Below are 235617 nucleotides of genomic sequence, written 5' to 3' on the forward strand. Positions count from 1 at the left end.
CCCACACAATGGGCTCTTGTCCTAGCCAGTTGGATTCCTGCAAGAGAGAACAGATGCAACTGCCAGACTATGCTCCCACTTGCAGTGTCAATTAGGACAGGATTTGGCTCTTTGACTTGCATTCCCCAGGGTTACAAGAACATCAGTTTGCAGCCCCAACCTCTAGTTGTAATGGAAGGCAATATTCTTTAATACCTTCCCTTCTCTAAAATAAATACTGTCTCCCGCAACTTGCATCCACATCTTGATATTACAGCTTGATATTGGCACCACTTGGACACTACATGCACTTCCACTTACTCCTCTTGTGCACTGGTTGACTGTGACCTCTGGGGCCCTGCTGCAAAGCCTTAAAACAGCAGCGTGGGCTGCATTTGACAGAATAACTCTTACAACCAGTACAGTAAATGGACATTCTCATTGATTGTTAAAATTCAAGCACAGATTGAACAAACTCTGAGCAATAATCACCACATTTCTGTTTCAAGAAATCCAGTAGATAGGCAAGTGACTGATTTTAAATTAACACAAATCTAACCCTTGCCTATACAGTGGTGGGGTCATCTGCCCCCACAGCACAGTCTCTTCGTCACTTCCCATTGCTTACATCAGAAAACCAGGGATTGGACCATGAGGGGTGCACCTCACCCAAACTCCTCCCCCAGCAACCAAGGGTAAATATTCCCAAGTTTTAATGCACCCTGTGTCTGCAGTAACTTTTGCACACTAAGTACCCCTCCATTCTGGGGCACTCCTACCTCCCCGCACCCTTGAGGGCTGATTCCAGGAGCATCCGCTGGCAGAGGAAACCCTGGGACCAGAAATCCATAGGTCTTATTACATACTTCAGCTTCTCCACAGCCCCCAAACTGTCAGATATCTTTCTTCTAAAGCAGGGGGGGACACATAGCCATGGAATTTATGGGTCCCAAAAGCTGATCCTGGGCAGCTGTAGCAGGACTGGGGACAGCTAATTGTTTCTAGCAAAAATGCCAGTGACAGTCTTCCAACCCTGTTACATTTTTCTCCATTATAAAAAGAAGGGTAGAAACCGCCATTACATACCTGCATGTCTAATAAAGCTATGGCCTCAAATCCCAGGGTGGACTCCAAAGGCCAGCTCTGTTTGGCAGACAGTGTTGTTTCCATCCATGAAAAGAAAGCAGACACAAATCTGAGAGTTTCAATTATTACATACAAGAACCAGCATCATACCTCACTGTTCATCAATTAGGTTTCACCAGGATCCACCTGGAGTCCTAGCTGTTCTTGGACTCCTGTTTTTTCCAGCCTGACCAAAAGCAGGAAATACCAGAAATCTTTCAAGAAACTCTGTTCTCACAAGATCACCCGGCCAATTGTGCAGACTCTAGTAGTTTGGACAGTTCAGCTATAGCTGAAATGAGCATCGAAACTTTAGGGGCTTATCTGAATTTGCCTTCCAAATCTTTTGAGTTTGCCCTGCCATAAGATCATGCCACAGGGTGATGAATTTTTCTATTGTAGTTGAGGTAAATTCACATGACAATGGAGTTATTTACAGTTTGGAGCTGTAAAAATCGTGTTTCAACTAGAGAGGCTATAAATTTGTCATTCAAAACATTTGACAAAAAATGGCACTTTTTTTGCAAACTAAAGTTTTCATGGATAGTTTCAAAACCTTCTGGTTTCCAATGAAAAGCCAACAAGTTTTACAGGGTTTTTTTTAAGAAAACATTTTAATTTATTTTCCGACCAGCTCTAGTTTCAACTGGATTGATGGGTTGGCAGTAGGCAGTAGGAACGATCTCATCCATATTCAAACTAGAAAAAGAGAATGAGGAACATTTCTCTGTCTGGAGCAGGGAGAAAGGAAGGTAGAGAAGAGGACTGATAATCTTCACCTTAATTGAGGGAACATGCACAAATCACAGGCAGCTTCCAAGATATTCATGGACTTTTTATTTAAAGAGCTGAGTAAGCATCCCCCCCAAATAGGGCAAAAACATTATCCCCAAATAAAAAAAACCCAGCAAAACTGAACAATGCAATCCCCATTTGAGTGCCCCCAACCTTTGCCAAATTTATCAAGTTTAGATGCAACTCAAAAAACTTCCCTAATAAGTCCTTCAAACTCAAGTGAAGATCTAAGAATTCTCCTTTTTTGAAAGGGATAAACCTTTTACCAAAAGAAAAAACAAAACCAACACTTCTTTTGTGTCTAACTGAAAACAGTGAGTGCTGGTTAAAGTCACCCAATGAGGTCTGATTTCTGTCTCGATCTTGTGAACGCTTTCTGATCTTGATTCAGCTGTAGCTGTCCACCACTTTGCCATTCCTCTCAGCCTGGTACTTGTGCATCCCAGGAGCCTAAGAACCCACCTAGCAGTGATATCAATATCTTCTTACCCTTCAAGGATCTACACATGCAACTCACTTTTACACCTGCATCTCTTTTACCAAAGGAGCTAGTGTTCATTGTGGACATCCCTCATTCCTCAAGAAGGGGGAAACATCAGCCTGATGTTCTCACCCAGGTGGAGATATCAAGAGAAAGGAGGAAGAAAAGCCAAGCGCTGGACCTTTCATGATAAAAAGGGATGAACGCTCTTTCCAATGGGGAGGAAAGCCAGTTCTTTCCTGGGTTTCTATTCACATGTCATAGGGAAAATGAGGGCTCTCAGCCCCAGTGCTGCCTGGAAATGGAAGCTTTTCTTTGCAATCAAGAGGATCGTTGCCGCGAAGACCCACACTAGAACTTCAGTTGGAGTTCTCCATCTTTATTCCTGAGGCTTTTACAGAACAAAAGGAAGCAGACTACAATGGAAGAAGAGTCTGTCACTGAGCAGCAGGAGGTAAAGCATAAACACCCACACCCCCAAGCACTGAATTGTATTCTGATTTGTTCAGTGGCCTGGAAAAGATAAACACATTGTGCTGCAATCATGCTCTGCAGCTGGTTGCTGGCTTGGAGTTCAACAGCTGGAAGCCTGCAGTTAATAAGTTATCTAGAACATGACCATAGCCAATAGGGCTCACTATTGAAGTTTTAATGGAAAACAAGGACAAACAGGAAGGAAAAATGAACGCAACAAAAGGGAAGAAATAACTTAATTCACTTAGCCGTTTTGCTAAGCTGAAAAGACGACTACGGACTAGCACGCACAAGTCACTCATGGTGTCCAGTAAAATAAAACACAGCGTACGGGAAGGAACATTCAACTCAAGTCAGCTCATTGTTAACAGCAGAAATATTGGCCTAATTGCTGAGCCAAAGTGCAGAACTGATGGAGAGTGCTTTTAAAGTCAGTGGCAGTGTCCCTCAGGCTTGCCTACTGCTTGTTTTCAGATTCATCTTCAAGGTAACGTCACTGGGATTGGCAGAGCACTGACCTTTGGCAGTACTGGGCATTGTCTTATTTATGAGGTTCGTTACCCACATTCCTTCCTTCTGTTCATAACAATGCACTCTCAGGCTTGCTGCTTGTGTAAAGATCCTTACTAACATCAAGCAAAACTTTGACTCCACATTATAGACTCTCTGACTTGTCAGCTTTCACTTGTTCTTGTTGAGAAAGGGGAAGCCCTGGCAACCAATGGGGATGGAGCAGTTGGTTGAAATCCTGCAGTCTGCTGGCATAATGAGTTCAGAGGCAACAACTAATTTAAAGATAACTAAGAGAGTCAGATGTCTCTGCACAAAGGAGAACCTTTGCCTGTCTATTGTTAGGACAGGTTAGTTTTAAATACACCTGAGGTTCCCTTATCATATTATTATGACTGGTGAGGATGCCATTATATTAGCAAGACCACTGGTTTTGTAACTTCCTTTCTAGATGGACGTGTCTAAGTAACAATTCCAGGTATGACACCACAAGCTAGAATGCATGGGTATTTTTCCAGGAACACATGGAACAACATGGGTAATAACCCTGCACTAGAGCATTTATTTTCCTGCTGTTAATGCTTTTTTTTTTTTTTTTTTTTTGGTAAGGGTTGAGACGGAAGAGTTCTTTTCACATTGCTATTGACCCTGTAGTACTACATAAGTTTCTAAGGAGTTATGTATTTGTCATACGGCACCACTTAGAGACTTCAGATGCAGTCAAGACCCAGTTGTGCTGGGCATAGCACAAACAAGTACTCAGAGACTGCTCTCCTCCAAAGACCTTATAATCTAACTAGATAACAGATAAAGCCTTTACAAAGGATACCAGAGCAATGAAACTGCATCACATTTCCCATGACACCTTACAACATATAGTTAAGTCACGGCCAACCATCTCATAAGAAATAGTAGAAGCAGAAACAGTGGCATAGGTCAAGATAACTCACAAGGAAATTCAGGAAAAAAAAATATGTATTACGGCCAAAGATAGGACCCAAGTGTCACAAATTAGTCAGAGGGGAAGTCATATCTTTGACCCAAAAGGCTTGGGGGAGGGAGATTTTTCCAATCGACAAGTGGAGTTAGGTGCCCACTTCCCTAGAAAGCCATTGGGATTTGGGCACCTAGCTCTCCTTGGTGCCTTAAAAAGCTCCACCTGGATTCTGATACCTTTACTTGTTTTCAATAGTGTCTCATGAGGAGAAATCTTTTACTCAAACTGAGTAGCACCTATCAAACTTCCCAAAGCCTCCAGAAGGAATGAATGGGGAAGAACAGAATGTGTAACAGGAGGAGAAGGAAGTGGGGGTCGGGTAGTCCAGAAAGTGGAAAGAACAAGTGTAGACATTTTTGAAAAGTCATTGATTTGTGCGGCTTTTCCAAACTGGATAACAAATTCAAACAAAAACAGCATAGCAAAAATCCGTAGACACATGAATATCAACACTGTGCAACTCAGTAAAGCCAAACCTGTATGGAAGCAACTGCTACATTTAAAAAAAACACTTAGACCATTTATTAAACCCAGTCAGTTATTTCAAGGAGTAAATTAAGGAACCATTCAGTACACTGCATTTAAAATTTACTCCCTTATGGAAAAATTCTATGGAATGCAATGCAAATTAAACCAATAGGGTCCAATAGAAATTACATTAACCAGGAAAGAATTATATCCCTGCTACACATTTCTATAAACGGATTTAAAAATTCAATAGAATGATTATAGGAGTTTTTCTATATGAGCTGTGTGCAAAAGTGCTTAGAGCAAATATTCCAGAATCTTCCCCCACTAGGAAAAAACAATGATGTTCTCTATGTCCATTAGTTTATATTCAATGGATTGATATTAGAGAAAGGAGAACTCCCCCCTCCCTTGGGCTCACTGGTATTTGAAAGGAGAGCCCCTGCAATTCCCACCCCTCAATGCTGTGTGATATTGGAAGGGAGACCTCTCTTGTCCTGAATGAGTGCCTGGAAAATCTGCTTCTCTTATGTTTTTTCCATGTGATTTGCTGGAGCTTACTCTTGCTCCATTGCTGGGAAGGCCAGGACATCTCCCTTAACAGTTTTTAAAACTTTTACAAACTGGAAAGCATTTTGTTGGCTTGGATTTTGCTTGTATAGAATCTATGAAAGATGCTGCTGTTATTGTTGGGGTGTTAGTTGCGTTGTGTGGTTTAGTACTATTCACAGTTTTTGGTAGGTTTTTTAAGTTTTACAATTTACCTCCATTAATTCATGTTTTTCCTTAATTTTGCCTTCAGTTCTCCTTTCATTCCGGTATTTGTATGAACCTTGGGTGTTGCACCGTTCCAGCGAAGTTTCCAATGTGTTGTTTTAGTCTGCATAGGAAGTCCAGTTTGTAACTATTTAAATACTTGTGAGGTGAAAGAGGGGAGGGGTTTAATGTTGAGACAGGGAATGCTTTTCTAGCAGAGCCTGGCTAAACTTTTTAACAACTGTGTTTTTATCACTATTGAAATTTAAGGAAGCCACTTATGTGAATGCTTCAGAAATTCTCCTTTTAAATTAAACAAATCTCAATGTTGCACTGAAATTTTTCTGTGGTAAGAATTTGTTCACATTAAATATTAGACCAGGGACACATCATTCTATTCTTTGTAAAGAAGTGAATTGACCTCCCTGAATACTCATCAGTTGAAATATTGGCTTGTAATCCTGGGTTTTGGGGGTTGCATGAGACATTTTCAAATCTCCTTCCAATTTACATAAAAATCATTTGTAAGAGATCTGAAAATGGATATAAAGTAGCGATTTCAAAGGCTTTTGCCATTCAGTGCTCTTGAATCTGGCATCAAGTCATCCACTTACTTGGCTCCTTAAACATAAAATCCAGTATGGAAGGATTTTAAATAAAGATGTTAGTGGAAATAAGAGACTGAAAAGGAGTACTTGTGGCACCTTAGAGACTATCTAATTTATTTGAGCATAAGCTTTCGTGAGCTACAGCTCACTTCATCGGATGCATACAGTATCGGATGCATACAGTATGCATCCGATGAAGTGAACTGTAGCTCACGAAAGCTTATGCTCAAATAAATTGGTTAGTCTCTAAGGTGCCACAAGTACTTCTTTTCTTTTTGTGAATACAGACTAACACGGCTGTTACTCTGAAACCAATAAGAGACTGAGTCAGTCAAGACTGGATTCCTATGCTGTTGAGGAAATACATCCTGAATAGTGTGAATATGATTTTAATAGGCTTGAATTTCCATTTTAAGTTATTGATTTATAAAGGATTTGTACCCTTGGAACTTTTGAGAGAAATATAACCAACCATGGCTTTGGGCAGGACTTTGGGTCACTCTCCTACTTAAATAAATAAGGCGTAGCAATTTGAGTGGGGCAAACCAGTCTGGGAAAATATCTCCCTGATATTTTTGTCCATTTTTAGAACCAAACCCACAGAAACCTTCCTTGAAAGTCAGAAAACACTTGGTTAACATTCACTTTCATATTTCTATGTTTGCATGTGTCTATGTATTTATCCACCTAGGTTGCTATTTAAAAAAGCCAATACTTACTCTACTGTGATATCTGTGAGTATCATAAGTACCACAATTAGTTCCTATTCGTGGTATAGAAAAAATGACTGGAAGTTGGAAAAAATTCGAGCTGGACATAGTATGCAAGTTTTCTATGGTATCAGTAATTAACAATTGAAGTAGATAACAAAGGGATGTGATGGATCCTCCACTTTGAAGCTTTAAATCAAGACTGGATCTCTTTCTAGGAAATATAGTATAGCTCAACCACAAGTCGCTGGGCACAATGAAGGAATTAGTAGGTGAAATACGATGGCCTCTAATATACATGAGGTCCGACTAGATGATCAGTGATCCTTTCTGTCCTTAAACTCTGAAATATGGGAACTCCGGGTCTGATCTTCCTCACATTAAATCAAGGGGAATTTTTTCATTTATTTCAGTAGGTGTAGAGTTAAGCCCTCTAGATTTTGACTTAACAATTATAATCATGTCTAGGCATTTGAAATGAACCCATCGGTAAGACTCACCACTCCATTACTCTGATTTGATTTGTACGGATTATATGAGCACAAAACTGAAATAATGCACTGGTGTGAGGACCATACAACTAAGGGGTCAGAAACATAATATTCTGGCTAAAAGAACCACGTTCTCTCGACTCCATTTTATAACCTGTGCCTTCTCTTAAAAATTAGGATAGGGGAGAGATGATGATTGTTATCCAGTTCCAGGAAGGTGCTGCTGGACCACTTGACCAGCAGTGTTGTGGGGAGGTCTGTGCGAAGAGCCTCTCTGCATTTTCTGGTTACGATTTATTGTGCAAGTGTCAAAATACCACAAAGGGTTGGAAATGCTACAAGAACAGACTACCTGGAACCAGAAATACTGGAAAGCTCCTAAGAAAACCTGTTCTCCTAAGTCAGGGGTGGCCAACCTGAGCCTGAGAAGGAGCCAGAATTTACCAATGTACATTGCCAAAGAGGCACAGTAATACATCAGAGGCTCCCCTCCCCGCATAAGTTCCCCGCCCCCCGTGCTTCCTGCCCACCAGCGGCCCTGCTGATCAGCGCCTCCCCCTCCGTCCCTGCACCTCCCAATCAGCTGTTTCGTGGCATGCAGGAGGCTCGGGGGAGGGGGGAGGGCGTAAGGGCATGGCAGGCTCAAGGGAGGGGGCAGGAAGGGGTGGAGTGGGGGCAGGACCTGTAGCAGAGCCAGGGGTTGAGCAGTGAGCACTCCCCGGCACTGGAAAGTTGGCACCTATATAAGGAGCCGCATATTAAATTCTGAAGAGCTGCTTGTGGCTCCGGAGCCACAGGTAGGCCATCCCATCCTAAGTCCATAAAGACCTAGGTAAATTAACACTACCCTTGTTTCAGAGTAACAGCCGTGTTAGTCTGTATTCGCAAAAAGAAAAGGAGTACTTGTGGCACCTTAGAGACTAACCAATTTATTTGAGCATAAGCTTTCGTGAGCTACAGCTCACTTCATCGGATGCATACTGTGGAAAGTGTAGAAGATCTTTTTATACACACAAAGCATGAAAAAATACCTCCCCCCACCCCATTCTCCTGCTGGTAATAGCTTATCTAAAGTGATCACTCTCCTTACAATGTGTATGATAATCAAGGTGGGCCATTTCCAGCACAAATCCAGGGTTTAACAACAACGTCTGGGGGGAGGGGGTAGGAAAAAACAAGGGGAAATAGGTTACCTTGCATAATGACTTAGCCACTCCCACTCTCTATTCAAGCCTAAGTTAATTGTATCCAATTTGCAAATGAATTCCAATTCAACAGTCTCTGGCTGGAGTCTGGATTGAAGTTTTTTTGTTGTAATATCGCAACTTTCCTGTCTGTAATCGTGTGACCAGAGAGATTGAAGTGTTCTCTGACTGGTTTATGAATGTTATAATTCTTGACATCTGATTTGTGTCCATTTATTCTTTTACGTAGAGACTGTCCAGTTTGACCAATGTACATGGCCAGGGGGGCATTGCTGGCACATGATGGCATATATCACATTGGTGGATGTGCAGGTGAACGAGCCTCTGATAGTGTGGCTGATGTTATTAGGCCCTGTGATGGTGTCCCCTAAATAGATATGTGGGCACAGTTGGCAATGGGCTTTCTTGCAAGGATAGGTTCCTGGGTTAGTGGTGGTTCTGTTATGTGGTATGTGGTTGTTGGTGAGTATTTGCTTCAGGTTGGGGGGTGTCTGTAGGCAAGGACTGGCCTGTCTCCCAAGATTTGTGAGAGTGTTGGGTCATCCTTCAGGATAGGTTGTAGATCCTTAATAATGCATTGGAGGGGTTTTAGCTGGGGGCTGAAGGTGACGGCTAGTGGCGTTCTGTTATTTTCTTTGTTAGGCCTGTCCTGTAGTAGGTGACTTCTGGGAACTCTTCTGGCTCTATCAATCTGTTTCTTCACTTCCGCAGGTGGGTATTGTAGTTGTAAGAATGCTTGATAGAGATCTTGTAGGTGTTTGTCTCTATCTGAGGGGTTGGAGCAAATGCGGTTGTATCGCAGAGCTTGGCTGTATACAATGGATCGTGTGGTGTGGTCAGGGTGAAAGCTGGAGGCATGTAGGTAGGAATAGCGGTCAGTAGGTTTCCGGTATAGGGTGGTGTTTATGTGACCATCGTTTGTTAGCACTGTAGTGTCCAGGAAGTGGATCTCTTGTGTGGACTGGACCAGGCTGAGGTTGATGGTGGGATGGAAATTGTTGAAATCATGGTGGAATTCCTCAAGGGCTTCTTTTCCATGGGTCCAGATGATGAAGATGTCATCAATATAGCGCAAGTAGAGTAGGGGCGCTAGGGGACGAGAGCTGAGGAAGCGTTGTTCTAAGTCAGCCATAAAAATGTTGGCATACTGTGGGGCCATGCGGGTACGTGTGTATAAAAAAATCTTCTACACTTTCCACAGTATGCATCCGATGAAGTGAGCTGTAGCTCACGAAAGCTTATGCTCAAATAAATTGGTTAGTCTCTAAGGTGCCACAAGTACTCCTTTTCTTTTTGCAAATACAGACTAACACGGCTGTTACTCTGAAACCTGTCATTATGCAAGGCACTGCATTTAGCCGTATGGAGTGGAAATCTATCAAGTGCATGAAAAAACTTGTACAGATACAGACAGACATCATCTTCCTTTCCAAATGCAAACAGATGGACATCGTACCAAAAGGACTGAAGGTAAAAAATCCATTACAATCTACATACCACACAGACTATGCTGACAGCTTGTGCCACACACTCTCAAAGAAACTGCGGAACCACCTGATCAACATCCTCTACAACAAACAGGGAAAGATTAAGAATGAGCTCTCAAAAATGGATACTATCACAAAAAACCAACGTTCCACACAAACTTCCTTGTGGCTGGACTTTACTAAAACTAGAGAAGCCACCCTTGGGCAAAGGAGTGGAGCGGGGGTGGGGCCTGGGACTGAGCGGGGGACTTGGGGATCTGTGAAAATTTTTCAATCAAAATAGGGGTCCTCGGGTTGCTAAAGTTTGAGAACCGCTGACATAGGCCACTGCATAGCCATAGATAGATGCAATGCTTGGTCACTACTGACCTGTGCTAGATTTGAACCAATGACCTTACTCATAAAACTGTTCTGTATTCCATTACCAATCCTTTGACAGTCAGTTCTGCTCCCTCCAGCCCTAGTTCTCCATATTGATTAAATTGTTCCTGTGGTAGATTCCGTTCACTGTTCTCAGATACATGGTCACTTTTGAAATGGTCATTTATTTTAAACCATGTTAAAGGAGAGCCCCTGCAAGAACCATATCAAGAAAGAGACATCAAATCATATTGTTAAAATCTGACATTTATAAGAGGCTCGGATCTCAGTTCTGTGATTCAGATCTTTGTGCTCATAGAGAGAGTCAGGGCATTTCATAAGAAAATAGCTTTCTGCCCAGTTTGAAACCATCCAGATTAGAGCCAATCTGTCAGAGATCTTTAAAGTTCAAAATAGAAATAAATGCATGCTCAGTTGCATATGAAATACATGTATAACAAACACAGATTGCTCAGGGAGATGGATAAACCTTTAGGAGTCTGTACGGGGAGAAAGGACTAATTGAATCAGCTGGATTCCTGCAGACGTGAACAAACACTACTAAAGATGTTTTCATAGCGATATATACCAAATGACTGAGCTACAGTTCACTATTAGTCACTGGCATGGTGACATGATATTTTGCTTCCTTTTTACTCTGTTACACCAAATAGGAGGTTGTGAACATAAATTTCAGTGGATTTACAGCATACCGAAATGGTTCAAAAGAGAGTACTAATTTAACTCTCTATTTTGTATATAGAACAGCCCCCTCCATGACATCAAGATACCTCCTCTCTTTTGATCTCATTTTATTCCATTCCATTCTCGGGAGCTTATGAATGACACACTGAAGTAGGAGTATATTACAACATTCTTAATGGAGAGTATCAAAACTTGCTTGCCGTGCCTCTGATCACAATGTAGTGCCATGTGTCAAAATGAGCCTCCTTGAATCTGACTAACTCTTGGGCATCATAATGCACCTAGCATAAGTGCCCTTACAGGCCAGCAGCATAGCTGCTTTACCACTGGCTCTTCCCATGAGTTTCTGTGTTACTGTCACAATTCTTTAACATTCCATTACATAAAATCACAATGGAGCATTTTGACAGGCCTGGTCCATGGGGCAGCACTGCAGGTATGATTTGCCTGATCACTCAATCCGAGTGCTTTTCAGGAATGCCCATTCTCCAGCCACACCCCAGCTCTTATCCTGGAGCATAAGGAAGTGAGGGTACAGAGCACCAGAATCTTACTTCCACGTAACATAAAGGACTGTGTCTGGTGCTTAATTTTACCTGTGCCCATCCATAGCCTCTGCTTTTGCTTGCACTGGAGCAGAATGCCTTTGCACTCCCTGCTGCACACCATGCTAGAATTTAAAGGCTCAAAGACCATTCTGCTCAAAATTAATGTATAGTGGTACCCTGTGCTAGTAAACAGTTACTTCACTTCACCCTAGAGGTGGCCACCCATAAGTGAACTGTTTCATACATTCCGTGCTAAAACAAAAGAAAGAGGCAATTAACCACGTAGATTATAAAATAACCACAAATACTTTTGTTGTCTCTCAGAAACAAATGAAGACAGACCCTGCCCAAGAATCTTACAGTGTTGGTTTAGCCATAACTCAATCGTTGTAGCTGAAAACAGACAACCGTTGGAAAAATAATAAGGCGAAGCACAAAACTTCCAATAAGTTGTTGGAATGTATTCAGGACAACTTTTTGTTTCAGAAAGTGGAGGAAATAACCAGGGGGACTGCCATTTTAGACTTTATTCTGGCCAAAAGGGAGGAATTAGTAGTAAATCTGAGGATGGAAGGCGATCTGGGTGAAAGTGAACATGAAATAATAGTTAAGTCCAAAGCTGACACTGAAGAGTTAAAAAAAGGGATCTCACAAAACAGGGTGACTGGGCAACAAAATGGCAGATGAAATTCAATGTTGATCAGTGCAAAGTAAAATTAATCTTTAAGTATGCTCCTGCATACTTTGAGGATGCTGCTCCGTACAGGGTCCAGAACAGAAGAGATCAGCATGTGCCTTGAATCATGAGAGGAAAACAACAACAGAAATTCCCATTAAGGCAAACATGCATTTGAAACCAATCAGCAACACAGGAGGAATTCACCAAAGACAGCTCAGAATGGAAAGAAACTCCAAAAACAAAGGAATCATTTCATTCATGCATGACTCAGAACCCCATTAAGTGATACCAACTGCATCCCTGTAATGGAACTGCCAGTGGCACAAAGGAAATACAAAATGTAAATGCTGAGGGTGTTGAATCACAAAGATACTGTCAACAGCGTAGCTGAAATCCACTTCAAAGTAAGAGCGAAAGAAACCAACTAGAACAAACTAATGATCATGCCAAAGAGTTACAAATAAGGGGGAGAAAAATTCCCCAGTACAGTAAACTGCTATAATCCATAACATGTTCAGCAAAGTACAATAAAAGACAGTGCCAAGAACTGAAACTACCACAATAAAAGAAGGCATGCTGTATCAAAGGCATCCCTGAAGCCATTTACCCATCCTGGCTTAATATGCCTCTGGAATGGTCCCACTCAGCCATGGAGGTTGCCAGCCTCTCTTGACGACAAAACCAGTCACCCCAAAACACATGCACGTCTTTAAAGTTAAAGTAGGTGTCACATAGAATGGGGCAAATAATTGATGTTTTTGGTTCAGCCAGCAAACTGAAAAATCAGGAGAAATACTTGGATCCAGAACTGTTTGGAACTTGTCAGCACATTGGAAATGTTCATTTCAGGTCACCGTGCATGCATCTGTAAATGTACACATCTCTTCATACACTGTCGCTCAGTGGATTCAAATCTTCTCTCTGCCTGGTTCAGAGGAGGGATTTGAATCTACTTCTCCTACCTCCCAGGGGCTGGCCTTAATCACCGGGTATACAGTCATTCTCACTCTCTCTCCCTGGAACAATGAATAGTTATGTATTTCTACAAAGTGGAACAGCTTGAGAGCAACCCAACTCAGAACAACCACCAGACTATAGGCTATTAAGGCACTCAGCTGGAAGGAGGGAGAGCTGAGTTCAAGTCCCTGCTCCAGCGTGGACATTCAAATCTGGGTTTCCCACAACCCAAGCAAGTGCCTTAACCACTGGGCTAAAAAGACAGTGGTGGGGTGGGGGTGGGGGTGGGGTGGAGTGTGTGTGTGTGTGTGTGTCTCTCTCTCTCTCCCCCTCTCCACTCTGTAAGCAAACTCTGTACATTTTCAGAACCAATACCGAACATTTTCCCTGATTCTTCGGTTTGCTGGCCACACTGAAAAACCAGTTGTTCACTCAGCTCTAGTTACAGCCCTGGTAAAAGTACACCCTGCTGGACACCCATCAGCCAACTGTGTTTGGGCCCCAGCACAGTAGACCTGTGTGCTTTTATAATGACCACAACACATTCCTCACAACCACCCTCCTCTGTGCCAGCAGGACGATTCGGGCAATCGCATCTCTTGCAGGTAAAGGCAGGATTTAGCTAATGGAACAGATGGCTGTAGATCCCATACTGTGTGTGAACAATGACAAAGCTTCTTTATTTTAGCACCTAAGAACTTGGCCGGTAGTCTACCTTGTTGTTATCTTAAATAGAGCACTCTTGTATTCTTCTCTCTTTGGCTAATTGTATGATTTTTGGTTTTAATATTTTGCAAACTCCAGCCCTCCACAGGGTTTGGAAACCTACAGAGTTTACAACCTGCTTTGTTACTACAGGTTGCCAGTGACCTAAATCATTGCAAAGATTATTATAAATCCATGACCTGGCCTGTCTGTTGTTAGAGCCTGCCAATAGAAGTCTATACTGTATACATGACTGTTTTAGCACTTGAATATTTTACATTGAAATGGAGATCTCCAGACTTTGCCTGGAGTTCTGGGCAAATTAATCCACAGCCTTGCCCATAGGCTTGATTTTAATGTCAGAGCCAAAGTCTGGTCTTGGATTCCTGCTCATCTGCTAGCTCTAAATGAAAAGCAGGCCCCAGCACACATGGTACAGTATTGTTGGGGGTTCAGCAACAGTGCTGTTCACAACAGGGAGCAAAGCAATTCTTTTCAGACAATCAAATGTTTATAATTATTCAGTATGATAAACAGCTGCAGCCAGCTCCAAATAACTTCAGAAATGTTACACAACATTCTGTGTTTCCAGCTTTAGATGAATGGAAAAAGGAAGGAATAAAAGATGCTTTTTGTAAACTACTGACATGTTGCCTAAATCTGGCTCATGGTGTGCAATATCCACTGTTGCAGAGGGTTGGATTTTAAGGCCTTTCATGTTTTGCTCCCAGTGGCGTGTTTCTTTCATAGTTCATAAGCCTGCATTCTGGGTAATGATGATAAAGGAAGGTACTTTGTGTCATGGCTGGAGCAAGAGTCAGGAATTTTGGATTCTATTCCAGACTCCCACTGATTTGCTTTATGACCTTAACTTCTCAGGACCTCAGATTACCTATCTATAAAACAGTTATGTTAATACCTCTCTCTTAAGGGCAGTACAAAGCTTAACTGAGATTTGTAAATCACTTTGACATCAGAGAATGGACCAGAACACACTGTAGAGTGCAAAGTAATAGTATTCTAGTTAGAGATGCTCCAACAGTGAGAAAACTTATTCAGGAACATTTTTGTCACTTTTGATTTTTTTTTTTATTTCGCTATCTTCACATTCCTTCATGTTCACCTAGTGAACAGTCTTGCAAACAGGTTTTTGCTTACAGAGATATAGGGGTACATTTGTTCTGCATGCAGATATCATATTTGCATCTAAACAAAGAGATGGATCATGATTACAGGCATTCACTATTTGTCCCCGAAGCTGCCTACTTCTTGTACTGAGTTTTTCATCCAATCGTAGGGTCGAAACAATACCATGTAACTCAGGTTATCAGTCAAACACCTCAAATAACAAATACTCAAAGGTATGATCACAGCAAACAGTTTGCAAACAAATCGTAGCATAAAATGTTTGCATTCAATGTTTGTTGAGAATTACACATAAATAAAACATCGAAGAAGAGCCAAGGATAATTAACCAAAAAAAGGGCAAGATTAGTTAGCTACATTATTCATTACACATAGCTCACCCAGCTTTCATTATAAAGCACAAGGCAGCATTATTATGTCCAGTAGTTTTATATTGCACTTGAATTTTTAAATGTCATCAGCATGCAAGAATAACTAGAGACGGAGCAATGTTCTGTGTAAGTAGGCAGGTGAATTCTGTCTGCATAGTGAGCTTCCAAATGCACCACTGGTAATGTACTGCAATGGGGTACCTCTGATCTCTTGTTTAGCCATTCAGCCAGTTACTTCAACCATCTGAAAAAGGTCTCTGGCCATATCATTCCTTCTGGAACCGGATATGGTTCAAGTATCTCGGTATGCCTATTAATAACCCGTTTGCCAGGTCCTGCCTGCGACTCCTCCATGTCCCCAAATTTCCTCTCCCATTTTGCCCGCTCCCTGTGGCCAACATAGGTGTCCTAAGCAAGCCCATAGATCCACCTAGATTCTTATAACGGCATCCAGCACTGCAGTATCTGAGCACTTCCCTTATGATCAAAAGGAGCAGGACATGCATCTCTTCTGGTCAAAATCCATGAAGAAGGGTTGCCATGACAGAGGAAGCAGGCAGGGAGAGCTGCTGGGAGTCTCCAACCTGAGGGGAAATAGTGGGTCTACTCAGAGGCTGACAATATGACATGGATAGCTGGGCCATGAGGAACTGGAAAGCCGCAGCAGAAAGAGGGCAAGTGGGGAAAATGGAGCAGGCCTGAAGGAAGGTGCAAAGATGGCATAGGGGCCCAGAGAATAGTGATGTTTGGATTCATATTCAGTATTACATAGATATATTTACTAGTATTAAGCAAAACAAGGTGCATGGTGGTCATTGACGAACCAAAAAGGTGACTTCATCTCACCCTTATGTATGATCTAGTGATAGGAAATCAAATCAGGTATTCAGCATAATACAAACCAGAATGAAAAAAAGAAAAACCTAAATCACCACTCAGTACAGGAGGATTATATTTTTTGGCCCAGACTCTTAGATCATAAATCCTAAATGGAGTTTATTCTGAGCAATGTGCTTGTGCTAATAAAGATTCCACAGGCTGCTGTCAATAACACATTAAAATGGAGATCAGATAAATCACAGTGGAGTCCCAGTTTTTGTGTATGTGTATCTGCTTTTGAAGAGATGTTGCAAGAGGACTCCAGTGAGGGAACTGTGAGTCAACAATCCTTTATGTTCAAATAAGGTCCTTTGGGATTATGTATGTTCTGGCATAAAGCAAATCAAATGCCTAAACTGATCCTGCCACATATTATGTGATCATGGAGAACAAATGTTTAATCATTATTACGATAGTCATAATTTTGTTTTGATGGATCAATTGTGCATCGTTTGCATAGCATACACCACAGGATTTGTCTCAAGCCCAGTAACCAAACAAAGCATTATCATTTGCCATGTGTTATGTGAATTTCACCGTTACCCTTCATATACAGAAGTGGAGGTGACTTTTTCTTGCATGCATTGCATGTTAGCATTTCAAATCTTCAAAATGTTGTACTCACGAAGACGTGGCAGGTGCTGTTCTCTCCACTGGTACAGGATTGAACCCTTAGACTATGAGGTATTCTTCCACAGGAAATTGTCCTTCTTATTGGATGTGGAGCTTGCCAAGACAATTTGCGGCAGCCTTGTCAGAAAAGTGTAAAGCCCTCAACCACCTTCAAATCTGGTCAGAGGAGTCATCAGTGATGTGTGACATGGTCTGTCTTTGGCCACAGCCGCATGTGTGATCCTCATTGGCCCCAGGTAGGAAAGTATTTCAGCCCCTGGCCAGTCTGAAATCAGTTCAGAGGGGCCCATGAGCAGTCCAGTGTGGCACATCAAAGCTGGGTACACGAATAATTGTGTCAATTATGAGAGACAGGTTTCTGATGTCACCTGCAGACCATTCTTCATGCCACATCCACACCACAGAGAATTCTGGGCAGGGCAAGTGGGCCCAGAATGAGTGCCTCGACGACAAGCGTGCTCTTGGGTGGTGGAATAGGTCAGTGTATAATACTAGGCTTGGGTTTGCTCTGATCTTCTCAGCCATTCTGGCAGTAGGGTCATCAAGACAGATGTGAGGAGGAGTGAGGTTGCTTAACACAAGGAGCGAAGGTATTGGTGTGGGTCGAATCATCTCAGTTATGATGCAAATGATTGAATATAGTTGTGACAAGCAATTGGATGTGAGAGGGCTGGAGCCAGACTGGAGCACAGTATTCTGCTGCAGAGTAACAGGGGGCTAAACTAGACAATTGGAGTGTCTGAGCATTTGTTCCCCATGAAGTGCTGGACAATTTGCTTAGAATGTTGTCTATCTAGGGTTACTCCATGAGTGGGATTTGTGTGACAAATAATGTCCGTTGAGAAAGATAGTCGGGGAAATGGTGAGAATCCCACTATTCCAGCGATGAGGAAATATGTTGACAGGAATAAGGGATAATCCTGCATTGGTAGTAGGTCACGGCATGTACTGCATGCCTTAATGAACCAGACCTCCTGGTATGGTGTGGCCACACTCAGCTGCACCTCAGGCATGTTCAAGCTCTATATAGCCAGTGTGATCACCCCAGCATAAGAGTGATCTGACAGTGAGTGACAGAATTGGTAGAAGGGATCTTCCACCATTCTCACTCCCTGCTGCTAGGATAGAAGGGGAAAGGGGACATGGATGAAGGAAAGGAGAATGGCCAGGATGCCCTTGTGCTACACTAATCAATTACTGTGTTTTCTGCCCTTGTGTCCATTTGCAACAGGCATAAATTAGAGCATCCCTCAGCCTTGCATCAGCTCAACACACCAGTGGTGAATTTCACCCTAAGGATGTTACAGTTGTTGTTGTTGATTCATTCTGCATGCCCAAAAGTTTGCTTGGTGCCTGAAAGAAACTACTGAAGATATAATCCCTGTCCCAAAATGCTCGTAGTCTAAACTGGACATAATGCCATACTGAGGGTGATAGACAAAAGGGAGTGGATGGTAGAGGAAGGACGAGTATTTCATTAATTATCTCAGAGGGATAGTCAATAAGGCATACGCCTTCCTGGTGCCATTAAATTAGTTTGTTTCCTAACTGACTTCTCCTTGATGAGGCAGCAGAAATGAGAGTTCAAGTGCAAACTGAATGAGGCGAGGGAGGTGACTTGGCAATCTATAGAAGCAGTGCATACGATTCTTCAGCCACCGTGAAACTCAGCTACCTCTCCGTAGGCTCTACCTGCTCACCTAAAAAATATTTATGAAAGATTTGTCTTTTAATCACTTGAAACTTGCTGGGAGAGCAACTTGGACTGATTTAAAGGTAAAGAATGGGAACAATCAACAGAACAGCATGCAAAAAAAATTTCACACATAAGTTGCATGTGGCACCAGCAAACACTAGACTCTGGGTGAAATCCTGACCCCGTAAATATCAGTTGGAGTTTTGCCATTGACTTCAATGCTGACAGGACTGAACCCACTCTAGCTCTCCATTTGCCTGTGCTATAATCAGCAACTCCATCACTGAAATAATCTGCATATCTATTTTTTCACATATTATTCATTCATTATTATTATTTGTATTCCAGTAGCAGTTAGCAGCTCCAAACAATATCACAATAGTCTGAGGACTCTTAGCATGGCATAGATACATGTGCTACTGTAGCCACACACCACATAGGTGTAATTCAGAAAGCCAAATTATCTAAGAACATAAATATTGAACATAACAGACCACAAATCCCAGTCATGGTTCAACCTGTTGATATTCTGAACAACAAAAATCTCTTACCCATGCTTACAGCTGTTTCCATTGCATCACATAGGCTCAGTCATTCTAGGCTTCACTATGACACACAGGGTGACAATCTTGGAATCTTATGTAGCTTTACCTGTGTCTTCTATAATCATAAATAAAAATTAAAAAATTCAATATGAAAGTGTTTAAAAAAACTGTCAAGCTATCAAAACTAACAAAAGAGTATTCTTTTCCAATCAGTGTTAATTATTTTTAGAGTGATGTAGCCATGTTGGTCCCAGGATACAAGAGAGATAAGATAGGTGAGGTAATATCTTTTACTGGACCAACTTCTGTTGGTGGAAGATACAAGCTTTCAAGATTACAGAGAGCTCTTCTTCAGTCTGAGGAAGGAAGAAGTCTGAGCTAAACAGAAGTTGGGACAGATTGTTAAGCAGAAGGGATGTTGAAGGCAGTCACTTAAAAGAAAATAAGCAAATAAAATAATTTCTGTAGAACCCTATTGCTTTTATTCCTCTTAAATTCTATGACTTCTTCATAAGGAGTAAAACTTTAATTAAAAGGCTATTTAAGAACATAAGAACGGCCATACGTTCCTTCAGTTGTACATCTTGTACACCGTACATTTTAAGGAGGCATCAAAGAGGTTTTCACCACTCCAAGAAGAAAGTGCTGTAAAATACAGTAATGGGCTAGTGCAGCAGGGTTGCTATTTGCCAGGTACTCCCCTGTTGTTTCTGCAGTGCCGTACCTCTTTTGAAAAAAGCCTTGGGAACACCTTTTAGCCTGTCTCAGGCTATTACTACCCCGCCCCTGGAACTGGATCAGTAGCCCAAAGAAATTCAAAATAGTCTTCAGTGACCCAAAAGCAAGGTCCATCACAGTAACCCCATCGTTCATACCCATCTCCAATGTCCTGCATTCCACAGAGCCTTATCCTGCTCAGCAGAAGCCTAGTCTTCTGACTCTTCCTTCCTTACTCTGTCCGCACACTCCCTGTTCTGAAAGGGAAGGTAACATATACACTTCTCTCCTTGAGAGCTCCTCCTGATTGGCCTAGAGAGAGGGGAGTCCTGCTCCACCCTGCGTTACAGGGCTCCTGACCCCAGGCCTTAAAGAGACAGTGTCCTGAGAAGATCACTGCTAACTCCCTGGGACCATCTCCTCTCTTCTAGTTTTGGCTTGTGCTCACACCAACATCCCTGGAAAGGGGTCTTCTGCCCCTCCTTAGGCTTAAAGAGACAGTACACCCCATTGCAGATGGAAACTCATGAAATACTGTTAATTCTTCTTATTTCAAGGCACAGCCAAGGATGAGGAAAATCCACGCCTGTTTGATTGCCGTAGTTACTCACACATTTGGCTTTATATCCCAGAAACACAAAATCCACACCAACAAAATCAAAACTCTAATCGTCAAAACTAACTTCATTTCTCATTTCTGGGATATAAACAAATTATTGTCAGCCACCCACTGAGTTACTCAGCACTGAAAATGCAACTGAGTCCTTCATAATGGTATGCAGGAAACATAGTCCGTGCTTGTGCTGTCGGAAACCTTCTGCATAACACATGTGCGTCAGTACCAATTGATCTCTACCCATATTGCTTCTTCGGTGGGAGAGATGATCAAACCTGACAACCATGAGTCATTTTGCATGCCAACTTTTAATTTTCATCTGAACAAAAGCTCTAGATAGCATGGAATCTATGCCTGGGTCAGGTAAGTCTAACTGTACTGTGGGAAAGTTGTTGATGTCTCTGACGGGATCACTTATTTTGAATGGAAAACATTTCACAACCTTAACATAGCTGTCCTGCTATAACAATTTTAAAGACATTCCCCATCAATTTATGCCAATTTTAAAGCAGGACAAATTTTAGGACCTAACACACAAGTTTTTTTTTCCCCTACCTAGAAAAGAATTCCTTATTTTGAAACAGAACATTACTTTCAGCATGGGGGTGATTTTACTGGATTATAAAGAGATACTGTAATAACACAAACTATCAACAGACCTAAAGAATAGGTCACTGACTTTGAAACTTTAGTTGAAATCAAGGGGAAACATGCCAGCTTTCTGGTTTATTTAGCATAGCAAAGTAAATATGATTTGAAGATGTGGTTCTGCTATTAAATTTAGGCAGCCCCGACACAAAGTGATCTACCATGTTTGGCAGCTCTACAGGAGTTTGCACTGAGCAAATTTACTTTTCACAGTCTGTTTCTGAACTCACCCTAAGGTCCTATATGATTATTGTGCACCAGGAAGAAATCCGAATATACTCGTGTTGGGTTTCTGCCAACAAGTCTAGTCATAACCTCATCTTGTGATTGCAGCATTTTATTAAAAAATGGAAAATCATTTAACAGACAATGATTTATGTGGCATAAAATGTGAAGAATGCAATCTTTTCCTCATCCTTCAAAATACCACATTCAAGTAAAAATGGACTGACTGGATCCTAACCTGTGAATGTCCAGTTCTTCAAGTTTTTGACCAGTTATTAAAACACCACTGGAAGAGGAGATAATGCACTGGTTAGAACAGCAAATGTGCTTGGTAGATAGGAGCTAGGGCAGAAGCTTTGTTTGGGTAGTTTGTTGCTCTGAGGAGCTAGAGTTGCAATTTGCATGATTCCCATCTGGGCCGGATTATCAGAGGTGCTGAGCAGCCACCACTCTCATTTTGAAGTGAAGGGATGGTGTAGGTGCTCAGCCCCTCTGAAAGAAGGTCTACACATTTCTTGAGTTTGTTGAGATGCAATGATAGGTCACTACAGCTGGGTTGGAATTTTCCACCAGTACAATTTTCCATCAGAAAATGCTGATTTGACACAAATCGAAAGCTTCCACAGGAATGTATCAATTCAATCAAAACTTGTGGTGAAAACCAGGCAGTTTCTGATAGAACCTCTCTGAGGTCTTGCTAGCTCTCCCACCTACCTCCTTAACAGCCTGCCTGGCTGGCAACTTGATGGAAAGCTCCCAGGCTCTAATGATTTACAGGCTTCCCAGCTCTGCACCAGCCTGCCTGCTGGGCTACTGGGGAGCCTAGTGGCCACTCCCCAGCTAGTCAGTTCCCAGGCTCCTCAGCATCCTGACTTCCAGGCTCCTTGGGTTCCCACAGTCTCTGGCAGGCCACTCCCCAGTTAGTCCATTCCCCTGGTGTTCCTGGGCTTCTAGCTCCCCAGCTTCTAGCTCCTGGGTCCCAGGAAGCTCAGGAAAACACTCAGCCAGGCAGCTGAACACCCTGTTCACCAGGTGGGCAGCCAGCAAGTTACACAAAAAGCCCCCCATGTAGTTTCTCCTGAAATGGATTTTTTATGGAAATCGCTTCCTATGAAAAATGTTGCAGTATTGATTTTCAAGAGTGTTTTTATTTTTTTGCTGAATTTTTCATGGGAAGAGATTTTCATTTTCTGGGCAGCTCTGCTGTTACGCATCTAAAATATATTTAGTAAATGGTAACAGACACATGTTTCTATTCTAATACACATAGACAAAGGGAGGGTGAAGGGAGCAGAACTACTCAGACAAACAAAGCCCTCTATGAGAAGAAAATACCTTTCCTGGTTATGAGTATGGCTATTGAGACACAACAGCCCAACCATCCAATCAGTGGAACACCCATTACTTTCAGCCTGTTCACTTTTGATAGCCCAGACTGGAATTTGCCCAGACCTGACTGAGCTGGTTTGGGGTATTGGGAAATATGTTAAGAAAATCAACTGCGGGAATGCAGGTTGTCCCCCTCAGGAAACATCTCTGGAGTCCACAAAGGTCATAGTTAATGGATTGCCACCAGCCCCTTTTGGAAGGAGGGTTCTTTTTTTAAAAAGAGACTGAGGTAGAGAAAAAGGAAAGATCCTCTCCAGCACACGAGAGGCGTTCGCTGGGACACTTAACAGAGGAGGGTGGATGCTGCCATGCTGCTGGGTCAGATAAAGCAGGCCAGACTCAAGCATTTCTGTCAGAAGATATGTTTATTTTAGCATTGCTTACTGTTACTGTAACTATGATAGCCAAACTCATTAGCTGTTGAGAAAAGTAAAATCTAGATATGGTCAGAAAATTATATTTTGTTTTGTTTAAAATCTTTGTTCTCTATCTTCAAATGAGAAACTGGTTTTACAAAGAATTTGGCTGTAAGCTTGGAATTTCCACACACTTCCATTGCCTGAGGTGAGGTGACCTCACAATAGGTGACCTGCAAGGGTGGAGTCCTACGGTATGTCTACACTACGAAATTAGATTGATTTTATAGAAGTAGATTTTTAGAAATCGATTTTATACAGTTGATTGCATAATCATAGATTTTGCATAGATTTTTAGAAATAGATTTTATACAGTTAATTGCATAGGTCCCCACTAAGCGCATTAAGTCGGAGGAGCGTGTCCTCACTACCGTGGCTAGCATCGACTTACAGAGCGGTGCACTGTGGGTAGCTATCCCACAGTTCCCACAGTCTCCGCTCCCCATTAGAATTCTGGGTTAAGCGCCAAATGCCTGATGGGGCAAAACCATTGTTACGGGTGGTTCCGGGTACATGTTGTCAGTCTGGAGTGGAGTGACTGGGTGCCTGGTGCCTCCCGCCCCTCCCCCGTTCTTGGGCATCTGGGTGAGGCAGATATGGAACTTGGGGAGGAGGGTATGAGGTTTTACAGAGGATACAGCGGGGGTCTGTGCTCTTGTTGGCTTTCCTGCAGCTCCACAGACGCTTCATCATGTCCGTTTGCTCCCTCATTAGCCTCAGCATTGCGTCCTGCCTCCACTCTTCGCGCTGACTTAATTCTTTCCTGGCCTCTGTCACTGAATGCCTCCATGCATTAAGCTGTGCCCTATCAGTACGGGAGGACTGCATGAGCTCGGAAAACATGTCATCGCGAGTGCATTTTTTTTGCCTTCTAATCTGCAATAACCTCAGGGAAGGAGATGATAAGGGGAGCGTAGAAACATTTGCACCTGGGGGGAGATAAAAAGGGAGAGTAAAATTTAAGATGATACATTTCTGAGAACAAAAGGGAGACTCTTTCACAGTGAATCAAGCAATTCACAGCAGACAGCACATGTGCTTTAAGTACAAGGTCACATTTTGCCTTTTATATTGAGCGCCATCACACACACATGGCTGGGCAACAGAATTCAGTTTCCAGGGAGCCATGGTAAGCCTTTTGGTACGCGGGGTTTGCTTCTTATGCCTTCATAACATGTGGGAATGTTTTCAAACCGCAGCGCCCTCCTTTCCCAGAGCAAGCAATGGGTTGGCTTTCACATTTAAAAGGAGGGGCTGCGGTTTTCGGGTGGACGTGCAGCACACACCTCCCCCGCACATGGCTATTCTCTGAGATGATCCCTTCTCCCCTCCCCCCACCACGTGGCTATTCTCCGGGATGATCCCTTCACCCCTCCGCCCGGCTGTGTGGCTGTTCTCTGGGATGATCCCTTTTAGCCAAGCGCAAACAACCCAGCATGAACGGGGTCCTTTTACTGTTCCCTTACAAAAATTCCCCTGTTTCAACCAGGTGACGATGAATGATATCACTCTACTGAGGCTAACACAGAAAGATAAAGACTGAATGTTGCTTGAATGCGACCAAAACCCAGAACCATTCGCTGCCATGCTTTGTGCTGCAATGATTCCAGACCACTTGCTACTGGCTTTGCGTGGTAAAGTGTCCTCCATGGAGGACGAAATAAGGCAGCCCTCCTCAGAAACCTTCTGCAAAGGCTTTCAGAGTACCTCCAGGAGAGCTTCATGGAGATGACCCTGGAGGATTCCCGCTCCATCCCCAGACATGTGAACAGATTTTTCCAGTAGCTGTACTGGCTGCAAATGCATCCCAATTCTTCAGGGCAAATCAAACATTAAACACTATTGCTTTTAAACCCTGTACTGTAGTTACAAATGTGCACTCACCAGAGCTGCCTTCTCCAGCTTCAGGGTTGGGGATCCCGCCTTTGGAAGGTATTGGCTCCAGGGTGATGAAAAGGTCCTGGCTGCTGGGGAGCACGGATTTACCGCTTGCCTGCTGCACATTCTCCTCCTCCTCCTCTTCCTCATCCACATCTCCCTCATCTCCCTGTTGCGTGAGACTCCCCCCTGCAGGTGTCGACGGACAGTGGTGGGGTAGTGGTAGGGTCCCCCGCTAGAATGCCATGCAGCTGATCATAGAAGCGGCATGTATGGGGCTCTGACCCGGAGCAACCGTTTGCCTCCTTTCTCTTTTGGTAGGCTTACCTGAGCTCCTTAACTTTCAAGCAGCACTGCTGTGTGTCCCTGGTGTAGCCTTTCTCCAACATGCCCTGTGAGATTTTGGCAAATATATTGGCATTTCTTCTTTTTGATCGGAGTTCAGCCTGCACAGATGCTTCTCCCCATACAGCAATCAGATCCAGTGTCTCCCTTTCGGTCCATGCTGGAGCTCGTTTGCGTTTCTGGGGGGACTGCATGGTCATCTGTGCTGCTGAGTTCGCCACACTGACCAAACAGGAAATGAAATTCAAAAGTTCCCGGGGCTTTTCCTGTGCATCTGGCTAGTGCATCGGAGTTCAAAGTGCTGTCCAGAGCGATCACAATGGAGCACTCTGGGACAGCTCCCGGAGACCAATACCGTCGATTTGGGTCCACACTACCCCAAATTCTACCCAGCAAGGTCAATGTTAGCACTACTCCCCTCATCGGGGAGGTGTACAGAAGTCAATTTCAAGAGCCCTTTAGGTTGACGGAATGGGGTTGGTTGTGTGGACGCAGTCATTTTTAAATCGACCTAATGCGGCTAAATTCGACCTTACCCCGTAGTGTAGACCAGGGCCTAGAGCCTGGGACACCCCGCTCTAGTCTGGTGTCCAAGGCCTAGGACAGGAGAGTCCTTTTTCCAATAAAGGGAAAATTGAAAAAGCAGAAGCAGGCACTCACCAAGGGGAATGGCTGAGAAAATAAGAAGGAGACAGGTGAGGGGAAGGGCTCAGAGATAACAATATTCTTTCTTCCAACCCTGCTTTTAAATACAGATTTTAATTTTAAGACTTTTTTCCTACAGAATGTTATTGAAGAGTTCAAGGAGACATTTGAGCTGTTTATAAACAATTCATTCCATTATAATTATCCTTTCAATACAAACACCTTTATCTTTCCAACATCCAAGCTTCTCCACCTGCCAGAGAAAGGATGAGTGATACAAAGAAGGATGGGTGTCTCCGGTGGTGAGAATAGGGAACTACAACTACGTACTCTCGAATTCTAGCCCCAGTTCTGCCTCTGACACAGTGTGTGACATTGGGATGGTAAATTGGCTCAAAAGGTTCAAGTTTAGATGGCTAATATTAGACACCTAAACTCATATTTATGCTCCTAAAAATAACTGATCTAATTTTTAAGGGTGCTGAGGATGCACAGGAAAGGAGGGGACAGGGACCTTATGTCCCTAGGGAAACAGAGGGGATCTGTGGAGCTTGGGGATCAAATCCCTTGCTTCTTGTACAAGATTTGGCAACCTACAATGGAAGAATTTGCAGAAAACTATACAACAGGAAATCTCCAACCTTCCTGCATGGTTTTTTCCCAGAGGAGAGGGTTAATCTCCTGCCTAATTACTTTTTTATAGTTGCTGTATTATTTAATTAATTAATTACATTAAATATACACAGTAATGTCTGTACATTAGCTCCAATCCAACTCTGGTATCTATTAACTTTAAAACATTATCCAGCTTGCCCGCCAGATGATTGTGTGTGTGTGTACACACATACTTTATGATGGCAGTTGGGGAAGCTCCCTCATCCTTGACATCTGTCTCAGTCCCTCTTGCCTTGCTTTTAAAAGAAGTGCCTTAGATTTCCAGTCACCTCCACCCAAAATTTATTTTTGACATTACCATTTTGGGTTCCATATGAATCTTATTTTATCCTGATGGTATAGAGCTCTTAAGGGGGTGCTGAAAATGAAGTAATTATCCTTATTGTAATTAAGATACAAGCTAGCAGCCTGGAAAATGCAAGAGTTCAAAAGGCTGACAAACAAGCATGATAAATTACATACTTTGCCAGAGTGACTAACGAATGAAGCTTCAAATGACATTTTTACAAACCTCTTACAATACACATACCATTTTCTAGACAGTTCAATGGCCTTTAGTATAATGAATTCATAGTGCAGTATAGACCGAAAAAGACTTTAGATAACTAAACAGTCACCTTAAATGTAATGCTTTGTGAGGACAGAAGGTGATCATCCATATTAACTAGATCCTCCTGTTACAACGTTTATATTATGTTTGGTCCATTTATTTAAGTCCTCTGAGATACACACACTGGTATGACTTCATGGGTGTGAGGGAAGGTGGAACAGAGAAACATACCATAATGTAGAGCACTATTCAAGGAGACCGCAGCTGTGGGGGGACCTCAATTTTTTTCTGACTGCACTTTCGTAGTATAAAATCACATATGCTGGAGTAGATTTCATTAGTTCGTGCAGCTATTTCCTTTTCCCAGTTTGCCTTTTTATCTACAGTTGTGGAGGACTGGGCCAAACTCCCTCCAGAGTAACTCTATCTAAAAGTTTTTGGAGTTATGCCAAGAATACTTTCAGTGCCTTTCTAGAGCCATTACCACCTGACACCAACATCCTCCCATGGGATGTGGCTTTTTGGTCAGCCAAGCAACAAACATAGCCAGGACTCAACAGTTTCTGCCCAGCAACCGGTAGCTGCCTGTGAGTCCAAGCTAGGCCCATACACTGGTGAAATGAGACACCTCTGAGCATTGTGGAAGTGGAAGCTTCATGCAAGAATTTTTGTCTTCTAAAAGGAGAGCTTAAGTGGCACGTTAAGGAGCAGGTGCTGCCCTGCGAAAGCAAAAAGCATTCAGTCAAAATATTTTGGCAGCTCTCTGCATCTCATGGATTTCAACCATATTATTAAGCACCTTTACTTTTTGCAGCTCTAATTATAAGCAGGCTCTGGGAGGGGCTTGCAGACCCAGAAATGAATGGAAAGTGTTGAACCAATCCACTAGCTAACCCTACGCCTGGGGTCATATTTAATCCATTTTCCCCTCTTCACCTCATTGTGACTAAAAAAACAGAATAGACACCGTGGCTTTGGCCTCATGGGAGAGTCTTCCACTTAAGTGCAGAACTGGGTTCAGATTGCTTGAGCCTTATACTTCTTCCTCTTCTTCAATGTTTAGCCGAACGGTTGGCTGTAGCAATTGTTCACCATCTGGTCTGGTCCTGTGCAGCTACAAGGGCTTAACAGGCTGAAAGTCCAATGTCAGAACAGATTTAATGTATCCATGTAGTACGGGGGTCTGCCTCTGAGCTGCCTCCAACCCTTGGTTGGTGGAATTTTATCCCAGATGTTACAAGCCACCCAGAGAACAGCATTCACCAGAACATCTTGCGGCATTCTGGTGACATGTCTGAAAATCATAGGAGGCCGGCTGCAGACAAAGACCCCAGTAGTCTGTAGACCAGAGCAACCGTAAACATCTGTGTTACAAATTAAGTTGTTCCACTTTTTGCCAATATACGATGTTGGCATTTTGTGTGGAAAGCCTCCAGCTTTGCCCAGTCTGAGCGGCACAGGGGGCAGACAAAAATCTCATTAAGTTCAATCATGGCTTTATGGAATTAAGTTGACCCGGCACATATTTTTCCGTGCAAGAGCCTGATCGATAAAGAAGAAAATAGTTGAATTAACAACAACTGAAGGCTAATAATGTTCAGAACATGGAAATCCTGCATTGTTTTAAAAATAATACAAGATACAGCAAAATCAGTTTCACCCTCACACTTCATTTTTATTGTTATTAAATGGCTCCTCTGTAGTCTGAAACAATGGAAGCAATGTTCACTTCAGATACGCACAAGCAGAAGAATGAAGCATTTCCTGTGTTCTTGACGAATTGTGGTAATTCTTTTCTTCTATTAATTCAACTGTTCTGGGAAGTATTTGGAAGAATATTGCTAGCTCCCCACATTTGCCATGGCTAATGAGAGAAAGAGCAACTGGGAGCCTGGAAGCAGCTCTGCTGGAATTGCCTGCCTGTGTGGTAGAATGTTGTTACCGTTTAATGGAAGGCTCACAAATATCCAGCAATAGAGAAAATGCCACCTCTGAGAAGAAAACAGAAATCTATTTCTTCCTCATCCATTCTGTAAACGGCAAATCCCATGAGAGTGAATAAACACAGCACAAACTGTGCTGTTGGGGCAGCTGGATTAGCTGGCGTTTGGAAAATATCAGGGGTCTGATTTTCCTCACTAATACTAGTGTAAAGCAGGAATAGCTCTTATGATAAATGAAGGAAGGAGGTAGCTCCCTTTTATGGACACCCAGCCAGCCAGTTAGCTAGAAAATCCCTCTTAGTAGCTGTTCTCTACTTGCTTTGCCTGTAAAGGGTTAAAAAGTCCACAGGTAAAAGGAAAGGAGTGGGCACCTGACCAAAAGAGCCAATGGGACGGCTAGAACTTTTTAAAATTGGGAAAAAATGTCACTTTGTCTGTGTGTTGTGGTTCTTCGGAGCGAGGGGACAGAGCAGAGACAGGGCTGGGACTATGCTGTAACGAGGTTTTTGTCAGGTATGGAAATCATCAGATCATACCTAAAAGCTACTCATAAACTAGAAAATGTCTAGAAAGGCACGATTAGGTTTATTTCTGTTTATTTCTTATTGGCTTGTGGACTCCTCTGTGCTAACCCCAAATGCTTTTTATTTTGCTTGTAACCTTTAAGCTGGACCTCAAGAAGGGTATTCTTGATGATTAATTTTTGTAAGTGGGTTTTTTAAATCTAGCAAAAGCCTAAATTCCAGATGTATTTTCTTTCTTTTTGTTTTTAATAAAATTTACCTTTTTTAAGAACAGAATTGGATTTTTGGTGTCCTAAGAGGTTTGGGCATATGTTGTTTAATTAGCTGGGGGAAACAGCCAATTTCCTTTGTTTCCTTTCTCAGCTCTTCCCCGGGGAGAGAGAGGGGGTGAAATGGCTTGAGGGTACCCCACAAGAAGGAATTCCCAAGTGTGCCTTCCTGGTTTCCAAGGAGTTTTGCATTGAGTGGTGGCAGAATCTACCCATCCAAGGTCAGAGAGAAGCTGTAACTTTGGGAGCTTAATACAAGCCTAGAGTGGCCAGTACTAACTTTTAGAATCCTTGCGGGCCTCTATCGTCTGCACTCGAAGTGCCAGTGTGGGGAATCAGCCTTCACAGTGTCACATAGGTGCCAAACTGACCTGAGATTAACTGCTGGATGCTAACTAATGTGTCCAGTTTAAGGGCCAAATCCTGGTTGTTTTTCTCATGTGCAGAGCCTCACTGCAGTTAGCAGCTGAGTCAGGCAAACAGGATGTTCCCAAGGCCATGTTTTCACTGCCCAGAACAGGTGGTGGTGGGTTTTTTTTTACAGCAGGATTATTAACATGTGTTAGCAAAGCCCTAGTGGAGACAACTTGCTATTAGCTTTTACCGTGATGTAGCTAGGCAAGGTCAATACTATACCCCTTTCCTATGGAAACACTATTTCTAACTACACAGAGGTAAAAACTACAGAATCACTAGGATTTTACAGTGAAATAACTAATGCATGTTCATTATCCCACTGTAAAAAAACCCACCTTTTTGGCAGTGAAGACATGGCCCATGTGTCAAGTCAGCATGGGACTGAGCTGCTCCATTCTTCTGAACCATCATCTTACCAAAATACTCCAGATTATCTGATGGTCTCACAGCAACCTCTCATTCAGAGCAGCAGTGTATCCCTTAAAACAACCAATAACCGACCACAACCCCTGCCTTCCCCCACTGCCAAGTAAGTGCAGGTGTGGGGTTAAGCATCTTCTCCTTAGCAACAAATGACTTTCATGAAAAATGAGGCAAACCTGCAAAAAATGACCTACAGTTAAACTTCACCTTGCGGACTGAAATATCTGTTTCTAGTAAATACAAGATATTCATGTCGAATACTTAGTGATTTAACACTGATGTGCAGCAGTTGGCATGACACTTTGTTGTAATAAATAACTCCCTAGGTGTAATCCCTGTTGTAGGAGTACCCATGGGTCACCTGACCCAAAAAAAAAAAAAGAGCACATGACCAATATTAGATCTGTTATTGTCCTTTGAAGAATCATTGGACCACATTTGTGCTGTAGTCCATAAAGACTAGAGCATTATTATCATCCTTCAAATCCCTTCGAGGTGTCCCTAGCCTCTGTTTGCCAAAAGCTGGGAATGGGCGACAGGGAATGGATCACTTGATGATTACCTGTTTTGTTCATTCCCTCTGAAACACCTGGCACTGGCCACTGTCGGAAGACAGGATACTGGGCTAGATGGACCTTTGGTCTGACCAAGTATGGCTGTTCTTATATTCTTAAAACTCTTCTTTTCTGTGATGCCTACAAAACACCAGACAATGGTTAGGGTGTTGGTGTGCTGAGACCACTGCCTCTTTTGCTAACCAATATTGTCTCATTGTTACCTTTTACTGACCCATTGGTCAGTCTGGGTCCATCTGTTCTGGACTGTCCTATACTTAGACTGTAATCTCTCTGTGGCCGGGAACATCTTTTTGTTCTGTTTTTACAGTATCACAGTATAGTTCTGGTCCATGCCTACGGCATCTAGGTGCTATGGTAATGCAAATAATAAATAATAGACTATTACTATTTCACAGCAATTCCTCCAGCCAGTTGAGGTGCAAGACTGATGTCCTCCAAAAGGAATTGCACCTAATCCTTCTCAACTGGAAAGATGGTGGCCATGACATTTGGCATTGGAGTCAAGAGACAAACCATCAGGTCCCCATGTGCTTGGAAGAACTAAAAAAAAGTATAAAGTAAAACGTAAAGAACAAAAAATTATAACTATTAATATTTAGAGAATCCAGAATAATCCTTTTAAAATAGTTTATTTTACTACAAAACCACACCAGAACATGAAAGTCGCCATATTTAAAAATCAGGCATTCTTATCAGAGGGTGAAAAGAAAAATCCTGTAATGTATAATTGTGCAATATTATCGTAAGTAGACTAACTATAGCTGTGCACTTTCCCTTTGGCTCCCTACTTGTTGTTATAGCCAAAGGAGAGCATAAGAGGAGCACTGCTATTTTTTATGAAGAACAAATGCCAGGCTGTCATGTGGCCTTGTGTGTGTCTTTCTTGGTTTAAGACATCAGTTATATGGAACATATTATAATGATATTCAGGGCCCACGCAGCTGTCATTATAATCAATCGCCCCCTGAATTCAACAGGAACAGGATTGAAACCTAATGACTTGTTTCTGAGCTCATATACATAGGTGCAATTCCACTGAACTAATGGTGTAAGTAGGATCAGAATTAGTTCCAAAGGCTCCAATCATGTGCACTTGGACAGCCATTCAGGAAGAAGGGTCTGCCCATGTGGATCCAATTGCAAGACCAAGACCAAAATATGTAAAAGATGCTGAACAACAGAGGACCTCTGTGGCATTCAGCAGAACTTGCTGGATTGGAAAAATGAAGGTTACTTACTTGTAACTGGAGTTCTTTGAGATGGACTCTGCATACTCACACCCATGGAATGTGCCAACTGGGTGCAGCAGGACTGTGGAACCTTCTAGTAGTAGTGCCCCTTAGGAGCACCTTACCCCTCTCCTTCCCTCCTGCCACAGTGCTTGAGCATGCTCAAGGGGCATTGCCATAGAAGGGGAGTTGGCACCACTGCCGCCTCAAGTCCTTTCAACCGCTAAAGTGGATTACCAAACTACAAAAAGAACAGGAGTATAATGGCACCTTAGAGATTAACTAATTTATGAGAGCATAAGTTTTTGTGGGCTACAGCCCACTTCATTGGATGCATAGAATGGAACATATAGTAAGAAGGTATATATACACACATACAGATAAGTTGGAAGTTGCCATACAATACAGTCTAACACAGTTGCTACTCTGAAACCTACCAAACTACAGAATCAGGACTCCACAAGGAGCAGGTAAGAAGGGCAGGGAGCGTGAGTATGCAGAGTCCCCAACAAAGAACTCCAGTTACAAGTAAGTAATCTTCATTTCTTCTTTGCATGTCCTCTGCATATTCCCACTCGTGGGATAGTTTGCCAGTGCTGCCCATTATTAAGATTGACTGACACATCCTATTATAAAGGCCTTGTTTTCAGGTGTTTATAAATTTACCAAACTTCAACTGTGTGGGCTGAAATTTTGCCTGCTGGATGCCTGCCACAGGCTGAGGTATTCAACCAAATTAGTTCAACCATTTCTGAGAACAAGGCTAGGGAAAAATAATTGCTTTGCCTATATTGAAAAATTTTGGTAACCCTTTTATCTGTTCTATGCTGGATTCAGAAAAGTTAGTGCAGGAAGGCTCTGTGCCACTGAGAATCCTTGCACAACAGAGAGATTTATTCTAGGTAATGAAGAAGACAACCCTAACAGTATTTGCTACGTGAGTCAGTTTTAAGTAGCAACAGAACTCTGAAGAAGTTCCACATCCAGAAGCCACTGAATTAGAGCACTCCTTGCCTGCCCTGACCATGTACTCTTCCTAGATAGAAGCACCAACCTTCTGAGCTGTATGGGCAAGCTATGGCTCCTCCAGTAGAGGGGAGATTGTAGCTGCTTTGTGCCAATGGAATTTCATCCCCTCCTGGAGTTTCCACAGCTAGAACCTCGGTTAATGTTGTCTTTGGTAGACCCTGGAATGAACAAGCCCACTGTACACGTCGTTATGTATATAACAGGGCTGTCTGTCGCTTTTAGGGCCAGGAGATCCAGGGATCAGCCAGCACTGTTCTAGAGAGAAGCCCAACAGCCAGGTGCTGGGAATCAGCCAGCCCAGCTGGAAAGTATCTAGTGATTGGGTTTGATTCCCAGCTGGCAGATATAAGTGAGGTCCCTAGCTCCAGAGAGAGCTGAGAGTATATTCTCCTGTGGCTGTAGCAGAAGGCTGCAAGAGGACAAGCTGGCAGAGGACAAGCCCCTTAAGCTACCAGAGGGACCCACAATTTCTGTCAAGAACAGGACTGTTGCTTCTTGTTATTGTTCCATGTTTCCTTGTATTTGTGTGTTGAAGAACAAACTGAGCCCCAAGGAAAGGGATACAAATGGAATTGGGCTTGGCTGATTGTTTGTCCTAGGCTGGTGATCAGGTCCAGCAGCCTACAATATACTATTGCACTTATAATGTGAGATAACATAGCGCCCAATTTGATACTCTAAATCATGATGAATAGCACTTTATTCCACAAGCAGTCCTGATGACTTCAGTAAGACTACTTGAGAGAGTAAGGGTGTCAGAATCTAGCCTACAGTAAGTGTATGGCTTAGCTCTTCAAGAAGCAGCTAAAGCTTATATGCAAGAGCACAGAATCAATGGAATCTAGAAACCTTAAATGAATCTAGACTTTTGTGTAATTAAAACATCAACCTTCTTATACTAAATGAACATAAGTGTTGTGCATAACACCAAGGGGGTGTCACCCACTTTTTGAATTCAATTCTCTTACGGTACTGAAAAAGATCCCTGTAAAAGGGTGCATCTGTTACATTGCTGAGCTTTATTCATCTGTGTAGGCAGTGCAGAAATCCCAGGTTTCTTCCCTTGTGGCCCCTAATGAAAAGGTAGCAAAAGGTCTGAGAAGCAAGTTCAGCTGTATGTAATTGGCCAGCTAAAGACAAGTGAGCTGACAAGAGTAAAGGAGTTTTATAAGACTTAATGATCCTTTGTCCTGATAAGTTTGGTTGGCTTGACGCCACAGTCCATATAAAAGGGTAGAGTTTTCTCAGCATCACACAACTCAGATAAACATAGGCCCGCAGTCTTAGATGTTCCCCATTTTTAAACAGACAGATGATGAATGATTCGAACACCGGTTTATTATTCAAAACAATATCCAACATCACAATTTTCAAAGATTAGGGCAAAGATAGCTAGAAATTGTACAAAAAAACAAGCCAAACCAAAACAAAAAAACAACCCCAAAAGCTTTCTCCCAGAACTAATTTTCTACTTCAATACTTTTCAAATGTTCTATTTCTAGAAATGGGGGGCACACCTCGACTGTCACAATAAAAGTAAACATAAGTAAATTACCAAACTAAAGTATCAAGTTAGCTTTGTTAAGACAAAGCCTTTAAAATAAAAGTCTTTTCCCCACCCCTAACAACTTAACAGAATGCTGTACAAGAGATAACAGAATGCAATTAAATGGATGTGAATCAGATTGTCTCAGTAATGAGGACCAAATTCTGCTATACCCAAATTACTTCCATTAACCTCATGGGAGTTGCATACATATAAACAAGGGACCAACATGACTCCTAATATCATTTCATGAAGAATGAGGAACTCACTCTTTTTTTAAGACCATTTCAAGTCTTTAGTTATAGGCAGCTTTTATATTTTAGCTTTAAAACTGGATCACTTTCTCTTTTAACCGTGTCACCAATCTACAGATAAGAGACTAACTTTAAGCATCTGAGTATCCCATTGACATCAATCCTTAAGCCTTTGCTGTACTGGGGCTTGAATGAGTACAATTGTACCACACTGTATCTTTTCCTTATTTTTCCAATGTAAGTGACATTATTTCTACAGAGTAATAAAGTTGTGAGCACAGTTTGATGAACTTACAGAAGGTAAAAATCATCTGAAAAACTGTAGTTTAAAAAGGAATATTTTGCGGCTTGCACAGTTGCCAATCTCCTTTCTCTCAGCAAGCTGTTATTTCCAGAGCACCAGGGCCAGTGTTCCACAGGCTGGCAAGCATCAAGGTAGAAACAACTGGAGTTTGCCATCCAAGGTGGCTGTGGTGAGCTGTAGTTCAAAAAGAAAAGAACACATGGCTTCAATGGAGTTCTTTTCAGTGAGTGAAGTTTTCTTAGATGAGCAGTGACATGAATTAAATACATTTAGGAAGTATTTAAGCTACTCCAATAGCTAGAGGTCCAGAATTCATTTTTAAAACAGTTTAAGATACAGGTTTAATTAATCCAAGCTAGTCTGAAAATTCCATTTTTATTTGGATTTTTTCCCCAATTGGCTATTTTCAAGTTTGGTGCAAAATCAGTTTCCACATGAACAGTTGGAAAACCAAATTATATATATATAAACCATGCAGAAAAATCAAACAGGTAGGGGGTGTGGCTGTGAAATACTAAAAGTGGTGAGTGAATGAAAGAGCTGTAACAAATGATAAAGGAAAGCACTCAGTATTAATAAAGGTACAAATGAACGTTTTGCACATGAACTAATTTTCACTGGTGTTAAATGCAGTATAAAGATTTCCTCTAGCTGAAAGAACACTAAAAAAGGAACAAACTTTTTTTTTTTTTTTTTTTTTTACAGAAAAGATACTTTAAAAGATGTGCATTTAAGAGCTCTACATTTATTCCTCACTGTCATCCTCTCCTTGGTAATAAAACCAGAGTACACAGCACATTCTACAATTGCATAAACAGAACCTTGAAGCGCAGCTGTGGTCAGAAAAGTGATGTACAAATGGCACCTGGTATTCAAGAGATCTACACCGGTTGTGTATCCAGAGTCATATCTGCTGATTTGAATGACAAAAATCTAATAGTCTATAATCTACACTGTAGCTTGTGCTCTAAGCAATCCATCAAGATTGCTCTCACCAAGGTCACTATTGTCTCATGATTGGACAAGTGACATGGCTCAAGGCTCTAACTTTGGTTGTCTTCTCTTCTCCCTGTCCTTCAGCATCCTTTTCCGCTATCATGATTTCAACCACCACCTCTACACTAAAGACTCCCTTATCTATTCTATACCCATGCCTTCTTCTGTTAGTTTCCTCATCTATGACCTACTCTCTATTGCATCTCCATGAATGTCAAACCAAACATGGCGAACATAAAGCATCCTCTGGAAATCCTCACTTCTCTCTTCCTCTTCAACCATCATCAATAATTTCACTATTCTTGTCATCCAGGTTCACATCTTTGTTGTCCTTTGACCTCAATCTCTCCTTCTCTTTCTATACTGTCTATTGCTAAATCTTATTATGTCTTCCTATATAACATGGCCAAAATCTGCCCTTGTCTCCATGCCTACTGCCCTAATCTGCTGTCATCTTCACTGCTGCAAGCTCAAAACACACCACACCGTTTAAACCTATGCAGCATGTTGCTTCTAAAATCATATGCTTTACCTGCCACTCCAACAGCCTTCTGAAAGTCTCCATTGGTTCCCTCTCTACTTCTGTATCTGAATGTTGGAACGACGACAAGTAATATAAACTATCTGTCTGTTCTAGCCCTCTTCCTCCCACATATCCTCTTACCCTCCCATGTTGTAATATGTTGAATATAAATTGTAAAATCCTCAGGGCAGAGATCTCATGATTTTTTTAATACACATAATGCATACCACTGCCTATGGCAGGTTTCAGAGTAGCAGCCGTGTTAGTCTGTATCCTCAAAAAGAACAGGAGTACTTGTGGCACCTTAGAGACTAACACATTTATTTGAGCATAAGCTTTCATGCATCCAATGAAGTGAGCTGTAGCTCACGAAAGCTTATGCTCAAATAAATGTGTTAGTCTCCAAGGTGCCACAAGTCCTCCTTTTCTTACTGCCTATGGCGTTGACCAATATGTCTCACTGTTCTCCATCTGCCTGTAGCCATCTGTTATTTCTTGTTTTACACTTAGATTATATGCTCTTTGGGCAGGGAGTATCTTTTTGTTCTGTGTTCTTTGTCCTATGCCTAGCACAATGGTGTCCTGCTCCTTATGTGCCATAATTGGGGCTCCTAGGTACTATGGTAATGAATGCGATAATAGTATGGTGCTATATGATGTAGGACAATAACACAATATGCTATTATTATAATTTACTCTTGTCAGCACTGCAGAACCAACTTAGCTCCAGGAGTTTGAGATAGGATTAAGTTAACCATTCAGTAGAATAGAATCTAACTGAAGAATTCTTATTGCTGGTGATGATGTATGAACCAGAAAGAAACCAGTTTCACTTTCAAGGCCAGCAGCTACACAAAAATGTCAAACTGACTGAACTTGATATTGAATTATTCAAAGGCAATAAACAAGAAACATCATAATACAGTTTTAGAATAACTTTGCAGGGTATACCTAAATTGGAAGGATTGATCAGTTTCAAAGAGTTGACACTCTTTCTATAAACCTCCTCTATTTTCATTGACAAAAACCACACAGCTTTTGAGAGTAAAAAGATTTTGAAATTCCAACAGTTTCTTTCAATCAACACTGATGTTTACTTATGCAGCAAAATGGTTTATTTGCAAACACAGGGCTGGGAAAAAAAGTCCTTTAGGCTGAGTCTGCCATGCAACTGAGCTGTTTTCCAGTTTTACATTCCATTGCTGAAGGATATGACAAGCCAGTGACGGAGAATTTCATCCCAGCACGTGAACGATCTTAAAAGAATTAGAGACTAGTTCTCCAAATTCCCCAGTGAGGCTAAATTTTGTGCAGTTTAGATGAAAAAAGTATTGCTGGTCTAAGCTTCTGCAGGCATTTCCAAATGTCAACAAGAAAATTATTTTTCCATGTGTGCACTCCCCTTCCTACCTCCCTGACCTCCCACACCATGTAATCCTTATAGTTTCATAAACAATGACTAAAAATGCAACACTATTTACTACAAAGCTGCCAAGTTTGAGCCAGCAGCTGAAAGAAGATTTGTACAGGGCTGGAAAAAATGTACAGGGCTGGAGCGAGATCAAGAGTCTGTATTCATGAGTCACGTTTGATTGAGATCTGGTTTATTCTCATAAGAGAATTAATTTATGCAAACTACCACAAAACTGGCATTTAAATGGCATTTCCACTCAGCTGGTGTACATTAGCACAACTGGTAGGCAGGGACTGGCTGACACAAGAACTGGAAAGGGGATCTGGAGACACTGCTCACTAGTTTGAACCCAATCCACATTGGAAGAGAGCAAAAGATGTTACCATCTGTCCTCTTTACTGCAGCCTATATAAATTGAGTTTGGTGGCCTCACTCCAGTTACCAGTGTAGACAAAGTCCCACTTCACAATTGGCAACCACATCGGCAGTCTCAGCAGACAGGCCAAGGATGGAATGGGTACGGAGACTGAACTCTTCTTGTCAGGGCCGGATTAACCTTTTGTGGGCCTGGTGCCAAACATATTTGTGGGCCCCCAAGGGGCAATGGAGCATGGCGCGGGTGTGGGTAGGGGGGTCAGTCCCCAGAGCGAGGGGCTGGCCAGGGACATGGTATGGCAGGGACGGCCCTGCTCCGCCCAGCCCAGTGCGAGGGCACTATTTACAAACCAGCAGTTGCCAGACGCACAGTGGCCTGCCTGGCCCTGTGCTGCCAGCATACCCCTTCCCCTCAGGGGCAAGCCATGCCATGCCACACATGCCCCCGCCCAACACTGGAACACCCTCCCCCTCCAATTCCGTAAGACCAGAGGACCCCCCCCCCGGGCCTGCTGTGCCCATCACACACACCCCAGATCCTCCCACAAATGCACAGCGCCCTGGCCAACACCACCCCTGCCCAGCCCCCCGACCCTCCTCCACACCCTGCCTCCCAGCTGCACTCACCGGCCTCTGGCAGGCGACTGTGTCTGGCGGGCTGAGCCGCCAGCTGCAGCGAGGGCTGGTCCCGGGGTGTGAATTGCTCCCACCCCTTGGGAGTGGTGTGATCAGCCAGGCCAGGGCCTGTCCCAGACGGGCTCCCTCAGGACCCACTTGCCTGGAGGGGCCCAGCCAAGCCCCCCACACTCCTCCCCCCCGCCCCGCACAACTGGTTGAGACTGGCCATGCTCCTGCACCAATCCCAGGTAGCTCAGCTCCAGGGAGACAGGTGAGGCCCCACAGGTGATGGGAAGCAGAGATTGTCCAGAGCCAGAGGTGCACTGGGGTCTGGCCAGGGAGCAGAGAGGAGCCGGCGGGTGGGGCTAGGGGGTGAAGAGAAACCCTCGGCCGGCTGGTGGGCAGGCCGAGAGGAGCAAGTGTTGGGAGCCTGCGGGCTGGTGGGGTCTCAGGGCACAGTGCAAGCAGAGCAGGCCAGGGCCCCTTCTGAGCATGGGCCCGGCTCCATGGTGCCATTGTGAACCCGGAACTGCCTCTTGCACTTGAAGATGGTGCATCCAGATCAGAACTGAAGCACATTAGAGGTGCTTGGGGGAAGCTTGCACTCAGGGATGTAATGCTGTTTATATGTCCCCAAGCACTAAATGTAATGTGCCCCTTCCTACACAACACAGACATCCCCTCTTTCCATGCTCTACTCTTTTCATTACTCTTCAGAAATTCCCATCCTAACCCATTCTGCTTGTCCCCGCATACCTCTAACAACACTGTCTCTTCTCTTTACCACTACCATTCCCAAGTCCTTGATGGCTCTGCCCTCTCCTTAATGGTCCCTTGGTTTCTCAACCCACTTACATTGGTGGGAGATTAAAAAAGGCTTCCTCCAACTTCTGCTACTCCCCTGGGTGGATAGTTGCCTCTTCACATGTGCTGCTGTGTATGGCTGTTCCTAGAGCCACCACTGGTTTTAAGAGGTGCAGTGGGAAGACAGTTTAGGTGGGCAGGAAGCTTTAAAAGAAGCCAGTGGCTGCCAAAGGAGCTTCTTGCAGAGAAGATAGGTGCTCGGCATCCTTGCCTGACTCCTGATGATCCTCTGCTTTCCCTGTTGACACTCCCAGTTGCTTCTCCTCCACCCTTTCCTTCCACAGGCCAATCAGTGGCAGAGGAAGGGGAAATTCTTACCATATGACACTGCGCACTGTGGCTCTTGTAGGGCTCTGCAGCTTCATGGACCCCAAGCACCACTGGGGTATCTGGGACACAATTTATGTCAGTGTTGCATAGCTGCTTTCTGTCTGTCCTCCCAGGACTGTTGATAAATAGACGATTTCAGTATCCAAGTATGTCCATACAGCACCTTTTAAGAGCAGTGAATGAGGAAACCACTGCATGTTTGGAGGTTCAGTTCAGGTAGGCAATCAGAAGTCCACATGATTAATTGTAACTCATCCAAGCCTCTTGAGTCTGCAATGTTTTCTTGTCTGTTTCAGGTAATTCTATATGGTATCCTCATTGTAGTGCCCAGCTACTTACTGAGCTAGACATTGTTCCAGAAATCACAAAAGAATGATTTCTTGTCAGATTTTCACCATTTCCTGCTTCCAGGCTGGTGCATGGAAATTATTTTTTTAAAAGTTATACAAAATACTCTATCAAATCTCCTATAAAGTTGGCCAGTGTTACAGTACTAGGATTAAGGGTAAAATTTTCAAAAGCACCTAAATGATACAGGAGCCTAAGTCTAATTAGAAGTCAATAGGTCTCATGAAAAAGGGACTTAGTAGCCTAAGTCGCTTAAACACTTTTGAAAAATTTATCCTAAGTCAAATTTTACCCTAACGTCACCTAGTGAAATCATAAAGTATCATTCTACTCTGAAAACACAGTATATTAAAAATGACACCTTACTTAAAAGACCTATCTGTGAGTATTGAGACTCTACTCTGTTGACTTTACTGATTAATATATAGTTTTGCTACTTTTATTACAAAAAGCATACGATAGGCAGAAAATACAGCTTCAAGTGTGTGTCCTGGATTCTATCAACAGATCTGTAATTAAGATAAAACTGCAGATTCATTGAAGATCCATGTGTGTGTCAGAAAGAGCCCAGCTTGACTTTCAGACTCTATGACGAGATTACACAGCTAGAAGTTAGAAAAAAAAGGTATCTGTGAAATGAGTACATTTGTTGTGGAAATCACGGAAAGACAGAGGAGCCCAGGATGACATTTTGACAGAATGTTACTTTTTTCAGAGTATACCTACATTTTAATTAATAAAACACCTCACTACATTTTGGTACAGTTAATTGCAGTTTGTACTAATATAGATCATGGAGGCTACTGAGTGTTCAAGGCACAGCTCCTTGGATAGTTCTGAATCCAGACACTGGCAGCTATTAAAATTAGGGATGAGAGAACATGCTCAAGTATATTTAGAATCTATTCAAATTTTGAACAAAACATTCAAGCAAAAGAATCAATGTTCTGTGGACAAAACTTCTTCAAATGTATACCAGTGTGTAGTTTAAACTACTTTAGCAAAAATCTCACAGTAGACAGAGGATCAAAGAGTACTTCCCATTATTCCTGCATGTGCAGTCAGCACGGAAATGTAACAGTAACAAAGAGCAGAACAAAAAGTAGCAATGGAAGCACTAACAGGAAGAAAAGCAGCAAGATAAGGACTGAAAAACTGAAGGTGTCTGGAAAGATTGAGGCGTATTTCTCAGGCTCACAAAGTGTGACAGACCCAAATGAGGGGCACAATCCACACACACACAAAACTTAAAATGATGTGTGATTCATACCTTTAGTGTAAATAACTAACACTTCAGTTTCAGGATTATGCAAATGTTTTTCAACAATAAAAGTGAGGTGATATCAAATTTATGTGGAATGTAGGTAACCTTGCAACTCAAATGTGCAATGTCCTTTGATATGATGTAAATTCAGCTGGTATAGCGAGATGACTGGTTTTGCATCTGTTGTTCTGGCAGGGGCTGCAGACATATCTCCATTGCTACAATGATCAAAACTGCCCCGGGGTGCTAGAACTAGGGGTGCTGCCACTCCCCTGGCTTAAAGTGGTTTCCACCATCTCCAGGGTTCAGTTTTGATCAATGGCTTTCAGCAGCCCCACTACAAAAATTGTTTCATACACCAATGCACCCCCCATAACACCTTTCAAGATCCCTAGGTCCTACACATGCTTATTGCAACATGTGGTGTACCTTATCCAGTGCTCTAAATGTCCCAATAGCAACTATGTGGGTGAAAGTAGACAAATCCGACACTCTCGGATGATCATTGGCTGTCCAACATCTTGACAGATGAAAGGAGATGTGACAAAGTCGGTCCATCAGTGGTGCTTACCAATGGTATGGGAAAAGAGCCCGATGTATGAGTGGCAAACCTTCCCACAGTGGCTACAGGTCCATCTGCCAGACAGGCTGGAGCATACTCTGCTTCCTGGCTCACCTGTGGGCCTCAGCCTGGGCTCTCTGATGGCTCTGCATGGTGACTGCATCAGCCTTAACCTGGCTTCTCCAAACTGAGTGATTGTGGGCAGGATTTTCCCAGTTTTCAGTGGACTGCTGAATTTCTTGAGGCCTTGCTTGACCTTGTCGCGATATCAGAGCTTTGGCCTTCCTCTGCGTTGCAGGCAGTTCTTAAGTTAGCCACAGAGCACTGCCTTTGGCAGACAATCTTGAGACATGCGCTCATGTCCCAACCAGCGAAGCCTGAAAACGTCCTGCATAGTCCACATAGACTGTAGACCAGTTCTCTGAAGGATCTCGTTATCAGTGATCCGTTGGTCTCAAGTAATGAATGAATGAACTCACACAGGAAAGACAAAGACAAAGATAAAAGACCAAAACACCCTATCACCTGTGAGCGAACACTTTTCACAAAGCGATCACTCTGTATCTGACTTTTCAGTCCTCATCCTCAAAGGAAACCTGCACAAAACTTTCAAAAGACAAGCCTGGGAACTTAAATTCATAACTTTGCTAGACACTCAAAATCATGGACTGAATAGAGACACTGGATTTATGGCTGATTACAATAATCGGTAAACCACTAACAACACTTCCCTCCTCCCCCGGCTACTTTTCTCCCTCTGCCCATGACTGGAGGCACGTTAATGGGCCACTTCACCTTGAATGGTCCTTTGTATGTGTTAACTACATATGCTAACCAATCTGTTCAAACATTGTATATAACAGTGACACTTTGAATTAGTTTCCCAGACCTGAAGAAGAGCTCTGTGTAAGCTCCAAAGCTTGTCTCTCTAATCAACAGAAGTTGGTCCAGTAAAAGGATATTACCTCACCCACCTTGTCTCTCTAATCTGTAGTATGTGATTAATGAGAGGAGAGAACTTCAATTGGTGCAGCAGAGATTTCGCTTGGGGACATATAGGAAAGACTGGATGCTTATCCAGACTGTGACAAAGCTCTGTCCTTGCCTCCATGGGTCCCGCATTTCCTGGCGGATTTCGCCAGCCTCAGAGGCTCACTGTGACCCTCCATGTAACCCTTCTCTCTCTAGAGACAAGCAGCACAGTCTACTGAGCCATTTTCATCATAAGCCAGCGAGGGAGGTGAGGAGAAGCTACCCTCCCTTGCACAGTCTCTGTTGTCTCCCACTCTCAGTGATTAATCAGGGGGCAAAGGGGCAGGGGGGAGCCCAGGTCCACCCTCTACTCCGGGCTCCAGCCCAGGGACCCTAATAGTATCAGCTATGGTAGCTGACCTTTTAGAAACATGACACGTGCAATTCCCTGGGCTACTTCCCCCACAGCAGCCCTCACTTCCTCAAGCTCCGCTTCACCCTTAGCTCAGGGCCTCTTTCCTTGTGCCTGATATGGTGTGTACTACTCAGTCACTCCAACAGCACAACTTCCTCCCATGGCTCCCGACATGCCCACCCACCTGACTGACTGGGAGGCTTTTAACTAGTTTCAGCCAGCCCCTGATTGGCTTCAGGTGTCCCAATCAACCTAGCATTCTCCCTGCCTTCTGGACAGTTCTTAATTGGCCCCAGGTGTCTTAATTGACCAGGAGCAGCTGCCATTTCACTTACTGGTACCAGGGATTTGTTTAGCCTGGAGCTAATATATCTATCTCCCACTACTTTTCTACAGCCATCTGGCCTTGCCCCGTCACAAGACCTATTCAAATTCTCTCACTTCCCATCACCATGACCACTAATGCCTGTTCATTTCCTTTCTCCCAATGCCACCACCCTCATAGCCTCTTCTGCATTCCCACTCCCCCATATTACCCATGCTCATGACATCACCCAGTCTTGCAAGACTCCATTGGTAATCTTCTGGGTTCTACAGTCTCATTGCTGGGTGCAAGTACAGGGTTTTGGTGCAAATTTGTGCATCCTGGGACTTCCCTACTCAAAAGAGGGGCCCCAAAGTTCAGAAGGCAACTGTGACAGTAATTACCTGAGTTCAGATTTGGTGAGTGCCTGGGGGGAAAACCAACCAACACAGATCTGCCAGAGAATGCTGAACATGAGGTGCATGTGTGGCATGTAGGGTGATCAGATGTCCTGATTTTATAGGGACAGTCCCGATTTTTGGGTCTTTTTCTTATATAGGCTCCTATTACCCCCCCCCCCATCCCCTGTCCCAATTTTTCACACTTGCTGTCTGGTCGCCCTAGTGGCATGGCACATGCGTGGTAACTGCATCTTTTAGAACAAGATATTCAGAAAAGCCTACTTATGCCAATGGATCAGCAGATGATAGGTGTAGTCCCCACTCTATAATACAAGAAGATCTTAAGAGGGGTCCTTCCAGCACCTTGATTCCTCCACTGGACTAGCAAGATTTTCAGGGAAAACTGCCATAGACTTTAATCCCTTCAACAGGCAAGCAGTGGGACCTGGGGCGATCCACTGACAGATCAATTCTTCAGTAAACATCAATTCTCCAGTAAACATTTCTTTGTATTCACTGTATATTTCATTTACATTAAAACCATTCTATAAAAATACAATTAGTACAGAACATTGCTCTACTCAGCAAAAAAGGTTTACCTGAAAGAACTTGAAAGAAGAGCTACAGCAGATAAATAGGAATCATCACTTGGATTCAAGATTACACAAAACAAATAGTTTATGAAGAAAACATTTCATCTCCTCCTTATCCCAAACACAGAGGCCTTAATTAAGCATAATAGTCTTCTGCTTATTTGATTATAGTGGCCAGGCTGAAGTACAATAAACTAGGATATTGACAGTGGAACTGATAGGCTATAATGGAGGGGTCATATTAAAGTAAAGAAAGCTTAAAGATGGAACACAATGGTGGAAGGATGTTAACTGTCCTTTATTTTGGAAAAATTAAGGTGAGCATGAGATTAATTACAAGGCTCAAAGAATTTTCCTGGAATTCTTCCTAATACAGTATGCAGTTTGCAAAGAAAGCTCGGTGTTACCACAGTTTGGTTTTGAGAAATATCCTTCTATAGTGATGCCACATCAAAGGAGGTGCTGTAAATTAGAGGTTTGTGGCTTTACAAAGTTCCAGCTGTTTGATTTTAGATGAAGGTATGCATAATACAGATTTTATTTTTGATATTTCACATCTGACATGCTTATTGTGTGTGCTATAAATTATGGAGATACAGTGTACTTCTGAAATTATTCAGAATTGCTTTCATTCGGATTATTTCCTCATTACAAACACACACACATTCCAGCCTGAGCCTGAATAGTTACACCATAATTAAACAGCCCTGCAACCCAAGCCCTGAGAACCTGAGTCATCTGACACAGGCCAGCCATCGGTGTTTAACTGAAAAGTAGACATTCCCGTAGGGACATCCAGAGCATGGAGGTTGCGTCCCTGACCAACTTGGCTAATAGACACTGATGGACCTATATTCCATGAACCTATCTAATTCTTTTTTGAACCCAGTTATTTCTTTTGTTTGTTTTGAACCTGTTGCCTATTCATTTCATTGAGTGATCCCTAGTTCTTGTGTTCTGTGAAAGGATAAATAACACTTCCCTACTCACTCTCTCCATGATAAAGCAGTGAGAAGGCATCACACATTCTAACTTGGGTAAGAACACTAGCCAGGTACTCAGCTGGTGTACATTGGCCTGGCTCCATTGATTTCAACAGAGCTACACTGATTTACACCAGCGGAGGATCTGGCCCATTATGTCTCCCTAAATCATCTCTGAAGCATCATACAGATCAATAACTCTTCACTTCCTAACCTAACCTGCTGCACAGAACTAATGAGAATTGTTAAAACAGTTGCTGAAGTTCACTCTAGAAGTGAGCACATTTCTGTTTCTGAAGCAGTAATTCCCTATGCGTAGTTTGTACATTAGTTTAGATTTGCAAATCATCTTTTGAATACTTCATTTTCTAATCTATTCTTCTCAGATTCTTATACATTGTCCATCATCGTGGTAACTAAAGTGATTAAAGGAACAATATAAAAGTGTGGCATCCTGTGTTAGTATTTATTATACACTAGAGCTGCATATGGGAATGGGGGGGTGGGGAAGAGAGTAAATGACAAAGATGACAGTGCCTGCAGCACTCTATTTCAAAGGACATCCTGCCAATGATTAATGTCTGTGCTGGATGAATGTGAAGTATGTATTCAATTCTGCCTTTGAACTATGACTCAAGCAGTGCTGCCAAAATATATTATTTTCAGGACAAACATTTCACTAGTTCTGAAATCTGCAGCTGACTTGAAAGCTAGGTCTTACAGATTCATAAATTGTAAGGCCAGAAAGGACTGTTAGGATCACCTCATCTGACCTCCATCCTAAACACAGGACAAAGAACTTCACGCAGTAATTTCTGCATTAAGATCACAGTTTGTTTGAGCTTTGGCATATATTTTTAAAAGACAGCTAATTTAAACTAAGTGATACGGAATCCACCATGTCCCCAGATAATTTGTTCCAATCATTAATTACCCTCACTGTTAAAACTCTGTGCCTTATTTCCAGTTTAAATTTGCCTAACTTCAACATCCAACCACTGGATTTCATTACGTCATTTTCCGCTAGATTAAAGAGCTGTCTACCATCATAAATCTTTCCCCCAGAGGTACTTGTTGATCACGATCAAGTCAAACTCTTAACTTTCTCTTGGATAAACTAAATAGAATGAGCTTCTTAAGAATATCCCTATACAGGTATGTTTTCCAGACCTCAAATAACCCTTATAGGTCTTTTCTGAGCCCATTCCAATTTTTAACGTCTTTTTTGACATTTGGACACCAGAACTGGACACCGTATTCCAGTAGCTGTCTCACTAAGTAGTGGCTGTATACAGATGGAATACCATCTTTCTATTCCTTCTAGATATTCCACTGCTTAGGGAGGGCATTACACATTGTAACTTGGGTAAGAATACTAATCAAGTACTCAAGCCTCATAACTACAACATTGCATTGGAAGCTCATGCTCAATTGCTTATCTACCATGACCCTTAAGTCCTGTTCATTCATCCTACCTTCCAGGATACAACCTCCATCCTGTGTAACCTACATTCTTTGTTTCTAGATGTATGACCTTGCATATGGCTGTGTTGCAATGTGTGTTGTTCAAATGAGCCCAATTTACTAAGCAGTTGAGTTCAAACTGTATGACTGACCTGACTGCTCCACCAATTTTTGTGTCATGTACAAACATTACTAGCAATGATTTTATATTTTCTTCCAGATCATTTACACAAATATTGAATAGCACTGGACCAAGAACAGATCCCTGCAAGACCCCACTAGAAACACGGCCATTGGATGATAATTCCCCGTTTACAATTGCTTTTTCAGGTCTATCCATTAACCACTTCTTACTTCATTTAAGGGGGATGCAGGGATGCAGATTTTATACAGTGCTATTTTTTTTAAAAAATGAATATCATGCAGGACTAAATCAAATGCACTACAGAAGGCTGCTAGAAGATCCACTATGTTACCTTTATCAGCCAAACACATAATCTCATAGATAGGAAGACATCTTCCTTTCTGAATACAGAGCAGAAACAGTTATTGATACATATATCTTTTCTGGAACATGCATCATAATTTTAACATCCTTGTCTTGTACTAGATCTGTAACCATTGCTAGGAATTTGTACTCCACGCCTCTTCTACACATCTTTCTTAAGTAGGGTGTATTCAGTGATTTTACCAATTTCAGCTGTCAATTATTCCAGTAGATTACCCTGAAGACTGAGCATTGAGACCAAAGCTGTACAAGCCATACATCCTCCTCTCACCAGAGAAGGTGGCCCAATGTTCCACAACCCCACCCCCACAAACCTCCCTAATCTTACAGCACTTATCTAGCCAATTTTTTACCTGTGAAATGTGGACTAGGAACTACATCCAAGATCACCTGTATTTTCCTGTCCTTCAGTCCCCTTCTGAGATCCCTGAAGCTTTAATGATCTGCAGAATGTATTCCAAAGCAGTGTCATTCATGCTAATATCTGTCATAACCAACAGATCCTTGTCTGCAGCCTTCAGAGTCCTGTTCAGTCTCTCAGTGATGTGTATTGTCTTTGCTTCAGGAAGACAGCCCACAACCTGCTGTTCTTTTGCCCCCTACTGAACATTTTATCCACTCTCAGTAGCATTGAGTCCCCGATGAAGACTGTCTGTGGTCTTCTTTTGAGCATGTTTGATGTCCTCAAGGATTGGGCTGAGCATCCAGCCTCAAGTGTATCCCAGGGAGATCCCAGTTCCTCCTCCTCTCAACTGGAATCTTCTAGTGCATTATAAACAGCCAATCACTTTCAGGTACTCAGTGCAGAAGCTATCTCTACATGAAGTGAATGTCTCCTGGTCCTCTTTCCTCCAGCAGTCTCAGACTGTCCATCTTCTACTTCTGGCTGCACACAATGTCGCCTGCTTCCATTTTCTTATTTTGTCACAAACTGCCAGTTCTCCTCTCTGTTTTCCATTCTGTCCTGTTCCCTTGAAACCAATTAATTCTCCCACTGTGTCCGTGGAGGTGCTGCCCATAGCTGGTTGTCCAAGAACTCTTCTGTTTCTCTGATGCTATACAAGGTCAATCACAGCCCTTGAGACCTCAGATTTTTTCTTCCAATACAGCCATCAACTTGTACTTTGTGCATAGGGAGTCTCTATCTTCAGACAAAAAATAGAACATGGCACAGCCCTTGCAGGTTACAATAACTTTTCCATTGCTGGGTATGTAGAGCTGTACATGCGAGAAAATTTTTTCCTACAGTTTACTTTGCTAACTCCCTCAGAAAAATACCTGTTAGCCTCTTCTGTTTGCCTGCTTAGGAGTTCACTTGACAAAGATTTTTATTCTTAGATTCCATGGTCAGCTCTGCCCCATCACAAACAGACTCAAAACAACAGAGTGCTCTCACCTGTCCTGCTCAGGTGCCCTAACAGCCACACAGCCCTTGCAGAAATCCAGCCAATGAACAAAGAGAACACACACACAACTCCCCAAGTCCCTTTACCTCCAAGCACAATATCTACAATTACTGCACAGAAATTCCACTGGTAGACTCTCCTCATTGTAACGCAGCACTGTCTTGATTAGATTCTGTCTGCATTTGTTCAAGGAAGGAGGAACAAACACCAGACAAATGACAACATTAAGTTGTTAGCCTGGATTATCCCTGGTGATGTCCCAAGCAACCAGTTCAAACAGGGGATGATAACCAGGCAACAGGATTCCAGGTGGCAAAAGGTATGTACAGTATATCTTTCTTAACCTTAATTTCCATCATATTCACAGCTATTTGTTGTTCCAGAAGTCTATGCATAAAATGGAACTTCCTTATTTGTTCATTTCCTTTCGATGAACAGTTCAGATGCAATTCTGTGGATTAGGACAAAATAGCAGGCAACAGTATTTCCCGGTTCATATTAAATGTAGAAAACAACTTCAACCTGACTTCAGGCACTGTCATGAGGATTACAGCGTTCAGGGGATAAGCATCTAGGTGGCCCTTGTACCTTACAGAATAAGGGTATGCAGCTCCCTGGATTGCAACAATAAATAGGATCATCAGATACAGTAAACAGACATTCTTTTGAGGCTCAAAGGGAGATGCTGTGAGAACACTGTGAACCTAATCTTAATGGAGGAACAGTTTCAATTTTTCTATGATTTCAGGCGTTTGGACACACCTGTGTAGTGCCCCATGGAAAAGTGATCCAATGCACCCAAGAATGCTACAATATTTGTGCAATATACCGTAACTAAAGTGTCAACCAAAACCAAAACCAGACAAGGTAGCAGGAATTCCTGAACCAGAAGGAAAATATTTCCCCATACACTAAGGAAAAAGATTGCTTTCAGGAGAATATGTTGGCAAACGTGACCTTATCTGACAGCATCCTCTTTCTTTCACACACCCTCTGCTTGGTTGCTTTTATGATGAATACTACCCTATATTCTGCTTTTTCAATACATAATTTATGTCAACTTGCATTCACATATACCAATGTATGAGGCATAATTTACACCACCATTTAAGCCACCTGTTTGGTCTTTCAGCTTTGCATGATTCTTACAGAGTATGCATTCCTGTAAGTTAAGGATGGAATTTTAAAGCCAAATTCTTTGCTGGTATAAGTGGTCAAAACGCCATAGAAGTCAGTTGATTCCAACTTCTTCCACCCTATGGCACAGTATATGTTTAAAAACCCCTACAGAAACCCAGCCTGCCTTTATCAGGTGTTATCACAGGTGTTTATTTACCTGGCTAGATATTTTAAGATGCATCCTCTTCCCACTCAATCAACACTTGGCATATTTTGCACAAAATCAAAAATTACAAACACCGAGGCCTGGATGCACAAAGGAACCTAGGTGTTATCAAGCTGAGCATTGCAACGCCTACCTTTTAGATACCTACAAAATCACAGGATACCGCAATCCACAAAGCCTAAGTTAGGTACCTAGGCTCCTATACAATGGAGAGAGATAGGTGCCTTAGAATGTGATCCACAAAAGCCAGCAAGCTAGGCAGCTCCCACCTAAGGTAGCCAATGGGGAATGTTAACGAGGGGTGTGTCCTAAGCCACACCCCTCTCACAGAATTAGGCACCTAAGTCCAGGCTGCAGGGAGGTGCCTACCTCTGCTAGCAATACACAGCCAGAAACCCCTCTCCTGGAATCAAGTGGCTAAGTCATTTCTTGTGAGAATAAGTGAGGCACCCGTCTCATCTCACACAAACAGGCAGGTGGTGAGGGATCCCAACAGTAAGTACAACTTACCTGGGATGTGGGAAACCTGGATTCAATTCCTTGCTCTGTCGGGGTGTGGAGGGAGGGGCGGAGAATTTGAATAGGGTCTCTCACCTCTCAGGAGAGTGTGCTGGCTGAGCACTAAGCTATTCTGGTGTGAGTCTCAATCTCTTCTGTTGAAGCTGTTCCTCTGTGTACAAATACTTGAGAGTCATTGGGACAAAGAGAGAGAGAGAGAGAGCGCATGCATGCTAGAATGACTCTATAGCCTGATGGTCAGGGCACCGAGGTAGAAGACCCGGTGTCCAGCCCCCCTACGCCACTGACTATTTATCCACAGTGGGACAGCTTCAACAGGCAAAACTGAGGGAGCCCCACTTCAAAATATCCCATAGCTTAGTAGTTGGAGCACTCAGAGGTAGAACACCCCTGTTCAAATATTCTCCTCTCTCGCTTCAGGCAGAGGGGGGAATTTTAAGGCAGGTCTCCCACATCCCAGGTGAGTACCTTAACCCCTGGGGTAAAAGTTATAAGGTGCGTACTGGCACCACCATCATTGTCCCGATTTTGAATGGGGCTTAGTCCAGTAGGTGGCCTCTGAGCATACAAATTAGGCAGAGGGCACCTATTTTCTCCTGGTTCGTGGATCTCTCTGGATCTTAGGTGGGAGATAGGTGTCTGGATGCCTAGGGAGAGGCAGCAGTGTACATGCCTAGAGGTAGAAACGTAGGTGCCTAGGGAACTTTTATTGCAAAAACTTAGGCACTAAGTGACTTTAGGTGCGTACAGGGTTAGCAGCAGCTGACCAGAAATTCTGTGGATAGCAGTGTAGCCTAAAACAGGGACATAGGGCCCTAAATCTGGGGATTAGGCACCTAAATCCCTTTATGGATTTGGGCCCAAGTATAGTTTTAGGGCTAGATATAGGACTGGTGGTGCATGGAGCAACAGGCATATACTCCTGCAGTAGGGGTTGCAAACTATGACATAGTTCAGAACTCCTGCAAGAAGATGGTCTGAAGAAGAGGCAGTTTAACTTGAGTTTGTTTGCTTTAAGCAAGTGTAAGAAACAGCATAACATTGATTCACAGCAGCAGTCAGCAAGCATATTCAGGATGGCCCAGTCTGCCACTGCATTGTCACAAAAGCATAAAGACATTTCTCAAAGAGAAGTGAGCAAGTGCTGCAGCATTTGGACCGTGCTGCATATTAAAATTAAGAAGAGTGATCAGTGTAGCACATAGAAGCCAGGCAAATCTTTGTTGTGGTGTTATGGTAACTGGTCTATTGCAAATCCCTTGAATATATTTTTCTCAGACACCTATCACGCTCTGATCTGCTCAGAGTTTTGGGGTTTCTTCTATTTTTGTCTAAGGAAGAATGGTCCAATGATTAGGGCACTAGCCTAGGACTTGTGACACCTGGGTTCAAGTCTGTGTTCCACCAAAGACTTCCTGTATGACCTTGGGCAAGTCACGTAAGACCTTGGGCAAGTCATTTGTAAGCCCCTTCATTTTCAGTTTAGAACTAATTTTTACTCAAAAAATCCTGGGTTTTTGCAAAAAATACTCTTTTTTTCTGATTTTCACTCTATTTTTATATCATTCACATATATAAAAAATAACTTGTTTTATTAGGAAAATACAATACATTGCATGAGAAATGTATTATAGTAATACATTAGTCGGTGTGTATATACAAAGCTATCTGTTGAAGTAAGGCTATGTATTAGTCTAGAAGATACACACAAACAGGCACGCACGCAAGCTCTGAAGTGTGTGCGCATCTGAATGTACTGATGAATCTCATGCCCACCACGTACACATTTCAAGCTGTTAATAGATCACGGTTTAAAGATCTGACACAGTAAAATGTGCAGAAAATGAAAATATGTACCAGAATACGCTTCAGAACACAAGGAAGTATCCGAAAGTTTTAAAAAAACAAAAATAGGAGAAAAAAGATAAAGTTGAGTGTATGTGCTGCAAATGGTGTGGCATCAAAGTTGACACTTGGGCCGACCAGATTAAAGCACATTTGGAGAGGAAACGACATTTAAGACTAAAACAAGAAGGTGAAAATAGAAACAAGCAAACATTGGAATCAGCATTTATCCAGGCACAACAGAAAGAGCGAGATCAACACGATGTACTCAGTGAATTTATATGTGCTGTCTGCTTTTCAGAGCCCCTACTAGGCCTTGCTGATGGTCCTTTGCATGAAATTTCTGTCCAGCTGCAAAATCCTTGCCAAATTCAATCAATCAATCTGATCAAGAAATATCTGGAGGAGAACGATGTTGCTCTGACCAACAAAATTAAAGAGAGGTTGACTGGAAATATAGTTAGCTCTTTGATTTTTGATGAATCGCCAAATGTTCTCGAATGGGGTGATTTGTTTTCATTTTTTTATTTTATTGTGGAGAAGCTTGCACTCATTTTGGCAGATTTGGAGTTTGTAAAGTCAGCAAACAGTCAAACCGTTGCAGCTTCTGTCAGCAAAACTTTAAGTGAATATGCACATACCTGGAAGGATGTAGCAACAGTGAACTCTGACTCAGCTTCTTACTCTGGAAAGTTCACACAGGATGTAAAGCTGAATGAAAAACCTGAATTGCTTCATTTGTCTTGCCCAGCTCACCTGCTGCACGTTGCGGTCTCTCCTGCAACAGGTGTTCCCAAAATGGATGATTTTAAAAAGTTCGTAACATGCTGGTGCAGTTTTCAAGCATGTAAGTAAAACAAAAAACCTCTTCTATGATGTTTGTGAAGAAATCACGTTTGAATGCAGCATTCCAGTTCCAGTTGTACCAACAAGATGGTTTTGTCTGTATTTGGCTCCACGGAGTGTTCAGAAGGCATGGGGCGTCTTAATGCGACTTTTAGATCATGAAAAGTTCAACAGTGAAAAAGTTGAAAAGCTGAAATCTCAAGTGGCTATGCAAAAAATTAGGCAAAACCTTCATACAAAACTCAAATTACTGATTGAAACACTTCAACCACTAGATGAAGCACAGAAGAAATTGGAATCCAATTCTTTAACAGACAGCACATTTTCTAATATGGAGTTGTATGGCATTCTGGTTAACAATATCTCTGCAGAATTATCTCAGAAAAGCACATCTGGGGAGATTCCAGAAATACAAGAAAAAGGCCTTTTCCTATGCTGCCTGTCACTGAGCAGGACAACCTTGAAAAAGCTTTCAAAAGTTTTACAAAGAGCTGTCAAAGAAGCAGGAAGCTACTGTCACTCGCAATATGTCCCCCAAAGCTTTTCACAGCGAATCATCATTCTGGAAAGTCATTGTCGCTGTTTGACCTTCATCGTAAAAGTGTGGCCTGAGATGATAAATTTAAAGAGTATGCTTGCATAATCTCATCCTTTGTGGCTTCTAACAAAGGAAGTGCAAAACTAGAAAGAGAATTCCATGCCTGTGGCAATGCCTTCCCTGCACAATTACTGCATCACTGCTCTTGAATTCTGAAAAATCCACCGCACCAACTTTCCAACTTTGAGCCGGGCTGCTTCTCACATCCTCAGTGTCCCACCTGGCTCATCTGATGTGGAGAGAATATTTTTGGAATATGTCTACATCCAAGACTGTGGGAGAACAGGCCTTGGAAATGACTCCTTAAAAAGATTGCTGCAAGCCTACACTATGCAGGACTTTTGGAAATTACACTGAAGGTCTTCACATAAGACAGTAAGTGTTTATAAATATTTTAAAATATTGGGCCCAATTCTTAAATGTAAATATTTATAGGCTAATAGTTCTAAGCTTACAACAGGAAACTGTTTATTCAAATGAAAAGTTTTATTTGGGGATTAGAGATATATTGTTTTCTTAAACTCAGAGGTGGCATTGTGTTCTGATTACTGTTTTCGTTCTGCAGCAAGCCACAATGAATTCCATTAATCAAAGCATTAATCCACGGAATACTTTCCCCCCGCCCCTTCCATCCACCAAAATAAACACCGATATTCATCCAGAAAAATTATTAATAGTTTTTGCACTGATTTTCAGCTGTTTTTGTTGCGGCAACAAACATTGATAAATTCCTGTGAAAAATTAAATAAAATAAAAACCAAAACCAAAGGGCCCTACTCATCTGTAATGTGGGGATAATAGCACTGCCCTATTTCAGAGGTGCTGTGAGGCTACATATATTCAAGAATATAAGGTGCTCAGATACCACAGTAATGGGCACCATATAAAGTACTGAAAATAGATACGGGATCTGAGATTTACACTGAAAGGTACAATTAAAACCATTCATGCTAGCTGTGTGATGCACAGGATATATTTTCAGAATTTGTTGCCATTTACAGTGACCATTTTCTGTTTGCCATCACCACATGGCCTCATATTAGTGTTTTGGTGGTCTTCCTGGGGTACTTGTACACAACCAATATGCCATTTAGACAGCAACTGAAATTCAAACCTATTGACACAGCAAATTTAGATTCTTCCTGAATTCCATTGTGACTCAAGAGGCATAACATATATACCAAGATGTATACCAACACTTCTGAATCTGACCCTTACATTTTACATCCCTGCTTTAGAATAGCTTATTGACATTTTTATGCCATAGACCTTTGTTTAAGAGATTCCACTGCTATAGAGGTTTGCCATAGCTAGCCCTTGCAGACCTGAAATCTTAGTGTAACAAGAAAATTTCGTATTTTACTTTTCAAGGGGAATATTAATAAATGACACTACTACCAAATACAATATTTGTTTTGCATACGTACAGTGCTTAAAGGTACCTCCCTGATCATTTTATGCTTCGATAGCAGCATGTTTTGAGGCTGGACATATAGTACTGCATCCCTACTTCCTTAATTATTATTCTGTATAGTTATGAACAGCAGACAAGGGGAGTGAGGGAATGGGATTAAAAACAATATAAAACACAACATAGCTGTTTGTGGACATAATTAAATTAATGTTTTTCCCCTTTCTGTTCACAATCTTTATATAAGGAACAATAAAAGTCAAAGAAGCCATTATCCAAATCCAGAATAATTGGTTCCTATTTAAAGCCACTTCAAGAAGTATTATAAACAATCTGTCACAGAAATTTGTGTTTTTCTTTTCAGACTCTTTTTAGGTAAATTCCACAGGTTCTCTCTACATTTTTCAGCTAGCTCAGAAAGGAGAGTATTTGCTAAAGATTCCAGCCCTCTTTAGGCTATTCAGAATGTCACAGAATTTCTTTATTAGCTTTTTTCACCGCTCTGCACATTGAAACACCAAACATCCTCTCAGTGTACCTTCCAAGTCAGAACTCCACACACATTGGAATAACCAAATATCCGCTTGGTAAGGCTCCAGCTGGAAACTAAATTTGGAAATAATCAGATCCTCAGATAAAATAGGGCTAGAACGCACACCTCTATACGGTTATATGGGCATATCTTCAGATGCAACGGCACCCAATTAGAAAATTCTGGACAACATTGCCCTTAATGCTCCAGTTATCAGACCTGAAAAGTCACTGCTCAACAAGTTTACAATGTGCACCAAATGTAGTATGCAAATATAATCAACAACCGTTACTGTCCATACTACAGTATATTGGCATCACCATCTGATGCAATAAATACAGACCTCAGATCCTTGGCAGTAGGCACATTCCAAATTGGTGCTGTAAATCCCACAGTAGGTTGACCACTGTTTTTATTTTCAAAACCATTATCCTTAAATGTCCATGGAAATCCCTAGGTGCGAAGCTTTCTTTAAAACTTCTAAGTTGAAGCTAACCCATTTTTGACTGGTTTAGTATCAGAAATAAAGTTGTTATAACTTATATATTAGGATTGCTCCCTCCCTTTTAAATTGTAGGCTAATTAGTAGGGCTGTCAAGTGATTAAAAAATTAACCATGATTAAAAAAATTAATTGCGCTGTTAAACAATAGAATACCATTTATTTAAATATATTTGGATGTTTTCTACATTTTCAAATATATTGATTTCAATTGCAACACAGAATACAAAGTGTAGTGCTTACTTTATATTTTTATTACAAATATTTGCACTGTAAAAAACAAAAGAAATAGTATTTTTCAATTCACCTAATACAAGTACTATAGTGCAATCTCTTTATCATGAAAGTTAAACTTACAAATGTAGAATTATGTACAAAAAATAACTGCATTCAAAAATAAAACAATTTAAAACTTTCGAGCCTACAAGTCCACTCAGTCCTACTTCAGCCAATCGCTCAGACAAACAAGTTTATTTACATTTGCAGGAGATAATGCTGTCGGCTTCAATGTCACCTGAAAGTGAGATCAGGTGTTCTCATGGCACTGTTGTCGCCACCGTCACAAGATATTTACATGCCAGATGTGCTAAAGATTTATATATCCCTTCATGCTTCAACCACCATTCCAGAGAGCATGTGTCCATGCTGCTGATGAGTTCTGCTCAATAACGATCCAAAGCAGAATGGACCGATGCATGCTCATTTTTGTCATCTGAGTCAGATGCCACCAGCAGAAGGTTGATTTTTTTTGTGGTTTGGGTTCTGTAGTTTCCGCATCTGAGTGTTGCTCTTTTAAGACTTCTGAAAACATGCTCCACACCTCATCCCTCTCAGATTTTGGAAGGCACTTCAGCTTCTTAAACCTTGGGTCGAATGCTGTAGCTATTTTTAGAAATCTCACATTGGTAAGTTCTTTGCATTTTGTCAAATCTGCTGTGAAAGTGTTCTTAAAATGAACATGTGCTGGGTCATCATCCGAGACTGCGATAACATGAAATATATGGCAGAATGTGGGTAAAACAGAACAGGAGACATATAATTCTCTCCCAAGGAGTTCAGTCATATATTTAATTAATGCGTTATTTTTTTTAACGAGCATCATCACTATGGAAGCATGTCCTCTGGAATGCTGGCCGAAGCATGAAGGGGCATACTAATATTTAGTCTATCTGGCATGTAAATACCTTGCAATGCCGGCTACAAAAGTGCCAAGCGAACACCTGTTCTCAATTTCAGGTGACACTGTAAATAAGAAGCAGGCAGTAGCATCTCCCGTAAATGTAAACAAACTTGTTTATCTTAGCGATTGGCTGAACAACAAGTAGGACTGAGTGGACTTGTAGGCTCTAAAGTTTTACATTATTTTGTTTTTGAGTACAGTTATGTAACAAAAAAATCTACATTTGTAAGTTAAACTTTCACGATAAAAGAAAAGGAGTACTTGTGGCACCTTAGCCCTGGTCTACACTAGGACTTTAGGTCGAATTTAGCAGCGTTAAATAGATGTAAACCTGCACCCGTCCACACGATGAAGCCCTTTATTTCGACTCAAAGGGCTCTTAAAATCGATTTCTGTACTCCACCGCTGACAAGTGGATTAGCGCTTAAATTGGCCTTGCCGGGTCGAATTTGGGGTACTGTGGACACAATTCGATGGTATTGGCCTCCGGGAGCTATCCCAGAGTGCTCCATTGTGACCGCTCTGGACAGCACTCTCAACTCAGATGCACTGGCCAGGTAGACAGGAAAAGAACTGCGAACTTTTGAATCTCATTTCCTGTTTGGTCAGCGTGGCAAGCTGCAGGTGACCATGCAGAGCTCATCAGCAGAGGTGACCATGATGGAGTCCCAGAATCACAAAAGAGCTCCAGCATGGACTGAACGGGAGGTACGGGATCTGATCGCTGTATGGGGAGAGGAATCCGTGCTATCAGAACTCCGTTCCAGTTTTCGAAATGCCAAAACTTTTGTCAAAATCTCCCAGGGCATGAAGGACAGAGGCCATAACAGGGATCTGAAGCAGTGCCGCGTGAAACTGAAGGAGCTGAGGCAAGCCTACCAGAAAACTAGAGGGGCGAACGGCCGCTCCGGGTCAGAGCCCCAAACATGCCGCTTCTATGATGAGCTGCATGCCATTTTAGGGGGTTCAGCCACCACTACCCCAGCCGTGTTGTTTGACTCCTTCAATGGAGATGGAGGCAACACGGAAGCAGGTTTTGGGGACGAAGAAGATGATGATGATGATGAGATTGTAGATAGCTCACAGCAAGCAAGCGGAGAAACCGGTTTTCCTGACAGCCAGGAACTGTTTCTCACTCTGGACCTGGAGCCAGTACCCCCCGAACCCACCCAAGGCTGCCTCCTGGACCCGGCAGGCGGAGAAGGGACCTCCAGTGAGTGTACCTTTTAAAATACTATACATGGTTTAAAAGCAAGCATGTGAAAGGATTAATTTGCCCTGGCATTCGCGACTCTCCTGGATGTACTCCCAAAGCCTTTGCAAAAGGTTTCTGGGGAGGGCAGCCTTATTGCGTCCTTCATGGTAGGACACTTTACCACTCCAGGCCAGTAACACGTACTCGGGAATCATTGTACAACAAAGCATTGCAGCGTATGTTTGCTGGCGTTCAAACAACATCCGTTCTTTATCTCTCTGAGTTATCCTCAGGAGAGTGAGATATCATTCATGGTCTCCTGGTTGAAATAGGGTGCTTTTCTTCAGGGGACATCAGAGGAGCCCGTTCCTGCTGAGCTGTTTGCCTGCGGCTGAACAGAAATGTTCCCCGCCGTTAGCCACGGGGAGGGGGGAGGGTTGAGGGGGTAGCCACGCGGTGGGGGGAGGCAAAATGCGACCTTGTAACGAAAGCACATGTGCTATGTATGTAATGTTAACAGCAAGGTTTACCCTGAAAGAGTATAGCCACTGTTTTATAAAATGTGTCTTTTTTAAATACCGCTGTCCCTTTTTTTTTCTCCACCAGCTGCATGTGTTTCAATGATCACAGGATCTTCTCCTTCCCAGAGGCTAGTGAAGATTAGAAAGAAAAAAAAACGCACTTGTGATGAAATGTTCTCTGAGCTCATGCAGTCCTCCCACACTGACAGAGCACAGACGAATGCGTGGAGGCAAATAATGTCAGAGTGCAGAAAAGCACAAAATGATCGGGAGGAGAGGTGGCGGGCTGAAGAGAGTAAGTGGCGGGTTGAAGACAGGGCTGAAGCTCAAATGTGGCGGCAGCGTGATGAGAGGAGGCAGGATTCAATGCTGAGGCTGCTGGAGGACAAACCAGTATGCTCCAGTGTATGGTTGAGCTGCAGCAAAGGCAGCTGGAGCACAGACTGCCACTACAGCCCGAGCATAGACTGCCACTACAGCCCCTGTGTAACCAACCGCCCTCCTCCCCAAGTTCCATAGCCTCCACACCCAGACGCCCAAGAACGCGGTGGGGGGGGGCCACCGGCCAACCAGCCACTCCGCCACAGAGGATTGCCCAAAAAAAGAAGGCTGGCATTCAATAAATTTTAAAGTTGTAAACTTTTTAAGTGCTGTGTGACATTTTCCTTCCCTCCTCCACCACCCCTCCTGGGCTACCTTGGTAGTCGTCCCCCTATTTGTGTGATGAATGAATAAAGAATGCATGAATGTGAAGCAACAATGACTTTATTGCCTCTGCAGGCAATGATTAAAGGGAGGAGGGGAGGGCGGTTAGCTTGCAGGGAAGTAGAGTGAACCAAGGGGCGGGGGGTTTCATCAAGGAGAAACAAAGAGAACTTTCACACCATAGCCTGGCCAGTCATGAAACTGGTTTTCAAAGCTTCTCTGATGCGTACCGCGCCTTCCTGTGCTCTTCTAACAGCCCTGGTGTCCGGCTGCGTGTAACCAGCAGCCAGGCGATTTGCCTCAACCTCCCACCCCGCCATAAACATCTCCCCCTTACTCTCACAGATATTGTGGAGCACACAGCAAACAGTAATAACAGTGGGAATATTGGTTTCGCTGAGGTCTAAGCGAGTCAGTAAACTGCGCCAGCGCGCCTTTAAACATCCAAATGCACATTCTACCACCATTCTGCACTTGCTCAGCCTGTAGTTGAACAGCTCCTGACTACTGTCCAGGCTGCCTGTGTATGGCTTCATGAGCCATGGCATTAAGGGGTAGGCTGGGTCCCCAGGGATAACTATAGGCATTTCAATGTCCCCAACAGTTATTTTCTGGTCTGGGAATAAAGTCCCTTCCTGCAGCTTTTGAAACAGACCAGAGTTCCTGAAGATGCGAGCGTCATGTACCTTTCCCGGCCATCCCACGTTGATGTTGGTGAAACGTCCCTTGTGATCCACCAGAGCTTGCAGCACTATTGAAAAGTACCCCTTGCAGCTTATGTACTCGCCGGCTTGGTGCTCCAGTGCCAAGATAGGGATATAGGTTCCGCCTATGGCCCCACCACAGTTAGGGAATCCCATTGCAGCAAAGCCATCCACTATGACCTGCACATTTCCCAGGGTCACTACCCTTGATATCAGCAGATCTTTGATTGCGTGGGCTATTTGCATCACAGCAGCCCCAACAGTAGATTTGCCCACTCCAAATTGATTCCCAACTGACCGGTAGCTGTCTGGCGTTGCAAGCTTCCACAGGGCTATCGCCACTTGCTTCTCAACTGTGAGGGCTGCTCTCATCTTGGTATTCATGCGCTTCAGGGCAGGGGAAAGCACGTCACAAAGTTCCATGAAAGCGCCCTTACGCATGCGAAAGTTTTGCAGCCACTGGGAATCATCCCAGACCTGCAACACTATGCGGTCCCACCAGTCTGTGCTTGTTTCCCGAGCTCAGAATCAGCATTCCACAGCATGAGCCTGCCCCATTAGCACCATGATGCATGCATTGGCAGGGCCCATGCTTTCAGAGAAATCTGTGTCCATGTCCTGATCACTCACATGACCACGCTGATGTCGCCTCCTCGCCCGGTGTCGCTCTGCCAGGTTCTGGTGCTGCATATACTGCTGGATAATGTGTGTGGTGTTTAATGTGCTCCTAATTGCCAAAGTGAGCTGAGCGGCCTCCATGCTTGCCTTGGGATGGCGTCCGCACAGAAAAAAGGCGCGGAACGATTGTCTGCCGTTGCTCTGATGGAGGGAGGGGCGACTGACGACATGGCTTACAGGGTTGGCTTCAGGGAGCTAAAATCAACAAAGGGGGTGGCTTTACATCAAGGAGTATTTCAGGCAGGACTTCACGGCGGGTTCCAATAAGAAATGGTGCACCTAAGTTATTGTTCTTATTGGAACAAGGAGGTTAGTCTGGCCTCTGATTGATACATGGCTAGATTTACCTCGCTGCACCTTCTCTGTGAGTGACTGCAGTGTGACCTAGAGGAATGAGTCCCCTAGATGGGGGGGGGGGAAGCAAATGAGTACAAAACAAATCTGGTCTATTTCTTGTTTTGATCCACTCCATCTATCTTTTACATCTTTGGCTGGCAGCAGACGGTGCAGAAGGACTGCATGCCATCCACATCTCATGGCTGCTCGGCAGAAGATGGTGCAATACGACTGCTATCCATCCTCATCTCTTGCCTGCCCGGCAGAAGATGGTACAGTACGACTGCTAGCAATCCGTATCGTCTGCCTGCTCACCATAAGACGGTTCAGTAGGACTGACTGCAGGACTAAAGAGAATGACCTGGTCAAGTCACTCCAAATTTAGTCTCTGCGCCCATGTCTGCCCAGGCGCTCCTGGCCGACGTGGCCAGGAGCACCTCGGACATGACGATGACGGCTACCAGTCGTATTGCACCATCTGCTGCCAGAAGGCAATGGGTTGCTGCTACTGTGTAGCAATGCAGTACCGCGTCTGCCAGCACCCAGGAGACATACGGTGACGGTTACCTGAGCGGGCTCCATGCTTGCCGTGGTATGGCGTCTGCACAGGTAACTCAGGAAAAAAGACGCGAAACAATTGTCTGCCCTTGCTTTCACGGAGGGAGGGAGGGAACGGGGGCCTGACGATATGTACCCAGAACCACCCGCGACAATGTTTTAGCCCCATCAGGCATTGGGATCTCAACCCAGAATTCCAATGGGCAGCGGAGACTGCGGGAACTGTGGGATAGCTACCCACAGTGCAACGCTCCGGAAGTCGACGCTTGCCTCGGTACTGTGGAAACACTCCGCCGAGTTAATGCACTTAATGCACTTAGAGCATTTTCTGTGGAGACACACACACTCGAATATATAAAACCGATTTCTAAAAAACCGACTTCTATAAATTCGACCTAATTCCGTAGTGTAGACATACCCTTAACAAATTTATTTGAGCATAAGCTTTCATGAGCTACAGCTCAAAGCTTATGGTCAAATAAATTTGTTAGTCTCTGAGGTGCCACAAGTACTCCTTTTCTTTTTGCGGATACAGACTAACACGGCTGCTACTCTGAAACCTTTCACGATAAAGAGAATGCACTACAGTACTTGTACAAAGTGAACTGAAAAATAGTATTTCTTTTGTTTTATCATTTTTATAGTGCAAATATTTGTAATAAAAATAATAATATAAAGTGAGCTCTGTACACTTTGTATTCTGTGTGTAAGAGAAATCAATATATTTGAAAATGTAGAAAAACATCCAAAAATATTGAATAAATTTCAACTGGTATTCTATTGTTTAACAGTGAGATTAACTGCGATTCATTTTTTTGAGTTAATCGCGTGAGTTAACTGCAATTAATCGACATCCCTACTAATTAGTGTTTTACACATCCTCAAATCATATTACTAATTCCCAGGTTGTTAACCAATACTAGTCATACAGATATTAGAGGGACAAATCAATATTACAAGCCAGAAACGTATATTTTTTTGAGCTGTAAACAGTGTTTCTTCAGTGCATGCAGTCAGTTTCTAAGTTTTTCCTTCTGTCACACTTGAACAGGTAGAAGTGACCAGTGAAATTACAAAGTTGTGGGGAGCACCAGCACAGAGTATCTGGAGATTCCCAATAGCATCCACTATCACAAATGCCATAGCACTTACAATGACAATATACCTACAGAAGGAGGAGGTAAGAGCCATGTGGTTGAAATGAAATAAGAATGAACCCTGGGAGTGACCCTGTATCTCTGGACTGATGGATTCTGACAGGGGGAATTCTGAGCGATTGGACAGAGATCCCCAAAGACATTTTGGGGACCCCTGAGACACTTATGGAAAACTAGCAGATTACTGCACCTCTGCATCATTTGGCCCTATAAACTCTGACTCACCTGTTTATGTATTTTACCTGCTTTACCCTCTCAATAACTCTCTCCTTTTTCTTAGCTAATAAATCATTAATTAGTTTACTAGAGAAACTGACTACAGCATTGTCTTTGGCGTGAGATCAAGAGTATCCATTGACCTGGGGTAAGTTATTGGCCCTTTGGGGTTGGGAATGACCTAATGTATGGTGATTTTTGGTTTTAGTAACTTTCATCACAAAGTCCAGTATGTCTGAGTGGCAAGATATAATGGAGAGTCTAAGGGGACTGCCTGTACCTCCATGGTAAAACTAATATAGTAATCCAGGAGTGCATGCTTGCTACTAGTTTGGTGGATACTGTATAGTTATAGAATATACTACCAGTTTGGGTGTCTGCCATGTTTTCTGACAGTCTGACCTGAAATTGGCACTCAGTTGTGAGCTACTCCAGGTAGCATGAAAGATATACCTTTCTGTTGGTCACTTATGTCTGTTCTAGATGACCAAACCAAAAAAACCGAAACAAAACCCACAATCCATGTAGATGGAAAGTGACCTAGTCCACTTCAAGAAACTATTTTCTCTTTTTCCTCTCTTGAAAGTTTCACCTTTGTTAACAGTGATAGTTTTTCCTATTTAAGGGTGTTTTTATCCTTCTGGTTCAGATACCTGGAACAGAAGTGAAAAATTTGTCAAATTTTAAAAAAATTCTTTTTCCTTTTGTAAATTATTAACTTCATTAATAAAAAGGGGGAAATTGGAATAGCTTTGTTTTGGGGGTAAAGTGTTTACTTTATTGTAAAGCAACTGTACTCCAGACATACAAATGACTGATACTGAAAATTATGATAAACAGTAACTAGTCTATGTAAAATAAATCATTGATGCAAAGCTTTTTAAATAGACAAATAATTGTTTATTATTGTCTTTTTATCCTAGATACTACTGATGTGGGACGGTCACAGCTATATACCTTTATTCATAGAAGAACACTATCTGAACTTGAAGGAGACCTAGATCTCTTCACTTTGGTGGCCTGGTGCTCTTTTCTTCCCATACCCTCAGGTTTTACCAGTTAAGAAGGATGGATCTTCAGGAATGGTTGTCTCAGATATATGAGCAAAGGAGCCAGCAGGAGCACTCTTTGAAGATGAATGCTCAGGAAAATCTGCCACAGCCACTGCAGGGCCTGGAGAGTCATGCATCGACCTTATCAGAAGGAACGCTCTCTGATAAGACTCCCTAGCAATTTGCAAAAAGAAAAGGAGGACTTGTGGCACCTTAGAGACTAACCAATTTATTTGAGCATAAGCTTTCGTGAGCTACAGCTCACTTCATTGGATGCATACCTGCTTGGGGGGAGCCGCCAAGGACGTGGTGGAGACGCCCGACCCGGTGAGTGCGGTGTGTATGGCCCCCGTGGGAGCCCAGCTCCTCTCCCCCGACACGGGGGCCGTACGCACCGCACTCACCGGGTCGGGCGTCTCCACCACCTTCCAGCTGAGACAAGCTTTTTAGAGCCCCTTCTGTGCCTGTCAAAGAAGAGTTCCCCTTTAGGCTCATTTTATAGAGCTGTTTCCTATGGACTGTCAGGGATATGCGTCATGTTTCAGCAATACACACACACACACACACACACACACACACACACACAATTCTGAAAATGAGTTTACCACAGCTTTACTGATTAAGGTACTACTGAACATGAATAACTGCAAGCAGTCCCATTAAAATCAATGATACTACTCAAGTAAGGGTGCCAGAACCCAGTCTTCAGTGATTAAGCCTGCTCTAGTATCTTGCTTTCAGTTGGCAGACACAACACCTGACTTACTTTTCAGTTTTAGCATTTAAAAAAAATACGACCACCATCTGATTTTGAGGCTCATTTTGCCAACATATATGCTTGAAACAAATTACTTTTGTTGTCTGCTCTCTAGAAAAGATAAGTAGCAAGCAGAACTGAAAAAGCTCTGATTTTGTGTTTATTTTCTTTGTTTGGAAATCCAGCAAAAATAGATTTTTCCATTAAATTTCCAGGACTTCCTGGTTTTGGTAGAACAGGACATATTGTGAAAGCATCCCCTCTCATGGTGGTTCTGCTCTCAGTCCCAACAGAAAACCAGGAGGAGCAGAGCCATGCAACTTTTTTAAAGTTAAAACAAACTTTCTTGAATGCCAAAAATGGGCCAGGCTGTGTTCAATTTGAAGGAAAGAATCAGCCTGGATCCATTTAATCTACAGTAGTGCACTAATTTGTACTAAAAACCAAGAGTGCTAAATCAGTATTACTGTTTCATTACAATGTAGTGATATAAAATGTAGCACCCAGTAAATATACGGCTGTTCTTCAGGGTACTATAATCAATGAACTAAAAATGTCTTGCTTTTATGTTTCATCCACTGAAGAGGAGTGGAACTGTTGCAGCTTTCCATTGTTTGAATAATGCATCTTAAGTTATAGCATTGCTGGGAAAGGTCACTATAATTAACAGCCTGTCAGCATTTTCATGTGAAACTCCATCTTTTACAGGGTTCATAACAACTTGGATGCTGAATTTTACTTCTGGTAAAAAGTTGGCGTCTGTCAGACTTCATGGGTGAAATCTTGGCCCCACTAAAGTCAAAGGGAGTTTGGCTAGTGACAACAATGGGGCCAGGATTTCATCCCCAGAGTTTTGTGGTGTGTTCTAGCTATAAAGGCTGCTATTCCTGCTTTAGATCACCTCACACTGCAACATGCATTGTGAACATACTGCCAGGGACTTTGAGAGTTTCATACTCTTACATAATGGTAAATAGCCCTCTGATGAAAAAGTCCAAACAGATTGGAAGTATGTATGATATATGCATGCTATAAAAGTCATCTGAATTCCATGAGCGCCATTGGCATTGATTCTGATCTCTCAGATCAGTTTACAACTCTTATAACTCCACTGGCTTCTATATTGTTACTCCTAATTAACTTTGGTTTAAGTGAAATCTAAATCAAGCCCATTATGGTAAATTATTTTCCTACCATAAAATTTGATAGTACTCTTATGTTCAGACCCTTCCGCCCTCATTTTTAAATGGTTAGCACTATGACATGTGTATTAGAGCATTAGCATATGCTGTTCATATTTTAGTCAAACTTTCAATGTGTTTGACATTGCAGTTGGATGTACTAACATCATATCAATTTCTGGCACAGATAAAATGCAGCTTGTTTTTGAAGGAATGCCATAATGGGAACCAAGTCACATCTATCAAAATTAATAGTCAGGTTTTGGTGCTTGACTCTCCTCATAGTAACATAAGGATAAATCAAGAGTAACTCCACAGAAATTAGAAGAGTTACATCAATGAAAAATGGGTGTAAGTGAAAAGAGAATCAAGCCCATCTTCATAAAGAGTAAGAGTGACCCATAAAGTTTTTGTGTGTTTAGAAAGATGTCTATATTTTTAAGACACTTAAATCACACATGGCTTGTTTTACAAATGGAAGTGCAGAGAAATGTTTAATTGATTTGTTCTGTCCTTAAACCACTAATGATGCTGTCGTCAGTTAGGATTACTATCTAAGGTATCGATATTCACAAAACTTGTATATGAGACAATAATTCCTAAAAGTATTCTTACTGAAATAAAAATGTCAATGTTTTGTTTTCTTTAATGTTTTAATTCTTATTGGTATGAAAAACAAAACAATTTGTAGGCTAAAGATATTTTAAAATATTTTAAGTGCATCATCCTATGTCTACATTACATCTCTTTCCAAGAGCTAGCAACGGTCACCAGGACCAGTACAGCTATCAATATTCCTTAATTATTTTTAAGGGACTGACAGGCATAATATCATTAACAGGTGCAAATTTATAGGTTTTGTTGTTCCTTTTAACCAAAGTTGTCAAAATTGGGTGCCTAAAAGTCAGGCATGTAGATCCAGAGTCAGGTCACCTAAATAAGTGCCTAATTGGTGTGCTGACCACTCACAACTCCTGTTGACTTCCTTTGACTTCGAGTTGCAGTGCTCCACCCCTCTGAAAACCAGGTCACTTATCTATGTGACTAATATGGATCAAGATGTCTAAGTTTAGATACCCAAGTTTGAAAATTTTGGTTCATGTGTTTCTGAATTCTCTTTACCAGGGTACCTTCATCTAATCTGACAATTGTACCATCATATCATATTAAGAATTTGGCTGTACCAACAAATGCATGCCACTTTCCAATCAAAAGTAAAAGGTCTAACTCAGGATGAGTTGAATGAAATCTAAAGTGTCTTACATCCCTGTAAAGACTTCCACATTTTGACTATTTTAGACCTGAGTTTCGAAGTAACTGCATTGCTTCATAAACTTTTCAGTTCCCCATTTGAACTGCAGCATTCAAACTCACACACCATATGGGCTATTGCTGTAACCCTCAGCTTTGTGCTATGATCCCTTTTTCTTCCTTGTCCCATCCTCTTTATACTCTTTGTCACTCTGTGATGGGGTGCATGGAAGGGGTTAAGGAGCTGCTTGGGCTCAGATGCCCCTCTACACCTGTAAATCATGCCAGGAAAGGAGGCAAAAGTCAAAAGGGAGGGAACTCCTCTCAGACCTGGGCAACCCTCGGTAAGGAGCAGACTGTTAAGCCTCTCCAGCCCCTAAGAGATGACTGACAGGCTGCAGAGTCCCTGTCCTCACAGAAGGAGGGTGCAGGGCCCCTGAGTAGAAGGGGAGGGAGGACTGATACTTCCACTGGAACCCCAGTGAACTCTGAAGTGGATAGTGATACTCCCAGGGCCCCCTCTGAAATAAGAGAGGCCTGTATTCTGGAGGGGGCTGCTTACAGGTTTCTCCTTTCCTTCCTTTCATTTAACCCTGTTTACTGCCTGCAGATGGTTTTGTTGTTTTACCTGGGACTCCAACAGGGGATGAGACTCCAAGGGCCTCAGCTGGAGAGTTGAGTGCCAGCCCACTAGAAAGATGCCCTGTAACACTTGCTAGGGCAGGAGATAATTGGACTGGTGTGCGCTCCCCATGTAGCTCGTAGAGGGGGCGCTCAACCATGGACAGATTTGTGACACACCCACATTCACTTCACATCTAAAATCCAGATTGTAAATTCTTTGGGACAGGAACTATATCTTGTATAACGCACTTACCACAAGTGACTGGGAACAGTTTCCAGACAATTATTTTTATAATGGGTTTAAATGTAATCTCAGCCACTCTTTGAAAAACAAATCTTCATTTCTCATGCTGCTAGTATTTATATGACATCATCTTCATGATTCTGTCTCCTCCTCCAGTAATGAGAAAAACTGAGTGAAACATGAAAATGCCCGTTTCCATAGTGCTTCACTCACGATGTATAGTTTCAGAGTTGTACAAAATTTAATCTCCTTTAAAAAGTGGATATCAATTACATCTCTGACCATAGCTAACTGTACTGTAACATTTCTGAGTACTTTGACCAACTCCAGCTGTAAGAGGATAACTTGGTCAATGCCACAGAAGAAGCTGTCTCATAATATTTGTTAGACACTTCTTGATCAAGCTACAGGGGTAAATTTAAAAGTTGATTAATTCCTTTCCTCAAACAAAGCTATGTATTAGCACCCGTATTGAGTTATTTTTTTTCTTTTATTACTGTTTAATGACCAACATTTCTACTTTAAGTGTAATTGCTATCTTTATCAAAAAACATGCCTTTTGAGTTTAAAAATAGTCACTTCATCGTGAAATTGTGTAAAAGTAGAGCTGGACAACTGCAAGGAGATTAATTAAACTTCCTTGCAAATGAGATACAATAGCTTCTTGAATTTACCATTTAAAAATGAAACAGTAAGTAAGACAACAGCAATTCTCTGTATGCTTTCCTGTTGTCCTGCGCAGAATGGTGTTTATTCCAATTGGCTTAGTAAGGAAATTAACTCCCTACTAGTGTAATATTTGTATGTCCCTAACATATAAAGTATAAATAGGCAATTTAATTGGGGAGGGAGGAAGGGATAACTCAGTGGTTTGAGCGTTAGCCTGCTAAACCCAAGGTTGTGAGCTCAATCCTTGAGGGGGCCACTTAGGGATCTGAGGTAAAAACTGGGGATTGGTCCTGCTTTGAGCATGGGGTTGGACTAGATAACCTCCTGAGGTCCCTTCCAATCCTGATATTCTATGATTCTAATTTAAATAAATAACTCATTTTGCTGAGGAATAGAAAATAAAAAAATCTCACTTAGCCATTTGATATTTGCCAAAGAGGCGGAAAAACAGCAAATCTAAGCTCATTTATGTCTGAATCAGTCATGGAGCTGAAAAGCTCCACATAACAGGTCTACAATCCATGGAAATAACCGTAAGCAGCTGTATGTCTGCACAAAAGTGATGAACAAGTCAGTAAAGACACAGAACTTATATTAAACTTTTGGATTTGTATCTACATATGTTCCAAATTGAAATATATTTAAAATTAGTTTGGGATTTTTACAGCTAGCAAAAAGAAATAGATTTTAAGTGAACCATTAAATTACACAACTAGAATGAGGACAATGGATTGATTTTAAAGGAGAAATTTGAAGGAAAAAGGCAACATCACCAGAGCTGGAAGATGAGACCACAAATAAGAGGGACACTCCTCGCATTGTGTTTCTGTGGATCTTGGTTTCCTGCTGTAGGTCATGGTCTATGAAAACGCATCTGTGCAATTTCCCAAAGGAAGCACTTGCACACTGGATCCTGTGCTATATCTCACTATCAATTTTTGCATTTTGAGAAAGTTGGCTACTGAGGTAGCAGAAGTGCTCGACTGTCTCCAAAGTCTGTTCCTCAATAGTGATTTGTGGTGGGTTATGTAGAAGGCCTGAGGCAGGCTGGTGAAGCACTTCAGTAATGTATTTAGAAAAGAGGGACTCCTTTTAAAGAAAGATAGAGTCAGCCCTACCTGTGTCAGAATTAATTAGCTGCTTTCCAGCCTGATGGAATGAGACTAAGGGGATCAGTTGGGCCTCATAAAAAGGGCTGAAAAAGATCAGTCAAGGGATGTGAAACCCCAGGGAGCAAGCAGACTCCTGTGGGTTAGCTGAGCCAGGGTCTGCTGGAGGCCAGGTAATCTAAGAGAACAAGCCTGGGCATCAGTGCTCTGTACCAAAGAAGGGAAAGATGCAAGAAACAGAGCCCAGCAGGGGCTGAGAATGGTACTCCAGGAGAACCAGCCCAGGGGCTGAGTACAGGATACTGGAGCAGGGGAAAGACTCAAAAGGTAGCCCAGAAAACAGCTGAGAATGTGGCCCACAGGGCAGGCTGAAGAGAAGACCATAAGTGCAGAAGCACTTTTTTTGTTTGGACTTTTTTTTAAACCCTGGAAGGGGTGAAGCTGGTTTGTGACATGGCTGGAGGGCCAACCCATATCTCCAGCACTGATTTGTGTGTTGTAAGCTAGGACACCCACTTCACGGAAAGAAACTGAGGCAGGCAGCACCAGCAATGCCATGCTTGAGCAGGGTTGACACTACCAGGTGGCCATGCCCCAGGACAAAGTTCCATAAATTGGGTTTATAAATCACACAAAGAAAATGAGCAGAACAGAAATCACCACCCAGCTATATAAACTAGACTGACACATTCCTTAGGTATGACCATAATATGAGCAATGTTGGAGATCTCTGCAGTGTGCATATGAAGAGCTGAATGGATTGTGAGGCTGTTAGGAACAAATAACTTCCACTAGCCAGATATTAGATCAACAGTCATTAGCTACAATCTGAACCATCTTCCAGGATGAAAGCACATGAGCTTCAATACAAACAGTTGCAAAAGTGTCACTGAGAATCTAATAATTTATATCGGATTGGCTTACTTGTAAAATATATTTAACAACTTATTGTATGATATACTTTTCATTTAAAATTAAGAAGTAATTCCTGCTGATATTCAATATCAGGAAAAAAACAACGGTTATTTAACATATTGGGCTATATTCATCCCTGATGTAACCCCACTGAAATTAGTAGAGTTACATAAAACAATGAATTTAGCTCACTGTGTGCAATTTTATCTTTGTGGGTTTTTAGAGTTTTCCCCTCCTTTTCTATAGTTTTCAGTTCTTTCCAAGCTAAGATTTTAAGCATAGAGTGTTATTTTTCTGTTCTACCAGTGTGCAATGCTTAGGAATAATGAGTTGCTTATAACATAAGCAAGGATGGGGAATATAATGTAACTGTTGTGAAACAGTTACAGTCACGACATACCTGTAGGAGACATCACAAGAAAAGAAATGGTGAGCTATCTTGCAATTCATACCCTCCATACCTCCTCCACCACAAACCTTACTACTAACTCTACCACCACAGCTATCTTACACACCCCAGACCATACACTTAACTCTGCCCCTGTCACCACATCCTTTTTGTCAAAGTATCCATACCCAACACTGTTACTGTGGATGTTGAATGTACACAGACTTACACTTTGAACCAGCAAGTAGAAGAAATATGTAAAATTATGTGTCACAGCCCTGGTCAAGCTCACTCTGGCTGGACACTCGCCAGGCTGCTATGCTTGGGTCCCACAACACTAGACCCATGTGGTATAAGTTTCCCAAGTCTCATTGGGCTCCAGCGCTGTCTCTTTCCTTCAACTCTGTCTGTTACCCCTTCATGGAAATAGGATCTCATGGGCCAGCTGCCTTAGGCCTCCACAACCAGTGATTAACCTCCCCCCACCACATACACACACAGACATCCCTGTTGCTTTAATACACCCTTTCCCACCATTCCCATTCATGGGTACTCTGGGTTACAGTTCACCTCTTCAGGGACACATGATAGTGGAAGCGAACAGAAACACCAGACTTTGTGAAAGGTTAAAAAGTCACTGTAGACAGCACAAAACATATAAAGGTCTGAAGAAAACAATAAAACACCTGTATGCATTTCCCTGCCTAAGTCTCCTCTCTTTCAAGTGTTCTTTGAGTTTAAATCAGAGTCCTTTAGGATGTTCAGGATCCTTCCTTTCTTGCACAAGCCTTCTCTTCCTAATCATGGAGTCTCTCTGCCCCTTATCACCGCAGTCAGTGCCCCACTGCTCTCTAAAATGTCCTGCAAGAGACCCTCTCTCTTTAACTTCCAATCCCCTTTGTCAGGTAACTCCCTGTTCAGCCTCTTCAGGTGATCAAAGTCCCCCACCAGATGATCTGCTGCTTAGTTGCCTCCCCGCTGGAGTTCAGATTTGAAAAACTTATTTGCCCTGAGTAGTAGCATCTCTTTGTCCAAGGATACTCCATTTGAATGGATGACCACGGTTCATCAACCTTCCATTGTTAGCACTGTGCCAGGTGCAATAATTTCCATTTTCTCCTGTACATTTTAACTCCACATGGAGACAAAAAGACACCAGAGAATTCAAACTGGAATTTGCAGTCTGACATATACACAGAGAATCCCCAATATCAAACAGGATTCATAAGTTGTGCACAGATAGATTCCCCAAATCGTCACAATATGGATAATATTTGGCAGGAACATTACGTTGCAGCACTGAAGTCGGGGCAAACTGATTTTTTTACATCAATACTATATTTTGATATATATATATTTCACAAAATACTCAATGGTGAGAAAACATAAGCTTACATTGAACAGCCTTATTTTCCTGGAATGTCATAGCCCATAAAAGGAAAACAGACAGCAAAATGAGATTATAGCTTTCTTAAAATGTATGTCCCTGAAGAGTGCACTGTTTGTATTGCCAGGTAAAACCTTTAAATGCAATATGACAAGTAACAAGCTCAGTGTGCAGTACATTGGTTACATGTATGAGCACATTTACATTAGAAAGGTTCCTCTAAGTTATTTGATTAAGCATTTAAGCAAGCCTTAAATCTGACCTAGGACCACCACAATTATTCTTAAGAATACAAAAGAAAATATTTTTAATTCTACACTCTAATAACCCTGCAAAATACCAAGAACCAAAAGACAAGCGATTTAGGGTCCAGTTCTTCAGCCTTGCTGATAACAATGGGAGCTTTTCTTGAGTAAGGACTGCAGGATCAGGGACCAATTTTATTCCTAAATCCATGGTCCTATAAAGAGGTGCATGAGCATGTGAAGAAACCCTACTGAAATCAATGGGACTTTGTATGAGTGCAAGGGTCAGTTGTAGGACTACTAAATGTTGTATTTGCCTCTTCATACCTTTGAGTTTATAGCATCAGATTTGTTTCTAATGTTTTCTTGAGAAAATTAAGAAAACAAGTGAACAACAGCTTAAACTCCTCCATGAAATAAAAAATTATCTTATGTGTTTGTCCAGCATCTAGCACAATCCTGATCAGGAGCCTTAGGTACTACTGTAATATAAATGTTTAATACTACTACAATTCATAGTAAGAATTCAATGGAAATACTGGGTCCAATACTGCTCCCATTGAAGAGGATGGCAAAATTTCCACTTACCTCAATCAAAGCAAGATTAAGCCCTATGGCTCTGATCCTGTAATTGACTGAGTGCAAGAAAACCTTTGCCTGTATGTGAACATTAAAAATTAGTTTTTAAAATGATGCATAAATGGAAGGATGGAATTGTAAATAAATGTGTATGTTTAGAAAGAGATTGCTACTCTGAAAAAAATTGTTTTTTTTCAGCATACATATTGTATAACCCCCTATTTGGAGGTATCAAACCACAAGTTCCTGGCCTGAAAAGCAGATTCTAGAGCAAATATTAATAGTCTATTATAATCATTCTTCTCCAATTTCTTGAAGCCAGAGTTTTCATTCTGGCAAGAGCTGTTGCCATTCTGAAGAACAAAAATTACATGGGTAATTAAGTATATTATGTTCCTGTTTTTTCCTCAACCATAACTTACATCAGAATTGTGTTTTAATACATCAGTAACATGCTTTTTATTTTTAAATTTATTTTCACTTATTAAAACAGACCTCTGGACTATGTATTGACATATTGTAAACAAAAATTGGAACCAATGTCTAAAATATTTAATATTGTTATTTTCACTCTAACATTTTGCATAGTATTCCAAACCATACATTGGTACTGTACTTGATATGCAAACAACAAAAATGACGTGGGAATCCACAGTTCAATAAACATAAGCATTTTTCCATATGGCTATTACAGGAAAGCAACTTAATTTTTTAAATCATATTTGGTTCAGTATTACTAATACTAATTCCATTGTTCTGCTAGTGCAGAATGTCTGTCTCTCCCACCCATCCCCAGTCTCCTCAAGGATCTATAAAAATAAAACATTTTCAGTTTTGTTGTTTCTTGATATTTTCCCATTCATCTCTTGTTTTATCTAAAACTTGATATCAATCTTACCCACTCCCTCCCCACTTAAAAAAAAACTTTTAAAAAGTGGTTTCTGCAAATGCAATTTATGACCATTATTGGCGCCTTATTTATTACTTGCCAGCATCCCCTCTATGTTTAAAAGTTTTTAATTATGATGGTTTTATTTGTTTTTATGATTTTTGCACTGCTGTCCTACTGCCCTGAGCACGTCCATGAGAGATTGCTTTATAAATGAAATTTCTGAACTACAAATATTCCCAACAGCAAACATTTCATCCATACTCAGTTTATTCCTTTCTATATTGACAGACAGATTGAAAGGCTTTTAAACAATCAGCAGCTGTCCCTGAAACATGTACACTTTGCAAATGGTGTATTTGTTTTAAAAAAGCTAATATTAATTCACTAACATTAAACTATCAAGCTGCACAAAAAGGTTAGGGACTTTATGTAAACAACTCTTTACCCATCAAAATATTCTGTATCAGTAAATACAAAAAACTGCATCAAAACAACAAATACAAACAACTGCATCAAAAATTCATTCCAAATATAAGAAACTTGGAGTAAGATGATGCCAGCAAGTTTTCACAAATTCTCTATGTTTCATTGACAAGAAAGGGACATACTTTGTTATTTATTTTATCATATACAAAAATTTCACTGCTAGCTGACAACAAAAGTTAATGCTAATAAGCAATTAACTACATCCCTGGAGCAACTACCTTTCCCCAATTCTTTTATTCAAAGCAGTCAACTGAAGCGGTCATAAGACCGACAGACCATTTTGTAACAGAAAATCCTAGAGACGACATCAATCTCGTGAAGTTTCGTATCTACGAAATACTATATTGTCCTACACAGCCAATAAAGAAAGATTTACAAAGAGTATCAAACTATTACTTTAATAGTGTTGTTGAGAGGGAAACATTCTGTGGTTGAGGCTTTTTATTATAAGCCCTTCGTCCCAAACCCACTTTTCTCTGTTACCATAGCTTTCATGAGACTCTTTGCTCAGGCAGCAGGTTACTAGATAGATAACATTCTTTGTAAGAATTATCTATTGAACGTTCACCTGTATTGCTTACTTCCACTACAAGTGCAATTATTTCTTCTTTTAAACAAGCTAAGCGATACATCTCCAAAACCAATTCTGTTAACTATGGAAGATGTGATTCCTAGCAACTACCCACTTTCTACAAGAGGGTAAAATGATTGTTACATAACCCAGCGAGAATTTCTCCAGAGACAATGGGGGAGCACATGCTAGAGCAGAAGGGAGGGAGAGGCAGAGGGAGGGATAACACACATTATGCCCTTATAAAAGCTGTCACACTGTTCCTCTGGATAGTGATGAAGAAAGGAAGAGTTCAATGTATTTCCAATGGCATCTTTGCTGGTGAGTCTCCTACAGAGCTCCTGCCAGAATCTCTCTCACACTTCCTCTTTCTGCACCTGCAGAAGTAAATCAAGCCCCATATGTCTCACCTATGCTTGAATTTATCTACAATCATTCTGTCTGGTCTCATTACCCATACATATTTGTGCCATTAAGAAGTGATGAGCTTGCCTTTCCAGATGAACGCAGACAGCTAAAATATTTGGGATGTTTGCAAAATACTGCAGATATCATCTTGGCGCTTTACCCTGCTATCTTTGATGGTCCCATAGAGAAGTCTGTGACATACTATACCTTGGGGGAGCATCTTGTAACCCCCATATTCCTCATCTGTATACAACTGTGATATTGCATATAAGGCATGCCATGCGAGGCATGCCATGCGAGGGAAAAGGTTATAATCGGCTGAAAGTCACGGTTCTATCTAAATATGTATATTTTTAGTGCATATGAAGTGATGAGATTGTGTTGTATGGTTGTCACTAAAACATGCTGTAAGTTGGGGAATCAGCCAGATATTAGCTCCCCAGAGACAACAGCAAGGAAAGTAACCAATGCCTGAGCGGGGTGTCAAACAACCAACAACCAAAGCATTGTGAGAGACAGCCCAGGCTGGAGAGGTATAGGGGCACAGTAGTCCCACAGTCCCAGGCTGCACCCCGGGGATCCCATCACAAAGTCATTTCCACTGCTGCAAAACCAAATGTGTAAATGTGGAAGGGGAAGTGAAAAAATGATGTTTGAATTATAATGGAAATAACTACAGAAAAGCAAGCGCAGCAAGAACTTTAATCTTTCTAATGCTTACAGGGCATTATAATGGAAGTACATGTCAGGTATTATCTGCATTAATGCATGTAGGGTATATTTCTAGCTTAAACACTCAGAGCATTAATTCTTGAAGGTTACTAATGAAAGATGTCAATGTTGGATAAAGTTGTTTGATAACACAGCCAAAAAGTTTTGTCTCCTGCTCAGACTTAGAGAAGGAGAAGCCTGGAGAAATCGTTATTTGTTTATCCCCAAAGGAGCATGATCAGCACAGATCTACAAGCTGGAAGAGACAGGCTGTAATGGCTGCAGACCATAGATACAGATAGCTATTATTCTTTAATTCTGTCATCTCTTTAAGTTTCACATATTCAGGGCTTAATATTTTGTTTGGACGATTTACTGATGTCACAGCAACTGGTCTACAGATTTTATATATATATTTCTTTTAAAGTAACCTATAACCCATAAATTATTTTGATCAAATTACTTTAACTACCGCAATATGCAATTGTATGCCTCCATGGGCATTCAGCAAAATGTTAATTTAAAGCATTTATTTTTCTTGGGTCCATCCAGCTTTGCCTAGGGATTGCTGATTGCTACTCTGATGTGACATCCCAACACTCACTACACAGATGACCTCAAATCAACCAGGGAATCAGTCTACAGCATGAAGCCAATCTATAAAGGAAAGCTGGAGAAGTGAGGTTTTTAAGCTATATGCTGTGGTTTCACAAAGTCTGTAATGCTTTTTTAATCACAGAAAAGTTCATTAGCCCAGCAGACCCATGTGTAGGGTAGTTACTACTTAAAACAAAAACAAACAAAAAAGCCCACACCCTCTTATTTTGTTGCACAGGCCCCAACAGAACTCAGAGGAAAATAATCAGTTCAAACATATGTAAATAGACATAATGAGCCCAATTCGTGGCCATGTTCTAACCTCTTTGTGACACTCTAGTGACAGAAAAAGTAATAAACTGGCTGGATCTGGCTGCCAAGAAACATCCTTGTGTAGGTGCTTGGAATTTGACTAAGGTGTGAAGTTCTCTCTTTCTCCTCTCTTCTTCAGGTTTTCCCCACTTTCTTTCTCTCAGCAAGGAGGGCTTCTCTCCCTGCCTCTACCCAATGCACTCTCATCTGCATACTTCTCCATATTGCTGTCTCTCCTACTATATATACCATCTCTCACTGCTGACCCTTACCATTCCACTGCCAGAGTGTCATGCCAGATCTAGCTAGCTGTGTCCTAACCTCTTATGGTATCAGATCATATATGGGATCTAGGTATGGAAAGATGTTTACTCAGTTCTATTGACAGGAAACAATTGGGACTAAATTAACTTCTCACCTGGCAATGAAACGTTATAATACATGTAAAAAAACCACCAGTAGGACACTGACTTGTTGTAGTGGCCTGTAAGCTTTCTCTACAGTGGTATGTCAGATTGTGTGTTTTTATTTAGGGAACTATACTAATTTAATGTTTTAAAAATACATGTTCCCAGAGTGGCACTATGAGGAACACTCTCACACTCCCTATTTAAAAGTAGCACCAGCTAGAACACAGCAACCCCATGGTTATAATGAGAGCAACTGCACAGAAGTGTTAACAGCAAGAAGTTAAAGGTATGGAAAATAGGACTTCTGTATTATTGACATGCTAGAATTCCCTTAGGCAGCCGCTTTTGCCATAGAGCATCCTGCTTCATATACAGAAACTGGAATGGAACTGCATCTTCAATGAGTTTTCCAAACCAGAGTTGAGAAGCAGCTGTATTTTCCCTGCATACCAGGAACTTTCCTCACATTTAAAATGTTAATTGATTGAATTTCAACAAGTTCATTTGCAGATATTTGACTGTATCCTACTTTCCCACCTTCCCAAACTTTAACAGTTTCAAGCTGAGATAAATACTCTTGCTGAATAGAAACATTTTATTATTAAGCCATCTAACCACTTCTGAATGTGGTTGGAAATACTAGTGATATTTGGCATTACTTGCTGCACTTCTATTTGGCACTATTAGTTAGAACTTAAGCTTTCTTCAAAATATGATGACAAATACTTGGATTTTAAAAATAGTTATCTAATGAACAAACTCTTTGAATGGCGTGTATATAAGGAAAGTGTACCAACCCACAATTAGTATACTAAACCACAATAATCTGCATTGAAAATTGAAAAGGAAAAGTTTATTCTTTTCCAAAGATGTATATAAATATGAACAGGGCCATACTAGAAAGTCATTGCCTTGCTAGGTGGCAAAGTCTGAGTCAAGACTACATTCAGCGACTTCATGGGTCAAAAGAGACCAAGGGCATCTTTAATCAAGCAAAATTCCCAATGACTTCTCAACTCCACAGCAGAACTTTGCTCCACAACTGGAAAGTCAATACAGTGAGGGCTGTCTACCTTGCTTTTGGAGAAACCTCTGCTGCCCTGTCTATTAAACTATATTCCAGCATGCCTCACTCAGCATGCAGAATGGAAGGTGCAAAGTGAACGAAAGTGGTGTTCAAAATTTATTTTTATCTTTACTTTTCAATGTTAGGCACCCATCTAATTTAACTGCACACCAAACGTATGAGGCACAAGTCTCAAGGATCCCTGGCTCACTTTCTTCACAAATATCGCACTTTGGAAATGAAGGAGGTAGGGGTCTAATACACGTATGCATAGTATTTTTATTTAAACCTTCCTCATTTGATGAAGTCAAAATAGATTTTCACTGGATCAATTAAAGGCACATCTTCAAGCTAAGGGCTATGTGCCTGCCAAATTTCAGGCTTCTACCTCATACTGCTGAGGTACTCAAGTAGTTCAAGATAAGATAGCCAAAAACAAACAAACAGTAAAGCAGCTGTTTTCACTCACTTCCTAATTGAAAGTGGCTGAACATTTCTTTTTTAATTTGGAAAGAAAGTCACCACTTTGGATTAGACTAGATGAGCTGTAGCTCACGAAAGCTTATGCTCAAATAAATTGGTTAGTCTCTAAGGTGCCACAAGTACTCCTTTTCTTTTTGCGAATACAGACTAACATGGCTGTTACTCTGAAACCAGCCTAAAGGGTGACAGTTTGAGAAAGTAATAGATGACCAACACATTTGAAAATGGAAACAGTCAATGTTAATGATCCAGCTCTAATAACCGTCTATAACATTTTATTTTTAATGATTATTTACCACTTTGGTTTCTCAAACCCATCTCTATTAGTCTCTCTCTCTCTATCTGCTATGGTGGTGTTGGCATTTTACAGAAACAGACACAAAATTAGACAATGCACAATGGACTCATATATTATGATCCAAACCATTGGAAGGAGTAAAATGGCTGTTTTCATACAGTTTTATCATGGGTGGAATTCATCTAATAGATCTTTTCCAAAGTGTTAAGAAAAAATTGCTATATAACCCACTAAGAATGACTATGTATACTGGCTGACTGAGGACATGGAAGACATTGTAACCACTGTTAGCATTACTGCTAATATTTTACATAAACAAATGTAAGCTATCAATGGAGACAGTGTCATCTTAAGCAATTAACGAACAAAAATGGAATTTTGATGCAACAGTAAAGTAATCAAACAGATTCAATCCCATACTAAGCAAATATAATGAGAAATGCTTGGTCTCCTTTAACAGTTCAATGTACCTGTTCCACTCAGACCTCAAGGTCTGGAAGAACTGGGTGATTTGGCAGTACAGAGCAGTAGATGAGTGCAAATGTATTCAGTATTACAAAGAAAAGCTTTAAGACTGTAAATATACTAATCTAAAGGAATTTATCTAATCAAAAAGAAGATGTACAGAGATGTGAGTTCAGCCATTCTGATTTCTCAATGGTTCACCACATTCCAGGAACAACAATACCTGCCTTTGTCAAACCTTATAGCTGTACATAAGTAGTTTCAACACTGAAATAACAGAAGCTACGTAAACTAAAATATGCCTTAAAAATGTGATTGTGACTCAGGAAACAATTTTGTATTCAGAGTGTGTGCATAAAATCCTATATTCCTGCTACATCTTTCATCCTTCACAGTAGGCTGGCTGTCACAAGGCTAGCCACACAGTAGGCAGGGTTGCACAGGGGAGGAGACAGCAAATAAAGAGAGACTCCTCACCTCCTCCTGCCCACACTCACTATCCCAGCTGCCTGTATACCAGGAAGCAAACTATTCCCTGCCACTTGTTATGACCATCCATCATGGATCATCAGCAGGGACCGAATTCTGGACTTCTCACATAATAACTAAGGCTTCTGCTGCTTGAGCTAAAGAGCCCTATGGGTAAAATTTTCAAAATCTCCTAAATGAATTAAGAGGATAAGTCCCATTTTCAAAATAGATTTAGGCATTTATGAGGCTAAATTACTCAGGTATTTCTGAAAATCTGCCGTTTAGTTCTTCTGGCAAGGTGTACTAACCCTTTGAGGGATAATCGGGAGGTTACGGCCAGAGCAGCTAGGGTACAATCAAGGAGTACTCTGCCTCACCCTGGGGATATAAACAAATAGGAAAAAGAAGCTGAGCAGAAGAGAAGGACCAGAAGCCATGCTGGATTCTCCTGGGCTTCAGAATACTAGCCTGACCTGGGCCTTAGAAACGTTGTTTTCTGATTATAAGTTTGGTTGCTCTGATTCAGGGCTCTGAAGGAAGGATCTTATGGACAGGGCTAAGTGGCTCTTCCCCTGAGCTAACATCTAAGGCAGGGATCGGCAACCTTTGGACGCGGCCCATCAGGGAAATCCGCTGGTGGGCCGGGCCGGTTTGTTTACCTGCAGCGTCCACAGGTTCGGCCGATCGCAGCTCCCACTGGCCGCGGTTCGCCTTTCCAGGCCAATGGGGGCTGCGGGAAGCGGCGGCCAGTACATCCCTCAACTGCTAGAAGAGGGACTCATCCTCCCTGATTGAACTAACCTCGTTATCCCTAGCCTGATTCTTGCTTGCATATTTATACCTGCCTCTGGAAATTTCCACTACATGCATCTGATGAAGTGGGTCTTCACCCACGAAAGCTTATGCTTCAATACGTCTGTTAGTGTATACAGTGCCACAGGACTCTTTGCTGCTTCAACTATGATGTTACTACCAACACCTCAGTAACGTTCATGCATTGTTTTTAAGTACTGGTCTAACTATCAGAAGATTCAAAATGCGAAACAAACATTTTGTTGGACATGTGTGTAATTTCCCTTTATTTCATATCTTTTTGTCCTCTATTTTTAAAGGTATTCTAATCCATCATGCACGCAATTAAAATAATTTAATAATTCCAATGACAACTTAATTTTAAGCAAATCCTTAATTTTTCATATCATCTTCTAAACCAGCTTTCCATCCAATGTACAGTATTCTGCTAACCCAAAATAAATGGTTTTCAACATTGCTTTTTGTATTCTGTTCTTTGGCATCACTGTACATTAAAACTCCTAAGATAACGCAAAGGAACAGGCAGCGTTTACAGAATTGGGAGCTTCAAGACTATTAATATTTTTCACTTCTGCAATAAGGCACTATGGCAGGCCAGGTAGCCACGGTGGGGTCAGCTAAATGGGTAGCAGCCTATTGTTCAGCTTATTTACAAGAGTAGATGACGAACTAAACAAATCTCTTTCCTCTTTAAGGTTCCTCAATCCACAGCACCTATGTAAAAAAGCATCTCTCCTCCCTAGTCCAAATCTGAATTATAGATGAAATTGGTTTTCTTCAGCTGGGAAGCTACCCTCACTCCTTCAGAGCAAGAGAGCAGCTTCTTATCTTCCTGGTTCCACCATATTCTCTGTTTACATTCCCTATTGGAGGAGGTCAGAATTGCTAGCATTACCAGGGAATTCTCTAGTTCATTGCAGGCAGTCAGGTGGATCTTTTTATTGAAAAACAACTTCACCTCTTTCTTCAAGTGTTGACTGTAAAATCAGTACAGTACCATCAAGAGTTAATAATGACTTCCCTGCTTTAAAATAAAGCTGTTTTAAGTACTCCTGTCAGATCTGAAATTCTCTTGCATATCTGTTTGTCCACGCAGTAACTTGCTGTCCCACTGGAAGGGAATAGATAACACTTTTTTGTTGCTGTTTGGCATGGATTCATTTTTTTTACTTTGGTGTGTTATACACATCAAATCTCTCAACTTCAGAAAGCGTGAAAGCATGGGTTCATTCAGATGCAATATGCTGGAGCTCAAGAATATGTTTATTTCTAGATTCTTCCTGTCTCATTTTCTCCACAGCCTGAAAGCTCATTTTACTATTGAGTAATCTACCTTCCTCTAAGGAAAACATTTTGCAGATCAGAGCAAAGTCAACAGTCTTAAATGACACTGAATATCTTCAATATTTTCAAGAGGAAAGGATATTCTATTAAAATAGATTTATATATCTCCTACTTAATTACATATGAGATATTTATTCTATGCAGAGTTTTTTATCACAAGTTTTTATCTAAGCAGACCTTATTGGAATAATGAACCAATGAACCTAAATGAATTAAGGGATACTATTAACATTTCTACAGTAACTTTTAAAGAGCTATCTTTCAGAATCTAAGAGTAACAAGCTGTGCAAGCATGCGATAATACTCAAGATACTGAAAACAGTTAAGATACTACTCAAGATCCAAAGCAGACGGCAAAGAGTGATAAAGGGAACTCACAAAACTGAGTGAATGGGCAACAAAATGGCAGATGAAATTCAATGTTGATAAATGCAAAGTAATGCACATTGGAAAAACATAATCCCAACTATACATATAAAATGATGGGGACTAAATTAGCTGTTACCACTCAAGAAAGAGATCTTGGGGTTATTGTGGATAGTTCTCTGAAAACATCCACTCAATGTGCAGCAGCAGTCAAAAAAGCTAACAGAATGGTGGGTATCATTAAGAAAGGGATAGATAATAGGACAGAAAATATCATATTACCTCTATATAAATCCCTGGTATGCCCACATCTTGAATACTGCATGCAGATGTGGTCGCCCCATCTCAGAAAAGATATATTGGAATTGGAAAAGGTACAGAAAAGAGCAACAAAAATGATTAGGGGTATGGAACAGCTTCCATACGAGGAGAGGTTAATAAGACTGGGACTTTTCAACTTGGAAAAGAGACGACTAAGTGGGGATATGATTGAGGTCTATAAAATCATGACTGGTGTGGAGAAAGTAAAAAAGGAAGTGTTATTTACTCCTTCTCACAATACAAGAACTAGGGGTCACCAAATGAAATAGGCAATATTTCTTCACACAACATACAGTCAACCTGTGGAACTCTTTGTCAGAGGATGTTGTGAAGGCCAACACTATAATAGGGTTAAAAAAAGAACTAGATAAATTCATGGAGGATAGGTCCATCAATGACTATTAGCCAAGATGGGCAGGGATGGTGTCCCTAGCCTTTGTTTGCCACAGGCTGGGAGTGGGTGGCAGGGAATGGATCACTTGGTGATTGCCTGTTCTGTTCATTCCCTCTGGGGTAACTGGCATTAGCCACTGCTGGAAGACAGGATACTGTGCTAGATGGACCTTTGGTTTGACCCAATATGGCTGTTCTTATGTACTGCTGCATAATGCCTGCTAAGTAAGTGGGGAAATTAGCTAAGCCAGCCAGGCTAGCAGCTTTCCAATGGAGAGTGTATCATATTCTGCAATGCAAACAAAACATTTTGGAGTCATTTGTAGACAGAATTTGTTCCAGTCTTCAACTATAAAGATAATTTAGATCCAAAATTTGGAACAAGCATGTACTGAGAGGGGAGGAAATACTTCAGCTGACTAAACTATTGTAACATATCTACATACATACATTATTGATGGAAGAATCTCAAAAGTTTCATTTAAGAGAAAACATCAAATTTTCACATAACTGCAATTTATTGTCTCTGGATTCATGTGCGTTTTAAGAAAAAAAAAAGCAATAGTTCATACTTCACATTTAAAAACCACAGACACTGCATCAGAGAGGCCAAAGGAGGTTGGAAATCCTCATGAATTTATTATGGAAGACAGAACTGAGCTGTCCTTCATTTTCTCTTTTAAAAAAAAAAAAGAAGCTGAAACCTGACAGATACTTAACTAAAGCAGACAGTACTGCCTACTGGAAAAATATATTAGCACTTAAACAACACCACATTTGTTCTGATATTATCGGCCAATCTGCAAATGGTAACTGAGACTTGTGGGCATTTTTCCCCCAAAATATGTTTTCGCAATATGTTTTCACCTTGGATATTAGGCCATTTCCTTAGTAAAGAGATAAATTATATTTATAAATTTTATATGAAGTTGAAAAGGTAATAGCAAAGAATATTAACTCTACTTAAAAGCACCAAAAGGAATTAGTTATGTGCCCCAGATATAACAAAATGCTGCCAGACCTAAACTATCATTTGGTTTACAGTACAATTTCTTGGAAATTCTCAAGTCCCTTCTGCTAACACTGTATCTATGGAATCCTAACACAAACTTGTTCAGGTGAAAGAATAATATTTAATGTCATACTCCCTGGAAGTTTATATGATCTATAGTCCCATTTTATATCATCACTTAGAACATAGCCCTGTGATTTCTTTATTTTTCAAATATTTCACTAAGCTATTTCTTGCATTTGGTATTTTACATTTACAGATAGACATATTAGGAAAGTTAGCAAAAATCTGATCCTTAAAATCTCACAGAACTTTCTCAAGATCAGGGTTCTTAGACACACTCTCCTGTCAAAATTCAAATTTGGTTAATTAAATTCTGATTATGCTATTCTATATAGGCTTTTATACTGTGCTCATCACCATAGTGTCTGATCACTTAATTGAGGCACTAACATTCCTGAACTCCAGCTTTATATTCTCTCTTTCTCGAAGTGTGTATGTTTACAAAGCATTTTGAGATATTTTAGACTGAAAAGTACTACTCACATATACATGCAAGATTAATACAATAAAAATGATATTCAGATACTTTCGTGATGAGGTCACATAAGAATCTAGATAAATTATTGTTTCATGGGTTATATTATCTTATTTTATATCTTTAAATACTTGAACAATTAGTTCATGCTATACAGAAAAAGAAAAGAATATGAAGTGAACCTTGAATATGACATTTACAGCATTCCAATGGCAGTGACTTCTGATGGGTTATTTCTCAAAATGTCTATGTCATACATGTTTACTTTTATTTTGTGCAGACTTCATGAAGAACATTCAGGACACTAACTGCCTTTTACTTTTTTACCCTGAAGTGTTTAAGTATGGATGAAGTTAGTTACATTAGGTGTTGCAGAAGGAACCAGAGGGCCATCTAGTCCTAATATCTGTTTTACGGACATTTGATTAGTATTACCACAGGAAATTTCCCACACATTAGTTTCATTTTTCAACTAAGATACAATGACTACTTTCATTGGCTACATGTCACTTTTGGAGCATAAGTATTTTCTCAAACATCCCCATAAGATTAATAGCAAAGTGCTTGGATTAGAAATGCATTTAGTCTGGTGATCTCTTTTCTAAAGATGTTGAATTGGTTTACAAAATGCCTGTGATAATTGGCCTGATCACCATGCACGGTAGAACTCTGCCATAGTTTTAAAAAGATTATGTGCTTTCTTTATGTGTGACTACAAAAATGTGTGTTTAGTGAGGTATGTGAAATTAACAAAAAAGGTTGATTTCCACAAGGCAACTGCCTCCACAAACAGATAGTAATAGCATTACATCAAAAAGTTATGATCAGTCAATAGGTCTGTTTTGATACAATACTTATAATGTAATATTACTAGAAGATTTTGAATGGAAGTTCTGTCAGATCACAGAAATGGAAATTTTCTTTTCTAGCTTGTTCATATAGTTTCAGTTGTACTGAGATTATTTTCTCATTTACTCTTAATAATCTCAGTCTGAGTAGTTTTTCTAATTTACTTCACAAGCAAGGATGACTACCTGTCAAATTTTGAAGGACATTGCTTAATTTGTGCCTTTTGTCCCAACTTGTATTTAATAAGGAATACTCAAACATTTGATCAGATAAGAAGTTTGTTTTCAAGGCATTATACAAAAGATTATATGCTGTGATAGACATGTACGATTTATAAGACTCTGTGTCATGGAGAAACTATTTTCCTCATATTTTTCCACAATTGTTCCATATTTATTTTAAATGAAGCTGTTCCTCCTAATAAGAATACATCTAGTGAGTAAAGACTATAAAGTATATAGGGCCCAAGACTCAGTCCATACACATATAACTAAGGACACTGGATCAGATTTACAAAGGTATTTAGGTGCCTAAAGATGCAGATAGGCACCTAGTGGGATTTTTCAAAGTGGCTAAAGACACCTAATGTGCTAACCCACATTGAGTTAAATGGGAATTAGGTGCCTAAGATGCTTGAGCACTTGTGGAAATCTCACTAGGTGCCTATTTGCATCTTTAGGCATATAAATACCTTTGTAAATTTAGCCCAATGACATTAACGTATATATGTAAGAATTAGATAATGACAACAATGTGAGTTTTGTCCAAGCAAGGCCTGAATAAGGATGTAATCACTGTGTCCATTACGAATATAGTCTGAAACCTTTCATTTTAATGAAATTCTGAATGTTCTAAATCACTTGTTTTCTAGAATGGCTGAGGTTGTTGATCTCACAGTGATCATCCCTAAAAGAATGCTAAACATCAAAGAATTACTGTCATTTAGACAAACATATAGAAGCGCACAATATATTGTAGTATATATTTAATTACAGATGACAAGTTGTTGGAGATCCAATTTTGTTGCTGATCATTCCATTCTCATTTGAAGTTGAACAGGAATACCTAATACATCAGGCTATACTATTATTATATCATCTGCACTAAGGTAGAGCCTTTAAGGCCCAGTCAGGATCAGTACACCTATTGTGGTAGGCAATGCACAGACAGGTAGTAATTGACAGTATTATCAATGTGAAATAATTACCAATAAAGGGGTTCGCATGTCTCTGAGATTGAGCTGTTCAAAGTGAAGTTGGCCATATGGTATGATAATACACACTTTGAAGACCTAGGTTATTATGAAACCGCTGTAGAAAACATTTCGCTCAAATTTCTACTTAACAAGACTATATTTGATAGTAAGGGGATTAATTAAACTGGATCCATGCTGTACTATCAAATTTATAAATGACATATGAATTTGAAAGCTAGAATATGGTAGCTTTGTCACAAGTTAATGGGAGTTTCCCCTTAGTAAGCAGTACAAGAGCAAGTCTTCTCTTTGTTAAAAAAAAATTCAATTTTTAAATAGGTTAAATATTAAAGACAATAGTGACCAATAGAAGTTGGCATCAAAGAACTACTGATGAAATTATGTTACTGTTAATCCTTCCTGGGGAGGTAAAGGCCATTTAGAAGTAAATGTGTAAATACATCCACTTTTCATGCAGTTTTAAATGAATGGGAGACTCAGGTTAGAGAAACAGGTTGTCAAAAAAAGTCTCCACTACAATATAATCAGTTTAGAACAAAACTTTTTCACTAGGAGGGTGGTGAAGCACTGGAATGCGTTACCTAGGGAGGTGGGGGAATCTCCTTCCTTAGAGGTTTTTCAGGTCAGGCTTGACAAAGCCCTGGCTGGGATGATTTAGTTGGGGATTGGTCCTGCTTTGAGCAGGGGGTTGGACTAGATGACCTCCTGAGGTCCCTTCCAACCCTGATATTCTATGATTCCATGATTTACATAAGAGAAACTGAATACAGACAAGCGTGTTTAAACAACCTTTTAAAAACAAAACAAACAAAAAACAAACTACCCAATGCCCTTCTTTAATTTTTTTCCCCAACTTCTCCAGATACAGGACTTCTGAACAAGCTATTCATTCCATTTCAAAGGTACAAAAGATCCCAAAGCTAATGTGTGATCCAAAGTCACTCAAACCTTGTCCAGGGTGTAAAAATTGCAAGTACGTGATGAAGTGTCCAAAGAAAGAAGAAAAGCAGTTCCTCAGTTCTGCATCACTTAGAAAACCAAGAAACTAAACAAACTTCAATTAGAAAAATCAGTTCCAGACAAAGGAAAGACATAGACTGGGAGATGGGGACTTAAATGAGAGATTATGGAAAATATTGGACTTTATCCACCATAGGGTATAGGGTGAGTGCCCGTTTGCACCATTTGTCCCTCTGGAGGAAGTGGCATTCCAGGATCTGCAATGCATCTCCAAGATGACAGGACCTTTTAAATCAAGACAGAAGTTAGTCCTTAAAGTTCTTCCAAATATTGGCGGTCCCAAACAAACCCTAGTGCAAGTTACAGCAACCTCAGTTCTGCTCTAACTTTTGCTATCAGATATTGGCCTTCACGGGATCACTCTACTGGCCAGGAGCATTGGAGCATGTTGTACTTTGGTCCCAATTCAACCTCCGTCCCAAAATGCCCCTTCCTGCTGGGGAAGGGGATAGGAGTGGCTGACATACCTAGTACTTCATCTACACTAGAGGAATCCTTAACAGCTACCTTAAGCAGTGTAAGGTTTAAAACTGATCTAATTCCTGAAGCTTGGCTTTATTAAGATAGAAATTAACAATAAAGGGTCTGGGCAATGCTATAGTACTTGTTTCACAAACTACTCAACCCACACGCTAGATCCTCTCTCTGTAAACAGCCACTCCAACCTTCCTTTTATCCAGCTGCAACAATGAGTCAGCAACACGCACAATATTTTCCAGCAAGATCACCACCTTGATGAGGTTTTGCAGGGTAATACTGCTATCCTCTTACAAAGAGATCTTTGTGCAGCATGGTACCTGTGTCAGCAAAAGAAAATCTGGACATCTGAATTACTTCCAGTATGTGCGGTTTTTGTCACTGGTTTCTTTTTAGAGAGGTGTTGACTCACTCAAAAAAAATTTTTTTTTAAACTAAGCATAGGACTTTTCTAAAAGAACTCAGTTTTAAAATCTGGACCCTTTGTGCAACCTTGCTTCAAAATTCCACTGTTTAGCATTACAAAGAATGTGTTGATCAGTCATATAAATCTAGTTAAACTATTTTAGTGACCCATATTATGGTAGGGTGCTTGGAGGGCTAGGTGGCCTAGTGGTCAGTGCATCTGAGCTCCAACCCCTTGTCTCCCTGTTAGGGGGCAGTAACAGTGCCTGGTCCCTGACCTAAGGCTGGGAACATTTGCGCCTCCCCACTGCATCTGGGGCCTTAAGTGGGGCATCATAGGGGGACCCAGGCCTCAGCTCAGGGTCCAGCGGGAAGTAACAATGGCAGGTTCCTCCCTCTAGAGAACCTAAATCTGCCATTCGGGGCTACTTCCTACCTATGTGCACTTTTAGTTTGGGGTGTGACTCCTGTAGTCCAAACACTCAATAGCTTCACAAAGTCCCAAACAAGCAAGGGCCCTGCAAGACCTGCTGCTTCTTGAAGGAGAAGGACTTACGTGCTCTGTGGTCCCTCTCAGGCTTTACCTTCTCGCTGGCTTCCTGGAGAAGGATTCTTCTCTCCTGCAGCCTGACCACCACTCCCCGCCTGGGCTTCTGAGCATGCTCAGCAGGCCTGTAAGGGCAGGGCTGCTTGGCCCCAGTATTGCCTTTTAACCTCTCTGGGCACAGGGTGAGGTTTGGATACTCCATCACATGGTTTCTTTAATGCGAATGTATGATAATCACACAAAAATGTAGGATTTTCATATAAGCTAAACTTTTCATACTAAAGAATTAGCTAACTTTTTCCTGTCATTGGTAATAACTTGCTCTAATAAAACTCAACTTTTTCCAACTGCACTATAAAACAAAAACTTAGTTTTTAAATAAGGATTATTGGACCTTTTTTACATTTTGAGTTAATTTGTAGAGATTTATTAAGGTAAGGAAAAAAACCATACTGTAGTAAAAATGTGGCCATCATTCCTTTGCAGTTTCCATCACCCGTCTTGTACAATATTCCATCATTGTGACAGATTTTTAGTTTTCATTTTTTATAATTCAACCACCACAAAAAGGCTTTCTGAATATGGGGACTGTGACGGCTTTTTAAAATGTATTTTAATGTGAAGCTTAATATTGATGGAAGTGGCTGGATTGATGATCCAGTGGTGCCACTAGGACGGTTTTTGCCTCCCCTATAATGTTTTTATACTATAGTGTTTTTCTTACAGTATTCTTTTGAGATACTTAGAGGTTCAATTTTTTTCAACTGGTTAAGGGGAGAAGAACTGAGAGTGGTCGGGAGAGGTGAAAGAGCAATGGGGAGAGAGACAGAGGACTTGGAGGAAAGAGTGTATGAAGGGGAGATAAGAATACTTCCACTCATCTTCATGGTTGATGCCTGCAAGTTACGTGACCAACAGCTTAAGTAGCCTACAGTGGGACTCAAGAAAATCCATATCACAAACATCCAAGTATAAGGAATACCCCAAATATGTATACTATTTTATTTACAAGGATGGGCATCAGATAGCTATTTTAAGGGCACAGATGATGCAGTATGAGTGTAAGCGAAGAAGTAATTATCCATTTAGTGTGTATCTAAATTTTTGCTGAATGAACACATTAATAAATTGAGACTTAGAACTGTGTTCACATTGCATCAGCCCTTCTTTGACACACCACAAATAGCATAAGATAAGACATATGCCTGAAGTTTATCTTAAAATAATTATGAGAAACCAGATTATCATCTGGCTTGTCAGTTAGGAGGTCTGTAGAGTTAAAAAAAGGACCATCTGTAGCCTGAGATAAGGCATGAGGTTTTCTCTCATTTGCTGCAGTATTTAAAAAAAGTCATATTTTATCAAGTTAGAACATTTGGCAGCAGTGAATACAAGGCATTTTTGATAAATTAATAAAACCTTTCTACCCAATCAAGTCTCAGTCTCTGGAGATGTTAAATGGCGATCTAAGTTGTTTTTGGAAAGCTTATGTTTTGGCATCAGCAGCTTTTCGTGGTGGATTATTTCACAGCTTTTATAAACTTTTGCATAGAAAACAGCTTCACAATGTTAGTTTTAAATTTATTGTGTTACCTGTAGAATATATACATATGTGTACACACACACACACACAAATATATGTATAAAATCATATGAGAGACACAAGGTGAGTGAGATAATATTTTCTATTGAACCGATTTCTTTAGTGTTGGATGGCTGTCATCAGGGTTTTTTATAGTTGTTTTTGAGTTTCTTACATGATTTCCAGGTAAGTTTTCTGATTTTTTCTTCCAGTGTGTGGGAGCATGTGATGATGTCCTGTCTGAGATGGTCCCTTCTGGAGTGTGTGAAGTGCAGTATGTGGTTCCTGAGACATTATTTCTATATGTAAACATCTAATAGATGTGGGTTTTACTGAATTCTTAAGACATACCGTAGATGCAGTAATCATAGTTTACTTTTAAAATTACAGATTCTCATCCTAAAATGTTCTGTTAAACCCATAAATTAGGATTTCATGTCAGTGTAAGAGAATTATAGTTCATCATCATAAAATGTGGCTAAAATCTTATTGACAGAAGGGGATTATTGATTAATTTGAACCCTACTGTACATACATACCAACCCACGCAAAGCCCCCAGATTCTCTGCTTCCAACAATACAAACAGAGCAATTATTCAGTGCTACCACTGTTTGCATTAGCATCTCACCTTTTAAAGCTTACTTTAAGGCAGCTGCAGTCAATGTCTCTCTATATGGACCTGATTCTACTGCGTTTTCTTCACCATATTTTCCCCCTAAAATCTGTACCAATGGTAACAACATCAGGAATACTAGCATAGATAAAGTGCTTGTAGTTGCTGTTGTTCTAATGACCATGACATCTAGATTGGCTTTGAGCAGGGTTAGGAAACATGGTGGTCAAAATGTTGATGGGTGCGCACAGCGTTCTGTGAACACAAATGTTTCTGTGTTGCTGCTACGGGTGGAGCTGCACCAGAGTCGGTGGGAGGAGGTCTGGCTCAGTCAGAGTGCTCAAAGGAATGCTCCAGGAAGGGCAGTTTGGCAACTTTGTTGTATGACACATAAGGTTTGTTCTTCAGACTTCTGTCAATTTCACCAGCTCAGATGGCCAGTAGGATCCTTCAGGTGACCAATCTGCTCTGGTTTACAAAAACCAGGACAAAGCACTAACTGCTGTAAAACTGATAGAGACAGTCTCTGAAACTAAGTAGGTCTGGCTCTTAAAGGTAACCATATGTTCTACTTATTTATAAAAACAGAGATTATGCTATTCATTCACATTATCGGACAATGGTGAATATATTCACAGCAGAGAACAGAATTAAATTTTTGTAAGGGTGGAACAGGAGACAGTTGTGGGGCAGGAGATGGGAAAGAAGGAGTTGATGGAAACTTTTATGCAGTCTTGTTTAAAGAGGGTGGGTGGTGGGGCTATTACACTAGGTAACTGCAAGATATGTCTGTACAACATGAAGGTCTTTTGATGAGATCATAACGACAGGAGTGAAGCTTGAGTTGTTTTCTTTGTGATATAATAGAATCCTGATGTAAGTGTATAACCTTGTTCAGTTTTCCAGCATAACATTTATTTTATTGGATGGATAGCACACAATGGTAAAATAAAAACATGTTTATGAATTTACTAAAACAAAATATCCCACTGCCTTTGGTGAAAAATTTGGGGATGTTTTCTGCTCTTTAAATTCAGAACTAAAGTCACAAATGGGTTTTTGTCAATCAGTGTGATTTTTTACATCTGTCAATAAACACATAGCTAATTGAATTTTAATTGTTTTTAGAAGGTTAATGAAAACATTTTTTAAAGTGTCTATAAAAATGGAATATTGTGTATTTTAAATTGTCATGTGATTTTAACTGGTAATGTTCTGGTTCAGAATGTTTTATTATTTTTGTATTAATTGTACCACTCATTGGTCGGTGAACCTCAAAGGTTGGGGTTTGTATAAAAACCTAACACTTTGCATTGTTCTTCTAAACCTAAACAAATAATTCAAAGCTCACGAGTATCCAAAGTTGGACAAAATATTTGACACTTCTCCCACCAAAATAACTGCTAGTGTTAGGTGGTATTCCAACACTACTGGTTGGCTTTGATCACAGATGGAAACTAGAAGTGAAAAAATATATCCAAACATTTCAAAACCTTAAAAGTTTAGTTTTAAAAATGCTTGAGGCTTTGAGGGTTATTCTTTTATCTGAATTGTTTCACCCATCACTAGGATCCATAAAGACATGCAATTAACAAGGTTTACTTCTTTAAATGTAACAGAAATGCTGCATTTTTTCTCTTTTTGGTAATAGTTGGAATATAAAATCATGCCATCATTATCTGATTGCAAGAGAAAAAGCAGAGATTGTGGTGTTAAAAAGTTCGGAAGCAAAGTCGCTACACAAAATTATTAAAATACTTCACACTTAAAAAAAAAACTTTGAAAATCACAGCAGAAAGTAGTTGTTCAAGTAATGAAATATTTGCCAAGTAATTTCCTTTTCAAAGTGCAAAATATATTGTGGTTTGTTTCCATTTCTTTCTGGTTGCGCAGATGGTTTAATGTAAGTGGTTAAAAAAGATGTAATTATAATAGTAGCAGATATCCCCTGTTAGATATCCCCAATGATTTGTTTGGTGTCTGAATACTTCACTCCTAGGTGACACCTGGAACTTTACTTAATTAGGGGGTAAAACCATATTTCTCTGAACCTGAAACAAAAAATTGGTGGTATTCAAAGTCTAAAGAGTACCAATGACATGTCAGCTGACTGGGACAAGGGCAGTCTAGCCTAGAGACCAGAGTGGGCAGCAGGTGTCCTGGTTGAGGTCACAGCCATAGTCAGTAGACAGGAGCCAAAGCCAAGGGTCAAATCAGAAGGCAGAAACCAGATATCAAAGTTGACAGTCAAGCTGGAGTCTTTAGTCAAAAAACAGAGCTAAGGGTCAAACTGGAGGCCAGGAAATGGATACCAGAGCCAGAGTCCGTAGTCAGAGCCAATGGCCAAACTCGAGGTCAGGAACTGGAGCGAGCAGGGTATCAGGCAAGAACTCCAGTTGCTTAATGTAAGTAACTTTCTTTTACAGTTCCAAGCCAGCTCTTCCTTCTAGCCAGCACTTGGCCCAAAATGCTCTCCCTTAGCTTTTTCTAAGGGTCATATTATAAATGCTTCTGGCTGTCTCTGGGGCTTCATTGCTGCCTTCTTTGTGTGATTTGGAGGCAATGCTGTCCTTCCAAGGCACATATGCATTTAGGGAAACCCCTCAGATCACATGACTCAACACCCACTCCAGCCTTACATATGGCAGTGTTTTGAAAGTGTCTTCTATTGATTCAGTTGTGTATTCCATAAAGGAGCTTAATTGCTTTTTACATTTTTCTTAAATGAACTGCAGTTGTTGTACCCACTAGTTTATAGATTCAAAGGCCAGAAGGAACCATGGTGATCATCTAGTCTGACTTCCTGTATAAAATGGGCCAGAGAACTTCCTCGACAAAATTCCTAGAATATATATTTTAGATAAATATCCAGTCTTGATTTAAAAATTGCCAATGATAGAGAATCTACCACTATCCTTGGTAAATTGTTCCAATAGTTAATTACCCTCCATGTTAAAAATGTCCCCTCTATTTCCAGTCTTAATTTGACTAGCTTCCAGCCACTGGATCATTTTGTATCCTTCTCTGCTAAATTAAAAGCCCATTGTCAAATATTTGTTCCCCATGTAGGTATTTATATACTGTAATCAAGTCACTCATTTGTCTTCTCTTTAAAATAAATAGATTGAGCTCTCTGAGTCTGTCACCGTAAGACATGTTTTCTAATCCTTTAATATTTCTCATGGCTCTTCTGTGAATCCTCTCCAAGTTATCAACATCCTTCTTGATTTGCAGACACCAGACAGGACACCGTATTCCACCAGCAGTCACTCCAGTGACAAATATAGGGGTAGAATAACCTTCCTACTCCTTTTGCAGCTTCAATGAGCTTTCACGCAATCTCCAGCATAACAATACCTACTATATTATAATGACATGTCAGGAATCAGGGCCTGCAGCAGAGCTAGTCTCCAGGCAGTCTCCATCAGTACAGCTGGCCTGCAGCAAGCTGCCTGATTAGCCACACAACCTGACTGGCTGCAGAGGCCAGCAGGCTGGCTCTTAAGCCAGCAGTAGCAGCAGCTTGTTGGCTTCTCAACTCTCATACCCACGGTTTAAATTCTATAGAATATTTCCCGGAGCCCTCCACAACTTCCCCCCTCCCCCAAACATGCTATAAAAACTCTAGGGGGGGTGAAAATGTTTACTGGAGCTCCACTCTGGACAGATCCAGCTCATACACACCACTGTGCCTGCTCCTGCATTGCCTGATTCCTACGGCTCCTGCCTTCCACCCAGTCTTGCTTCTGTCCTGCCTCTGCTTTGAACCACTCCTTGCTTGATACCCTTCCCATTCAAGGTCCTGCCCTCTGGTTTGACTCTTGGCTCTGGCTTCTGATTAGGGACTTTGGCTCAACCCTTGGTTCTGGTATCTGGTTTATGCCTTCCAGTTTGACCCGTGGCTTTGGCTCCTGACTACGGCTCTGATCCCAATCATTAGGCCTGCTGCATAGACCACCCTTATCCTGGTCAGCTGACAGATTGAGAATCCCTTAAAACTGGGGCCAGGCCTCTCCATGCTAGCATGGACCCTACTAAGGCCCCAGCGGAACTGAGAGATGCCATCCAGAACTTGCAGGTGCAAGTAACCGCACTGCAATCACAGAATGCTGGCTCCTTCTACTCCGCCCCTCCTGGAAATGAAGATTCGACTGCCCAACAAATCTGATGGTGATTGGGACAAGTTTCAGGGGTTCCTGAACCAATGTTGGCTCCTGTTCCTCCAACGCTCCCAATCATTCCCCAGGGACCAGGCCCATCTGGGGCTCATCTTACATTTGTTGACTGGAGAGGCCTTGGCCTGGGCTTCTCTGCTCCTGGAACAGTCCATCCCCCTCTTGCAACAGTTAGAGGACTTCATTCAGGCTATGTCCATTATCTCTGGTGACCCCAACCATGTGTGGACCGCCAAAGCAACCCTTTGGGCCTTACAGCAGGGAGGCTGTCCTGTAACCAAGTACACTGCTGAATTTTGTTGTTTGGTTTGTGACACCAGGTGAAACGAGGCGGCACAGCACCACCATTTCTGCCTGGGGTTAAATGAGGAGATGAAGGCTGAGCTTGTGCGGGGTGGAACCTCAATTAGGTTTGGACAATCTGATTGAATTGTGCATCAGAATTGACAATCCTGGCATGAGCATACCTTGAGTTTCTGGAAGCCTCCATTCCCTGTCCCCCTAACACCTCAGATACACAGGACCAGCCTTAGGAAGCGGCAAGCAGGGCAATCACCCAGGGCCCCAATGCCACAGAGGGCCCCGTGATGCTAAGTTACATGCTTCAGCCCCACCACCTAGGGCTCGGGGTTCAGCCCTGCCGCCTGCAGCTCAGACTTCAGACAAGGCTCACAAGTGAAAAACAAGCTCAAATATCACACTGAAATGTAAGTATAATATTTAGATCCCAATCGATTTATTTTATAATTATATGGTAAAAATGAGAAAGTAAGCAATTGTTAGCAACAGTGTGCTGTGACACCTTTGTATTTTTATGTCTGATTTTATAAGCAAGTAGTTTTTAAGTGAGGTGAAACTTGGGGTACACAAGACAAATCAGACTCCTGAGAGGGGTATAATAGTCTGGAAAGGTTGAGAGCTACTGGCCTAGAAGGACCAGGCAGGATAGAACTGTAGTGTGAGGGCTCAGTTGAAACTGGGCAATGAAGTCTCACATCATGTGGAATCTGTCCTAGCAGAAGAATATTTTGGCTGCACTAGAGTCTGGAATGACTTCAATAAATTTTATAATTTGTGTTGGAACTAAAATGGACTTTTTTTGTGCAGGGATGGTGTGGGTCTCTACCTAGAGACTATTGATTTTGAGAGTATCAATGACTCTGGTTCTGAATATACAACCAGGTCATCAAGGACAGTATATTCAGAGCTAATGGTTGGGGAGCTTCTGCCTCTTGATGGAGCCAATGATGCTGAGTTAGGCTGGATGGTGAGCACCAGTACCAAGTCTTTCATCTTGCTGTGGTACAGTACCATTGGTCCAGTCGACAATTGCTCCTTTGCTGGTATAGGGATCAGTCCCAGAATCCTACCTCTTCTTAGGTCAGCAGTCTTGGGACACTCTTAGCTCTCAGTATTGGTGGTATGGATCCATGCTCCCTGTGAGCTCCTGACACTCCCATATTGGGGTGCAGAGTCTCACTAGATTTGGAGGGTATAGGGGAGGCAGTTCACCACTTGGGATGGGGATTTCCCTGCTTCTTATGAGGGTGTTTGACCTTTCTCCCCTCCCGTCTTTGCCTGTTATAGTCCTTAGGCCTGGTATCTGATGATCTGTAGCCAAAGAGTGTCAGACCAGGAGGGATGCCATTAGGTGCCTCTGGCCAATGTGCAGGGAGGTCAGACTGGGGCTCATCAACCACTCCCTCGGGTGTCTTCAGAGCCAGAATTCACAAGATGGCTGGGTTAGGGGTAGAAAAGAATGAATGCAAAAGAAGAACATTTCACTGGAAGGGATGTATGGCTCCCCAAGGCAACATAATCAAGACTCGTATAAGTCACTCCCTGGGAAGACCTGGGGGCAGGCCATGCAGGACTTCAAGCCGGGGATCTTAGGCATATTAAGTACCCCAAAAGAGAGGGGTAACAGAGAGGAATGCCCCTCTGATTCCAAAAACACTTAACTTAGTAAGTACTAAAACTATCTACCTACCTAGAAGAGAGTAGAACTATTTACAAAAAAACGGATTTAGAAGCAGGAATGCTGAGGGACTCTGTCTCAGACCACAATCGGCAGAAAGGAAATAGGTCTGCACTTCCTCTTATGCCCTTGGTTCAGCGCACGAGGAGGCATAAGGTGCAGGTGTGGACCAATGGACACTGCAAGTGAAAAATCTTCTGGTCTAAGGCACATGGAACTCATGTGCACCCTCAGCGGAATACACATAGGTGATCACCATTCAAAGTAGCAGCCAAGAAACGATCACCAGCTGTTTGACAGGGACTCGGGATTTTATATTCATTCTTTATAAATAAAGAGGACTGTATCAAAGACATACTTGACTTCATCATCAATTTCCCCCCATAATGGAACAACCCACAAGACCCCAAATATTGGCTAACTGCTTGGATCAAAAGGGGTAACAGTATATTTGAGATAAACATGAGTAACAGATAGGTCACTCTGACAGCATCATGTAAATATGTTTTATGAACACTAGTATGCCCCGTCTGCCTAAACAAAATTAATGCATTATCTGCCACTCTTGAACTTGGGTGGTGAGAAACTGTTAGCAAACTAGTTCATATTTTAACATTCACTGAACGTTGCTGAAAATAACAGCTCATCTGATGCAAAATGTATTTTCCAGATAAGTAAAATATGCTCAGTGTTTCTTGGCAATAGCTCACTAGAGCCTAATCCACAACTTCCCGTCTATGTAGCCAAAATCTCAAAGGAATATGGCCTCACTGTACCAGCTGGATTTAAGCTTTATCTTCAGATACTGTACCTCAGTATTTACATTTGGGTGTTTTGTTTGGAAAGAACGCTGCAGATTACAAAGCATTACAAAAATTTGACTCCTTTGATCTTGTAGACCAAAAGTTTTAAATGGTCAAAGTGAAGACCAGATCTTCTATTTGTAAAAAAAATAATTTGCGAGACACCCGCAGTTGTCACATCTTGGTCAAATTTATTACATATTTAAATATAAAATATGTATATATTATTTATGTATATATACACATTCCATCTCAAATCTAGGACATGATTTTTGACCATTTATGCATCTTCAAGTGATAATGTAAATAATATTATAGTAAGCTAAATTTAGTTTTCTTCCATTTACCCATACATATAATAATTCTAACTGTACATTCCCCCCCAACTCCTCATTACTAATATGTTTTTATAAAAAATACAAGATTATTTGTTTTACCAATAGCTCTCACAAAAAGCTGCCATCATTTTATCTTTAGGCAACTTAGTGTACAAATTTTTTTAGAAACTTTTAATCAATCCTATCTCCCAAACTTAGATTGAGATCCTTTACATTTTGAAAATGTGTCTATACATTGCAAACTTTTCCACGGTTGACTAGCAAGAACATTAACAACTATTTTGAATTCACTACTTTTTACTGATGCAGAAACACTTAGAAACACTAAGGCCCAGGTCATGCTCTTCATTATGCTTATACAGAAAAATGGAGTAATTCCATTGAAATCAATGTTATTACTTAGGCATAATGGTGGTTTAACAACAGTCTGGCCCTAATTACTTAGAATATTTTAATCACCTGAATTCTATTAATATAGCCATATGCTTTCTATGTTGTACAGTCATACACTAATATTTTTCTTAAGTTAAGTGTGTAAAAAAGGTCCAACCAACAGTAGACTCATACCTCATTTACTTCATGGTCATCTTCACCACATACCCTTTCATCATCTTAACTGATTCTGCTTCTCTTTGTTGTGGCACAGTCTGCCAACATTATTTTAAAGTGCCAATATTGCATAAGCGTGTTTGCACTTCAAAGATAACATACAAGGCAGCACTGGAAGCAAAATTTGCCTAACAGATCTTTGAGGCACCAGTGAAGTGCATGATTATTTTTAAAGTTTGATATATTCAATCTGGAATATGAGTAATGAAAAATATACAGGATTAAGAGCATGCATAAATAGAAATACAGTGGTAAAAGGGGGACAGTCAGAGGGGTTTTCCTAAATAGCTAACATTACAAGGAATGTTCCATAATTGAGTGTTGTTACTGTATCTGGCTAGCTACTACTGGAACTAGGTGGGCCAGATCAAAGTTCAAACCAGTAAAATTCCTAGTGTTATTCAGATGTAATATGACTGAGTTTCAGTCATAGTGTTTCAGGTTGAGGATCCAAGGAAAGGGCTTCCAGATTTCTTTGAGAGTTCAATAATACATGGGAAAGTAGTTCCCCTTAAAAGATATATAACCAAAGAACTGAGAGCACAGTGCCAGCTTGGATTAGGAAACAAAAGAAATTTAGGAAGGAAATTACTACATGATGTCATTAACTTTGATACTGCTGAAAGCATTGTTCACTATTGGTGAACTTCATCCTACCACCTGACACACACAGAAAAATTACTGCTGTTAAGAAAATGGAAAGTTTTTATCAACAGGGTTCTTAGACATAATGGTCTAGTCTGAGATCCCCTTCCTCCCAGCTGGTGACCTGTTACTCATGTGAGTAATTCCAATGATTTCAATGACACTACTCATGCGAAAAACTGCTCAATTGGAGTGTAGAGGAAACAATGTGTTTCATTATGACTATATCAAATTGAATGTAAAAAGCCACCATTAATGCAACATAGACTCTCCCCTGAGTCTTGAGTTCTGTTCAGTGAAGAAGAGTGTGGGGAGAATCAGGGAACAGGAGGCAGCTCCCTGATCTTGTGGGCTGATTTATACCAGCTCCAGTATGAGCTAGAGAAGTCTGGGGGTTAATTTAACTTATACTAGGAGTGCATGGTCTCTATGGGTATGTCTACACTGCAATAAAAGACCCGTGGCACAGCCACAGCTGGCCCAGGCCAGCCGATAGGGCTATAAAATTGTAGGGTAGACATTTGGGCTCAGATTGAAGCCCGGGCTCTGAGATCCCAGTGTGGGTCTCAGAGCCCAGGCTCCAACCGCAGCCCAAACATCTACACTGCTATTTTTCGCTCCCCAACCAAGATGTGAGAAGTACTTTTTGGGGTAGGTGGAAGAAATAAACAAGTTGTGTTCAACTCCTGGATTCTTTTACTTTCCAGATATTGTTTCCTTTAAATAGATATTTTAAATTACTCTGTGACAACTGTTGCCTAGCCTAAATATTAGGCTACATTTTACATTTTATTACATTTTACATTTTAGCTATTCCTTCCTGCTTCTTGACACACTGATAGTCAATGGAATAAAATTCAATCTGTAATACAACATAAATGATGACGCTAATGATAATAAAACCTAATGTGTGGGTAAGGTCTTTTGTTGCTTTAACAATATTAACTAAAAATATTCTGTAATCTACAATAAAGTTTAGGCCAAAATGTACAAAAAAATCACAAGCTTATTTTTGGCTCAGGATATTTCCTATGCAGGCAGAAGTTACTTCATAGAATTTGTCTGTTTCTCATTCTCTTCCCACTTAATTCTCTTACAGATCCACTCGTACCCCTATACAAATGGGCCATGGGCCAGCCCTCTATATTGCTCTTGCTAGAAATCAGGAGTGAAATTCCGGTCACATCAAAGTCAACAACAGTTTTCCAGTGATTTGAATAGGACCAGAGTTTCACCCTAGAGCTTCTCCTTTAATCTCTTGAAGCACACAGTCCTAACCTGAAACTCTGAACATACTCGCCCAGCCTCCTTCCTAACAGATCTGGCCCTCTGATAAGTAATCTGCTCAATTACATGTGCTTTTAATACTCTTTGAACCTTTGCTGTGAACAAAATTACACATGATGACATTTGGTATCATAGGAGTAAAGATAGTCTTCTAATTGAAACCCAGTTGTCTTCAGGACCTGTGTAAGCTCGAAAGCTTGTGTCTCTCACCAAAAGAAGTTGGTCCAATAAAAGATATTAGCTCACCCACCTTGTCTTTCTAATATCCTGGGACCGACATGACTACAATAACACTGCATACGACTTAACATGTAATTTAAAAACTCACACACCTTTACAGTTCCCCTCTGAATTTGGCCCTGGGATGGGGTATATAACCCCACTCAGGGCTCAAAGCGGATAAAAGGCAATACTGGGGTCAGGTAGCCCAGCCCCTCTGGGCCTGCCAAGAATGCTCTGGCTGTACGAGAGCGTTAAAAGGCGCTCAGAAGCCTAGCCAAAGGGTGGTGGACAGACTGTAGGAGAGGTGAATCCTTCTCTAGGAAGCCACACAGAAGATTGGGTCTGAGAGGTGACTACAGAGCAAGTAAGCCCTTCAAGCAGTGCCTTCTCCAACCACAACCCCTTTGAGAACCAGCGGCTCGAGCTCATTTGGCCTCTTTGGGGAAGCTATTGACAGTTTGGACTATAGGGGTCATACCCCAAACTGAAGAAACACATAGGTAGGAAGTAGCTCAAGGCAGCAGATTTAGACTCTGTGCAGAGAGGACAACGTTGTGTTGCTTCTCACAGGGACTTGGGTCCCCCCACCATGCCTCCGTTAACAGGAAAGGGCCAGATGTGAGTGGAAGCCAAAACCTCCTGGCCAAGGGTCACGAACCAGACATCTCTATTCTAAAGATAAATGATGTCACATAGGAAGTAACAATGTGACATTAACAATGGTAGTAGAAAGTGAAGCTGGGGTTTGGTTAATTGTTAGCAAACCTGCAGATGAATCAGTCTCCTGAGGTTGGTATAGCATCATTATACATGAGTAGGTATGGATATGGACAGATCTTGGTGTCTACTCTGCAGAAATAAAACTGCTAGAAACATGCCCCCCTGAGCATTTTCCTGTCATGGGTTAATTACAGGGTGACAGTCACAATATCAGCATATACTCTTTCCAGCCTCCCCCATAAAAGGGGGTTTGTCTGGAAGAAAGAAGGGCATGGCTGAGGCATCCCTGGCTACCAGGTCAGCACTTGGGGGCTGTTGGCAGCTGGCACAAAGTATAACAATCCTGAGGCCACTCTACTTTATGCTGGGGATTGGAAGATTGTAGGGGAGGAGGCATAAAAGATGATTTAACAGTACATTTGCTTTGTCTCCCATACTGTGCTGAGCACAACTCAGACATGTTCCAGCAGCTGGACCAAGATGTTGTATATGACTATATCATACTCTTCCGGAAGATTGGGAACATTTTCTGTTGATACTTTAATTTGACACAGAAGTTGTCTGTCTTTTCTTTTAATAATTTATCCGCTGTTTGCTAAGACCCAGATTTCTCTGAGTTGTTCCAAGGACTATAAGATATGGGATGTGATTTATTCCATCTCGTATTTGTTTTATTTGGTCTAGCCTTATTTTAATTTCAGGACTTTTCTTTGTGATACATTCCTTAATTGCTACTGCTAAGATTTTAAATAGATGGTGTTTTGAAGTGTGTGTGTGTGTGTGTGTGTGTGTGTGTGTGAGAGAGAGAGAGAGAGAGAGAGAGAGAGAGAGAGAGAGAGAGCACGAGAGAGAGAAGGGACCTTCCCATAATGTGTCACATTTTTATCAAACCGTTATTTTACAAGCTCTTGTATATCATCCAAGACCAGAATTTTCTGTCCCTCAGTAGTCAATATTGTCTCTTATTTTCCTGCACATTTGTGGGTACTTTCTCTCCAGTTCCTTTAGTTAGTTTAGTCGTCTCTACAGCATTCCCCCGTGATTGCTTCCCTCTCTCCAGCTTGCCAGGTGTCTGACTCCCCACAACTGCCTTTCCTTCAGGGACCCCAACAGATCCTATTCCTGCACCTCTAGCTTCTGTTAGCAACTTCCCCTCCCTTTTGCCCAGTCAACCCTCTCCCTCCCCAATCCACCAGTGATCTGCCTCTCTATGGGTCAGGAGTCTTTTTAAGTGGACTTTCGCTAGAAAGCTGAACAGTTGTGTAGTCTAGTGTATAGTATTCTCCCTCACCACTAAAATGTAAATATTTCTAAAACTACAACAGTATTCAATAAAATATCTAAACTTGTAAGAAATACTCTAAAGTACTTTATTATCAATATGCTATGCAATGAGAAACTTCTACACATCCCTGATAGTAGCAATCACATTTAACCATACTCATGTGGTGTACAGCTGTGGCTTCCTGGCAACACATGTAATCTTGCAGAGTCCCTTGATTAAACTAAGTTGTCCTTGTGTAGCTTTGTTCACTTATGGAAAGCTTTTTTTAAAACAAAAAAAATCACCCCCCCCCACCTTTTCACAGCTGTCATATGTGCTTAGAATAGTTTCATTGGCATAAACAAGTTTATCTTCTGCAGAATGTGAAGTCTTACAATAACTGAGACACAATGTTTGTGCTTTCTATTCAAATCTGTAAAAGAAGCTTGTGTTCTCCCACCTGCCTGATAGATGTAGAGCAGCAGTTCTCAAACTGGGGGTCAGGACCCCAAAGTGGGTCACGACCCCATTTTAATGGGATTGCCAGGGCTGGCTTAAACTTGCTTGGGCCCAGGGCTGAAGCCCAAGCCCCACCGCCTGGGGCCAAAACTGAAACCCGAGGGCTTCAACCCTGGGTGGCAGGGCTCAGGTTACAGCCCCCTTTCCTAGGGCTGAAGTCCTGGGGCTTCAGCTTTGGCCCCCCTGCCTTTGCCCCCCTTCTTCTCTCCCAGAGCAGCAGGGCTTGGCCGGGATCAGACTTCTCTCTCCCCTCCTCAGGTCATGTAGTAATTTTTGTTGTCAGAAGGAAGTTGCGGTGCAATGAGATTCGAGAACCCCTGATGTAGAGAAACAGATGAGAACTACATAAGCAAATGAAGACACTTTGTAATGAATTAACGGAGAGAATCCCTCTTTCCCTGTGTCTCACTGAGGAAGTTCCAATTGGCTGGGTCATTCCAACTATTGGTTCATAAGGTCAAAGTCCCTGGCGCCAGCAGCAGGACAGATCTGCAGATCTGAAGTCTGCTCCCTCCAGTAGTTCAAGAAAGTCCAAAGCCAAGATATTCAAAAGTAGCCAGCGCGTTTTGGATGCCTCACTTTTGGGTGCCCAACTTCACATTTGTCTGGGGCCTGATTTCCAAAAAGTATTGAGGAACCAGGCCCTGAAAATCAGGCTAGTTGTCCTTTTAAATGTTGGCCTACATTTGGCAAAATTCAGAGCATAGTACAGGTTGTATTTATACGGTTAATGCTTTGGATAGATCTCTGAATCCATTTAATAGTTGGGAATTGGACAGTTATGATTCTGTAAGTGTGCAGGATGTTCTGTTATGCCTTTAATTTAAAGGCTCATTCTGTTAATTTTTGAATTGTTTTATTGATGTGTGGCATTCTAACTTTAGTAATGAGTGATATAAATTTTAAATAAGTAAAGTCTTGTCTAAGTACTATCTTGATATTCTTTTTTAAAAACTTTGCTGATAAAAGATTACTTTTATAAGCTGCATTTTCTTTTATTATTACTATACAGTAACTTCTCACTTAACGTCCTCCCACTTAACGTTATTTCAAAGTTATGTCGCTGCTCCATTAGGAAACATGCTCGTTTAAAGTTGGTGCAATGCTCCTTATAATGTCGTTTGGCTGCCCGCTCTGTCCACTGCTTGTAAGATTTTGTGGAAGAGCAGTGACTTTACAAGGGAGCATTGCACAAGTTTCTCTTCTCTGCCTCCTCCCCCTCCCTCCCAGCACTTCCCCCACTGCCAAACAGCTGTTTGGCGGCACTTAGGACTTTCTGGGAGGGAGGCGAAGGAGCAGGGAAGCGCCATTTCGCCATTCCTCCCCCTCCCTCCCAGAAAGTCCTAATAGCTGTTTGGCTTAGGATTTTCTGGGGGGAGGAGGGGGAGAAGGAGCGGGGATGCGGCGTGCTCCAGAGAGGAGGTGGAATGGGGGTGGGAAGAGGTGGGCCTGGAGTGGAGCGGGGATGGGAAGAGGCGGGCCTGGAGCATCCCCTGGCAAAGTCAGCACCTGTTCTTCTCCAGGTAAGCTGCCACTGCTGCTGCGAAGGTGCTTCCTAGCGTCCTTGCCTGCAGCGGGCTGTGCCTGTATGGGGTAAGCCAGGGGCACTTCCCAACCACAGTACAGTACAGTACTGTACAGTATATAATGCTTTTTGTCTACCCCCAAAAATGTCCTTGGAACCTAACCCTCTGCATTTACATTAATTGTTATGGGAAAATTTGATTCATTTAACATCGTTTCACTTAAAGTTGCATTTTTCAGGAACATAACTACAATGTTAAATGAGGAGTTACTGTACTTAAATGAAACTTTACTAACAAGATTTAAACTATTTGCATTTGACTACATTGGACAGAAGGATTTGGGCTAAAGTACACATCTAGTCTAGAGACACATTGGGCCAAATTCTGCTCTCACATGCACCAGTGAAGCCCCATTGAAGTCTATGGGGATTGCATAGGTGGGAGGGAAGAATTTAGCCCAATGTCATGACAAGAGAACATACTGAACCTTGAATGGCACATCATATGCAAGTTTAATAGTAGGCCTCTTTCTTTTTAATGCAGCTGTCTTCTTTGGATTCAGCAAGGCAGAGGTGGTAGCATTCCTCTAGACCAAATTGCAACATAAGCTTTGGCTAAGACCCACATTTCCTAACGAAGATAGAGTACCATTACAAACTGTTTCAAAGATGTATGGGCTGCTGAAACAACTTCTTCTCCAGCTAAAGTAGTGGATATAAAAAGGCTGAGTTTGACAGATCTCAAGTCATTGTGGATGAAGGATTCGAGACTTGGCATAAAAGACAGACCAGGTTGGGAGAAACATGTAATGGTCTTTCTCTCAGCCTTCTCTGGTTCATCAGCCAGTTTAACAACTGAACTGGAACATGAAGCTCATGTTATTGGGGAAAACTAAGCTAGAGAAGGTTCTAGAATGGATGAATAGGTGCATAGAACTTACGACGTTTTCTCTGTTCCTTAAAAATCATGTTTTTGTAAGTCTGTATCTATCCTTGGCCATCCTAGTGACATTGGAATATCTGCACAAAATTTTCCATATCATCTTGATGTCTCGCCGTTCCCAAATGGAAGAACCAGAACTATTGGTGCAGAAAACATTTTTGAAAGAGAAAGTAGCTAAGGACATAGAGGTGTGCAGTGATTGGGATAAAATACAATATGGTTTTACAAAAGATAGATCGTGCCAGATCAACCTGATCTCCTTCTTTGATAACTGATTTTTAGACAAAAGAAATGTAGTAGATCTAATCTGCCTGGATATCAGTATGGCATCTAATACAGTTTCAAATGGGAAATTATTAGTTAAATTGGAGAAGATGGGGATTCATATTAGAATTAAAAGGTGGATGAGGAATTAGTTAAAGGGGAAAGACTACAGTGAGTCATACTGAAAGGTGAACTGTTAGGTTGGAGGGAGGTTACTAGTGGCAGAGATTCTGGGGGTAAGGGGGGTTCACCTTCCTCTGCAGCATGGGACATGTGTCACTTGCAGGTTTTACACTAGTGTAAATGGTGAATTCTCTGTAACATTCTTCAGTAAGTCAGCCAGAGGTTATGGTCTATTACAGGAGTGGGTGAGTGAGGTTTTGTGGCCTGATATATGCAGGAGATTAGACTAGATGATCATGATGGTCCCTTCCAGCCTTAGAGTCTAGGAGTCTATAATCTCTGTAAAAGGATTTTTACAACTCAGTGGCACTTTTTACTCCTTGAAGTTTAGTCTCTTGGGAAAGAAGCTTAAAGTAGATGGTAGGTGGACAAGTATCCCCCTCAGACACAAAGTATGTATTTCTTTAAAGGGTTAAACAGTAACTGTCTCAAAACTAATGAGCCATGCATCCTTCTAGTTTTGGCATGTTGGTAAATTAGTGTAGACAAAAAGAAAACTGAACTGGCCGCAGAGAGACAAACCATTCTGAGTCGAAGACCTCTTTGGTGCAACTGACTTCACTTCAATGGGATCATAGATATTAATTTGGCCCCATGTCCTAAAATCACATAATTCAAGCTCTGACGAGCTACTGCAGAGTCTTAATGTTCAATGTACTATTTATGATATTGAAAAAAATGCATGTCTATACAAGGATAACCTAAGATTGATTTAACACCAATCAAAGCCAAAATCAGTAAATAAAAATCCGAAAAAGAATTTTCCCTGACTTTACAAAAACTGGCTTGCTTGTGGGAAAATGACATGTCGATGATGATTAAGTGAACAGTCACTGGTGACCCAATACAGCAGAAGAATGAAGTTTTCACACAGATTTTTTTTCTAAATTGAAATCTCCAGATGTGACCACTAGGAGAAATATATTGTGGTAGAAGCTAGTAAAGGATAATTCATTTTTTCAGACACATCCAAAGTTATCTGTAGCCAGTTCTGAATACTATGGTGATTTTAGGGCTAACTTCAACTATCTGAGAAATCCACAAGCACGTTTCCCAACTGGCAGCTGTACAGATAACTTCATGCATGCAGGTCAGCAGAAAATTGATATGATGCTTTCTATGGCTCCTGTGCAGATCTATCTGTGAGAAGGGAGTCTGAGAACACAGAAGTGACAGGCTCCCTACACTCAGTTCACATACTGTTAGCCGGACCTAGACCCAGTATAACCCACAGTAGCCCAGAGCTGCAATTGCAGGGAAAGTCCAGCTCAACAACAAGCTGGAGTGTGCTCAGTGTGGACAGAATCTTTGGGTAATTTAGCTGCTAAAATCTAAGACTCTGTCAGCATGTTCCAATGTCAGTTACTCAAAGGCTTATATAACTTGGCTGTTTAACCATTTATTGCAGATCTGAAGTTGGTCCAAATAGTTTACAGTGTACCACTTTTCCCTCTGTATACTACAGTTTGAGTTAAACACAAAATTAATAATAAAAATCCACCTATCACCCTCTGTACCATAGGTTACATCATAAACATCATAGTCATATTGCAACTGAAGCACATGCATATTCAAGAATGCAAAGACGCACAGCGTATGGACTGGTGAGACATCAAGTGTGATTACATCAGTCTCCATAATACTTTCATCTACAGATACAACCTTTACATCTATTACAGAATTAGTCATAGCAATTATACCTGCACTTTAAGGCATACATTAGCACGTAAATCTTTTTTGCTCCTTCAGATCATAAAATAAAGAAAGTAAAATCCTTGACCCTACTATTTCTCTAACTTTGTTCTGGCACTCAAATACTAACACTTTTACTAGAAACACTGCTCAGAGAGTGATATATTATTCCCATTGCAATGATGGGTAACTGAGGCATAAGAAGCAAGTATGTAAATTGCCTGAGATTTCCCAAAAAGTCTGTGGCAGAGCTGGGCATAGGACACAACCCAGATATCTGGAGTCCTAGTCTAGTTATTGCCAGAGAAAAGATATCTAAGTATTGATGCCAAGGGTATATGATGTGGTGCAGCATAAAGGACGAGGCTGGCTATATAAGAATAGCAGTCATTTATCTGTATATAGAAAAAATGGAAAGTGCTAAACATTTAATCCATTAAATAGTCCAATAAATTCTATAAAAAAGGACCAAACATAAAAATGAGACAATCTGTCAAAGATTAACCATAGACATTAGCAGTTTGTATTAATGTAGCACTTGCCAAATCCAGATCAAAACTCCATTGTGCTAGGCACCGCAAAAACACTTAGTTTAAAGGACAATTTTAATCCTTGAAAATAAGTCCAGAAACAACTTAAATTTCTTCTAATGCAAATTTCTCATATATTAAGAGCAAAGTAATCATAGACCAGGGTTTCTCAAACTTCAATGCACCGTGACCCCCTTCTGACAACAAAAATGACTACATAACCCTAGCAAGTCTAACGCCAGCCCTGGTGACCCCATTAAAACAGGATCACGACCCACTTTGGGGTCCCGCCCCACAGTTTGAGAACTGCTGCCGTAGATAAACTAGTGAAGGATAACACGCTACCAGAATTATTAAAATTTACAATTCAGGTATTACTGAATTCATTAGTATTATTTTCATCTGGACACTAACCTAGACTTGCTGCACCATCTTTTCATAACCGTTGAGTTTGTTATTATAAATAAGCTTTAGCTTTGCTGTAACAAATATTTGGTGTTTTGTTTTTGTTTTTTTTGTTTTTTTTAAACACTGCACAGGCAAAATGTAACCAGATAAAAAGGGGTGTGTGTGTTTTGTTTGTTTTACTGATAAACTCATTGTTGTGACAAAAGTGGATAAGGAGCCACAGCATCTGAGAAAGACATTTTGCCAGCATATTACTGGGGGATGGCAATATGGTTAGAACCAACTTTAAGGATGTCTGTGCATGGAATCACCTCTTCCAAGAAATCCCTTCTCCCTCTGCTATTGCATCAGCTCATTACTGGAAACAAATGTAGCTAGAATCCCCTATGATGCTCACTTTTGTCTCTTTATTTTTAACCCATCTATAAACCATTCAAAGCTCACTTCTTTTACAATGACAGTTCAAAGAATATTTCTCCTCCTGTAAAAGGAGGAAAGACGAAAGGAGGGTGAGAAATGGAAAACCTGCAAAGCAAGTATTCTAGAAAAGTATCTTCAGCTACAGTTCTTAACTTGACAGTTGCTATAGATGACTAAGTAAAAGTTGCAGTTTTTAAATTTCAGTATATTGCCTATAGTAAGTAAAGGAAAGTACAAGGGAATACTGCAGATACTAAGCATAGGGGATCTATTTAAATTGATGTCTGGGGGAGGAGGAGTTTAGTACCACCACTTGAACTTTGCCAGCCTCAAGCACCCACCCAGGAATAATTATAAAATTTGAGTTAAAAATGTTCTGCTGACATGTCACATGAGTTATGTTCTCTAAGGTTAACAAAAATAGCCTTCAGCCTCACAAAACTTGTTTCTCATAAAATATCGCCTCAAAAGAAGCAGCAGCAATACTTGGGGAGCATAAATTCTTGTACGGTTCACCCTCATTTACCTCCAACCCAGGAGACAGCTAAGAACAGCAGCAGGACTGACATAGGGAGAGCACTTATTGGAGGGCTGTGGATAAAGGGAAGCTGAGAGCCAACAGCATTTTCAAACTTGTCTCCTCTGTTATCTTCTGGACTCCCAACACCAGTCCAGTTCAGACTACATAAGCTGATGCTGGAAAGCGGGTTGAATTCAAATAAACTATACAGAAGATAAACTGATTTGTAAAGAGCTTATTTATATGAGAGACTCAATTCATTATGGATGCTAGTACAGTATATAACAAGGATAAATGTGAACGCCCACAATGGATTGTAATTATTATTATATGCCACTCAGATCACATAGATGGACAAGGGAGAGAGAATGTTTCACTGACATCAAGGGCATTTACCATGAAGATCGTATACATTTAAATGACAAAAAGGATGAAAGCGGAAAAAAGTGTACCTGGGGAGATGAGGGACTAAAAGCCACGTTGATCACCGATTCCGTGTGTCCTGCCAATTTATGGGAAAAGGTGCTTGAACGCATCTCATATATGTAAGCCTAAAAGACAACAAGGGTTTACATTTTCATTTTTAAGACTTCTACTGAAAACTTTAAATTATAGCTTGATAGGAATACACATTCTGGCTAACAAGTTTTAGCTATAGTAAATACTTCACAAAAGCCAGGCAGATATAAATTCTATAGATCTGACATTTTATAATACCAAGAATGATTTAGCAAATGTTAGCTTCTAAAGTATCCTAATGGAAAAATGGTTTAGAAAAAGAGCAACTCTAACTTTTTTCTTGGGAGGGAAAAGGGTATATGGATGTGTTTCAAGTAGACACTGAAACAGTGCCAAGTCTGATCGTTCTTAAACAGGTTATTTTGCTATAAAGATGTTCTTCGAAATTCTAAATATCTAGTTTTTGCATAAAAAGCCCTACCATCTTAATGGCTATGATTAAAACTGCTATTTGTTGGTCAGCCACATTAAAACAATATTGTCTTCTCTCTGTTCATTGGTCTTAGCAGCTGTCGGCTGACACATTGTTCTCAATAACATGGAACTCCTAAATAATTAGTGACACAGATGCACTGATAAGGATTTGACCAGAAAAATGTTTCAGGAGGGTGTGTGTGGAGGGGAAATGAATGTCAACCAAACATGAGAAGGTAGATTTGGTAGAAAAAAATTACTGTTTGCAAGTTTTTAACTGATGAAATGGTACCAAAGCAGAAATGCACTAAGGGCCGAATCTAAAGCTGACTGACATCAAAGGGATTTGGATCAGGCTCTTAAACTTTTAACATTAGTTCTTTTGTTTTGCATAATTGAGTTAAATGTATTGAAAATAAATCCTGTATTTTTGTATGCAGAAAGATTTTAAGGAATCAGATGCCAGGGCATGATTCTGCTCTACTGTCCCATTCAGCTGGTAAGAAGAAAGGAAGTAGATGTGGCATACAATTGTCTGGTATTTATATTCAAAGCACATAAAAAGACAATGTATAAGGAATACACAGATCATTGAGTAAAACTGATTTAGGATATGGCAAAGAAAATGTTGAAGAAAATATGTTATAATGGTATCTGAGAAAACACTGTATGAGTGAAACAGCAATCTGAGTAGGCTTTATAGTAATTCCAGAAACTGAATGTTCCTTTTTCACTATGTCTCTGTGGTTGTGCTGATGAACATGGAACTCATTAAAGCATTTCAGAGCCTAGCTAAGAAAGCCTGCTTGAATAAGCAGACTTTGTTGTAACAATATTTTATTTTTTTGAAAGACACTAATGTCAAATTTAGGCTTTTTTTGGTAGGGACACAGGAAAATTCTGGTCCCTCAAAGCCAGAGTAAAAGGTCTTTGCATGCGGAAAATACAGAAATGCTGGTGAGAATAAAATCCTCCTCCAAATTCAGGTATAGAGCCTGGAGCACCTATGCAACCTATTCTTCTGCATTCCCTTTACATGGGGCTGTGGTTCAGTATATTCATGCAATAGCCTCCCCTCAGCATCAGCCTACAACTGCCCTGCACTCCCACATAGCTACAGTGGACCTTAGAGCTGCATCATCCTGGGGATCTAGAGTTCCTCTGAGCAGCTTCTCTATTCTCCAGTCCCCAGTGCAGCAGCAATGTGGCACTTATGTGAAATGTCACTTCTCTGGCTGAAAGATTTGTAGAAATCCCCAAACTGCTGGAGATGGGACACTAGATGGGGAGGGCTCTGAATTATTACAGATAATTCTTTCCCAGGTATCTGCCTGGTGGGTCTTGCCCACATGCTCAGGGTCTAACTGATCACTGTATTTGGGGTCGGAAAGGAATTTTCCCCCAGGTCAGATGGGGGTGGGGGTTGCCTTCCTCTGCAGCATGGGGCATGGGTCACTTGCAGGTTTAAACTAGTGTAAATGGTGAATTCTCTGTAGCTTGAAGTCTTTAAACCATGATTTGCAGACTTCAGTAACTCAGCCAGAGGTTAGGGGGCTATTTCAGGAGTGAGTCAGGTTCTGTGGCCTGCAATGTTGAGGAGGACAGACCAGATGATCACAATGGTCCCTTCTGACCTTAAAGTCTATGAGACCCTACCATAAATATAAAAGTATTAACATTGTCCAATAATGTATAGGATTAATGGCCAATAGTTATCAATAAATTAGCTTTCTTTGTATTAATAAACATCTTTACAAGAATATACTACTCTTTCCACTGTACAGCATATAAATCACCTTTCAACAAAATTTGAGCTAAGAAGGAACATAGTTCTCCTTTTAAACTGCATGAACGTATTAGAGAGAGAGCTGGCAGTGATGCACATAGTTACGATTGCCTAACACTACCCATCATAAATCCATGTCTTGAGTGGTTTATAACTTTGCCCAACTGTAGCCATTAGGGATGAAATTTTCCAAACCGGGCTCCTGCTTCAGGCTGGAAATTTATTTATTTCTTTTGGAAAGTTTCAGCTTGAACACCCCAATTAGTTGACCCTTGATAATTTCAGGCTTAATCACACCATGCCCCAATCACCCTCTGTAAAAGGGAAAGAATATTATCACCTCATCTTGCATGGTATTATGAAGATTAAATTCATTAATGTTTGAGAAGCACTTAGGAAAGCCCCTGGGGAAGTGATATATTCTGTACTCACCACATGGTTTGGACGGCTTGCAGAAAATTAACACATGGGGCCACTAATAAGTGATCATTAAAGACTGTCTCACAGTATAAATGCACAGGAGGGTTGAATTAAGGGCACAGAGTCCATGAGTAATCCCATTTGACTCAATGGGACTATTTACAGAACAAAGTGCTACTGAGCATGAGTGAAGGTGACAGAATTTGACCTACAGTAAGTTATGACCAAGCCTGGCAGAATTCATTTTTTAGAATTTTGACTGATGTCATTGTTTACTTTTAAGCAATTTTTAGTTTTATTGTTTTCATTTTTCACAGTTGTGGGAAATTATGGGGGTAAACAGTTATTTAATGACAGACAGATTCAACAACTTTATAAACCATTAAACACAAATTGTCAACATCACATGTCAAAATATATAAAGTAAATATCCTTAAATAAACAAATCAGACCTGTTTTTACTATTCATTCACTAGTCCATTTGTAACAAGACTAACTCAAAAGTCTAAATCACTGGATTTTGACTCAAGTTCTCCTGCAGCATTTTTCTTTCTTTGCCTACCTGTATATTTCATTTGTTATCAATCAAAATATGTCAATTTGTATGTATGGTAAAACTGACATTTACCGACACTTACGGATAAAAATCTACAATAGAACCTCAGAGTCATGAATACCAGAGTTATGAATTGACCAGTCAACCACACACCTCATTTGGAACCTGAAGTACACAATTAGGCAGCAGCAAAGACCACAAAAAAAAAAAAAAAAAAAAAAAAAGGGCAGCAAATACAGTACAGAAATGTGTTAAACAAACTACTAAAAAAACCAAAGGGAAAGCAGCATTTTTCTTCTTCACAGTAATGTTTCAAAGCTTATTAAGCCAATGTTCAGTTGTAAACTTTTGAAAGAACAATAACACTTTGTTCAGAGTTACGAACAACTTCCATTCTTGAGGTGATCGTAACTCTCAAGTTCTACTATAATACTTTCAAGCCTAGTTTTCACAAATTCACTGGCCTGGGACTATCCAAAGCTTCCATAAGTAACAAAGATCAAGTTTTCTCTGAGAACATCTTCAGTATGAAGCTACATTTTACATTTTATGTTGTGGAAGTGGTCATCTTAAGATGTCTTTGCGCCTCATACTTTCTGTGGTGTGCAGATACCCCTTTCCTTCACAAATAACAGGTGTCTAGAGTAAAACAGATCATACAGACTTTTCAGTTTTAAAATCCTTAATTTACCAAAACCAGAAATTTCACAAAAGGATTCTGCAATCAACTATTAAATGCATTTATTTTCACATTTATCTTGTGATTTCAAAAGCAGAAGTTGAAAATGTCGCCACTGATGATATTTAATGACTATCCCTCATTTATGTTCTAATTGGTGTATACTTTAATATCTGCAGCTAATCATCAACCTGGAAGGAAAATTATATATTTTGGCAGTCAGAAAGTTATACATAATTATAACTCTTTTCCTATACAGTGCAAAAGTGAAGTAAAGATTTGTTTTAAATCTTAAAATCAGCAGAACTGTTTTCTGTCAAACACCTGTCAATTTCATCCTGAGGATTGTGGGTGGGGTAGGGACAAACTTAGTGGATATTAAAATAACACTGGCAGGTTTATTTTGACTTCTAAATATTCTAGAAATAAATAAATTAGTTGGTAGTTGACCTCCACAAATCCTGTGGACTAGTGCTAACCAATAAATGTCTAGCCCTTTCAACTATACGAATACATTACTTTGACATGCAGTGCCTTTCACAGTTTAATTCAAGAAAGATATACATTGTTTGAGACTCTTCTGGGCCAGATTCTGTGCTACACCTTGTTAACCTCATTGTTTAACATGTTTGCACAGGGTAAACCAGTGTAGAACTTGGTCTCTTGTTTATGCAGAACTGAAAGTTAGTAGGGCTGTCAAGCGATTAAAAAACTTAATCACGATTAATCGAGATTATTTGCACTGTTAAACAATAATAGAATACCATTTATTTAAATATTTTGGATGTTTTATACATTTTCAAACATATTGATTTCAATTACAACACAGAATACAAAGTGTACAGTACTCACTTTATATTTTTTTATTACACATATTTGCACTGTGAAAAAACAAAAGAAATAGTATTTTTCAATCCACCTAATACAAGTACTGTAGTGCAATCTCTTTATCATGAAAGTTGAACTTACAAATGTAGAATTATGTACCAAAAAAACTGCATTCAAAAATAAAACAATGTAAAATTTTAGAGTCTGCAAGTCCACTCAGTCCTATTTCAGCCGGTCACTCAGACAAACAAGTTTGGTTCCAATTTGCAGGAGATAATGTGGCCCACTTCTTGTTTACAATGTCACCTGAAAGTGAGAACAGGCTTTCACATGGTACTGTGGTAGCTGGTGCCGCAATATATTTACATGCCAGATACGCTAAAGATTCATATGTCCTTTCAACCACTATTCCAGAGGACATGCTGAATTGGTATTCTGTTGTTTAACAGTGTGATTAATCACAATAAATATTTTTAATTGCAATTATTTTGAGTTAATCATGTGAGTTAACTGTGATTGACAGCCCTAATATTTAGTGTTTATTTAGCACTTTTCTTCCCCCCAAAAAATCACAAATCACTCCCTACAAAGGCGGGTATTATCTCCATTTTACAAATGGAAAAGAGAGGATAACACAAATTTTCAAATGAGGGTGCTTAAAGTCAGGCAGCTAAATAAAATGGCCTAGCAAAGGGCAGGTTGCCAGAGATACAGAGATGGTGTTGATGCATAGGGCCTCTCATTCATATCCTGGAATCAGGACATATCCCAGTCCAACAGATCAACTGGGGATAAAACTGAGTGAGCCAAATTCTTGCAGAGGTTTTCTCCTTTTTAGGCTCCCATTGCAGGTTTTCCAATAGGAAGGTGCAATTAATCCCTACACTAAGGAATATCTGAAGCACTGCACTGCTACATGTATGGCAGAATCTGCAGAAAGGAGGCATGGCACATGGAAACATACAGCAAACTCAAACCAATTGCATCTAACCCCATCCGCTTAAATATGCACACGCCCCTTTTTGCAGAAGACCCCTGTATGCTTTGCGCTTAAACATCAATAATACATTTTTATTCTGCCACAACACAGTGAAGATTTGCTGATTGTAAGTTAATGCAACTTTAAGGTTTCAGCAGCAACTTGGTTTGCTTTTCCACAATAGTATATGTAGTAATTTGCCCTTGCCCTGACTCCTCTTGAATGTCTCTAGACAATACTTTCCTCCTCTGCCACCCACTTTTGGAGTCTGCAGACAGTTGGTGGATATTCTGCATGAGACTATTATTGTGCTGTAAGCTTTTATGGAAGGTTATAGCTTGTGTCTAACACTGAGGCAGTTTTTGAAGCAAGTCACTAATTGTTTCAACATGGAAGCCATGACAACATGTGGCTCCATATGAGTGTCCATGTAGCCAATACTAAGTACTGTGATATATTTTACCAGGAATATTACAGCATGTGAACAATCAGTGTGTCACAAATAAAAAAAACACATTACCAGAACAAAACAATGTTCAGAAACAGCTTCCAATTTTTCAATGAACTTTTGAATCAAACCCTCAACTTGGTGAGAGAACCAAGAAGAACCTTTCAGTAAGTTATTTTTAACTTTAATTATTAAATACGATTTCCTTTATTTTTAAACAAGCTGCATTCAGGCACTGCTAAGGAATGGACTAAATCCAACATCAATAAATTCTATTTGAGTCTGCCACAATTCTAGTTTTACTACAGTTTCAATGTCACAAACTGTTTTAATACTCTATACTTTCTACTTTCACATAGGTGATTTTAACACACTACTTTTTTTAGAAAAACAGTAAATGAATAATAAATGATACCATAACACCAATGACTGTGAAAAGTGTTGAATATGAATTCAACTATAGAAGTGGAACAGATTTTCTGCAAACCAAATATCATAAAATAGAAATTGGAGCAGTCAAGGAAGTATTCCAAAATACCCAAAATGCATGTGTGCATAAAGTCTGCTACAGACTCTAGCCAAAGTCAATCCCTTTTTTTCATATTAGAACTAATTTCTTGTAATAAAAATACTGATTCAGTAGATATTGATATTTCCTTTCCATCTTTGTTCAAGGGTCAGCCAAAAGTAAAAATCATTTACCTATACCATTAGTTTCCAAACAAGTTTCCTGCACCCATAACCACACACCTATTTGTGTTTTCTTTTACTTTAAGTTTGCAGAACACTTTCAGTAAAACCGGAGCGTGAAAGGGTATGTGTGCACCTAATGTACGTGTGTCAGTGCTTTCTTCTCTAAGACTATGTGTGAAGATAGCAAGAGAAAGAGGGAAAATGGTGAAGGTCCTTCTTTGAGGAGACGCATGTTTATTCAAACGGGAAATTACTTAATACTTCTGGGCTAGGAGGGTTGAAGGGTGTGCTGAATAGGCTAAACCTTTGTTTGAAAAGAGCTTTTGTACATTTTGATTTCTTACATTCTGTGCTTTCAAACTGACCCTCTGCTGCTCTCTTCCTACTGATCCTAGCTGGGCTTTGTCCCTCTGGTCCTCGCTGTCTACCCTGCTCCTCATTCCTCTCCCTTTGAATCAAGCTGCTTCCTCCTCTCCTCCATGCTGCCTGAGAGCACAAGACAGAAACTCCCTTTGTCAAGCTCTGGTGCCCAATGCCACAGCGCGAGCACCAACTGTAGGAAAAGTCCTGTGTCTCCCCAGCGGCCCTGCTCAGTGCGGACAGACTCTGAAAAAATTAGCTGAAAGTGTCTACCAAATAGCAGTTTTCTGAAAGCTTGATGGATTTTCACATGATAATAATAGGCATCTCTTTGACCTCAGGGCAACCCCCCTCCCTCCCCAGCCAATTTCAAGTCCAAATTTCAAATCTGCTGCAAAGAATGGAGGTACAAGAGCTTCTCCAAATGGCTGTAAGGATATTTTTAAACATTAGCAAAAGAATGGGATTTTCCCTAAATCTCATTCTTAGAAACAGGTGAACCACTTTGGCTGAATTTGGAAAGGAAAGGAAAGGAAAGAAAGAAAAGGAAAGAAAGAAATCAGCCTGATGTAGACAACACATTTCAACCCAAGCAGTTAAGGTTTGACAAAGTTATCAGCAACTGAAAAGGAGCTCATAAAGGCCAGCAGGGAGATAACCAGGCCAGTAGTGTCCCCTGGGCTGGGGTCAAAGGCAGGAGTTGAGACTAGTTACCAACCCAAGTCAGGAAACAGGTACCAAGGTCAAGCCAGGCCAGGGTTGAAGTCAGGAGTAAGATGTGGCAAAAGACAAGGTCTGTAGCAAGCCAGCATCTGCACTGTTGCTCAGATGGCTCCCTGGGGCAGCTCCCTGGTTTTAATTATTGGGGTGGCCCAATCAGGCATCCGCTGGGTTCTGTCACTCTGGCCTCTTTAGGTGGTACTTCCTGCAGTGCCTACCTCTGCAGTAAGCACTGGATGCTGCTTCACTTGGCTCCCATTGATGACATGGAGGCATCAGTTACCACAACCCCAGGTTCCAGACCGGTGGATCCTTATAGTTGAAAGTGTTCAGCAACCTTAATCATAGGTGTCACTGTCAGCTCCATGTAGAATAAAACAAATTTCATCAGTATCTATAAGCATAGCTTCACATTCTGTAGTCCCCAGATCTCCTACATATGTATCCACATTTTGGTGCTGTGAGGGAAGTGTCAATCTAATCAGACATGTCACCAGAACACTGACCAAATAAAGTAGGCATGCTTTTAGAGGGGTTTAGTGCAGAGCCTGTCTTTGTGTTGTTTGCTAAACTAGTGCCTCCTACAAAGGGACCCTAATCCTTGCTTGAGCTCTGTCAGCACAACTATAATAGGAAATATAAAAAATAATTAATACCCCTTATACCTGAAGAATACCACCAAAACCAGTAACATCTCTAAAACCACAATGTACGGTACTTGAAGTGAGCAGCACAGCATACATTTCTAGCTAAAGTCTTCAAATTTCCAAGAGAATAAAATTTGATAAGCAGAACTCTTAATCAAACTCCAGTTTGCTTCTGTGAATTTCCTTTCTCAGAAGCTCATGATTCATTTTCTTCCCTTACTTTAGTTAGCAGTCGATAGCCAATTTTGAGGCCTCAAATATAAGTTTTATCTGTCTGTTTAAGCTAATTATATTACACCAATCACTGCTGTATCTAGGCAGTGGTTTTGAAAGTATAAATGTTTTACTTTTATAATATTTCCTAAGCTTGGCAAAGTACAGAACTGAAGCTTTAATGTTTTCTTCTTGGAAAACTCTCCTCACCTCCACCGTCTCTCTCCTGAGGGACTGTGTGGTTAGGCTAAGATCTAGGAAATTTTAAATTTCGTTTCCTGCAAATGCCTCTTTCCTGGCTGCTGCTGAGATTCTCTCTCATTTTCCATAACCTAAAATTGTAGCAATACAGTAATTCTATTTCCTGTTTTGTATACTGAAGTTGACTCAGTAACAGGAACCTTAGAACACTTAACAACATACATAGAGTCATCTTACACTTTTAAATCTAATACAGAGAAAAGAATTTGCTCTAGGAAAGCTATGAAATCAGGATTTTCCCTTTTCACAATATGTTTGAGACTACAATGCAGTCTATTTTTAGAAATACAGATAATAACTAGCAATGGAACTGAATAAAATTCTGCAGCTGATGACATAGCTCTTTAAGGTATATATTACAGCTGATGTTTCTTTTTTAACAAAAGCTCTGCAAACTTAATTTATTTTCAAATTAAATAAAGTGTCCAAATACTAATATAACTTGGGATTAAAAATGGGTACTTATGTGCATAACCATTCAACATGTATAAAAGTTGATATGATACCCCGTGTCCACATTTGAAAATTGGGCCCTTTCTCTGTAAGAAAGATTCCTTAGCTAAGAGATGAGTTATATATACTTTTCAGCCAAACTTTTAGAATTATTTAGTGCTTGAAAGTTAGTCTTTGCTTTGTACTCTGTTGACGCTCAAACTTGAGCTCTGAAGGTATGTCTACACTGTAATTAGACACCTGCGGCTTGCCCATGCCAGCTGACTAGCACTCACTCTCAGGTGCTGTTTAATTGCAGTGTAGACCTTTGGGCTTTCGCTGCAGCCCGAGCTCTGGGACTTTCCTACTTTGCACAGTCCAAGAGCCTGGACTCCAACCCAAGCCCGAATGTCTACACGGCAATTAAACAGCCCCTTAGCCTGAGTCAGCTGGCATGAGCCAGCTGTGGTGCAGCATAGACAGATCCTATGGGAACACCAGAAGAGGGAATTTCCACATTAGCTAGGGAAGTACACCCTTCTTCCAGCCAACACGAACTTCTCAGCTAGCATAGTGGTACGCAACAAGGTGCAGTGTCCATGGTGGCCAGGCCTCAAATGAGGAAGGCATCACAGATTAAGCCAAAAACTTGAACTGACCTAGAATAGAAAAGTAAGCGAGTGCAGCACAGATGTATTGTGCTTCTGCTCACCCATTTCCACTGCACAGGAGAACCATTGCATTCTGAACTAACTGAAGATTTGAGCCATCATAAAAGATTGTGCTGCTTCTAAACTATGCGGAGGTGACAAAGACCTGGTTCATATTAATAAGGAAACAATCTCTTAGCTAACCCCAGATGAATAAAAGCACTAGAAACCATCACTGCTATCTGGGAAGCCAAAGAGTTAGGGGTAGAAAAGTAAACCAAGCATGTGATCCTTCCTTTGCAAGAAACACATTTACTGTACCAATATATGGAATGGAGCCATCACAATCCCCATCAATCCCCCTCAGTTCTTCCTCCTATCAACCAGTACCACCATCCTTTCCACAGTAATCCTCAACAATCTCATTTTTATCCAGATCTCTGTGTAATATCCACTGAAAGAGCCACAAAACCTGCATTTCATAGACTGCATGTATAGTCCGGGTATCATCGGCATACTGATAACACTGCAACCCAAAATGCCTCAGATTCTCCACAGCAGCCTCCCATACACGTTATACTGGAAGAGTGATAGAATGGAACTCTGAGGGACTCCAGATGTGAGGACTTTAGGACAATGAACAATTACACAGTATCACTTCCAGACTTTTCTGAGAGAGGAATTTTGCCCCTAAGGAAAAATCGCACCTAACCCTGCCAAATCCTGCATGAAAATCAACATTACATCATGGTCAACAGTATTAAAGGCTTCTGATAGCGCTAATAAAATTCATATAGACATTTGACTTCTGTCAGTCACCAGAAATATGTCAATCAAGGATATTAATGCCATCTCTGTACCATAAATTATGTCCAAACCCAAACTGAAAGGGATCCAAGAAACCAGAGGGATCTAGAGGAAGCTGGAGTTGTCCCAATGCAACCTTCTTGAAAAAAATGTTACCCTGAACTGAAAAGGTTCAAGACAGGACTGTAACTGGTAAGGTCAAAAAGTTAGGAAATACAAATTTAAGGTTCTTACAACTGGGCAGCTTCTTGGTGTTGAAAAGAGGGTAGTGGGAGCACACATAGAGTGGTGCAGTGTTGACATATGGGATCACCAGAAGAATGGAAGGGGGAAGAATGGAGGGCCATAGTATGGGAGAAATGGGGGGCAGAGCTCTGGGTAGGCAGGTGGAGGAAAAGTGGAGCAGCCAACAGGTTTAGGATTGGGCGATGGGAGAGTGGGATACAGGGTGAAGATTAAGGATACGGGTAGAGCTGGTTGCAAATTTTCCAGTTGAACTTTTTTCTGATTTTAGTGGAAATCATGCTTTTCTGATTATCGCCAAATCAATAAAGTTCTTCCCAGTGACAGCTGGAACATTCCTTGAAATTTTGGAATTGATCAGATGTAGTCTTCAAAAGTTATCATGTTACAGACAGAGAAATAGAGAAATGCCATCAAGTTGAGAGTCTGGCCTCACTTTATTTGGCCAATTAATTTGTATTATGATTGTGTTTAGACACTCCGACTGAGACTGGGCTCTCACTGTGCTTAGTGCCATGGTAATATTTAGTAGGAGACAGACTCTACGTCTCAGAATTTACAATCTAAACAGATAAGACAGCCAAGGGGTGAGAGAGAGAAAGTATCCTTATCCCAGTGTTACAGATGGGAACTAAAGCACAAAGAAATTAACTAACTTGCCCAACACCACACAGGAAGTCTATGGCAGAAGCAGGAAATTAACCAAGATCTCTTAAGTCTCAATGCAGTGCTGTAACCACAAGATCATCCTTTCTCTGCAATTATTTTGTTAGACATGGAAAAATTAAAAAAATCAGGATGGTATGTCTTTGATGAACTCAGGCCTTTGTTTCTTGTTCCAAAGATTTTAGTGGTAAGAATCCAATCTACAGTGTGATATTCACAACTGTTCTGACACTTCCATCCATTCATGTCCTGTCATCATGAAGTAGCTGAGGTGGTGATTAAAATGATTACCTCAGATATCAAAATTCCAAATTACTAAAGAAACATTTCAATCTTAAATGAAAGAGATGGCTATTAAAAACAGCTGTTTGTATTCACCAGTGTCACCTAAATGGTAGCAACTCCTCAAGTGTGTGAGAAGCAACATGCCTAGGCATTTATCCAATAAAAATAAATACATTTTAGCCCTTATGTTAACAGGAAATATTTCAGATGCATTCCCCTGCCCCCCCACTCCAAAATGATTCCACATACAGTAAACCAACTTTAAGCAAATTTTTTGGATTTATGACAATTTGAGAGGCACATTTTTAGCAGGTACGGTGCTCTGGTATTGCTGGAATAACTTCAGTCAACCAAACATCAAAGAAGAGGGACACTGTCAGTCTATTTATGATTAGAAAGTTAAACTGCAAAAAGCAAGTTAAATCCTTTACACGCTGAGTGTAATGGAAGAATATTAAGGTACTTGAAATACAAATCTTAAACTCAGAAGCAGGCAAGATGTTGACTAGCAACTAACAGAAATAGTACCAACCATTAGCCAGAAACCATTCTGAGCTCTAAGAAAAAAAAACACTTGGGATGGAACAATGTGCATGTTAGAATTTTTCTTCCAGACTGAGGATAGTAATATGCATTAAGGCAGTGGTTCTCAAAGCCGGTCCGCCGCTTGTTCAGGGAAAGCCCATGGCGCGTCGGACCGGTTTGTTTACCTGCCACGTCCACAGGTTCGGCCGATCGCGGCTCCCACTGGCCGTGGTTCACCGCTCCAGGCCAATGGGGGCTGCTGGAAGTAGAGTGGGCCGAGGGATGTTCTGGCCGCCCTTCCCATAGCTCCCATTGGCCTGGAGCGGCGAACCGCGGCCAGTGGGAGCTGCGATCGGCTGAATCTGCAGACGCGGCAGGTAAACAAACTGGTCCGGCACGCCAGGGGCTTTCCCTGAACAAGCGGTGGACCGGCTTTGAGAACCACTGCATTAAGCAACATCCCTTTCATTCTAGAAAGAAAACAAAAATAGCAAAGCACTTTGGGACTGATCCAGCTCCACTCGAGTCAACAGCAGTCCTTCTACTGACCTTGAATGGGAGCTAGATCAGGCCACTTGTAACCAGAAAGGAGAAGGAAGACAGAATTGGAGAGCATCTACCTCTAAATCATCAATTACTATACAAAATGGGACTTTTATTGAACAATATATAAACAGAAAACTGTCTCTCAAAGGCCCTACAAACTGGAAAAATGGAGTGCCAACATTCACAGATTATTATTGTAAATGTCAAATCCAATAAAATCAGTTAATAAAACTGGAGGTGGAAGGAGGAAATACAAGAAAAAGTAATTTAAAAACTATTCAAAATGAAAGAGTTCTTTAGAGTATGTATTCTTAGAACCAAAATACAGCTACCACATGGTTAAGTAGATGATGAAATTAGCAGTCAGTCAGTATTATATTGTTTCACAAAGACGCACTGATAATATAAGTAACAAGTATCTAGAAAGTTACACACTTTGGTGAAAGAACATACAAAAATAAAACTGCTTTTGAATTCTATTACATAAGACAAGGATAGCAAACATCACCCAATACCACTAATGAATTTATGTTACCAGTTTAAAGGTAATCCAGCTGGGAAACCTTTAAGACAGCACCTGATTTATATCTGGGCAAATGGATTATAACCATATAAATGTCTGTTGGCACATCACTAAAATGTACAGGTTGTAAGAACTAAAGTTCTATAAAACAGCAACGCCAGTAGTCATGTAGACTTGAACATGTCAGCTTTCAAGAAACTATAGGTTTTATGTTATGCCAAAGCCAGAATTTAATGTCTGAAACAAATTTGAGTAAAGTTATGACTCTTAGAGCCAGGCTTGCATTAGGTGGTGGGAAGAAGTGTGTTATAGGCACGGTAGCTGGAGGCATTATGTCCATAGAGACCAAAAACAGGGATAATGGCTCCAGCATCCCTTGCACTCCCATTAGCACAGCCCTCCAACCACAAGCTGATGGGCCAGGGGTTGGGATCATAAATATGTTTATACCAGCAGTCTGCACAAATTCCCTCGGGAATGCTGCATGCGGATAGTGATGCTAGAGCAGGGTGTGTGGTCAGCTATATTATGGCTGCTTCCTGTTCATGATCACTGGAGTGGGAAGAACAGGCTCCACACACTCTCCAATTTTGCACCTCAACTCTGGAGCACCCAAGATTTGATTCTCTGCTTGGAACAAGTTTAAAAATACATTACCATAGGCAATCCTTTATCACAGTGAAATATACAATGAAAATGCGAAAAGCGGCAAGAACTTTTTATACAATATGTACATAATTATAATGACAGGTTTCAGAGTAGCAGCCGTGTTAGTCTGTATCCACAAAAAGAAAAGGAGTACTTGTGGCACCTTAGAGACTAACAAATTTATTTGAGCATAAGCTTTCGTGAACTACAGCTCACTTCATCAGATGCATTATAATGGTCATTGAGGTTGAAACCATTCATGCTAAAAAACAGCTCCAATCCTTCAATGCAGTCAGTGTAAACCACTGCAATCAGGCAAAGTCCCATTGGAGTCTGAAACTCCATGTGGGCACAGGGCTGTATGCTAGCAAGCTGCATTTCAGGCCTGAGGCCAAATTGTGGCCCTTAAACTCTATAGATCAAAGATACCTGGAAAAACCGAATCTAAACATAATTAAAGACCTAAATCTTTATTTCTACATTCCCCACTTTATTTCTGCAATCTTGGAATTTACTCAAAGGTATTCAAAGTAAAAAACCCTGAAGGAAATAATTTCTTGAATAATTAAACCAGTCAGCTAACTAAAACCTCATTAAATACAGTATAGAAAAATGAAGCCAGACATATATGCATTCAAAAATGTGTGCTTAAAAATTGTTGTTTCCCATACACTTCAGATTTGTTTTCTTCTTTTAGATTGTGATCTCTTTGGGCACCAAATGTTTCTGCAAATGTTTTTATAAAGAGTTCAGCAAAATGGAGCCCTGATACTGGTTGGAGCTTTTGTTTCATATCCTTGTTTGCTATTTAGAGACTTGCAATGATCCATTTGGTTGGTCTGAAAGAAGTTATTATTACATCCATTTATTTATTTACAAAAATCAACATAGATAATTGACAGCCGTAAGTAAAAAGGCTATTGTAAAATAGCATTTCTGGTTTAGCGTGCTCTGTAATCACTGGACATGAATCTGACTAAATTCAGGACCAGGATGCTACAGGTATCTGGAACTTATATTTTTCACGCTATGGAAACTTTCCTGTTAGAACTGATCCTGCCCTCGCTATCAACTGCTGTCTGACACCGGAGAGCATATATTCTGACAGGACATGGTCAATTAGCAGAGCCCCTCATCCCATGGGCTGGACCTCCTGCATATACAGCTTCCATGACACTGCCCTGGAATCCTCATCATTAACTAGTAATAGCTGTGCCAAGTGAGTCAAAAGGAAACAGAACTCTTGCTCAAACCAAACAGGAGCTGTGGTGAGTTGTTCTTAGGAAAAAACAGGTCTAACATACTTCATAAGAAGGGGGAAAGGAGGATAGCATCTGCAACTCTTTGTTTATAATGACATGGTTCAGTGATCTGTTTCTGCACCCTGTGGAAATATGGTTTCAATTTTACTTTTAATCAATGTTGCCAACACATTTTCTTCCTTGTCAAACATTTCTCTTAATGTGAATACAAAGACAGTTTAAGATTAATGTTTCTGAATTATATTGCATTAGTGGCTCGTTTGGTTTCAAATTCAGTTCACATTTGTTTAAAGAAGAGGTGCAAGTACTGTGCTTGATAAATGGAATCACAGATGGCTTTAAGATACATCATCATTTCTGACTTGTTGGGCAGAGAAAAGTTATATAAACTTCTTTCCAGAATCCAGTGCTTGAAGATAAGGTCTTTGCCCATGTTGCTGTATTTCTGACACTCTTGCACAAATTTCCTCAGCTTCTGCAGATGATCAAGTATAGAATATGGACTGTAAGAATAGCTGGCTTTACATATTCTGAAAAGCTGTTTCAGTTACAGTTCGATACAGCTATCAGGATGCTATTAGCTTTGACAACATGTCTGGAATGTCAAGTGCTTTGATTTGTTTTTAAATTTAAAAAGAACAGTACAAGTTATAAAGTATATTAACCATCAACATTTTAAAGAAGTCCTCCTAAAAGGATAAAAACTGAAATATTATCCTACTAGACTGGATAGTTTCAGATCCTTTGGTAAAAATCAAGTAGTGGAGTTCTAAACTTTCTAAATCTTCAAGGAAAGTTGGTTCAACAAAAAAATGATGAATGATATCTAAACCCACATAATGCAATAATATTAATATCCAGAATTCCAGTGTTGGGACTGATTTGAGTCAAACATATAAGTATAAATTTACGGGCAATGAACAAAGAGCGCTACAGAGCTGGAGTGTTTTCACAGATTTCGCAGATTAACCTCGAACTTATTTTCAGAGTCTCCAGCAGACAGATATCAACAAGTTTCTGTAATGTGCCAAACATCATATATAGTATTTATATCCCACTATCCAATGATCTATGTTGTTCACAATGTGAGTTGCAGTAAACAGTGGATTATAATAAGGTTAAGGACTAAGGTGCACATCAAACATTTGCTGTAACTCCTAAAGTATGATGAATGCTTTTTTTTTTTTTAAAGTCTGATGTATTGATTCAGGTTTCCTAATATCAAATTATACTTGGGAAAGCATGCTATAACACTGTATTCATGGCTCCTGACGTGTTCAAGACCTCTTAGCAATTGGCCTATGAGTAAAGCAGAACTATAGGAGTAGGAGTGCCAGCTGAAAGACAGCAAGCTAAACACCTACAGGTCAATGATTCTCTGTCCAGAGCCAGATGCAAATTAGAGCCACCCAGGGGCTGCACTGAAATGTGTTAGCTGGCAGAGTCCCACAAAGACCATATGCCAGCTGTGGTAGCTGGAATGAATAATGCATAATGCTCTATCCACTTTTACTCACCACCCACAACAAATCCCCCCGGCACCATATGGTTAAGAGAGAGGCATAGAAGCTAACTCAGCTGACTCCAGACCTACAGGGGACTCTCCCATATCAGCAGTATCCCAACAGGACTTGGAGCAGAACAGGGTTTACAATCTGGTCGTATGTATTTTTATACTACCTACCATGGACCTTAGTTATCAGTCTCAACTATAAATCATGAGCATACAGTTTAAACTTCAGACCAACCATTTAAATTATATTTCATCTTAAAGGGAAAAAACCCCTCTCTTCTGAACATGACATTTTTTCAAAGAACACTTTGAAAAGCAGATTACCAGCATTCAGACAACAGAAATATCAACAGAACCTTAATTACTACAGCTCTTCCAAGCAAAACACTTGTCTGCAGATGGTATTAGGAGCCAGGGTTTCAACAACAGTCTGCTATTGCAGTTACTTTTGCTTCTGAATTTGAGATCAATGTTTGAACATCCTACTCATATAGCCTTAAAGAGTTAACTGTAAAGAATATAGATGAAAGTAAAATAGATTCCCTACCAAAATGCTTTGAGGAGATTTATGTTCAATAGAAATCTGATCCCACATAGTGCAGAGTCCCCAAAGTATATATCACCAGCCAGAAAGTAACTACCCTCTAGTGAATCAGTAAAGAAATGGAGCAAGGGCTGCTATCAAGCGTAAGGGTACAGTCAAAATTATGCAAAGAAGTGCACAACCTACCAAATTTACATTATTTGAATACTTGTACAAATTATAATCTGCTTTTATTTGAGAGTGTCTACTACATCTAAAGCAAATGCACATTTACCAGAATTAATTACAGGTGGCAGTAGGGTCTGATGGTACTAGCCAATGAGAAAAGAGAAACCATCTTTAAACAAGAACACCCTCAATTGAACTTTTACCATTGGGATTCATTTCCAATGGGATCTAAGTACAGCTAAATGCCTTCCCATTTTTCATCTAGGTCACTGATTCATCTCCAACCCATAAATAAAAGTCATCACCACCTGAAGGCAGTTTGGCAATCTACGCAAAATGAATTTGTAGTTTCTACACAGTTCCTATTGTTCAGATATGCACATCACAGGAATTGCCATAACTGGTACCATGTGCCAGCCACTGTTAGTGGTGGTGAGAACTCTGAGTCATGCATTGCATAAAATGTAATAAATTAGCCTTTAAAAACTGTTCTGAATTCTGAGAGTCTGTTGCATTTTCCAGGAGAAATGATGGAATGTGAATTATTTAAAAGAAAATTATTTTCTCTGCCATGCAAGAAAATGCACTGTATGTATGCATTGCATACATCTTTATGGCGTCAAGAATCAGATATGTATGCTCTTTCAGGTATTTGGAATCCAAAACATATCAACTATTTTTAAAGGTAAGTAAAAAGTTTATCTCAAAGGCTCAAAGTGCTTGAACTAATACACACACACACTACATTCAACCAAATGAAAATGCAGCCAACAGGCACACAGCACATTACATAACAGTAAAAAGACGACAACATTTTGGCCAACAGCATGAGGGGAAGCCCAGAGTCTTATGAATGTGAAGTAGGATCCTTGGTATTCAAAGAGAGCACAAAAGATCTCAGTTTTTCTGCTCTTATCTAAGGCCCCAGAAGAATGCATGAAAGGACACTTTGTGAATATATTGGAAGCAGCTCTATAGTTTACAACAAAAGTCATAAAATATTATTACCCACACTTTTATCTTCTGATCCACAGGCTATGAATTGCCCACAGGGAGTGACAGCTATTCCACATGGGTGGCAGCGGTTAATATGTCCTTCAAATCGACGTTCACACCTTTAGGGGAATTAAAATAAACTGAATTAACGTTGGCTAAAAAGTATATTTTTAAACTAGCTGCAGAGTTGATAGTTACAATCATTTATTTTTGTGAAGTTTTGCTAAATTCAGATCAACATCTGCCTAGTTACCAATATAGTACTAGAAATTAAATCTTCAATATCATTTTTGCAGGCGGATAGGAGTAACTGATGTTAAAGAAATACAACAATCTAAAATAAAATTGAAACACTGGAAGTTAGAATGTAAAATTATAAAGAATGTTTACCAATTCAAATTTTTCAGTTTGAGATTTAAATTTTCTGGGATAAAGACAAACACTCCTGGGATCACCCAATCAGCAAATATTCCAGCCACAGTTTTGTAGACCAATTTGACTCTCAAACCCAGTGCTCAAATTCTCCACTAATGTTAATACACATAAACGGTCCAACTTCATTTGACTCAAGCAGGTCAGGACTGGCCTAACAGATGTTTTCTCATTGAGTACTTCCTAGCAGCAAACTTCTAGAACAGTGCAGAGTGGAAGCTTTGATCTTCTTTCTGCTTGTTCTGCCTAAACTTGCGCAGTAAAAGAAATCAGAGCACAGAACAGAGCATTCCCTTTGCGTAATTCCTGAGCAAACTGAACCTTTGGCCCCCTCCAAAAGAAGAAAACAAGAAAGAAGAGCACTATCACCATTCTCCCCTGGCTCTCAGTGTGGGATGAGGAAAGGAAAGGGGGTGTTGGTATATTCGAAAAAAAGAACTAAAATGTAAAACTTCAGATGCATGCAATTGCCTCCGAATTAACTATGTGCTTATTAGCTAAAAAATAATTATTTGCATTCATGTAATGACCTGAAAGCTCCCATTAGAATCAGGATCCAAATGTGCAAACACAAAGGAAGACATAAGCCATGCCATGAGGAGTTTACAATCTAGCTTAAGACATGACACATATGGTCTCATAAATGAGCTCCAAAACTCCAACTCTACCTTTATCTTTTATGTGAGTTCTGGACATTTAGTGCCTATTTTTGTACTGCTAGTTCACAACACGCAGTGTATAGTTCTCTACAAATACTGTATGTCAAAACAGCACAGTCAATGGACTGCACATTCCTACCTTAACTATTAATTTGTGAATTGCTTTTAAACTGGAAATGTCTAAATTCAGCTTGAATGATGTTTTTGCAATATTACTGCACTATATTATAAACATTTTCAATTATATGGACTTTCCAGATATATTTGTACAGAATAAAATGGTACATCTTTATGAAATCTATTATGTGCCAAGATTAAGTCTGTGGTCTTCACAGCAAGCTGTAGCCTCTAGAATCATCAAAACAATGTACAGGCATTAAAACATTCTTCTACAGAAACCTTCTGCATGCAGAGTACCAATTTAGTTTATGCACAATAAGAAGAATCCTTTTTCTCATTGGGATTTTGGATATACATCATGGTATATGTATCACATATAGGTGTGAACATATATATAATTACACAGACACTTAAAATCTATAAGACAAAGCAAAACTGAGTGATGCCGAAAGATCTATTGTTGAGTTAATTATTACTGCATTTCCTGTACACTATTCATACTGATGAAGACTTACAGTATGCTTCCCCATTCATGTGCTATTTTTGCACTGAAGCAGTTAGTGGAAAAATTTAGAGAGAAAAGGAAAATTCTTCACATGGTGTTCATTGATTTGGAAAAGATCTGACTGAGTTCCAACAGAAGTCATATGGCGGTATCTGAGGGAGAAAGTGGTACCAAAACTTTATGTGCAGCTTGTTCAAGCCTTGTATGTAGGTGCAATGTCAACAGTCAGAACTTCTAGTGGTGAAACAGATGAATTATCAGTAAAGATGGGCATGCATCAGAGATCAGCAATGAGCCTTTCTTCTTTATCCTTGTCCTGGATACCCTGACAAGGAACATACAGAAAGAGCACCTTGGTGCATGCTGTTTGCAGATGATATTCTATGCAGTGAGCAGAAAGACAGTCTAGAAGAGGATCTTGATAAATGGAGAGGTGTGTTGGAGAGACATTGGGCCAAAATAAGGAGAGGAAAAACAGCATATGGTATGGCATTTCAATAATGTGAACACTGAAAAATTACCCTTGAAACTAGAAGGGCAGACAAATACTGAAAATGCAAAGTTTCAAGTATCTGGGTTCCAGAAACTGGGAAAATGGAGGATGAAATTAGAGCTAAGATAATAAACACTGGGCTCAAATGGAGAGAGGGTAAGTGGTGTAATATGTGTCAGGAAGATCGCTGGCGATCCCTCAGATTTTGAGGATGATTGTTTTCCATAAAATTATAGCCAGTTATCACCGGTGGATCCAGGGGTGGCTAATGAGACCTATTCAGGATCCACAGATCTTTTCACAGTTGGGGCAGACATTTCCTGGGTGAACCTGGATTGTTGAGTCAGGCTGCAGTGCATTCTTCTCTCCTTTTCCATTTCTCCATTTCCTATCATCTTCCTTGGATCTCAACATACTGGAATCCTTGCCACAAGGTCCTTTTCCATTTTGGTCGGTTGAGGGCTTGGGTTTCCCATGAGTTTTATATCAATATAAATGTTCTTCATGTTGGCTTTGAGGATGTCTTTAAAACACTTTTTTTGCCCACAAAAAAGTGTGACAGAAAATACCAATAGGATTAAAAGGGAAAAATCTACAAAATGGTGGTCCATCCAGTTTTAATGTATTGCACTGAGTGTTGGGCAATAAAGAAGAAACTTGAGTAAATGATCTGTTCCACAGAAATGCAATTGTTGAGATGGATGAGTGGTGTAAGCAAGAAAAACCACGTCAGGAATTCATATGTCAGAGACATGTTCAAAGTAACACCCATAAACAAAAAAATGAGGGCGATCCATGTGTTTTGTGTACTACTAGCTTTACGGACATAAAACCAAAAATTTGTAAAGTGCATAACTGTTCAATGCCCCTACACTTTATCCCAGACGTCTTCCATGATAAATCAGAACATTCTAAACTCAGCCATTTTTAATTATCTATGTGAATAACACTTACTGGAGTAGGTAGAAAGGAGAGAGTAAACTATTTTCTTCCTTGCAGGAACTAAAAAATGGCCACACAAAAAAAAAGTCAATTTTTCCAGAAAATTCCACTTGTGAATAGAGCAAGGACAGAAAGTGTCACCTGAACAGAACATTTTAGAAAGTTATATGCTAGTGAAAAGCTGAGGATATAACAATCTTTTTTGCAACTTCAGTACAGCAGTCACTGCCAGTGAGCATTATAGTTCATATTTACAGACAGGTACTTTAAATATGGGCCACAAAGGACCTGCTTTAATTTTTTTAATTTAGCCATCTGAACTCAGTGAATATAATAACGCTGCCAAACTAAACAAGAAGCAAGAACATAAATAAATTATTCCCTTCCCCCCCAGGACACATGCATTTAATTGATTACCCAGCTTTTACTTTTAACTACTTTACCATTCACCAGCTTTGCTTATATTAATATTTTAAGAAGGAAAAGGCAAAAGGAAAAGGCAGGTAAGTGATCTGTGAAAAGTTCTCAACTCATTTATTATTCTTCTAGAATAGTAGTTAGACCAGCTGATTACAAAAACATAGGAACATAATAGTTTCCAACCACAGAAGTCTCCAGTTTTATTACTTTTTGACATTGGTGGGGGCAATAAGGCGCCATATTTTGGCAAGAACTTACATGCCCTTCTATGGGCTTAACAGATTTTTTACAAACAAAAAAAGTGAAAATAACTAAGGAATACTTGATGTTGTTATCATCAATTAAAAAATCACAAGCTAATAGGCAAACCATAAAACATTACATTTAATAAAAAACAAACAAGAAACCCAAGAATATCACTTAAAACTAATGCACTTCCCCTCTCTTTCAAATCAGCTCTCTAAAATCCTTTTCTTTTAGAAATATTTCATACCTTACCCTCCTCAACAGAGATCTCCCCAAATCTTCCCTTTCCTGAACAACTGTCCCTCCTTTTTTTTTCTTGTTGTTTGGTTTGGGAGTTTTTTGGTGGGGGAACAGCAGGAGATCTTTTCTTGTGCTAGATTGTATTTTGGAGGAGGGGACATCTGGTTTTAGAAATCACCACATACATTTCTGGTTGTATATACATGATTTATAATAATAATTTAGTTACATAAAAGTCCATTCCTATTTTAAACACCAGATCATATGGTGGATCTGTTATAACAGATAGGCTGGCATGATGTTTTGGGAACACTATCATTGCCATAGCACAATATACTATTTTATATTTGAAATAAGTGATATCCGAGGTAAGTATGTGGCAATAGTTGACAAATGTTGTCTGTTCAATGGCTTCTACTTTAGTGAGCCTTTCCTGGGCAACCAAGGCTCAAATGTAACTTTTATTTTGTGTAAACAGTTAATATTCCTAAACAAACAATCTGAGATTATCCTTTAAAAGAAAAAAAAAAACCTCAAGATTGCAAGCCTGATTCCGCACTCCATTATACCAGTTTTATGCTGGAATCGTAGAAAAACACTGATATGATGAAGAGAAACATCAGGTCCTGCATATTTATTATAAAGAAAAAAAAATTACTTTTGAGTTTACTGTAGCTACCGCTGGTTAGCGATTTTCTTCATATAATAGTTAGCATGTGCCTTATCTGTTCAGAGCATAGTACAGATATTAACTAGTTATACCTCACTTGTTTAAGAAAGTATGAAGACTCTGAATAAGGATATTATCTGACTTTTAGTTCTAATGTAAGTAATCCGGCCTTACCTCAGTGTTCTCAAATCCCACAGTTTGATGCCATCACCAGTGGCTGTGGTCATGAAAAGATTGTAAGCTTCAAGCGGCTGAGTGCTAAAAGCTGATCCCTGTAACATTAGACTTCTTTCAGATGGCAGCACTTCCGGTGTTTAGAGATTTCATGCATTCAGTTAAAATCTACACAAACATTACCTACGTTGAGCTGAAATATAAAATTGGGGCTTTGCAACACCAGCAGGGTTCAATTTGTATGGACTTCACATGAGTTTGCCACACCCCAGACCCTTCAGGTTCTTCAGAACATGAACCTTCAAGATCACCTTTCTCAAACCCTCTTCCTGTAATGTACCCCTCGCTAACTTTAGAACTTTTTGCAGGAGGAAGTATCTATTATAAGCAAATCCATACTACAGTCCTTCCACGGTCTTCAGACAAAGAGACAGGTTGCAGCCTGACCAACAGTCCTTAATAAGGCAACAAGAACAGGGAAACAGTTACTCCCATTGGCAGGAACTGATACACTGAGCAAAGGAACTTTTAATAAAGAAGCTAAGGAAACTCTTGAGGTTCCTTAGCAACAGCTCATGCTAGAAATTATGGAACACCCCACTGAGTGTGTAGTCGTTAGAGAACCCCTCTTGGCTCTCTAACTACCTTGCTAAGAATTATGGAATATATGATCAGCATACCAGCTGCTGGCAGTGAGAACAGGAATGCTTTTGCATCTCACACTGCCTTATGGAGAGGTTCAGACCATATTTTCCATTTTCCACAAAAACTTTATACATAGTAGGGGTCAGCAAACCATAAAGCTCCCTCCTCCCTGCCCCCTTCCACAAGGCATTATCATGCTGCCAAGCCCTTGGGTTGAATACTTTACATTCTGTCTCAGAGAAACACTGTAGATGGGTCAATTATACAAAGATGACGTATGTTAGGAGATAATAATGTTCTCCACCGAAGTATAATCCACGCAAGAGTGTAACAGCCATAGAATGACTAAATATGTTTTTATATAAATGCAAAACAAGCAAAGAATATCTTAGCAACTTTCAACTTAGTTATGGTGTTTGTTTGGAGTTATAAACAGAACTTACATCAACACGCAAACAAAGAAATAGAAGAAAAAATAAAATGCAGAGATTAACCACCTCTACAGAGTTAAACTCTATAATACAGGGATAGGCCAATACCAAACAATGGACCAAATGTAGCCTTGGCATAAATTGGCTTAATTTCCATTGCCTTCAATAGAAGTTACACTCGTTCACACCAGGGCTGAATTTGGCTTCATGTCTTTAAATAATTAAATCCAGTCTAACTCCTCTCATTTGTAAACATCCATATTGACAAACCTTGGTCTTTTTTTGCTAGCTACAAATCTTGTTACCAGGGAACTAAAAATAAACAGTGCAATCTCCCCCCCTCCCTTCAAGGTCTTGAATTGGCTGCATACAATAGAAATCTCAAGGTCATTTCCCGCAATCAGTGCTCAGCTGCCAAGAATCTTCTGTTCTTCACAAGAGCTGGCGTACAACTGGGAAGTACTCCAATATTTAGTCAATGGATACTGAGCACTGCCATAAAAGTGACCTCCAGATAGAGTAATGATAACAACTCTAGAAATACAAAATTAATTTTCCAAATGGCAAGGTTAAATGAGGCATCCAGCATTCACTTAATAGACTTGTAATTGCCTCCCCACCATCTCTTTCTTGTACAATTCTCCTTAAATTGAGGATCCCCATCTCCTGCTTCATAGGATGCGCCAATATGCACTATGCTGCTGATTTCACAGATATCACAAAAGTCAACTGGAGTATGGAGCCAACAATTGTCTTGGGTATTGTAACATTATTTCATCTCTCCAAACTGCAATATGGCCAAAGTACATCAGCACTTCTCAACTGATAACTGGAAACAGGAAAATCTAATTCCACCCTGTCCCGCAACCCTATTCTCAAATCTTCACTAACTTCTTGTCCATTTCTGTACTCATTGCAAAATCTCCCTGGTAGCCTCCAAGGGCCTTTTCAGCATCATGTCCCTTGTGCTTCAGTCTCACCTCTTCCTATTCTCTAGACTATTCACTGAACTCATTGAATTCCACTAGTTTTAATTCCATCCTCTTTCCATTTCTGAACCTGGCTAGCTAATTTTAGGTCCAAGTTCTCCTCCCTGTCCATAATTCGGGGCAGACAGGGGACCTGATTTTTTCCATTGCCTTGCATCTTATGTAGTCATTTGGTAGTGTATTACACCCAATTCACACTTACTTTACACAGGTGTAAATTATTTCAGAATGTGCGAGGTAGTGGAAAAATCAGACAAGCCCTTTTCAAAACCTCTCTCTTCTCTATGGCTTGTTAACACCATGTCCCTTTAAATCTAACTCCTAGATTTTTTTTTTTAAGGAAACACTAAATCCAGGTGTCTGTGTCTAATCAAAGAATGCTAGCTTACCTACCCGTAACTGGAGTTCTCTATCAGAATATATTGCTTCCATGAATGAACACTCTTAGATCTGCACAGATGAGTGCACAAGTCCAACAAGGAAGATCAATGGAGGTAATTTCATGAAGAAGCAGCACTCACATTTTGCAAGTAAGGGAAATTTATAACCTGAACTAGAATTAACTATCCTTTTTCCATACAATTTTTTTAATAAGAAGAGTTTTTTAAAACAACAATAGAATTTTATTGTGTGTTATAATATAACAAATGAAAATCCTAGCTGAATATGTCTAAAAAAGGATGCAGAATTAAACTGCACTGTAGATCATGTCATACCCAGAGCATTGGGAGGGCAGCATATTATGATTTCTAATTGAGACATGCCTAATATGTATTGCTTACTGCACTTAGCAAGTGGTTAAAAATGACCTACTTTCACATTCACTGGCAATATTACATTTGCGCATATTACTGTGAACTGCGTTTTTCATGTGTTTGTTCCTCTCAGTATAACTGACAGTACAGTCCCCATGAGGCTATAGGGCCCATTGACTTCAGAGGGACTACTCACATACTTAAAGTTACACCTGTGAGTAAGAACTTTGTTGAATCGGGGCCAAAGTGCTGAATATTGCACAGCACATGTTAAATGTTGCACATAACAGCATGTCAAAAACTGATGTGTAAGACAGGGAGCACAGGGGAATTATCTGACTGTGTATTATTGAAAGTACTTTTATGTGGTTACAAGGTTAGTCCCACCTAGTAACTAGGAGTAAGGCCAAAAATGGGAATGCATAGATAAGTGCTTTATTTCGCGTGCTGAGAAATGCATTTGAAATAATGTCTCCTCATTCATGCTTACTTTCCACATGCATACCATGCCTTGCTAATCCTCTGCTCATGAGTGTAAGGGAGCAGAAGAGGCTTGAACGTTACTTCTAGGTGTAGAGGACTAAAGCCATGCCCTGATCCATTACCCACTAACTTCAATCAGTATTGAAGCAGGTCACTGGTGCTTAATTTAGAAGGTTGCTAACCAACAGAGGAGTGAAGTTCTGGAATAAACTTCTAATAGAAGCAATAGTGACAAATAACCTAACTAGTTTTAAGACAGAGTTTGAAAAATTTATGAATGGGATTATATGATGGGGTTGCCTGCAGTAGCAAGGAACTGGATTTGATGACCAAGGAGCTCCCTTCCAGTTTTATGTTCTATACTCCTAACTGTACTTGAGCTCATATCTAGCCTTCACTTGTGCTTGCTATTCATCTTGCAAGTTCTCGTGCAACATCCAAAGTCTAAATACTTTCACATTCTCTGTACAACAATAATTTTTAAAAAATGAAAGAATGGAATATGTGTTAGAAAAACAAGATATAAGTAAAAAGAAAAGGAGTACTAGTGGCACCTTAGAGACTAACCATGCATCCGATGAAGTGAGCTGTAGCTCACGGAAGCTTATGCTCAAATAAATTGGTTAGTCTCTAAGGTGCCATTAGTACTCCTTTTCTTTTTGCGAATACAGACTAACACGGCTGCTACTCTGAAAGATATAAGTAAACTCTAAAGACTACAGGCCATCCATCCTTACACATTTCTGACGTTTATTTTCAGTTCTAAAACTTCTGTTCATCATTTATTGCTCCAGTAAACAGCCACAATGCACAATATGATATACATGCAGAATATTTTTGATGAATACTATTCAAATCATGCTTATATCTTCATTTCTGGCATTCTACAAAGTGCTGTACACGTCCATTTTACCTTGTACAATGATTTTATTCAACCAGACAAGCAAACCAGTTTAAGATTATTTAACAAATCTTTAAAATAGTGACTTCCCAGTCAATTCTATTATTTTAGCTACATTCTTCTTGTTATACTTGAATACCCATTCCAGAGAATGTATTCCATGTTATTCAACATAACCACTGTGTCTATACATTCTGATTTTCACAGACTGTAGACTCCCCAGTTATATTTATGGTTTTGTAGCGGGGTGGTTACCCGCTCCTGCCCTGGGGGGCTTAAAAGCCAGCCCTTGGGGAGAGCCAGGGCTGAGGGCAAGAAGAGCTAGGCTGATTGGGGAAATGGCTGCAGCTGCGCCATGCCCCAATCAGGCCGCAGCTGGGCCTATAAAGGGGCTGGCTAGGCTGAAGCTTAGCCAATCTCTCTCTCTGTGTGTTCAGAGAAGGAAGGGCCTGGCTGCAGGGACCCGAGGGAATACCTAGATTGGAGCAGGGCTGAGGAGGAAAGGCCAGGGGAGCTCTGGCCTGGAAACCCCCAGGCTGTGAGGCCTAGATTAGGGACTATTAGGTACTGAGGTTGCAAGGGGGTAGCCCATGGATAGACAGAGGCAGCAGGTCCAAACCCCTTTGCCTGTGATGAGTGGCTGATACACTGCAGTCTTCCCTGGGGAGCAGGGCTAACTGATGACTGGCAGTAGCCAAGACTGAGGTGAGATGGGGCTTCCCTGGGGAGGGGAGACCCTCAGGGATTGTTGGAGTTTACTGCCAGGGGGCAGCACCCCAGTGGGAGGAGGCACCGGGTCCTGGGAGGGACTGGGGCCTGCGGTAAGGTGGATCGGCAGAGGGCGCTCCAGGGGCTGATGAGCTAATTCCAAGGACAACCAGCAGGAGGTGCCGTCGGATAAGCCTGGCTCTATTACAGGCTTCTTAAAAGAATTAAGACATAATGAATTTGCTCAACCTTTTGAGACTAACTTTTCAAGTGCAAGTTAAATGATTTTGAAATATTACAAGAAGAGAGTAGGCAAGAAAGGTAGCAAATGACAGTATGTGTTACCAATTTGGGGCATCGTTCATTCTTTCTATCCTGACAGCCAAATTGCCCTAATAATCTCCCTCCTCTACAACTGTAATCTTCTCTAAACAGGTCTTTTTAGGTGCTAAACTCACTCCACTCCAGTCTATTTATACTGCTGTTGCTAAATAAAGTTTGGCCCCAAGTAAGGCACGGATCTAAATGATCCCTATTTTGTTCACTAAATTTCATGCCATTCAATGCACATGGACACTGTCCAACCCTTCACTTGGAACAAGTACTTCAAGAATAATAATAGTAATAGAATACCCACTTTGTGACACGGTACCTGCCCCACACTGGGCTCTAAGCGGTTAATACAGCCCTAGGGAGGCTGCACAGGAGGCAGCCAATCAGAGAAGGGCTGAAGGGAGCAGCCACTAAGGGCCAAGCAGGCCCATATGAAAAGGGAGCAGCAAAGCAGTTCTCTGCTAGGAGCTGAGAGAACTGCCAGCATCCTGGACAGAGCAATACTGCGAGCAGGGACCGGGGGAGCGAGACAGCTCCTGGCTTGCTGCTGGGGTTTGCAGGCTGAGGCCTTGAGGCAAGGGTGAAGAGGATGCTGGGGCCACGAGGAAGTGGTCAGACAATTTGTTGCAGTAGCCACTAAGGGCAGTGGCTGAACAGCCGACTGCAGTTCCCCCAAAAGGGGAGAGCACAGGGTGTGGCACGGCTGGAAGGTTGTGTCGGTGAAGAGGAAGCCACAATCCTTGGAGAGATGTGGGTCCTAGAGCAGGAGTGATGGTGGCGAGGCAGAGGGCGCACTAACACGTAGAGCTAATTTCCAAGATAGCCAGCAGGAGGTGCCAGAGTGGTGAGTGAACCCCATTACACAGTTTTTATACAGCACTTTTCATCAGTAAATCTCAAAGAGCTTTACAAAGGAAGTCTGTATCATTATCCCAATTTTAGAGATGGGGAAACAAACACATGGAGAGGTAAAGTGACTTGCCCAAGGTCACCCAGCAGGCCAGTGACAGAGCCAGAAATAGAACCCAAATGTCCTGAACCCCAGTGCAGTGCTCTATCCAATAAGCCACACTATTCTCCTGATGACTATGGAAAAGAGTTATTCGAATCTGCAGTGTTGCCCGTAGGAGGAGGCAAAACCAGGAGGTTTCAAACTGCTACTGCTGCTTTTTCTTGCTTGCAGGCAAGGAGCTTCGGAGAACAGCTGATGGGTGTAGCCTATTGCTCTCTGCACGTCGGTCCTCATTTCCTGTAAGCTCATAATAAAGAGGACTCCCCTCAATAGTCAGTATTACCAGACATACCCAACAACCTTCTGAAAGAGACAAAAGGTTGATTTGCTTACTCAGCAATTTTCAGGCAGAAAGGAGCACGAGTAATCAGTTTACTTAAACAACAACCTGCAACTCACTTCACTGAAGAGGGCCACTACTTCTGAGCTAGATACAATTTAATTTAGTCAGCTAGAACCTGAGGGCTCTGTATACCAAGCTCTGAATAGCTGCTCATCTACACTGGATCAGAACCATAAAAGTAATGTGATGCGTCTACATAAAAATAAATAATCAAACATGCCCATGGTAGTAGGCACGCTACCAAAAAAACTTCTTTAGTGATTTTCTGGTCCCTACTATTTGCCTGAGTGCAGGATTGCTCTCTTATAAGAATTTTCCCTAATATATACACATAGATAACTAAATGGTTGACTTCATGACTTTTTCCACTGAGTGGTTTAGTTTTAAGTATTAATGTATTTTATGTAACTGAAAAAGTTGATTTAGAAGCTTAAGTTACAATTTTCCATAAAACAAGCTCAGTTTTCTTTGCTATACCACAGTCTGCCTTTGTGCCCCTAATTTTTCTCCCAAATGAATACTTGTCCACAGCTTTAAAGTGTTCTCTGCTGAAGTAACCTGAAGTCACTCAGCTGACAGGGCAAAAAGAGAAGCCAGAAAAAGTCTAAGCATGTATGTGTTACAAATAATACTGAAGGAGTTTAGCACAGTTAAGGGTTTTACCAGACCACATCTCCAGATAATCACAAAAAGTTATGTGAAAGTAGCACCGAGGAACTATTTTAAACCCACAGAAGCAAGGACATTCAGAAATGAGGATGAAAAGCCATCCTTAATCTACCCCAATGCACTAGACATTGCAGCATGTATAGTATATAAGCTCACCCATCATTTAACTCAACCTTCCAATAATAGGGAGGATTATGCATGAGTTTTCTTTAATCCACTTACTTCTGTGGATTTAAATAAGATGTCATGACACTGATAAAAAAAATAAACCATAATTTGTTGATTCTCAGTATAACTGAGTTTACTTCAGAGTCCAGTTTTCATACATCTAGGGACTGTTGACATAAGAAGTCAGTTTCTCTATCAAGTCTGACTACAAAATATTTTTTTGTAGATTCAGCTGTAAGATTCAGATTCTCCTTAAGACTTTGGCTGCTGTCTTCAAGCATGAGCACCGTGATCAAAAGCACTGTAAATGGATTTTCAATAATTTCCTAAAATAAGTAATTTAGGCTCAGAATCATTCCCTTCTGACGAATCTCCCTTCACAGCAAAAGATACCCTAAAAGTTCCATATATTTCTAAAAAATCATCCGGTAAAGGGTGTGGGCAGAATTGGCTGCCCATGGAGTGAGCAATGAGTGTTACCTTACAGGACCACAACTGACCTAAACTCCATGGAGAGATCCTGCAAATCTGAGGGCTGGAAAAAGGTCTGAAAAACATGTAGAGGGACCCATCCCTCCCTGTAAATTAACCTATGGTACAGCTCTTTGCCTCGAATACCCTTTCCATGGGGGCTTGCCAGCAAAGAATATGAATCCATGAGATGGATTTTTTTTCCTGCTGATGCTTCCCTGCAAGTTTGTCAGGTTATGATGATCCAATGTATCTTAGTCATGCCACACCTAAGCATCACACCGACTCATTGAAACCCTCCTAAAATTGTAGGCCCCAAATGTTGCGTTAATGTGGAAGAATCTCACTGATTCAGTGCTTCTGTGATAATTTATCAATACTATATGGACCTGGTGATTGAGATGTTTAAGTCAAGTCAATAGAGAGCTGCCTGGGAAAACCGAATGGCTCAAGATAAGCCATCACTTAGCACACATTTGAAATTTACTAAGGGACAATGCTAAGGGACAATCCATTGGCTCTAAAGACCCTGCTTGAATTCCTGCTGCGCCTACAGGACTAGTTTTGACCAGAAGGGTCAAAGCCTGGGAATACAGAAGAAGTATAGCAAGGTTAAAAAGGACACTCTCTCTCTCAAGAAAGGTAACAGTAGGCTGAGACAAAGGACCTTGATGGGAGTGTCTGAAGAAGCTAGGCCTGTCTAGGTCAAGACCAGGGGATGTTGGGACTTTAGGTTCGACAGAGATCCATATAGACTTTGTAGTTTTAAAAACCTTTTCTCTCAAAGCTTTGTTCCGCCTGCAAAATAAACAATAGTTTGGTTTTTAAAGAGACTGTTTTGTCACTGTACATCACTGGCCACATACTCATGAAGGGAAGAACGTTAGGTGAAAGAATTCAGTCTAACTTTCCAATAAGCATGGCTGACCCACAGGATACTGTAGCCCAGGTCTAGGAGTGGGAGAATTCTGAAAATTCAACCCCAGGGGAAATAAAGACAAGAGTCCTAATACTTGAAGGTGTACACTCAGACCACAAAGGGGACAGAGGTGCAGCTAGCCTGTAATCATGACAGGGGACTTCAGAGTTTAAAGAATGATGCTATTAGCAGACAAATTTCCTTTTGTCTGACAGATTCTGGGCCCTTCAAGTGTGATTTATGCTGCTTGAATTTTCTCTGTAGCAGACATCTGAGAGGATAATCTAGTCCTATGTCACTGTTTTTAAATGCTATAAACTAGAAAAACTAGCAAATCCAGATTATGGAGTAACTGCGTACAAATTTTCATTTAAAAATGGTGATTTATGGGAGTGCAAAAAACCAGAAACCACAAAAAACAACTTTAGCACTGAAATGAACAGGTGTATTTATTTCAATCAAATTTGAAAACATTTTTCTCCTCTAACTGTTCCATGTGAAGTTTCAGACCAAGATGAGTTCTTATAGTTGTGTTATAAGTAAGGCTGCAAGTGTCACAGAAGTCACAGATTCCGTGACTTTCCACAATGTCCATGACTTCTGCAGTGGCTGGTGCTAGGTCAGGGGTTGCCCGAGCTGGGCAGCCCCTGGGCCAGCAGCAGCAGTTTGGATGTGTGGGAGGGGGCTCAGAGCTGAGGCAGGGGGGTGAGGCGCAGGAAAGCGCTTACCTGGGGCGGGGCTCCCCATGTGCATGTGCCTGCAGCTACTAGGCGGAGGGGCCAGAGGGCTTTGCGCGTTGCCCGCAGCCACAGGTGCTGCCCCCACAGGTCCCATTGGCTGTGGTTCCTGGCCAATGGGAGCTGCGGAGCAGGCACTTGTGGCAGGAGCCACGCGCGGAGCCCCCCCCTTTCCGCCCCTCCCTTAGGAACTGCAAGGACACGCCAGTCAGAGCTGGGTAGGGAGCCTGCCAGCCCCGCTGGCTGCCCCCAGCACCAGCAGGGGGTCCCAAGCCACGTACCGCTGCCCGCCCCCCAGCACCAGCAGGGGTCTAGGGTTGTGCGCCACCGCCCACCCTAGCACCCATGGCACCCGGGCCATGAATTTTTGTTTACTGCCCGTGACCTGTCCATGACTTTTACTAAAAATACCCGTGACTAAAACATAGCTTTAGTTATAAGTAATAGAAGAAAACTGGAAGAGTGGGGTTTGTAATAGAATTACTGACAAACTATTTTCCACTATGGTAACTACATTTGGGCTGTAATGATCCTAAATCCAATAAGCAGTACCAAGTCACACGAGAAATCCTTGGAAAATATTTAACTCATAATATTGACAGGCACACACCAGCTGCACATGGCAGAGAATATGTACTAAGCTATTAACTCACAGAACTGAAGGAGGGCTATATTAATTTCAAATTATCTTTGTTTTATTAAATTACTTGCTTCTGGAAGAAAACTAAGGAAACATTAGTAAACTCTTATTCACAACATTGCTAATAGCTGGTTTTAGTTATCTGACAGAATATTCATAAAGTCATTCGAAATAATGTGAAATGCATATTTTTCAGTCTGACAACCAAAACACTTGAAAAAATATATCAAGTGATCACAGCTGAACAATATTCTAAAAGCTGAAGTGTAATACAATAAGATGCTCAATTACAGATTATATTGGAAACTTTGTACTTTTATAAGGGAATCAAAGCTTTAAAAAAAATGAAAAATCCAAAATCCTCTAATCATACTATAAATCTGAAAGTCCATGTGCTGACGCATAAATGCAAATGAGAAGTCGGTGCCTAATGTAGCAATAAGCTACTCCAGTGTGTGCATTAATATTATCATCAGTGTGTGACTTGATTGGATTGTGTGGTAGTAGGTTGAATGCAGAGTGCCTATAATCATGGGAGAATTACATCAACAGCCTACTAATATACACCTTGAAGTTGATCACTTTTATTAGACTATGCCTCAGTTATGCCACATTTCATTATTCTAAAAAATAATTTTAAAAACCAACTTGAGGGAGAGGCATTATTTAAAATATCCTTCCACTAGGAAAATTATTTCCTAGAAGAAAGCTGAGAGAAAGTAGGGAAAAGAAAATTACCATCTTCTCTCTCCAATTTTGACAATACATATAGTAAATTAAAAAAAAAATCAAACACTTTTTTTCTTTTTTCCCAAGTTCCCAGGACCTGTGAGGTCCTTTTTCTTCCCTCCAGTCTCCATGAATCCAGTTGACTTTCTGGTGCAGTTTTTGATCCAATGACTACTTTCCATTACAAAAGCTAAATTGGAAAAAATATTTTTTGAAATGGACAATGAGGTTTGCAAGTGTCCAAAAAGGGCTGCTGGGCTCACAGTGAGGGAAGAGCGGATGAAGACTAATGCTTCCTTAGTCTCCAAAGCTCTTTTCCCTCACTTTCTTGCCTCCATCCACCAACTCCCAACTAAACTTGTTTCTTAGGACAAGAAACTGAAGAAGGCACTTTAATGCGACTCCTAGTTCAGCTTCCACACATAAGCAGTTTGCAGACACCTCCACTGATTTGTCTGCTTCTGTAGCTATTTCTAATCACAAACAGAGGGATTTTAGGTTGGTTCAGGTTTTGCTTTTACACAGGTTACTATTTCATGAGAAATGCCACTGTGTCATTCTTTACACATGACTGGAGGAAAGCCTTCCCCAAAAGATGGGTTTTGCATTGTTTCCAAATGTCAGGCATATCCAGATTTCTTGTAGTAAGGGGTTCCACCATCATGGACTACCTGCAATGAAACTGCTCTACCCTGGCCCCAGAGAAGTATCCCTGAAGGGCCACATCTTCCTACCCAGTAGATAGATTAATTGCCTTCACATAAGGGCTTTGAAAATGAGGATCAGCACTTGAATTAAGCCGATAATAGAACAGAGAGCCAGTAGAGTGTAGGTGGTATGCGTTTATAATACATCAGCTCAGTGTATGTGATGTCTCTGGTGACCAGTGCCATACAGTCTACTACTGCCTCCTGGGTAAAAGTTCTCCTTTAGCGCAAGTGATGTTTTTGGCACTGAAGGTCTATGGTTCAGACTTCACTGACAACTATTGTATCTGTACAAGTGGGCAGTTGTATTTTGTTACAAGAACTCTTCAAAACAACAAAAAGCTTGGACCTTTTAAAAAGTAATAATCTGCTATTATTTAGGAGAAAATTTAATTGAAGCTTTTAGCTGGCCCCGTATTCACAACAGCAGATTAGTACGGAGAGGAGCAGAGCAGAGACTAAGGCTAAATACACTACAGAGCTTGCAGCTGCACCACTGTACTGCTACTAGTGCAGCTGGTCTAAGCCGATAGGAGAGAGCTCTCCCGGGGACTTAATTACTCCAGCCCCTGCAAGCAGTGGTAGCTATGTCGGCAGGAGAAGCTCTCATGCTCATATAGCACTGTCCACACCGGCACTTAGGTCAGTGTAATTTACATCACGCAAAAGGAGACTTATTCACATCCCTGAGTGCCATAATTTATACCAATTTAAGCTATAGTGGGTACATAGCCTAACGCAGTCCTCTGTTGGCAGCAGAAAATTGGCAGGATACTTAGCCCTGGAGGTAGGGAGTACTTTTTATTACAACTCACTGACCACTTTGGCTCAGGGCAGCATAGATTTTAAGGATGCACAAAGAATCTGGAAAATGATGGGAAACTCAGACCTATCTTCACTGCCCTTAGCAAAAGACTATTAATTCAAGTTGTTCCCTCTATCACAAAATCTATCTGGGTCTCATAAAAAAAACCCGCACACAATGTAAATGTAATTCATTTGCATTAAAATGTTTTGACATAAATAGATTTGGAGGACTCTTAAGAAGCTTCATTGAACAGGGTATTGCAAAGCTAAACCAGAAAATCAAATAGGGATAATAGAAAGCTATAACATTATTTATGTTGATGTCAAAAATGTATTTTGGAGTTTGGTTGCTGTAAATAGCTCATGTTAGACTAGACTGTAATGCTACAATCTACCCTGAGTAAGGAGAGAAGCACTGCTGTACACCTGAGCAGGGCCGAGAATGGAGCAAGAAAATATCTTGCTTACTCCTCTTTGCAGCTAAGTAAAGGCTGTGACGATGTAGCACTTCGATCTTATTGTACACTAAATACATTCCACAGGAGAGAGGGCAAGTTTTTTAAATCATCACCTAATGTTTCCTGAATGCTCCTTATTCATTATCTGTTAGTTTGGGTTTTTTTTAAATCTATAAAATACCTACCTTATTTTGACAGATCTGGTGGACTGATCTAGAATGAGCATCTGGTATCACTGCTGCACTGCAGCCTGCATTGAGGTCAAAAACTTCTAATGTTCGGTTGCTACCAGCTGTAAGTATAATATCTGTAACCTCTGTGAGTTAAAGTTCAAACAACATAAATAGATCTAATGGGGACAAGAGCAAAAAAAAACCCTGTTTTAATAACATCTAGTTTATAAATTACTTGATTCATAAATGTATACTAAATTTCCATAAGCAGAATACCCATACTGATCAAAAATAGGCACAAATATATACATATTTCAATTGAAACAAACTCCTTAACTATTTCAGCAGCCAGATTCTTACTAGCAAATAGGCCAAAGTATGTCAGCAGCCTGCAAGAAAAGTGATTTTTTTAAATACAATACTACAAGTGTATGGAATAGGATTATTCACTTGTGGCTTTGCCAAGCATAAAATGCTCATCCCAAATTCTTGCTAATAGAATCTATAGAATACATCACCATATAGACATATATAATAGCAGCATTTATGTAGTATTTTGGGGGAGGAGAAGTTGCGTCCAAACATTTTAAAAACATCAAATTAATTCTCACAATAGCCTAGTGAGGTAGTGAAGTACTATTATTGCCATTTTACAGATGGGAAAGCTGAAGCAGAGTGGTGAAGTGATTTAAGCAAGGTCAGTGTCAGAAATCAGATTATAAATAAAATATTCCTGAGTCCACATAAATTAAGGGTAATTAACCAGTGAAATAATTTACCAAGAGTCATGATGGATTATCAATCACTGACAATTTTTGAATCAAGATTGGATATTTTTCTAAAAGATCTGCTCTAAGAATTATTTTGGGGAAGTTCTATGGCCTGTGTTATACAGGAGGTCAGATTAGATGCTCGTAGAGGTTCCTTGTGGCCTTGGAATCTGACATTATTAAGGCAACAATTCTTTCATAAAAATATAAGAATAATTTTACTCTAAGTATTATTATGATTTATTTGGTGGTCATGCCTGGGGATTTCAGTCATGGAGCAGGGCCTCACTGTGCTAGATGCTATATACAAACATATAATATTATAAAATAGTCCCTGCCTCAAAGAATTTACAATCTAAATACGTTGATCTTCTAGGCTGGAGTCCAACAAAACTACTATGAAAAAATTACATTAGTACTATAATTGTAGAAAAAGATACTAGCTATAGAGTTCATGTCAACTTTTTACACTTGAACATTTCCATCCCATTCAGCCTAAAATACTGTACAGAAACAATAATTATCCAGGACTCAGGATACAAGAGTAGAAATCATTTATTGCTGAAAGGCTGGTAATCTCCACAGTAGAAGCCATGGGGAATTTTTGTACTGATTTGCAAATGCTCCTCTGTTTGTATCTGCAAAAGATATGAGATTAATGTACTACTTGGCAAAATAGAGTCATCATTTATGACCAAACGTAAACTTCTAATGAAACATCCGGAAGACAAGATCCCCTTTTTATTACCAGACAAAGCCACAGTAATATAAAGGTTCAGATCTGTTGACAGATAAAAAAACAATTTAGTTGGAAGACTCATAGTAGAAAAAAACACGTATACACATAACGTAGGCATGAGTACTTTTTGCTTTAATGTACTAATGTTCAACTTTCCATCAACTTAAAATCAAAATAATTCAGCCTTCATCCAGAAGATGTTGAGTAAATCTTCCAATTATAACGATTATGAAAGTAGAAATATCAGCAGGTATAGTGCTGTATTTCACATGCTGTGTATGAGGGAGAAAAGAGAGAAAATGGATGAGAAAACACACAAACCCTACTTTGTTTGACCTCTGGCATGGTACTAGAGGTACTATTCCGAAAGGTTTTTTAAAAAATTGGTTAAGGTCTCATAATGTATCCGAATGCAGACTGGGTCAGGAAAAAGATTTCAAGTTTTAGCAACAGGCACTCGTTTGCTCTGCCACGGTTCAGGTAAAACACTGCTCACAGGTGAATTCAGTACTCCATGAGACAGAGTGGTACATACTGAGCAAACAGGTCCCATGAGCTGAGTCTGGAGAAACAGGCACAGATATCTTCCCTGCCCAACATGCATGAACAATAGATAAAGGACCTGTTCCAAATCCCACTGAAGTCAATGGGAGTCTTTCCATTAACTCCAATGAGAATTGGATCAGGCTCAAAGAGTAGAATCCCCAACAACTGGAAGGGAAAGCAACCAAAGTTAATTGAAAAAAAAAAGAAAAAATAATCCATCCCAACTGAGAGGCCCTAGCACATTCAGGAGGCACTGTGGTTACACAGAGGAACCGTATATAATTTTTTTCCTCCCCACTTTCAGGGACAGAATGCTAGCTTTGCTCTGGGACGAATGGCTGTGATGGTGTATAGGATTTTGTGGAGAGTTAGTCAGAGCACTGATTGGAGGGATGAGGAGGTTGGAATGACAATCACAGTGCAATTGTGAGGAGTAGAGGAAAGAAAACCTTTTAGTGCTTGACTGCATATGGAAAGGAAGATTATACAAAATGAGGGATATGACTATGAAAGAGGAGGTGACTTCAGAAAACTGACTGCAGTTAGCAGATAGAAAGGATACACAGGCACTTAGTATTCCTTGCATAAAGTAAGGGGTATTCTGGAAGTGATACATATTTTATTTGGAATAAAATGTTTTGTGTTTTTATTTAAAATTTTATTCACCTGATAATCCTAGAGCAGGATAAGATTTCATTAAAAGGAGAGAAAAAATATTTCTGTTTCAGCATCACAAGTGAGCAGAGGAAATTAAAACTAAGTCCAACAGTAAGAATCTCGCCACCACTCTGCCCACTTTGCGTTTGGGTCAAACAGTCACAGAGGTGTAAAGGGGCCTGAAAAGCCCTGGTTGAAGTTAGGGGACGATACACCTGTTGGAGGCACTGTGGAAGACAGCCAGAAGGCTGCCTTCCAAGGATTTCATCACAAGCACACAATGCTGCAGCCCTTAAGGCAACCTGGGATGCTGTCATAATTTAAATTGACCCCCCCCAGGACTGTCTAAATTATGCTACCATGGTCCTCTCCAGCCCCCAGAGCAGCCCAGGATTAGGATGATGCAAACATGGCTTAAAGCCACCTTACTGCCGCCACATACCCTAAGAGGCTGGGGTATGTCTACACTAGAAATGTAAGTTGACCTATATTAGGTTGACTTACAGCCACTGTAGTAATTACTGTGGTGGTGCATGTCCACACTACTCTCCTTGGGTCGGTGGTGTGCACCCTCACCAGGAGCATTTCCACTAACCTAAGAGGGGCAGTGTGAGGAATTGAGAGCCCAGTCTCTCAGCTCCTCTGGCAGCTTCGTGCCGGAAGCCTGGCTACCCCACAGGCTCCCGGCGGGCTGCCCTCCCGCTCCACTCCCTGTTCCCTGCTGGGAGAGGGGTCCAACTGCCCGGGCTTCTTACTCTAGCTCCCAGCTTGGAGCAGGATCCATTCTTGCCCCAGCTCCCAACCAGGGGTGGGGTCCAGCCACCCAGACCTCCAAGGGAGTGGGGTGCAGCTGGGCTCTAGATGCTCAGCTTTCTTGTCAATTTCACGGCTCCTGCCAACAGCCAATGTAAGGAATGCAGTGTTTACACAGACACTGTGTTACCCTAACTACACCAACATAAGCCTGACGCCTCTTGTGGAGGCGGAGTTATGTCAGTGCAGTAGGGCTCTTACTACTGTAGACCAGTGGCTCTCAACCTTTCCAGACTACTGTACCCCTTTCAGGAGTCTCATTTGTCTTGCACACCCTCAAGTCTCACCTCAATTAAAAACTACTTTGCTTACAAAATCAGAAATAAAAATACAAAAGTGTCACAGCACACTATTACTGAAAAATTTCTTACTTTCTCATTTTTACCATGTAATTATAAATCAATTGAAATATAAATATTGTACATGCATTTCAGTATATGAGCAGTATATTTCAGCTTTTAGACCAAAATGTTCAATTACATAATTCATTGTATAACCTCCTCTCTGCCTCACACTTAATTTTGGAGATCCCCATGAACACATCATCTCATCCAATCTCAAGTTAGGTGGCAGCCATATTCAAACTAGACCAGTCAATAACACAATTTTATATTTTTAAAGGATTACACACATGCATAGTTAGATGTAAATTGAACTCCTTCTCTTGTGAAAGAGAACTCAGACTGGGGTGCAAACCGGCAAAGCTCTGAATGTGTGTGCATCACATCGTAGTTTGGCCTACCACTTACATTCAGATATTTCATAACCAACTCTAACTGAATCTCACAGTCCTGGTTTGTTAAGTCTCACCCTCAAGCACCTTGGAGAGGGTGGGAGGCCTGTGCTCCACACACTCATTTCCCTTCAGTGAAAAAGTCACTAGAATTCACGACCCACCAAAGGCACTTGTGGAGCTCTCTTCTTCCCTAGATCTACTGGCATGTGATTGGGTCTGGCACTGCTTTGATTAAAAAACTGCCTTCACTCCTTGGGTGCCATGTGGTTTACATCATTAGACCCAGCACCCACAGAGCTTTTGCTATTCACTTTTGAATACAACTGTAGGCCCTCTCCATTTTCGTCAGACGTGCAACTCAATATTTTTATCAGGTTCAGGCCTCCTGGTGATATAATCTAAAATGTCATCAAATGAACATGCAGAGACTTCAGTTGAGTGTTCCATTAACTCAAGAGAGACTTCCCTTTCAGTATCTTCTGTTTCATTACCTACATGACTAGTAACAGAGCCCTGCATATCTCTGCGTTAGAGAGATGCATTCTTAGCTATATCTCTGCGTATTCAATTTAGTGACTTGCTTGGCCCTTCTAGTTTTAAATCCTTTCTGTTTGATGTTGCATTATCTACTAGCATGGATGACTGCTTAGATTTTGAACAGCTGCATCTTTCAAACACTTCCAGTTTTAGTTCCAGGAAGTCTCTTGCCAATCCAATCAATGGCAATCCATAGTAAACAAATTCACTTGGGGAAATAAAAAATCCAGGATTAAGCAATCAACTTTACAAAGGCCATGACAAAAGGGAGAACTGGATTTACCAATATTAAGCACTATTACCTAGCTAGTAGAAATCTGATGTACTGGATAACAACAAACCCTAATAAGCACTGGGTAGAGAGCTAGAACAAGCTTATTTTTGTGCAGTAAAACTCCACGTGATCCCGTAGGTATCCTGTTGAAAACAAACTCTTCTGAAGTACCTGAACTCAACATTTTACTATTTATCAGCATTTTAAGGACTCTTCTTAGCTTGAAACACTTAGCATGGAATTCTGCCTATCCATGTACAGTATGTGCTGGTACAGCTTGTTTGCAGTGTTTTTGTCATCATGTTAGTCCCAGAATGAGAGAGACAAGGTGGGTGAGGTAATATCTTTTACTGGATGAACTTCTGTTAAGTCTGTGAAGCTCAAAAGCTTGTCTCTTCCACCAACAGAAGTTGGTCCAGTAGAAGATATTACCTCACCCACCTTGTCTCTCTCATTCTGGGACCAGCAATACAGTCTGACATTTTAAAATGTCAGAGTACATGTTCCATAGTTTGTTCACTTATTCGGTACATACTGTTACCATGAATAAGTGCTAAAATAACTGATATAGAATTAATAGTTCAGTCATTTGAATTCTCATTTTTATCTCATTTTGAATACCTTACGTACTGTTGATTCCCTTCCTAAAAAGGGCTGACTGCAAAATTGAAATAAAAAAAACCGACAAGTTTTGTCTGCTTCAAGTTCTTTAAATGGACTGAATGCACTTAAGGATATGAAGCATCGCAATCTGAAAACAAATTAAAATTAATGGCAGATAGTGAATTTTCACTGCTTTCACCAGCAGTTATGTACATAAGAATGGCCATACTGGGTCGGACCAAAGGTCCATCAAGCCCAGTATCCTGTTCTCTGACAGTGGCCAATGGCAGGTGCCCCAAAGGGAATGAACAGACAGGTTATCAAGTGATCCATGCCCTGTCAACCAATCCCAGTTTCTGGCAAACAGAGGCTATGGACACCATTCCTGCCCATCCTGGCTAATAGCCATTGATGGACCTATCTACCATGAATCTATCTAGCTCCCTTTTGAACCACGTTATAGTACTGGCCTTCACAACACCCTCTAGCAAGGAGTTCCAGAGGTTGACAGTGCGTTGCGTGAAAAATACTTTCTTGTGTTTGTTTTAAACCTGCTACCTATTAATTTTATTTGGTGGTCCCTTGTTCTTGTATTATGAGAAGGAGTAAATAAAACTTCCTTATTTACTTTCTCTATACCACTCATGATTTTATAGACCTCTATCATATCTCCCCTTAGTCGCCTCTTTTCCAAGCTGAAAAGTCCCAGTCTTATTAATCTCTCCTCATACCTTTTCCAATTCCAATATATCTTTTTGAGATGGGGCGACCACATCTGCAGGCAGTATTCAAGGTGTGCGCGTAACATGGATTTATATAGAGGCAATATGATATTTTATGTCTTATTATCTATCCTGTCTTGATGCCCAACATTCTGTTCGCTTTTTTGACTGCCACTGCACATTGGGTGGATGATTTCAGAGAACTATCCACAATGACTCCAAGATCTTTCTTGAGTGGTAACAGCTAATTTAGACCCCATCATTGTATATGTATTGTTAGGATTATGTTTTCCAATGTGCTTTGCATTTATCAACATTAAATTTCATCTGCCATTTTGTTGCCCAGTCATCCAGTTTTGTGAGATCCTTTTGTAGCTCTTCACAGTCTGCCTGGGACTTAACGATCTTGAGTAGTTTTGTATGTATTCTGACATGAGGAAATTTTACACTCTCTGATGTTACCATTTAGTTAAGGAAGTTCTCGATAAAAAGGATGATTTTGCATTTAACCATAGACGTAGTAGTCAGGCCTTCTGGATTCTACTCCTAGGATTGCAACAAACCTCGTGTGACATTTGCAAAGAAGGCTCTCTCTGCCTCACTTCTCTCATTTAGAAAATACTTACCCACCTCACAGGGATATTGTGATGTGTATTCTTTAACGCTTACAGAACTCTTTGACACCCTTGTTTGGAAGGCCCCACAGAACGGGAACAGTATTAAGATTATTACTATTTATTATTGTATTGTCTTTACCTCTAAAAATTGAGAGAATCCATTGGCCATCCAGATTGCATTACCATGCTCTTCTAATTAAAGGATTAAAGCATTCTTTATGGTTCCTTCTAGACTTCTTGAATCTGTTCCAACAAGCATTTTTCCAAACTCAGAGCATGGAGTGAGAGTTGTGAGAAACAAAAGAAGTGACACCGTGCTTTACAAAAGTAAAAATGCCAGGAAATGGACTGGAGGAAAGCCATAAATAAAATGTCAAAGCAAATTAAACTTTTTAAAAATACTTCCTTTTTAATAACAACTGGTCCTCAGAATAATCTGGGTTTTTTTTAATAATGTCAACAGTTTCAGGTTTGTCCTTTTAGCATTACAAAAAATAACCCAAGGAAACTAATGGCATGGTGTTAGGAGTTGGCATTGCTTTAAGTGATACTGATTTAATGGATACCTGCAGCATCGAGAGGAAAATATTTGAACAAAAATAGAGATTTCCAGGTCTCGTCCAGTTATCCTACAACATAACTGCTTCATAGCTTTTGAGTAAGTCCACAAAAATACTAAGAAAATCAATCCATTAAACAAGCTTAGAATTAGAAAATAAAGCTTTAGTCATTTGGATCTGAAACATCAGGATTGAAATTTCTATAGCACCTCATTCTAGGATCAAAAAATGGACTTACAAAGGTAGGTAAGGAGTATTATCCCCATTTTACAGAAAGGGAAACTTAAGTTTAAAAAAGTAAAACTGAAAAATAGTAGAAAGGAAATTGCAGCATAATGGTGGCATAAAAATATAAAGATCAAAGATGAAATTTTAGAATTATACGGATGCTCAAAAGTATTGCTGTAAACTAGCAACAGTGAATGGAAAACAGAAACACGCAGTAATGGGAGATTGGAAGGGTGTGAAGTTTCACTTGTAAATTAAAAGATTAACAGGAAGTCAGTGGCATTTCCGTATAATTGGGTCAGTTCAAGTGAGAGAATGACCTGTAACAGAGGGGAGACTTGGGAAAAGGACTAAGAGAAGGCAAGAACTAGAAAAACAGGTTAATGGGGGAGGAGTAGGTGGATATAGTAGAACAGGCCTACAGCAGAATGGAGGAAATCCATGCACAAGTTTCAAGACTAAGAAAACAATATTTGAATTGTATGTGGTAACAGAAAGCCAGTGAAAGTGATGGAAGTGATACAGTTGCTTTCCTGCTCTGGCAAATGAAATCTGGCTACCTCTGAAGTTCAGAAAATATTGAGGAAGACCGTAAAAAAGTTAGTTTCAATAACTGTAATGAGAAGTAATTAAGGCATGAATACATATTTCAGCAGAGGCAACAAAATGTAAAGAGCAGTTTTAGGAGGTTAACGACAATAGTAGTAGTAACCTTTGCCTCTGAAAATATATTCTTGATCAAAAAAACTTTTCGGACATGATTCATTTTCATTCTGTGATACCTAGTCAAAGATATATGTAAGATTACTTTTGTTAAAATAATTCACAAAGCACCTACTGATAGAGCACTGTTCCATTAATGGAAATGTTTTACCAACCGTTTTAGGTCATCCTTGCTCGTGTCAAGATAGTAACTTAACAGATGAAATTCAGCTCCACAACACAGCAATATAAATGTATCTATGTAATAAAACTGTGCAAAGCGTATAGATTTATGGAACATCTCCTTGCCCTGAAATGCAAAGTGAATAATTAAGAATAGAATCTATATAATATATACTATATAATTTTTTCCAGGGAATTTATAGCACTAAGACAGAACAGGTTAACTGAGTAAAGATATGCCCTTTTCATTCTCAATACTTACTCATCCCAAGATCTACTTTTTTTTTGTTTCCATTAGTTGGCACCAACGTTAATAACATCTGTAGTCAGTTAAATCTAATGTAATCTGGTTTAACATATTAAACTTCCATTTTTTTGAATTGGAATTCAGGGACAGACTGAAATTAAACATGGTATTACAGACTAGCGCCAATAAAAGTATGAAGAATTATAGAGTACAGTGAGTAAAGCCAAAACTTTCAGAAGTTTGGGTGCCTCAATTTTTGGTTATATAACTTGAGACACATAAGGCCTGACTTGCAAAGGTGCTGTGTACCCATAGTTCTGACTGGTGTCAGAGCTGTAAGTACTCAGCAACTCAAAGTCAGACAAAATGCCACCTCTTGCAAATTTATCACGAGAGACATGCTTTCTAAGTAAAATTAAGCCTCACTCATGATCAGCCATGGCTGAAAAAAATCCTGACATTGTAGAGCTCTATCACCAAGATCATGAGTGAGGCTTAATTTTACTTAGAAATCAGTGACAGTCTGCCCCGGGCAGCTGCTCCCCTGCCAGTCTGGGAAGTGGGAGCGGTGACCCCACTACAGCCACCCCAGGCCTGAGGAGAGTGAAGAACCCTAAGAGGAGCAGAAGTGAGGCTGGAAGGGCTGAACTATGGCCTGGGAGCTACAGGGGGGCTGAAATGAAGAGGATGGGGGCTGATGAGGTAGGGAGGCTGTACTGATGGTGGGTTCTGGGTTGATGGAGTGAGTGCTGGGATAGTGCTCTGAGGCTGGCGGGGGTTGATGGGGCAGAAGGCCTAAGCTGATAGGGTGGTGACGATGGAGCCTAGGGAACTGAAGTGAGAGGGGGCTGAATTGAGGGGGGTTGGGTGGGAACAGAATTGATGGGGGATTGGATTAATTGCTGGGCAGGAGAGTGGCAGATGTGGGGGTGAGAGCTCCTGCAAACAGGGGCCAAAATCACCTTATCCAGTACATGTGAGAGAGTGGGCAACACCAATTGTCACATGCACACAGCCTCGGGATGGGCAGGGGGAGTTCAAAAATCCAGGGATTGACCTAAAAAACACAATAGAACCTTTTTTTTAAAAAAATCATCATTCTTTGGGCCAATCTGATGATTTCTGGTGGTCTGACTCATGATTTTTCATCTCTTGAAGTTGGCAATACTAAGTCAAGCACTGTGTGTCCTAACCTGGGCTCCCAACAAAAGAGAGTTTTGGGTACTGATAATATGCAGAACAAGGCCTACTATGTGTCTAACTGACATGAGTTACTCATTACCAGAAATAGGGCAGGTTCTGAATTGCAGACTGACCAGATCCTTAATGTTCTGTCTTCTGATGCAGAAACTAGCCACTTCTTGTCATGACTCCAGCCAACAGAGTTAATTGCACCATCATGACCTAACAAAAATAATAATGGTAATATCAGAAAATCTATTTCTCATATTCACCCAGAGATAACATATTGATTGGATATAATTATTCAGCATTTTAAAAATAGCTTTTATGTATAGGCTTCTGTCAAGGTTCCTTCCCCACTCTGAACTCTAGGGTACAGATGTGGGGACCTGCATGAAAGACCCCCTAAGCGTATTCTTACCAGCTTAGGTTAAAAACTTCCTCAAGGTACAAACTTTGCCTTGTCCTTGAACCCTATGCTGCCACCACCAAGCGTGTTAAACAAAGAACAGGGAAAGAGCCCACTTGAAGACATCTCCCCCCTCCCCCAAGCCCTGCACCCCCTTTCCTGGGGAAGGCTTGGTAAAAAATCCTCACCAATTTGTACAGGTGAGCACAGACCCAAACCCTTGGATCTTAAGAACAATGAAAAAACAATCAGGTTCTTAAAAGAAGAATTTTAATTAAAGAAAAAGTAAAAGAATCACCTCTGTAAAATCAGGATGGTAAATATCTTACAGGGTATTCAGATTCAAAACATAGAGAATCCCTCTAGGCAAACCCTTAAGTTACAAAAAGACACATGAACAGGAATATAAATTCCATTCAGCACAGCCTATTTTACCAGCCATTTAACAAAAGGAAATCTAATGCATTTCTAGCTAGATTACTTACTAACTTTTTACAGGAGTTCTGAGCTGCATTCCTGATCTGTTCCTAGCAAAAGCATCACACAGACAGACCCTTTGTTTCCCGCCCCCCTCCAGCTTTGAAAGTATCTTGTCTCCTCATTGGTCATTTTGGTCAGGTGCCAGAGAGGTTATTCTAGCTTCTTAACCCTTTACAGGTGAAAGAGTTTTGCCTCTGGCCAAGAGGGATTTTATAGCACTGTATACGGAAGGGTGGGTACCCTTCCCTTTATATTTATGACAGCTTCAAAGAGTTTGATTTAAATCAGTAAACATCAATCCTTGTTGATTTTTCTCTCCACCCAAAAACAGATGAAAAATGTCTTTCATTAATAATCCAAATTCACAATGTTAAAAAAGTATCAAATTGTTACATTGTATACAACTGGCGCACATTTTGCTGCCAATGCTATCACGGAATTACTGAGAAAATAATACATGTTTTATTCCTAATTTTATTACATGGTTGATTTTTGCATGGTCATTTTTATTTACTCAAAATTTGAAATAGTATCTGAATACTTTTAAATTCCTACAATATCAATCTGTCAATTAACACTAAAGAAATACTTCTATCTAAAAATCACTGTTCATCAAAACTAATGAAAAAATAAAAATGAAATCCTTTCAAGCCTCTATATAAGTTAGCAACAATGGGGCATTTGGAGATCTTTACTGGTGAGATAATGATAAACTAAGCAGAGCGGAGTTTTAGCCCACGGCAAGACTTGATTATTGTACCAGTTTGATGATTTATCTTTTAAAGATCTAAAGACTTCTTTTGCATTTAAAATAAAATACCCCATTAGGATTTCGAAAAAGCTCAAAGGTAATTTGTCTTGAAACATAAAATACTTTCTGAAGTTTGATTCCATTTGTTCCATAAGATCAGCAGCATTTTTTTTTGTCTCACTGAAAATCAGGTTTACAATTTTAGTTCTTGATATTGGGTACTTTTGTAGAAAATCTTCTCTGGCCACATAAATATGGATGTGAAGCCAGGTCATATGAAGTAATTGTTGTGATATGGCTAAGGCAACACATTGCCATATTGTGCGAGGGCTGATTTTAAAAAAAAATAAAAATAGATTTGCTTCAGACACTGGGTTTTCACTCTGTGTCTAAAAAGAAAAATGTAAATGAGAAAAACTGAATTGCCTGTAAATATACTATTGACAATATATATAATTAATCTTGCATAATATGTTACTAAAATAGAGATTGTACAGTTTGTTTGCTTAAAATCAACCTGTTCAGATAGGTAATTTAGCAGCGGCTCAGACGAATATTAGTCAAATTGTAGCAGAAAACTTCCCCAGAAAATAGAAATGCAATTACCCTTTTTAACGTCAGGCTTCCAAAGTCAGAGAATGCTATTCTCTGATTAATCAGCCTCTATGACCACTTACCCTTAGGACTCACCCCCATCCTCAGCAAAAGGTTGAACACCACCAAACTTACAGTACTGAAACAAGAATATAAGTAGTATGGTCGATTCTCTGACCTGGACCTTTTCAGTTCCACTAGGACCTGTAAGAGTTTGCTGATGAAAGATCTCAGCCTAAAAAGAACTCTAACTTTAGGAGGGTTATACTTCCATTGTTATTTATGGTCTTCGGGCTCTGAATCAGGCTCTCTTTTAAGAAGTTATCCAAATAATGGAAAGCTACCTTAGAGGGAAAGGACCTCCATTTTCAAAATATTGTGAACCTCGTTGTTCGGATGCTTAATGTAAGGTGTTTGGAATCTGATTATCAGAGGTGCTGAGGGTCAAAAATTCCAGCTGAAGTCAACAGGGCTGTTAGGAGGACAGTTGAAAGGAGTAGGTCAAGAAGGCATGGTGTCTGTGACCTGCAGGAGTGTGGCATTTGAAGGTGGTTCTAAAATGGTTTAGGCACCCTTGCATTTGCCTCAGCCATTTGAAATAATACCAGATACTTTGTCAGACAAGGTTTGATTCTACAGAACACAACCCACCACCACACCAAGATCAACAATTACAAAAGAACCTCCCTCTTAATTCACCTTACAGATTACGGTAGCCCTAAATCTAATTTTGTGAATTCACTAGAAAGGAGAATTTAGTAAAGAAATGTCCTTGAAGATAAAACTCAAGTAAATAGGCAATACTACATCAAAGAAAAGAACCATGAATAGTTAGTTATATGAATCATATTTTAATGGAATTTGACCTGAAGGCAAAATATCCATTTAAATACTGTTAAATGGTTTCCAGATTCCAACTCTGAGAAGATGTAGGCCTTACAATGCTACAATTTAATATTTTTATTGCTAGCAATTTGTTATTATAACCACAAGGAAATAAGTGGCTTCCACTGTACACAGTCCTACAGCAGCTGATTGCGATTAAGAAAATATTTCATAAAAAGAGATAGTTATTGATTGCAGATCATAGTTTACAATAGCTATAACCCCTCATCAGTAAACAGTTTATGGAAGAAGCAGCCTTTTTCAGTTTGGTTTAAGGCTGTTAAAATAAGAGTTAGCTACTACGAAGACAGCAGTTCAAAATTCAGACACACTATATAGAAATCAGTTAGTTAATTGATAATTTCTAATTTAGAATATATTTGTCCTGCTAATAATTGCATACAATTCAAAGAAAAATGTTACATAAAAGCCAATCATCATGTTTTGTTAATCTTATTTCCCTATAAGAAATATGTTGAATTTCAGTTGACATTTAAAGTTCCTATGCTGCCCCCTTGTGCACATTTTTATATTTCAGTCAACTGCAGTTCTGCCTGGAACAGATCTATATATTACTTTAATTACCCTGTGATATTGTACTGTTGCAGCATGTAAGAAGAGAAAACTGTAGTTAAGGTTTTCAATGATATAGTGTATCAACATAAACTGGTTTATAAATTACAGTATTTAGATTGTAAACTCTTCAGGTCAGGGACTCATAACATTTTTGCCTGTCAACTGCCGAATATATCTTGAGTTTTGTTATACTTTATTATTTGTATAATAATCAACACAATAATTCAAGTAGAGAAGGCACCTCCATTTTATGTCTGTATCACAGTGCAGTAACTTTCACACCCAAAATGATCATACCCCTTCAGGTAAAATTTCAAAGCCAGTCCTTAATTCTCAGAACAAAGGGGGAGTAGGGGGTTGTTTATTTTTTTAAATTCTGTAAGGTTCTATTGAGGTACTTGAGTTATCTGTGCAAAAAGTGAAAAACACAGTATAACACAACTCCCATTTTCCAAAAATGGCAGGGCACATGAGAAACCTTAGGAAAATCTGAGGTTTGGAAAACTGCAGGAGCTATCCAGGACACTTACATTTTCTTCAGTCTAGGTCCCCGAACCCCAGGCACAGTAAAGAAGAGGCCAACTGGCTTCAAAAGAGTTTTCACTCAGGGCTCCCCAGTCCTGAGGCACACTGAATACGATGTTGGCTGGCTTTTTAGAGTGATTGGCTTCAAAAGAGCCATGCTACCTGTAACCCTTTTAAAGCTGGCCAGCATACTCTTTGCTTCGCTCTAAGAGCTGCAGCACCCAGAGCCAACTCTGAATAGGAATACAGTACAACCACAGGCAATAAAAACAAGTTTAATTTAAACCAGGAGTTCCAGTTAACTGGATTTTGGTATATTGGGGCTGTAATGCTCCTCCATGATGATATACAAAAAGGTGTTTTCCACCAGTCAGAAAAATGTCCAGATGCTTTCTTGGCACTCAAATAACTTAACAGCTGCTGCTGCCTTTTTTTTTTTTTTTTTTCCCTTTTTTAAAAAAAATTGAAGTTCAAACTTGCAATGATTTTACATTCTCAATGAGAATTAATTAGTGCCTTTGACAAAAAAATGAAGTTGTAAACATAATAATCTGGTGCTCCAAATAGCAGCACAGTTGTTAGAAAGTAAGTAGGAAATCAATACAGGATTCCCTGATACTCTGAGATGTGCAGACCAAGCTATGTGAAGGGGGAAAAAACACACAGATCTGGTGCTATACAATTGAAATGGTTGATCTCATACTATTATTATTTATATTTCAGTAGCGCATAGATGCTCTAAGCAGGGATCAGGCCCTATTTTACTAGAGGCTTTATAAACATGTATTTAAGAGATCATCCCAGCACAAAAGGCATTCACAGTCTAGATTAATGATAAAAAAGTGAGGTAAATAACACAACCACATAGGCATACGCCACAGGATAAACAATAACAAGAACATTTTTGTGTAGACTGTGCCCACGGTTTAGCTTGCCATCTACCTAGCCATTATCAAATAGCAATGTTCTGAATGCATTTTAAGAAAGGATTTGAAGATAAGATCTACAAATCTTTTCAGAGTGTCATATATAAAGGCTGGAAAGGGATAAAGAGAGAAAAATATTTGTGGACGAAGTAAACTGGCAGGTGGTGAAGGCTGAGAACATTGATGGGGCAACGACAGCTGCAACAATACAATAAGGTAATAGACAATCATCTTAAAAGTGAGGACAAGAAACATATCTGATACAAATACCTTCTGTTAAAAACAACACCCCCACCCCATCAAAACTTATTTTTTAATGAAAACTCTGGCACAACTGTAATTATAGTGCTACCACCATTCCACTATAAACAAACATATGCCCTTGAGAAGGCTTTTAAATTAGCATGAAGAGGGATTATTCGGTGTACACTAGCTTAGTTTAAAGAACAAATCTATTTGGTCTTTTGCTTTATATACAATGTTTGTTTTTAAGAAAGAGGGGAACATACTAGTAAAAAAGATCTTATTCCATAGTTTAGTATAACTGCATATTATCTAATCCTTTATTGGAAAGGGAAAACCCTTTAACTTAAAAAAAAAAATCACCAGAACAGAAATATGTAAATGAAACTTAACGAGTTTCTAACACTGATTCACCGCTGCCTGACATCACTCTGGAGGGTAAATCTCTTGGCGTTGTCAACAGCTTTTGCTACTTGGGTTCTATGATCAGCAGGAATCTTGGCCTTTAGACTGAACTGACTATCAGAATTGGAAAATCAAGAGAAATAAAGCATTGCTTATCTAATGAAGGAGTGTGTTTTCAGCTAAGAGAGTAACGGAAGATGGAGGAAATTGTTGTTCCCTTTATAGATTATGGAGAGGTAAGAACAGAGCTTCTCTTTAGAAGTTAACAAATCTCTTCTCTCTATACCTTTTTTAAAACAAGACATACTAGTACTAACGTATGATTAAAAGTACTCCAAACTACATAGACTAAGATGTAGAAAAACAAAACAATTCTCCCACAAACATTACAAGGTCTGCCCAACCAGTCACTAACACTAGGAAAATGCCCTCTCCACTGATTTTACATATGGCCTTCTAGAATATTTTCACCCACAGTAATATAGGTGAAAAGATATAGTCAACAGACAGGCCCTTTTTATCATTCTGAAGAAACTGGGTTGTCCCCCCAAAATTGCTGATCATTCATTCATTACATCCAGGTATGAGGGCAACTGTAATATATGAAAATATGGAATCAAATGCCTTTGGCATCAACAAAGGGGTGAAATGGGTGTGTCTAAGACCCTATGCTGTTTAACATACTTTTCATTCCTGCTTTTGCATGCATTTAAGGACAGCAATGATGGCATTTATCTTCAAACCAGACTAGATGAAGGCTTGTTCAACATCACAAGGTTTAGAGTGAAAACCAAGATGAAAGAGCTGAGAGGGTTCCTGTTTGCAGATGATGCAGCTTTCATTGCCCAGAGCAAATCTTCCCTGCTAAATCTCTTGGGTAGATTTTCTGTGTCATGGGTTGACAATTAGTTTCAAGAAAATTGTGATCATGTACCAAGGGGTGGAAGAACCAATGCCTGACGTCACTCTGGAGGGTCTCTCTCTTGGCATTGTCGACAGCTTTTGCTACGTGGGTTTTATGATCAGCAGCAATCTTGACCTTCAGAGTGAACTGACTAACAGAACTGGAAAAGGAGCTAAGAATTTGCGGCTTTTACAGAAACATGCATGGAATAACTGCAAACTATCGACTAAGGTGAAGATGCAAATGTATGAGACTTGTGTGCTTTCATCTCTGCTTTATGGTTCAGAAATGTGGACTACATATGCTAGGCACATCAGGAGACTGAATAGCTTCCATATGAGATACACCTGTGCCAGATCCTGAAAATAAAGTGGGAAGACAAAATATCAAAGACAGAGATGCTGGAGCATGCAGGACTGACATACTTAGAAACTACAGTAGAATCTCAGAGTTACAGACACCTCAGGAAAGGAGGTTGTCTGCAACTCTGAAATGTCCGTAACTCTGAACAAGACGTTGTGGACTTCAGCCACTGGGGTGGGGGGGCTGCAGCCGCAGAGGGAGAAGGGGGTCAGGGCTTCTGACCCTCGGGAGCACCAGGGCTCAGGGCTTTAGATCTGGGGGAAGTACTGAGGCTCAGGGCTTCAGCCCCACCGTTCTCTTCCCGGCTTCTGCCCCATGGGGGGCACCAGGGCTTGGGGCACCCCATGGCTCCACTCCCTGTTTCATCCAGGGGAGGCGGGCATGCTGGGACTCAGGGCTTTAGCTACAGGGGGAGTGCTGGGGCTGAAACCAGCACCCCCCGCAGGGCAGAAGCTGGGAATGAGGCTGTGGGGCTGAAGCCCTGAGCCCTCGCACCCCCAAAGGCTGAAACCAGGAACGGAGCCGCGGGGCTGAAGCCGGTGACCAGTAAGTCCGGAACTCTGGTGTTCATATCTTTGAGATTCTATTGTACTAACAAGAGGAGGAGGTTGCAATGGCTCAGTCATGTCAGGAGAATGGGAGGAGACTGTATCCCCAAGAATATTTTGTACAGAGAGATTCGAGACAGCTCTAGAAAGCAGGGTCACCCTGTATGGCAGTACCGCAACACGCGCAAAAGTGAGGTGAAGTTGCTCAGCATCAATGCAGAAAGCTGGGAGGAGTGCACAGAATTCCGTCCAATCTGGAGGGAATATCTGGCACTGGGTGCAGCTCAACATGAAGCAGCTTTGATCCAGAGGATGGAAGCAAAGTGAGAAAGAAGAACGCAGCGTACTATTATCTTGGACTCCAACTCAGACAACACACGGATCTGTGAAATTTGTAACAGTGTTGCTCTTGAATAAGGCTGGTCAGCCATAAGCTGACTCATAAGCAACTGACTAGACCTTTTGTGGATACACCATGATCCAGTGGATCAACGGTTGCCTATAATAAATAGAATTTGGAGAAACTAGCAAAACACACAAAAAATCCTAACTTGTATTTTATATGCAGAATTGCCTTTAACATAAGAGATCATTACAAAATGTGCATGTCACAAGCTATTTTTTGATAGAAAGAAGTCTAACCAGGAAAGTGTAGCCTTTGTTTAGCTTATTTATATAAACTTTTAAAACATATTTTGCATCTGTTTTTACAAATGAAGATATGTATTCTTATTTTTGTAAATATATAAAACTATATTACTAAAAATTAAGCCAAGTTATTTTGTAAATCTTTCGCCTTAAGAAAACATATTTGACATTTTTATTCCAAATTATTATTAAACAAAGAATATAATAAATGCATTTTATGAGCTATAATTTCCTCCCCATAACTCAAAATTTGAAACACAAACAAAATTGCTGAAAAGTCTGAAAAAACAAACACGCTAACAATCAGAATACTGTAATCTCTTTAAAAGAAACCTCAAAATTATTCTATAATTAAACATGACAAGTCATATCTAATATCTAGGGAGCCATGTTATACCTTCTAATCCAACTCTAATTTTAGCACAATGCTTTAAAAGCCTCTCTAAATTAATATAAGATTATAGAATCTTTATCGAGACATAATTTTCCAAAATCATTTTTCCATAAATCATTTATTTTAGATCTGATAAGGAAACCCATTTTTAAAAATGGCTAAATCAGCTTCCATTACACAATTCCACAACAAAATACTGATCCAGCTATATGACATTATGTAAATTATGAAGTTTACTGTTGTTTTCAATGTTAGGGCCTGATCCTGCAAACCCTTAGGCCTTTCCCCTAAAAAGGCTTATTTACAGTGTGTAAAATTAAGCATGTGCATAAGTCTTAGCAGGACTGGGACTTTCCTAATGTGAATATTCCCTTTGATTTCAAAGGGCTACCCCTCATAAGCAGGGGTCTGCAAGATCGGGACCATCATTATCCAAATCATTATTTGAACTTTTTGGCTTTAACTTCTGAAAGTCATCTGGCAAGTACATTTCTATTGTTTACCTTCTCAGTGATCTGAGGAACTCTAGAAAAACAGAAGCCAACTCAAGCCTGGAACAATGATAACCAGACAAACAAGTTTACTATATCCTTACTCAGAAGTAGTAGGGGTTTTTTTATTCTTCATATAGTGACAAGAGTGGAATCTTTTAATTTACAAGTTTATTTAAACTGAAAATGCATCACTCCATATAAACTATATTTACAAAAAGTTTACCTGAAAAAACAGCCGGTGTTCCTGTGAGGTTGGAATTGAATACCAGTAAAGATTTGTCAGCTAGGCCACAAGCTAACAGCTCTCCATCCCCTGTAAAAAAGAATCCCTACAGGTTTATGGGTTGTGAGGAGTGTGTGTCTTAATCATTTTTTTTAAAGTCATAAATATACCAGGCAGAGGGGAAAATATGTTACAGCACATAAAAATATATAATCAGTTTTCATCTAACTTGTTTACCATTCTCACTTTCTATGAAAATCAGTTAAGATGCAGGGGGAAAAATATGACTCATTACAAGGCAGAATGTCATTTTTTTTAAAGAAAAAATCCTATACAAATATTACATAAATATTTAGCAGTCACATTTATCTACTTCCTGATTTATAAAAATTACTATCTATCTCTGTATAAATGACACATCTCCCTTCCAGGGGTACCAGAATAAAAAATAATCATACTTACGAGAGCACCAAGATTCCTTTGTCAGTATTCTGATAACTTCTGAAGCAAATGGGCACAAGCCCTCCCCACCATAGCTTTACAGCCTTATCCTGCAAATTTTACTAAGAAGTTCTGTGGCACTTCTCATATGAGTAAAGTTATTCATGTGTACAAATGTTGGCAGGATCAAGCCTTTTAATGTTTGCCTGGATGTAGTAGGATGGGAAAACTGTTTAACCCAAATCATATTTCTGAAAGAGCAAAGATGGTCTGGGGCTTAAAATGTGGAATCCCACTGTAAATTAGTATTAAAAACATTTGCAAACCAGAAGGCAAAATAAATTAACAAACAAAAAAAAAGGAAAGAGACATTCCTAGCTTGGGTCAATCCATGCTATGATACACCCACCCCACCACCTATGAAATCTAATCTTCCCAAAGGCATTCTCCTGTTAAACAGCAAATTATTTAGACTATGTATTCCTGGAGAAGAAATACCAACCAACCTTGCTAACAAGACATAAATGGTGGGATTCAATCTGAATATAGATACTTAATAATAATTCATTTGACAGTCTGAAGATCACTCCTTGAATGGCTTCTTTTATGTATTTGAATTAACTTGAATTAGATACTTTTTAGTTTCATAATTTAGTTCAGATTATTTGTCTACCGATTTATAAAAATATTTAAATTATCCATGACAGGATCCACCAACCCTTAAACAAAATTCCTTTGTCCATCTATAAATTGTTTTAGCTATCTCTGATACACCAAGACAGGACTCTCTGCTGATTTTGGGAATAAAATACTTTGGTTTTATCTTGCGAGAAGAGTGTCCAAACCAGAGTGGGCCCACTCAACATGTAATCCCTGTTGAAAGCTCTCCACAGAGATATAGAGAAGAGATTGTCGCTGAAATAATCATTCTTTATAGCTTGTGTTCTGCTTTATTCAGTCTTTTTTGATGTTTATTTTCCTTTCTTTAATAAAGTAGCCATAGTTAATAATTGTGATTATTTTGCTTGTCTCTAACTGTGGTGTACCGTCTTAGTCTAAAATAATGGAAGACACGTTCCTAAACTGGCAGTAAGAGAGACAGTTATCAAGATCTGGCCAACTATATCTTGTTTCTCTAGACGATACATTTTTAGTAATCTTTGTGATGATTTCTTGGTGCTCAACACTTTAAAACTCCCCTTTTTACCCCAAACAGATGTCCCGTGCAGGTATTCATTTTATAGGGTCCAGTTCCTTGATACCTGGAATTGGAAATGAACTTAGAGGAAGGCATCTCCCTGAAGAAGCTGAGGATTTGAGTAGGGCTCCTAATGTCTGGTAAAGTGCGGAGACAACTTCCTTTCCCAACCCCTCAACCCTCACAGGAGGCTGGGACCAGGTGTGGAGGGGCTGATAGCAACCCTCTGCCAGGTGCAGACAATTAAGGAAGGAAAAATGACCCAAACACTATACAAATTATTGCTTGACAGCTCCCAGATGAGTAAAGCTGCTGCCTAAATAAACCACATCCCTTATTTTAGGTGTCAGGGACAATAGCATGTTTCAATGGTCATACATACCTGAATACTGAATACAGCAAATAGAGGTTGGTTTATTAGCTACTGATATCTGTCTCTCAGATTTAGTTGGAGGAGAATTTTCCAATAGATATTCTTTATTTTTTCTTAAAAAAAAAAAAATTAAGGAAAATATAGTTAAATGTCATAATAGTACATTTTCCACTTTACATGCTAAACATTTTATATTACAGTTAGAGTAAATTAAAAGTATAATTCATCCATACCTCTTCCCTCTTTTTTAGATTCCCAGATAGATATCAGTAACTTAAGGGTGAAAAAACACAACTGGGATGTTTTAATTACCACAATAACCAAGCACTGAAACCCAGGAAATTGAGTCAATGTTAACTTTAAAAATAAAAATCGAAAATATGAAGTTGTGCGAATACACAAGTATGCAGACAATCTAAATTCTGCCCTGTAGTCAGAACAAGCAATAACTGTACAATTATGAATGATGCGTATTAGTGCTCCTGGTTCCAAATTAAAACTATTTTTAATGATTTTTTTTCATATTTACTTCTTATGGTGTCATTACAGGGCAGAGTTAATGTTCTTTGTGTGCCTTAACTGGATATTCCATACATTGACATGTTTGGATTTCTTTTAAAGTTAAGCTTAAGTCTGAATTTCCTGGGCTCATAATGCTAGATTTTTGGGGTAATTGTAGTATTTTTTATGTTTCTTTCCCTTAAGATATTTATATTTTTCTCAGCTTTAACTCCATCATAACAGTTTTGTCTGGGAATTTTCTTGTTTTTTTTAAATATTAAAATTTGTATATATTAACAATAAACAAGAATCCTAAAAAGAATGCTACCATGCATATACTTCTAATGATTTGAAGATACATAGTATCAACCCTAAATTAGATAATTTTATTTTGACGTTTAGGGTCAGATTCACTGGTATGCTATGGGTGCTTCACACTCCTCTAGAGCAGCCAAAGCATACTGGCCAGTTAACCAAGGTTTATAGCTGCTTGCTGCAGGTCCCGTAACATTGCTGCTCTAGTACACAGAGGATTCAAGGCCGCTGTGTCGTGGGGATGGGAGCCTTTAAAGCACTAACCTCCAAGGTAGCATGGGGTCAGGGAATCTTTTAAAAAACAGTAACAACTGGAACAACTGACCTATCAAGGAGACCTCGTGACATACCATGATCTGAATCTCCCTCATACTCCTGACTCACCACAACCAATAGCACTGTAGAATGGAAATTGGCTGTAAAGGAAGGGTTATGATTGTTTGACTTACCTTTGCAGTCACAATGATGCCAGTTAAGAGTGACATGAGCTGTTGACCTGCCCCTGTCTGTGATCATAACAATTGGATGCACCAGTAACTTAACTGAATTTCAACCTGATCTTCTCAAATATAGACTATCCACAACACTTCCATAATTTTAACCATATGGGGAGTTTGAAGATTCTGGTGTTCCATTACTGAGATCATCCAGAACTCCTGATACTAAATTTCTTAAAGAACCCTTTTTAAATCAGTTTAACTCAAACTAGTTAATGGATGTCCTTGTAAATTCTCAGCAAAATCCATTCTGCATTCAAAAACTATGTAAGTAGGTGAAGATATGTTGAGTTCTCCATACATAAGTAGACTTGGCAGCATGATTTTGTAATATAATTTTGATGGATATGTGACATTGCACCCCATAAGGCTTTATGGAAATATGCATATGAATGTATATATGACATAACTAGAATATGTTTTATGCTACATATGCCATGTAACATATCTCTGCAAAGGTTATGATCTTCTGAATATATTCATCCTATTTGTATGCATGTGTCATTTTTGTACTCTAAGGTATGAATATTGGCTGTATACTTGTTTAATTTTAAATAGCCTCAGTGAAGCAGTTGGTCAGCTTCCTGAGAAAAGACTATTCTCAGTAAGTGCCCAAGCAAGAAGCCCTTAAGCCAACAATGAACTTGGAGATGCCAATCCACATCTGAGCTTCCTAGGAATGTAGCTTGGCTGGTAAGGAACTCAGTCATGCCTGGACATGTGACTTGCCCATGTAACTCCCAAACTCCATTTTGTAGCTGGATTCTACACAGGGGCAGGGAGGGGTGTCCACCCACAAGAGAAAGTCTATTTAAACCCCTGGGAGACCCTTCCATTTGGTCTTCAGCTGGCTCAAGAGATAGCCTCTCCACCCCAAAAGGATACCTGAAAGAAACTGGAACAAAGGACAGTAACCACGGGGGGAGGGGGCGGTGAGTGATTGCTCGACCCAGACTAGAAGGAGACTAGTCTGTAAAAGGAAGCTTACTGGAATACCTCCTCTGAGGGTGAGGTTTTATCTGCATTCAGTTTTCTTACTGTATTAGGCATAGACTTGCGTGTTTTATTTTATTTTGCCTGGTAATTCACTTTGTTCTGTCTGCTATTACTTGGAACCACTTACAGAAAGTAGGATTTATTTAATAAAATCACTTTTTATTTATTATTTAACCCAGAGCATGCATTAATACCTTGGGGGGTGGGTGGGCGGCAAACAGCTATGCATCTCTCTCTGTGTTATAGAGGGCGAACAATTTATGAGTTTACCCTGTATAAGCTTTATACAGGGTAAAATGGATTTATTTGGAGTTTGGACCCCATTGGGAGTTGGACATCTTAGTGTTAAAGACAGGAACACTTCTTACGCTGCTTTCAGTTAAGCTTGCAGTTTGTGGTACGTGGTTCAGACCTGGGTCTGTGTTTGTGGCCGGCAAGCATATCTGGCATAACCAGGCAGGGTTCTGGAGTCCCAAGCTGGCAGGGGCAGAAGTAGTCTTGGCACATCAGTTGGCAACCCCAAGGGGGTTTTTGTAATCCAACCCATCACAGGATATTTATATTTTTAAGCATTATTTTTAATTATTTAAAAGTTAATAGTTGCTGGAAATTATGGGGGGACTCAAACAATAGTTATTTAATGACAGCAGATGCTGAAACTCAAAAAATTAAATCTTCATAACAGTAAAACACAAATTATCATCACATGTCAAAATATACGAAGTAAATATCCTTAAATAAAACTCCAATAAGTTCTCTAGCAGCACTTTACTTACTTTGCCTATCTGTGAATTTTAATTATCAATGAAATATTTTTACTCAGTTTGTATTTATTAACATTTGCCAATAAAAATCTAATCCTTCCAAGCTTATACACAAACAGAGGGTAAATCCTTACTTTTAATGCAAAACTCAGCTCAGCCTTAGCTAAACCACAGAGCCACAATAAGCATCTCCAGAATACTGTTCCCTGCCAAAGGTCAGAAAAACCACTGAAATGACACTTTAGGCCCTGGTTCTGCAATGAGATGTAGATATGCAGACACTTGCACCTGCACAATCTCAAAGGCACCCCATGCAGGTGCTGAAGTTCACCTGCATGCATCCAACTGAAGGATTGGACTGACATCAGAAAGGAAGGTTACAAGTATGGTATCTGTTTTCATCAATGTCAATAATTTACCAGTCATCTATGCAAACGTTATCAGGAATTAGGACTCTCAATGCATCCCTTTACATTATTCTGCTTGCCAATTAAAAAATAACCACTAATTCTTTCAAGATGAACCAATATTTTCCAGTTTACAGACAGTATGATGGATGTGCTGGTTACGTGTTACAACGGCAGCCTTGGTCAGGTAGCCTAATAATGAATTAATTCCAAGTTAAAGTGTTTTTTCAGATACCTATACCAAAAAATAAAATCAGTTTGTTGTATTATTTCTTGCCGATAAAAAAAATTACTTAGGGACAGTGCCTTAAAATATGGTTCTACTCTGAAAAGTGAAGGTATAAAAACGCTTTCTTACTCAACATATATACTCCTGGTGTGTTGTATCCGCTTATTTCAGTCACAAATAAAAACTGTTTTGTTTTACTCATTAGTACCACAGAGTCAACACAGAGTGGGAATTAGATACTATATACTAGATTATACAAGTCTTTCTTAAAATCAATAGTACTATTCATCTGAATGTTTTCCAAAGTGAATAAGGAGTGCACCATCTAGCACTATGCTATTATACATTTCAGAAATGCTATTAAAAAAGAAAAGCTAAGAGCAACCACTACTGTCACACTTCATTTTTGCCTTTGCATCATACATAAGCCAGACCCCAGGGTGAATTTACAGGGCTGGCAGTTAGGAACAAATGGGTGTGGTACATCCATTGCACGACTCAGCATAAAACTGTCAATTCCTTAAGATCACACTGAGACCCGGATTGTGTATCGTTGCCAGTGATGATGATAATTCTACAGGTCAAATTCCACCCTAACTAAAATCTGTGCAGCTTCATTATATCCAATGGGACTGCATATGTTTACGAGGGGGGAAAAGTTTTGATTTCAATGGACGCACACAGGCGTAGAACTGGCGTGGTGAATGAGGCCAAATATATTTCCACTTGTAAAATGAACAATACATCTGAACTCAATGAGCTACAATAAGCACAGAACCTCATGAAGCCATATTTAGTCACTTTTCAGACTAGAACTACACATTGAAAACACTATGGTTCCGAACTCTTTTAGCACAAATATGCTTTTTTAAGTTAAATGCATCATTTTAAAAATAGAGAGAACAATAAATGTTATCTTTTGTACATAAAGCTTAGTTAAAATTAATGAATATAACCTAAAATGTCTTTAGAGTACATTTAGCAGTTTTTCCAGCTATACATCAGAAAAATGCATCTCATAGCAAACCTAAGAAGCATTTTAGCTCAAATCATATCCCCAATTTAAAAATGTCCAATAGAGGAGGTAGGAAACTGCAAAATACCTTTTCAATTAAAACATCTATTTAAAATCATTTCAATTTTTTTTAGTGCATCCACTGAATTACCTACCGTTTGCAACTGCTCTTCCACTCTGATATCTTGTTATTTTTCTTCAAGTTAGTCTTTGGAGAAAACATGGTCATTCTGCAAAGAAGAAAACAGGCTTTGCTATACCTCTATAAAGGCACTTCTAAAACATTGTTCAGGAATAAGTATTTTATTTAAAACAACAGTGATTCTGTTTTCCTCTTCATACATGCAGTTGTTCCATTAGTGACAGTGAGAAATATGTACACACATCAACAGAAGATTAGATCCCTGTAATCATCTTACTTTCTAGTTCACCAAATATTGCTTGTGATAACACACTTGATGGGTGCTACACTTTGAAGAACATGAAGGCCTGAGATATTTACTTCTGAACAGCAACCTTTCTACACAAGTAGTTAGCAGGATGTCACTGTACTAAGTGGACAGAGCTCATTCTACAAATTTTGAGAGGACATGAAAAAGTTGGAGATGGCAGTTTCTAGCATGTATGATTGTTCCCAGCCCCAATCAATCATCTCACACAACCATAAGCCCTCCCAGCCCAAATCAAACAATTTTACCCTTCTCTCCAAGTCTCCTTTAAGGACCCAAACTGATGGCCCATACAATTGTAGCATAACTCCTCCTTCATCTTACCACAGCTATTCATATTTATGAATATCCATACAAATATTATACACTCACACACAATATACACGTATTTACACACATGAGCACGTAACTGGCTCTGGGATCTAAGAATCTTGTGTGTTTATATACATCTTACACCCAATGTGGATATAATGTTTGGGGAGCTATTGGCCTAAATTCTACTCTCAGTTATATGCAGGCAGCCTAACTTAGTCACTTATTTAACCTGGATGGTCACATTGTGACATGAGTACAAAAATCTTTATGGGGTTAAAACATGTCACGTTAGTTAAATTACTTTCACCCTCTGCCCATCAGAAAAACTAAGGGAAATGGTAGTTGTCATGAGTAGGTGCCAGTGAGTACAGATTCCAGCTGATAGTTAAAAGTGGCTGAGAAGGGCACATTGTGCCCTGAAATATAAACAAGAGAACCTTGAAGGTTAAAGGACTTGACATCTGATGAAAATGGGGGAGAGAAAGAAGCCCTGATGACATCTCTAACCTACCTCCTTTTTGTACTCAAAGCAAGGGTTGCCCTAAGCATTAATTGATGCTACCACATGAAGTAACTGGCGTTAGGCCTGGTGGCTACCTTCCCTCCTATCTCCTCCACTGTGAAGCAGCAGCAGAAGAGGAGTGATTACTGGAAGCTTTAGCACTGGCTACTTCTGAAGACAGCAGCTGCAGAAGAGCTTAAACTGAGCTGTCACAGTGCTACTGTGTGCAGCCTTAATGGGCTTCCTGCACTGTCAGGCACCACAGGGAAAGTTGCTTCTGCAGTGCTACTGTAACCCACACACAGGGTGGATTTGATTTAAATCAAATTGATTTAAATCACTAGTCAGGAAGACTCGATTTAATCATGGTCTTCTACATAAAAGTGCATTCTTGTTGGTTGTTATAAACTTAATACATATTCTTCACAACTCAGTGATAGATGTAGGTTTCATTTTTAGAAGGTACACACTATACATATTTAAACAGTGATTTATTTTGAAAATTTTTCAGACTGTTTGGTTATTTCAATTACCTTTGGTAAATGAAGCAGATATTTATGAAGTCATTGGGAGGTGAACTATCTCCAGTTCAAAAGGTTAATCATTAATATTTGGAGGATTTTCTTGGCCTGATGTATTAGGAGTAGAACATCACCAGACAGACATTTAAATTGTTTTATTTAACTAAAACAAAGTTAAGTATTCTTGATGTTTTTCTTCAACATCAAACATATAATATTTTAACAAAACAAGCATATGTCCCTCGCATCTCACATTTATCTCCAGACTTCTTCTCCTTGTCCAGATCTACTCCACCCTCAACAATCTTCTATTCGTTGAACTTTTAGAAACTTTGCACTTTTAGAGAGAGGTAAGGGATTGACTCTGTGTACTCAAATTTGCAGAGGGGCAATAGAGTTGAGGTCTGTTATTTCTCACCTCTATATATTATTTATTGATTTAAAAACATTTTTGGCTGTTAACAAGCATGTTACCTCTGAAGACACAAATCCACAGTTTGAGATCTGCAAAACTAAGCATCTCTGATGGTATCTTCTAACCTGAGCACTGAGTCCCATTGAGTAGATAGAAAGATTAACCTAAATAATCTATACAGAAGCCTGTGTAACCCCATAAAATTGGGTCCCTAATCCATGAACTATTGGAACTCATTTACAAAAGTTTTCTTAAACATTATATTAATATATTGTCTCATACTATAGAATTAGAATTTATAATCCCTATTCCATGATGAGATACCTTTGAGCTATAATGTATCTTAATTAAAACAATCTTTAGATAGGTTTTTCCCTCAAAAAGCATTTTATCAAAAAAAAATCCAATTTAAATTTAAAAAATCCAATTGTTTTTTCTTTTTTTTAAAAAAAAAATCATTGATTTTTATCCACCCTGCCCACACACCTCCTGGGTGTGGTGTCCCCTCTAGTGGCACCAAGACCCCTTAGAGATTAATGAGCCTGCTACAGCCTTAGCTAAGAGCCAAGTGGCTTTTAGCTTATACAGTAGAGGCTCATGCACTAAGCTTCAGCGGGCCCAGGTTTAATCCTGCCTGCCGACGACTGGGGTCTGTTGGTGTTATCCTACTATTACCTAGTGCTCCTCCCTCATCCCCTTTAAGCTGCCTCTCAGCTGTGCAGAGGAGTGGAAAAGATATTGTTTCCCTTTGCAGAAGCAAGGAGAGAGAGAGATGGTAAGAGAGCAAGAACCATATACAAGAAAGAAAGGAAAGAGGGAATTATTGCACACTCTTTATTAAATAGACTTAATAGAGAAAAACAGAAACCAAAAGTACATGTTGAAGGAGAGAGAACGTCATAGAGTGGAAGAGAAGGAAAGAAGCAAGAGAAGTACAGTGAACGAAGTACAGTGTTGCTCTCAGTTGATGTGTCTATCCCTACTGATTAAATGAGATATTAAGTACCAATAGATTGCTCATAAACTGTGGGTATTTTAATTTCTAACACATCGTTAGCAGCCTTTTTATCCATATTTTGTACCATTATATTATTTTTGATGCATCATTTATTCCACAGTTGCCACAAGGTATTTCTACACAATAAAAAAAGGAAACAAGGTACAGTAATATTACATCCGTATAAAATATCTTCAATAGAATTTCTACTCACTGTGGTGCTGTTGCGTAGCCTGATGACTTAATTTTACTGTGGAAAACCAGTGACTGGTCTTTCATTGCGCCCTTTATACCTGCATTAAAATTGTTTGAACTTTTAGTAGAGGATTTTTTTAACGTTACATTTCCGTAATTCAAGTTAGAGGAAAATTATTTCTTTAAGATAAGGAGACAGCAAGTGTTCCATTATGTATAAATTGTTATGCATTCTAAATATTTAAAAGTGGATAATAATTATGGAAGGTATGGCAAATTAATTGTCTAGAATACCAGTAACTGGACAGTTGAGAGAATACAATTTATATTTCTGTCTTACATATTGCCATTTATGTGACAAATCAATAAAACAACAAATGCTAAACATCAGATTAAAAATTTAATTATTAAATATTAGATCTTCACCTTCGACAGCATTCACTTGAAAGTGATCATAGGTTTCTCTGATACCAGCTTCCATAAAAGCCTTGAATTACAGGAAGATTTATAGTTTTGTAGCCAGTCACTAGAATGCAACAACCATTTTTGTATGGAACAGTTTCATCAGAGCAAATCTCAGGTCCACTTTATTATTATCTACAAACATCATGCAATTGTTTGGAAACTGATCAGCATACAAATTATTTAAAGAACCTTTGAAATCATCCTTAAATAATTTAAACAGATACATCCAACAGCTGAAAGTCAGTATATGAATCAGGATTAAAGAAACTGGTACTGTATTATGAGTCTTCTGTTAAATTTACCCAATAAACCCCAATGCTCCAAAGCACAAGCCAACCACTAATTTCCTAGCATTGGAAAGAAACTTCTATGGCAGCGGTCCTTGGGGGGTAGGGGCACGGAGGAATTTTTGAGGGGATGCAGCAGGGTCCAGACCAGCCCCCATGGGAAGAAGGGAGGAAGCGCCACCCAGCCGCGCTCTGCCCCTAGCTCCGCTCTGGCTCCGCCCCCTCCCACTCCCCCAGCTGAGGCCCTGGCTTCAGCTCCTGGCCCCAACTGCAGCCCAGCCCAGCCCCAGTCCCACTCCCTCCGTGGCTCCTGCTCCCAGTCCAGCTCCTGGCCACAGCTCCCGCTCCTGGCTGCAGCTCCTGACCACAGCCCTGCTCCCAGTGCTGCGGGGGACACAGAAGGGGAGCATGACATAAAAAATTTGGGGACCACTGTTCTATGGGCAGGTCATTACACAACCATCCACTGTAGAGTTATTTCAAAATGTCTGTTCAGAGTGTGTCAGTTCAGGGCAACTGCTCCTGTATTTTCCCACTCATGGTCCAGCAAGGGCACCCACTCTAGGCTCCCATAATCTCTCTTGAGTAGAGACCCATGTCTCTTTCCCTGCTGACCAGGATTTTTCTAGGCTGCACATTTCCCTGCCTGAACTATGAGCTCCCCAGCAAGCCAAGTGGCCTAACCAGGCTAGCATCTGTTCTTTACTTACTCTTCAAAGGCTCTGAACAATATAATTGCCAAAGTTATAAGCTACCACACAGCCCTATCTAAGCAAGCATATATATTCTTAAGTGAAAGCATTACAGAGAAAACATTAACAGAAAACAACAGAACCTATAGGCATGCTAATAGGCTTACCAGAGATCACTCCCAACTCCAGCAAGGGCTCTGGTAGGATTCAGTCCTTCAAACCCACCAAGGAGTTTTTCTGCAGTTACAAGTTCATAACAGCTTTTGCTCAGAACAAGGACATCTATACATAGGTTACCCTTTCCTTTGTACAGTTTGGGTCTTTGATCTGCAGAGACTGTGAATAAGTAATCAGCCAGAAAGGAGTTCTCTTCTCTGGGTGTAGCTTCAAAAAGCTTGGGTCCATTCGCATACCCCTCTGTGATAGGGTGCTCGGGGGCCAAGCATCCTAGTGGTTAGTGCACCCAGCTTCCAGCCCCTTGCCCCTCTGGCGGAACAGCAAAAGTGCTTGTTCTTAATCCTAAACCAGGAATCTTCAGCTCTCCACCCATATCTGGGACTCAGCCTTTAGGTTGGTGTGGTAGGGGGGACCCGGACTCGCCCGCTCCACCAGGTCAAAGCCCAGGGCCCTGTGGGAAGCAACAACAGCAGGGTACTTCCTGCAGTGAGCCTAAGTCTGCTGCCCTGGGCTACTTCCTACCTATATGGCCCTTCAGTCTGGGGTGTGGTCCCTATAGTCCTAACAGTCAATCATTTAACAAAAAGAGTCCAAAAGAGTCGAGCACTACTGGACTTGCTGGTTCTCAAGGGAGGGGGTAGACAAGGCCCTGCCTGTGGGCCTTACACGCTCTGTGGTCCTCTCTCAAGTTCAACCTTCTCTCTGGTTGCCTGGAGAAGGAAACCTCTCTCCTGCAGCCTGTCCATCACCCTTTGCCTGACTTCTGCATTCCTTTTAACCTGCTCTTCCAGTTGCAGCACCTTCAGGGGCCCATAGGGGAAGGGCTACCTGGGCCCTGTAATTACCCTTTAGCCCCTTCAGGCCCAGTGTGAGGTTTGTATACCCCACCACATCGTCCCACCAGGTATTTTCTAGGATATCCACTTAACTTCATTTGCCCCAACAGTTTTTTCTTCTCTGAAACATTGTTTAAAATAGTCCTTTGAAGCTCATAACACTTCCCAGGGTTTACATTTGCTACGTCTGCCCCTAGATCTTTTGCTAAAAGTGTAAGGACAAACCATACAAATTATGCCTTGATCTCTAGTCCCTGTTGAAGGATATACTGGACAGCCTGATATACTTTGCTTGAATGATGTTCTACAAAAGTCATAAGTTGCCAATGGTTATGAACACAGACATAGAGGGATTCACTATCCTGACAGTGTTAGACAGCACAGACATGGCACTCTTTGCAGAGAACTATGGAGCTAACTGAAAGTAAGACATCAGTCTACTTTAGAGAATGCACATCATCCTCCTCCCACTAAAGTCAAAGGGAAATTACATACATAACAGCCCCCTGAGCAGATGTCTTATATCTCCATTATTAATGCTACTGACTATTAGAAACTCTATTGACTACAAGTCTGAGTAATATATAATTATACAAAAAGAACAGGAGTACTTGTGGCACCTTAGAGACTAACAAATTTATTAGAGCATTAGCTTTCTTGGGCTACAGCCCACTTCATCGGATGCATAGAATAGAACATATAGTAAGAAGATATATATATATACATACTGATAAGTTGGAAGTTGCCATACAAACTGTGAGAGGCTAATTAGTTAAGATGAGCTATTATCAGCAAGAGAAAAAAACTTTTGCAGTGATAATCAAGATGGCCCATTTAGACAGTTGACAAGAAAGTGTGAAGATACTTAACTTAGGGAAATAGATTCAATATGTGTAATGACCCAGCCACTCCCAGTCTCTATTCAAACCCAAGTTAATGGTATCTAGTTTGCATATTAATTCAAGCTCAGCAGTTTCTTGTTGGAGTCTGTTTTTGAAGCTTTTCTGTTGCAAAATTACCACCCTTAAATCTTTTACTAAGTGGCCAGAGAGGCTGAAGTGTTCTCCTGCCGGTTTTTGAATGTTATGATTCCTGATGTCAGATTTGTGTCCATTTATTCTTTTGTGTAGAGACTGTCCGGTTTGGCCAATGTACATGGCAGAGGGGCATTGCTGGCACATGATGGCATATATCACATTGGTAGATGTGCAGGTGAACGAGCCCCTGATGGAGTGGCTAATGTGATTAGGTCCTATGATGGTGTCACTTGAATAAATATGTGGACAGAGTTGGCATCAGGCTTTGTTGCAAGGATTGGTTCCTGAATTAGTGTTTTTGTTGTGTGGTGTGTGGTTGCTGGAGAGTATTTGCTTCAGGCTGGGGGGCTGTCTGTAAGCAAGGACTGGTCTGTCTCCCAAGATCTGTGAGAGTGAGGGATCATTTTTCAGGATACGTTGTAAATCTGTGATGATGCGCTGGAGAGGTTTTAGTTGGGGGCTGAAGGTGACAGCTAGTGGCGTTCCCATATTTTCTTTGTTCGGCCTGTCCTGTAGTAGGTGACTTCTGGGTACTCTTCTGGCTCTGTCAATCTGTTTTTTCACTTCAGCAGGTGGGTATTGTAGTTTTAAGAATGCTTGATAGAGATCTTGTAGGTGTTTGTCTCTGTCTGAGGGATTGGAGCAAATGTGGTTGTATCTTAGAGCTTGGCTGTAGACAATGGATCGTGTGGGGTGTCCTGGATAGAAGCTGGAGGCATGTAAATAAGTAAGTATAGCGGTCAGTAGGTTTCTGGTATAGGGTGGTGTTTATGTGACCATCGCTTATTAGCATAGTAGTGTCCAGGAAATGGACCACTTGTGTGGATTGGTCCAGGCTGAGGTTGATGGTGGGATGGAAATTGTTGAAATCATGGTGGAATTCCTCAAGGGCTTCTTTTCCATGGGTCCAGATATGAAGATGTCATCAATGTAGCGCGAGTAGGGGTGTTAGGGGACAAGAGCTAAGGAAGCGTTGTTCTAAGTCAGCCATAAAAATGTTAGCATACTGTGGGGCCATACGGGTACCCATAGCAGTGCCGCTGACTTGAAGGTATATATTGTCCCCAAATGTGAAATAGTTGTGAGTGAGGACAAAGTCACAAAGGTCAGCCACCAGGTTTGCCGTGACATTATCGGGGATACTGTTCCTGATAGCACATGTTGTCAAAAGACAACTCATTCAAGAGGAGGACCAGAAAACTGATTATAAATACATACACATTTAAAGAAGACAAAACTGAAAATTATCAGAAAAATTCCTTGGAAAAAGAACAAACTAACTAACTTGAATCACATGTGCAAACTGAAAAGGTGTGGTGCACTGAAAACTCTGTTAAATTGTAGACCGTCACTTCACATTTCAAGGTGGTGTCCTCATCCTACTTGTAGACGGGAGCACTCTGTAGGAAAGTGTGCAAAACTGGACCCAAAACCGGTCAATTTTACAGACAGCTAGAGTAGGTGAGGTGAGTTGTGCCCCTTTGTTTTAGGAACCAGCCTGCTTTGTGTCTCTCTGTTCTTGGGATCTTGCAGGTTATCATTCTAAGAAATAAAACAGTGTTATGTTGCTATCTGCCAGCAACAGTATTTCATGTTTTTTTATCTAACTCCATGACACATAATCCAAGGTTCCACATTCCCCAAAGAAAGTTCTCAAAAGTTTAACTTTTTTTAACAACACCACTTATATAGGTACATTTTTAGGAAGGAAAGTAACACTAAATAAAGCATAGAATTGAAAATATAATGCAACTTACAAGTTGACAAAGAAAATAATATATTGACTAGATATAGCACTAGTTAGCTATACGAGGTAATATTATGAAGAATCTGTATGTTGATTGTTCACCTTAAGATTGGGTTACACTTACCAAGTTTTTTTTTATTGGTAGGTTTGCAGCTTTCTTTCTTGAAAGACTCAGTACACAATGGAGAATTTGGCAACAGAGAGCAACTAAAGATAAAAATCGAGAAAATTGCATTAGATACGATCTTCATATTAGAATAAGATATTATACGTTATATTTTTGACAAGAAGGGGTGAATATCAACAGAGGGAAAATTATTTTTTGTAGTGACCCAGCCACTCCCAATCTTTATTCAGGCCTAATTTGATGGTGTCAAATTTGCAAATTAATTCCAGTTCTGCAGTTTCTCGTTGAAGTTTATTTTTGAAGTTTTTTTGTTGAAGAATGACAACTTTTAAGTCTGTTATTGAGTGTCCAGAGAGATTGAAGTGCTACTGGTTTTTGCATGTTACAAATTCTTGATGTCTGCTTTGTGTCCATTTATTCTTTTGCGTACAGACTGTCCAGTTTGGCCAGTGTACAAGGCAGAGGGGCACTGCTGGCACATGATGGCATATATCACATTGGTAGATGTGCAGGTGAACAAGCCCTTGATGGTGTGGCTGATGTGGTTGGGTCCTACGATGGTGTCCCTTGAATAGATATGCGTGTTATGCTATACAAAGTACATGGGATCTTTTATGAGAGAGAAGGTAAATACGCCATATTTATTGAAAATACAACATTTAGCATATGCTTTTCAGTCACACACACATACACATCATGCACACAGTCCTGCCAGTTGATGTTTTTATAGTTACCAGTCTGGAGTCTGGATCAATCTAGTGGCCAGCCAGATTGGTCGCAGAGGGGAGCCGGGCTTTGTCGATCGCGATCTGATGCTCCGGGAGCAGTGGCAAGACAAACCCAAAATCCCATGGCAAAGCATCCTATTCTTACAGTTCCTTTTCTCTGTTGAAGTCTATGGATTTTGCTGTGTGCTCTGTTGATATTCACCCCTTCTTGTCAGCTGTTGGGAATGGGCTACATCCATCCTAACTGAATTGGCCTCGTTAGCGCTGACAGCCCCAGCCCCTTGGTAAGGCCACTCCCATCTTTTCATGTGCTGTATATTTATACCTGCTTACTGTAATTTCCACTCCATGCATCTGATGAAGTGGGTTATATCCCACAAAAGCTTAGGCCCAAATAAATTTGTTAGTCTCTAAGGTGCCACAAGGACTCCTCATTGTTTTTACTGATACAGACTAACATGGCTACCCCTCTGAATCCAGAGCAAAAGTGATCTGAGGAGAAGGGGGAAGGAATTGAGACCAACCCTTCAAAATACAAGCTAGTTAGCTCACTAGGTACGTAGGTAAGTAGGAAAGGTAATTAGTTTGTAGTTTTGAACAGAAAGACACACTAACGCTCTGTCTCAGGACGAAGCAGTAGAGAAGGAACTGAAGGTGGTTTGACTGCACAGCCCTATATAGTCTCAGTGCGGGGCAGGAGGATGTGTAGGGTGCACTCATGGGCCAAATGGGCACTATTACCAAAAATCTCAGATCAAAAGTGCATGGAATATAAACACGCCTGAAGTGGAGCACCTATGGGGACACTACTAGAACCATCAAATATTTGAAACCATCCCATACCTTGCAATAACTGAAAGCCTCTTCTCCTTTCCACATAAGAGAAAATCACTCTGCTGAGATCTCATCAAAGCAGCAAGGTTAATCTCCAGCAAAGCAATCGTATTTTCAAACATTGAGGTAAGCAAGCAGAAAACCTGCAGTGACAAGACCATGACGTAACATTCCCCTCCTCACTTCAAATTAAGCTATAACTCTAGATAAACATTATTGATGATAGCAGAAAGTGAGGGATTATTCAATGCCATTCATGAAAACTGCTAATAAACCAGTAACTGATTTTATTTGGGTGGATCTAATCCATCTAACAAACGGTTAAGCAGTACTCAGGAGAGCAGCATTGTCTTCCTAAACATATGTTCAAACTAGTTAAGGAACTTTAACTGCTTCCCAAACAGGCCTGCATACCCAGGGTGAAGTGTGAACTCTAACCCCCTCTACAATCCTGATACCACAAAAGTAGCATGAAAAGGAAGTGTATCTAGGAGGAAATTCCACGGGTCTTCAAGGAAGTGAATTTATATTAAGATCCTGGGCTGCAGGGATGAGTGAGCAGAAGTCATTTTTAAAACAAAAACGCTCCTGTTTTTAAGTAGGAATATGGCCCTTGGCTCAGCTCACAGTCCTGTGGGCAACAAGCACTGAAGCAAATAGGCCATACCAGCAGGAAAACTCACATGCCCTAAGCAACAGGCCATGCTTTCTTGATGATACGGTGCACAAGCTGCCACACTATCAAATAACTTTCAGAGCTCTTTCAAAAGGATTGGGAGGGAAAGAGAGAGGAAGTCTTCTCATGTCTTCTTCCACCAGAGCACCTGCACCTGCCTCATTTGTTGTTCATGACATAACTATCTGAAGTTCAAATCAAAAACTAGAAAAATCTATTTAGGTTTTTGTTACTAATAATAGTATATATGTGGTGGGGATTTTAAAGTTACTCATTGACTATACAGTAGAATCATCAGCCACCTTCAGTAAAAGTACTATACAATTCACAGCAAGTAAAACAAAATGTATTTAGCATGCTTTCAATATTTTGATAAGAAAACTTTACAAAATAAAGCAGAGAAGTTTAAAAATAATTGAACAGTATTTGCACTGTTTACCTGAAAGTTACTGAATACTTAATAACTTGTTTAACAAACATAGTAATTGTGTACTTACCTTCCCATTAACTGCCTTCCTCATTAATGCGCATGATCCAGCAAACTGAATACTGAGGCCACTGTAATCTTTACCAGAAAAATTGTAAAATGGTATTGTCCCTTTTTTAACAGGAAATATAATTAAATCAGAGAAAATATTGGGTGCAAATCATTTCTATACTAATTTTACACCAGTGTAACTCCATCGTCTTTAGTAAAGATATTCCCAATTTACATCAGTAAAAGTGCAACGTGAACAAAGCCCTTATGTCTAATAATCATAAATAAATGATAAAATTAGATGCAGATTCATTACATAACAGTGTGCTAGTGCAACTGATCAGCACAACTAGGAAAAGGGACAGCATGCGAATTATAATCATGTATTGATCAGGAGCCCTGGCTTTCAGCCCTATGCAACCATTTTTGCATATCAATCCTTATAGCATTCACATCAGATCAGAGGAAAAAAATAAATACTTATGAATCATATCAAACTGTAATTAAATATTTTATGATCATACCTTTATAATGTAAAACAGCTTCTAATTCAAAGTTTGCCAAGTTAATTATGAACAAACCAGCAGAGCTTCCAATCCACAAACATCTGGCATTTACAGCAGGAAAACTAATTGTAAAAGGAAGAAAAAAAGAGTTATCTGTAGGTTTTCCTTTTTATCACTTAAGATACACACAAACTGCTTTGTTCAAGCATTCTATTCCCCATTCCACCCCACCCCACCACCACACAAACAAAGAAAAATTGCATCCCAGAAAAATGAAACTGGGCATTACAATGTTAAATGGAGATATTTTTGAAAATACAAGTAAATTAGAAAAGCTGACAGGCTTTGAGAAGTAAGAACAGAAATATCTATGATTTTCTGTAACTGCTCAAAATTTTTAGGTTCTGAAAGAGAAGCCAAACTAATCATATTACAGTACAAGCAAACAGAAAAGATGGATGGGAAAAAGCAGAAGATGTTTTTAATATGGACTTTTTACTTCTATGTATTTGTTTCTTTTATGGTAGTGAATCAACATTTACTATAATTCCTGAAATATAACAAAAAGAAAAGGAGTACTTGTGGCACCTTAGAGACTAACAAATTGTTAATTTTTTTGTATTTCTAAGATTTTCCCCTAATATATTTTCATTTTTAAGTCTTCCTCCTACTCCGATTACTAAGACTGGGCTGTTTCTCATCTGGTGGAGTGACATCCTAAGAGTAGAACTGGTCAGAAATTTTCCATTGGAAAATGCTGATTTGATTAAATTGAAATGTTCCACAGGAACATGCCAGTTCCGTCAACATTTTCAGTGGAAGCCAGATAGGCTGGCCAGCTGGCATACCTGATCTCCCTCCCGCCTGCCCACTTGAGTAGGCAGGCTGGCAGAAAATTAGGATCCCCAGCTAGCCTGCTCCCCAGTTGCCCACCTAGTGGGCATGCTGCCCGGCTCCCCAGCTGCCCACCTGGCAGGCAGGCTGCCCCAGAATTCTAGCTGGCTGGCTTCTGGGTGGGCTCCCTGTTTTTCTATATTATACCAACTATTAAACAAAATACCAGTTAGACCAATTACAAGTGACCAGTTAGAATACCGGCTGAACAAACCAAGTACCAATTAAAAACAATTAGAATATCAATTACTAATTCTAATACCAAGCAGCCATTACAGTACTAATTACCAGTTAGAAATTTATATAAAAATATATAATATAATCATAAAAATATTTATATTATGACATGGCAAAATACTCAAACATTTTGACTTTTATATTATATTATAAACATATATAACTAAACTCTAATTGACAGTCAAAACCAAATGATTTTGATAGTATTGAAACAAAATGTAGATAATTGAAATGACATTTTGTTTTGAGATTTATTTGAAACCAAATTAGGGGATTTCATTCTGCAGGAAGTTTCAAAATGTCTTTTTTTTTTCTGTTCAGATTCTTAATATATATAGAGAGAAAAACATTTTGGAATTCCTCACACCACGGGAATTTCAGTTTCCAAACAGGTTTACCTGACAGAGATTTGTGAATGCTACTGTCAGACTAATAAGAGGTTAATAAAACAGCAGGCAACCATCAGTTTCTCTTTCACAAAGTTCTCCAGTACACAACCTATATGATCTCCACTGATCCTGTGACCAACAGTCCTGGCATTACTCCCTAATTCAGATATCTAGTATCCTGTCATGATTTTGTTCTTACCAAGCAACTAAGGTGCTCTGCCAAATTTCCTGAATTCTTTTGTTTAATATTTAGGATATTTTCTATGTAGACATATATAACGTTCATTTACAAATAATTCTTAAGTATTAATATAGCTGCATACACTTTAGTGAACCACAGTAAATGCAAGACCAATTAAGGAGTTCAGAAAGTTGTCATATTTGCATCGTGTCATCCAATAAAATAGGGGCGAGAACTATACCCTGTGAGAAAAATATTTTCATGCTGAGCGCACCAAACTGGGTTTAAAATGGAATTTAAAATAAAGAATACAATTTCACCACTTGACAGTGCTAAACCAAAATAACACAGTAAGCTTTTTTTTTTAATTATTGCATTTTGCAATAATTGAGAGGAACAATGTAAAATCTCTATATAAAAAGAATATATGGAAACACTATGCATATTCATATAACACCTTAATTTTACCCACCTATAATGTGAACCCAGCAAAGATAATTTAACCGAAGATATCTTTGGACATAATCAGGGTATGAGAAGAGGAGAACTGACATGAATAAGGAAAATGCCACCCTAACAAAGCCAGAACAAACCTAGAAAGTCCACATTTGTGTTAAGGAAATTTTATAAAATGAAATCCACTACTCAAACACACAAGGCAAGGGACCAGCCTGATCTGTTGCAATTTCAGCCACTACTCTTATGGAAAGAGCTATAATTGAACTATGAGACAATCCCGAAGAGTGAGAAATGTGCTTAGGAAAAATATAAAAACTTGTTTTTGACAAAGACTAACAATGTTTTGATGTCAAAATAAACAAACACCTGGATCAACATTTTTTAAAATTTTTATTCCAAATAAAAATCAATAGACGTTTTAGGCACTGCTTATGAAATAAGGGCTCAAGAGTTGAAGTGAGGACATGGAAAAGCACAAGACTAAAGTTTGTTATGCAAATTGTCACCACAGATGTACAATTTCTCTTTTTTAAAAAAAATCAAACCCTGTCTTAAGTATTAGAGCAGGAAAATATAATTTTATTTGTGGTTTTTGAATCTTCGGTCATGTCCTAGCTAAAAAATATGCTTTTATTGCTCAGTCCTTAGCATGTGTGGACTTCTACCTTAACAAATTATTTTAAATTAGCAGCTATGTTATTCAGTTATGAAAAGTGAACACTGTACATATGGGACTTGATTCTGATCTCATACCAGTTTCACACTGGTGAAACTCCATTACTTCAGTGGACAGACTCTTGATTTACAAAGATTTTGAGAGGAGAATTAGGCCCTCAATCTTTATAACAAGTTTTTTAATACCGTGATGTTCTACATGATAGATTACCTTAATCAGCAATTTTCATATTACAGAGGGGTTACAGTGTTAGTTTATTACAGAGTTTATTACAGAGTTACAGAGTTACAGATTTACAGAGTTTATTACAGAGTTAGACATTTTACATGTTCAAAACAATATACATGCCCAGAACAATGTCACCTTAATATCCATCAATAAAAGACAAGGCAGGGGTCTCCCAGGCCTGGTCTACAAACAGTCTTTGTAGCAGCCTAGCTATTTCATTAAGAGTGTAATTTTTTTTTTAACCTGAAACAGTTACAATTCGGTACAACCCGTCTAATTGACACAGTTATAACAGTATAAAGGTGTCTTATATTGCTTTATTACCCTTCCCACATAGGAATATGTGATACCAGTACATATGCTTTTACATGGCTATAACTGTGACCTTGTCTACACTTGTGGCGGTGTGTGTATATGCCACAGTGAAATGCAGGCTGCACCCTCACTCACTGTAGTGTGTAGCTATCTGTGGCAGTGAAAGGCTCCAACAGGGGGGAGGCAATAAGGAAAGGCTCCGGCAGCAAGGAGGTGCCAGAGCCTTTCCCCACCACCATGAAAGACTCTAGCAGTGGGAAAAGGCTCCAGCGTGGGAAAGGCACATAATAGTACAGTGCTAGACCTGCGAGGCACTGCTTGGACATGTAGAGAGTCATGTAGAGTACATACCCTTGGGTTCAGATGTGTAGGGCACTCTACTCACCTAAGCCATGCCTCAACATCTACACTGCTGTTGATACCTGTTCTAACTGGTCATGCAGTGTCTGTATTCTGCATGTGCTGCAAGTGTAGACCTACTCACTGCGTCCACACTAGGGAAGTTATACCATTTCAACTATACCAGTATACTGGAAAGCAATATAACAACTAAACAAACCTCCACTGTGCAATATTAGCTCTTATAGGGAAATCTAGTAGAGCGCCCTATATTTAGATTGCATAACATTATGTTAAAAAAAAAATCTTGAGGGTATTTTTTTTTGTTTTTTAAGCTGTAATACCTCCATTGTTCACAACGGATCTTTTTTCAGAGTAACAGCCGTGTTAGTCTGTATTCGTAAAAAGAAAAGGAGTACTTGTGGCACCTTAGAGACTAACCAGTTTATTTGAGCATGAGCTTTCGTGAGCTACAGCTCACTTCATCGGATGCATAGCATATCGTGGAAACTGCAGTTTCCACGATATGCTATGCATCCGATGAAGTGAGCTGTAGCTCACGAAAGCTCATGCTCAAATAAATGGATCTTTGAAGTTTGGCAGGGGCAAAGCCCTGTGAATAGAGATATGCTTTTCCCATGACATTTTTAAATCAGCAGGACTGAACAACTTGCACCCAAGAATATTAAAAGAATTAGCCAAAAGAGCTCTCTGAATCATTAATGTCAATTTTCACATATCACTGGACACTGGATAAGTTCTGGAATACTGGAAAAAAGCTAATGTTATAGTAATATTTAAAATGGGATGACCCAGGGAATCATAAGTAAATTAGTCTGACATCAATCCAAGGCGAAATGGAAAGTCCACTATGGGACACTAAGAGTTGAATTAAAGGATGGTAGCATAATTAATGCCAATCAGCATGGTTTTATGGAAAATAGGACTTTCACGCCTGATATAGTTTTTGGATACTATCACAAGTTTGGTTGATAAAGCTTACAATGTTGTTTAATATATTTAGACTTCTATAGGTATATGACTTCTTTTATTAAAAAAACCTCAAGATTTGTTAGAACTTAATACCCTCAGGGCAAGTCTACACGACAAAATTAAGTCAACCTAAATTACGTCAACGTACAGCCACAGCAGTAATTAAATCACTTTCAATCAATTTCAGTGGGATGTCAGTGGAAAAGTTCTTTAAAAAAAGAAAGGTAATGAATAAAAAGCTACACTTACAACATTAAGGATATGACTGTAACTGACAGAACAAATTAAGTTAGGCTGCCTCTTCATTTTTAATTTGACATTTCCTACATACTGCTGCATAGGTGAAACATAAGATTACAACAGATCTGACCCCTGAACATTTTTGGCATAAACAAGGAGAACCTGAGTAGCAAGCTTGACTATTACTTATTGTCTTGCTTTTTCCAGTTTGCCTCAGGCCCTTTAAGTGTGGTTGAACTCTAAATACTGTGTCCAGCAGGCACCCTCTTACTCCACAGATGTGCTCCCTGTCTATATTCAGAGTCTTTGCTTCTAACTTTAGAGATAAAATTTAGCAAACGCTTATTTTCACTGCTGGTAACCTGGCAGAGCAAATAAAACTATCAGAGAGGCAGCTGGATTCTATTCCTTTTTGTACATCAACAAAATAGTTTATAGAGTCCAACTGCAAGGCCAATGAGTTACACCCTTACAACCCCACTGAAAGCACAGAGATTACACAAGTGTTGCCATGGGCACAATTTGGCCTGGAGAACTTTTCTCACTGTAAGCAATGCATGAGAAGGAAAGAACCAAGCATGACTTTTAGATTCCAAGATGAGTTTGCAGTGCTGGTAGTTGTAAAAAGTTTGTTTCTTTTTAATCTGCAAACAGAGTACTGTTGATTTGGAAACAGAGAGATAATAAACATGGAATCTCACAATACCTCTTAAAAAAAAAGAATTACTTTTCAGAGTAGAAGCTAATTTTTTATTTTGTAAATTATTTTGTATATGCCACTTAAGTAAGAATAAATTACTAGGGCTTGCATCTCACTGAATGAATGAACTAATGTTACTATTGTATCACGAAATTAGAATAGCCTGCAGTGAAAGTAATTTGAAAGCCAAAATCAAATTGCTAGGCATGGTTTTCAGTCGTATAGTCAATGATAATTTATTGCACTTACAAGTTTTCTTCTTTGCCTAAACTTAATGATTGGTCACAGTGTTCAATTCTGAGGACTGGCAATGTTGTTTCCACTGTTTCTTCTGGTCTCATGTCATTGGTGCTGTACAGCTTAGAAAACTTCTGTATTTGATCTAAAGAAGATAGACATTGACTATTATCAGACTAGTGAAATGGATCAAAAGTGACTGAAATGGAATAAAGAAATAAAAGGGTAACTCAGTGGTAGCGCAATGTACTAGCATGAAGAGGGATCACATTTAGAGGCCTTTGCTTCAGCAGATGGATTACCAGAGCCAGCACACTAGAAACACCTCATCCCTCTCTGAAACAATGCCACTCTATTTTGCTATTTTAGGGTGACTGGTCTCAGAAACCTAGTCCTGTCATTATCAGATGGAAACAGTCACTATGACGCAGAGACACTGATGTGGGAGGAAAAGTAAATAGCAAAAATAAAGATTCTTAGAACTTTTAGAGGAATTAACAAATGTTTATTCCAGTTATACAAGTGGTGAATAACTCAACAGGACCCAATTCTGCTCTCCTTTGAAGCCTCTGGCAAACCTCTCACTGACTTCAATGAGAACAGTATCTAATCCACAAAATACAGCGTTTGATATACACATAAAAAGGGCAAGCTTTGTTCTCCTAGATACACGTGCTTAACTCCTATTGAATTCAGTGAGAGTTGTACATGAAAATCTGAAGGCAGAATTCAACTAATGGTGGTTATGAAGAGAATACATTCAGTAGCATACAATATGAATTAAAGCATAACATAGAAAAGTGTTCTAGAAACATCACAATACCTAATTGTTGTCTAGATTTTCCAGTTTTGCTGTAGAATTTATCTCGCTCTTTCTTTAAGTTTATATGTACCACACAACGGTACTGGTGTCCACTGAGCAAACTGAAGATCCAAAGCTGAAGGAGGACGACAGAATCAGTCACAGTTTCAGGTTTTTGACACTGACGATAACACTCATGCACAGTGTGGAGTATTTGGTCTCAAGTTTATCAGCCTAATTAACATAAATACCATTTAACTCTCTCACTGGAGCATCCCATTGCTTAAACAGCACATTTTAGGAAATTTTAATTTCACAAGTGCAGAATTTATAACACAAAGAGTCAATCACATGTATTCATGTTTTAACAAGGAAGATTTTCAAAGTTCAGGAGGCAGTTAGAAGCCTAATCGCCATTGACTTTCAATGGGAGTTAGGTATCTAACTCCTGTTTGTACCTTTGAAAATCTCCCCCATCATCTTTTTGAAATGATTATAAAATGTTACAGAAACCTTTGGAAACTTTGCATGTGATATCTCATTGGCTCATATATGTCCTTTATTGCTTACATTTTCTAGACACTACAAAAGTTTAGCCTTTCGTTTTCTCCACACTCCTCTGACCTGCAGTGGGTGAATAAAGCGTTTTATGGCTTCAGCAAGATTTTTAAAAAAAAAAATCTTAAAGATTGACTAAACTACAGATTACCACAGATCTCAATTTGCAAGGATTCCCAGCAAGACTCGCCCATATACTTCTAGCTTAGACTGAAAGTCATACTGATTGGCCAATAAATAAAAAAATTAATTGATTTTCACACCTCATTTTAAAACAAACTTGCAACTTCTCAATCTGCATACACAGTGTATTCTTTTACCGATATGTGATTTTAGACAGCTTTACCAATGTATTTAGAAAAGTTTTTCCATTTAGTTTTAAAGCTCAGTTCTATGCCATAAGTAATCAAAACAATTAAGGTTCAGAGCAGTGAATTATGCTAATTAAAGTTGTCTTTGTAACAATTCCAAATACAGAGATTGAGACACTTCCTGATACACAGGATGTTCCTAAATGTTTTGATATTTTGACAAAAATTAATATTTACAGCATTTGCTTGATTCTCACCTGCCCATCAGCACATCCTGTAATAATCTGTTTATTTTCTTCATCAATGAACAGACTTAGCAAAGGAAATGCTGTAAAAAAAAATATATATATATATATATATATGCAGTTATTTTTATAGTACACATAAATCAGGTTTTATATTTTAAAATACGCTCCCAATTCAGTCAATGGGAAATAAGTACATGCTAATGTGCCTTCTCAAATTGTGGTAAAAGAAAACAAAACAGCTCTTTTCGTCATGTGTATCCTAATTAGAATAAAAATGAGCATAAATAACATGGAAATGCCATGTATTGTGATTGTCCTAAAAAAATATTAACATAGCCTTTATGTAAAAGCTGTTACAGTATGCACACAAAATGGGAAGGTTCCCTTGTGCCAAACATAACATCTGATGAATGACAAGAACAAGGTGCTCAGATATAATGGGGATTAGTATAACATAAAATACCTATATGTACTAAATGAGACGACACTAATTCAAGCATGTCATTAATACCAACACAGATAAAATGTGCATATGCAATACCTTTAGCTAGGCAAGTTATATTTTATGCAAGTAGGCCAAAAATTTCTAACTTGGCACTAAATCCATATTTTCAGAGATGCTGCAGTTCCCACTGACTTCAAGTTTGCAAATGATGGCCCTAGTATTTACTGGCTAACTGTGCTATTTTGAGTATGTCAACCCACAAAGGTGGACACTTATTTTTTCTTAATGTGCAAGATGCTTTCCTTTCAAAGACAGGCGATACAAAGAAAGAAAACCATACCTGTTAACACTGCTGATTGGTATATTAGCAATCCAGTACAATAGTCCCAAACCTTTGGAAAAAAACATACATTAAAGTGTAAATATTTATTTAGATAATTATGAAAAATAAAAGAAGAAAAAATTATATCTGAAGTAAAAAGTACAACATTGCAAACTGACAAACTACAAATCTACATCAAGGGATAAATCTAGAGAAACACAGACATTAAAAAAGGCAATGACTAGGCAGGATTCTGTTCAACACGCTCCTTATGAGATGTATTTGTTCACTACACAGTTTAAGCCTTGTCTACACACACGTTTTACCAATTTAACTAAATCATTTTAGAAACTGATTAATTAAATTAGTGCTATCCTCTTGTGTGGATATATTTAAATGGGTTTAAGAATGCTTTATACATTTAACTTATGTCAGATCCTCATCAACTTAAGCTAAATCAACATAAACACATTCAAACTGATTTCAGAGTGACCACATAAGGAACTTGCACCAGTTTAACCAGTTTCTAAAACAATTTAGTTAAAATTAGTACAACTTTTGGGTACTGACAAAGCCTAAGCTAGCCATGCACAAATGCAAGTCACAAGCTTCCTTAAGAAATGACATAGCACATTATGGTTAAAATTTTACTGCAAAATGCAATTTTCAAAGTTTCCTAACTCAGCTAAATCAAAAAACAATTTTCTCTAGTACACTCAGGGCATGTCTACACTGCAAAATTAAGTCAACTTAGCTAAGTCAAGTCAACATACAGCCACCACAGTAATGAAGTTGATTGTGCATGTCCATGCTATGGTCCTTGTGTCAGTTGAGCTCGTCATCACTACCAGTGCTTTTACTGATGCAGAGAGCTACCTTGGGTAGCTATCCCACTGTTCAACTCACCACCTGGTGTTTTGGAAAGAGTCTGCAAGCCTCATGGGAGAAAAACATTCCCACAGGGGTGACTGGGAACATGGCGTGAACGTCCCATGATGCAGTTTTCTCCCTCCCCTAATTTCTTCTACATCCCATATTTCGTGCCTGTTTTCAAAAGCCTATCAAACCTGCGCATTCACCATCTCTACAGAAGCATGAATCCCGCACAGGTCTTCGCTATTACAAACACCAAGCGCCTGATTCTGCAGTATTTCCAGAGCCGCCAGAGTCACAATGCAGAATACGATAATTCTTTTCAAATAGCCCTGCTGGAAACCATGGAAAGAAACAATTCCTGGTTGCTGCTGGCAGTCACGGAGCAGCTGAACACAGTGAAGCACCAGTTCTTGTCCCAAGAAACAAGCACTGACTGGTGGGGTCGCATCGTTATGGCAAACACTGGCTCCAAAACTTTGGGATGCGCAAGGCCACTTTCCTGGAAGCATGCAAGGAGCTCGCCCCAGCCCTCTGGTGCAGTGACACTAAAATGAGAGCTCTACTGACAGTGGAGAAGCGAGTGGTGACCGCTCTGTGGAAGCTTGTAATGCCAGACTGCTACCGATCAGGTATGGGGTCTGTGACACTGTTCACTAATTAAAATTCTTATTTAACTAAGATTACATCATGGAAAAACCTTGTGTGTCCCATCCAAGACCTCTTGGTCGTGTTCAATCTGGTAACGATGTGTTCAGTCACTTGGGAGTCATCCACACAATAGGTCATCTTAAAGACAATGTCTACAATGAATCCACCAATGTACCTCCTCTGGTAGTTTATCACCCAAATGGGGAAAATTCCACCGATGGCCTGTTGTTCTGAAAAGGGGTATCCATACATTGACAGATACAATATGTTTGAGATGAACACACTGCTGTGTGGCCAGAAGGAAGGTACCAGCAGCACCTGTCGTTATCGTCACTGGTAGCCTACCAGGCTAACCAAGTAAGAGGCTCTTATCAGAAGGATGACATATAGTGAATAATACTTAATAGTGAAAATTCCAGTATTGTAATAACCAATTATCAAAAATATATTATTTTGGTCAAATGAAGTGCAGGGTCACAGGGTCAAAATTTTGTTACATGACAAAGGCACATATACTAATTGGGCAGGTGGCAATTCTCCTCTACCTGTGTCTAGTATGTTATGTAAAAAGCCAGGCTTTACACAAAGGGGTAGACCCTAAATTTATGTGATAGGTTCATTAACAATGACCCTATCAAAGGGAGGACTGTAGCATACAGGGCTAGCTTGCCTTTATTATATTCAGAAATGATGCAAGGAACCAACATGCCTGTATCCTGAAAGACATTAGCTTCCTCAGTTAGCATAAGGCTTGAGGCCTGTGACCTTTGAACAGACAAATGGCCTAACGGAAAGTCCAAGTATTGGGGAGCTGAAATTGGAGTTTTAAGTGAATTTCTGACCACAGGAACATGAGTCCAACCACAAGAGTGTCATGGCAACGAATTGATGTTCATAACAGGTACATAAGTTACGTCCACGGATAACCAACCACAGGAGGACCATGGCAATGAATTGACATATATGATAATATGTTGAGATTACTGATATACTACCCTATAGGAGGACACTCCAACAGTGGTAAGGTGAGGAAATACAATTAAAGAAGAAGGGGAAAACCCATACTGAATATGCATCAAATATAGTGGTGTCAACATAACATATTATAAAAGTTGCATCCCAGCCCAGGAGCAGTAGGAGAAAGATGTAGCCCTTGGGGAGGTGCCAGAATGATGGCCACTGGTGATGAGGGGGAAAGATGATGGTGATGAAGATGATGATGGCTAGCATTTCAGATTGTTCTGCAAGGGATGGTGAGAGTATATGGATGTGCAGATGTACATTCTGTAGTATCTCTATCTACCTTACTGAGTTGGGGTGTTTGTTACTGTGCTAAATGCATTAATAAATAATTTGTAAATATAGAAGAGTTCCTATAGTGTGAGTGTTGCAGCTGTACACATCAGGGTTCCCAACTATAAAATAATATAAACAATATTGGGCCTGATCTTGGGACAAGAACCTGTCATCCCTAAAGTGATAACTGGGAATTCTTAAGTAATCACTATAATCAATCCATAATTAAGGCTACAATTTAGTTATGGGTATTTTTAGTAAAAGTCATGGACAGGTCACGGGCTATAAACAAAAATTCACGGCCCATAATCTGTCCATGACTTGTACTATAAATACCCCTGACTAAATCTTAGCTGGGAAGGTCTGGGGGGGGCCAGCTGCTAGGGGGGGCACCAGCTGACAGGGGCCACTGAGAAGCAGCTCCTCCAGCTGCCCCCGGGACCTGGCTGCAGAGGCTGGCTGCAGAGCCGCTCCAGCGATGGCCGGTGTGGCTGTCCCCAGGGACGTCTGAGGACCTGTCCCCAGGGCCAGCTGCTTGGGCAGCCCTGGGGTCAGCCACACTGGCCACTGCAGAAGTCATGGCGGTCACGGAAAGTCACAGAATCCGTGACTTCCACGACCTCCGTGACAGACACGAAGCCCTATACATAATCTATAGATCAGCCTACAGCAGCACCACACCAGAGTGACTGCTTGCCTCCGTTGCCTTTTGGTACACCTGCCACACCTCCTTGGCTTTCACGCGACACTGCTGCAGGTCCCTCTTGTAGCCCTTCTCCCCCATGATCTGAGCGATCTGCTTGTAGATGTTCACATTTCTATGGCTGGATCAGAACTGTGCCTGTACAGCCTCTTCTCCCCATGGACCCAGGAGATCCACCACTTCCTGTGCAGTCCAGGCAGGAGCATGTAGCTGGCATGCTCAGCTGGGCAGTTGCTAGGTAGCAACACTGGGTCTACACTGCCACTGCGTCAACCTAACTTAAGCACTCACCTCTCACAGAAGAGGAGTTATTAAATCGATGTAGCAGGCAAGTGATGTCAGCAAGAGGAACATTGTAGCGTACTGACATTACTAGGTCGACATAAGGTGCCTTACATCAATCTAACTCTGTAGTGTGGAGCATGCCTCAGTGACAGAATTTAAATTAGACAAATTTAAAAAAACTGTCTCCAGCCATTTCAGAACTATTCAAAAAGTTACAAGAATGTTTTAATAATGGAACAAAGTGTGTTTTCCTCTGTTCTCATGCTTTGAAATGGACAAAGTTTTACAGGCTTTCAAAAAAATATTCTTTTCAAGTACAGAATTAGCCTGGGAAATTTCAATCCAAAACCTAAAAGCGAAAGGAAGTTATGACTAATTCTAAACAATAGGAGGGAGAAATTATATTTAAAAAATTCATAAACTTGTATTGAAGCCTTCTTGAGTAATTGCTCCATTTCAGACCTAAGTTTGTAGCATAGACATGGCCTAAATCGACTGAAATCCCATTGACGATCATAAACCACTGTAATTACATTGATTCTCTATGTTCACATAACGCTCCTTGCGTCAGCGGAGCGCGTCTACAGGTGGTGCTCTAGTACACCTGTGGGTATCTATCCCACTGTGCAAATCGCCACCTTCTCCTCTAAGAGCATAGGTGCTGACTCCATGGATGCTCCAGGGCTGGAGCAACCAAAGGAAAAAAAAATGGCGTGTGCTTAGCACCCACTGGCAGCCCCCCATCAGAACCTCCCCTTCCACCTCCTTGCCCACCAGCGGGCCCCACCAATCAGCATCTCCCCCTCCCTCCCAGCGCCTGGAGGCGGGCTCACCATCCCATGATAAGAGCTTTTTTTCATTCCATCATTCCATGGGCTTCTGACTACGTTTCACACTGTTTTTCAATCGGCCCTTGTAAACTGTGCACCCGCCATCTCTGAAAGCACGGATACTGCACTACACTCCAGTCTTGTGATGTGTACTATGAATACAATGTGGCTGAACCTGCAGTATTTCATGAGCTGCAAATCTGAAAAAGAATCTGTGGCACCTGCCCTGCTGTGTGCCACGGAAAGAAACAATTCAAGACTGATGTTGTCATTCACTAAGCAGCTTCATAGGGTGGACCATTACTACTGGGCTCGGGAAACAGGCACTGAGTGGTGGGATTGGATTGTGATGCAGATATGGGATGACGAGCAGTGGCCGCGGAACTTTCAGAGGGGCAAAGCCACCTTCCTGGAACTATGTGCAGGGCTCACCCCTGCACTGCAGTGCGAGGACACCAAAATGAGAGCTAAGTAACAACTACGGGCAATTTTTTCCGCAGATGTATTTTCTTGACAATATACTCCTTTCCACAAGATCTGGACTATCCCCACACATACACTTATTTTTTTCACAAAGATAAATTAAAGGACTAGATCTGAATGAAAAGCCGATTTCCATCCTGCAGGAAATTCCAATATTTTAACATTTGTTTTTGTCCAAATTTGGCATAAGAAGTCAAAACAATAATTTTCACTGAACAAAAAGTCACAAAAGAATTTTATTCAGAAATGTCAAAATGAAATGAAACATTTTGACATTCCTACATTGAAACATTTTATTTCAGTGTGTTTGACTTAGAACAGGATGTTTTGAGTTAGTTTGACATTAAACTGCATCTTCCTCAGGTACCACAGTACCTCATGGGACTTGTCTCAGGCTCCAATTTTTCCCTTTGGGTTGGGCGCCACAGCCAGTCTACATTTCCCCATCACGTAACTTGAGCAAAGGGTAGACCACAGTGCATCATGGAAGAGGTAGTCTGGTCAAGGAACCTGCCCATAGGAGAGAATGGGGGTATGAAGCATCCAAACTAAAACTCCTAAACTAAAACTCCCATGAGGCACTGCAGCAGCATAGGAAGATGCAGTTTCATTTCACAGTAGTCAACATCAAACTTTTCTGTTCAGTTAAACAAACTGAAATATTTCAATTAGGGTCAAACAGACCTGAAGCAAAATATTTCATTTAGATTTTGCTGAGGGAAAATTTTGATTTTGTGGAACCTGAATTTTTTCCTTCAAAAAATCATTTTGAGGGAAATTCCCCAATCAGTTCAACTAAGGAACAGGGAATCAATGAGTATTTGTTTTATACCATCTTGATTAAATATCAATGTTGATGAAAGTAATGCACATCAGAAAACACAATTCCAACTACACATACAGAATGATGGGTCTAAATTAGCTGTTTCCATTCAAGAAGGAGATCTTGGAGTGCCTGTGGATAGTTCTCTGAAAACCTCTGTTCAATTTGCCGTGACAGTCAAAAAGCTAACAGAATGTTAGAAACCACTGGAGAATCAAACAGAAAATATAATGCCACACCATCAATACTTTGAGCATTTCAGGTTGCCCCATAACAAAAAAGTACAGAGAAGGGCAACAAAGTTCTGGATGATAAGTCCATCCATGGAAATTAGCCAAGATGGTCAGGTACACAGTCCCATGCTCTGGGCATCCCTAGACCTCTGACTACCAGAAGCTGGGACTAGACGACAGGGGAGGGATCACTAAATATATTGCCATGTTCTATTCATTCCTTCTTAAGCATCTGGCATCAGCTACTGTTGGAAGATCGTATACTGGGCTACATGGACCACTGAGCTAACCCAGTATGGCCATTCTTATGTTAAGTATTTAAAGGGAAAAATGCCCATTTTACTCCAAAGAGACTACATTTGTTAAAAGTAGAGTATGCTTTCCTTACCTTAAAGCTTCTGTCTTCAGAGACTGATATAAGCATATTTCTCTCCCAGGTGCAAAACTCAGCTGCAGTCACTGGAGCCAGATGGCCTTCCAACTCAGTTAATATAGCCTCATGCTGTGATTAGTTGAACAAGAAAGAAAAGTAGATCAAACTTCAAAATAAAAAAGTTTCATTTGTTCTGACTTAAGTAATTAAAAAATACCACTACAAAAAGAATGTCAAACTGGGGCACATTATACTATTTCACGTACACCTGTTTTCTTACTCCCGAATGTATTGTATCACTGGCAAAAATCACTATGTCTATTGTATTCCCTTCTCCAAACATAACAACGTATAAAAATGCTTTCAGGTTCATCTATAAATTTCTATGTTATTATCCTCAATGGACTTACACACCTAAACACCTTATTATTTGTGCTAATGTTTTCCCCAGTAATGAGAATAAATCAACATGCCTGTATTTTTTTTTTAATTTTTCCTTCCTCCCATTCCCCCTCCCAACTTCTTAAAGGCTGATACCATGCTATATTTTTCTTGGCACCAATTCTTCTCTCAAAATCATGTAATAATTGTTTACAATTTATTTCCAGCGTGAGTCTAGGTCACAACACAAAGTTATAGAGGCACTGCAACTCCATTACGTTTTACTGAGTTCTATTTTACACTTAAATTGGGGATTCAACCTCTGTTTCGTATGAAAAATTCAGTGTATCCTCTCCAAATTTACCACACTTACTCTGAATACAAAATTTTTTTTTCTGAGAATTTACAAATAAATCTATTAGTTGGAATTAAAACTATTTAAAAATGGGTCCTTTAAGAAATGTAGCATCTGAGTCAATCTTTTCTTTATCAAAAAATATCTTAACAATGAAATAAAACACACAAACTTTCCAAATAGTTAAAATTAATTGAAATCCTGTGCATATTTGAAGTTAGGTTGTAATTAAACAAAATTATTAATGATCGTTGTACCTAATTGCTGTGATTAAATAAGCTACACAGACTCAGGTCAATAGCTCAAGTAACTCTTAAAAGAGGCCACTGTGACATAAAAAGTACCTCGACCAATCACCACCTCCTGTACACCTAATTTGCATGTAACAATTATATTAGTTGTAGTATGAGGAAGACTGGACATGCGTCAACAGTTCTTACTGCTAGGTAACATGGAATCTTTAAAGAGCAGTAATAGTTGGGCAGCATGCTAGCTTGGTCATAAGCATTTGAAAGGTTCCAATGGCACCATTGCCTCAACTCCACTGTACATTAAGGCAACACATCTGAGAGAACTGCAACAAGGCACCAGTCTCACTAACACAGCAAGCCATTAAGTCAACTGCAAATTAAGGGATAGATTTACTAGTATGCTTTGGCTGCTTTGTGCTTCTCTGGTGACTAGCTGGTCCACTCTAGTTACTTTGGGGTAATGGTGTATCTGCCCTTAAAAATTCAAATTAAAAACATTATTTAAGACCGATACTATATATCCTCAGATCCTTAGAGATACTGCATGAGAGCATTCATCTTTCGGTTTTTTGTTTAGTGTTTGTGTATGAATCTTTTAGTAATTAAAAAAATAAGGAAATTCGCACATAAAAAGCTGCATATTAAAAAGAAGTTATGGTTGAGAATAAATATCCATAACTGTGGAGTAAAAAACATTATAGGAATGTTGTAATTATCTCAGAACCAAGTATTACAAGCCAAGTTAACCTGTGCTCAACTGTCAGAACTGACTGGACTATAGTGAAGGAACCGTGGGCAAATATGTACGTTAATTTCCATTACAGTGATGGCACCTCCAACTTAGCAGGACACAGCTACTGACTTTTCATTAATTTACTCATACTAGAAGAGGTAGTGGTACAACAAAGAGATAGAATTGTTATCTGCTTTTATTCCCCTGTAGAATCAGGCTGGGAGAGGAAGGGGACATGTAGAGCAGGTTGTTGATGTACACAGCAATGTCCCTTGCATCCTCCTGAGAGAGCCTGATGAAACTTTCATAGAAGTACCCTACAATCCTCTCCTGAAGGCTTCTAGGGATGGCAGCCTTATTTCTTCTTCCGCAGTATGAAACTTTCTCATGCCAGCCTGTGATTACTGCAGTGGTGCCTGCCTAAGTTAACAGACTAGCGGCAAACAGGCCAGGTGCCTTTAGCACTGGCAAAGTGGAAATTTCTGTAATAATTTTATGAACCCTATATGCACGCCTCAGTTTCCCATATGTGCTTAATTGTTACTCGGGGTGGAAAAGGACTGTTTGCTCTCAGGGCAGGCTAAGACACAATGGTATGATTGTTGCCTTGCTGTCTGAGGCTAAATGAGTCATTGGGGGAAAAAGAAAAAAAAAGACTGGCTGAGGCCAATCCCCTACCAATGGAGAATTCAAGAAGACAATGGACATCTAGCAACCCAAAAGGAGATGGATTTCCGCATCTCTCAGCAGCGAAATTGAGCAACAGCCCCCAGCTTGAAAACAAATGACTGGGGAGGTGGGAGGATAAGGGTTGGCTGCTGGAAGGAGGGGGCTCTCACCTGGGATCTGACCAAAGAGGTCGGACTGAGAAACAGACAGAGTTTGAACAACTGGGTTCACTATAGCATGGTTGGTCTCAGGGGTAACCAGAATGGACTTGGGCTATGCTTTAACCTTCAGTTCTCTATGCTAACCTGGAGGACTTCCTATGCTGTGTTCCAGTTAACTAATAAACCCTACTGTTTTGGTAACACTGTTTGAGTGTCACTACAAATGCTTCAGGGGGTGCATTAATCCCTGAAGAGTGTGCAAGTCTCCAACAGGAGCCTATCACATCTGGATTTGCTAAACAGAGCTCATGGTGTGAAGCAGGAGTGCTGGAGTCCTAAAGGTGAGGCTGTGTGGTCTACCCTGGAGGAAGAATGAGACCCCTTGGGGGTCTGGCACACAGAAAGAGTTCCTCCTAGAGACTGTTTCAAAGCTGGGGAGGTAGCACCAATCCTGCGGATCCATGATAGGGACACCAGCAGCAGCTGTCCTCTTTGTCCCCTTGTTATTCTCAGAAGTGAGATATTGACTAAAATCACCACCACATGTGGAAAACGGTGCCAGTATTCAGTGTCATTGCCCTACGCAAATAGTTTCAGATAACTAAGCAAACCCCTACTCATTTCCCCTTGCCCTATACTAACCATGGCTGGTACTGTGAGTGGTGTCATGCACAAACACTCTGAAGCACAAGTGTCAATAAACATGTCTTCTTTAAAACTTTAGGGGGGCAAGGGAAGGGTATTCTGAATCTTAATATTCGCTTTCTTTGTGACTATACTGACAAAGATACTTCAGCAGTTGTCATTGCACCCTTGAGGGCATCCCTTTCTGCACCTGCAGCATGTCTTAGCCAGATAAGGAGGAGAAAGAAGAGGACTCAGGATGACATGTTCAGATAGATCCTGCAAGCCACCGCTGCACCAGACCACGAATAGAAGGCCTGCAGGTTGAATATTGCAGACTGTATGGAGAAGGAAATAAACAAGAGAAAGGCCTAGAAGTCCCTGCAGGAAAAAGGAGGAGACGCACCAGGACATAATGGGGCTTCGCCGGCAGCAAACACTTGTGGACCTACAGGTTCAACAACCACAGGCTTGCATATTTTTGCAGTCCATGCAGAACTCCATTACAGCACCCTCAAGATTCCACATGGCATTTGGGGCCACATCCCTACCCCTACCACTCCACACTGGGGGACAGTAAGGACAACCACAGTTTCGCATACACTGACCTGTGCGAGCCACAATTGCTGTATGTGTAGCCAAAATGGACATGAATGTTATTTCCCCTTAATAAATTAATGGGCCAGAACTTAAGTTTTTAAATGTATTTGCTTTAAAATTGCACAGATTTTTTTTTTTTGGCAGTTGTTTTGTTACTCAATTAAATTCTGTTTGGAAAATAATTTATCTTCATTAGATCACAACATATGCTGCAAAGTGCCAAGAGGTACTGAAAGCACCCACTTAGTTGTTATTGTACAACGTGACAATTCACAGGAACAGGGACAAACACTGTAATAATCAAATCATAAATGTACAGCAAGCACCACAAAATCAATAGGTGCATTGACAGTGTTATAGTCATAGATGTGTACCAAGCACCACACAATTCCTAACAGACTCCAAAACTGCAGGGCCAGGTAGAACACAGTGCACCACAACATACTACTGTGGCTCTCTGTTAAAGTGCTCTTTAAAGGACTCTGAATTGTATGGCTCCGTGTTGAGCTTTTCTAATAGCCCTTGTGTCTGGTTGTTCAAGCTGCTCCACCTTCGCACACTTACTGAAGCTCCTTCCTCTGCATTCACCCCAGTGGCAATTTTTTCCCCTTTGCCACACAGATATTATGTAGGACACAACAGGCAGCTATAACCACTGGGATTATTTTTCTCACTGACATCCAGCCTTGTGCGGAAACAATGTCATTGTCTTTTCAATCTACCAAAAGCACATTCAATTATCACTCTACACCTGCTGGGCTGGTAGTTGAATCTTTCCTTGGTGCTATTGAGGTGGCCAGTGTACAGATTCATGAGCCACAGGAACAAGGGTTAGGCTGGGCCCCCAGGATCACTATTGGCATTTCAACATCACCAATGTTAATCCACCAGTCGGGGAAGAAAGTCCCTGCTTGTAACTTTAACAGTCCTGTGTTCTTAAAAAGACAAGCATCATATACCTTCCCTGACCAGCCAATGTTGATGTTGGTGAAGCATCCTCAGTGATCCACCAACACTTGCATAACCATAGAAAAGTAGCTCTTTCTGTTGATGCACTCTGGGGCAAGGTGGCCTGGTGCTAAAATAGGTATGTGTGTGCCATCTATCACTCCGTCACAGTTCAGGGACTCCACTGCTGAAAATCCATCCATTACATCCTGCAAATTGCCAAGAGCAGGAGGGGATTAATGGCCCCGCATACTTGCATGTCAACCATAGGTGCCGACCCCCCACCCCTGGCCCTGCCCCTACACCACCCTCGCCCCACCCCAATTCCACCCCCTTCCCCCAAGTCACCGCCCCTGCCCTACCTCTTTACTGCTTCCTTCCCTGAGCGCGCCGCAACCCCACTCCTCCCCCTCCCTTCCGGAAAGTCCTAAGCGCCACCAAGCGGCTGTTAGGCGGCGGGCAGGAAGTGCTGGGAGGGGGAGGAGCAGGGACGCAGTGAGCTCAGGGGGAGGGGAGGGGGGAGCTTGGCTGCCGGTGGGTGCAGAGCACCCGCTAATTTTTCCACAGAGTTGGCGCCTATGGTGTCAACGGCCCGCACAATGGATTTTCCAACTCCAAAATGATTTCCCACTGACTGGTAGCAATCAAGCATCGCAAGTTTCCACAGTAAGGTTGCCACTCATATCTTCACTGTCAGTGCTGCTCTTATTCTGATGTCCATGCACTGGAGAGCTGGAGTGAGTGCAACACGGATCCAGGAATGTGGCCTTGCTCATCCAAAAAGTTCTGCAGTCACTACTCATCATCCCAAGCCTGCATTACAATGTGATCCAACCCATCAGTGCTCGTTTCTCGGGCCGAGAAGCAGCACTTCACTGTCTGCAGCTGCTCCATGAATGAATACCACCCAACAACCTTGAATTTTCACCATGTCCCACAGCAGTGTGTCCTCCATGAAATTGTCCTGTCCCCCTGATTTGGTTCTTCTTGCAGCTCTGCAAATACCGGAGGATTCTGTCCTGTGCTTGTTATGCTCATGACAGTAGTAAAGAGCTGTGCACATTCCATTTTTCTGTGAGAGATGGACGACAGCAAGAGAGCCATGCAGGTTTATGGGATTTTTTAATAAGGCACAAAAATTATGTGATATGGATGACATTATGGGATGGAGAAAGTTGCATGCTGGAAAGCTGACCCTTTGCTCCCAGTCACCCATACACGACTTGTTTCTGCTTCGCCACGCATTGCCAAAACTTCCCCAAAGACATTGCACTGGATAGTGACGAGTTGCACACTGGGATACCTACCCACGGTGCACAACACTGTGCATTGACAAAAACACTCCTGGTGAGCACATGCAGCATTGACGCAAGGAGCCTAATATGCAGGCACACAAGTAATGTACTAACTGTGATGGCTTTATGATGATTTCTTTTAAAAGTAACCTTAATTCTGAATTTCCTCAGTTTATAATGCTTAATTTGGGAATAGTTACAACATCCCTGTAATGTTTTCTACCCTTAAGTTACTGATACATACTCTGAACCGTAACTTCATCTTAATATTGTCTGGAATATATACTAATATCACGCATTAGACCATGCCAATTTTCATCTACAAGCAGATGAACATTTTTGCTCAATAAGTATTAGGTTTTCTGAAAAACATGTTGCTTTTAATTAGTATGGTTTAATTTGAAAGTGAACATGTTTCTAGAATCTTTAACATCTATTTTCAAGAGAAAAGACAACTCACCTTTGCATTTAACATATATATCCGATTTCCAGCACATACTGCCACAGCCTGGTCATCTGGACTAAATCGTACATAAAGCACCATTCCCAAAAGAGTTCCTATAACAATTCCTCGAGGCATTAACCCTATAAAAATTTTTAAAAGATTAGTATTGTGTCATAAAAACAAAAATTCAAATACTTCAATGTAGTATTAAATTTAAAGCATAACTATAAATTTAGTAACTGAATGGCTACTACAGGTCAATAGCCACTCAAAAGTTAAGGATGTGTTGAGCTTTTCATTTAAAACAGGACTTTATTCCCTTTATTTCACTCTTTAATTACTACCTTTCACCTCCAAATTTATAATTAACATTCAGGCGACAACTTCTAGGGAACCATCTGAATGAACTGTTTGCTCAATTTTATACTAAAAACATTTAAATCATCCAGTTTTCAAATGTAGCCCAAAATAGCTTGCCGTTTTTTGTCTTTTTATAACAGAATATTGGGGGGGCCGGGGGAGAAGATACCTTACAAGTTAACTTGTGTATCTATAGCAGGAAGGTCTCATGACCAGCTTGCCTAGTGGTCTGGTCATTGCTTTACAGTTTCTGCTGCTCTAGTTGTCCGAGAGGACACCAGCTGTGGCCTCAATCACCCCCTTGTGCTGCGATTGCTCCCCCAGAGCTTGGTTACTACAAGGGAGCCAGGGGAAAGTGGGGCCCAAGGTAGGGGGATCCAGGCCCACCCACTCCACGAGATCCGAGGGCCCTAGCATATACCAAAGTGCCCAGCTCCAGTTACTGAGCTACCCCAAAATATGTTTCCACTTGGGTCACTTCATACCAGTCTGAATCTCCTCAGCTTGGGGCGTGATTACTGGTTTAGCAGACTCTCCTCAGTCTATCTGTGTTCGGTCAATTTTGCTTAAGGCTTTCAAATCCCCAAGGAGAGGAGGGGGCACCAAAGTCCCTCCTGTTAGCACAGCCTTCATAAAGCTGTTGCCACTCCCCACACAGCTCTCAGCATCAGCCACGCTTCCTGATTCCATATGCAGCTCACTCCCCACTTTTTCCTGTGCTACCAGTGCTCTTTTAAACTCTTCCTCCACTGGGAATATGCCTTGCACCTGTTGAAGGGCAAAGCCTCCCTTGTCCAATATTGGTCTACTCCCCACCCTGCTTCACTGTGAAGCTTGTAGACTGCATCACACACCCTTCCCCATAATTTTTCAGTCACCGGGCTTGCTTGTATTGACAGTTCCCTCAGTCTCAGGAAAAGAAGGCTGCATTTTTATGACCTTTACTGGGTCAATGCAGTACTTCAAAGCGGTATGGTTGGCAGGACAAATACCACTACATGACTCAGTGATTGTGATCCTTTATAGAATGTAGCCATCGTAGGGGTGAGTGATCTGTCACTAGCTGGAATGGTTGGCCCCACAGGAAGCAAAGCCAGGCCTCAACAGCCAACTTTACCATTACAGCACCTTCTCTATCACTGAATAGGGGACTTCTCAAGGAAACAGCTTCCTGCTATGATATACGATAGGATGCAAGAAGTAGGAGAAGAGGGGCAACAGTCCATCTCCAAGATCAACATCCAGTGCGTCTGTTTGTAAAATAAAAGGTTTTAAAAAGTCAAGGTGTAATAAAACAGGTTCCTGTTTTATAAAAGGTGTAATAAAACAGACTTTTTTTAGTGCCTGGAAGGCCTTGTCACAGGCCACAGTCTACTGGATCTTTCTGGGTGTGGCATCTTTTACTAGCCTGTTAGGGGTGCAGCTATTGTGGCAAAGTTGAGTAGGAACAACCTACAGCAGCATTTCTCAAACTGGGGTCCGCAGACCCCTGGGGTTCCGCAAGCGTACCCCAGGAGGTCCAAGGGCCCCGCTGATAACTCCTTCCCCTCCCTCCCAGGGAACAGCTGTTCAGCAGCGTGCAAGAGGCACTGGTAGAGTTGCCTGCCCAGGGCTAAGGCAGGCTCCCTACCTGCCTTGGTTCCGTGTGGCTCCCGGAAGCGGACGCCAGGTCCCTGTGGCTGCCCATGGAGGCTCCGCAAGCTGCCCCACCCCAAGTGCCAGCTCAGGAACTACGACCAATGGGAGCTGCGGTGGGAGCGCCTGCTGGCGTGTGGGCAGCGGACAGAGCCTCACGGGCCGCCCATGCACCTAGGGGCCACAGGGACCTGGTGGTCACTTCCTGGGAGTCGCAGTAAGCACTGCCAGGACCCCGCACCCTGAACACCTTCTACACCCCAACCCCTTGCCCCAGTACGGAGTCCCCTCCCCCACCCAAACTCCCTCCCAGAGCCCACATCCCCACACACACCCCAACCCTCTGCCCCACCCTTGAGCCCGCTGCTGCATCCCAAACCCCTCATCCCCTGCCACACCCGAGAGCCCTCACCCCCACACTCCAACCTCCTGCCCCAGCCTTGAGCCCCCTCCTACACCCCAAACCCCTCATCCTCAGCCCCAACCCAGAGCCCTCATCCCCCTCCAGCACCCCAATCTCATGCCCCTGCCTAGTGAGAGCGAGTGACAGTGGGAGGGGGGATGGAATGAGCAGGGGCGGGGCCTCAGAGAAGGGGCAGGGCAGGGGGGCCCTGAAAATTTTTAAATCAAAATGGGGGTCCTTGGGTTGCTAAGGTTTGTGAACCACTGCATACCGTATCCCACTAGCCCCAGGAAGCTGTGTACTTGTCTCTTCATAGAGGGGATCTGGCCTTGTGACAAGGCCTTTACCTTCCTTACTAATGGGCATAGCTGTCCCCCGCCCACAGCGTACCCCAGATAGTTCCCGGTTGGCTAATCAACCTTTAGCCAGGTTAGCTGTCAGTCTGGCCTCTTGGACTGTCTGTGGGACCACTGGGAGGTGATGTATGTGGTTGTCCCAGGTTCTGCTCTAGATGACAATATTGTTGATATAAGCAGCCATATATTGACTATGGGGGCACAATACCTTATCCATTAACCTCTGGAACACAACCATTGCCCCATGCAGATCTAAGAGCATAGTTCTAAACTGGAATAAGTCCAGGAGCATTAAAAAAAGACCGTTTTTTCACTGGAATCACGGATATGGGCATCTGCCAGTATCCTTTAGATAGGTTAAGGGTGAATATATACCTGCAGCCCCTCCAGCAATTCGTCGACAAGCAGTATGGGACAGACATCAAATTTGGATCTTGCATTCGCTTTTGAAAATCTATGCAGAATCATGTTGAGCTGTCCTGTCTGGGTACAAGCATTATTGGACTTCACCACTCACTGTGAGACTCCTGGATGACCCTCATGGCCAACATTTTCTGTAGCTCTTGTCTCACAATCGCCCACATTTTTTCTGGGTAATGGTTGCATGCTTTCTGGCCAGGTTCAGTCTCTATATAATGGAGCACCAGATGCATCTGGCCTGGTGGTGCCAAAAACTCAGAGGAGAATGTGCTGATGAGTGTGTATCTGCTGTTCCTGTGGGGTCATAAGCCTTCCCCGGTTGATACAGTCCCCAACTGGAGAACCACTGTGGCACAGTTCAGGTTCAGTGGGGAATGGAGTGATGAAGAGTCGCTCCTGTTCTTTCCATACTTTTGGTAAATTGATGTGATTTATTTGTGAGGCTTACCTCTTCCCAGGCTGGTGAACTTCATAATCTACAGCTCCAAACCTTCTTATTATTTGAAAGAGACCCTGACACCAAGCCAACAGTTTAGACTCAGAGTTAAGTAACAGAAGCAGCACCTGGGCGCGTTTGGAATTCTCGGATATGGGCACCTTTGTTATAGTTCTTCTCTTGGTCATGTTGAGTCTTCAACAAGTTCTCCTTTGCAAACTCACACAGGAATTTTAACTTCTCTCTTAATCACAGTATATACTGTCCTGAGTTGGTGGACTGATTCATGTCCCTTCCATGTTTCATTAATCAGATTTAACATTCCCCAGGGCTGTCTCCCATAATGCAACTCAAATGGAGAAAATCCCATAGAAGTTTAGGGAACTTCCCACATGGAGAACGGAAGGGAGGGTAGGAGCTGATTCCACTAATGAGGATCGGAGGCCACAAACTTCTTAAGTATCTCTTTCGTGGTTTTATTGAAACACTCCACCAGTTTGTCAGTGATAAACAAATGTTCTTAGGGCTTTCACCTTCAGCAAGTTACATAGGTCTTCCATTACCTGTGACACAAAAATGGTTCCCTGGCCAGCAATTATTTCTTTAGGAATCCCTACCTAGGCAAAACATTTATCAGCTTGGTGATGATGACTGCCGCCTTTGTGGAGCAGAGGGGCATCGCCTCAGGGTAGCATGAAGCTTAGTCCACGATCACTAAGATGTATTGGTGACTTGCACGCTTTTTCCAGTGACCCTATTAAACCCATCCCTACTCTTTTGAATAGGGTCCCTACAATGTGTGTGTGGGGGGGCACATGCTAGAGTGGCCTTAGGGACCTTCCTGGGATTCACCCACTGACATTTGGGGCATGAAGCACAATACTCCCACACTTCCTGGTGGACTTGAGGCCAACAAAAGCTCAGGGTCACCATTTCCAGTGTTTTTTCCTACCCAAGATGTCCTTTGCAGTATATCATGAGGGCCAGATTTAACACTGCCTGTTGAAACTTTTTGGGAACAAGGAGTTACAGCTAGTCTTCTCTGGTCTGTGGGTCTTTTGCCAACCAGTATTTTTTTCCCCTTTGTAATTCAAACTGTGGCTATTGTTTTCATAATTGTGGCTCGTGTACTTTATTGTTGACATGGACAATCTGTTTGTAGGTCTAGACAAATGTTAAATGATTCTGCTGCTTGACAATGAAGTCAACTCAGCTCAAAAGCAGCTCTACATCAGGGGATGGAGTGTGCTAGTCCTTAGCTTGAGCTACTGCAGGGCATGGGCCATGAGTAGGATCATTGACTGGGGACATGGAAGGCCCTTCCCTATGGTCATTGTTTTGGGGGTTGGGATCATTACCTAAGGGCATTGATGTTCCTTCCCCTGAGCTGTCATCTCCACCTAATCCAACCAACCCCTGGAGGTCTCCTCTCATTGCATCTTCTGTCTCTCCCACTGTCCCCTCCAGGGACCACCCCCCCTTCCTAATTCCATCAGTACCTTGTATCATCCTGTATCACCCAATTATATTAGGGTAGGCTAAGTTCAGGGCCACCCCTACATGAGTGATGTCTGTGCAGTTCTGTGTTGTTAGCTGGACTTGCCTCATGGCATACAGACATACACCTCATGGATGCACTGAAAGAATATGGTGCCTGAAGTTTCTCCCTCATGTCTATTACGCTGTGGGCCCAGACTCCATTAAATTGTACTGACACCACCAGTTTCTCTATCTTGCAAGCTCTAAAGTCAGCTAGAAGTGGCCCAGTTAACTGCACATGAAGTAGTCACCTGACTGGGGAGGTGCTTTGACTGTCTGGGCTCCCACACTTCATGGGGATCCTGTGGTGGGCCTTGAGTTGTGCCAGAATGACCTTTTTGTCCGATCTCTCTGTAGGGATAAACCACCACAGTTGATCTACTCGGGTGGTCCCATCCCCACTGGGGTGGACAGCCAAGTTCCTCTCATGCTTTCCCTGCTCATCTGAGTTGGCCAGTGCTGAGTTATGATTGGGGTAGTTTGGAGAAAAAATATTTTTCCAATGTTTATAAGATTAAGTTATTTATTCTGATTTATTTCTTCTATACCAAGCAATTTCCCCCCACTCAGTCCACTCTTGCTGTTAGGAGCTAAGAAATGATGGGGAAGAAAAGGGGGTGGGGTGGGGAGGTTGCAAACAAAGTAAAGTACTAATAAGTAGAGGTCCATTACTGAGACAGTTTTTGTATGATGAACTTGCCATGGTTAATCGGGGGGAAAAGATTTGTCAGACTAAGAATCCCATCGTCTACCCTTATGCAGATGGTGGGTATCTGGTAAGAGAAAACAAGCAAGAACTAAAGTGCAGGGGACAATTCGGGAGGAGACAGAAATAACAGGATCTGCTGAGGGGCAAAGGGGGAGACCAGGAGGTGTAGAGGAAGTAGGAAATCTGGGCAATAAGGAACCCTGCTCCCAAGCCCTTTATAAATCCAGGCTCCCTGGCTCCACACACTGCTACACACCAGTTTCCCAGTACCACAGCCTTTTCCATATGTCCCACAACTCAATGTCCCTCCTTCATGTCAATGCTCCAAGTCTCTGCTGCCCCTCTCCTGTTCCTTAGTGAGCTTGATCACAAAGCAAATGATTATGAAAATATTTTACATTTATAAAGTCTTCACAAATGTCTACAAATTCAACAGGGAGTAGAGACCAAGAGAGACTTTAACAAGCAAAGTAGGAGTTTTTGAAAGGATATATATATATATATATTTTCTCATGCTTCAGGACATAAGTCAACCCTTAACTACTAGAGGATTAAGAGGAAACTTCCTCTAGTGGCTTTGTGATGTGGCAGTCTGTCTCTTAAAGGCAGGAACATAGGGTGGACTGCCTACCCCCAAAGTGACCTTTTAAGAGTTTGAAATGTCTAATATAAGGTCCTAAAGGGAATGTGGGTAGAGAGGAAGTGGTGTAGGGAATAAGTGATGCTTGGGAGAAAATCCCATCACTATATCTTTAAGGGTTTGGGGCCAGGAGCCCTGTAGAGAGGGAGGGGTAAGGCTCCTCTCTCATCTGATCAATCAGGAATGAGCTGGGCAATGGGGATTAGCCTGTATGCTGTTTATTCCCATCTAACTGAGCAGGCACCAGCAGGGGAAGAGTGTGAAATCCTCTGGACTAAGCAGGGTCATCTGAGGAAGAAGCTGGGTATGGCTTTACAGCATACTAAAAGGACACCCTGCTCCAGGAGGAGGGTGAGAGACTCCTGTCTTAAGGAAGGAGGTAATAACAGCCTGTATTACCCAGCTCCAGGAAGAGGGCTGGATTTCTTGATTTAAGAGACATGGACTAGTGAAAAGGATACACAATTCCAGGAGGAGAGCTGGGGCCATCCAGCTCAAGGAGAGAGGCAATAACTGCCTGGGTTGGCTAGGCTCCAGGGAAGAAGTCCATAAGAGGAACAGCAAATTATAGGTTGAACCAGGAAGGGTGAAAGACTTTTTGTTTGTAGTAATGTGGGACTATCGTTGAAGGGATTGTTTATTTTGGGACTTTGAGTACCCCAGAAGGGCAATGAACCTTTCAAAAAGACGAAATGCCAAAATATTTGAAAAAATCTCCAATGGCATGAAGGACAGAGGCTATAACAGCGACCCACAGCACTGCCGCATGAAAATTAAGGAGCTCAGGCAAGCCTACCAAAAAAACCAGAGAGGCAAACAGCCGCTCTGGTTCAGAGCCCCAGACATGCTGCTTCTATGATGAGCTGCATGCCATTCTAGGGGGTGCAGCCACCACTACCCCAACCCTGTGCTTTGACTCTGTCCAAGGAGTGGGAGACAACACAAAAGCGGGTTTTGGGGGCGAGGAAGATGAGGAGGAGGTTGTAGATAGCTCACAGCAAGGAAGTGGAGAAACTGGTTTCCCCAACAGCCAGGATCTGTTTATCACCCTGGACCTGAAGCCAGTACCCCCCTAACCCACCCAAGGCGGGCTTCCGGCCCCTGAACGTGGAAAAGGGACCTCTGGTGAGTGTACCTTTGTAAATATTATACATGGTTTAAAAGCAAGCGTGTTTCATGATTAATTTACCCTGGCATTTGCGGCCAGTACAGCTATTGGAAGAGTCTGTTAACATGTCTGGGGATGGAGCGGAAATTCTCCAGGGACATCTCCATAAAGCTCTCCTAGATGTACTCCCCAAGCCTTTGCAAAAGGTTTCTGGGGAGGGCAGCCTGATTCCGTCCTCCATGATAGGACACTTTACCACGCCAGGACAGTAGCACGTAGTCGGGAATCATTGTAGAACAAAGCATTGCAGAACAAAGCATTGCAGCGTATGGTCCCGGTGGTTGCTGGCATTCAAACAACATCCGTTCTTTATCTCTGTGTTACCCTCAGGAGAGTGATATCATTCTTGGTCACCTGGTTGAAATAGGGTAGCTTTAATAAGCAGACATTCAGAGGTGCCTGTTCCTGCTGGACTGTTTGCCTGTGGCTGAACAGAAATCTTCGCTGCTGTTAGCCAGAGAGGAAGCCATCGTCCCAGAGAATTGTGTGTGGTTGGGGAGGGCGGGGGGGTAGTTGGGTTTCTGCTTCATGTGAACCCGGAAACTGCAGCCCAACCCATTTTTAATGGCCAACCCAACAGCTACTTCGTATGGGAAATGAGGGCGCTGCTGTTTGAAGCCATTCCCACGTGTTATGAAGGTTAAAGAAGGCAAAAGACCATGGCTTACCATGGCTGCCTGCAAGCCAAATTCTGTTGCCCGGCCCTGCATGAGTGATCTCTCACACCAAACCAGCATACCCTCAATAAGAGGCAAAATGCGACCTTGTAATGGAAGCATATGTGCTATGTAATGTTAACAGCAAGGTTTACTGTGAAAGAGTATACCCATTGTTCTATAAAAATGTGTCTTTTTAACTACCACTCCCTTTTTTTCCCCCCTCCACCAGCTGCATATGTTTCGCCTTCCCAGAGGCTAGCGAAGATTAGAAGGCAAAAAAAACCTACTCACGCTGAAATGTTCTCTGACCTCATGCTGTCCTCCCACTGACAGAACACAGCAAAAATACATGGACGCAGACAATATCAGAGTGCAGGAAAAGACAATATGACCACAAGGAGAGGTGGCAGGCTGAAGATGGTAGGTGGCGTCAGCTTGCTGAAAGAAGGCAGGAGTCAATGCTCAGGCTTCTGGAGGATCAAACTCATAGGCTCCAGCGTATGGTTGAGCTACAGGAAAGGCAGTAGGAACACAGACCACTGCTACAGCCCCTGCGTAACCAACCGCCCTCCTCCCCAGGTTCCATAGCCTCCTCACGCAGATGCCCAAGAACGTGGTGGGGGAGGGCCTCCGGCCACCCAGCCACTCCACCCCAGAGGATTGCCCAAGCAACAGAAGGCTGGCATTCAATAAGTTTTAAAGTGCTGTGTGGCCTTGTCCTTCCCTCCACCACCACCCCTCCTGGGCTACTTTAGCAGTTATCCCCCTATTTGTGTGATGAATAAATAAAGAATGCATGAATGTGATTGCCTCTGCCAGCAGTGATCGAAGGGAGGGTGCTTAATTTACAGGAAAGTAGAGTAAACCCGGGGGGGGTGGGGGTGGGGAGGTATCAAAGAGAAACCAACAGAACTTTCACACCATAGCCTGGCCAGTCATGAAACTGGTTTTCAAAGCTTCTCTGATTCGCACCGTGCCCTCCTGTACTCTTCTAACCGCCGTGGTATCTGGCTGCGCATAATCAGCAGCCAGGTGATTTGCCTCAACCTCCCACCCCACCATAAACATCTCCCCCTTACGCTCACAGATATTGTGGAGCGCACAGCAAGCAGTAATAACAATAGGAATATTAGTTTCACTAAGGGCTAAACGACTCAGTAAACTGCGCCACGGTGCTTTTAAAAACCCAAATGCACATTCTATCACTATTCTGCACTTGTTCAGCCTGTAGCTGAACAGCTCCTGACTACCGTCCAGGGTGCCTGTGTATGGCTCCATGAGCCATGGCATTCAGGGGTAGGCTGGGTCCCCAAGGATAACTATAGGCATTTCAACATCCCCAATGGTTATCTTCTGGTCTGGAAAGTAAGTCAACTTGCTGCAGCTGTTGAAACAGACCAGAGTTCCTGAAGATGCAAGTGTCATGTACCTTTCCCGGCCATCCCACGTTGATGTTGGTGAAACGTCCCTTGTGATCCACCAGTGCTTGCAGCACCATTGAAAAGTACCCCTTTCGGTTTATGTACTCACTGCCTTGGTGCTCCGATGCCAAGATAGGGATATGGGTTCCGTCTATTGCCCCACCAGAATTAGGGAATCCCATTGCAGCAAAGCCATCCATTGTGACCTGCACATTTCCCAGAGTCACTACCCTTGATATCAGCAGATCTTTGATTGTGTTGGCTATTTGCATCACAGCAGCCCCCATAGTAGATTTGCCCACTCCAAATTGATTCCCGACTGACCGGTAGCTGTCTGGCGTTGCAAGCTTCCACAGAGCTATCGCCACTCGCTTCTCAACTGTGAGGGCTGCTCTCAACTTGGTATTCTTGCGCTTCAGGGCAGCGGAAAGCAAGTCACAAAGTTCCATGAAAGTGCCCTTACACACGCGAAAGTTTCACAGCCACTGGGAATTGTCCCAGACCTGCAACACTACGCGCTCCCACCAGTCTGTGCTTGTTTCCCGGGCCCAGAATCGGCGTTCCATGCCATGAACCTGCCCAGCTGACACCATGATGTGCACATTGCAGGGGCCCGTACTTTGTGAGAAGTCTGTGTCCATGTACTCATCACTCTTGTCACCGTGCTGCAGTCACCTCCTCCTCGCCTGGTTTCGCTTTTCTTGCAGGTTATGGTTCTGCATATCCTGCTGGATAACACGCACAGTGTTTATAGTGCTCATAATTGCTGAAGTGATCTGAGCGGGCTCCACGTTCCCAATGCTACGGCGTCTGCGCTGAAAAAAGGCACGAAACGACTGTCTGCTGTTGCTCTGGCGCAGGGAGGGGCGACTGACAACATGGCTTACAGGGAATTAAAATCAACAAAGGTGGTGACTTTGCATCAAGGAGAAACAGAATGGCCCCCTCAAGGATCGAACTCAAAACCCTGGGTTTAGCAGGCCGTTGATTTCACGGAGGGAGTGGGGGAGAAAATAAATACAAAACATATCTGGTCTATTTCTTGTTTTGATCCACTTCATCTATCTTTATACATCTTGATGGCAGCAGACAGTGCAGTATGACTGCTAGCCATCGTCGTCTCCTGGCAGCTCGGCAGAAGATGGTGCAGTATGACTGCCGGCAGGACTGAATCGCCATGAGACAAAACTTAAAAGGGAAATAACCTGGCTGAGTCACTCCCGTGTCTGCCCAGGCGCCCCGACCAACCTCACCAAGGTCGACTAAAAGAGCACCCTGGAGTACAGTGACAATGGCTACCAGTCATACTGCACTGTCTGCTGCCAAAAGGCAATGAACTGCTGCTGTGTAGCAATGCAGTACCGTGCCTGCCAGCACCCAGGAGACATACGGTGACGGTGAGCTGAGCGGGCTCCATGCTTGCTGTGGTATGGCATCTGCACGGGTAACCCAGGAAAAAAAGGTGCAAAACGACTGTCTGCAGTTACTTTCACAGAGGGAGGGCCTGACGATATGTACCCAGAACCACCCGTGACAAGTTTTTGTCCCATCAGGCATTGGGATTTCTGCCCAGAATTCAAATGGGTGGCGGAGACTACGGAAACTGTGGGATAGCTACCCACAGTGCCACGCTCTGGAAGTCGACAGTTGCCTCAGTACTGTGGACACACTCTGCCATCTAAGTCCACTTAGAGCATTCATGTGGGGACACACACAATCGACTGTATAAAAACGCTTTCTACAAAACCGACTTCTCTAAATTTGACCTAATTTCGTAGTGTAGACATATCCTAAGTTACCACCATCTTTTTTAATTGCAGGCACCAAAACTGTATACAGCCTTCCAGCAACAGTTGCACCATTGCCAAACAGAGATAAAATAACCTCTTCTACTCTTACTCAAGATTCCCCTGTTTATGCATCCCAGCATTGTATTAGCTCTTTCGGCAATAGCATCTTACCGGGACTCATGTTCGGCTGATTATCCACCATGCCCCCCAAATATTTTTCACAGTCACTGCTCCCTAGGACAGAATGCTCCATCCTGACAGCATGGCCTACATTCTTGTTTTTTAGATGTATACATTTAGCCATATTCAAAACACAGATTGTTTGCTTGAGCCCAGTTGATCGAACAATCCAAAATCACTCTGAATCAGTGACCTGTTTTCTTCATTATTTTCCTCTCCAAGTTTTGTAACGTCTGCAGACTTTTTTCAGTTGCGATTGTGTGTTTTCTTCCACATCATTGATAAAAATATTAATAAGTACAGAACTGATCCCTGTGGGACTCCACTGGAAAGACTCGCTATGGCAATTCTCTATTTACAATTACAGTGGGAGACCTATCAGTTAGCCAGGTTTTAATGACAGGTTGCAGAGTAGCAGGCGTGTTAGCCTGTATTCGCAAAAAGAAAATGTGTGCCATGTTTGCTTTATATTATTTTAGCTTTTAATCAAAATGTTGAGCGGTACTAAATCATACACTTTACAGAAGCCTAAGTACGTTACATCAACCCTATTATTTTTAACAACCAGACCTGTAGTCTCTCAAAAAGGATATCAGGTTAGTTTGACAGGAGCGATTTTCCATAAACATGTATTGATTTGCATTAAATTATATTACCCTACTTTAATTCTTTATTAATCGAGTCCTGTAACAGTTGCTCTATTATTTTGCCTGGGGTCAATATCAGGCTAACAGGCCGAGAATTACCATTTTCTTTTAGTCTTCTGGAACTTCCCCAGCATTCCAAGACTTAATAGAAATCAATGTTAATGGTCCAAGCTCTTTTAAAACTCTTGGATGCAAGTTATCTGGACCTTCTGCTTTAAAAAAAAAAGTCTAAACTTTAATAGCTGCTGTTTAACATCCTCTACAGATACGAGTGGAACGAAAAGAGTTTTCACATCGCCACATGATGAGACTATGACATCTACTTTTTTCCTCCCAAAATACAGAATAATAAATATTAACACTTCTGCCTTTTCTGCATTATTGATAATTCTGCCATTTCTATCTAGTAATGGAGCAATACCATTGTCAGGATTATGTTTCCTAAATATATTTAAAATGCCTTTTATTGTCCTTAACTCTGCTGGCTATAGAGGTCTTTGTGTCCCTTTGCTTCCCTTAGCAATTTGCTACAATTCCTAACTTCAGATTTATATACTGTGCTATCAATTTCCCTTTTCTTTCAGTTATTACATTTTATTTTGTATAGTTGCATTCACTTATCAATCTGGTACAGATGGCCTTCTTCCTTGATTGTAGCTTTTGGGGCATCCAGTAAGGGGTTCTTAAATGACTCCCAATTATCATATTCTCTCTCTCTCAGACACACACACACCCCCTCTACCTGGTCTGGACTTTATTTTTCTTGAACACTATAAATGTGATCACTTGTAGCTAAGCTACCATTTTTAGTTCTATGATCAGTTCCTCTTTATCTGTTAAGAGGAGGTCTAAAAGAATTCCCCTATGTTGGTTGCAACACTGAGTTAGAAAAATTGTTATCTATAAGGTTTAGAAAATCCAAGGATGTTTAGAAGTGGCAGCATGAGACCTCCAGCATACGTCACTCAAATGGACATCCTCCCCAGGATCACATAGCTTTTTTTTCCCCCCTACACATTACTGATAAGTGCGTAAGGAAGCAATTATCCTGTTCCCTACTCTGATTTGGTGGTCTGTAGCAGACACCAACTAATAGTCCACCTTGTGCTTCATCTGGTAAGACATTGATCCATGAGCATTCAAGATAATATTCTTCAAGTTATAAGTAACTCACACAGGTAATGCCATTTTTGACAGAGTGCCATCCTCCCTCCCCATTTGCCGACTTGGTCCTTCCTAAATAGGTTCTAACCATTTTTGTTAAATGTTCCATAATCATGAATCATCCCATCAGGTTTCAGTAATACCAACTAGATTGAAATTATGCTCATAAATAAGCAATTCCAATTCCTCTTGTTTGTTACAGAGGCTCCCAGCATTGGTTTGAATTCAGTTCAGACTATAGGTAATTCAAGAATTTATTCTCTTCATGTTTTTTGGTTCCTTGATTAATTTTGTTCTCAACATCCAAATGTTATGCTGAGCACTCATATCTTCCCTTTTTACCCTTTACTCAGGAGGGTGTTAAATAGCAAAAGGAGTCTTACAAACCTTCCCCTCAGGAGAAAAGACTGCTGATCTGATCCATGGTAATGCCTATCAGACTAATCAAATAATAAGGTACTATTCATCATGATTAAGGGTGGCAGAATCTAGCCTTAAGAAGTCACATTTACCACTTGCTACTCAAAAGTAACTTTTCTATAAAAACACATTACCTTGTAGTGCTTTCTTTGTGCACTCATCCAGGTTCCATACTATCACATAGTCACAGGAAGCAGAGCAGACAAGAAGTGGATTGATTTTACTTCCAAATGCCAGTGCCGTGATTGAATGGTGATGTCCTACCAAGTGCAATGGCTGGCAAATATAATATAACATTTTTTATGTCCATAGGTCATTTCCAATTATGATGAAAACAAAGCTGTATTTTTTCCCCCTCTTATTTGCTAACTAGTAACATTCAATTATTCATCCAAACTGAATTTTCTTTAATGATTAAAATCCATTCACCGAACTGCATTATGACTTACTGCCGTGCTTGCCAAAAGAACAGTCAAATAATTGTCCACATTCCAAATATAAAATGTGGAGTCTAGTAAGGACAATAGCCTACACTACAAAAAATGATGTACCCAAACCCAACATTTTTCTTTTTTCCCCCCATCCATTTTAATGCTCTTTTAAAATATTACACTGAAAATCTAAACACATAAGTTTTGGGTTTTACCTGATGATGAGCAGGGTTATCGCCAGTATTCCAGATGCATAGCTCATTTCCATTCAAAGGAAAAGCACAGTAATGTAGATTACAAGCAAGTTGAACATGAGACTCTGGCACTTTGGATCTAAACTTTTGTTTCTCAAGAACTATGTCATGGCTACATCCTTCTTCAGTAAAACAAAAGTCCACTGGGCTTTCCATAAGACAGCTGAAATAAACATCACATTAGAATATCACTAAAAATTCTCATTAAGATTTTTTTTGTTTTTTCTGTTTTGCTGTCTTCTGAATCATCCAGTATAGAATACTCCCAGAGACAGATTATTGGACATTGTGCCTGGTTCTGAAAGTGCCAAATACCCTGAACAATTGGAGATAAAGAGTTCCCAGTTTTACAAAAGAGGCTGTCTGCATCTTGCAGGATTTTGCCCAGTGATGTCTTGTAGAGGAATGACAATATTACAAGAACAATTCCAAAAATCTGACAGTGTGCTGCATGCAAAGTTAGATAAGATATACCTTAAAGCAGAGGCTCAGAACCTGTGGACCATGACCCAAAATTGGGTCACCAGAATGTGTCAAAAGGTTCTGTGGGAAGCCTAGAGGGAGGGGGGAAGGAGTAAAGATAGGGTGGCCAGGTGCCCTTTTTTTTTAAAACCAGAAAGTCTGGTCAAAGAGGGGACCTGACAGTGTCCGGTCACAACTCCTGACCAGACACCTAAAGCCTTACTGCGGGTGGGGGAGGCACTGGGTCATCACCTGCACCAGTCCCTACACAGCCAAGGCTGGCTCCTACCTGCATCAGGCAGCTGCAGCTCCCAGCCGCAGCTCCGCAAATGACTCCCTCCCTACCAGGGTAGAGGAGGGGAGAAGAGCAGCAAGTGACAGGAGTGGGAGGGAAGAGGAACGAATGGGGAGTGGGATCTTGGAGTGAAGAGGCGGAGCTGGCATTTAATTTCAAAAAGGGGAACTACATAAAAATGAAGCAGGACCAACACCAACTAAATCATCCCAGCCAGGGCTTTCTCAAGCCAGGCCTTAAAAACCAACCCATTCCAGTGCTTCACCCCATCTCAAAAAATATATATATTGGAATTGGAAAAAGCTCAGAAAAGAGCAATAAAAATTATCAGGGGTATGAAACAGCTTCCATATGGGGAGAGAATAATAAGACTGGGACTTTTCAGCTTGGAAAAGAGACAACTAAGGGGGGATATGATAGAGGTCTACAAAACCACCACTGGTGTAGAGAAAATAAATAAGGAAGTGTTATTTACGCCTTCTCATGACACAAGAACTAGGAGGCACCAAATGAAATTAACAAGCAACAAAAGGAAGTATTTCTTCACACAACACACAGTAAACCTGTGGAACTCTTTGCCAGAGAATGTTGTGAAGGCAAAGACTATAAGAGGGTTCAAAAAAAGAGCTAGATAAATTCATGGATAGGCCCATCAATGGCTATTACACGATGGACAGAGATGGTGTCCCTAGCCTTTGTTTGCCAGAAGCTGAGAATGAATCACTTGCTAATTACCTGTTCATTCCCTCTGGGGCACCTAGCATTGACTACTGTTGGAAGACAGGATACTGGGCTAGATGGACCTTTGGTCTGAGCCAGTATGGCCGTTCTTACGGGGAGGTTCTGGCACGCCTGCTAGAGTGTCTGGTTTTTAAATATTAGAGAGTTGGCAAGATACAGAGCCTGCCCCATACTAACCTCACAGAGGCAGATCCTGTAACTCCAGTCCCAGAGGGCTAGAGAGGCTTGGCTCCCCATTCCAAGTGTTGCAGCACACACAGGTTTGACCAGCTGCCCCTCCATCAGGATAATGGGGGACCAGCTGGGACAAATTTGTGAAAGTAGCATTGCAATCCCATCTACCAGGTCATGACATCATTCACACAAATTTGGCCCAGCTGGGCCCTCATTAGGGGGACTGGACCAAGCCTGAGCAGTGTTGTGACCCCTAAGGTCAAAACGAATGGGAAGCCAAGCCCAGCCAGCCCTGTGAGACAGGAGCCACTGCTAGGTATACATGGTGTACTTATTACATTAGTATCTACATTATATATCTTAGGTAAGAAATATTTACGAAACCAGATATTGGGTGGTGGGCCAGGAGGGCACGAAACCTATTTTCTGGGTTGCCACAGGTCATCCAGATTTATCAATGGGTCCTGAACCCAAAAAGGTTGAGACTTAGAAGCAAAGCCTTAAAGAATATTTTCAGTTTTGATTATAATGTACTCTTTTAAAACGGTTGTGTAGATTGCACCGCAAGCCCTTGCGTCCCTGAACAGATTTCACACACCTACTCCTAAAACTCAAGGGAACTTTTCGTGGGTGCAGTAATTCACCCCTGTGACCAGCACAAGGCTCATACCGGACTTAAACGCTGACAACAAGGCTTAAGGGAGACGATCGCTGGACGGGACTCGAGCGGCCCAGCCCCTCGCGGCTCAATTTCGCCCTGCAGACGGGGATGTTCACACTCGGCCCCCGGCATCAGGTGCGCGCTTCCAACAGACACCCGCCGCTAACGTGCCGCAGCCGGGACAGCGCGAGACCGAGCACAGCTTGGGCTGGATTCGTTTCACCTCCGGTGCGGCTGCCGGTGTAGACCAGCCCGGTCAGCGTTTCTCTCCCGCCCCAGGGCTCCCTGCCGCCAGCCGGTGCACGCGGGGCCCCGCTGCTCCCCTCCTGACGTTTAACGTTGGCTCTAGGTCCGGGCTCCGCGCAGCTCACACCGCGGGGGGAGCGACAGGAGCCAAACTCGGCACCGCCATGCGTCGCTGTTTCCATGGAGACAGGGCACCGGGTCAAACCGACTACGTCACTCACTGTCGCCGCCGCGTTCGACGCCCTCGCGCCTCCCCCCGGACTGGCAGGTGGGGGCCCCACCCCCCCGGCGGCGGGGCGGGGGTCCTTACGTTAGGGCCCGGTAAGGATAGTGCACTTCCGCCGGGGGCGCAGACGCTCACCGTGTGGGGGGAAGGAGCCGAGCCCGACTCGCTCTCTCGTCGGTTTACCCTCACCCCGCCCCCCGCTATCTGCGGCGACTCACAGCGCAGAACGCATCGGCCGGCCGGTTTCTCAGGTAGCGGAGACGCCAACGGGCCGCCGAGCGGGACAACTCAGGCCGCGGAACCCCTACGCCTTTTCCCGGCCCCCTGCCAGGTGTAGCGGGAGGGTACAGGCCCGTGGAGCGGGGCCACGCCCGAGGCAGGGCCGCCTGCCCCTCGATGGGGACGGATGTGGGGCGGAGAGTAGGAGGGTCAGCCCTATGGCTACAGCACCCACACACCCCACCGACCTCCAGACAACAGCCACATACCCACACAGCTGTACAGCAACACGCGATGCACGGTTATGCACTCTACAGCCTATCGCCGGTAGCGCACCACACAGCTGCTCTAGCTGCCCTTTGCTGGGCACTCAGCAGGCTCCTATGTTTGAACTCAATGGAGCCATGTGCTCTTAGTTCCCCTCGGTCTGGGTATGCTCCCCTCACTGTCTCTTCCTTTGGCCTTAGCCCCAAGACCAGTCCTGAACCCCACAAGACTCCCCAGTAGATTAATTGTGTCTTTCCCAGAGCTCCACCCTTTGGGTGTTGCTCTGATTCACAGTTTATCGTTCAGGGACATGTGGTACTTGAAGCAAAGAAGACACAAGCTTTGCAGAAGGATTGCTAAACTAGCCATTAATTTCTTTAGCCTCCACAAGAGATATACAGATCCATGCAAAATGAGAAACACCTGTATTTGGTTCAGAGCCATAGTTTTCTCACCATCCCTGAGCATTCACTGGGATTTAGTCAGTGTATTCAAGGGTCTCCAGGTCCCCTCTCCTGAGGCTCAAGTTCAGTCTTCTCTTTCTGTTTTGACAGTGAGAGCACTGCTCATGCTCAGACCAGACCTGACTTATAAATATATATAACTTATATTTCCCTATCCTTCTGTCCTCTGATTCTCCTGGTCAACCTCAAAAGACCACGCTCAGGTGATCAAGATCTGCTATCAGGTGGTCTATTGCTTGCTTATGACTTATCTGGAGTTCACACTCAAAAAACTGGTTTTACCTAGGTTGCAGCAATCCATTTGTTCTAGGGGAAGGCTTATTGCATTATTGATGATCCTTAATGACTGTCTCAGTAAGAGGGGCAAGGTGGATGAGATAATATGTATTGGACCAACTTCTGCTGGTGAGAGAGAGAGAAACTTTCGAGCTTGCACAGAGCTCTTCTTCAGGTCTGGGAAACGAAAAGCATGTCTACACTACAATCTTAAATCGAGCTATGTTGATTTGACTTACACTCCACACTACCCCTCCTCCGTTGGTGGTGCACATCCTCACCAGAAGTGCTTCCATTGACTGAAGAGGGGCAGTGTGGGGGACTGCTGGTTTCTTGCCTCCCCACTCCCAGCAAGGAGTGGTGGGGAAGTTGTGCAGGACTTCTCGCCTCCTGACAGACTCCAGTCAGCTGCTGTGCTCCCAGTAGGGAACTAGGACCCAGGGGGCAGCAGTGCTCCCAGTGGGGAGTCCAGACAGCAGCCCAGCTTGGAGTAGAGACTCAGCAGCAGCCTGGCTGGGGATCCATGTCTCCACTGAAGCTGTGAAATTGACAGGACAGCCAGCAGCTGGCAGTGTCTACACATACTACATTGCCCTGACTACACTGACAAAAACCCTATACGTCTCATGGAGGTGGAGTTATTATGTTGGTGTAGTAGGGCACTTACATTGGCAGGATCACGCTGTAGATAGACACTGACATAGTTAGGTTTCAGAGTAGCAGCCGTGTTAGTCTGTATCGGCAAAAAGAAAAGGAGTACTTGTGGCACCTTAGAGACTAACAAATTTATTTGAGCATAAGTTTTCATGAGCTACAGCTCACTTCATCGGCTGTAACTCACGAAAGCTTCTGCTCAAATAAGTTTGTTAGTCTCTAAGGTGCCACAAGTACTCCTTTTCTTTTGACATAAGCTGCCTTATGTTTACCTAACTCTGTAGTGCAGACCAAGCCTAACTCCAAGTGTCACTGCTAAATACAAGATGGCACAAATTGTTTAGCACAAGTAGTTAACATGTAGTTCAAGGAACCATTCAAGGTGAAGTGACCCATTCACACCCCTCCAGTCACAGGGAGAAAAGGAAGAGGGGGTGGAAGCAGCTAGACGAGGTGGCTGTTGTTAGTGGGTTACAGATTATTGTAATAAGCCATAAATCTGATGTCTCTATTCAGTCCAGGACAAAAGGGGCTGTGAAACCTGCTTGGGAATTTTGGACAGAGGGGTTTTGCTCGGTATTATGTGTGTTTGATTGAGAGGGAAGGCAGAACAGACTGAGAATGAGAGAGACTCAAAGGCAGAAAGAAAGCCAAGTGGCAGCCTGAGAGCATGGTGTGACCCTGGAGAAGCTTACAGGAAGGTTCTGGGTGTGGTGCTAGATACAGGGCTAGGGGAAGTAAGCAAAGAAGCTGTCCCACGTTTTTTGGTTTCTCCTACATTCAGAGAAGCAGGACTTTGTACATTTCTTGTCAATAAACAAGATTGCATCAAAGAAAATACCAGACTCCATCATCAATTTCTACTCCCAACTGGGACAACCTCAGGGCCCTGACCTTTGACTAATCACTTGAGTTAAAAAGGGGTAACACTGATGTCAAAGGTGGGATCTGCTTTCCAAGGAGAGAAGTTGTGAGGTGCTGTACCTGAACCAAGATAGAAGAAATGATGGCAGTGCTTGCAGAAATCAAAGATGGCCATGTAGTAGGAAGAGAGCCTAGGACATAAGCCCTTGTATCAGAGGCCTAGTATGAGGCAGGACCTGCTCACAGAATCTGGCAAGAACAGGGCTAATATTGCAAAAAATACACATTCCTAAGAATTGCTAAGCACAGAGTACTCACACAAACACATCCTGATATTAAATGGTGCCAGAACATCCCAATATTAAGAATGGTACAAAAAAATTTTCCAAGGATAACAGGAGCACACTGACCCCTTCTAAAAGATACAGTTAGGATAACTACATAATAAAGATGTTTTAATCGAGCCAACATGTACAAGGTGATGGGTGACAACTAGCCATGTCAGGGGTCAGTAACTAATTTTGTCAAAGGCAGTACATAACTTGTTTGTATCAGGGTATAAAAATATCTTAAAGGAAGTATCTTTGGCTAGCAGAGGGGGGGAATGAAAAGTCTCGCCATTCACTGAGCTGCGTCCATTGTCACAGGCATACATGTCTTAGTATCCTCATAGAGTTGCCAGGTGCTATTACCGTGCTTTGTCAACAATAAACCTGGCCTAGCACCTTTGTACCTTAACAGATCTTGTGATCATTGGATGGTTTACTTGAGGTCTGCTGTGCCGGCTGTCTGCACAGAGCTGGGGCAGCACACAGGAAGAACACACACGCAGCCAAACAACTAACCACAGGCCAAATTGAATTAAAGCAAGACCTAAAACAGGCTTCACAAAAAGAATGTAATACAAGCCCTACAATAAGATCTAAAACAAGAGCCGAAGGTTTCCCAGAAAGGGCTCAAAGATAACTTGCAGACCAATATGAGATCTGTGTTGGAGCAGCAGCTGCAAAGTGCCCGGACAGATTGGGAACCCCATCCACTTCGGTCAAAAATGTGTAACAATACAATATCCATTGCTACTATTTCAGTTCTACATTTACCTCACATGTAAGAGTACCAGATAAAACTTTTATTTCAGCATTGTGATGACAACAAAGGTATCATACATAACTGCTGCAGCCGTGAATGTTATGACAGCTTATTCACCAACAAGTGAAGATAAGTGCCCATATCCAAATTAAAATGTGCCCTATAGGCAAGAGAATCATAGTACCTGTCATAAATATAAAGGGAAGGGTAAACACCTTTAAATCCCTCCTGGCCAGAGGAAAAACCCTTTCACCTGTAAAGGGTTAAGAAGCTAAAATAACCTGACCAAAATGACCAATGAGGAAACAAGATACTTTCAAAGCTGGAGGGGAAACAAAGGCTCTCTCTGTCTGTGTGATGCTTTTGCCAGGACCAGAACAGGAATGCAGGTCAGAACTCCTGTAAAGAGGTAGTAAGCAATCTAGTTAGTTATGCGTTAGATTCTGTTTTGTTTAAATGGCTGATAAAATAAGTTGTGCTGAATGGAATGTACATTCCTGTTTTTGTGTCTTTTTGTAACTTAAGGTTTTGCCTAGAGGGATTCTCTGTGTTTTAAATCTGATTACCCTGTAAGGTATTTACCATCCTGATTTTACAGAGGTGATTCTTTTACTTTTTCTTGAATTAAAATTCTTCTTTTAAGTACCTGATTGCCTTCTCATTGTTCTTAAGATCCAAGGGTTTGTGTCTGTGTTCACCTATGCAAATTGGTGAGGATTTTTATCAAGCTTTCCCCAGGAAAGGGGGTGTAGGGCTTGGGGGTATATTTTGTGGGGGAGACGTTTCCAAGTGGGCACTTCCCCTGTTCTTTGTGTAACACTTTGGTGGTGGCAGCTTTTAACCTAAACTGGTAAGAATAAGCTTAGGGGGTCTTTCAGGCAGGTCCTCACATGTGGAACCTTGACACCTTGGCTGGTGTGGCTGACCCCAAGGCCACTGGAGCAGGTGGGGTGGCTCCAGGGCCAGCTGGATTGGCTGCTGCTTGGGTGACCCCAGGCAGCTGGTCCCAGGCACTGCCCCGGAGCTGGGGTCTGGGAGCAGCAGCGCTGCCCTGGGCTGAGCCCCTCCCCCAGCAGCGGCAGCAGGGCCCTGGGCCACCTCCCGCCCAGAGCAGCAGTAGCAGCCAGAGGACTCCGGGCTGCACACACCCCCAGCAGCGGCGGGGCCCGGTCCACCACCCCTCGCCTGGAGAGCAGAGTTGGGGGTGGGACACTGGGCTGCCCCCTCCCCAGCAGCAGCTGCAGGAGGGCCCCAGGGCACCCCCCATCCCACCTCAACAGCAGTGGGTCCAGATTTGGAGTGCTCCCCCTAGGATCACCAGCATCCCTAGAAGTGCCCCCTCCCACCCCCCAGCACCAAAGATTTAGTTAGGGGTATTTTTAGTAAAAATCATGGACAGGTCACCACCCCATGACTTTTTGGTTATTGCCCATGACCTGTCCATGACTTTTACTAAAAATATCCGTGACTAAATTGTAGCCTTTGCTATGATATCATTTAACTTAATCACTGAGAAATTGATCCACAGCTCAGTGAAGTCAATGGGAGTCTTTCCATTGATTTTAGTGGACTTTAGATCAGACCATTAGGACCTATTCCTGAGGTGCTGAGCATCTACAACTTCCATTGATTTCAGTGGGTACTGCAAACCCAGAGTAATTTTTAGGAACTGTCCCATAGTGGGGAAACATTATTGTCAACCTTGGATGAGGCCACTCTTCTTTGAACTCCTCCCTCACTACCCCATTCTATACATTTTAAAAAAACACACTGCAGCAGCAGTGAGGGTGGCTCCTAGAAAGAGAAGGTTTGGATGGAGTTGGAAAGTAGTGGAAGTTCAGCTGGACTCAGGTCTCCATCATGAAAAGAGATCCGTTACTGTGAGTAACAGTAGCGGGGGAAAAAATAAGCATGGGGAAATAGTTTTACTTTGTGTAATGACACATCCACTCCCAGTCTTTATTCAAGCCTAATTTGATGGTGTCCAGTTTGCAAATTAATTCCAATTCAGCAGTTTCTCGTTGGAGTCTGTTTTTGAAGTTTTTTTGTTGTAGTGTTGCAACTTTTAGGTCTGTAATCGAGTGACCAGGGAGATTGAAGTGTTCTCTGACTGGTTTTTGAACGTTATAATTCTTGACATCTGATTTGTGTCCATTTATTCTTTTACGTAGAGACTGTCCAGTTTGGCCAATGTGCATGGCAGAGAGGCATTGCTGGCACATGATGGCATATATCACATTGGTAGATGTGCAGGTGAACGAGCCTCTGATAGTGTGGCTGATGTGATTAGGTCCTATGATGGTGTCCCTTGAATAGATATGCAGACAGAGTTGGCACCGGGGCTTGTTGCAGGGTTTGGTTCCTGGGTTAGTGCTTTTGTTGTGTGGTTGCTGGTGAGTATTTGCTTCAGGTTGGGGGGCTCTCTGTAAGCGAGGACTGGCCTGTCTCCCAAGATCTGTGAGAGTGAGGGATCATCCTTCAGGATAGGTTGTAGATCCTTGATGATGCGCTGGAGAGGTTTTAGTTGGGGGCTGAAGGTGACGGCTAGTGTTATTTTCTTTGTTGGGCCTGTCCTGTAGTAGGTGACTTCTGGGTAGTCGTCTGGCTCTGTCAATCCATTTCTTCACTTCACCAGGTGGGTATTGTAGTAGTAAGAACACTTGATAGGTGTTTGTCTCTGTCTGAGGAGTCGGAGCAAATGCGGTTGTATGTTAGAGCTTGGCTGTAGACAATGGATCGTATAGTGTGGTCTGGATGAAAGCTGGAGGCATGTAGGTAAGCATAGCGGTCAGTAGGTTTATGGTAAAGGGTGGTGTTTATGTGACCATCGCTTATTAGCACTGTAGAGTCCAGGAAGTGGATCTCTTCTGTGGACTGGTCCAGGCTGAGGTTGATGGTGGGATGGAAATTGTTGAAATCATGGCGGAATTCCTCAAGGGCTTCTTTTCCATGGGTCCAGATGATGAAGACATCATCAATATAACGCAAGTAGAGTAGGGGCGTTAGGGGACGAGAGCTAAGGAAGCGTTGTTCTAAGTCAGCCATAAAAATGTTGGCATACTGTGGGGCCATGCGAGTACCCATAGCAGTGCCGCTGACTTGAAGATATACATTGTTCCCAAATGTGAAATAGTTATGGGTGAGGACAAGGTCACAAAGTTCAGCCACCAGGTTTGCCGTGACATTATCGGGGATACTGTTCCTGACGGTTTGTAGTCCATCTTTGTGTGGAATGTTGGTGTAGAGGGCTTCTACATCCATAGTGGCCAGGATGGTGTTTTCAGGAAGATCACCGATGGATTGTAGTGTCCTCAGGAAGTCAGTGGTGTCTCAAAGATAGCTAGGAGTGCTGGTAGCATAGGGCCTGAGGAGGGAGTCTACATAGCCAGATAATCCTGCTGTCAGGGTGCCAATGCCTGAGATGATGGGGCGTCCAGGATTTCCAGGTTTATGGATCTTGGGTAGCAGATAGAATACCCCTGATCGGGGTTCTAGGAGTGTGTCTGTGCAGATTTGTTCTTGTGCTTTTTCAGGGAGTTTCTTGAGCAGATAGTGTAGTTTCTTTTCATAACCCTCAGTGGGATCAGAGGATAATGGCTTGTAGAATGTGGTATTAGAGAGCTCCCTAGCAGCCTCTTGTTCATATTCCAACCTATTCATGATGATGAGGGAGATAGGGAAACTTTAGAAGGAATACAGGTATCAGTAATAAGGTAACATAATGGAGCAATAGCAAGATCATAGTTAACATTTTATTAGATTATTCTCTGAAATAGTTATTTTAATTATACCATTGAGATAATGGGCCAAATCCTCAGCTGGTGTAAACTGGAGTTACTCCATTGTCTTAAAGGATCTACACCAGCTGAGGATCTGACCCAATATAATTAATTATTGCAGATGTGAAAAGGTGTTTACATTAAAACAAGCACATAATTCATTTAGTGCTCATGAAAGATGTTTGTTTGACAACCCTGGCAACCAAAGTCTTCTATTCACCCATAATGAAGGTGCAGT

At 41.0% G+C, this 235617-nt stretch overlaps 1 protein-coding gene across 3 annotated transcripts; it reads right to left on the reverse strand.

The window, feature by feature from the left end:
* Positions 1-35142: 35142 nt before the first annotated feature.
* On the reverse strand, positions 35143-228833 carry WDR27 (WD repeat domain 27). Of its 3 annotated transcripts, none has more exons than XM_043543238.1 (25): positions 228726-228833; positions 224924-225125; positions 224412-224553; positions 210346-210470; positions 203884-203997; positions 197337-197388; positions 196561-196631; positions 195456-195570; positions 194645-194777; positions 188763-188866; positions 188258-188325; positions 187094-187227; positions 185520-185602; positions 180174-180252; positions 176916-176990; positions 172046-172149; positions 170025-170114; positions 160757-160878; positions 159221-159354; positions 151851-151948; positions 150553-150674; positions 137463-137560; positions 132578-132680; positions 113683-113781; positions 35143-36104 (listed from the first exon to the last, which is right to left on the reverse strand). In XM_043543238.1, the coding sequence occupies exons 2-25, from the start codon at positions 225116-225118 to the stop codon at positions 36057-36059; spliced, it is 2508 nt and encodes an 835-aa protein (XP_043399173.1). In that variant the 5' UTR covers positions 225119-225125; positions 228726-228833; the 3' UTR covers positions 35143-36056. The 3 variants fall into 3 exon arrangements, with proteins under 3 accessions (XP_043399173.1, XP_043399172.1, XP_043399174.1); XM_043543237.1 differs by lacking the exon at positions 228726-228833 and adding an exon at positions 227305-227721 and having other exon boundaries at positions 35145-36104; XM_043543239.1 differs by lacking the exon at positions 228726-228833 and adding an exon at positions 227305-227549 and having other exon boundaries at positions 35154-36104; positions 224412-224556; positions 224930-225125.
* Positions 228834-235617: the final 6784 nt, after the last annotated feature.

Source organism: Chelonia mydas, chromosome 3, assembly GCF_015237465.2.
Source record: "Chelonia mydas isolate rCheMyd1 chromosome 3, rCheMyd1.pri.v2, whole genome shotgun sequence".
Classification (NCBI taxonomy): domain Eukaryota; kingdom Metazoa; phylum Chordata; order Testudines; family Cheloniidae; genus Chelonia; species Chelonia mydas.

What these genes read in the sequence shown, in the direction of transcription:
- WDR27 (XM_043543238.1), bottom strand. Translation starts at nt 225,118, where the DNA reads ATGGAAAGCCCAGTGGACTTTTGTTTTACTGAAGAAGGATGTAGCCAT. An exon ending in AGCTGTTTTACATTATAAAG is followed by an intron (nt 188,326 to 188,762) that starts GTATGATCATAA and finishes TTTCTGGTAAAG; the next exon opens with ATTACAGTGGCCTCAGTATT. An exon ending in ACCAGATCTGTCAAAATAAG is followed by an intron (nt 137,561 to 150,552) that starts GTAGGTATTTTA and finishes CTAATGTTACAG; the next exon opens with GGATCAGCTTTTAGCACTCA.